Below are 288358 nucleotides of genomic sequence, written 5' to 3'. Positions count from 1 at the left end.
ACTTTACAGTTTCTACACAGAAAAATTAAGGCAACGCGAGAAAAAAACGTCAAAAAAAGGAAAATTAGTGGTTCTAGATTAATATGGATTCCTGGGATTTTTAATAAACCCTCCAAGGATAACCATGGATGGAAGAATAGATATAACATTTTGTTTTTTGCTTTTGTTATTATATCCTGTACAGCTGCAGCAGAGGACCTGTAAAATACAGATATCAAGTCAACCTGATCTGGTCCAGACAAAAAGAAACCTAAAAGCACAGTACCAAGCTTCAAGAGCACTTGATGTACAAAAGATCCTGAAAATACTTCACGTAAAAAGACAACAATCAAATAATTACATAGTCATAATAATTCACTTTCATTCACACCTGTAGATTTTGAATGTAAATTATTAGACTAAACAACGCAATGGCGCAAAGTTCATAAAAAAAAAAAAAACTTTGAGCAGTTTGTGGTGAAACATTAGTTCGTCGGTGCTCCATGACACTGAGTGTTTTATATTTTGGGACCCTTTCAAAGCCAGCTCTGGATGTGGGTGGAAGGCTCTTGATCTTCCCTTGTTCATATTAAATAAGTCAGATACCAGCCCCCACCTCCTAAACCTCGACTCGCAGTTACACTGGGGGCTTATTGGATGTGAGTATGAGCTTGTGTGTAGCTTTCCTTTCAGCTCAGGCCAGTGAGTTTGAATCCTTTTGAACAGGCAGTAACATGAGGCAGCTATGACAGCCCGGACGACCCTTGATCACTGTTAATTACCTAAGTGGACGTGAAGCTCCCAAACCGCCGGAGCAATGCTGCTAGTAGGATTTGTCAGGGGATGGTGTGCATATGAGTTTTCAAACCTGGTGCGGGGGGAAATGTTGTGTGAGTGCATTCAAACATTTGGGCTCCTCTTTGTGTTGCCGTCATCGTGGCCGTGTGACTTTGTGCCCTTCAAAGTGAGGGGCGAAGCTCACCGGAAGACAATCGTGTTCTTAAACGGTGTTCAAAAGCAAACCAGGGTTTGTCAAACTTGTCAAACATGAAGACACACAAAGCTCTTGAGCAGCATGTCTTTAATGAGGCAGAGGGCATTTAAGATTTATGAAAGGAGTTTTAAAACCCGACTACAATGGACTGTCATTACACTTGAAATCAAAATAGTTACATCATCTCTCAGGAAATGATCTGCGCAAGGATTACGAGGCTGACGCTCCGAATTCTCAGGTGATTAAAAGAGAAGAACAAGACGGGGTGCTATATCAGTTTTAGTCCTGCTCGGGACTATTAATACATTTTCAGATCTTGCAACATGAAAAGGAAACTTAAAAGAAACCATACAAAAAAGAAAAAAGTTACTGCTTTAAACTTTAAGCTTGTCCTCTGTCCCTCATTTACATTACGAGTCAATGTGGGGAGCTAGTGAGTCGCAGCGGCCTATTCTGTGATGCATCCTGCTGAAAACCTTTGCTGCGGACGCAGATGGTCAAAGTGTCCTTGGTTGTATCGACTGGATTATGACACAGCTCTGATAGACAGCAGATGTAATCCCACTGTTTCCCATGGGGGGAGCGAACTTGTCAATATCCACTAATGGCCTGTTTTACACTTAAAATCAGCCGACCACAAATTCATACATTAAGTTTGCACTAAATAACAAGAAGAAAAACATAAAACGGCAAAATACACTCAGTAGCCAATGACTGAAGTGTTTGTAGTGGGGCAGAAAGAAAATGTAGGAGACTGAACACGGTTTTGGATGCCAGAGGGGGCACAGTGTTTCAGAAACTGCTGATCTGCTAGGATTGGGAGTAAATAAAACACAAACATGCTAACATGAACGTGAACTGATTTCTGGTTGTTCCAAATTGAGTGAAAACTCAGTTTCAGTCTCTGATGATCAGGACCTTAAGGGACGACAAGACGACTAGCATAATAGCCGAGTTGTAAATGTGGAATAGTGAAAACCGATTACCATTAGCAATGTGGAATCAGTGCATTAATAGGAATTTCTATGTGTATGACATGAGCACATCCTTGTTTGTGATAAGTTCCTTATTGTTTCATCTTGTTGTTTTCTATTTCTCAACTCAACATGGAAAACTTGAACTTAACCAAATGATTTCCAGCACACTTAAGACAATTTATTTGAATGTAAAACTTAAAAAATACGAAGCGGATCTCCTTAGAAGACAGGATTAATTCACTAACCAATCTCTTGTAATGCCATCAAGAGCAAAATGTCACTTTTTTCTTATTCTTCTGTAGTGCGGATAGGGACTAATTTGTTTAGGCTGCAATTTACATAAATACAGAGAAACATGGGCAGGATTTTCCTAAATACTTGCCTAATGCCTCATTTAAATATGGGCAAACTGCAACAGGGTAGAGATGCTGCTTGCTTAGGAGAGCTATTTTTGAGGCACATTTGCCTTTGTACCTATTTTTGTAAATTGGGAGCCCTTGCAAACTTGAGTTTGCAAACATTTAGCACCTGCTACTAGTGGTGTTGCATCTGACCTCAACTTTCTGTCCAAGATATGTGCTTTAGTATTACAAATAATAATAATTGGTCTTGTTTGTCTACTCAGGGGGTGATCTGTATGCTGATCTGAAAACAAGCAGCCTTTAAGTAAATAACAAAATAAATTCCAAAATGGCATTTTAATCAGCCAATTATATTTAGATTTGCAGTCAATGGGTGTTCACCAGTCCAAGGCATTGTAACTAGCATAGTGACAATTTTTCTTTTTCAGACATGACTTTTGAATATGTCAAAATGTCATAAGTGACATACAAACCGGACATGGATTGTTATGTTTAGAGCTAACCATAAAAAAATATGTACCTCCTGAAAAAAAACCCCAGAAAAAACATTTGCATTACTTTGTTTTTTAGTTCTGCTAAAATCCATTCAGCCAAGTGTATTTAATAAAGTGGCCTGTGAGTAAACCATAGTGTGATTCCACTTCATGCACTTGTCATATTACCATTTCCATTTGGTTTGTTCATAACATGTCCAACTTGTGTTCAAAGAAGAAAAAAAATAGTCTGAGCTGTCACTCTCGTCACCAAATAACAGTCATTTGACATCTGGGACGTTGTTGTCACTTTTCCTAAGCAAATACATTCTCGCATAAAGTGCCAGAAGAAAAAGAAAAAAGAACGTGAAGACCTTTAACTATACTCTGTGTTGAGGAAAGTAAACAGAAATGGTCTGTGACAACTGCATCTGCAAGGATGACTCTGAAGGAAATTCTGTAAAAAAAAAAAAAAAAGGCTTGGCCGTGACGCACTCCATTTGTTATTTAGATCTAGTGATATAAGCCTACTAACTAAAAATAAACAAATCATTGATGAGACATAATATAAGCCAATTAATATGTTGTGACTGACAACTGCTGGAAGAACATGTAGATTTCATTTTTAGACCCATGCCTGTCTTCAAATCCAAAGTTTCCTTATACAAGAGAGATGACTACGGTTCTATTTGCTAAGCAATTCAGGCACAGCTCTCCCCACCTATGGGAGACAAAGTTCTTAGTTGAGTGAAAATAACTTAAAATCTGCATCTGCAAAGGGTATGAATAATTTTGGGCTGAAGCGTAACACTGGGAGACACATCAAATTCCCCTTTCCTTGAAAAACGCTGCATGGAGGTTTTATGGTACAGCTGTTGTGATCCGGATGCTTTTGTTTCCCGCGTTGTATTAAAGGTTCTTGGCCCGTGGATTAGAGTGAATGCCATGGTGTGTAATGCGCCTATTAGATGGATCAGATTCGTGTTTGTGAGCCGCGGCTTATTGTCCGTGGAAAGAAGGAAAAAGCGAGTGAGAGACAGAAGAAGAGAGATGCTTTGGGAGCTCAGAAAACAACACTATCAAAGGAGGGCTTCAAAGACTATCAGCTACGTCTCCTGGGTAATTTGCGATCCTGCATTCTTTCAACTTCAAAGGGCCGCTGTGTGTTGGAATACTGCAAGTGGGAGTGAAGCGGCGTGGGGAGGGGCAGGGCTTGGACGAGGGGGGAATCTGATTTCTCTAATAAATGCTGACACCAGGCCTGTTTGATATTAGATTCAGGGAACAGTCTGATTTGTTATCGCCTTTGAAACTCTCCGGACGTCCTTCAGCGAGGCAGGCTGGCTACCGTCTTGCCCCCGAGAGCAAACTGGGAGAGCAGAGACGACCGGGCTGGTAGGACAAGCGGGCGGCTCCAAAGCTGACCATTAAGGTGCTATTGACCAGGAGTCTCTTTGTCTGAGTCTTCACTTCTGTCTCTTGAGGGATGCTTCCTGTACACCCCTTGACACATCACTAACAGCTCAATAAAGCTAAATAAGAAACATTTTAGGCAACTAAGAAGCCTTATTACTGCTGGATCTGTCTGACTTAAAGGTGACCGCATAGATCTTTCTTTTAAGAAAAGCAGCAAGTATTTTTAGCCATTTTACAGACTTTCCACTTAAGGCTTATAATAAAACACAAAGTAGGCAAATTCTACAATCTCATGCAAAGTGTTTTATCTAACATAATCATAAAATATAACAGAAATACCAACTGGGATGATTTTGAAGGTTAAACTTAAGGTATTCAGAGAATGTTGGTGGTTTAATATAAATGAGACAACCTGAACTAATTAAGTATTCAGTGGTTTTAAAAACTTTTTTTTCTTTTGACCGTACCGAACGGTTGGAGCATGAGCAGCTGGGACGGATTATTTCGATACCTACTAATAAATGCGAGAGGATGATGAATATCAGAAGAGGAAACTCTCAGGGGTTGTTAGGAAAGCGCTCCTGACAGGGTGGGTCTCTGCTGCAGTTTCTGCATACCGTCAGGATTTATTTATTTATTTATTTAGTTATTTATTTTTTCCTGAATGACTGCAGTTTTGGTGCAACGAAGGCTCGCTGTCAATCACTCAATTTAGAATGAAAAATAAACTTAGAAAATTGTATTTACAGCCCAGACTGAATTTATGACTCAACTGAATGCAACATAGAAGAGTTACTGTAAACATGTGCATTATTTTCACAGCACTTCCTTTTATAAACAAATGCAGAACTTATTAGCAATATGAACATTTGCTCACTATCCTCAGAGCATTGATTGACTACACCTACCTACCTTGCAGCTACCGTGTTGCTAAGATGAAGTGGTAACAGTAGCACAGAATGGTAATTGTCTAGTCAGTGCACTGGTTGTTCAATAATAATTCAAATGGAGAATAATTTAAATGTGCATGTTCTTCCTAAACATTGGTATGTTCTTTGTAAATCACTTGAATGAGTTATGCTTTGTAAATATCCCCTTGTTTTTCTAAGCCATTTTAGAACCAGCCAGTCTTAATTTAAGCAACAGATTGTGTTTCCAGAGCTTCTTGCTCTTCTTCAGGGGTTAGTAAAAGGCAGCCTGTCACGTAGGCAGCCCCATCTGTTTGGACCAAACTACAATAAAAATCCTAATTCAATAAACCATCAAGTCACATGTGTTTTCAAGAAGATGATGCGTATCACGCAGCATTTAGTACTCTGTTGAGAGCAAACAAGTATGTCAAGTGGCTAAATTCTAATTTTCCTCCTGGTTCTGCACTTCTTATAAATATAACAGCATAAAAAGAATATTGGTCACAATATTTGACTGAAACCAGGTTAAGTAATGTTGCATGCTTTCATCGAACAGCGTTCATGCTCATTGTTATATTTGCATCTGAACATACACGGAGAAAAAAAACAAGTATTTCAACTTCAGAGGAGGTGCTGCTTGATGCAGCGTCTGGGTGGCACGTGTCAAATTTAAATATTCTTTCATCTTCAGGTTTGCAAACAGCAATTCTTACTTACCAAAAGTGTTGAGGAGAGAAAAGCACAAGATCATGATAAATTAGGACAGGCAAAACAATAAAAAAGGACGATGAAACATTTCACTACTTGGCCCCGAAGTACAGGGATGTTGCATTCTAGTGAGACAAAGAAGTCAGAGTTTTGAAGTTTCAAGTTGAAGGATGTAAAAATGTCCACTCAAGCCAGAAGTTTTATTAGAAAGGTTGTTTCCTCACTAAACTCAACGTCAGACTCTGACATGGCTGCTCAATGTGTAACACTTAGAGAGAGCGGCGATAAGACACTGTTGATGTTACTTTATTCATTTCATATATCAGTCAGAAGCAATCTTGCACAACCTCTGCTAATGAATGTCAAGTGTTTGTAGATTAAATGCAAGCTAATGCATTGCAATGGACATGTACTCCTAGTTGTAGTTACTGAGCACAGCAACCAGCAAATATCTGGGGGGGTTTTTCAGTCATATTCAGAAAAGTGTTAAAAGGTTCATTTATTTCAGTAAATTAGTTCACCAAGTGAAGCAAAGTAGATTAATCACACCCAAACTGATGTCTTAAAGCCTTTAATTTTGTTGACTGATGGCTTTTCTCACACAGCTAATAAACACATCAGAGCAAAAACAACAACTTTTGCAATACAGAAATGTGAACTTAATGAAATGTGACCAATGCCTGCTGCAAGGTTGTTCTTTTCAAAACAAAACAGTGAATCTGACAAATGATCCTCATCAGAATGCACATTTAATGTGACTGTAAGTAAAAACATCCACTCAGGTTCTTCCATGTTTGAGCAGTTTTTCACACATGCAGGTACGTATGTTTTTGGTATGATATCGGTGCAAAAATATAATTTAAAGTCAAAAAATGACATATTCGGCCTTTCAACCAACAACTTAGACAATACTCCGAAGTGGCCTTTATTATTGCATGTATCGAAGTACTATGTGTTTTTCTTTACAGATCATAAAAAAGCTGTCCTTTCTGATAATCCTGAAAAAAGCTCAACATTCACCCACAGTCTCAACATAGAAGAGCATAATACAAAATCAGGAGCCCTGAAAGTGGATATAAACACCTGCTGTGTCATTGCCTTGCCCACCCTGTGTAGGATTCACTGACCCTGGGGACCATTATGCTGTTTGATTATTCTGCGGGGTGATTGATGTGTTGTATACCACTGTGGACTCTATGCATATTAAAGCATGCCTTACTATTGACCCATTGATGCATGGCAATGTGTGATGAATATCCAAAACTGCAGTGATGCCTATGACATCATATCCAACTCACAGATGTTTGATTCATGATATCCAAACAGGACACAAGAGGCTTGTAAATGAAATGTAATCAGCGCATCACTACAACACTCCTGTGTCCGTGCCAACTGAAAAACACCCAATCATGCTGGCCCTCAATCTCTCACCCCCCTCCTCACGGCCCCTTGCCAGAGTCCCTTCCCTCCTTTTTCCAGTCTCTCTTTCAGCTCATTAGTGTTCGCTTTTCAACAAAGAGCCATCTGGGTAAGGCTACCTGGCAGCTCAGGTGGGCCTCTACACAGAAAAAGACAGCTTCTCCTCAACATCTGTCTTCCCAGATCAAAGATGTTTCTGTTTACCCTCTTTAACTCTTCTAGTTTTTTCCCCCCCTCCCTGTTTTTATTCCTTCCATCCCTTCTTGTCTCTCATTGCCTAATGTCTGCCAAAACTTTCCACACATTAAACAGGAAGTTGACTAAATGCAGCATCCTCCTCCCTCTACTTGTGTCTCTCCACCTCTGTCACTTTTGTCTCTGTGCCCTCAGGGTGCTGTGAATTCTTCCACACAGCTTTGTTTTCTCTATTTACATTATTTTTAGATAATTGTTTCCATGTATATATGAGGAGGATACAATTTTTGAATTTTGTCTTTCTTTCTTAGTCATTTTATGAACATATTAGCTTTTTCTTTTCCTTCTCCACAATCATCTAATCCTAGTTGCCTCAGGTTTTATGAGGGACAATTAGTTCTCACAGACTTCTTATATCAAGATTTAAAAGCTGGACTGATGTGTGTACAGTGCAAAAGAATATCCCTGAGATAAAATTACACACAATAAACTAACTTTTGAATTGGATGCACTTTCATTTGTATGATCATGATCAGAATAAAGGTGGCTGAATGCAAACGGATGCCACCCTTTTCAGATTTTTATTTGCTAAGACAATCCTTACTTTCAAGATTCAGCTTATGCACTACAGTGCAAAAAATACCTTAGGTTTTGTTGGCTGTCATGTGACAAGATGTGGAAAAAAAGTTCAAACTGTATGAATATTTGTGCAAGGTGCAGTGTGCTGAATGTTTGTCACACGGTGTCCACGAAGATCAATAAAGATGTTGGGCTATATGTGTAGACAGTAAGAAATACGCCTTGGACAGATTTACAGCTTGTAATCAGACACAGATGGGTCCCCGGTTCTTTTGGCAACTGCAGTTTATGTCACAGAAAGCTTTGATGTTTTTTTCTTCCTGGAGAAATAATGCTGGCTGCTGTGGGTAACCCCCTACCCCCCTTCAGTGGTTATGAGATAGTATATTCAGCTGATCTGGCCCTGTAGGTGCGGAGGATCAGGGAAAGTGTTATCCTTTAAGCCAGGTGCTGCTGTTCAACACAGCCGGTTCCTGCTGACTGAAACACTTCCCTGCATGCTTCTGTCTGCTCGTTGGCTCGTCTGACTTGTCTTCTCACAGGCGCAGTGTGCGTGTGAAGAGGTTACTCAGGCCTTCTGTCTGAGCTGCGAGGGTGCAAAGCGCAAATCTGGTGCCGGCGGCGTTTGATCGTCAGCAGAGCTCTCTGGTCGCCTCCTTCACGTGAAAACTGGAGGCGCTCTGCTGGTGCTCCGAAGCTTTTTGCTCAGAACTAATAAAGATTGATTGGCCTTCCTTTCAGAATCGATGGCGACGCTATTTTAGTTATGCCTGCTTGCCGGGATGCGTTCTGATCAATGACAAACCTATTTTTTGTGTCAAGGGCAGAGCCCAGTTTACTTTCAGACAAGATGAGAGAAACGCGCTTGCCTGACAGACCGTTCAAGGCCATGAAGGCTTTGAACGCTCAAACAAGCTCCTCCCTTTCTGTCCCATAAATAGTCTTCTGCCCTGAAAGTGTTGATAGTGGATTAATTGTGAGAGATTTCTCGCACATTACCAGCCGGGACAATTACATCACTGTCAGATTACAACACCTCACCCGCTGTTCTACTAGTTCAGAGAAACACTTTGAGGAAACCCAGGCAGGAATGGTTGTTGTCCACCTAATCTCCCTCTTTACTCTTACTTCACCCCATCTCTGCTCCTTACACTCCAGCCGAGGCTTTTTACTGGATTGACTTGTGGGGTAGGAGGGGGTCGGGTGGGTCATTGTCCATGTTTCTCCTGCATCGAGTTCAGCAGGAGACAGACAACTGGAGCGTGAAACAAGACTGTAGTCTGCGGGTAGCCACCGGCTGAGCTCACCTGCCGCTAAATTCACTTTGACAGGTGAGATCACAGCCTCATGGCGGGGCACTGCGCCCAGCCGAGAAGTGAGAAGCACGAGGCTGTCGGAGTTCAGCCTCAAAGGACCTACCTTTGCACTACAGCTCAGAGGAACAGGAACGTTAATGGTGAAATATCGCATGGGTTATGAGGCTGGACGGACTTTCTGCAGAGTGAAAATGTAAAGGCCTGAGCCAAGTATCGTTGGACAGATAGTCACCTTTTACACACACTCATTGTGTTTCATTAAACATTAAAGACGGTCAGTGAAGGTAACACCCCTTCAAAGGCTAAAATCCCATTTCCCTCCTTCCCTACAATGGCCTGGTTCTAAAATTGTGGTGCGAGTGCTGCTGGTGGTACTTGAGCTGCCAGAAGAAGTTATCAAAACAATTCATAGATTCATTAGTGGCATGGTAAATACATTTTTTTTAAAGTACCAACAGCCAGAAGAGGCATATTCCAGACATGCTTAGTACTTTGTGGGGGTTTTCCTGTGTTTTGTACACCACAGCCATATGTTCACTAAAAGCCCAGTATGACAACAGGAATTCATGAGAAACAAACTCCCAGAACAATCATGGCTCTCGTGCTGTTTTTTTTTTTTTTTTTTGCAGTCATGCTAGATTTTGAGGTTTAGGTTTCTGATAAATCTCTGACTTTGGACTTCTAAGAATCTTTTTGAAAATCTTTCCAACTTCAAAGTTGGACATGTTAGGTTGAGCATAGCTACACTTAATCCTTGAACCAATCATGAACCAATATAATGTAGTTTTTTTGTGTTTTCTTGTCTTTTTGTTATTTTTATAGCAAACCTAAAATATCCAAGCGCCATTGCATAGTTTTTTGAAAGCGTGTAAAGAAAGAAGTGCCTAAAATTTGGTCAGAAGTGAGTTAACCAATTTATTTTTGAGAGCTCTCAAGAGATGTAACTGTCCAATTTCTTTTCTTTTTCTGGAGAGGAACGGGATTCATTTACAGGTAAACACAAAAAAAAAAAAAAAAGATGTCAACAAAAATGTACATTATATTTTAAGAGATTAAGATTTCCTAGTCTTATTTCTAGGTCAGTCCTTCTTGGATTGGTAAATTGTTTGTCATTGTCATGTTGCAGGGTCCAGTTCTGTGTCAACATTAATTTTTGTAGATGTTATCACGTTTTCCATAGGCACCCTCTACAATAGAAAACTTAAGGTTTCAACTGTAAATGTCATAATAGATTGGTCCTGGTCAAAGTCAATCTTATCTCTGTTAACTTATGCCCACTTGTATTTCTAACTAATAATGAGACCTCAAGCATGAGATGCAGGCTGATTTGTAATGGAAGCATGATTTTGTTGGGTTAATGTGAGCAGAATGAGTCTTTAATCTTTCATGACTCTGCGGAGGTTGAAGCCTTCCACTCTTACAGAGACAAGAATTAAGGATACATAAAAAAAAAGGGTGGATTTTAGGGTCACGGCTTCCACTCGTTTGCCAGCAGGAGACGGCTTTTGCTGCAGGTCATCGAAAGAGCGGAAGAGTCACATCATCTCTAATCCTAAGGCCTTCCTTATTTACTTTTACCCACTTTCAGCTGAGTGCTTTTTAATGTTTCTTTGAAAAGACGAATAAATGAAAACGAAAGTAAGCCTAAACTGAATCGGAGTCCTAAGCTTTTCATATAAACAACTCCACAAAAAAAAACTACCATTTTGCTGCACTCCGCATGAGTGTGTAGGTCACGTTTTTGGTTTCTTATTTGTTTCACTTAGGTGCAAAACACACCATCAGGAAGCACACCCCCCATCCACACACACACACACACATGCACACACACCCGCCTCTCTCCTCAAACTTATCCCAGCTCCACAGCTGCAACTCAGCAAATGTGGTGGGCAAGGTTTAATTTTCTGGACCTCCGCTCCAGCTCCGGCCTCATGCATTTTTCATCACCACCATCCTGTTCCCACCCAGTCGCTGCTGCTGCACAATGCTATTGATTGGCGATTAAGCCATCAAACTGTTATAAAGAGGTTAATATTTGGGGCCTGCCATGCAAAGCAATGGCAGGAACCTATTGCTATTCTCCCAAGAAAAGTTTCTTTATTATTATTATTATAATTCTTTATTTTTCATCCGTAACCGTTAATGCGGCTCATACCGCTGCGTGCACACCTACAAAAGAGGTATCAAAACCTGCAGAAAATTCACGCCATTCCAGCTATTACTTTTGGTGGGATTCGGGATGAACATGGCGACATAATTCGCAAAAAACTACGAAAAAAACCCCATTATAATTCAATGGGAAAACTCCTACAAACGCCCTAATACCCTACTGGCTAAAACAGAGAATTGTCTCCCCCAGCTGGCTCAAATGAAGTATTGTAAGTCTGAAAAGCGAAAAGAGCAAGTATGAAAAAAAAAAAAAGATTGTGCCTTGGATATACTGGATTAAACAAAACTTTAAATTTGATTGGTAAACATCCAACAGGTAGATGTGAGTGTGGTATGGATATGGAAACAGTAGAACATGTAATAATTAATTGTGGAAAATATAAAGCAAGTACAATAAATTAGGAAATATGATATAGAGACATTTAAACTTAATAAGATATTAATTAAACACAAAATAAATAAAGCGGTTATTACATTTTTGAAGGTAACAGGATTATATGTAAGACTTTAGATTGGGGAGCGGTTAACTGAAACGTGGGGCGTGCTAACCCCCTGCGCCACCACAGCACGCCCCATGAATATTTATGTTATTTCATAAAATTTCTTAAGAAAACTAAACTGATAGAAAGGATTTAGTGTTTTTTTTTTTTAAGTTGCGCCCTGATCCACACTCCATACCAGTAGGTGGCGGTAATGCACACCATTAAGTTGCTTGCCAACCGCCATTAAAAACAAAAAGAAGAAGAAGAGCTTTCTGCTTCCGACTGCTTGGTTAAGGTAAGTATTATTAGAACTGCTTACAGTTGTTAAATGTAATGTGTTCTTTAAGAAATGTGATCGATTTTAAAAGTTTGACTGCTGTGGGATATTTTGTTGTGGCTCTGATAGCGTAGCTGCTAGCTTGATGGAACCACAATTTGTTCACATGTTAGCACTTTGCTAACTGGCTTTCGTGAAACCTGTTAGGCTATAAAATCTCTGTTAACATCAATCTGATCAGCTGAAATAAGGCAATTTTGTTTTACCTCAACCTAGAGCTATTGTGACTTGCAGAAATTGCCACAAATAACCGGAACTAGCATATTAAGCTACTTCACTGAATCAGTTGCTTCGGATACAGATACTCTCAGCTGCCGTCTTGTGCCGACAGTGAAAAACAGCAGAACTACATAATATTACCTTGGTATGATGTAAATTATAATTTTTGTTTGAATTACATAAAATAACTTCATGATCTGAGTTTTTTTTCATTATGCTTGGCCTATCAATAATTTCAAATAATAAAACATAAAATATCTGGGTTTATTTTGTTCATCCGAACCAGAACCTCCAGGTTCTCCGTTGTAGAGTTTTACTGAAAATCAGCGGAGAAATATCTGTAGCGCAGCAGCTGCGGTACAGTCTGCCCACTAGAGTAGAACTGAACCGAACCAAACATGAACGTATTTCATCGCCTAACGAAAGACAAGGAAGCAAAGAGATTTCGGCTAAAGAAATCTGAACTTGATTACATTGCAGCATCCTTTAGCGTCGATGCCAATTTGTAGCGTGACGACGCCGGGCACAAACCAGACGGGCGCGCCTTGGCAGGCCCCGGCTAAATTTCTTCAGAAATTTTGTTTTTCTAGTTTAAAGCTGTTCCCCTCTTTTTTTCGTTGTTTCACATCAGTTCATAAAGCCGCTCCACCCCCCTCTACCTCGGTCCCATTAATGTATTGCAATGTTTCAAGGCTTTTTAAGAGCTTCCGCTTTCGTGCAAGGTCAGTTTATGAATTTTTGATGTAATGCAGACGAGGGAGTTTTTTGTTGTTGTTTTTTTTTTTTTTTTTTTTGTTCCTATGCAATGCTTACTCTGGCACAGAGGTGATGTATTCGATCAGCTGACTGAGCCAAAGGTCGAGAGGGAACAGAGTCAGTCAGCAGGTAGACCGGTGGAGTGTCGTTCACTTCAGTTCAACCCCCACATGTAAGGATGTGTCTAGTTGTTAACCCAATTTGCTTATGGTAATTCTGATAGATCTCTGGAGGCTGCCTGGTGATACTGAAGGTTCAGCATTAACTTTGACCACTGGGCAAAGAATCTGCAGCCTCATCTTGTTCTAGCAACCGATGAGCACCTTAAGGTTTTTTTTTTGTTTGTTTTTTTTTTTAATAAGGAGTTAATCTACAGTATTTAAGAAATACATGTAAATTTGTTTACTGAGAGCTTGTTTATTTTCACATTTGATTCTTGCTATTAGAACATATGTCTAGATAAGTCTCGTTTGTCACATTAAAAGTATTTTAGTACTAAACAAACTTTTCTTTGAGCCCACATTTCTGTTTTTAAAAATAGTTCTTTCATTTGTCTGATGTAAAATTATAATTTTAAATGGCATATTTTCAGACAAAAAGGCTTTCAAACATCCTTCTGTCTCTAATTAGTGGTAAAATTCCTGACATATATATAGACTTTTCAAGAATATTCTAATTTACTGAGAACTGAATAGTTCTGCTTTAAAAAAAAAAGATCTTTAATCCATCAAATGTCACCAGCGTTATCATAAACTTTTTTATCATTTGAGTTTTTCCGGCATGCTGATGAGATTTTGGGCTTCTTGCTTTGACTTCTTCTAAACTTTGCTTACTATGTGAGCCATTTAAATTATTTACACTGCTTCATTTATTCATAAAATAGACTTTATTTGAAATGTCTCAACATCATTACAAACATACATTACAGATAATACACTCCGCTTCATTTATAATAACACCTCCATTGCAGCATTATGATGAAGTTTTACGTGTCGCACAAAAGCTGCTCTTGTCAAATTTTGAAGTGCTTTGGCCTAATAGTTTTAATTTTGGATGTCTCTCATTTTTTTGACTTTGGAACATTTTGACACATTTTCTCTCCCTTCCCTCTATCTGACCAACATGGCACTGGTGCAGTAAATGGGCTTAAAAATGAGGATGGGGAAGGACCAGTGAGGAAGTCTCAGGTATAAGGCATAACAGAACATTATCTGAAAATCTTTAAGAAATGGGGGGGGGGCTTAATCCTGTAAAATATCCAAAGGTTAGAAGATCTTACAAAGTATTGCTTAATCTTTGAATATAATGAACATATTTCAAAACAAACAAACCAAAATCAGAGCTCTGATCTCAGTCCCACAGAAACTTTGTGGACAGAACTGAAAGATGTCAGAAACAAACCTGATTCATTCACGCCAGTTCTGCCAGGAGGAATGAGCTAAAATTCCCAGTAAACAATTGGAGGAAGCTTGTGAAAAGATATCCAAAAGTGTTTGACCCAAATGATACAGTTAAAAAGACAATTCCACCAAATATTAAGAAAAAAAGCACAAATTGTATGTCTCTTATCTAATTAACCTAACATGTCTCTGCTTTCCAATTACTCTGCTTATGCAAATAAGGCATAAAAGCATGGGATACGGTATAGAGTCAAATGCATCAATATGTGACAAGTGCAAAGTATCCTGCAGAGGGAGGTGACTCGGCACCCGCAACAACACAAAATACAACACTGGACTGGAAAGATGAGACAAATAAATCACAAATGTTTCTTCTTTGGGAAGTCGTAAATAAAAGAAACCACGTAGTGACAGCTGTAATTGGTGTAGCTGAAGTTGTGGGAAATCAACTCATTAAAAACACTCACAGTGGTTAAAATATAATGTGGTCAGTGCCAGTAAAATGGATTGCAGAGAGGTCAGCATGTTTAGGTGAGTAATTTGTCTAATGTAAGTCAGTTTCAATACAGGGGGCCGTGACACTATGAAGGCGCCATCCTGGTCCTGCGGGGCCATGTAGATCTATATGGCTCGCACAGATGGAAAAAAGGGTGAAGAGGATCATTGAAGGTTAGGTCTCTGAGGACGCTTATAATCCTGTAACTGCAGCAGGTTCTGCTGATGCCTGTCAGTGTTGGAAGTTGAGAACTATCAGTCCTCTGAGTTTTTGTAAGTGATGCTATGCAGTGTCATAGTCGACCTCCTTGCTGTTATTTCAGTGATTATGCTTTTAGACTCTAGAAATGGAGCCTCTGAACTGAATTCATGCTGCAATGGTTGAATTGGAACAGGAAAACTGGGTTTCAGTCTACCGCAATCTAATATGAGCTCTTTTTTTTTTTTTTTTGTGGTGCAAGCAATATTGCTGGCTTCAGCTTTCCAGCTTCTCAGCATCAATACAGCAGGCTTATGCTTTAAGATCAGAAATTAGTTTAAAATGTCTCCTGTAAACTTCTTCTTGCCCTTGGTGTTTCTCAAGTACTTGATGTTCTGCACTACTTCCCCTCCCGCCTTCTTCTTCACTTCATCTACTCCCAAGGCCATGTGGTGAACCATCTTTAGATTTAAAATTAGACTTGAAAGTCTAATAATGGACAGAATTTTAGATTTCTTATTTATCACGAGCTGCGTTTCCATTCACCATATAATTGTGCGATTTGCAATAAATTTGCTCAATGGAAACGCACCAATGTTTTGCAATTTTATTTTTTTCTTTTATAAAATGTTTTGGCACTAGGATGAGGCAGTTTTTGACTTTATCTAAATTTTGCAAAACTGCGATGGAAACACTTTTTTTCGTGTCATGAGTCATGTGATCAGTAATGACTGGTACTGGAGGAAAAGACGAAGAAGACAACAGGAAGTGACACTGCTTGTTTTTTAATGACTTAATTGTGTTCCTTAGTTAATGGAAACACCGCAATTGCAAAATTGTGTTATTCCGATATCACCAGAATACCAAAAAGGTTTTGCACACATTTGTAATGAAAATGCAGCTATAATCTCAGCTAAGATTATTTCAAAACATAATCTGGGACAGGCCATGAAACAATTGAATATTTATACATATAATGTTAGCAAGTAATGAACACAAGTTTGAATCAATGAGTTTTACATGTAATTTTTTTATTGTTTATTTAACTGATTTTATTTTAAGCATTTTCCATTGGTTATTTAAATTTTATTTAATTTATCCCATATATAAGTATTGTCATTTAGTCACTTATTTGTGGCAGTTTTGATTCTCGATTATCAAGGTCCCCAATATTGAGAATGTAAAAATTACTTGTCCAGCACATCTGCAATTTCAATATTTTGAGTATTTTGGTCTTCTGTATCTAGAGCTAAAGGTCATTTGGGCAATCATTTCCTTTCCAAAGTTTCATGAAATGTTGCACTGCTTTACTAATCACTACGATATTTGACAGACAGAAGTAACTCAATAAGTAATGTAGAACCAGCTGCACATGCATGAACTTGCATGGTCCCTCAGAGAGAGTGAAGCAAAGGTGACATGAACAAAAGCGCGGCTCTGAAGAGGTGAGAATGGACACGAGATGGGCTGTTTTCTTTTAGTGCCTCTGTGTGAACTCCTGGTTCAGGAACAAGAAGGTTCACTGTGTTAGTCCGGCATGATGTGTGTGCCTGCAGGAAGGCAGTGTCAGAAAAGATAAGGAAGTGCGTGACAAATGAGTGAAAGCAACGCTTAGATAATCTGTTACAGTCTGAGTGCCAATGTTCAGCTTGACTGATGGTTAATGACATGTAGTGCAAGGGAAAGGCTTTATGTGCAAACTGCCATTGTCCGCAGGAACAAACACATTCATCTGATATGTTACTTCAGCGTCTGTCAGTCATTTTTCTGCTCCATTTGACGGGGCAGACAAGTGACTCATGAAATAAGAATACTTTCCTCGTAGTGCCAGTCAGTTTGTGCTCTTTAGGTCCTTAACTGCTTCCTTCGGGGGAGTGCCGGATAACACGCTCGAGCAGTGTCCCAATCACTGTGATCACCTGTGACAAACCACACAGAGACCCAATCAATACTCGGCTCTCCTGAGGGTGGAGGAATTAATGTAACTCTCTTGGCTCTGCATGCCTGTGTAGGTGTGGGGTCTCTGTTTATTGCAGGCTCCACGAGCTATCCATACTCAATAAAAAAAATAAAAAATAAATTAAAAAAAAAAATTATATATATATATATATATATATATATATATAAATGTGTGTGTGGCGGGGGGGTGTTACGTCCAACAAGGGCACAACATATTTGAGGACATGCAGTCAAAACTGAGGGTTCAAAAAATTATTTTATTTTAAAACTCTCTTGAACTTTTCTTTTGGTTCAGTTGCTTTAATTTTCTGTGGACGAAAAAGAGAGAGAATTAAATATCCTCATTTCCCCTTGTCCCAAAAAAAAGAAAGGAAAAACAAAAATCCCAAAAGTATCAACAGAAAGTTGGACCTGGTGAGCCGATCAAAAAGAACAAAACGGTACAGCAGGGAGCCAACCCTATACAGGGCCGTCGAAGCCCCTATAGTACCGGAGTATAGCAAAAAAGAATCCACTGCAAAGAAAGAATCGAAAACAGGACAATCGGTCCCACCAGGCCAAAATCACAATGAAAAACGGCAAACAAACAAAGGCTAACAAAAATACCGCATGGCAGGCTGGAGACGTCAGCTGCGGCCGACAGCTACTGGGGACGTGGTGGTGGTGGAGCGAGCGGAAGGGTGGAAGGGCCGACTCCAAACATGTCGGAACCCAGCCTATTTATAGGCGGTCCAACAGCTCCACAAATTAATGAGACGAAGCTAATTACAAAAAGAAATTATCAAAACTCCAAAGTATATTAAACAAAAAAAAGTCATTCAACTAAAGAGTCAATACAAAACAATCTAGAAGAAAAAAATAAACAAAAATAATTATAATGTGCCCAAAGCACATAATATTTATATATATGTATGTATTTCTTATCTAATCTAAAATAGGGAAAAGTTGCAACAAAAAAAGCTGTAAAGGAGAAATAGGACAAAAACTCACTGAATTATGCTGCAGAAGCACAAATGAAGGTGGCATGTCAGAGACTTAAGCTCACTCAGTAACTCCTTAACGGAAATGTTCCCCGCTATATTAATAAAACACAGAGGGGAAGATAAAGAATCTCTGTTTGTCTTGGACTAAATTAACACCCCCTTACTATCATAAAAGTCACATCATTACAGGAAGAGCTAGAGGAGAATTAAGGTCAATGTTTGTTCTCCCACTTAATAAGCCCGGGTTACTTCCAGCTAAAAATCTGAAGATGAAACTATAAAGTTTAAGACTTCCTCCATTCTGTCATTGGTTTAAGATCAAGTCTAAGACTCACAGTACAGCTCCTGAAAAAGTAATCCTAGATTTTTTTTAAATCTTTTTTCTCACACTTCCCTCATTACAACCACAAACTTCAGTGTATTTTATCGGTTTTTATGGGATGTAATATATCAACTCAAAGTAGTTCTCACATACCTGTTCAGGAATAAAGGTTATACATGACCTCTAAACACTGCTTCATTAATAAAGCCTGAAAAGTGTGGATACTTTTTGTATTCTGTCCCCTTTCCTTCAATGCTCTCTAAATAATATTGATTATCTTTATAAATCTGCAAATTGTTTGTAATCTCAGTTTATCTGTGAAGATCTCAAAGGTTTGTTAGAAACCATTAGAGAACAAATAGCTTCATGGAGACCAGGCAACACAGCAGTTACGCCAGGGATTAAGTTATCCAGATGTTTAAAGTGGGATTATGTGATAAAACTATACTATGGACTATACTTGTACTGCACTTTATCAGAGGACCTCAAAATGCTTTACCCATTCATACAGACATGGTGGTAAGCTGCATTGTAGCCACAGTATGACAGCAGCTAGGTTGCCATGCACCGGCGTTACCGAGAACTCTGACCACAGCAAGTAGGCGAGGTGGGTTTGAACCAGCAACCCAATGGTTACCGGAAAAACTCCCACCACCATTGCCACTGAAGGACCCATGAGCCAAACTCTATCATCTACAAATGGCCATTAACCCAAACTAGCAGGCAGAGCAAGGAGTGCATTCATCTGAGAAGTAGCCAAGAGGCTCACGTTAACTCTGGAGGAGCTACAGAGATACAGAGCTCAGCTGGGGAGGATATATTCACAGCTATTTGTTGTACACTGTAAAACATCATAGATGCTCCCCTTCAAATCTGACTGCGTTTGAGCTACTCTGCTGGGATAAATGTGAAACAATTTCTGTTTCTAGGTGTCCAAAGCTGGTTGAGACAAATCACAAAAATGTGCAGCTTTCATTGAAGTAAAGGATTGTTCCATAAACTCGTGCCACATTTTGCAAATTTTGCAGAAACAAATTGCACCACGTGTTCTTTTACGTCCACATCACGAAAGGCAACTCTTTAGTCCCAGTGTTAAAAGATGTGAAAAAGTTCTTTGGGTACGAATACTTTTGTAATTCCCCCGTCTAAACACATACGTACACAAGCGCACTGTATGTTTGCAGAGTAGCAGATGTCCAGCTGTTTACCGTCTTCATTAATTTGTTGTGAGCTGTGTTTTTTCTTACACTTGTCAAAACCATTTTGTTGCTTGTCTTTGTTCCCCATCTTTCTCTCCCTCCACATTCTTACCGGCTCGGCTTGAGCCTCCTGCTGCGGCTACCTCCAAAACGCCTTCCTCACACAGCCCCCGTCGCCACCATGCCTGGAAGAGTTTGTCTCTCATTATCAGCCCTTATTGCACCCCAAACCAACCTTCACACCCAGCATGGTGTCAGAGCTTCAGTGCAGCATTGTCTCATTATCCAGCCCCATTATTTCCACAGACTCCAGAGGATCCAGGCATTGTGGGACACCGGACACTCCCCCTTGGTTAGTGGAAGAGGGGATGCCGGTGGGATAAGAGGTGACTGAGATGAGCCAAAGGTTTTCCCAGCTAAACAAGACACTGGATGTTATCTTATTAAGTTAAAATTAAAAAGGAGACTGTTGCTCAAGCTTTACTCGGTGCAAAAATGATTGTGGACTGTGTAGAAGATAGAAACTCGCACTTTACTTTCATCTTAGTGTCACGTTAAATTAGATGTCACCATCACAAAGTTGCCTTGCAAAAAAGCACAAACAGAAATAAATAAATAGCTGCGATGCATGTGAAAATTTGCTGCATTCGGTTGATTTTCAAAACACTTTTGTCTTGCTTTTCTGTCATTTTTGTTTGCTTCAAAGCGCCAACATCTTCAAAAAGCTGTGCTAACAGTATATTCCCTCCGGAGAAATATTCCTACAAAACAACCAAGATGCAGACTGAAAAGTTTACATGAGGTAATGCTGGCTTGACTTTCCTTCGCTGGAGCGTGTGTTGTTAAAAGAAACCCCTCGTTTCAACGCAAGCTGTCATAAAGACAGGATGCATCATAAAACATGCACTGTGTTGTCGTCTAGGAAAAGACAGGCGGTGTGAGGAATATTTCTTAGCTTTGTTTTATAGGAAAAGACTCTGGTGACCAGAGGAATAACAGTTTTATTTGTTTTCCATTTCGCTTTTTGTTTACTTTTAGAAACAGAAAACATATTTACAGTTAAATTCATAATCATTTTCAGTCTTGTTTTATTGGAAAAGTGATGTAATTAAACAGTTCTCTTGCATGTAGCTGAATGTCTTTAGAGTGTGGCACACTAAGCAAGTAAAACCATAAAAAGATTGGAATATTTTGTTTATTTTCCAAAAGATATGTTAAAATAATATGGACAGATTGGTTGGTACCCTTAAGGAGCCTATTAATCTGTGCCAACTTCCCAGGATGAGGATGAAGGAGATAATGCAGCTCCAGGTTCAACAGAGGCATAGCGCAGATCCAAAAGAGGTAGAAACCGTTTTTAATTCCAACATTCATCACATGTTGGAGTCATGATGGACTCAATGAACAAAAGCCAGGAGCAAGTGTGTGTTGACAAACCCCAAACTTTCTGCAACAATGTCTTTTGGATCGATGGGTCCAAGCAGGAGATTTTCTTTTTCCAGTCACATTAATAGAAGACAAGAAAACAACACGACTGAACCTCTCTGAAAGGATCTGAAAACTGAAGTTTAGAGTCACCACTCTTCAAACCAGAGATAACTTGAACACTTTGTTCAGGAAGAGTGAACCAAACTGACTGTTGGGGAATACAGACATTTTACTGTGTAGTACAAAGATCAGGCAGCAATTTCTTCCAAATGGTTTGCCTCAAAATAGTAAATGAAGATTACCGTCTTCTATGTCCATTGCATCTTAATTTGTTAAGTATTAAATAAAAGTCTGAATTCTGTTCACAGTGGAATAAAAGATGTCAATTTCCATGTATTTTAGATAAATGTGTTTGCTTAGTATAGAAGAAACACCAACAAACATTTCCACATTGTGGGCTGCCTTTGAAGCTGTTGTTAAAACCAATACAGTATAAAATGTATTTATACTCTACTCATGTACCTCTGAAAACAAGACTCCTATTAACTTGTGCTCTTCGGTACACAAGTTAACATATACCAAAGAACACAGTGTCAACAGTGCATTCCACCTTATGATAGTGCAATGCACATGACTATTTATGTGTGTAATGAACATAAAGAGTCATCCACTCTAAAGCCAGTACCAATGCTGTATCCATACAAAACAAATACAGGAAAAATTACCCAATTGGAGTTGGCCTGTTGGAGTTAGCTCGTCTGACGCAGCTAGATCTGACACGCTTCTCCCCTTTCTGCGGAAAGACAAGTTTATGTGTCCTTGTGATTCTTTCAGAGTTTATTTGAAGAATAAACCTAACACCTCAGTGCAGCTTTTGACACTGTCGACCATGACATATTACTGAATCGACTGGAGAGTTGGGTCGGACTCTCCGGTCCAGTGCTCAACTGGTTTGAATCCTACATATAAAACAGGGATTTCTTTGTTTCAATTGGAAACTTCTCATCAAAGAGGTCAAAGGTCACATGTGGGGTACCCCAAGGTTCAATCCTAGGACCCCTTTTATTCAATATTTATATGCTCCCACTAGCTCAGGTTATAACAGGAAATAATATTAGCTACCATAACTATGCAGATGACACACAGCTCTACATTACGATGTCACCAGGTGACTCAGAGCCCATCCAATCACTGAACAGATGCTTAGAACAGATAAATGTGTGGATGTGCCAAAACATTCTCCAGCTGAACAGAAACAAAACTGAAGTTATTATTTTTGGACCTAAAGAGGAACGATCTAGAGCTATAGATCTAGAGTCAATGCACAGCTTCAGTTATTACAATTGAAAACCAGCGATCAGGTCCGAAACCTGGGAGTAGTGATGGACTCTGACCTGAACCTCCAGAGCTGCATAAAGACAGTTACTAAGTCGGCCTTCTATCACCTGAAGAACATTTCCAGGATTAAAGGACTAATGTCTCAGCCAGATCTCAAAACATTGTCCTGAGCCGTATGCAACGAAATTTCGTTCTGTATACACCCTGTGCATGCAAAATGACAATAAAGTCAGTCTAATTCTAAGTCTAAGTCTCTAATCTAGAGAAACTCATCCATGCGTTTATCTTCAGTCGTATTGGTTATTGCAACAGCGTCTTCACAGGTCTGTCCAACAAATCAATTAAACAGCTGCAGCTGATCCAGAATGCTGCTGCTGGCGTTCTCACTAAAACCAGGAAGATAGAGCACATAACACCAGTTTTAAAGACCCTACACTGGCTCCCTGTAGCTCAAAGAATAGACTTTAAAATACTGTTGTTAGTTTATAAATCACTGAACGGCTTAGCACCACAATACATTAAAGATCTGCTGTTGTTGTATCAACCCTCCAGACCTCTTGGGTCTTCTGGTTCTGGTTCTGCTCTGCATCCCCAGAACCAGAACCAAACAAGGAGAAGCATCATTCAGCTTCTATGCACCACAAATCTGGAACAAACTTCCAGAAAACTGTAAAACAGCTGAAACACTGACTTCCTTTAAATCTAGACTAAAAACCCACCTGTTTAGGATTGCTTTTGAAACGTAATCAATTACAAATTTATTGATCAAACCTGAATTAATGTCGTGTTTTGATTGTTGATTCTATGTTGCTTTGTGTTTCTGTGTTTGTTATGATGTAAAGTACTTTGAAATGCCTTGCTGTTGAAATGTGCTATACAAATAAAATTTGATTGATTGATTGATTGATTGATTGATTGCTTTCTGACATACAGATAGCTTGTAAAGCCAAATGTTAAAAGGTCAAAACAAATTTTGTGGGTTTGTTTTCCAGGACAAGGTCACCAAACCAAATATTTTCCTGTGCCTATGACTCGGTGAGAAAAGTTACGCCTGATTTTTACTGTGAGCTTAAGTTGGACAAAGAAAACGACAGAGCAAAACCAATAGTTTCAAATTTGTGTCAAATGCTCATTTACTATTAAATATAGGAGAGTGATATTTTGTTGTTTGTTGAAACTTTGTAATCGTACATATTTTTGGTCTTTAAATAAGCTACAATATTAGTATGCTGCTTTGGTTGTCATGCTGTCATATTAACACGTAAACTGAAATTTAGTTTTGCGGTGCCCAGGGATGTCTCACTCCAATAACAGAAATGGGCTCTGCGGCCATAAACTTAAGCTTGCAAAACTTTTTTCTTCAATATGCCATGTCTGTCTGTAATGTCACCTGCACCTATATATGGATGGTGCATTTTATTTTATTGACCTAATGTCTTTGCCATAATACCATGGGCATTTTTAACTCTTTTAATAGACATTCATAGTGAAAAGAGTGTGTTGGCAGCTGGAGTCCTCTGGCTTTCTGTCATCTGCAGACAGCAGACATCCCCATCTGTCCCAGCAGAACTACAGCTGTAACATTTGCTATTTAAATTTTACAACTGTCAAAGTAAAGCACTCAATTTACCAAAACATTTTTATAGGGCTTACCCATTCAGAATGAATTAGAAATGAGCCAAATTATCAAGGTGTTACATCAAAACAAAAAGTACAAATGTTTTGCACCTTAACATTATTATTATTAATTATCATATTACTTTGTTGATCAAACAAAAGCAGGTTTTTTTTCTTGGCAATCAAATAGTTTTTAACTTTCTTTTCAATTAATTTTCAAAGTGAAATCAAGTAAAAAGAGAAACTACAAACGCATTAGACCCCCGTCTAAATGTTGTCACGCTCTTTATTGTACCATAACAGCTGCTGATGTAAGAGAAAGAGAGAGAGCTGAGTAGAAAATAGCTAAATTACAAGTCATCATATTTTATATATTCAGTGGTCAAAATAAAGCATTTAGCTTAGGAGGCAGAAAAACGACTTCTTATGTATATTTTGTTTGCGCACAATCAACTATGGCATGAGCCACATTATGAACAAGTAATGTCAAAGGGCAGAGTAAACATGTTAGCATTAGCCTAACAATCCAGCAAAGTTAGCTGGAAGAAGACTTTATAGAAAAGCTATACATTTTTAGTTAGATAAATGGTTAACAATAAATGATAAAGCTATGTGCTTTTTTTTGGTAATGCCTTATTGTTTTTGCTTTATTTGTGACGCTTTATTTATTTCTAGTGCATAGTAAAAACTTAAGGTGTCGAGAAGTTTTAATAAACTATAGACGCTGCAATATGTTCTTATATATATTAACCCAGGTCATATTCCCTGCTGTGACCTTTTTCTGCTCATCATTATTTCCTTAATGTTACCAAGCCCACCAGGGGCCCCAAAGCTTGTAAACATAACATACATGAGTGGTATATTTTACAAGGTTTCTTTTTTCTGTCTTTCTTTTTTGCAGTGTCTACTGATTTGATGAAAGTCTGTTTCTCCTCTCTCTGTGTTTCAGCTGCCTTTGAAGCTGTTATTAAAACCAATTATCAAATGAGAAAACAGAACAGCATTCTAAACAAATCTCTGCTTCATCTTCTTAATGTATGGTATTAAATGCTCTTGGCTCATATTCTCCAACTTGAGTCATCTCTCCAGTTTCCTTCTGTCTTCCCAGAGCTCCAAAAAGCAACACATAACATTCATGTAACCAAGCTTTTTTCTTTTCTTTTTTTTTTCCTTATTAATTTATTTATTTTTCATATCATGGGGGTGGCGTGGCAAAGGAGCGGGGCTGGCGAAGACACAGCACTGAGAAGCAGGAGGAGAGAAGGGAAAGTGGTGGTGGTGGTGGGGGGTTGTCTGTCCTAGGAGACAGATGGCGTGGGGGGCTGGTCCATGATGGGCTGGTGCTGGATAGGCTCCATGTGCTGTAGTGGGTAACTAGGGCCCAGGGTGGAACGTAGGCGGCACTCTGATCCTCAGCGCCACAGTATTCCTCAGGCACAGGAGTCCACTTCCCCCGCCCATCTGTTCCTTCCATCCCAGCTATGGCAAACGTTCCTGTACACACATGCGCGCACTCAAAAATATACACTGGCGTAACGTACGCCAGCGTTCATATGCACACATACGTCAGAGACCTGGCCCCTGCTGATCTACGATTGCGGGTTCAGTCGCAGTGCAGCGTTCCTCCTCTCCATCCTATGAAATGAACCTGCAGCATCGACTGGATCCAGCAACCTTCCACTAACGTTTAATGAACACCAACTATAACTGTTAGTAAAATACACGATCGCATTAGATTGTACCTAGCTGCTGGTTGCCACTTCAAGCAAGCGAGGCCATCCATCCACAGACTCTTGAGCCAAAAGCGAGATCAGGAACAGGAGGGGAAAAAACTAAACGGTCTGGTTGTGCACAGCAGATAAACATGTTGCCATAAGGTGTGCAATGCATGGACGACGTGCGACTGTGGCTGATGCATGTCTCCCAATAATTTTTTCTCAAATCATAAATGTTTTCTTAATTGGTCTTGTAATGAACCCCTGACACATTGGCGGCACTTAGAGCGATAATGACTTGAATGAGATTTTAAGCATCAGGATCAAAAAGCTGCCGGTGAGTCAAGGTCGGAATAGGCAGAGGACAAGATTTTTTTATTTTTTTTTGTCTTTTTGCATTCTAAAAGCACATGATCATTGATAGTTGAATCATTTTTTTTCTGTGGACTGGTCTGGGATGAACAAGAAAAGCAAAGAGATGTAAGTGTTGAGTCATTCATTTATTAGCTTTCTTCTTTTGTCTCGGTGTTGTAGATTTCTCTGTGAGACAGCAGGAAAAACCCCACGGACAGGTTGTCATTGGGGAATCCTGATGTAAGATTTTCAAGGGAAGGAAACAAAGGCAGGAGGTGGAACTACTCACAAAAATGCACAAGTAGGCCGAGGTGGAAATCAAAATTTTCTCCATATGTGTGGTGATCTTCTCTTCCCCCGGAAAGAGATTCAGATACTGAAGTTTACCTACATTTGTCCTATTCTTTCACTTTCTATTGCTGCTAGTCCTTGCTTTGCCAATGTGAATTTAAATCACATGTTATTTTTTATTTTATAAAGGCTACAATGCAAATTAATCAACATGAATACATTAAGTAAATATGCCAGAATTTGCCAAAAAGGCATCTGTGCTCTCTCCGGTCCACTTGTCGTTCCCGTATGAATTCGAACCATGCCACAGTTCGCTTCAACCAAACTGATCTTAGATTTTTAGGTGGACCAGACTTTGTGCATTCACACCTCCCCAAATGAACCTGACTTTCTAGACAAACAACTGGAGTTCAATTACGGTGAATTAAACAGGGCTGGTGTGAATGCACCATAGGGATCCAAATTAGACATATTTGGAAAGACCTTTAGTTTGAGTATGTCCCACTTAAGGCAAATAATGTGTCTTTTTTCTTTTTTTTTACCATATTTGTTTGCTATGCTCTACGACTCTGTGGAACATGCCTCATTCGTGATTTAAAATTATTCTAATTTCAAAACAAAAGATACAATTTTACAGCCATTTACATGTAGCATCTCCTTGTCAGCTAGATGTGAGCCATGGTATGTACGAGTGGAAATTCTCCAAGCAGCATTAAAATTTCATTATCATTGATCAATTTTTCCTTCCATTGAGCAAACATTTAACACAATACTAACATGTATGACACTCCACTGAGCAGCAGGCTTTTACGGTAAAGAGGGCCCCTTAGCCTGCTGTCTGAAGGCCAGTTAGGGAAACATTAGACTTTAAATATTAATACAGTAATATGGCATTGTTGGAATACTTACTGAGCTGTAGGCTCCAGACCTGCTGGGTTATTTGTCACACTCTACAAAGCTCACAGCAGGCGGAAAAGAAACCTCTATGAATAGCAAAGCGTTTTCATCTGATAATAAAAACACACTGCCTCTCAATGTCTTCGCAACATTGACATTTATTTGTGGCCTTATTGCTTTTTATTAAATCCTTTGGTATTGTTTGAAAAATGCAATGGCTTGTCAAGGCTTTTCATCAAACTTATTCTTGTTACGTCAAACGTCAACGTATTTGAATTGGATTTTGTTGATAGAACAGCACCAAGTGTGGGACCTGAGTGAAGTTGGCCCCCCCACCTTCTTCAAATCAGACAAAATTGGTGTCAAACGTTTGTGTTAGTTTGTGCTGGTTTGTGCAGCAAAAATTTTCGTTTGTGCTGCTATCATTTTAAAGATATAAAGAAATGTTTTTAGAGGTCATCAAAGGTCAACCAGCCCCCCCACCTTCTTCAAACCAGACGAAATGGGTGTCAATCAACTCGGCTACGTTTGTGCTGGTTTGTGCAGCAAAGATTTTTGTTTGTGCTGCTTCGGTTTTGAAAATATTAAGGAAAAGGTAAAGGTCAAAAGGTCAATCAGATGAAATGATGACCTCTAAAAACATTTCTTTATATCTTTAAAATGATAGCAGCACAAACGAAAATTTTTGCTGCACAAACCAGCACAAACGTTTGACACCAATTTTGTCTGATTTGAAGAAGGTGGGGGGGCCAACTTCACTCAGGTAGGTGTGGGATGTGTTGCAAATAAAATTGGCTAATTATTAAATGAGTATAATTTACTCTTAGCATAAGTGCAGCTGCTCTGTGATGCCTCATAAGTTGACTAGAGAACACTGGTGAAGAAGCAGCATCAGGAAGACCAAAGAAAATGCCAACAGATCAGAAAGAAAGTCTGAAGCAAGGTTAGGTTATAAAACCATGTTCCAACATGGCACAGCTGTAAATCCACAGAGACATGACAGTCTGCCTAAACCCGCAGGCCGAGCAAGTAAAGAGCATTTATCAGAAAAGCAGCCAGTAGACACACAGGAGCCGCACATAGTCACAGCGCAGGTGGGAGAATCTATTGACGCAACAACGTCATGGACCCAAAAAAGTCAATGACACTAGAATATTTCAACATAACAATGCCAAGCTGGAGCAGGAGACATAAAATTTCACACGTGGACCGCAGAGGTCAGACCTTAACCCAATCGAGAGTCTTTGTGATGTTCTGGAAAAGGCCTTGCACAGTGGTCGGACTCCACTATCATCAATACATTTTTTTGAAAACTTAATTCAACGTTAGATGTTAATAAATCTTCTGTGACAGACAGTGTACATTGAGGTTTGTGGTTGCAAAAGAATACAATTTGAAAATCTCTTTTTTTTTTCTTTTTTTTTTTTTTTCCTCCCTAACTGACTTTGGGCAAAAAAAAAAATTGTATTTGTCAATAATCCAACTAATAACAGGTACAAAATGCATTCAGTCATTCAGGCTCTTTTCTTCTGATCTCTTGCTGTGTGCATCTTCCAGCAACAGATGGCCAAATGGAGAAATCAGCAACACGTTTATTTTCTCCTTTCTTTATTTTACCAAAGAATGTGTCACAGTTGGACGGCTACCCGAACACATATTTTAGTGTATGTTGACTCTGTTCCAGGAAGATAGTTTAATTTCTCATCACTTAGTGAACCGAATGCAGTGGTCCCTTGGGTATAAGTTCATTTTTCTCACAAGTATTTAAAAATTTTGACGCTATGTTGGAAAATTAAAACCTGCACAAAAAAAATGTTTTGCATAAGCTCATAGTAAAAAAAAAAAAAAATACACAGCTTTTAATATATTTAGTTAACCTTGGAGACACAACATGGTGCCTTGGTGAGGACTTGCTATGATGGTCTAAACTCAGCAGGGAAGGAGATGATGAGAAGATGGAGGGACAAGTACAAACAGACTTTAAGCTACGTGTAGGAACACGTGCGTGTGTGTGTGGGTGTGTGGAGGGTGGGGGAGTTGGTGCGTCTTCAGTGAGGGGGAGGGCATGTTGGAGCTCAACATCTGCCTGATTGGATATGCAAAGAAATGCAAATTTAAGTGTAAGAGCTGGATGCTCATGCAAGATTTCCGAGGTGGAGAAAATAAAGGTGGTGCAGAAAGGTCAGAGACGGTGGGGTTGAGTTAGGGGGCGCATGCTGGCAGAAGGGCAGGGCAGGGAGGGGGTGAGGGGGTTCAGTGATGTGAATTACATTGATTGCCGGCTCCCTGACAAGTGTTCAGTGATTTCCTGTCCCTGGCAGAAATATTATGCTTGTTAATCCATTTGACTCAGAGCACCGAAGGGGTTCAGTGAAAGAGGTAGCCAGGCTTTGAGTGTGCGCGTGTGTGCGCTGCCTGGAAATGGTAGATTGGGGTGGTGGGGGGGTCACCACAAACAGGATGCTAATAAGGCAGCGCTAATCAATGTTTGCTTAATCAGCTTTTCAGCTCTAAGTGGGCAAAGGAAGGGCGGAGGAGAGCAGCGGACAGAGTGTTGGGAAGGGTTCATGAGAAAGTGCAGGTCCAACCTCTGATTCACTCCCTCCATTGAGAACGTCAGATCTCAGGAAGCCCTTGGTGAATGCAAATGTGCTTTCCAGGAGACACGGAGCGGGCCCAGGTGAAGAAATGTTTCAGCACAGCAGCTAAAATTATTTAATGACTCTCAATCAAAAAGATAAAACAGTATCATTTATCTAAATAACGTAATTGTTAAATTTAGTGGATAAATACGCACTGAGAGCAAATGACCATTTGTTTTTCCAGTGGTAGTGACCATTTTAAATTCTATTTGGTAAATTATGTGTTATTGACATACAACTATATAACTTGTCTCCTGGTGAGCCACAAACCAGCTTTTGTGGTTCGAAAACCTTTATTGAAACATTATAGCGGGGCATTGAACGGCAGTTAAAACCATTCCCTGTAAGTCTGAATGGCTTTTATTAGGGAAATATTTCAAATTTATGGGAAGAGTCAATATTTACTGCCTTGAACCTTCTTGAAAGGTAGATGTCAACTGACAAGTGAGTGATAGTTTGCTGGTATTGTGCATTTATTTGCTTTTTTTTCAAACTTAAAATGTCAGTTCAGGGGGTTTGAGGAGAGATTTTGTTGAAAAGTCAGAACTCATTAAAGTCTTACCTGCAGTAAAATTACTACTTTGAATCTTCTTTTTGCAGTACGCCACCAATAATCTTCCGGTGTGAAATAATGTACTGGAAGCAAATATGCTAAATGTTTTTTTTTATTGTTTTTAATCTGAGTAACAAAAACCTAAAGATAGATAGATAGATAGATAGATAGATAGATAGATAGATAGATAGATAGATAGATAGATAGATAGATAGATAGATAGATAGATAGATAGATAGATAGATAGATAGATAGATAGATAGATAGATAGATAGATAGATAGATAGATAGATAGATAGATAGATAGATAGATAGGTAGATGTATTAAGTACTTGTTAACAAAAGCTGTCTTTTAAGATGAATTTTGAAAAGATTTCACTTTATTGTTTATATGACAAAAACTTTTAACAAAATCTTATGTCTGGACATTGACTATTATTTTATTTTATCATGTGAATATTCCTTGACATGACCTTTGACATGTCTCTGTTTAAATCACAACACCCCCTCAGCATAATGCTGCCACCATTGTTGGCACTGCATTTACAAGTGTTGCTTTCCTCTTTTTTTTTCACCTATTTTTAAATAATATTCCATAATATATTTTTCTCCCTACATTAACATTTGCACTATTTTGTCTCGGTCCATCAGATTGCACTGTGATAAATTGTTTGTGTTCGTGTGATAAAATGTGGAAAGGTTTAAGGGGCATGAATACTTTTAGTGGGCAGCGGGTGCTGTGAGGAAGAAAAGGGACCAATTCAATATTTTAAAAATGTGACATCACTGCTTTCAGCAGTCCCCCTTGAGTAGCACTTTGGCCTGCAGAGGAAGCTTTAAAAGCAACCCTCAGGCACAATGGGACAATCGCTGTTCACCGGGAGAGTTTAGTGAAAAGTCAATTGCACAGGTAAGCAGCACAGTTACATTCTGCATCTTCAGCACTTCAGAAAGTCACAGCAGTCTGATTATCATTTATTCATTTTAAAAGGTTGCACTATTATTTTCATGCACTTGAATTCCCATGAAGAATTAATAATACATTGCATAATTCTTTCGTTTATAGACCTTCATTATTTAACTCTTTCCCACAGGACATTTTCTCGGCGTGTGTATTTTCTTTCTCCCAACTTGTTGGTTTCAAGAGTTCCGCATTAATCCTGTTCTTTACCCACTCAGAAAAAGGCCACGACTCAATCAGTCTCCCGTCCCCAGGAACAGCACCCGTTTTAAAAAATGACTCTATACCCCGAGCTGACAGCCCAAAGATGGGAAGAGAGGAATTAATCTCACGGAAAGGCCCAGAATACGAAAATAATAAATGGGGAGGGGAGCCAAACAGAAAGCCGGGGAGGAATCGGAAGCTGGCTGTGGTTTTTGGTGAATGCAGCTCACAAATTTTACACAAATCGCGAGGCACAGAAATCCACACACACCCATAATTTGTGTGTGAGAACGAGAGGTGGGAGGGTGCGGGGGGAGGGATCAATCCATATTACGATCTAATCTGTATCGCCCTGGGCCGCTGCAAATGCAGAGGTTTGGTGCTGGTGGGGGTGGGATGTTGGAGGTTATGAAGTGTTGTCAACATGTTGTTATTCCAACTGGAGCTGGCACGGGAAAATGGGGCCACTGCATTTGCCTGTTCATATTCTATAATGGGCCAGGTCAGCGCACACACTTTGGTTGGAGGTGTCTGCACCTGCACGGTTATCCGCTGGGACAGACTTGATGGGCTGCTAAAACAGGTTGTTATTTTGGGTCAACAAATATCTTTCAGATCAAAAGTGAGGTAAAGAGCTGAGACGCAGCGAAGCAGTGAAGTGACGTAACAATATGTGCTGATTTATGGCAGCGGTGTACACTTTTGCTCTTATGGGGAGTACTGGCATTGGCATGCAAACCGCGTCGGAATTAGGACGGAGAACGGAGTCAAGCAGGAGCAAGGAAAATAAATGGGGAGAAAGATTGTGAAGTACAGTGCTAGAATATAAAAGCGCTGGAGGACTTTATTTTACGGTGCTTAACTTTCTGGAAGCAAAACGAGAAATTTATCACCCCCCACACTTATTGGTGCTCCTTCAAGAAGTGAAAAAGTCATTGTTTGAAGTAAAATTGCTCTGAAAATTTCAGAAGATTTGTTTTTGAGGGGAAAACTGATACCAAACATATTGGAATCACCAACAAATTCAATAAAACAAATGTAACTCAAAAGTATTCTTCACAGTATCTAGATTGGAAGATGTTAGGTAGCGATTTGCAACTTTTTGTTTTCCTAAAATATAAATGTGTCTTGACACATTTCTCTCAGCCACTATTCAATTTGGGAAGGACATCGGAAAATGCAGTTCAAGTGAGGCAGATGTGGATCTCCCTGCACACATGTGCCCTTGTCTATAAGCAAAAATATTAGAAGTGAAACTATGAGAAACAAGACTAGGGGAAAATCCAGATTTATCTTGTTATTACACACATTCAGGAGAGTGGTAATGAAAAGAAAATAATTCCTAAAGCTGATTGTCTAAGAACTAGAACAATAGTTACATTTTAGAATATCCAAACTCTCCATAACACGGATTAGATACTATCTACATAGGAAGCAGTTGTTTAGGAGTTATGCCAAAAAAGGCCTTTTCTGTCTGAACATCACAAATATAAATGTGAAAAGTTGCCCAAACTACACCGGCACTTTAACTTGGACTGGAACTGAGTTTTTTAAGTGTAAAATAACAGAGATTTGTCTATTTAAATGCTATTGTTTCTAAAGTTTATTCCCTTTTTTTTGACAAGTGACACTCTAGGTAGGTTTGGCAGTATGATATATGTGCATAGATTAATTAACTCAATAAAATACAATGATATTTTCAATAGGAAACACGGCCTAAAACAAACAAAAAAAACTGAAAATATGTCGCCCTTGACTTGTCTTTCAGGAAGATAACTGCTAAAGCCATTTGGCCAAATCAAGAAAGAAGTGATTCACCAGTCTCACAGTCAACCTAGTTTCATGTAAAACTACTTCAACTGAATGACTATAATCAAATGGAAAGTTACATTTTAGACTGATCACTGAAAAGCTAACACTGTAGATATGAAGCTATCTTCACTCTATCATCACACTAAAGGACACTGCCAATAATTTTTTCATTGTTCCAGTTCATTCTCATCAGCTAGCCTATGAGAGAGCCGCACAGACAGAACGACGATTTCCACCTCAACATGACCGACGATGGCCACACAACACATCTGAAACTGAAACAGTTCAGCCACGACGGCGAGTCATTCGGTTTGTGAAAGGAGATATTTGATAAGGCTCCATCTTTGCGAAAACTCCCATCTATTTATATGTATCTGTTTGTGGAAATGAGCAATGGCTCTGTTTGAGGTGGAAAAGCCGAGCTGTCATTAGTCTGTCTCAGAATACACCCACTGGCTCTAATGATGCAAAAAAAAAAAAAAAAAACGCCCGGCTGTGCCTGAGCATGAGTCTTTTGATGGCTAAGAAGAAAAAAAAAAAAAAAAGCGGAAATAAGATTTGATGAAAGATGGATGGTAGCGACATGCACATCTTAAGGTGGAGAGACTGTGTTCCACTTGTCAGGTACCACTGTGCTGGTTTGCCCTTTGTTTTTTTTAAATATTTTTATTTTAATTTTAAATGTGAATCTGTCTGTCTTGTCATCCACTCTTTGATGTCCCTCCTCTTCTGGAGCCTTTGAGGGGGTTTGGATATGATTAGGCACGTTCAATGATTTCCACGTAGAGAAATGATCAGTGAAGATGAGCCAGCCCGAAAATGCAGTTAACTGTAATTTACTTATTTGCCAATAAAAAGCTTTGCCCAGAATTCACTAAATTATATTCCTTAAGCACGTTTAAAAAAATAAATAAATAAGACAAACCCACTCCTCCCCTGTCTCTCCTGCTGCTTCATCACTGCGAGCTCTTTGGTTCTGTGGTTCATGTGAGTGATATGAGGCTAATATGTGGGGAGCTAATGCATGCCTGTCACCGGTAAAAGGAGAGCGTGAGCATTCCAAAGTGCACCGCATGCTGAATCTGAACGAGGGTTGGGGAAGACATTAAATATTCCTTTTGATTACATTTCCAGCTGCATACTCTCACATAGGGATTTTGCTTTTAACAGAATGTGCTGTACACAAGCACTTTGCAGTTTAACAAATATTTCTCCCCTGGCAACGTCTCAGCCCACTGGTGGTTTAGTACTTAATCCTTCCCAACAAATCCAACTACGAGATCCACCCAGGGCGGGGCGGGGAAGTGCCATCGTTACAAAGGGAATTATTGACAGTATTAAGCTATCTGTTTACAGTAGAGAAGGCATTTTGTATCATCAACTAATGTATGCTTTCTATAACCCTGCAAGGGCTTTTGTAGGCTCAAACTTAGTTGCTACTGTAATGATGATAGTGACCTTGCATCTGGAGAGCAGCTTGAGCAGGTTTTACTAATGTAGCAGGGAATACTTAAGGGAATACTAATGTTAGCTGAAGCAACATCTCAGTCCTGCTTACAGCAGTTCTTACCCCATGTCTCCTTTAAAAAAAAAAAGAAAAAAGGCCTGTCTTCTCATCTTTGGCTGTGTTCTGAAAACTCATTAGGACCAGAGATCAAAGAGTGGGGCAGCAGGCCTGTGAACTGGACACCGTAGGCTATTTCTATCTATTTACCACCAGTGCAGCTATTTTGGCCCTCAAAGTGATCGGCGTCCAAATCGTACCACAGCTTTCCTCTGTAATCATGCCATTTTGGTGGCAACCATCTGCAGCCCTGCAACAAGGCTGTTCTGGAAGTGTGTGGCTGCAGAATTAAAAAGCATATTAACTGATTTGAACAACAAACTGTTTCTGTTTTCTCCTGTATTAAATGTAAGCGATGTGCTGCTGGAAAATGTATTATGTCTCTAAATGTGTTGTGTCGTATGCAACAGAGCAGACGGTAGTTCTAGCACAAAATAATCCATACCACGTGAATGTGTCCCGTTAGAACCACAACCGTTTATTTTAACCTGTTGAGATTCAAGGTGATTGACCAACACTACGCAGCTTATAACTGCTTAGTAGACAGAAAATGATGAATGGCTTTAAGTGTGGCATGCTTTACTGTTCAGAATAATGGATTCCAGCTATAGTGTTTTCAATACAAAGATGCAAAAAAATAAAAATAAAATAATTTTATTTATGAAATATTGTCATATCTAATACGGCTATCTAAAGTCAAACTCCAGATGACTACTCTTCCTACTGAGCCACAGTCATCCAACGTGTAACTGATACAGTATTTTATATTGTCAGTAGGATACACGGAAGTTTATGGAAATAATGTGACAAAATATAGAAATTTTTCTAGGGCTTATCATGTATAATTGATTTTTTTTTTTTATATACTTTATATTATGTTCTAATGTTATTCCCTCATTAAAAACATACATGGAGTGTTCTTTTGATCATTTTATGCATGTTTGAGAGATCCTGTAATCGTTTTACAGCAACACACTTTAAAAATCCTAAACTATCTCTTTCATATTTTCCATATTTAACCCGCTATAGTAATAATAAATATAATGTCTGAACACAGCTTCAAAGCTCCAGGTGACTATCTTTGGAGCTGATAGTCTCCTGAACTTATCATGCAAACTAGTGTTCAGGTAAGAATGATTTTAAACAGGAGGAGCATTGTTGTGATGATGCGCTGAAGGAGCTTCTTTAAAAGAAAACAATTTCAAGGGGTAAATTTGCAAAGTCAAATTTATTTGAAGTCATATTGTTACAGCACAATGTTTTTATAGCAACTGAAGGTAACATAGTTCCTTAATTGTATCATAAAATGGCTCTATGTGCCTGGAGAATACATAATGCCCACCCTTGAAAGCTAATTCCATGAACAGGAAATGATATTTAAACCTTCGCCACAAAAACAATAAAGCCGAAACCTTCAAAAGAATGAAAATTTGCAAGATTAATAATTAATTTAGTGACTGTTAGCAATGGAAGAAAAAAATATGAGCATGTTTTCTTTTAAATTTACCTTACTCAACATTTCTTCTTTTTTTTACATTTTTATTTCAGCTGTTAGCTTTAAAAATGACATTTTTCTGCCTTGTTTCTAAATGGCTGACCTGATCAGCTGTGCATCACGGGTTCAGGGCAAACAGCAAGCTTCCTGTCCATGACGTTTCACCTTTGGACAAACATGCTATACATGGGCTTGAACACATATTTGTTCACTTACATCAGTAAATGACCTTAGACAGCCCACAGAGAGCAGGTGATGAGCAGGACTAGCAGGCCATCTGTCTGACATTGCACATCCAAACCAAACACATTAAAGGCACGTGAGCTGTATTAGCAGGCCTGAGCTGTAGGTGTTTTTTGGGTTTTTTTTTATGCAACTCTGCTCTCCCTCTGTGGACAGAAAGGGGAGCACAGGGACATGCAGGATTTATATTCAGGGTTTTTTTCTTTTCCTTTTCCTGCATGCGCTTGTGTCTCAATCATACAGACGTACTGTAAGTGTAAAAAAAAAAGAAAAAAAGCAACAAAAGTGACTCTTAGAGGAGCCAGCAAATGAGGAAGGGCCATGTGAGTAGGTGTATGACGGACAGCCTCATGTTATAGTGACCTCTTTGTATGTGTTATAGATTTTACATGACAGGCCTGCACTCCACATGCACACGCAGCCTCTTCACTTGTACTTGTCCCCTCGCCCGTGTCACAAACGCTCGCTCATACCAGAACAGAGCAGGCGTTTGGGCTCTCGCAAGCTGTCCAAACCTTTCATCCTTTGAAGGCCGGTCTCAGCCTTCTCTGCCTTCGCGTTGTACCTGGCTTCTTTTCAAAGCAGTGCACACTACTGATGCACCAGCTACTGATGCAATGAGATACTTCAGAGGGAACGGAACTGCGTGGGAGAGAGACCAGTGGCCAAAACCAAGTTAATACGTGTATGTACCGTGTGTTTGATGGACTACACCTGCCGTTTAGGTACCACGCTGGCAGACAGAGCACTGCAGGGTTAAACTGGGACACCTCCAGAAAACGTTCTAAGGAATGCCCAGATGAAGGCCTCTGGTAGCATCTCGATGTTTTTGAAGTCTTACGATGCTGTTGTCTGTAGATTTATAGGGGTGGCAGAGCACCACCAATAATCGTCTCATGTGAGACAAGTATTAAGAAATGAGCAGCTAAATCAATTTATGTCAGAGTATCTGCCTGACAGAAAAAAATGTTACAAAAAAAAAAAAACATCATCTCCTCATTTTGTGACAGTTGTGCCATCATGGTGCAGTTGTGTCACAGCAAGAAGATCCTGGTTTGAATCCCATTCGGTGTTTTTTCCGTATCGAGTTTGCAAGCCTCTACCAGGCACTCATGTCTCTGTGTTGCACCGTAATGGACTGGGAACCCAGCTTGTACCCTCTGTCTTGTCCAATGATCGCCTATTGACTTCCCCAACAACCCTGACAAGGATAAAGTAGGTACAGCAAATGGATGGATGGATTTGGCCATAATGAATAACTGAACATGTTCAATCTTTTTGCCCATTATTTGCCCATCACTGCCTCCAACCTCCATTTCCTGTGCAAATAATTGTCAGTTCTCATCTAAATAATTGCCCAAATAAGTATGAAGATGCTCTAAAGGCTGGCGAAACAATGCTTCCGTCAACCTCTGTGATGTGTTTGAGATTGAACTTGTTTTAGGATCCACTCCCTTAGTACAAAATGAAAACCCCAAGACAGTTATCAACTACAGCTCTGATATTAACTGCTTGTAATTTTTTTTACAAAGCCTCACTTAAACTATCCCTTTCATATGATCCAGGTTAAACCTGCCATAGTAATAAATATGATGCCTGAACAGAGCTATAAGGCTCCAGGTCACTATCTTTGCAGTGGGGAAAGCAAACTGGGTCACTGTCTTCATCAAACCATTCATTGCAGCACACTGGAGCTGTAACATCCCAAACAAGCAATTAGATGTCATTGGAAACCAACAGATGTAGCTTTTTTTGTTTTTTTGGGATAAATCATCCCTTGGAACGTTGTCAACAGAGCTCTGCCAGAGCTGCTGTTTTACCTCTTTTGTCTTTTGCTGTAGTTGCTTTTTTCCTTCCTGTTGCCTCAATATTTTTGTTTGCAGATGGAATGCAGAAGAGATAATGAGGAGGGTGTTGTTTCTTTTTGTCCTTGCATATACTGTATGTCCTCCTTACGTAATCCAGCACACATTCATAATTCAGAGTATTACAACAGAGCATGTTTGTGTGGAGATTGTGTCTGTGCGGGTGAACGTGTCGGTGTTACACATTCTTTTAAAAGATATGTAAGGAGTTTTTTGACTGCTCTGTGGCAGCAGAAGAGGTGGTCCACAGAAAACACACAAAGTCATATCTCTGGTGTACTTCCTCTTATGGAGGTTATGTTTTGTTTTTTCACTTTTTAATAACCTGCCTGTTCTCATTTAGAAAGATGCTACAAAAGCTCCTTAGCAATTATTACTGAAATTCTGTGGAGAGGTGACATTTGTGTGAAAAGAGTGTTTTTGCTGAATGACCCTACAAAACAGCAGTGTCACTAAGACTTAGAATAGCAGTCAAGTATGGAAGTATGGCTGGATTACATGAATGAAGCCCAGTTGAACTTAACTGTTAGTGATGGTAGCTCTTCCATGTAAGGTTTTATAAAATAGTTTTAAAATATGAATGCAGTCGATTGCCAAAAACAGCAGCTAATGCCTAAAGTTTATGTCATAGGTAGATGTATTTCTCTACAAGGGCTTGTTAGGATCTGCAGTCCACAGTTGAATTTGTGGAAATATTTATTATTGAAAAACACATAGCAAGATATGTCAACGTTGTTCCATCTTGAGGCAGTTTAATTTGATCAACTGAATGTGCTCATATAGCACTAATAAAATAAAACAAATCAAGCTGAGCATGTAGACAGTTTCTCAAGGACTGGAGTGATTCCAGATTGTTATCTCAGTTTATTTGAAAAGAAGGATCATTATGTACTACAATGCTGATGTAAAAAAATATAGAAGAAGCATGCTGGAACATGCTGTATTTATTTTATTTTATTCCATACTTAAGTTGCACCACAAACAGGTTTTCCTGGTGTGCATTTTCATGTACAGAGAGCGGGGAGTGTGTGGCCTCCTGAGTTTAGCACAGTGTGAGTAATGCGAAAAACGCTGGTGTTGGTACAGTACCACTATTTTGGAACTTTTATTTTGGATTATTTATAAAGGAAAACTATTAGTGAGTTCTCCCTTTACTTTGAGCTTGGATTTTCCGAGTTCTCACAAAACGACTCCATAAAATGTGATGAAGTTTGTTTAGCATTTCTGACATTTTATTTTAATAAACCAGCCATGCTTACACTGTCCTGCAAATCTGTTTGAGAACACGTTCCTTTTGTATTTGAAACCTCTCAGAATGAAACAGAGAGGAATAATGTTGTTAGCTTCTGACATTTATAGTGGTTAGCACTAGAACAAAGAGAAAATCTGACTGGTTTCCAGTTTGGAATAAAACAATGCCCAAATTTGACCTTTGACATTTGAGATGAATCCAAAAGACTATTCTAAAATACTTAGACAGTAGATGAATCTATTTGTATGTAATAAAAATTACTTTTACTGATCACAATGTTTTTGATGATTTACATTAAGAGGTTGCAGTATTTTGCAGAATGGACTTTCCTGGGGGAGGTGGCTCAACAAGAATGAGTGTGCAGATGGGCAGCCTCACCCTGGACTCCATTGCTCCTAAGAAATATGAAAGTGAAAAGCAACTAGCCATGCTTATGATGGCTAAGAACAACTTAGAGAGATCAGTTAACCTAACAGTCATGTTTTTGGAGTGTGAAAGAAAGCTGATGTACCTGGAGAGAACCCTGGCATTCATACAAACTCCATGCAGAAGACCTTCTACCAACTGCACAGCCTGTGTTTTGGAAATATAAAAAAAAAAATTAATTTTCTTTGGTGATTAGGAAAGGAGAGAGTGACTTTGACCGCAAAGACTTTTAAGGTTCAATCCTTAGCTTGTCGTGGAATCTGATTGTTCTTCCTCTCTTCAAACTGGTTCCTACTAATTAGTCTGCCATCTTCTCACAAACCACAGAGATACAACCAGGTGGATTAGAAACTAGAAATTTCCCCTGGGAATGAACAGGATTGCATGTTTTTATCTGTCAATCTGTGTTAGCTCTGTGGTCCGTTGGCTACATTTCCAAGGCTTTCACTGCCTTCTGTGAAGAAGAGCAAAATTCATTCTTTCCTCTTTTCCCCCACCGAATCCCCAAAAAGAAAGAAATGAAAGTCGCACTTTCCATAAGACGTGTCTGAGTAATTTAACTCAATTTTAAGAATTTAAGAGACTGTAAATAATACATGCCTGTACACAGTGGTGTTCCTCTATATTGAGAAATTCATCTTCTTTTTCATGTGAGCCAGTCTTAATAACATTTTTAGATTTTTTTTTAAACATTAGTTAATTTGTTGTGATCTTCAGGATGAGTTCTGAGAGAACCTAACATTTTCTTTAGAAAAATGGATAAGCTGAGAAAAAAACTTATTTAGGTGGAGAAAAAATATTGAAGTGCTCAAGTAATTATTTACCAGATTATTCAAGTAGTAAAATGACTTTAGTTTTACTATCAGTTTCTATCATTCCTCCTCCCGATTGAGTAAAGCACCATTAAAGTCTGGGGTGAGACCAGACTCAAAGTCTCGGGTTGGAAAAGGGTTAATTTATAAACCCTAGCTTATTAGGGTTAGTTTATAAAAGAGGATGCAGGATCATCAAGCATTATGTTGATTAACAGCATGAAAATGACATTTTGATAAGAAATAGCCTGACAAGTGTAGTAAAAAAAAAAAAAATCCAGGATCAGGTTTTTATTACTGTAGTTGTAACCACTGGAGTGATTGTAAATCTCATCAAAAGTAGTTTCATATAAAGTTGTTCAACCTAAAGTGCTGCGGTCTGGTTTGTTCTCATTATCCATTCATTATTACTAAAATATACTTTCACTATACACTGATTTAACTAGGAAATTATTTAGTTGCTAGGAAGCAAAAATGCTTCAATGATCAGTTTATAATTCTTGAAATACATAATCATGAGTAAATAACAAAGTCCAAAACTCACTCAGTTAGAAAACAATTTTTAACTAAAGTGTCTATTTCTCAGTTTGGCCTCAGCCTACCATCTTTACTTGATTACTCACCAGTGATCCTGATAAGTGACCCTTTGCATAACACTTTTACTGCCACACAGCTGAAGCAGGTTGCAGAACTCCTCTCCCCACCCTGCAGGTACCCTTCTCTCCGAGGAGGCGGCAGGAGCTGAAACGTGACACCCACAGACGGAACTCCGTCACTCCGCGCCTTCATAATAACTGCTCCTGTGAAACACCAGGGCGGCCCAATGTGAATATACGGTGACGCATCCCTGTCAACCGCTATGTTTACTGATAACACCTGCCAGACAGTACAAATGACCCGTGTTACACTCTGAAATGACTGGAAGAGTTGTGCAAAGAGGCACGCAAGCAGGGGTCTGTTTTAAACGCAGAAATAGGTCAGTCCGAGAATTAAAATGTTACAAAAGTACAAAATGTTAAACATAACTAAACCCAAGAGCGGTGAGTGAGATAAGAAAATGTTAAGTTTCATGAAGGTGATGCCCTTAAACAGCTATTAAATGCCTCTGACCCGCCGAGCAATACAAAGAAAAGGATGAATGGTGACATTTAGCCCTCTAAAATAAAGAGTGGGTGGAGGACAGGAAGCAAAGACTCTCTGCAAACCTGATCATCTAAAGACCTGTAATTGTTCGCTGCATCACCACATCACCACATCACAGGGCCACTCCGCTCTCTCCTAAGCTTTGTGTGCTTTGGCAACCAAAGGGCCTCAGGCTCACCTTTCAGGCCGAGGGTGTTCTTCCGTGGAGTCCAGCGGCTAATGGAGGCGCAGGATGGCAAGTGCTCAAGTCTCACTGTGACCCCCCGCGGCTCGTCTCATTTCATGCTCTTTGCCCTTGTTACCCTTGCCTCAGAGTTAAATGTCAGTGGAAGGATGGATGCCTCTTCTCCGAGAAAGGTCGACCCTGCCATTTAAAGGAACCTTGAGGAAAACAAGGATGCGATTTTGAGAGGGAAAGCAGCAGACACAGGGAGAGGATGTGGCCATGTTGAAAGAGAAGCAGCTTTTCAAAACCCGCAGCCCACCACCCCGTAGAGCTCTAAAGAGCACCACAACAAAACCCTGTGTCAGCACATTAATAATTTCTCACTGTATGCAAGCTAATGTCTACTCCTCTATGTTTACTTTCACGCCAAAATTTACCGTAGATCTCCTTCACGTGTTCTGACAAAGTAAACTGTTTGCAGTTTCCAGTTCCAAGTTGGAAAACCAGTGGGATTTGCTAGTTGATCCATTTGGTGATTGGCCTAACAGCTATTAACAGCACAAGATGGCCGGGTTAGCTGCAATTACCTATAGAAGTGAGTTACACTGCATGCCTCACGTCTTTCAAACACTGTAGCAAGATGTACACTGAAGGGGGTGGTATATTATAGTGTGTGTGAATTATCTGAAGAAAGACAACTCACTCTGAATCTGTGCTAAATCCAACTTTTGTTTTTGGAAATTTCAGTTTTAAGTCAAATATGAACATATCATTTAACTTCAATAATGCAGTACCTGCCTTCAAAGCGTTCTTATCTTTTTTTGTTTGTTTGTTTCTATGCTGTACCAGACAATCAAGGGACTGCAAAAGTCTGTTGTTAGGAAAAGTGAAGATGGTGCTTTCAAATGTGAGACAAAAATATTGGATTACTGAAGAATCATCTCACTTCCCCAATTAGAATTTTTATTTTTTTAAATACTAATGATTGCAAATAAAATTTTTTTTTTTTTATGACGGCAGGTTGTAAAACAAATCTCCAATTCCTCATGTCTTACTGTTCTAAAAAAGTTAGTAAGAGTTGATTACATAAGCGAGGTGGACCTATTAAGTTTGGAGGTCAGGGTTACTGAGATCCCTCTGACATTCTGACAGAATTCTGACTTTTATTGATCTTTTGAATAATTTTTGTAAGTTTGCCAGGTTCTGTTTAACCTTTGTTTAAAAAGTATGTAAAGGTCGCGATGCAGTACTTAAGCAATTATTCTTGAGCTTTACTTTGTCGAGACTATTTCTCTATTTTCATTATGTTTGTAGAGAGAATGATAACCAAGAAAATAGCATTGTGCGTCATTCACTGTGGTATAAAAAGTGTAAGACTGATGTACGATCAATAAAATACATGCTAATTTTAAAAGGTCTTAACTCTTTATTAACCCTTGAACAAGTTATAAAGATAACTCATTGTTTATAATTCTTTGCTCATTATTTCTAACTTTATTAGGAAAAATTGTTCCAACGTTCTCTTTTTTAAAAAAAGGAACTTAAAAAAGTGACAGATCAGATCAGATTAATTAACGTTTACTCTTCAACTGTTTTTAAGTGTTATCTGTAAGTTACTCATGTCCACATGAAGAGTGTGTTGGCCCTGCTTGTTTTTCCACTACAGCTGCTGTTGACCTCCCCCATCTGATTTTCCCTGTCTGCGTCAACCCGGGTCCCAGTGTGTTTGTTGCAGTGACAGAATCCTCCATTCCAATGGAGCATTGACCAGGTAGTGACCTGCACACTATGTGCTTGCCAACCATTGCCTTTCATGTTTAGTATCTTCGACTCATGTCAACACTGACACTAATACCTCTAGCTTTCCACCTCACCTTGATTCTGTCATGGATAAAAAGTTAATAAAAAAAATATCCTCTTTTGACAAAAGGAATAAAGCCAGAGGACCCCAACTGTTGTATAGGTATTTCCCCCTCTCGCCCCCCTCCAATTAATTTAAATGTATTCAGGCATTTAAGGCTCAGTGATTCCACCCCTCTGTCTCCAAGTCCCGGGTATGCGACAGATGGAGGGGCCTGACCGGTGGCCAAGGTTAACAGAGCCTTAAACTGGGTTTGAGCTCTGCGTCGCACGCCCACCGCCTCAGAGATCAAACGTCGTTCTTGTCCCAGCTCACAGTGACAACTCTCAGCTAACCAAACTGCTTTGCTTCTCCTTTCTTTCCTCAGTCTGCAGGGAACCGCATTCAGCCCCACAGCAGACTCTAGTCCCAGTGGGACATTTCCCAGTGTGCAGGAGTATAAACCTTCCAAAACTCAGTGTGAGACTAAATGATGTCTGTGTCTTTGTGGATAAGTCTCAATTTAGGAATAGCAGTTACCACAAAATCAGAAAATGTATCTTTTAAGACCATAAACTCTTCATAAACTCTACTTTTTTTTTTTTTTTACTTTATGCATACTCTCTCATGTTTGCCCAATTTTAACAAGCAGGCTCATCAAGAAAGCAACCATTTTTAACCTGTAATGAATTTCTCTTTTACTTGCATTTTTACAGCATCCTCTTTGTTATGCCTTTCGTTACATTGCAACAACTACTAAAACTACAGCACGTCTTACTAAACTGAGCGTCACAACAAAAATGGATCTGTAGTTCACGAGCACCATCTTCTGGTAGAAAAGAAACTGGCAGCGTCTGGATTGCACATCTTCACATGACCAACAGATGGCAGCATAGAGCCAGTTAGGATTTCAATTGACAGATTTGGGAAAATTACAATTATTTTTTTTTAGCTAGACATTATTAACATTTAATTTACAACATCTATAGTATGTGTGGTCTAATATAATGTTTAATTCTATTAAACATAACTAGTAGAGCCTGTCATTGGAAGTATTATGCTAAACTTCTAGACAAATCTGTTGTGCTTTCAGAAAAATAGTGGCATACAACACAAACTTTTGTAACTTTAAAAAGTTGAATAAATACATTAGTGTGATTCCAAAAAGGCATAAAGCTGAACAATTCATTTTTCAAGTGAGGATTCAGCTTGTTTTGTACTTTGTTTTTGTACTGTAGCAGTTGCAGAGGTTACAAGGTAATGTCAAAATTTCTTTTCACAAAAGTATCTGTCAAGGGAGGAATACCAAACAGTGTCAATTATATTTCATGGCATCAAGAAAACAGTCACCAGAAACAAACAAAATGAAGGGAGATGTTTCATTTGAATAATTATTTTAAAAAATACAAGTTGGAAACTGGCAGGGACGCAACCAAGGGAGAGATACAGAAGTAACTTCATGAAATTTCCATAAAAATTGAGCATGCTCCACATGTGACAATATCTCATGTCTGCCCAGTCAATTGCATAGAGTCCTTGACCTCGTAAAAATCCCTAATCCTGAAGAAGCACGAGATGACAGAGGAAAGCAATGCCTTCCTTCTCAAAAGAATGAGACCTCCAGCAGAACCAGGCTCAGTAAGAGTAGACCGGTAGAAGAGCAGGTCCAAGATATTTACTATGTTAGAGGAAATTAGAGTAAACAAAAATCAGCTTTTAAAGGGAAAAATAGTCTCAATTTTTTAAAGAGCATCCTGTGCAGTGGTGAATTTTAACATATGTCTCCAAATGGCAATGATAAACTTGGAGGGGAAAACATGCTACTAATATTTTACTTCTTAAACTTCTTGTTCATAAGTGGATTAGTCGTGTTTTCAGCTTCTGTTGCAACCAGACAGAGGGAGGGATTGATTCTGTTAAGTCCTGCTTTAAACATAAAGTCTCCTACAAAACGTCTGAAATTGAAAAGGAGAAAAAAGGAGAAGAAATACGTGCCATGTGGAAAGCATGTCGTATTTGCACATGTCAGTCTTTTCTGAGAGAAACTGTGATTCTAATTGGGCAACCATCTATGAAAAAAACTAAATAAATATCAGAAGCTGCAGAAGTGTTGGGGAAGCAAAATTTCTTCTGCACTAACTAGTAAGGAAATATTTTACTCTATTTCTCTTAGATTGTTTTTTTTATATACTTGTGGGGCTTTTCAAAGTAATAACATTTTTGACTTTTCCATGCCTCTACATCCTGCCCCAACTAGTCTCTTACCGCAAGGCAGCTCATAGTCTTTCTTCTGTGAATTTTATCATTGCCTCAGGTAAGGTATTTCACTCCTTCCGCACCTTCCCCCGGTACAGCAAACACACCCACATTACTCTCTCGCTCGTGCACAAACAAGCACTTTGCACTCTGGGTGTGGTTTCTGCAGTGCAGGCAATAACACGAGGAAGGAGGCATAATGGCAGCTGGCGTGAATAAGACTCCTTGACACTCAAGGCCTGGGTTTGATAACTGATTAAAAGCTGATGACTGGGTGAGCTGCATGAGCATTGGAAGAGAAGAATCCAACAACACATAATGAAGTCCTCAACACATGCCTCTGCTTTCAGGAGCGCTTTGCACGAGAACATGCTGACCCAGATCTCTCAGAGAATTAAGATCATTCTGTCAGACAGATAAATTATTCATAAAAAGATGACATCGAACGCTTCCTTGACATGTGAGAGACATAATAATGGTCGCTTCTTAACGGCCAGGATAACGTGCAGCATCAAAAAGGCAAGCGGCCCGGTCAGCAGTTTACAGAAATCAAGGTTAAATCACAAGCCGTCCCTCTTCCTGCTCTTTCAGTTTTCTTTATTTTCCTGCTATGGAAGCAGCTATGGAAGCAAGTGATGGTATGTAAATAGCTGAATGCGTAAAAATAAAAGTGCGGATTGAGTAAAATAAGGTTAATCACTGTGCGTTCTTTAAAGTTTTTTTTAAAAGTATTTCATATCAAGATAACTGTGCAGAAAACATTACATATTGACCTTTACTCCTGTTTTTCCAGTTGAAAAAGATGAACAACTAAAACATTAAAATGACAAGCAGGATTGTGGTGTTTTGCAAGGAGCAGCTGGTGTCTTTACTAATTCAATTAATTGCAGTCTGTTTATAGAAGTTACAAATAGAAAATGGAGACAATCTTAAACACTGACTGACTCATCTAAAGTTCCAAACATAAGAGTTTGGAATAAAATGTTTTTCTTATAATTGACAAGTGTTCTGATTGTTCAGACCTCACTGGTAAGAGCTGATGGTGCACCAACACTTTCACTTAGCAAGAAAATACTAGTAGAAATCAGAATGGTGGAAATGTTAAAGTCAAAATATTACTAGGGAATCCTATGCTGCTAAGCTTTTTTTTAATGTACAGCTCCCTCCTCTGATCTTTTCTAAATAAGAATGGAAAAACTGCTTGTAGATGGACAGATGGATGACAAAGTTCTTTGGCTAATTGATATGATAGGGTAACGACCAAAACCAATCTAAGCTACATATTTCTCCTACACTGTCGTAACATTCCTTAGATATAGTTGTAGAACAGCTAACTGTGTGTAATTGACACAATAGAAATGAAACATAATTGAAGTACATCCTTCAAACATGCAGAACCAATTTATATGTTTTTTTTACTTTATGGTCACAGAACCTCACAAGACAAATTAGTTGCACATAATAGCATAATTAATAAAAAGCATTTCACTGTAAAATAAAACTCCTGAAATTGTATAATAGTAAGTTCAAATGAATTTTCAATGCATAAAGTTATTCCATAAGCACCACATGTATTTTTGTTTAAAATAAAAAAAAACTAGTGAGGATTGGTATGCAACTCTTTGAATTGAAGTTACAACACGCCCATCGCCTTGATGTCAAGCTGACGTGTCCAATTCCTACCACCAGGGGGCGCTGTTACACCAGATGGAATTTTTTTCTTTTTTTCTTCTTTTTCCCTGCCCGAGTCTGGGATCAGGGCATTAACGTGTGCGCGCTTGTGTGTGTGTGTGTGTATCCAGTGAAAATTACCCGGAGACGGACGGAGACCGTTTTTGACCGTACCAATGTGTCTGGCCTGTCAGTACAGCGCAATAACCCCGACGGAATCCTCTCCTGGACTCGGTGGGACGTCGAAAATGAGGGGATAATCGGAGGACTCGCGCGGCGAGGCTCGTCTGGCAGCTACCGTTTTTGTTGAACTGAGAGCGGGGATCACAGCTGCCGCTGCTGCTGGCTACGAAAGATGTCGAGAAAAATAGAGAGCAAGCAAGGTAAGTCCTGCCCAGGCTTAGACTCAAAGCGCACTACTCCCACCTCGGGATACTGTAATAACGGGATTCCTTATAAAGGGGAGCTGTGGGTGAATTTAACGCGGGATGTGTGTGGATAAATCTTCACTGCATGAATGTGTCCAGTGTAAATGGTGGTTTAATTGGGCCTCGTGGATTGCTCTTTTCTCGGCTATCCAATTGAAAATAAAGCGCCACTCTCTATTCTGCTCGCTGGTGTTAGCTGATTTAGCATGCCAGTGTAAATTTAGGCAGAAGTAATATCACATATAGATAGATGCTGTGGTTCTTGAGCTGGCATGGGACTTCACCGGCATTTTATCAGTCTCCCTGCGATTTTTTCTCTCTCTCTCCTTTCTACGGTCGCATAAATATAATCGTTTATTGTTTGAAAACGTCCATAACCGCTTGAAACAAACCTCAGATGGGTTTTTTTTCTGGGATGAGGAAATATCTCGGAGTCCTTTGGGAAGTCGGTATGTGTTATTTAAAATATTTTTCTCCCACTGCTTATCCTCATTTAATGTGGGTTTGCTGCTGGAAGCAGCAGCTAAATGTTAGCTTTCTGAGGCTAACGTTAGCTGTGTCGACACCTGGAGTTAGTTCACGCCCAGGACCTCCGTGTGTATCTGTGCTAAACTGATTTTCACTACTGTGCATGTGGCAATTTTTATTTATTTTTATTTTTTCATGGCTTTGGTCGCTTGTTGTGTCTGCCTGCGTGGCTCATTTTGTATGCAGGCGAAAGGCAAATAAAGCACTGCATTGCACTCTTGGGTGCGAGTGCAAACAGGGGTCGTCTTAGGTATGTATGCCTTTGGGAAGGAAACTTTATACCCGCCAGCTACGCTTGCATCCCCATTCCAGCAGCTGTCTCCCTGCCTGGCCTTGTTCATATATATGCAGTCCTGCCCGGTGTCGCCTGCAGTAAATGGGACTCCCATTAACCGACAGGCGGGGAGGGAGTGTCATCATCCACCGCCAGGCTCACTCATTCCTCACAGGCGTAAAAGTTTCCGATTCCTTTCGTGTCTTGCGGACAGATGACTACATATGGTCACAGCTAAATGAAAAGTCAGAGGCAGTGCAGATTCTGACTCGCACATCTGCTTTCCCAAGCTTTCCTAAATATACTTGCAGAGTGACTTGTAGGTCTGTTGTCAAGGCACAAATCCATCCGACACATAATTTGCAGCTGATTCCGATTTTTGCCTGTTCCTGTTTCCTCTTAAAGTCTGTAAATGATGATAACGCATAACAGTATTTTACTGACATGATGAAAAGAGGAATGAGCTGTCTTAATAAAACATTTTTAGAAAAAAAACAAACAATGACTTTCTTTTTTTTAAAAAAAAAACAACTAAAGTTTGAGTGGTGGTTCATTAAAAAAAAAAAACAAAGCAGTAAAAATCTATCTGTAAAACCATAGACAATAGTTTGCAGCATATCACATTTTTCTCCTGTCGTAAGGTTGCAAAATTTCCTCTTTTTTACACACTTAAAAATATAAAGTCCAGCTTGCAAGATTTTAATTTTGGAAAAAAGCAAGTAGTATAGACCTTTTAATATTTCAGAGGAAAAGCCTCTGCATTTTATAAGTTATGCATTTCATACATTTTATCTCTATAAAGAATCTGCGTTATTCAGCTAAGTTGAGAAATAACATTTTAGCAATTTTTCAAAAACAAAAACATAAAATCACTGCAGACTTGACTTTTGAACAATTTGGTATTTTAAACTAGGAAAACACAGGAATTTTTCTGTGTAAATTCCTATAAATTTAATAAACTCTTACCTGTAAGCTTTAAAAAAAAAAAAAAACTACTAATATTCCGTAATTAAACGTGATCCATTACATTTCAAATTACTCTTAAATATGTGTAAAACGTAGGAGGTTTGCTGGAATATCTTCATCTTCCTGATGAACATTTTCTGATTTTATGTAAAGCTCCCAGTTGTGAGCAGATGGATTTTTAGCCATTGACTGAAGAATAACACATGATGCATGGGATAACTACTGAAGTGGTTACCATGGTGCACAGATTGTCTCGGTTTATCAATGCAATGCACACATGGACCCCAAACGTCCACGGGAGAGTAATGACCAGATTCACTTGCTACATAAACATACTCCCCTCTCGCCATGGTAACCGTGTCCCAAAGTCACCGGCTTTTCCTCTTCTGGGACGTTAGCACTCAAATTCGTGACTTGTTTATTAGAGTTGGCTTTGCAACCTGTTGTGTGGTGCTCCATTTCGATGTCACATCCACATGCATAAGAGTGGACTTCCAAGTGGGTGGTTGATTTATCTTCTGTAGCATTTATTTCTTTGCATACGCACCCACATAACCTCACCGGTTAGGCACCCGGGACTGTAATCCTTAAACAGATACAGAGTCTTGAGTGTTGCCCAAAAACGTTGGAGCAAATGACTTGCAAACTCGCTGCTCTGTGATTTCCTCGAGGGAGCAGGAACCGGGTGGAGAGGAGCAGAGATTTACAGCAGTTTCGTCAGTTCACATTTGGTATGCCGTGCTCTCTTTGCACGTCTGTAAAAGTTTGGGAGGTTTTGTGTGTGCATGCGTGACAGTTGCGCGTAATGAATAGGCGATGAGCTAATAACGGCTGTTGTTTCTATTATTTTCATAGAAACTACAAGTATTACGATCCAGCTCAGAAGCGTCACTTGAGTTTTTGTTTCCATCTGTTTGTTAGACAATTTAACATCTGAGCAAAGCACCGAAGACATTAAAATGGACAAAAAACGTCAATTTTCAGCTCAGATTACTTGTTAATCATAAATGGATTCAGTCTTTTAGTTCGTTTGAACTGCTTTTTACTTCCATTTCAGGCATTCAGTCCACTTGAATGAGCTGGGAATGGAATATAAATGAGATTTATTACCTTCCTCCTAAGGCTGTCAGTTATATAATAATGTGGTGTTTTTCCAGTTCGGTTCGTTCACATGTTGGCAGCCGTGGTGGACAGTCTAGACACCATTTGTCCAACCTCTCTGATTCCAGATTCGTTTATCTATCAAATCAAAAACTCTCTCAACATTTGGCGTTTGGCAGGTGTAAACCTGAAATATATGATTTGTAAACAATACCGCGTCCTTTAAGATTTTCTATTGCTCAACTCACTTCTCTCTGTGCCTTATTTTTGGTTTTCCAACAATACTCCCTTGGTATAGGTGGGATTAGCTGCTTGTCATCGCAACACATCGCAAAACTGTGGTGACATTCATGTGTGTGTGGAATGGGTATTGTATTGGTGTGAATGCGAGATACGATTTTACTACAGAAATGTGTAAATATCTTTATGGAGTTGGAAACATTTTCAGAGTTTCACTGTTTGTAATTATGAATTTCCCTCCAGGAGGTAACAATAGCCTGTTCGCAAAAATTCCTTTGCTGCAGTAAACCTCAGATGATCTTCTCCTTTAAATAATAAAGCTATCGAATGCTGTTACAGAAACTATTTTTAGGTAAACTTATTCTAATTTGCAGAAAATGAGATTTGGATTGTTCTGCAAAGAAAAAACTTGTTCTGATGCCAGGATGTTGTGCTTCTTTTTTTATTTGTACGAGCAAGAAGTTTCTTATTTCTATTTTGTTTATAAGAAATTGTCTATTTGCACTTTTTTTCTTCTTTTTTTTTATTATTAAATCAGAGGCATGTGATGAACTAGCATCTTTTCCAGGGTGTAAAATATTGGTCAGTACTGGTCCTATTCATTTGTGTGTTTTAAGCCATAGAAAAGAAATCTTAATCTGTCACAACAGCTACTGGCACAAAGAGTATAAATCAGTATCGGCCAGGAAAAGACTGATTCATGCATCTTTTTAAATTTCTGTGTGCAGAATTGTCCCTGTCTGACCTTCATAAATGAACCTTGTTTATGTGATGACATGAATTTGTAGCTCTCTACGTGAGCATTGAGCTGGTGGCGAGTTAGCATACATTTAAATGTTGGAAGAGAAAAGATAGGCCTGCATTACTATTTCCTTTATTATTTTCTCCCCGGCTATTGCAAAATCTGTGTTTCATTTTTGACACGGGAGTCAGAAGTCATGACACAAGTTTTGGCTTGTCGGCGTTGGTAACAAAGCCGTGGGAGCATCGATGTTTTAAAATTAGCTTGTGGACTCCTCTCTGACTGGACAGTTGATAGTAGTAACCAGCCACAGCGGAACTGATCCATCAGTTTTCTATTTTAGACTCCCTGCCACCCCAACTCACCCTCCCCACCCCTCCGTCCCTGCAAATAATGGGAGTGTGTATCTGTGTGTTTAGCTGCGATGCAAGGAGTTTCCTCTCTAGCATTCCTAGAGTTAACGCCGAAGTGTGAGTTATTCGGACGCCTTTGTGCTTTTGAAGTGGTGACTGGAATGCTTTAAGCCTCAAAATATATTGTTGTGTGATGTACAGAAATAGCAAGGCCTGCGTGCCTTAGTTGCCAGAGCTGAAGAAGTTATGATAACAAAACACTTCCTGGGACAATTTGGTCAGCCCACATTGCTGATGAGTGATCCCACTGTTACAGAGGGTAGGCTACGGGTCCTGGTTTGACATGCTGCAATTTTTGAGGTTTGATGCGAGCAAGCTCTTCGCCCTCCCTGCACCACAGAATGAACGGCCTGCTGCTCCCATATAGGTTTAACAGTGTTGTAATTAGATTTTCTTTTTTTTTGTGCTTGTGTTCTGTGTATGGGAAAGCAAAGAAGAGGGAGGGAATATGGTTCAGGGATGAGAAGAAAGAGGGTGGAGAAAGATTAGAGGAATGGGGTAGGAAAGTGGATTGATTGCACGTTTGGTAACGACTGGGGCTGAGGCAATCGATGGGAAGTGGAAGCAGTCGGGCATTTGTAACGTGAAGGTTTTCAAGTCCTTTGGTCTTCTGCGTCTTTATCAACGTCTTCCAATGAGCAGAAGGCTGCAGTAAAGGTAGTTTTCGGAGGGTCTCGTTTGTAAGTCAGTGCCAGTTCTCTTTGCAGGTTTATGTCTCGGACTTATGTCCATTTTCCAGACGCTTAACGCCTGGTTGCTTCGTTTGAAGCTGTGTGTCGGCATCTACACTAGAGAGGCCACTTATTCCCACAGGTGGACAGCTGTCTTCTTCGTGGCTTTCCCCAGTGCATGTCACTGAGAGTTGGTTCCCTTTCATGGACACTGATTCTATCTTCTTTACTCAGACCAGGATTTTTTCTTTTTCCTTTCTCAAGGTTTGCTTTTTCGAAACAATTGACTGCTTTTCAGTGCCTATGTCAGGTCTATTTGTGGCTCTTTCCTGTGAGGCGCGATGCAACATGGGTGAGTCAAGTGAGGACGGTCACAAGGACTAGTGAGTTCATGACTAAAAGTCAGCAGTCCCGTTGAGGGATGGCTGTAAAAACGCGAGGCTGATCGGCGAGCCTCAGCTCACAGAGAACGGGACCATCAATATCACCAGGACTAAACTCTGTGGATAAAGGATTCTTGCATGGGCAATATAAGCTGGAGGAGCCAGGGTTCCTCCGAGGACACGGACTCCTCTCTACGGGAGGATGTGGATGAAGACGCAGGTAAAGAAACTGCCACGCACAGAAAATTACTGTAGATCTGCCTTGTCAGAATTTCGTGGTTAAATGCTGTTTTTTTGAAAAGCTTAACTTTGTGATTTAATTAACTTTAAGAGAGATTTTTTTTTAGCTTTCTTGCCACACAAGCAGAAGTAGTGTCATATTATGTATGTGTGCTTGGAAAAACAGACCTTTAAAGAAATTTTTTTTAAATTAAAGCAAGACAAAATGACTACAAAGTAGACATATAAAGCTGGTTTTAATTTTATTGTGGCTAGCTTTGCCAAAACGGTAATCCACATTGAAATCTTTGAGAATGTACTTACTTCAACTCTGAGATTTCTGAATGGCTGCTAACATTTTCAAATCCTGCATAGTCCATGAAAAACAGAGGTTGAAATAGATCCAGTTGAAAAAAGATTTTTTTAAAAATGTGTTCTCCATTTAGACTTCCTGTTTTCTTTCTAGCTTTCTGAATGCCTGAAGGAATTGCAGACAAGTTGTAGAAAACATAGTTACTGTTTCAAAAACGCATCTCTCTGCTTCTTCGTTGCAATGGCTGTTGTGCTTGGATGCATGTACATGGTGCATTCACTGATCAGAAAAAGATCAGATTTTTAAGTTTCCAAATAGCTGATTTCAGGTGTGGCCAGTCAGCCTGTGAAAAAATAATAATTTTCAGTCGCCAGGTGATTTATTAAGCACCTCTAGTTGTGTTGTGCTTTTTGAAAGATGTTGAGCTGAAACAGCTGAATATATGACAAACAATAGTTTGTGTATTTGAATATACATGGCAAGAATGCAGGTCCCTCACTTGAAAATATTATCAAAGGCTCGTTTCACTTGACTGCTGCTTATGTAAAAATGCTGCAGCGGTTTTTATGATTTAATTTAGTTTTAATTGTCTATACTGTAAGGGGCTCTTAGGGGTGTGTACGTCTCTATTTAAAGCTCTTCTTACCAGTTTGAAAGCCTTTTTTTAAACTTTGGTAAAGTAGGTTCACTGGCAGAATAAAGTGCAGGGGACATTCCTTGCTGTGCTTTTTGTGTCATGTGGCTTTATAGAAAGTGCTCATTTGCGCTGCTGAAGCCTTGGGCGGACCCAGCTTTAAGAGGCGGCTCTGCAGGCCCGCAGCCCTCCATCAGAGGCTGCTGCTTGACCTTATCGCCGCCACCATTCGTAGACAGAAGCGCAAGCCTCTCTAATCCCAGCTCATCAGGTGACGTCTTGCCACAGTTGCCTGGATGTCATCGTCGTAATCCTGTTGCACAATAAAAAAAAAGAAGTAATGATAATAATAAAATTGCATCGCCTACACGGTTTGTTTGATTTGCTTCACCATGGTAGCTGAGTATGTTTGTTGACCCACACGTAGGGGTTAGCGCCGCTCGGGTTATTAATGTTTGTTATGAGCCGGTGCTACCACAGTCACACTGTGTGAAATGATCCACCCTGGTGAGCCGGTAGCTCGAACAGGCTCCTAAATTAAGGGAGTTGAGTCCATTATTGTGTAATTACACAGGACTGAGAGACCTAATGCCTTGTTTTGAAAACACACACTCTGGTGCGCTCAGCTCAAAAAAAACCATGTATTTAAGCACAGCGGTTGGTGTTTGGATGAGTTTGTGTATCATTTGTCTAAAATAATTTGCTCAGTATTTTTAGCAATATTAGGTCTCTGTAGTGACATGTAGAGTCCTTGTTGTGATTCACTTGCTAAATAAATAGCAATATAAATACATAGAGCAGGCTTGGCTCTATAGATGTTAACATTTGGTTGGAACTAATTAGTTGTCTTAAATTTGAAAGAAAATGGTTTGATGTTTGCTTTGACTATTGAGTCAAAGATGGAATAAAATTTGATATAACGCCAATTAAAATTAAATTTGACGTCATGTTATGTGTGGCTCCGCAACAGACAATTATTTTAGTTATTAATCTGTCAATTATTTTGACTACTAATCAAGCTGATAAAAATCTGCCACATTCTGCTGATTTTCCATTTGAATAATTTTTTTATACAATGAGATTTAGAAATGTGTTCAAAATGCAAATAAACAATTCAGTTCCTGTTTTAAATGAGAAAATAAACATCTTACTGCCTAAAATGCAATAACAGCATATCTTTAGCTGATCGTTTGTAGCAAGGGATGCATCTGCAGTGAAAAAATTACTTCTAATATCAAAATGTGAAATTCTCAACCCTTTCTGTTTGGCTTAACATCAGTGCAGCTGACTCTTTTTTTCGGTTAAACAATTCATTGGATAACAAATGGTGATTAAGAAATTTTTTTAAACTATTTTTTATACAGGATGCTTTAAGTAAACAGCAAAAAAGTGGTTATTTAAAACATAACTGAGGTTCAGATGTATTAGATGACATTGCTTTTAAGTTCTTGGCTTGCTTGAACTTTTGCAGATCTCAATTGGCCTTTTTAAGTACTTTTCTTAAGATTTGATTTTAGAAATTAGGAACTCATGACTTCCTCCAACGTTTGATGTTATTGTCGAATGCTAAACTTAAGTTGTTTTGAACAATGAATTGTGCTTATTCTCTTGCTGGCTATATCGCCTGCAATATTACTCTTAATTTTGGCTTTTTAAATTTTTTTGTAAAGAAAATCCAAAATATGGAGATCCAGTAAAAATGTTTTTCTGTCTTTGCCTGGGCTGAGCTTGTCCACTCGCTGAGACCCTAAAGTGGCAGGGTGCCGGCGGACAATGAAGGGGAAGCTTTACAGTTGCTGCCAGTTTCCGACGCCACTCCAGATCAGGAATGAAAGGAGAAGTTGGCATCACTTGCAAACAAGTCACTGCTGTTGTCGAGGTAGATCTATGTTTAGACGCCTTTGTTTGTTTTTGGCTCCATCAATGACTGCGAATCCTTAGATTGATATCTTTTAATCCTGCTGGAACTGTAACGGATATAGTGACTTGCAGGCACACCAATTGGGTCAGCGTGCATCGACCCACTTCTTGTTGGATTTTTCTATTTTGATCAGATTTTAAAATGTAAAAAGATGCTGGCTAAATATTAACTTGAGAACGAAATATTGTAAATTTAGATTAATATAAATGTGCATTTATTACTCTCAATATAGATTAAACATGTGATCAAATTAAAATATTTTCGTACAGCATCAGCACAAGCCTTTGCAAATGCAGAAATGTCTTGTTATATTTTTGTAGTTATGGGTTATGGGCGTCCTATTAAGCTAATCAAATCAATGGCATGTTTATCTTTGAAGTGCAGTTAAAAGGAAGCAATTTGGCCATTCGGTTCATTCATTGGTGTGGCTGCCATGGATACATCCAAGGGAGTAAAGTTTGAGACCGTTAAGCTACAGTCGTTGCAGCAGTTAGCTGTATCGCTAACCTCATGCCATCTTGTTTACTCGCTGCTTTGATACCACTTATGATTTGGCTTGCGTACTAAAGTTGTGTGGAAAAGTTCACCTCCTTAACAAATGTCAGACTTTAGTTTGAACATCACAAAATGTGACAACTTGTTATTGTTCATGAACGTTTCAGGTGATTTTTACGCAACTCTTTCTCTGCTTGTGCAGTTAGTATTCAATTTTTGCCTCAGTTTTTCTCAGCAGATGTCTTTCTAATGTGAAACGACTTGATTTAACATTGTAGCTAGTTGAATCCATATTGCCAGGCTTCAGGTTGGGCTTTATGTTCATTCGGTTGTAAGTCCTGACCAATCAACTGTGTCACTGGAAGGTGCAGGTTTCATATTTAAAAATGGCGAAAGCTCTTCCGTATACAATGTCTGTCATTTTTACGTTTTGGTGCGACAAATTTGTTTTTTAAAATTGAAATGTGGAAAAAAACTCTTTGAACTAATAGTTTGTCAAGTATTTTATTTTAAATAGAACTCTGTATAGACTCTGTAAGTCCTTATTTATGACTAAACTGAGACCCAAACGTAGCCATTAGCTTCAATCACAACAGTTTTGTTCTGCTTTGCTTCACCACAAACATAAAACAATAGGTTTTAAAGCAACCTGCCAGCTTTTCTTTTGTTTTTGTTTGTAATATATCAGTTGTATTGGACCTTCCCATCAGCCCTGTCCAGCCTTTGTGCACAAAGGTGTCAAGAGGTTGACAAGTAGGCCACTGTACAGACAGAATGAGCTTTGTGCAGCTCTCTAACAGGAGGCGAGTGGTACCACTCCTCACTGCTCGAGGCCATTTACTGTTTCCTATGTTTCTGTCTCTCTGTATCTGTCTTCTACTCAGTGCTGAAGTGATCGGTTCTATTGTGGCTGTTTGTCTCTGTGGGCAAGATCTGTCTCGTTTCTCGAGTGCTTTATAGTGAATGTTTGCTTTGTGCTCTCCTGCCAAGCAGCTGCCATTCTCTCAGAACTCCAAATTCAACCAGCAAATCAGCGTTGTTTTATTTTAGCTGTCGCAGTGTGTTCTCTGGTGCCGTTTGATGTCAGAGATCCTGACAAGTGGGGGGTATTTATAGCTCTTTGTGGTTCTTTAGTATATTGGTTTCACCCGAGGGGAACCTGCTGCCTGCCAGCCGGTGCGCGCTCACTCTGCTGAAAGATTCAGTTCGAAAAGTGAGCTTTAAATGGAACCCTAAATAAAATTTTTAAAAAATGCAGTGATATGCTGCCAGAAGGTCACTTTAAGGATCAGGCTGCTTTGAGCTTTTTGGTGTGTCTGGGATAAATGAGGCGAACCATTTTGAGAGAGGCTTGAGAAAATCCAGAGACGTACCAATTTTAGGCAAGCCTGGACTGCGAAGAGGAAGCGGCACTCGATGATGGAGACAAGGGACAGGAAATCGTACCAGTGGCTTCGGCATCAGTAGGGAAGGAACAGGAGGGGTACCCAGGATGGAGTGTGTGTGCGTTGTGTGATTTCCCATTTTCAACAATTTGCATCATACAAATTTACACCCCACCCTGTCAGGAAGCTTGGTGAATGTGTGCTGGTCTTTGGAGTCTCATTTGGTACACAATGAAAGAATTAAGTTATTACTTGTATTTGCTGAGTTAAAGTTTTTTTTTTTAAATGTGTACAAGAGAAAGTAATATGTCACTGTTATCAGGTTAAATAAGCAAACTCATGAAATTTCGGTTTGGATTACAAAATACAAAAGCACCAATTTATTACATTTTTTGGCACCTTTCATACATATTTGATGTCACAATAACAAATTTTGCTGGACGATAAATTATCCTAGACATTAATGCGGTAAACTATAATATTGTTGTCTTGAGACCATTTTCAAGTAATATAGTGGTAATGGCATAATAACTAAAGAACACTCTCTTAAAGATCAATAACTTTTCATTTTAATGAACACTTAACAGTGGAACTGGAACACATTTTAAATATCCAAAAATAATTAAAGAACACAACTGAAACGACAAATGAAAAGATTTAAAACCTCTGTAAACAAAATTGTCCTTAGAAAAAGTGCTAGTTGAGACCAAAGCATCAGACTGAAGACTTTTGTCGTCCAGTTTTTAGTAGAAAGAGAGAGAATAGAGAAAAAACAGTAAATGATGCAAATAGGAATTATTGAGCCCATTTTAATTTATCATGCGATTGTCGGACTTTTTGCTTATTGAAAGAAATCTAGACAGTGTTGAGGAACATCCCCAGACTTGCTTGTAAGATGACATCTATTTGATTTATTGCAGAAAAGGAAGTTGTAAACAAAGAGACAAATTTCAGTTTCCTAGACGTACAGCAAGTTGTTTACATAACATACTGGTTTCTTTGCCACTGAATGTACAATCATCAAATAATGGAATTGTTTCTGCAACACAATGCACAGCATATATAGTCAATAGTGCATTGCAGTGGTGTGAGGATAGGGTTGATGTTTTTTGGAAGCATTCAGGTTTTCAGAAATTGTTTGGAGAAAATGGCAAAAGCAGCCAAGTAGCACAGAGCAATCTACGTTCAAGCCTCAAAACTGAAGCTGTTTTTTTGTTTTGTTTTTGTTTGTTTTTTATGGAAACCTGAAATGAAGTCAAACTTTCATTGAACTCCGGCTGTGCCAAAGATAGAAACATCTTGTTTACAGTAAATACAGACAGCATAGTGCAACTTAATTAAGCGTGTCAAAAAGGTGAGCACTATTTAATCTGGAGGCTCGTAGATTTTATGGCACATTACCAATGTTTCGCAAAACAGTGTTTTCCATTCCATTGTTTGCCGTCTCATTATCGCCGGGTTTTTAAAAGAAGCCGGGACCATCAAAAGCTTGCCGCTCGTGCGCCGCAGACCGTGTTCTGCTTGTCACTGGTGCTGTTGAAAAGTCGCGCCCCGGGGGCAATTCGCTCTTGCTTCTGCTTGCGGTTGAATGGCTTTTAGAGATGAATCGTGTGCTTATTTGTTAGTGTCACTGGATGTGAATGTGTGAGTGAAGGCCCGTGTGTTCTGTTGTACACAGAACAATTGAGTCAACTACTCCTTAGGGTTCGCTGCGTTACTTTCAATACAACCCCAATAAAGGGATTTGCCCAGAGCTCCCATGAATATATTCCATTAGCCTGTCCGGTGGCCGTAATGAGATGTCGACCCATATTGAAACCATCCGATTTGTACTCCAGCTGGCAGAGAGGCTGGATTATTTGAGCACACACACATTATCGTAGAGGTCAGTCACAGCCCAGAGTAAGCACATTGTGGCATGTTTTTCTTTTCTTTTTTTTAAATAGCTTTGTTAGAGTTGTTATGAAAAAGTAGAGGGGTACAGTAAGTGATGATGATGAACTCAGATAGCTTGGCGGTGAGTTTTAGTGTTCCAACTAAGCCAACAAAGGCTAAAAGTTTACTCCTCAACTATTTAGAGAAGTGAATTTTGGGGTGTACTTATTTGGTCGCAGTCTTATTATCTTGGTGTGCCATTGGAGGGTGTCAGAATTTGAGAATATTTTGGGGATCAGAGAGTTTCTGTATGTCCTACTGCTTCAGCTGTTGAAAGTGAATTGAAAGAGGATGTGGTTACTTTTTTAATATCGCCACTCTTACACATCCACATTTGTATTGATTCATACAGGAATGCTTTGCTCATTCTGAAAGGAAAAGTAAAGCATTAACTTGATTAACCTTTTCTTTTTATTAATTTAATATAATATCACTACTTTGTAGCAAAACCAAATTAAATGCATGACTAACAGGCTTTGTATTGCAGAAATCTTACTCACTGCTCTTAATATCTGCATAACCTTGCATTTCATCCAAACATTTAGTATTAAATACATGGGGAATTGTAACCTCAGAAACCCTGAGATCATGCATTGTAGCTTGTTTTAAATTACTGTTATGGCTGTAATTTATGATTATTATTCTTTGTTCTACCTTGTTCGTCATGTTGCTGTAATGGTAGACTGCATATAAAATAACCGTGCAACTATGCCTGACGGTGGATGCGGATGGCAGTAAATGTACTGGCATTAGCTGCTGCCTCTTTTCCTATTAAAATTCTGGTTTAGTTTTCATGGGCAAAGGCATGTTTCTTAATCCATATTGATGTTTCAAACAAACACTGAACAAGCATAGGTGTGTCACCTAGGGATTAGGTTGGATTTGGGTTTGTTTTGTTCTAACATTACATGTTTGAATAATTAGTCAAGACACATGTTTCACATTGTAGTTTCACCTTACCACAGGTTTCAGGTGTATTTTTATTATTATTCTTTGCATATTTTTACACTTATTTGGGACTCGGCCCTAATAAAAATATGCATATTTCCCTGTTACTGTGGCAAAAAACCTGACAAAGTGGGCCAGGTGTTGTGTGTTTAGGGTAAATGTAATGATTCCTTTTTAGCTTGTCTCCTCAGTTTACCATGTTGTCTGATATAGTTTAGAACAGTTTTTACTCTCGAACGTAATCACATAAAGCAGTTAAGTATCTGATGTGGTGCTTTGTGATATGGATCTGCATTATAGATCGTCTTTACCATATGACACGCTCTGTTAGTCATGGATGACCAGGCTGTCTGTGCTCATGCGCGGCAGCACACAGAGGACCTCCATCCCCGCTCTGATATCTACTCCTGAGCTGACCCACTGCTGCTGGTTCTGCTTTGCTAGTCATTTACATACTGAAGGGCGTGTTTGTGGAAGCCGCTGACAGCATACCATAGCGCCTGTGGTTGATTTAAAAAAAAATTTTTTTTTTTTATTGTAACCAAAAAAAAAGAAAAACAAGACGACACACGTGCCCTTGGACATTGAAAAAAAAATGTGTAGTACAATAATTACATGTACTTTACATATTTCATCTAAAAGCTGCAAGCACTGATATAAACCACCTCATTTAGACTTTGATTGGATCCCAGTGCAGTATTGATAAATCTTTCTCACTGTTCACACATCATGCTTGCTTTGACTCCAGAAGTCATTATAAAGAATGCTAATAGGGAAATCAGTATAATGCATTGCAAACTGTATATGGACCATGTAGAAACCCTCTACAGTCTCATTTACTATTTTGTTTTGCAGAAAACAGTATGTGTTAAGTGGGCTAAGCATTTAGCATCCACTTCATGTCATTTAGTTACTCAGTAAGTGAAGCTGATGCTCTCTTACTGAGTCTCCCTGTGGCTCTCTATTGAACACCATGCCTAAGCAGCACAGCTGGAAAGCTATAAAACACACCATTGGACTTCTGCCTCCATTACTTCGTAAATCAGCTGTAAGCCATGTTCCATGCCAAGACTTTTCCTGTTGTTGCTGCTGCTGCTTTGCTACCACTCTAGTATTGTTGGTTTGCCTTAGATACCTACAAGTGCAACATACAATGTTTCCTGCATGTCTTCTGTCAGAGACCAATTTTTCTGTTTTAAAAACTAAACACAAACATTTAGAAATCCCTAAATAAAGAAATTAAATGATCACAATGACAGCGAATCTAATTTTTCTTGTTTAATTGCCAATTTTCCTAATTTGTCTGTTTTTCTACTGGTATTTCTGTTTGTGTTTCACGCCATATTTTTTCACTCTTCATTGCTGCAGACAAAATGCAACTGACTGTACTCTTATTTAAAGACTAATGAAGTCCTATAGAGAGAATACATTTTTTTGGCAGCTTTAAAATCTTTGTTTTTGAAAAACATTGATGTGCTGGTTCCACTTTTAGTCATTATCTATTTTATTTAATAGAATTCTAGTGTTTCTTGCCTTCCTACTGTGTTACAGTCATCAATTAGTTATTTTAGCAGAGGCAAAGTCATGCCACACATTTTAATAAAAAGACAGTTATTTCAGAGTTGACATTTGAAGCCATTTTCAGCATCTTAATATTGAAAAAAAACAAGGATGGCATTACTAAACATCTAGGGACAGAGTGTTGGTGTTGGTGCAACCTGGTAGTGGTTAGGATGGTGCTTTCAACATCTTATTCCATAGTCTAGTAGAACTATTTAGTAACAAATGACTTATCATTTTATTTATTATGAATATGTAATTAAACTAAATTCAATTTCTCTCATTTCGAAGATTTTTAAATAATGTCTCCCTTCATATGTAGAAAATCAAACAGCTGTAGGGAAACTGCATCTGGGATCAAAAATAATTTTTTGAATTGAATTTTCAGCAAAGGGCAATCAGTGAAATGCCTTGGTCAGCACTGTTTTCACTAGCCTGCACCCTATGTCTCCATGTTAACATGTTGCTTTACTGATGACTAATACTAGTCATACTAATAATAGGTTTTTGCTCAGATATGTGTCACAGCATCAAGACATAGAATTTTGCAGCATCCTTTTCTTTGTACGATGTTAGCCACCAGCTTGCTCATAGCTCTTGCTGTGTTTAGAGATGTTGCTATGGAATCAGTTCAAAACAAAAACATATCCACATCTTACTTCTGGCTATGCTACATGTGTAGTCTTTGCTCAGCTTAATCAGCAGGTGGCCATGCTGCTTCTCTTTCATATTAGCTTCTCTGTTATTGCTCATACATAATTCAGGCTTTTCCTAATCTCAGCTGGGGGAAAAAACTATACATTGTAGAACATGCAATGATATATAAAATTATCTGAGAGAGAATTATTTTATTATTCTTGTTAGTTTTTCAATCTTTAGGCAGAGTAGTAACAGTCCTATTACTTTGGAGTAGGGCTTTAAATCATTTTTATGCATTTTGTATTGCATTAATTAAATTCATACTTTCAGATCTGGTTTTTTTTCACCATCTGTTTTCTCTTCTCCAAAGCTCAAACAATGACCTTTCCGACTCTTATTGCACTCCTCCTGAAGCCGGGAAAACATGTCAGTTTAAGCGCAGGGTTCACACACACTTCCATAGACATAAGGTTCAGGAGGAGATGGCAGCTGTTTGTGTAACCTGAATCACAAACTCTGCTCTGTATCCTTTCACCCTGCAATCATCCTGTTCTAAGGGTGGAAGGAACTTGTGATGGACGCACCAGCTGTCTTAGAAGGGTAACACCTTAACTTTTAAGGTTTTAATCTTTTCATACAGAACTGGACCAAACGCGCACAACCACCCAACAACTGCACTCACTGCCAGGAATTGGTCTTACAGTTATTAACGTCAGCGATTAACAGTTTGTGGCCAATTCAAAATGAAAGATACATTCTAGCATTCCTGACATAGTTATTAATTACTTTTATTAGGATCAAGAGCGTAAGGGAGCTGTTGCTGTAAAACATTGCAAAAGAGATAGAAAGCGCAAAATGATAAAACCAATTAACTTTAATATATTTTGTCCAGCCTTCCTGTTATCTACTTGAAACCTCTCTTGTGCTCTCTCAGAGCTTGAATCAACTGGACATGCTATCAGAAGGCTTTCTTTTAAACAGGCTGCTACATCACTATGCATAACCTGACTTCATGTATACCTCACTAATGTTGAAAATAGATGCCTTAGGGTGTTTTCCACTCCTGGTAGTCTGATAGACTCGGTTCGATTGGAGACTAAAATTTGTGTTCACACTGCACTATGTCAAACAATCCAAACTAATTAAAAACCTCTTCACCTGTGGCCTGTGGTGGCGCTGGACCAAGAACCGCTGACGGAAACACCAGAAAAATCTTTGAATAAGACACTGAGCACAACTTCCTTCTTTGTGAATTGTAAACAAAGAGTAGGGTCAGATTGTAGCGGTTGTAACATAGCTTTTTTGCAAAAGACCACGAGCCGTTTCTCCTGCCAGCGCTCAACATGCCCGTTTGTTTTGGTTCCATTTACCCAGAATGCCCTGCGCTATAGTTGCTTTGTGCTTTTGGAGCGGTCTTTGGTACTCTTGACATTCACATTCAAACTACACCAGAGTTCACTTCTTTTGAACTGAAACCTTAATGGTTTAGCGGACCACAGTTTGCTTTTTTTTCCCCCTCATCAGAGTATGATTATGCATTCACACCTCCCTAAATGAACCAGACTTTCTAAGAAGACAAACTAGACTTTAAGTTTGACCAATCAAAGCTGGTGTAGGCATACACAATGAAGGCTTAGCATGGGACAATAAACTGGCAATGTTAGAGATCAGGTTTACTGCCAACCTAAATTAGTATTCAGGTTAATGTTTATGGATGCACCTAGTCAAAATACACTCACATTTTCTACAGTGGGTGTGTGTTTGTTTACTGATTGTGCAACAAAGCCTTGCCTTGAGCAGCTTGAATGCTCTCTAGACTCTCACACCGCAAATCAGTGTGCAGTGTGTTTTGTTAAAGATTTGCAGGGTTTGTAGTACTTGTTTTTAAAGATCTACAAGTATCAAAGAATAAAAAAAAAAATTAACGGCTAAAAGAACATTTAATCTACTCAATATCTCACTGGACCCGGTCGTCAGTGAGCCTTGGCTTTCTCTTGTATCCCTTTTGATGTCAACATAGGCTACTTCACGATACCTGTGTCGTCGCTTGGATGGCTGAAAGAAAAGTTTTTACTGTGAGCTTTCTTTCACTCTTTTGCTTAGTCCATGACTGGTCCAATTCAGTACAAGAGACATTACAGCCCATGACCTCACCCGCTTACAACTCTGGCCAGCGGCAGACAGGAAGCCGCAGAGAGCAGGAGCGATGGCCTGGCTGCTGAATGGTGAACGCAGAGAGGTCTGCTTGACCATAACAGAGAACCTCACTGTATTCCCCCTCTCTAGTCTATGCACTCCCCACTGACTCTGTTTCACACAGCTTATTTTATTTCTTTTGTCCATGTAATGTTCATGCTAGAGCAGGGGTGCCCAAAGTCGGTCCTCGAGGGCTGGCACCCTGCATATTTTAGTTCTTTCCCTAGTTTAACGCACCTGGATCCAATGATGGATCCAGGTCTGATTTACATTAAAAGGCCTAAGAAGAACATTGACATGCTGAATAGGTTGTTACTACCACCAGGGAGAGAACTAAAATGTGCAGGATGCCGGCCCTCGTGGACTGACTTTGGGCACCCCTGCGCTAGAGGCTAGATTTTCTATTGGAGAGGCGTTTGCATCCAGAGAACCATTCTCAGACAGCAAAACTTCAGGGACTGTGATGATGTCTGCCGAACCAGCTGCATCGAGCACGGTGGTGAATCATTTCACTCATGGCAGCTTTGCTCTACTCCGCAGCTGCAGACTTGGATGTAGTCCTTGTGGGACTTTGTAAGCTGGAACTGAATGTCCAGCAAACTCTCGGTGTCTGCTCTCATGGCTCTGCTCTAGTGTACGCCCCATCCCGAGGTTTGAACAGATTTTTGGAGGGTACAGTTTTTATTCTTCAGCCCGTTGGATGGAGTCTTCATGCAATAGATGCCCCTGCCTGTCACAGATGACACTAAGATGCTAAAGGTTACACAGAGCATTGTGTTCAATGCTCTGTGCTGAGCAACACAGCACAGAAAAAAAAGGAAAAAAATGGAAAGAAGGAAATGGAGATTTATCAAAACTGATATCGTCATCACAATACTTACCAGTGATATCCCTATCATATGTTTTTCTGACATATGATATATTCAAATTTAAAAAGTAGCTTGTCATCTATGTAAAGAAACTAAATAATTAGGGATATAGTGATAAATTCGCCCCCGATTTCCTTGGTTTTTTTTTTTTTTTTTTTTTCTTTATTCATTTCATTCAATACAAATAAAAAAATTTTTAATACAAAGAAAAAATAAAATAATTTAAAAAAAATGAAATGAAAGGTAGCAGAAAGAAGAAAATAATCTTATAATATCTGCCCCTTTTTCTCAACTATGGATCAAAACAACAAAAAACAAACAAACAACAAAACAAAAAAAAAAAAGAAAAAAAAAAAAACTAAAATTTTTTTGATTTGTCTTATGTGACAAAAAAAAGAAAACAAAGGAAGAACAAAGAAACAAGGTCAATCATCAATCTCAACTGAACAATACTATACTTTGACTTTATACTATTTCATACTTCTTCAAAAAAACAATCTTTAACATTCTTTTAAACATGTGTAATGATTTAGCATTTTTAACATCGTTTTGCAGGTCGTTCCACAGTTTGACTCCTTGTATCGAAGTACATCGTTCTTTCAAACAAGTTCTGAATTTAGGTTTCTTAAAAATCTGTGTCCCCTTAAGGTTATAACCACTCTCTCTCTTTTCAAAATTTTTTTGGATGTTTTGGGTGAACCTCCGATACTTGCACGAGAAACCAATCTTGTCTACCTCCGCAAATCTCTGAAAATCAGCAACTGTCCCTTTTTGCGCTGCTGTGATAGGCAGCTGACTGACAGATGACACCAGGTCACATCAGCTGATAAGCGGTTAACAATAGTTACCCACTGTTGCACCCTATAAATAATACAAGGTTGGCTGAAGAAGTAAAATCCCCTTCCAGTGTGTCTTCTAACCTCTTCATTCATAGAAACACCATTTTTTATGTGGTAATACTGCACTGCATATTGCAATTCAGACAGTAGAGATAAGGAAGTTGTCCCTCTCCAGTTGTCCTAGTCACAGCATCTTGTCCTGCCTCTGTCTCATTTAATCCTGCCAGACTGACTAGATGGTGTTTTACTTTTTCTTCTTTTTTTTTACCATCAATTTTCTAAAACATATCGAGATTTTTTGGTTTTCTCTGCTTGAGTTTGGTGACATAATAACTACTTATAAAACTAGATGTAATTGTATCTTTTTGTTGTTGTTTTTTTTTGAACCAGCAAAGGCAGCATATTTATGTGTAGAGAATAATTTTGGCTCCCATATTCATGTGACTGATTTGACCCATTTGGAAACTGAAAACTAGGTCAAATGAATTTTAAAGGTAAAGAGGCGCCAAGAGGTACATTTCCAGTAACTCTGCACATTATTAAATCAGCGTTGCAGCATAAATAAGTCACTCACTTTGACAAAGCAGCCAGTGTTTTTGTAGTTTTTGCTCTAAATTGCAAAATACATGGTCCCCCCCCCCCCCCCCCCCCCCGACTGTTCAATGTAAAACAAGAAGAATCCGTTCTTCATATCCCTCTTGCATCTCCGGATCAGGAGGAATTGCTGCTGGGACCGTTCCTCATCAGCATTTTTAATGAGACACACAGCCGTGTTTGGCTGCTGCAGCGCTCTTTAGCTTCCACTCAGGGTTGAGGATGAGGAAGATTAAGGGCAGAGAGCGGGAACAGAGGGGCGGATATGTGCACGGCCCGTTGATCGATGGCGCCGATGAAAGCGCGGCATGGCTTGAAGTGTGTTGTGTGCCGTTTACCTGCTGTTGATTGCTGTTCGACATTGTTTTGTTCATTTTTTACGCCGCTGGCCCTGGAATGCCAGTTCCCGCTGTCGTTGAGCTAAGGGGAGATCACCGCAGATAGAGGGGTAATTTTGTCACTGATAAAACCCACACTTCCTGCTGACTCCCAGTGCTGTTATTAGCGTTTATCTCTTGAATTACTTTGGGGTAGCGATATAGAGAGGGAGAAAGAGGTGAAAACAAGCAGTGAGCGAGCAAAGGATTACACAGAAATCAAGAGGTGCTCAATGTTCAAATACAGCTGGCTGGCACTTCTTCAGTTGCATCATATTAGTAAATCATTTAGCCATAATAAAGCTACCGTTAGTTGTGTGACTTGGACCAGTTTTATTGCTCTATTCATCCCTCTTGAGTCAATACTTGATATAAGAACGTTTCCCATCAATTACAGCAGCAATAAGGCTTTTGGGGATCTTTTTACTAGATTTCCAGAGACTGAAATGGCTCCCCTTCCTATTTAGCAAAATAGTTTAATCTCAGTCTGGTTGAACGGAGAGCATCTGAGGACAGCAGTTGCCTAGTCATGGCCTCCATTAAGCCTGCATTAAGAGTCCTCTCAGGATGTTGCGATAGCAACTATTAATGCAAATTCAGTCATCGTTTTCAAATTTTGCACGGACTTGAAATTTTCACCAGTCATAGCAACTTTTTTTGCAAACTGATCAATAATGTTAACGTTTTCTGCCTTTCCTTCTTTTTTGACTAATCACTGCATCTCGACTGAATTTTCACTTAGCCTCCTTCTAATTTAACTTTTGGTTTCATGACATCTCTTGAAAGCCGAACCTGCAAGATGAAAGCTTGTGGTGCTAAATGCTGACAATTGTATTTTTTTTTTCTTTTGTAAAAAGTTATTTTAAGATGTGCTGTAGGATTTGCTTGTACAGTGTGTAGTTTATTTTGACTTGAATGACCAATATGAAATTCTTCTTTTGCACTTTGACAACTCCTCACTGTATGATTTTGTTTGTATTAAGGGTTCTGTTTCAAGAAGGTACTTGAAAATGTTATTTTTTGACTGCAACCTTTTAAAATGGTGCCATAAAATCAGTAATTTTCAGCAATCTAAAAAAAACCATTACAACATCATGAAGGACTAGTGTGATTAAGCTCCACCTTCCCATCAATTCTAAGTTTCATAGAACTGATGCTGTTTGGAAGTAAGGCATCCCCATAGCATCATACTGCCACATCAATTTTAGGCTGAATATTACACTTTCTGTCTCTGTTCTCTGTAAATGAATCAAATTGGCAAGTAATTTAACTCTAGTAAACTAGTGGTCATTGTTTTCATTCTGGCCATGTTTAACTGTTCTGTTCTTGCCTTTGACTCACACACACACACACACACACATGTAGGGGCCGCTGGAAGAGCCTTGACTGTCCGACAGATTTACATCCAAGACAAACAGATCAGATGAAATACAGATGCTGCACATACTTGATAAAAATCCCTGGTGCACCGGCGTCTTAAGATTCCACTTTCGTTCCGGCATCTCGCTTGTGTCCACATCTGATTCTCTCTTTAGCTCCGTTTCACAAGAGCGCCATTGTGAGATAGTGGATTCAGCTCTTCACTGAGCTTGTGCCATCTGTTTATAGATCATTTCCATTCTCTCCCCTCAAGCATGTTTACGCCGTGACTGACCACTCGACTTCCTGTTTTCCTTCTGTCCGCAGATTCGCAACGATCCCATCTGTCCACTTTCACCATGATACTGAAGGACAAGTTCCACTCACCCAAGATCAAGAGGACTCCATCCAAGAAGGCAAAGCAGCTGCAGCCAGAGCCAGCAGCCAAGAGTACTGAGAAACCTGCAAACAAGGTGACTGTGCACCTTGTTACCCATCTCCTATGGGACTTTATATATTTTCCTACCTACACTGTTTGTTTAGGATTCTATTGTTTTCCCGTTCTGTGTTTTGTGCTCGCTGTGGCCTTGTGTCCCCACTGCGGCCTTGTGTGAGAGTTTTCCTGTGGGTTCCCACAGTTTTCCAGTTGCTGTGGAAGCAGGCTCCATTAGAGCAGATGTTTTAGTTTATAAAGACACCAGTGACTCTTCCCTTCTTCCCGAATGAGCAGCTCTGGTCCGTCTTTAGGGTTCAGTGTGTGCGAGTTTATTTGCCAGGATGATGCAATGAAACTTGGGACATTGTTTTGAATGAGGCTTTAAACAAGGCGTAGCTTGGCAACAGTTATCAAGATATTGGAAAGTTTTGAAAATGTAGATTCAAAACTGTAAGAAATGTTCTATCTCGGTTTCTATGAGCCTTTGTTTTGTTTTTAATAATATCATCCCGCTGTAAGTATCAAAATGTCCAGAATATGAACTTTATGGCCTTCAAAGTTTGCCTTCACTTTGAAAATGTGGAAGCAAAGAAATAAACCAATGCAATGATATTTGTGGATTTTTTGTTTTTATGTAAAAGTGCTAAATTTCTCCTTACTGTTTAATGTAATTTCTGGACCACTGAGCATACCTGATATAAGCAACACCCACGAACTGTAAAAAGACAACAACAAAAAATACAAATATGTACACACACTTGTGCATAAACTGCAAGTGTCCCATGTTGTAACATGGGATTTTTACACAGAAAACATTTTCTTTCTGTGTAAAAAGAAAAAAAAGATTTTCTGGGATTTTTGGTACATATTTCATGAACTTGTAATGAAATATTTCATATTCAATAAAATATGTACCGGTAAGATGCACAAATGTGTTAATGCTTTTTGCCAAACAGTGCCTGCAATACGGCTGCTTAAAAAAAATAAAATTGAATTAAATTCAATAGCCTACTAGGAAAAGTCATTGATCACTATCTTCATGTTCCTCCTGCACACTACAACCATTGAAGACATCTTCATCAGTGTCGTAATTGAGCAGCCTCTGAATCACTTTGTGACACACTTCCTCAGTCTCTCTTTTGTTGTCACTCTCAATGCATCACTTTTCAGGGCACGTAAAACATGTAGCTGCTTATAGTTTGGAAACTACGCTATATTTATTGTGCAAATACGGCAGTGGTGATATTTTTACAGAAGAAAACTGGAAGGATTTTAACAGCGGCTTCTAAACTTTTTAACTTCAGACTAAGGTAACGCAATTTGAAAGAAAATATTTAATTACTATTACTTTACATCACTGCTGCTAAAAATTGTGATTTACCTTCAATTTCTAGATTATTTCCTGTCTTTCCACATTGAAGAACATTCCCAACTCTCTCTGAGCTTTAGCATCTTGACTACTTACGAAAGACATCTACTGTTGGCCCTAAGAGTAAATTGACTCCATCCATATGAATATATGGACCATATGAATTATTAATGTGAGAGCTTAAATGCATGACACTAGAAATATACTATCTTACCAAATACTGCTTCCACGCAGTCCTTCGTGTTTGTAAAATGACATGCTGGTACTGCGATAATGATTTGCAGTTTGATTTATTGTGCAGCTCTACTTCAGCCTTCCTTTTGATCCTAAATGACAATATAAACACATCAATAGTGTGAATATTATTTTTATCTATTTGTTACATCTCGTTATTATTTTTATTTACATTTCTGAAGAGGATCTTAAAACCCAACAGTTTTTGATTCCTGACTGAACTTGTCACAATAAGCAATCAACCTTATGGTAAATTAGAATGAGCTCAATAATTTCCATTCTGACTGTTTTATGAAGGGCAATTTGGTTCACAGATATGAATCCATTTTATTCATGGTTTCTGTTCTGTGTGTATTCATTGTTTTTGCTTGTTTTTTATTTTGCATATTTAAAATGCCAGTTTTAATGTTGTGTTCTTTACACAATGAAAGTTTATTGGTCTTTCAGTGGGGCAAACTTACAATATCGTATTTGAAAATAGGATCAAAACAACAATATTATCGTTTATTGTTATAGTTACTGGAACAATTTGTTGTCCATCACAATTTGTTATTGTTACAGGCCTATGTTTTATTGTTAAGATCCTTAAGGAACCACTGACTTGGAGAACTGTGATACTAGATATATTGGCTTTCTATAATAAGGGTGAATTATTGTTAGTTGGCATTGAAAATGTCAGTGGTTACATCCAAAGCTACTATTTGATGACGCATCCACTTTTCTTCTCAGAAGGTTAGCAGACTGGAGGAGCACGAGAAGGAGGTGGTCAGCGCTCTGAAATACTTCAAGACAATCGTGGACAAAATGGTGGTGGAGAAAAAAGTGCTGGAAATGCTGCCGGGCTCCGCCAGCAAGGTCCTCGAAGCGATTTTACCTCTGGTCCAAGTCGAGGCCCGGATACAGCATAGGTATGTATGAAAGTAACCACTGCTGAAATTCTGGACTACCTGAAGAGTTCATCTTCAGTTTAATCTACAGCAATCTGTTTTCTTTTACTGTATATGTACATTTATCCAGCATATTTATTTATTTTGTGCCTTGGGACAGTTTATAGCAGACAGGGAATTCTATAGGATGTTGACTTTTCTGACCAAAATTGCTTGTTTCGTGGCTGACATTCTTCATTTTTTTAGCTTCTCATACATTTAATTTGGGGCTTGCAGTTGACATCTTATTGACTTATTCGGTACAAAGGTTATACTTTCAGATTTAATGCGAGTCATTTTCTTTTACTTTTGTTTCTGACTTGTATGAGCCAAACCTCGGAAAGAAATCTCACCTGCAGTTTTTTTTTTTTTTTTGTTTTGTTTTGTTTTTGTGGACTGTCGGGGCATGTTGGAACCTCTCTGTCTTTTGTCTTTATCCTTTCCGTCTCCATCAGTGCTGATAAAGGAATGGAGGCCAAAGGTGGTGGATTTTTTTGTCTTTTCACCCACAGCCCTGTATCTAGAAGCAGTAGATAGCTAGTTGCTGTAACACTCATGACCTCAGCCTGTGAAGTAGAATCCTACTAGTTTACAGCTGGCGTTTGTTCACCTAGATTTGAGTTTTGGTGAATTGAACTGTTTTATGCCAAAACATGTTAACACGACTTCTCCATCTAAAAGCGCCTATTTTCCAAAAGTAGAGTTTTATTATTCTATAAAAGCTAGACTCAAAGTTGCTTCCTTTGTTAGGTTAACAGTATACCCAGCTGTATTGTAACCTATAGCTCATATCTTTCCATCCCTCAAATCCTTCTAATTCCAGTAGATTCAGCTGTCTCCCACTTACTTCAGGGATAAGCCCTGCAGAGACAGTCGAAGAATATTCCGGCGGTGTGAATCAGTCACAACACGTTGCTACAGGCTTATGCCACACCTTAGCATTGGGTCTGAATGCACAACGAGCTGCTTGGAGAAACAACATCCCTCTTCCATGTGTTGCTATCCATGCTGCTCTCAAGGCTACAAAGCTTACTTTAATACACCACACACATCTCTCATGGCTGGCCAAAAAGTCAGCAGTTGGAGTAGCGTACCTTGCAAAAGTATTCCTTCTCTTTGAACTCTTTCACGTTTTGACTACGCCCACAAATGTCAGAGTATTTTGTTGTGATTTTATGTGATGGACTAGCAAAAAGTAGCAAAAAATAATTTTTGTCAATAATTTGTCTACCAGTTTTGCATATCTAAAAACTTGCCTTTTTTTGCCAAATCTTTCTCTCAAAAAAGTTATGTTGTATATTAAGTGTGTGTTAATAGCAGAGCTGGATTTAAGACCATCTTTATATGTTGTTGCATTTATTGCGATCACAATAAAAGTGACAATATAAAGTATTAAAATATTTTTCGTACGGTTATGACTGCAGGTTACTGCATTCATTGGAAGCTTAACAAGCACAAATATTGCTCTTTTTAGATTGTAACAATTATGAAGTGGGATACATGAAGACACCAGTTACATTAGGAAGTGTTTCTTGTAAACAAGTTTTGATTCAAGCAGTTCTTTTATGGAATAAATTGATTTTCCATGACAGAATCTCTAAGGAAATACTAGTGATGATTTTTTTTGTAATTTAGTTGGAAATCATGTTTTTTCATAAATTTAAACGTCCAACAGAAGGAAATGTATCCATCTTTGCTTGGAAAGTATGTGTTTCTTTCTTTTAAACCTAAAAACAGATATAGAATGGGGTTATTTAAAAAATAACAACAAATTCTCAGAAGCAAGTATTTATAAAAAACAATTGCAGCTTTTATGGCTCGGAACAAATCTTAATTAGCTGGACTAGAGGCAAATATGGCTCTTAAAACTGTAAAGGTTGCAGACCGGTGGTTTAGATGGATGACTAGGCCTGTCACGATAGCAAATTTTGCTGAGCAATTAATTGTCTTAAAAATTATTGCGATAAACGATAATATTGTTTGAAGACCTTTTTACACTGATTTAATGGAAATGACGTAATAATGCATGCGATTTCCTGCCAAAGATAGATACACTTTATTTTCAAAAACACACTAAACACTGGAACTGATAAACAAAATAAACAACCAAAAACAAAAATAAAATGGATTCTCAGTCTCTATTAATAAAAAATTTACTTGATAAAAACTAAACAACATAAAGCCAAAGTGGAAATAAATACTCCATTCAACCAAAAGAGTGCAGATTATGAAGTCTGTATATTATGTTGCCCTTCAGTAATAATTAGATTTAAATAGAGAAAATGGGCACATCGACTACCTGATGCAATAGTTCACACTGCATAATTTTTTGCTCCTATTTTTCCCCTTACAACAATCTTAAAACGTTGGTCTTTCTAAGATTGTGTGGTGTGTTATGGTAGATCCTCGTTGCCGCTCCGATCTAAATCAGGGGTTTTCCCTGACTGGGAGCTTTAACGCCGCCTGTTGAGCCTTTTTTCATTCAGTGTCATTAACAGAAAGAGAAAAAGGCCGGAAGAGACAATAATGCCGATAATTAAAATGACGTCGATAGTTTTAATTTATCGTACGATTAATTGATTTATCGTTTATCGCGACAGGCTTATGGATGACCATGTCTTTGTAGGTATTTAATCATTCCTAGTAAATGGGGCTGAATGCAAATTCACTTACTACACTTTTGTGATGAAGTGTATAAAATTCCTACAAGATACATTGATGTTTATTAATTTTGCAAAGTCCTGCTAGGGGAGTTTTGCTGTTGTTTCTTGGGTTATTTCACACAGTGTCTTCCTGTAGCATGTTTTCTCATCTAAAATATTTTTTTCCAAATCCCACTTTGTTTACTTATTTCTCTGTTCTATACCTGTTATTTCACCATCAATTACTCTACTACACCACTTCATTCATTCCTTCCTGCCTCTTTAACATTTTTTTCCACTGATGTCTTCTTTCACATTAACCCTCATCGTCGTCGGCAGCTCGGCACTGTCTTCGTGTCACAGCCGCGTCTATCAGAGTCTGGGCAATCTCATCCGCTGGGCAGACCAGGTGATGCTGGACGGCATCGACTTGGACGACAAAGAAAGCGTAATCGCAGTGACCAGCGTCATCAAGGCGGTGCTGGATGGAGTAAAGGTACACCGTGTGCCATTCTTTTTCCTCATGTAGAGTATTCACGAAGGAGTCCCAAACTCTGTTTTTGTATTTCTGTCAACAGGAACTGGTGAAGCTGACTATTGAAAAACAAGAGCAACCATCGCCCACCACCCCGAATAAACCAGCCCCACCTGTTACCACCGCTGAGAGGTGTGCAAAAAAACGCACTCGGGTGACTAAAACCAGCACATGAAGCAGTTAATTTACCCAGACGGCTTTTGTGTGCGCAGCAACGTGTCCGTGGAGGTGCCCTTGATAGATAGCGAGCAGGAAGTGTCGAAAAGGACGGCTCCAGCGACCTCTCCTGCTAAGGCTGCCCCTCAACTACAAGACGAGGATGTAGCCCCACCCAAACCTCCTCTTCCTGAAGCCAAAGTGGCAGAACTCAGGTGACAATCTCACACCGTCTATTCGGAGCATTACTCCTTCTTTCTGACAACTGAATATTAAAAAAAAAAAAAACTTTTAGCTTTTCACCAGAAGTTCTCAGCAATCCTCAGATATAGACGCTATGGGGGGGGGGGGGTAGCGCGGAGGCAGGGAGGGGGGTCAGAGTTTTTGATGTTGATTACACTTTCTATGTTCCCAGGTTCTTGCACAACTTTCATACTGTTTTAAGACTAGTGCTTTCTCTTTTCTTACTCTTCCTGCTATCGCTCTCATTTATTTATTTATCTTTGTTCCGTCCTTGGTCTCTCATTCTGGGAACAGAGCACAGTTGAGTGCTGACGCTGGCCAAAGGAGACCCTCTTCTCAGAAGGAGAAGTATGTCGGCCCGTAGGGTCGTCTGATTTCATTATAACATCCCACCCTTGAACCTCACAACGTTTCTGGATTGGATGAAGGCATTTTGGCTTGCATGGTTGCATTACCCTGACGTGTGTGTCGTCCTTGGTAACCCGCCGAAGACTTCCTCATCCAATCAGAAGGCCACCCAGTGCATGAGAGTGTGTGACTGACCTCTGAATTGTCGTTTTGCTAGCTTCCATATCATGGTCACCTTTGTTGGCTCGTTCCCTATTTGTTTTAACTCTGAGAGTGTTTAGGTTGGACAGACAGAATGACTCCATGCCATTTACAAGAGTGGCTTTCATGAAACACTCATGATTTCATCTCACTATTAGAGAGCAGGGATGATAATGTCTGTGTTCATATAATTATACATGCATAATCAATGTGCATACATGCTTAAAGGTGTGTCTTTATGCTTGTGCGATTGTTTTAAGAAAACTTTCATCACTCATTGCGTATTTGTAATTTTTTTCAATGTGTTTTTTCCCGCCTGTAGTCCACCACCAGCACTTCCGCCTAAGAAACGTCAGTCAGCGCCTTCACCAACACCAGTGGCAGTGGTTGCGCCTATGAGCCGCGGCTCCAGTTTACCATGCAGTGACCACAGACAGGTGACGGATTGATTCGATTATGGATTTTCCAGAGTAAAATTGCTCTTCTGTTTACAGTCTCCTGTGTTTCCTCAAATTTTTCAACTCAAGGAGCTACAAAAGCAATTGCCAAAGTGTGTCATATAATCTCTCTCCCCTTTGGCAGAGTGTCAGTGTTCTAATCCTTCACAATCTAACTATGCTGGGAAACATGTAGGCTACAGCAAACAAATGGTTTCTAGCTAACGAGAATCACGACATGGGAATTTTCTCTTTCCGTGCAGGAATACGAGCAGGAATTCTTCCAGAGGCGTTTCTCTGGGGGGAGCCATTCGTACGGCGGAGACTCCCCTCGCCTGTCGCCCTGCAGCAGCATGGGGAAGCTCAGCAAGTCTGACGAACAGCTTTCTTCCATGGATCAGGACAGCGGTCAGTGTTCTCGTAACACCAGCTGTGAGACGCTGGGTAAGGACGCAAGCAGAACTCCACCGGGTGGCATTCTGTGGATTTTCACATGGGACACTTGTATTTTGTTTTTGGATTTATCTTATATTGTTCAAAATTAAAGTTTTAAGTAATTTTCAACTCTAGATAGGTATGAAAAAAGAAAACCGAGTTCAATTTCCAGACTTTCTTTTCATCCAGTTGAACAACATCTGTTTTCATCTGTTGATGCACCCATCCCTCCTTCTGTCTATACATTCATCCACCCATACATGCATAAAATTCTCACATCTGCCTCGCCTTCCTTCCTGGCTTTCTCCCGCTCTTCCTTTCCTCCAGTGTACTCATTCTGCAGCCTCTATTTAAAGCTTGACCACTGTAAAAAAAAAAAAAAAATGTCCACCATGAACTCATAGTAAACTTTTGTATTTGTACTTTTAATATTTATTTAAAAATTTAGAGCTGTGGAACAGCATGGAAGATGTATGGGATCAGAGATTAATTTTGGTGAAAAATCTAGGGACGCACCGTTCCACTTTTTTCACTTCCGATACAGATATTATGGGTTTTGTATCTGCCAATACCGATCCTATACAGAAAAACAGTGCTGAATTGACTTTAAAGGCTTCTTTTTAAAAAAACACATACATAAATGTTCTGAATTATAAATTTAGCACATTTAAATACACTAATACAAGTTTGGTCAGACATGTAAAAACAATAAGTGCAATTAGGACTCGTACATATAATGTAAAATAAATAATAAACCATGACGTCACTCAGAGCACAAAGCATAGAATTAGACTGAATAGATCTGCCCTTATGGACAAGGCATATTGATATTAATGCATATATTAATATTGGATCGGTGCTTTCCTAGAAAAATCATAAACTTTCGTTGGTACAAAAAAATAAACCTTTATAAATACTTCTAATTGGTAAGAACTACTTTTCTTTAGAGTTAGGATGTAATAATTTTATCACAATAATTTTATTAACTTTCAGCTGTCTTTACTTTTTCAGACAACACAGAGAGTTATGACCCGGATTACGACTTTCTCCACCAGGACTTGTCTGCCGGGGACAACCTACCTGCGGTACAGGCAGGGGGCTGCCTGAGCCCCCTGCCCGAGTCTCACAGCGAATCCTCGTCCCCTGTTCCCGGACAGCATCTCACGCACCCTCCTCTGAGCGCTCCTCCCTCCCAGCAGCCAGAATACTGGACTCCACAGCCCAACCATAGTAACCCTATACAGCCATGTCGCACCAGCGCACCCCCAGCTCTGCCTCTGAAAAAACGACGCAGCACACAGACCTCGTCCTTCTCTGACGGGGGCTCCAGGGTGCTGTATGAGCGCTACCCCTCCCAGTATGACAACTTGTCAGAAGAGGAACTTCACCCCACGCCGCCGTTCCCCCTTTTCACACCCATCTCCCCCATGCCTCAAACCAACGGGGGAGTTTTTGTCTCCCAGTTCATGACCAGCGAGAATGCAGATGTCCCCACAAACCCTCCGCCACTTCCTGAAAAGAAAAACAGACACAGTAAGTGGAGTGAGGATGGCAAGGGGGAAAGACGATGCTGTGGATCGAATAGATCCAGGCGATAAACCGAAAGTTAACAGACTGCGAAATGTATGACAATAACCATATCTGCATTTTTGGTGTTTTTAAACTGTGAAAAGTTGTCTTTGTCTTTTTACTTGGCTGTGTGTAGGTAGGCTATAGTGTTACAGTGCCTATTTATCATTATCGAGGCGTACTGCTCAATATATCATGACATTGATTTTCCGCCATATTGCCCAGCCCTAGGAAGTAATGAAGTATGAAGGTCAAAAAAAGGACGCCCTCTGATTGAGATGAATGTAGGACACGGGAGCAGAAAGCAAAGTCAAGAACAAAGACTAATCAAGAGAAGAGTAAATAATGAGGTTGATTAGGAAAAGGAAAGCCGGGCATTTACAGCGCTTCGTCATCAGTTCATTGTTGCATGTTTTATGTCAAAGAAATATTCAGTGTGAATAGCGACAGGAAGTAAATACTAGGATATGCCACAATAGAGTCTGGGAGAGGGGCCACAGAGGGCAATATTTGGTCACTTCCTCACTAGCTACTGTATTATGTCATCCATACAATCAGCCCTACCTCATTGTTGAGACCATTTTCTTTTTTTACTGAGCATGACCGCAGTCATGTAGAATGTCAAAAGTACAACAAGCTTCCTGTGAGTTTAAAGATAAGTTCTGCTCTTTGCTCATTAGTATTCACTTTGGTGTCTCTGGAGGAGTTTTGTCACCAATAGAAAACTAACAGTGGTTGTTTTAATGGTGTAGGCTGGGTTATTTAATCATCAAGAATGTATTTGGGGACCTTCCTTATGTGGATGACAAGGATTACAGACACATTTTGAAGCAGGAAATACAGTTAGTAGAAGTTTTTTTTTTTTTACCTTCCTGTCACGTTGCAACTACAATCTTCAATGTATTTTAGTGGAATTTTAAGTGATAGACCAACACAAGCAAGAGCATAAGTATTAACTGAAAGGAAATCCTGATTTTACAAATTGTTTAACAACTGGCAAATGGTTTATGAATAGATGCATCTTTGCATTACTGTAGGGAATGGTAGGGCCAGGGTTTATCTTTCTTAAAAGCGTCGCAATTTGTCACTGCTTTGTTGGTTAAAATCTCAGTAAAATATATAAAATGTGTGTTACGCAGTGTTGTAAGAAGTTTAAAGATGTATTAAATAATACATCCACAAGAAAATGCATAAATAGGATCTAATAGACTTTAGTGGATGAAATCAAACTGTAAAACCAGTCCATCCTTATGCAAGTGAGTTCACATCTCTAAATCTTTCCTCTTCCTCCTTCAGTTCTCCAGTATATGCAGTTTATGGAGGACTACTCGGAGCCGCAGCCCTCCGTTTTTTACCAGATGCCACAGAGCGAGAGGATCTACGAGCAGCATAACAAGCTTTTCCAGGAGGTCTACGGCTTCAACGACTCCTTCAGCAGCACCGACTCGGTTCACGAGCCCCTACAGCCGCCAGCCTTGCCTCCAAAACAAAGACAGCTGGTGAGAAGCGCTCTGAGCGGGCAGCCATTCTCGAAGTTTGCAAGCCAGTTGGTTTCATACTGTTCTCGGTCTTGTTTACCACTGTGGTTAGAGTGCATAAACAGCTGGATTCACTAATTTGAGCTGCATGAGCAGAGGTGTAATTTAAATTCCTCGCATTTTGTTTCTCCGCCCAGTTTAGACTGAGTGGATGTGATATATTCATCAATGAAACTCCAGGTTTCATCTAAAAACAGGAGTGTTATTCTTCAGAAAAGATGGAGAATCTGTCATCCTTTTTCTTTCTTTTTTTTTTCTTTCCAAGGCTTTCTCTTATCTTGTCATCTCTCTGACCCACACAACTCTCTCTATGTCTTTATTCTTGGCTGTTATGGTAGCCAAAGCAGACATTTGTGTGCAATCCTGAGGCGTTAGCTTGCCCGCGGGAGACAGGACAAGATTTTATCAGCCATGCATCAGATTCAGAGATTTTATCTTGATCTGAGGTGGTGTTTGGGTTAATTGAGACAACCGTCTGAAAATTAATCGGCGGCAAGCAAAATACAAAGGATAGATCACTGCAAGCGAGAGGCTTTTTTTTTTTTTTTTTAGCTTGAACTAAAAAGTTTTGAAGAAAGTTTAGAAGCTATATACGTTTTTCTTTGGTTGACCACTCATCTAAATGCCTAAGAGGTGACAGATCTATCTATCCCTAAGCTTTTTGTTAGTATTGCACTGGCATATTATTACTGTAACACACCTCATCAGTGTTTGTCCTGTTTTTTTTTGTTTTTTTTTACCACCCTGACTGTGTATTTAAAACAGATCTTTATTTTTATCATTCTTTCATCTGCGAGTGGTCTGGTCACACTGCACACATTTGTGCCGCTACTACTGTCCCTAATCCGGCCTCGTGTTTTTTGGACTCGATGAGCTCGAGGCCCGGTGGAATAAGCCTGTTTGCCCCCTGCATAAACCCGTGTTACAGGCTTACACGCTTTGGCGACTTTACACAGCTTTGCAGAAAAAAAAATAAAAGTAATTCCAGCTGCTGGGTGGATAAGGGCTGGAAATAAAACCCTACAGCACATCATATTGGCTCTGTTTGGACCATATGGTAGTTGGCCTGGTTTTCTCTAATGTTTAAAAGTTTAAAAGCAAAAAATATCCAAAGGTTTATTTGAGGATCGCCGATGATTTGTGTTACCTGAATGCCTCGCGTGAACTTCGAGGACATAAGGTTTCTAGAGAGAACGCCGAAGAAGTATTACGGAAGTATTCATACCTGTTAAAACTTTTCCACATGTTGCCAAATTACAACCACAAACGTCAACAGGTTTTATTGAAATTTTGTGACATACCAACACAAATTGGAAAAAAATAAAATCATGGTTTGCGACATTTTTTTTTTTACAGAAAAAAATGGATGAACATTTTTCAACAAAACTTTTTGACTTTGTTTGGTGGAAATCTAACACTGCAAACCCTCACTATGATGCCCAGTGGTGGCAACTTCATTCTGTGGGGATGCTTTTTTTTCTCCTGCAGATGCAAGGGACCTGATCAAAGTTGATTTTAGCCTCTATATGTGCGTTTGTGGAAAGATTTGAGAGGTATGATTTTTTTTTTTTTTTTGCGAGCTATTGATTCTTAGTCTTGAATCCGTCATCTGAGCTGATGTTTCTCAGCTTTTATCTCTCTGATTTTACCATTCTGCTGCTGCTGAACTTTTGATTCATTCTGCTCTAACTCAGTCTTGCTTACTCGAGTAATCAACTGTTCACTCTTTTTCTTTTCTTTTTCCTTTAACACCATCTACTCCCTCTTCACCTGCCCTTGACCCCAAACTACTCTCACTTCCTCTATTTCTGTTTATCTTCTCTATCTTTTCCTTCTTTTGTTTTCCTCCTCAGGCTTCACACTCCTCTTCCCCTTCCTCCTCCTCCTCCTCCTCTCTCTCCTGCCACCTCCAGCCGTCTGTGGCGGCCCTGGAGGAGGCGGGCTCTGGGCTGGGCCTCAGCATGTCCGTCTCTAACTCCTACCTGATCGGCCAGGCGTCTTTGACCACGCCCACGGTGAGTCGCCTCCCCCTCTCCTCTGCTCCTCCTTCACATCGGCGGTCCCGGCATAGGTGCTGTGTGGTGAAGTGGTCCTGAGGTAGCTCGACATTTGAGGTCAGTAACTATAAAAGTTCGCCTTTTATAGTTACTGACAGAGCTCAAACATCGGTGCTTTTGTTGCTGTGTGATTCTTGATTTCATTCATTCATCCAACCACCCATCCATGTGCTGACAGATGGGTTTTTTTTATTATTATTCCTTGAAAGAATCTGTTCAGTTATGATAAAAACCCACTTTTTTTTATTATGAGCACTTGCTGCTACTTTTTGTGCTTGTGTGCTTCTGCTGGCTTGTAGCTATCCCACTTTGTGTGCGTTTGTTGTACTTTAGAAGCCTTTCCGAAAGTTTGACTTGGGGCCAAGTCAACAAAACTGGGGAGTTCTTAAGCTTGTCTTCAGTAATCAAAGTATATACAAAAAAATCATTTCAAAAATTATATTTATGGTATAAATCTTGCAGGAGACAAAAACAATACTGAGAAAAAGATGAACAATATTTCAGTAGTTGATGCTGATCATATTTTGTGTAAGCCTGACACGACGTATTTTGCTGGACGATAAATTGTCCTAGAAATTATTGCGATAAACGTCAATATTGTTGAATATATAGCTAATGTAATGATACCGGCATAAAGATGCAAGTACACCCTCTTAAAGATCAATAAACTTTCATTTTGTACAGAATGCTTGACACTGAAGACATTTTAAATATCCAAAATAAATGAAACAGCAAAAATGAAAAATAAAACAGATTATTGAAGTCTCAATAAAACAAAATTACCCTTCAAAACATATTAGGCATTAGGCTTAGACAAGGAAAACATGCAAAACTGCAAGTTATAACTTTTGTTAAACATAAAGTGCAAACTAATACTGTACTATGCCATGTGTCAATTATTGTCAGCAATTTTCAAAATGACTTCTTACCTATAATATTAAAGGGCAGCATCTCTTTAAAGCAAACTACACAAACAAGCATGCAGTTTAGAATGAACAAGGATTTTAATTGAGCTTGTGAATAGTTGGTTTATTGCTTAGTTTACCTGCTTAATTGTGTGGTCACAAGTCAGGCTGCACAATATATTGTGAATGTATCATTGTCACAATATTTCCATATGCAAGACCTGCTTGGATTGCAATTAGTGCATGGATGTTACTTTAATAGTTATCACAGAGCCGTCCTATGCCTGTAATGTATTTGGTGATACGTGTTGTTTAATACAGCAGAAGATGCTTTGGAAGGTAAAGAGAAGGAAACGTTGTCAGGTCTTTAAGAAACTACAACCAAGTGGTTTCAGTTCTAAAAATAAATAAAACAGACGTCGAACAGGACCAACAGTTTCAATAAAATCTCCTCAAGATGGAATTTTTTTAATTTTTTTTTTAGTAATGCTTTCATCTACTCATCAACTGGGGTCTGTTTTCTATGAACTGATTGGAAAAACATTCAAACTTTGCAGTTTGTCACAAGTCATGTTGTTTGTCATCTGGAAAAGAATGGAATGGCATGCTCCCATTACATCGCCCCAATCCCAGGTCTTTCATAAAAGAGTAGGAAACACACGCCTTCAAAATAAAGGTTAAACCAAAGCAAAGGCATTTTATGCTTTCTGGCGTAACATCAGATTGCCAGTTTTCTGTCCCGCCACAGGCTAACTAATTGCGGTTTAAATGTATGTCTGGTCTGCTTTTGATCACCTCTGTTTCAAAATCCTTAATCCATAAAACATTGATAAAAGTACAGCTGAATTCATCTGTGGGGAAAGTACAAATATTCTTTAAAACCCAGTGTGAGATTTATGAAGCATTCATTTTATTTGCTACAAATAGGAAAGATTTATAATGTTTATTTTGGTAGTAGAATCAACCTAAATTGAAAAACCCAACTTAAAGTATTAACTAGTCAGCCTAAAGTGAATTATTTTACACTGATTACAGATCATTTAAAACCGAGTTTGTGATTTACGAAGCATTTATTTGTGAGGAAACAATCTAAAATAATTGCATATTGTCTTTTTACCTGGATGAATCGTTGCATCTCTTTATTTTCACTACGGGTGGAGAAATTAGAGGTGTATTTGATCTCCTGTTTTTTTCTGCTTATGTGGAAACTACAGTTATGGAGTGACTAAAAATCTAATTTGAATCTGGCTCCTTTTTTGAGCTCATAACTAACAAAACATTTCAGCCTTTAACCGGTTCGTATGAATTTGGTATTTTGTAGTCAAAACGTCTCTCCATGTCCCCTAACTTTAGCCTGGTGTGGCTAAGTGTAAAATCTCCCTCGGTGTGTTTGGGAGGGTCGACCCATGATAACCCCACGACATGGTGCGTGAGGCACGTTAAGACATGGCGTGGATTTCCCCCGGGATATCTCTGGTGGAATGCGGCACCAGATGGGCCTGATGGAAAACACATTCCCCCCGTTTCATCCGCTCCTCTCTTCCTCCTCCTCGTCTTCGGCCTACAGCGTCAATCGCTGTCCTCGTTCTCTCGACCGAGTTTTGCGCAATTTCCTCTTAGTGAAGTTCAAGTTACAATAACTTGCGTCGTTTAGCTCATCGGAGGCCTTTCGATATTTGGACACATTTGCTCAAAGATTTTTAATGGGGCTTTTTTTTTTTTTTTTTTTTGCCTTGATCTTGTTTGAAAAATAAAATAAAATTGGTGTGGGCATGAGTGTGTGCAGCCTTTGCCACTGATCTGTGTCTGCATGGCTCTGTGCCGGTATGCTCGCACAGGGCTGGTATGTGAAACATGTTCTAACAGGTTACTGCTACCTCCCTGCTGACAGGCATCTCTTATGCTGGCGACACACTTGTACACTGAATCATCTCCGGTTTTAATTTACAATCCAAGCTAATCAATGTCTCTGCAAGATTTACCCCCTTTTTTATTTTTTACTGTAAATCTGTTAGTCGTCTTTGTCTGTAATTTTGTGTATACAGATGTGCGTGTGCATGCAAACGCATTTCATGTTCAGACACATCCCTCCCATAAATCCGAGTTGGCAGAGGTGACACTACTTCCCATCCCGCTTTCTATTGTTCTGTTTCTGTTTGCTCTGACTTCTCCTCTCTGATCTCTCAGTTCTCTCCTTTATTTTTTATTTATTTTATTTTATTTTTTTTACTTTTCCCCTCTCTTTTTTTTCCTTTCTTTTTTTTTTTTACCTGCTTTGGTTCCTCTCCACCAATCGCAGAGCTTGGACCAGGTCGCCCTGACCAATGCCACCGTTCTGGATGGCAGCGGGGGCGGTCCCAACGGTTCCCTGGCTGGCTCAATGGGCTCTGTGGCCGTCTGTCTTCCCTCTGAGTCTTCTCTCACTGACTCGCTCCACACCTCGGCGGTGAGCTCATAAGACGGAGTTCTTTAGGCCTTAATGAAATCTGAACGCCGACCCTCCTGCCTCTGCAGATTCAAGTTAGATAACAGCTGTTTGGGTTTCTTTTACTGCTGCACATGTAATGAAAATATATAGTGAGTCATTCGCCGTGTGGCATCTAGGTGTCATTATCACGTCCCGCAATCTGTGTTCTGTCTTATTATTAGTCTGAAAAGAATCCCAGTGGAGCATGCTACACTGCTTTTTTTCTTGCCAGTAGGATTTTTTTTTTTTTTTTCATATGATGCACTCCAGTGCCACCTGTTGGTCATGACGACTCACAGCTGCTCCTTGTAGAATTGAGGTGCACTTCAGTGAATTAGAATGTGATTGAAAAGTTATTTCAGTAATTAAGCTTAAAAAGAGAAACTTGTTTCGCTTAATTACCCGCAGTATGATTAGTTTAGTTTTTATGATCATGGCTTTCAGCCAATAATAACTCAAGACCCAGTTCTTCTGAAAATTCACCAATAAAAAGGCAATTATAGAATTAAAAGGGCGGCCTGTTAGAAACAGTATATACAGTCACTTTTTGGTGGGGCTCCTTTTGCATCCGATATTGCATCAGTAATGCAGCGCGGCTTTGACGAACCTTTAGCTCCTCTGCATTGTTTGCTCTGGTAACTCAATATTCAGGTGATAATACCTCAGAACATTTATCGATTAATCAAATTTTTGGTATTTTAAGATTTCACTTTTGAAAAATCTGGATTTTGTTTTTGTCACCAAAACAATACACTCACTGGATTTCTGTCAGAATGATGTCCGCATGTTTAAAGCCTACTACCATCTTTGACAAGTGTGTTTTAAAGCCTCTATTGTAATATAAGGAGAATAAAGTAGTAATTTTACAAAAATGCCAATGCTAAAAGTAAGAAAATTAAAATGAGGAATATTGAGCATGTTGTAAAATGTTTATACATTTTACAAACAATACTTAATGGAAAATACTTAATCTTTTAACACATCATCATCAAATTATCAGTAGCAGGACTTTGACAAGATCACGCAAACAACTATTTTGAAGAACGGATGGACTGAGCTACTCACCTCAGATCCTGATAACTTTTTACTCATTAAAACAGGTTTTTCTCATGGTTTTAATATTCTTTCAGGTAAAATTACATTATTTTCTGCTAATATTCTGACTTTATTCTTGTAATTAAAAGAAATTCTTCTAGGATGGCTCTATTACTGTCGTACAACTCACAGAAGGGATGATTGAAATAAAAGCCACTTTTTAAAAGTATTTTCTATCATTTGTGATTTCTCTTTCAGAAGAGAAATCGGATCTGGCATGAAAGAATTTGTTTTTATTTTTAAGGCACATCGCCCAATTCTAATTCTCTGTGTAATTCTCTTGTGGAATATTCAGGGTTTTTTTTGTTTTCTTTGGGTCTTTATAAAACAGGAAATGAGTTTCCCTTTTTGAATTTAATTATTGTGACAAATTAAGTTTTCAGTGACATTCTAATCTATTGAGATGCACCTGAAGCTGACCTCAGCCAGCTGCTGTCTCTCCTTCAAGGCCAAACACTCTCTGCTGCTTCACGCCTCGGTCTGTGTCCCTCCTCTTTTCCCCTCCTGTAGAGCGAAAGCGTGAATGACGAGGGCGGGGAGGGGGAGTATGTCAACCTATACTCGTCCAGCCAGGCCAATGGGGAGCTGCCCCTCTCCCTAAGAGTAAGTAGCGGACTGCCGCGAGGTGAAAGGTCAATCCCATTTGCATGTCCCATCGCCTCGGGGTATGAATCAATTCGGATGCGGGGGAGCGATTAAAAGTAAAAGGGTCTCCGGCCCGCGTCACTAGGCACATCTCACTCAACGTGTTGCACCTAATATTGATTCATCCCCGGGGAAAAAATGGCGATCGGAAATGCAACGTGAGTGTAGCCAAAGCGGACTACAACATGACTTCAGGTTCACAGGTTCGCCTGGGACTGAATCATGGGCTGGTGTTTGTGAGGGGTTTTTGTTGTTTTGACTGCCTGGCTGGTGACTGGTGTCTCTTTGGCTGCTGCTTCAGCTGTGGTGAACATTTAACCCCATTCTGCTCTAACTCCTGACATCTCTCTGCTCCCAGAGTAGGATTCTCAACAGGTTTCCAGTAACATCTGCCTTAATGAATAGCGTGCACCTGTGCATGTGTAGCAGCTTATTTATTTGTGTGGTTCTATTGTTTTTGGTCAGCTTGTACCTTTGCTGCAGGTTTTTATTCTTTTTTTTTTTGTTTGTTTGTTTTTGGTCAACATACAAAGGAAACGATGTGTGTGTGGTAGCATTCTGGCTCAGGCGGTGTTTGAGTTTGAGTTTTACCCCTTTTGGTGTTCCTTCTGTTTTGGCTTTTGTGCGTTGGGTTTTCTGTACTCACACTAAGCAAACACTTCACACCCACTCTGCATCACCACTTCTGGGACGATGTGGTAAATGTGTCGTCAACACTTCCATTCTTCTTTTTTCTCCACCAGTGTGTTGCATGACATCCTGGCGGGATCATATGAGCTCATCTGCAGCTAGCTTGTTGTTGCTGCATGGAATCACTCACGAATGTTGCTCCACACACAGTTCTGCTCAGAAGGTTGCGTAAATCCATCGTAGGCATGAATAAGAGCATTTTCTTTTAAATGATTCATTTCAGCTAGTTTTCTCCAAGGTAGAATAATGTAACTGTGTTGAATATTAAAAAAAGACTTGGGTGAACAAGTTTGAATTTGTTGTGGATTTTCTCTGATTCATATTTAGTCAGAGTTGTACATATAGGCTCAAATATTTACGTACACCCTTAAGTAATATCATCTTTTTTGTGGTTTTCGTCCCAAAAACCTGCCTCTGACTGGATATTTGACCACTTTCTAAGCAAAGTTTGAATTTAATTTGGTTGGTTTCCAGGTACAATTTTTAATTTTTTTTTAAATAGCCCAGTAATTTTCAGTAATGTGGAGATCAAGGCTGTATCAGAACCCTTTTTACTTATTTCATCACTACTAAGATTAGTTTTTATGTGTGTTTGGGATTATCATTTTGAAACATCCAAATTTCAGTGACGTGCCACAATTATAAATTTTGCAGGGCGATAAATTGTCCCAGTAATTATTGTGCTTAATAATAACATTGATGTTTTTGAGGCTATTTTCAAGTAATGTAAATAGTAACAGAAGATGTTTTAAATATCCAAATTAAAATACAATCACAGCCATAAATAAAGTGGATTATGAAATCTCTGTTACCAAAATATCCCTTCAGAAAATGTTAATCATGAGAATGGACATTTTTGAGCCTATTTTAATTTGTCATGTGATCAACTAATTAATTTTATATTGCAACAGGCTTAGACATAACCCAAACTCTTGATGTCAGAGGAAAATAAATTAATTAATATGTCTAAACATCCCAGTAACCAGTGTTTAAACTTAACTGGATAATACTTGAATACCAGAGTACCAGAGTCCCTGTCTGGATGGAGTGAGTTTGACATTGATGTTTGCTCTGAGAGAAAGCCTAGAAACATAGAAGCATGCTTTCCAAACCTTCAAGCATGACTTAGATCAGATTAGCATCTACCCACCACAGGCCAATTTCTTTCTGTAGAACAGACAGGATAGTTTTCCCAAAAACAAAAAAAATGTTTGTCATAAATTTGAGCCTGCATGTGTAATTTTGTGGCTTATGGCAAATTCAAGCTTGCGTGACCTATAGGAGCATCAGATATAAAATCAGCTTGACCTGAAAAGGAGTGGTTCCAATAAATAGAGACCCAACAATAGTGACATTCATGCCAACGTTGGGTGGATGCAAACTTCTCAGCAGAACTGTAAACATCAGAGGCTGACGGTTGCTTTCTTTCCTTCAACTGTTAGGAAACCATTGCAGCTGATGATGTACTTCAAGACCCTGTTCCTCAGATGCCATCCAGCAATAGTAAAGAGGCTTTAGACAAAGAAAGGTAACGGTGATCATGCTCACTTCCTGTTATGCGTGTACTCTAAAACTCCATATTGTAGCTGATAATGTGCTCTTTGTTATGGACGTGATGCCATAAATTACGTCTATGATTTATAGAATCACAACGTTTAATGCTACATTAAACGTCCCTTATTGTAATATTTTCTTTAAATGAATCTTGGAGCTCTTCTAAACATTAAAGGGAATAACAGCCTAATTTAATTTGTGAAGACAAATAGAATCACTGTTGCTTCTTGCTGTAAACTGATTAAAACCAAAAACAATATGGGAGATTAGTTTTTGGTTTATGAATGAACCGTTTCAAACATGTAGATGAATGAGAGACTGTCTGTGTTCATGGTGCATGTGTGGGTTTGCTTTAGGAGGCAAAAGACGGCAGAAAAGGCCGGGAGCGTTGAGGAAGATGTAGACGAGCTGTCTCTCATAGACCACAAGGAGATCATGAGCAGGATAACGCTAAAACAAGAGGTAAGTCGACTTCTGGTGGTATGTGATGTTTTTAGCAGGAGTTCACCAATCAATTGGCCCCGATTTCCTTAATTTTGGGTGATAAGTCGATTCTTGCACGTGAAACCGATCTTATCCATCTCTGCAAAGGTCTGAAAATCCTCCACTGTTTCCTTTTTACTTTATTCCCTTTAGTGACTTTCTTTTTTTTTGCCTTTTTAGAGGATCAAAACAGGTCTGTCATCTTAACCTGTTCAATTTTCGTTAGTTTTAAAATATGAAAAATGAAAGACGAAAGGAATGGATTTTGTTTCATGAATTTAAGTTAATTTAGTAGTTTGGCTCCAAACTTTTCATTTATATTTGAGAGCATGTGTAGCTAAAACAAGTGTGTGTTGTTTCTCGGGCATTGTTCGATTCTTTTCTAAAGAACAAAATTGTATGATGTAAGGTGCACTGAACACTTTGATTTCAGTTATCTTTAAAAATAAATCAGTATCAGGCAAAATTGAAATTGTTAGGTAATCAGCCAGTTTTTTAGACTTCTCTTATAACAAAACCTCACAGCAGCACTAGTGCATTTTACCCAGTTGTCTCTGGAGCAGAAGTTATTGGGAGTCCAATCAGATTCCCCCCCCCCCCCCCCCCCCCCCCCCCCACCCCCGTCACCACTCTCAGCCGCTGCTGCCCTCTGGAGTTTAACCTGTTAAACTGCAGAGCTAAAACTTCCTCCGCCTTCTCCCGCCCCACCACCTCCTCCTGCTTTGTCCTGAGTGGTGCAGTCTGATGTACAGATGTGTGAAAATGCCGCACGCCTCTCTGCAAGGTTAGAGGCACTGTGACAGCTGCAGTTTACCGAGGAATGAAGGGAGGGGGGATTGGAAACGCGAGGAGCTTCCCGACCAGGGAGGAAATTTAGCGCTGTTACAACACACACCTATTGCAGTGATTTTTTTTTCTTTCTTGCTTTCCTTCCTTCCTTTTTTTTTTTTTTTTTTTGCACAAGTCAGACTTTTTCTTCATCATCAGAGGATCCGGTGCAGCAATAGGAGGCTTGGTGGGGGAGAAGAGGAGAATATGTGCATGGAACATCTTGGGCTAAACTGCATCAGTCTCCATGCTGATCTGCTCTTCATCTTTTCCTTACTTATCACCCCGAATCTTTGCAGAATGACGACGGCCCTGACGTTCGTGCGGGGTCAGGAGACATCCTTCTAGTCCATGCTACGGAAACAGAGCGCAAAGGTATGGTGTTAAAGCTGTTTACCTACCGTCTCATCTTTTTATCGCTAGAAAGATCTGAATTTATTTCACATTTGAAAGCCGATTTTTTTTTTTTTTTAATTTATTTCTCTGCGTGAGTGGCATTAAATGGTCTCAGTCTGGCATTAACAGTCTGTCAGCCTGTGCTTGTAGCAGTCATGTTTGATTTGTTGTCAGCTTGTATTGGTTAATCTCAACGGCACGTCAACTCAAAAATACTGCTTTCTTTTTTTTTTTCCTCTTTCTCGACAGATCTTGTTTTGTACTGTGAAGCCTTCCTGACGACATATAGGACTTTTATAACCCCAGAAGACCTCATTAAGAAACTACACTACAGATATCCTTTCCAAATCACTCAACATGTCACACTAGCCTAATCGTCTTTCTTTGCTGGCAGAACTTTTTTTTTTTTGCTTTAATCCTAATTTACTCAGAAAAGACTGTCCTTATTTAAATCTTTACTGAAGGATACTGAAATTCCAGCTAAGTTGAAAATGCTGCTTTTCTGGATTCTCTTCTCTGTTTCGTGGTTCTGAAAAAAAAACAAGATTAATTAATGGTGCCGTTGGATTTTCAACTCGCAGTTTCTGAACACATCATCGCAATGGTGAAACATGGTGATGACGGCATCATACTGGGAGTCAAAGACCCTTAATATACCGTCTGGGCTACAACAGAATGGTTTAGATGAAAGGATATTCACATGGTGGAACGGTCCAGTCAAAGTCCAGGCCTAAATCCAACTGAGAATCTGTGGCAAGACTTGAAAATACAGTTTAGATGTTTTCAGTGACTCTGAATATAGAAGAATGGGGAAGATTTTGAGTATCTATATAAAACCGTCAGAAACGGACAACAGCATAAGCATAAACCAATAGACAAGAGAGCGTTTGTATCCATTTATTGACTGGATACAAACGCTTGCTGCACGTTTCAGAATTTTGAAAACAATTTAATAATTTTTCTTCCACTCCTGTTATTTGCCACTTTGAGTTGGCCTTTCATATTAAAACGAGAGACTTCATAGACCATTACCCTTGACCACAATAGCACATATACCACATTCTGTCACAGTCCGGACACCTTCAAGAAGCGAGTCAGCAAGAACACCTTCTTCGTTCTGGTTCGTGTCGTTGATGAGCTGTGGTGAGTTGAACTGCCGAATCAGTCAAAATAAAGCATGTCAGTTAAACCAGTCAGACGACGAATCAAATAATTCCCACCTGACCACCGCTGTCTTCCAGTCTGGTGGAGCTAACCGAGGACATCTTGAAGCAGCTCATGGACCTGGTGTTCACGCTCGTGTGTAACGGCGAGCTCAGCCTTGCCCGTGTTCTCCGCAAGAACATCCTGGACAAGGTGGAGCAAAAGAAGCTGCTGCGGTACACCAACTCCCTGAAGCCGCTCGCTGCTCGAGGGGTCTCGGCGAGGTACTGCTGAGAGAAAGGAAAACTGGCGCAGTCTTGTTTCCCCTGCTTATTGTGTTGTGTAATGTTTCATATATAACTGAAGCTGAGGCTCTTTATGGTTTGTGTTTTCTTCCAGGCCTGGGACTCTTCACGACTTTCGCAGTCACGAGATTGCTGACCAGCTCACGCTTCTTGATGCTGAACTCTTCTACAAGATTGAGGTGACGTGATTTCCCTTCTTCCTATTGGTTGGAATAACTCTGCTTTACTTCCTGGAAGCATGGAGAATAAACACGGTCATCTGTTATCTTCTCATCCTGCTTTCTCTTAGATTCCAGAGGTTCTGCTTTGGGCAAAGGAGCAGAATGAGGAAAAAAGTCCCAACCTAACCCAGTTTACAGAGCACTTTAACAACATGAGCTATTGGTAAGACATGACTTAGATCAGTCGTCTCTCGATTTAGTCTCTCTTTAAATGCTACCTTTACTTTCTGGCCTACAGGGTGCGCTCTTTGATAATTCAGCAGGAGAAAGCTCAGGATAGAGAGAAGCTTCTTCTCAAGTTCATTAAGATAATGAAGGTAAGGAATCTTACTTTTAAAAAGACAAATTCATATTATGGCAGCATTTAACACTTATTCTCCTCTTCTTATTCCAGCACTTAAGAAAGTTAAATAATTTCAACTCGTATTTGGCAATACTGTCCGCTTTGGACTCTGCTCCCATCAGGAGATTAGAGTGGCAGAAACAGACTTCTGAGGTGAGCTTTTTTTTTTTTAAAGGGACAGTATTATGTAAAATCAACTTTTTAAGCTTTACATCCTGTTATGATGTTATTCCTCATCAAAAACGTACCTGGTTTGCTCCTTTGATTCTTTCATGTATGTTTGAGAAGTCCTTTAACCTCCTGTGGCAACCATTCAGCTGTGCAAAACGCCTTCGAGATGCAGCTTCCACGTCACAGAGCACTCCTCCCCAATGACTCCTTCACTCAGCTCCTTCAGACTAGCCAGCAGCAATTAGCAAATACCTAGTGGAACTGCACATCAGCTGAGCTCTTTATATGAACTACTTCTCAGTGAAATGCTGCTTAAAACGTTGTTAGAGTTGATAGAGGACCCATGTTGTGAGGACTTCCCGAAGACGGAGTTTCAGAAAGAACAGGAGTTTCTTAAAGAGACAAAGCCCCAATTTAAAAATTTTTTACATCATATTTGATAAATGCAAGATTTTTATAGCAACTGAATGTAACATAGTTACTTGATTGTGCTATAAAATGGTTCTATATGCCTGTAAAGTACATGATACTGCGCCTTTAATATATATGTTTTTTAAATCATCTATTCACAATAACACACTTATCTCTTCATACTGCTCCAGGGTTTGGAGGAGTATTGCACGCTGATCGACAGCTCCTCGTCCTTCAGAGCCTACAGAGCTGCTCTGGCTGAGGTGGAGCCCCCCTGCATCCCATACTTGTGAGTAAACTTTCCTGCTCAGACTTAAACAGATCTTCTGCTGCTCAGCTCAACCTGACTTGGTTGTTTGATCTGATTTCTCCTCCTCCTACTTCCATCTGTCCTGCAGAGGCCTCATCCTCCAGGACCTGACCTTCGTCCACCTGGGGAACCCCGACCTCATTGACGGGAAGGTCAATTTCTCCAAACGCTGGCAGCAGTTCAATATTCTGGACAGCATGCGGCGCTTCCAACAAGTGTAAGACCGCTTACAATATTCACACCCTTCGAACTTCTCCTTATGCATTTAATGAAAAATTTTAGGCAAAAGCTAAAACAAGTGCATAATTTCAAAGTTGACTAAAAAACTGGTCTTAAACTTAAAAGTTTAAGTTTTAAGATTTTAGTAGTTTAAGATTTAATGATAATAGAACTGCAAGGATCATCACAGAAAACTTTTATCTGTGTAGTCCACAAATCTGGCCTTTATAGTAGTTAATGAGAAGAAAGCCTTTGTTGAAAGAAAACTATAAGAAATCCCATTTATAGATTGTAACAAAACATGTAGCACAGATAGAATTTCAAAGAATCTTATTATTTCAATAACCAGATCAATGCTGATTTTATCTGTATATGACCAAATGACATTATTGCGAAAAGATGTTTAATATTTAATTTCTCAAATAGTTTACTCAAATACAAACAATATTTTTTCATATTGTAACAATTTAATAGTTTTCCCAATATATTCTGCCACAAGCGGCCCTTTAAAGACATTCCTGATCTTGATGTGGGCCAAAATGAAAATGAGTTTGGCACCCCTGATTTAGATCAAAGCATAGTTATGTGTTAGAATAATCTAGTCAAAGTTTAGACCCAAGTCCAATTGAGAATCTGTATCAAAGTCTTGACTTTTGCTGTCCATTAAATCTGACTAAGGTCGGGCTATTATAAAATGAACGGGAAAGAGTTCTAGACCCAAAGTACTTGGTGCTCAAAACAAATGTATGCCACACTTTTCAGATTAAATCTCAGTATCAGTTTCCTTCTGCTTTGCAATTTTAGACTACTTTGTGTTGGTCTGTCACATAAAGTCCCAACTAAGTAGATTGAAGTTTGTGGTTGTAATGTGACAAGACATATGAGTACTTTGTTGGATTTTTAAACGTAATTCAAAGCAGAATATGGCAGAGTGTTTATTAAGCAACTACTTCATGTTATCTGACCTTTGTTAAATTAGTCGTCTTTTGTTTAACGCATCCACCCTGTTCTGACCTCAGGCATTACGAGCTGAAGCGCAACGAGGAAATCATCTCTTTCTTCAACGACTTCAGCGATCACCTGGCGGAGGAGGCGCTGTGGGAGCTGTCCCTGAAGATCAAACCCCGAAACATCAGCCGCGCCAAGACCGACCGCGGGGAGAAGACCTAGGGTCCCCCCACACAGGGCTTCGACACTGACCTTCAACTGTGCTTCATGACACTAACTCCACTTTATTACACACTAAAAGAACGACGCAAGGAAGCTAACGGGAGACTCGCTCGCGAGGAATCCAGAACAAACTGCAGACAACTGAAATGTCACTGAGGTTTACAAAGAGCCCTGCCGCTCTGGGAGATTATAATTTGGGATTACCGTTGCTCTGACTTGGTAGTGGAAGAGTGAGGAGTCAGAGCAGAGGGTGGGAGGGGGGAAGAGACGCTACGGAAATTACCAAAGTCTGCTCCCTGGACTCTTTGTTTTAGAGTGGAGCTGTCGCGTGTGAGAGAACAATTTGAATGGTCCATGTTCCCCCCCCCCCCCCTTGTTCCTTATGTACGTGCCATTTGCTGGTCACCTTCTACAACACTAACAAGTCCTCAACCAGCAGAAGCTCAGGAGCAAACCTGGCGCGAACTGTGACGTGCACACGCAGGCTGCCGACTGAGAATCTGCTGCGACTGAACCGAAAGGGCAGGACGGCCCCTAGGGACTGGAATCGGTTTGTTTTGAAACTTTTTTTTTTTGTGTGTAAGAATCATGTATGGTTATGACATGTATTATATACAGTGCTCCTTTTGTTCTTAAAAAGGACCTTTATGCTTATGAGAAGAGCTTAGCTTCTCCTAAGTGCCGTATGTATGTGCACTAAAAAAAAAAAAAAAAAGCAAGGCAAAAACACAAAAAAGAAAATTACTAAAGATGCCGTGATCTATGTAAGTCATACTGAATCATGGAGTGCCGTGTTCAAGTGTAGAGAACCACGAAGAAATCGCAATCATGCCCCAGTCATGTTGGTGTGCAAGTGTGTGTGTCTGTGAGAAGTCTTCTGTGACGTGTGTGTGTGTGCGTGTGTCACTCCATGTGCTGTAGGAAGTCATTGGAATACTTTTTGGGATAATAATCACAGAAACCCTCAAAGCCCCCCACCCCCAACACATCACACTGTGCTCTCAAACTCCAATAAAACAAAAAGCTCTGTTTATATTAAAACCCTGACTGCAGAGGTTTCTTTGGTTTCTTAAATGAAGACACTTAAATACTTGCAAAGAAGTTTTATTTATTGATGTACACTGTTCATAAAGTGAAACAAAAAAGTTAAGGCATAGACTTAGCAGAATATAAGCAAGTGCTTTCAAACTGGGAGGGTTTTTTTTCTCCATTTGCCTTGCAAAAGTATTCATACACCTTAAACGTATCTATAAGCACAAATGTATTTTAAAAGGATCGTATGCGATAAACCACGATGGTGGATAATTGTATCCAGACCCATCTTAGAATATCTAAGCACTGAGATTTTTGCTCTCCATAATTCTTTAATAATGTTCTCCAAACAAACCTCAGAGGCCTTCAGTTAAGACTTTAATAAAATTACATACCAGTGGACCGTTTTCTGATTGACTTCCTTAGGCAACTGGTTGCACTGGATTTTATTTACTTAAGAGTAAATATGGTTGAATACAAAACCTGTCAGATTTTGTATAAAGTTTGAAAGCCACATATAATTTTTCTTTCACTACATTATGCGCTACTTAGTCCGCCAGTTTGTAATCTCTCAAAATGCACGTAAGTTGAATAGGTATGAATACTTTTGCACTGTAGAAAGCTATTGCAAACCAGAACAGGTACGTGAACATAACCACGTTATTTGTATTAATTTACTTTAAATATACTTCCCTAACAGTAGCAAAGAAGTTGCCAGCATGGTCACATTTAAAAGTGCAAAGGCATGACTCAAAAAAAACATGTTCTTATTAATAATCATAGGACCTGGTTTGGTAACTGCTTATTTACCCATTTTAAAAATCAAAACAAAGAAAGCCTATGGGAACACTGGTTACTTCTATACGGTGTAGGAACCCTGTTAATAACTACAATCAAATAAGATGGCAGATCTTCGAACCTGTTACACTGAATCACTGATATTACCCTAAACCGCAGAGCGTGTAACATTCCGGCACAGTAACGTCAGTTCACACTGCAGCTCCACGGTCTGTACCTATCTGTTCCCATACACACACACACACACACATATCTACATCCGCTCTGTTTCAGTGGGGCCGACTACTAGGCTCCAGCAGGACCCTCTTAATTGGAGGGTTGGTGGATCCGTTCTGCAGGTCGCTCTGCTCTGAGGTCAGCCTTTTGCAGGCTCGGCCATGGCTGTTGATGTTTCCCCGCTGCCACTTGCAAATATCACCATTCAGAATATCTTGGATGTGCTGCACAATCAGGTTGATGGCCACTAAATGACAAATTGGGAAGTTATTAATGCTATCTATCCTGGTAATACTGAATATAAGTCAGGATTTTTTATTTTTAAAGATTACTCACCCATATTGTCAACCCCTCTCGGAATGATGACATCTGCGTACTTTTTAGTCTAAAACACAATAAAAGTACATAGAAATCTAGTTGAAATCATACAGAATATCAACAAAGACTACTGTACTTACAGGCAGGCAAAACTCCTCAAATGCAGGCTTTACAAATGTTGTGTACTGATTCAGAATCTGCTCCAGGTCCCTCCCTCTGTTCATGTCTCTCAGCACTACAAGAAATAAGGTTGTTTGAAACAGAAAGGAAACCTTGCAAATATGTGCGATCGGCGCTCGAGTACCTCTTCGAGACAACCTGACATCTGAATCCGTGTCCACGAAGAGCTTCATGTGGAACATCTCGCGCACTTTCTGGGGGTAGAAAACAAGAATCCCTTCAAAGAGGACGACATCCGCTGGATAAACTGTGATCCTTTCTTCCAACCTGCAAACAAAACAATGAGCTCTCAGAATACAAGGGAACACGGCGGTATTTCGTCACGACTTCACAATTGAAAAGTGTTTTTGTTTCAACCTGGAATGGGTGATGAAGTCGTATGTTGGCACCTCGACCGGCCTCCCCTCTGCGATGTCCTTTAAGGTTTTGTACATCAACTCGTTATCGAACGCCTCTGCAAGGCATTGAAGAAGAAAATGAGAACTTAAAGAAAAGGCAACATTTTGTGTTTAAGTTTCATATACACTGCTTAAAGACGTGTAAAAAAACACAGTCTAGAATAAATTCATTTTCCATTACAGCAGATTTTTATTCACAATCACACTTTCAAATTTATCTTAGCTTTGTGCAAAGCTCATGTAATTAAATAGTAAAAGTCTGGATTTATTTACCCGGGTGATCAAAGTTGTACTGTCCTTTAAGGGCTTTAGCCTTCTGATCTGGAGTCAGCACGTTGTAGAAGCAGTCCTGGCTGATGATGGCCACCTTTCTCTGGCGATGGTCCACCTTGTGCTGCCCCAGAAGCTCCATGATCTTGGCGCAAACTGTAGACTGTAAACAATGCATCTCAATTATTCTATTATTAGCCACGCCGTTGTAACAACACACCTCAATATGTTTGTTTTTTTTAATATTAGCATTTCTTTAATCCGTAATACATTACGGTAAACAGGCAACAATAAATACATTGGACTGAAATTGCACAGGATTCCTGACTGGAATCGGTTGATATTTGCATGCGTGACCTCGAGTTCAAAGTTTACGACCTGACGTTAATATCGTTACAGACGTGAGCAGTGTTGTATTTTCTTCTAAATATTCAAGGTTGGAAAGGGGCTAGGTCAACTTAACCTAAACAAAATAGTGTTTTAGCAACGTAATAAAACATTGAACGAGTGGGCGTGACACTTGTTTTGACAGTTTGATGAACGCTAAAACTGATTCCGAGCTAAGATAACCGGTATGCTAATTACGTTTCTAAGTTTACCTTTCCGCTGGCCGTGCCTCCGCTAACACCGATTAAGAAAGGTCGATGTCTAGGCTTTTCTGCCTCGTCTGTGACTTCAAATTCTTCCATCGCAGTCAGTCCAATAATAAAGGCGGCAGAAACGAAAATTGGCAGCGTGTCCGACAGCTAGCAGCCTGCAAGCAGCTACGGCAGCAACTACTGTCATTCTCGCGAGAACTCAAGCTATCTAGGTCACTTCGAACACCCGGGTTCCGATGCAAAACATTTTAGTTTGGTTTGTTCATTTGTGAGAAACTAAGTTATTGTTTATTTTTTCCTGAATATGTAGGATGAAAAAATAGTAAACTAAAGCTAACTAAAATTAATAAAATAGAGCCAAAAGTCTGGGGCGGCATTTTATAGAAATAAAATAGAAGTTAAGGTATGTTGGTCATGAAAACAATACAATCGAAAAAAACTGTAACCAAAAACGCACCAGGAGTGTTTCTCGCTTATTCATATGGAATAACCATGCAGTAGATATTTCGGGGGGGGAAAGACACAGAGCATATTTAAAATGTATTTGTTCAAACATTTGCTTTTCATCTGTTTCTATGGTTTTGTAACTTCTTTTAAATCTCAGTCGCAACCTAGTTTGAAACATAGTTTCACTCAACTCTCTCTCAACACGGTAAAAAGGCCAAAAAGTTGCTTTATTGTAAATATAAATATATATACATAGCAGTACAAAGTGCAAATGCAATTAGGTTAAATCATGTTGTTTCTGGCTCATTTTCTTTCTCTTTGTCAGTTTTTTGTGAACAGCCGCTGCTCGTTTCCTCCACGACTATTTCTAAAGCATCGCTTCCTTCAATCCTCTTCACGGTCTCCCCTTTGGCGGCGAGGATTTCCTCAATGTTTCTGAAACATGGAGCAGAACAACATGTAACAATGTTTAAACGATGTGGGTACATTTGTAAGGTACTGTACATGGCTTAATTTTTTTTACGTCTTTGTTATGTTTATTATGGTGTAAATCCTGCAGCTCCACCAACCTCTTCCCCTCCAGATCCGAGAACCAGCCGAGGTTGTCGGCGATGATATGGTGGTTCTTGCACCCTTGACAGGTCACTATTACCACCCCTTTCTGGTAGGCCACTTTAGAGATCCTCTGCATGGACCTCGTGGAGCAAACCTGCAAATATGGCACAGCCCGAATCTTCAACACCTGTTACCTAAACATAATGATGCATCACACGACTACAGCTTAAGAGGACAGAGCTTGGGGAAACAAGAAACAAAAACCACAGTCGAATAGTGCTAACCTTGCATGTGTATACAAGATGATAATGTGTTGACTGGATCTTTCCCAGCGCTTCCCCTCTGGCTGGCGGTGAAGAGGAGAATCCTCTGAAGGAGCTGCGATGAGCAGGTAGGACATGATGGTCCTGTGACGACAGCAGACCTGACCTGGTTCTGGTGGTCGGACGGTGAAATAATACACATGGTCTGGATACATGACCCCGCCTGCGGTAACACCGCGACAACAGGCTGGCAGGGAACCTCCCTCTGGGAAACTCTAATAAAGAAAGACATCTTTGTAGGACCAGCATAATCACTGCTGTTTTTAGAGAGACAGAAAAGAGTTTGAGGGCTCAGAAGTCTTAAGTTTCATCAACCGGGGAGAAATTGACGCGCTTTGATGACATCATCCATCCTTGGTTTTTCAAAATAAGAGCTATGCAATGACGTCAAACACATTAATCTATAACCATTTTTCCAGACGTATTGTTAAAATTACTGCTGACGCATTAAATGTTGCTTAGGAAAATTATATTTCAATGTTGGGTTTGATTGTCTTTGAACTAGTAATTTTATTTTCTGCCAACGACCAATTTTGCTAAGAGAAATGATCTATTGCTAATCAGAAACTTAGCAATAGAGTTTCAATTTAAAACTGAATTTTCACTGTCAGTGTTCTGTTGTCCCTAAATGAATTGTGCCATTACTTATCAAAATTTAGAGGGAGAGGCATCCTGTACACATAGCTGTACAAAACAAACAGCACACACCTATGACGAATCAGTCAAGACAGTGCTCATTTAGTCAAAAGGGTAAGGCATAAGGCCAGATAACTTTAACCTTAGATAATAGTAGTAAGCAATGCATTTATTTTCTTAGAGTAGGATATTAAGGAAAAATAAGATCTTCCTGTATCTGTCTGTCAAATCTTTGGTAATTTTTACCTTCATTTGATTCTACTTCATTTGTTAATTTGATTCTAAGGTCATCAATATTATTAATCTTTTAATCAGGCTTATTGCTTTATGATTCATCGTAAATGAAATGAAATGTATGTGTTTTATTTCCTTATTCATATTTATTTGTTTTATGGTTAAAGTATATATTTTTAAATATTTTTATTTCTCATTCTATGATTCCAGTTGTCCAAATTCATTTCATTATTATAATATTTTATTAAGTTTAGCATTTTTTTGTGTGTGTGTACAATTGTTTAAATTCTCGTTCCTCTGTTGGTTTACTTTTTACATTTATAACACATTCTGTGTTACATTTGACTGTTGCAAACCTTCTCCATGGATGAAATTGGATCACATGATTATGATTCATACGTATTTTTGCAAGTTATTACAAATACTTATCTTAGAGGCTATTCAAACATGTGCCAAAGAAATACTTCTGAATTTATGCTTAGTGTCACTTCAATACATTGTGTCTTTTCATGGTAAATCTCTGCTGTAACAGCCTAAAAGTGCTCAGGACTTGTGCTCTATGTACATTCACTCTCTTGGAACAAAGATTTGACATTGGATTTACTTTCAGTCATGTTTAGTTTCTGTGATAATACTTTATTGCCAGTGAAAGACTAATTTGACTACATAAAGGAGAAAAGATGTTTTATTTTCTGGTTCAGGTTAAGTGAGCAAAGCTAAATATTTCTTTCCACGTAGCACCACCAGGGGGAGACAAACAAAATTTGATATCAACTCCGGTTCCCGAAATTGAAATACTCTTGCAATTTTAGGTTGTTTCAAATCATGTGTGCATATTATGATTGTCTCTACAAACGTAATATTAAGTCCTTAAGTTTTCTACCCACAAGGCCAAACATCAGAAGTAAACAAAAGCATGCACGGATTGCAAATGTTAATTAAAACTTTTACTTGGCTACAGGAACAAGAATATAGAGCAGGAGTTAATGACAAAATAAATGCTAAATTCACAGTCACTGAGATTACGAAAGCGCTTCCTGCTTAATCCTGTTGGAAAAATTTGGAGGGGGTGAGTGATGGGGTTGTTTTAGAGAAACTCCTACGTGAAACTGGGAGACTATTGAAATCCTGAGTAGCTGGTAAATTCTGTACTTTTCGTCTGCTGAATTGATAAGATACCGTGGAGTGTGTTTTATTTGGGGATTTTATGGGATAGACTAATGGGAAAAAAAGCACATAAACATAAAGTGGGAGTAAAAGAGCATTCAATCCAACATAATGTTTTTTTCAAATAAAAATCAGAATCTTTCTATTCATTCCATGACCTGTTGATCATCATGATCAGAGAAACAGCAAGAGGTCAAAAATGTCACAACTATCTTTTGATTATTAAGGACTATTAAGCCCGCCTGCTACAAAACTGACATGTATGGAAGAAAAGCATGATGAAACCCACTACAGGAAGAAAGATATATAACTCCTGTTTAAAATTGTTCAACATTCATGGAGGGAAATCAACAAACACGTGAAAAAAGGGTTGTTTTGGTAGGATGAGACAAATATTAATTTGATTATTTTAGCCTACATGCAAAGAGCTATGTGTAAATAAAACCTAGCTCAACCACACCCTGAGCACCCCACCTCCATGGTGAAACATGGTGGCGGCAGCATCATGGAGAAAGAGAAACTGGCCTTCTTACCCTAAAACTTTTTAAAATAACATTAGATGTGTCTAAAGCAGAGATAATTTAATCTTTGACTACCTCAGAGAAAGAGGTCATCTAAAATGTGAAAAGAAAGTCACAACTGCAAATCAGCCAACGGACGTTTGTTCCAGACCGAAACAGTGACGTGAACACTAGCGCCCTCTTTATATTCGTGCTTTTATTTTGAAGGCGGGGCGATTGCAGCACTTCCTGCTGCTTTGTGAACTCTCCGCCGCTCGGCTCGCTCTCGGGTCTTCGTGCCGTGTTCTGCTCCTCGGCTGTCCTGCGAGGCTCCGGCCTGGTGTCCGAGCGGCCACAGTCACTGAGAACCGATAGAGAAATGTGTCACCCGTGTACGGAGGAGGCGAGACACACCAGTGTTAAAAACACAGGTGAGTTTTTTTCCCCCCTTTCTGTCTTTAATGTTTTTCTTAGTTAGCTGTAACTGCCGCAGCGCTCTGCTGTGGAGTCGGGATGAGGCATCGTTTCCCGTCTCTAGTCGACGGGTTGTTGTTCTGGAGGAGTCCGTCTGAAGAAAGGTCGCTCTTTTTGGTGAAACCCCACCCAATCCTGTCTAATGGGATCATAGCCAGGTTCGGAACTCTCTTGTAATTTATTAGAAATAAAACTAAAAACTCTTTCCAGCTGGAGGCCAGGGAAGGTGTTTTGTTATTTTGGCTCAACCACATGCTGCTGCTTATTCTCGGAGGCTATAAACAGATAGAAAGAAAAGCTTCTGTAATAAATTGTGTGTTTAATGTTGTCGATAAAATGATAGAGTTTTAATCAGACTGAGACTTAATTCTTAGGTTTGGTTTTAATGGTACAATAGAGGTATAATTAGTTTATTGCCTCAGGCTATTACTATTATTATGTTAGCTATTGCTAGCATATTGAGGGATGTTATTTAAATAAACTACACATTTAATTATAAAAGGCAAATTTATTGGCATTTTAGTATTTATTAAATAAATGAGATGATATTAGATGTTTATTATAAAATGGTGTAAAGAGCTTTAATCAGAAAAGTAGTCAAGAAGCCTATTATATCTGTAGGGGAGCAGCTGACATACAACTCAAGTTGACAAATGTGCCAATAGGGCAACTATTTGTTGTACACTCCAACAATCTGGTTTATATTGCAGAGTGGAGCGATAACACTGATAGAAAGCTGTTAGAAGTCCAATTTAAAGTCATCTCTGGTCAGATGAGACCAAAGTTTTACTTCTTGGTCTACACACTGAACACACCTGCAACACACACCATCCTCACCCTGAAACATCGTGGTGGCTGCATCATGCTGCGGGGATGTTTTTCTTTAGACTGGACAGGTCAGAGTTGTTTCTTGAGTAAACAGTCAAAATGACAAGCTTTCTAAAGTTTTGATTTGACTCTGTTCCAAGATCTGTATTATGAACCTCTCTGTACGTGGGTGTATATGATCTCAGCGGAGCTGTCATAAAAAAAAATGTTGGTCAGAACCAGTTTGACCCAGTTAATACAAAATCTTGCATGTTTCATCCAACTTCCTGAGCAGACAGGCTCAGGGAGTTTTGCAACGTAAATGAAGGATTTATTGAAACCAACATGTTACAGGAAGAGTCAAAACAAGTAAAGATAAAATCCACTGCAGTCTCTTTGATTTGCTAAAAATCAAAAGAGCTGTCACAGAAAGATTTAGAGTAATGCTTGAATTTATTATAGATGTAAAGCAAAGGGGTTAACATTAACCTGCTTGAAAACTGCTGAACCAAGGGGGGAGCGAGAACAAATAACAAATTTATTAAGCTGGTGGTGACTGAAGGGTGTGTTACCTAACTCTGCTAGGCGAATGAAGGGGAGGAGGAAGTCTGTTTGGGAGAAACTCTAGTCTGTTCAAATCTTGGAGGTCGTCTCTGTTTTTTTTGTGGACTATTACAGAGTTTCACAAGGATTTGAGTTTAAAAGCTGCGATAACTCTGTTTAGTAATCAGAAAATGATATCCTATTCTCAACAAATCTCTGTTTATGACCCAGATTTTTGTTGTCAGTAACAAGCATCTGTTCGCTTGCAGCAGAAGCCCAAGAAGTTTCTGGAAAACCGGATGGTTTTTAAAGCTTATTGTTTTGAAATGTTTTCATTGCTTTCCGTTTTAATTCCCTTTTAGGCAGCCATGTTAACTACATGTGAAACTGGTAGAAGAGAGTTAACCAAAATGAACTTGTGCCCAGAGAACCTCTCTCTGGAAATCTGCAGATGTGGCGTGAAGGAGTTAGAAAGCGGTGCCGATGATGCTTTCAGATCCTGTGGGTGTTTCCAACCACTTAGTTTAAAGTTGTTGGGGAAAATGTTAACAGTTGTGCTTTACATAAATGAGCTTCAAAGCCTACTGTAAGTGCCAGGAATGTTGGCATTCGTCCGTCTCTCAATCTATGCATTTCTCCAAACCGCATTTCCTGTTCAGCTAGATTGAATCCTGTGCCTTTATGGTTTCCTTGCAAATAGATGTACTCACTTACAGAGGTTGAACCCTGAACTGACGGAAAAACACTTAAAAACAAAACTAGGCTCTGATATGGAAAATCAGACATAGAACCCAAAACCATTTTCAGTGAAGCCTAAAGGTGGCTCATAAATCCTCCCTCTTGGCATTATTTATTTAGCATGTTTGTGCTATTGAACGTTAACAATGAAAACTACTTTTGATTAAGCTGTTTTCCAGAGGAGATCTTGTTTACCGTAGTTATTTATTTATATGGCATTTTATATAGCATTCAAGAAGAATGACAACACCTAGCACATTGCCAGTGTGTTTGAACCTGCGCAATTTTTCAGAGAAGGAATTTACAAAAAAAAATTTGGTCTTTAGATTTAAAAAATAAAGTAGAGACTTGCATAAAAAATGTTAGGTTCTCATTTGTGGAAAAAAAGCAATGCATTGATCTCCATCTTGCTTACAAGTATATTATACTATATGCTGCTCTATCATATATCATAAGACAGGGGTGGGCACTCCTGGTCCTCGAGGGCCGGTGTCCTGCAACTTTTAGATGCATCTCTACTTCAACACACCTGAGTCAAATAATGAGGTCGTTAACAGGACTCTGGAGAACTTGACTGCACTTAGGAGGAGATTCAGCTGTTGGATTCAGGTGTGTTGAACCAGGGAGACATCTAAGAGTTGCAGGACACCGGCCCTCGAGGACCAGGAGTGCCCACCCCTGTCATAAGATATATGATATATTATATCTTATATGATATATAGGCCTGTCACGATAGCAAATTTTGCTCAACGATTAATTGTCTCAAAAAATTATTGCGATAAACGATAATATTGTTTGAAGACCTTTTTACACTGATTTAATGGAAATGACATAATAATTCATGTGATTTCCTGCCAAAGATAGATACACTTTATTTTCAGAAGAATATTTAACACTAGAACTGATAAACAAAATAAACAAAACAACCAAAAACAAAAATAAAATGGATTCTCAGTCTCCATTAACAAAAAATGTACTTGAATAAAAACTAAGCAACATAAAGCCAAAGTGGAAATAAATATTGCATTCAACCAAAAGATTATGAAGTCTGTATATTATGTTGCCCTTCAGTAATAATTAGATTTAAATAGAGAAGATGGGCACATCGACTACCTGATGCAATAATTCACACTACATGACTTTTTGCTCCTATTTTTCCCCTTACAACAATCTTAGATCGTTGGTCTTTCTAAGATTGTGTGGTGTGTTACGGTAGATCATCGTTGCCCCTCTAATCTAAATCAGGGGTTTTCCCCGACTGGGATCTTAACGCAGCCTGTTGAATGTGACAGGCAGCCAATCAGAAACCCAGGATTCTCCTCCGTGTTTTCTGAGGGGAAATTACGGAGGGGAATCCCAAACAGCTGACATGGAGCAACCCGAAGTCCAGCCGACGTGGAAACAACATTAATGTTTATTCAACATGCAAAGAATATAGAAATGACAAGAGGAGGAGTTGGAGCGAAATTGCTACCGCAGTTGATAAACCCGGTAACTTTTCAGCTGTTCTTCGTTAACGTGACATAAACAGGTTCTAATGATTTTCATTCAGTCAGGACTTTACGCTGACACTAGCCACATGCATTGCAGGTAGATTGTAGTAAAGCACTGATTAATGCCTGGTTTTAAAATTAGTTCACTGGACTTGTAGCCATTATTTTGTGCCCATTGTTGGACACCACACGGCAGGACTGAACCCGATCAAACCGTTATACCTAGGATTTCTGGCTAATGTGTGGTCTGTCAGGGTTTAAAAATGGGCCGACAATCGGCCGACAGCTCTAAGATCGGGTCGTCTGCTCTGGGCTTTACACTAAGGAAATGAGGAAGGAGGGTCAGTGGAGAGCACCGGAGTTGAGCCTTTTTTCATTCAGTGTCATTAACAGAAAGAGAAAAAGGTCAGAAGAGACGATAGTGCCGATAATTGAAATGACATCGATAGTTTTAATTTATCGTACGATTAATCGATTTATCGTTTATCGCGACAGGCCTAATGATATACATAATATAAGAGATTATATATATATTGTATCATATATAATATATTACATGTTTTATATATGATTGGTGTGATATATCAAATATATGATATATCACATCATATAGTATCATATTATTATATCATATAATTTATCCAACTTTTTAACAATAGGGCCAGACAAAGATTTAAAGAGGAGCGGCAAAAGCAAATGCAATGGATCAGCAGCGCTTGCCAACAAGTAGAATATTTTATGATAATATTAGTAAATATTGCGATAACAATATTAGTGGCGATATATTCCCATTTTGTTTTTGTTTTTTTCTCATCCGTGCTTCTCTCTCTCTGTGACCTTTAGCATTTTGGAGCATTGTCATTTTGGTCTGGTGTTTGCATTTGCTGCCATGACACTCTGCCCAACTGGCCAAATATTATGTTAGCATGGAAAATGCAAGTTCACAACTCTTGCAATGTATTGGCCAACAATTATTGCACTTTAAGATTGACATACAGCAACAATGTCTTCAGTCAGAGGCCTTCTTCTGTCATTTCCAGACTGACTGCCACAGGAGATCTTTCCTGTCTTCAGCATCAGCATCACCATCTAACAATATGTTTTTTTCCTTTGGGATAAATGAAGTATTTTTCATATAATCTGAATATAAAAACTGGAAAAAACTGTTTTTATAAAAACTAAGTTTATAAAAAACCAAGTTAATTTTGTAATTGTAACTGGTGTAGACAAGTGAAATTGATCAACTGTAAAACAAAACAAAACAACAACAAAAAAACATGCCTGCTTTAAAGGCTGGTCTTGCCTGCATTGCTCTTAGCCTGGGGAGCACAGCCTGGACAATAGCTAAGAAACTATTTTAGAAGAAATGCACCAGGAAATCCACGAGCAGAGTGACTGTTTAATCCAGTTCTGAAATTCTCCTTTTGAACACACTTATGACGTCATCTTCCTTTGGGGCTGCTTGGTCCCAGCAAAAGTCAAACTTGTGTTCTGTGTCAGGAGAAAGGCAGCGATATTGTCAGATAGCAATAAGACTCTTGCAGAAGAAATCTATTTTTATGTCCCATTTTATAACAAGCCGACTGTGATAATGTCATGCATTTTTAGATCACACAACCTTTTTGCTATAGTTTACATGAACATATCAGTACAAGTTTGCAGCTTTATTTACAAAGTTTATTTATTCTAGTTCCACCGCTCGCTTTCGTTCCCTTTATCAACAGTGTGGCATACTGTCAGTATAAACATTCCTAATGTTGTGTGTAGTGTCAGATGTAGTTCTAATCTTAGGATTACTCTGGAATATGAATCCCATTTGTGTCACAAAGTTGGTTTTGTTGTTTAATACCATGTGAATTATCTTATTGAAGGCTATTTTAACAGCTGCTGGGAGGTGAAGCCTAACATAGAAGGTTCTGTGACTCCTAATTTGGCTAGAACAAGTTAACGATACTTTTTTGAATGACTTATTAGGCTTATTTAATTTCCCTTTTGGATCAATGAGGTGTTTTTGAATTTGAATTATTTTTGCTTAAATCTACAGAGTAACTCTGTAACCATTTTGTCTGTTTTTTAAAAATAAGAGTAAAGCCTTGTTAGTGGTTTCTCTCTCATCTGGTATAAAGTTGCCTCTGCTTGCTATATAAATAATTAATCACTACTTATTGCATGACTGCTGGAATAATATTTTGAATGCTGTTCATATATATTATGTTACAATTCTTAAAGACAAATCAGAGAGAATCTGGATAACTAAAACCATCCGCATACCTTTCATTTTTATATGTGTCTCTTTATTAAGGGCAAGCAGGTCTTATAAGATGGAAATATTAGTTATAATGGCTGTTAATGATATTGAGAAAGTTAAAATAAGCGTACTGTAAGATTTAATTGTTGTCGTCTTGGCATTGGTAGCTCTCAGACAGTCCTGCATTTCTAATTTGCTTAGCAAAGCCTCCTTGTTCTCTTCCAGTCATGCTTCAGCATAAATGAACAGCTGAAGAGGTTTGCTGTTTTTTTAAGCTGCCATCAGCACGATAAGTTTCACTTCCTTTTTGAGTAGAAAGTTTGTCATTTTCTATTTAAACAGTTTCCTGATGTCAGATCAGAATCTTTTCTTAGCCCTGATTTGTCAGTGAGAGTTACCTGATTGACAGAGCTCATCTGAAGGTCCATGTATTTTTCTAAGATGGTAAAGTGGGGTTTTAAATAAAGACAAAGGTCCAAACTTGAACAGAAAAAGAAGCTAATTTTGAAAATTGTCTGAACTTCAGTATGTATGCGCCTGCATCTAGTTTGACAACCACTAAGATCTACGTTCTGCATGGAGTGAGGATGACAATACATATTTTGGAGTTTAATGCCTAGGATTTGTTGATTGCTCATCATGAATTGTATCAGAAAATCAAATCTTGCATTATGTAGATAAAAATATATAGGCTAAACGACCTGAAAAACCTAAGGTTGTTCAGTGCTGCTGTCCTTCAGATACCCTTTCTTTAAAATTTTACACAATTTCCTGAATTCTTAATGCAACAACTACAACACACTGAGGTAACGTTAAAATAAAAAAACAGAAAAAACGCTCAGCATGTCAGTGTACTTTAAAGTTATTTTCTAATTAGCCAGTTTTAGTTTAATAACTCCTCTTTTCCAGTGAGTTCACAACTTTGCATTATGCTACAACTATAAATTAATTAATTATGATGAATTACCTGGATCTTGGCTAAATGACTTTGTTAGGGGTGACTGAATAAATGTATCTTCTATTCTGTTGTTATCATAACTCAGCAGACCACAATATTTGATGTAAGAAAATGAACACCTGGCTAATTTGCATATTGGTGCATACTGCACATTGTTGAAGCGCAACCTTCTTTTGCGCTTCAACATATAATCATATATGCCATGATTATATGGCAAAAAGATTTATGTTTGAAGTAATAGACACATATGAAGATGTTTCTATAAGTAAGCCTGTCACAATAAGCAATTAATCAATTAAACGCATGATAAATAAAATAGTGATTTTTATTTCCACTTTATTTATTGGTTTTAGTTGTGTTTTATTTTGAATGTTTGAAATCTTCCAGGTCCGGTGCTTAAGGTTCTGTACAAATTGGTCTTGAAGAGGGTGAACTTGCATTATTATGCCATTACCAATATATTACTTGAAAGTGATCCCACTTCTATATCAACAATATTATTGTTTATCGCAATAAATACTGGGACAATTTATTGTCCAGCACAATTTGTTATTTACCTAAGAGATAAATAACATTTATCTATATGCAAAAGTTTTATGTGTTGTGGAAAGCTAGGACTGAGATTCATTTTCCTAAAAATGTTTTACATTTTGGAGGAACAAATTGTTCATTTCCTCTAAGCCATAACAAATAAAAATAAGTAATATTTTGTTTTTCTGCTTTTACAGATAAACCATCATGATTCCCATCACAGAGCTTCGGTACTTTGCTGACACCCAGCCAACATACCGCATCCTGAAGCCATGGTGGGACGTTTTCACCGACTACATCTCAATCATCATGCTGATGATCGCGGTGTTCGGCGGGACGCTTCAGGTCACGCAGGACAAGATGATCTGCCTGCCTTGCAAGTGGATCCTCAACGACACTTGCGATGCCATGCCAAATGCGACAGGCGCCTACGCCCCAGTGCCAAAAGGCATTCAATACGACCTGGATCGACACCAGTACAACTATGTCGACGCCGTCTGCTACGAGAACAAGCTGCACTGGTTTGCTAAATATTTCCCTTATCTGGTGCTGCTCCACACTCTCATCTTCCTGGCCTGCAGCAACTTCTGGTTCAAATTCCCACGCACGAGCTCCAAACTGGAACACTTTGTCTCCATCCTCCTCAAGTGCTTTGACTCGCCGTGGACAACGAGGGCTTTGTCTGAAACCGTGGTGGAGGAGAGCGACCCCAAACCGGTGGGGAAAACGAACGGCTCCATGGATAAGAAGGCGTCGAGCGTGAGCGAGGATGTCGAGGCCAGCATTCCCATGCTCCAGCGAACAAAGTCCAGGATCGAGCAGGGGATCGTGGATCGCTCTGAAACTGGGGTTTTGGACAAAAAGGAAGGGGAGCAGGCCAAGGCGCTTTTTGAGAAAGTGAAGAAGTTCAGGATTCACGTTGAGGAAGGCGACATAGTCTACCGTCTTTACATACGTCAGACCATCATCAAAGTAATCAAGTTCATACTGATAATTAGCTACACAGGCTATTATGTAAGCTGCATCAAGTTCAGCGTGGTGTGCTCAGTGAACATGGAGAAACTGACAGGGTACCGTCTGTTTCATTGTGCACATCCATTGGCTACTCTTTTCAAGATCTTGGCCTGTTTTTACATTAGCCTGGTTATAGTTTACGGTCTCATCTGCATGTACACGCTCTGCTGGATGGTGAGACGCTCCCTCAAACGCTACTCCTTTGAGTCGATCCGCGAGGAGAGCAGTTACAGTGACATCCCCGACCTCAAGAACGACTTTGCCTTCATGCTACACATGATAGATCAGTATGACCCTTTGTACTCCAAACGCTTTGCCGTGTTCCTGTCAGAGGTCAGCGAGAACAAGCTGAGGCAGCTGAACCTCAACAACGAGTGGACGTTAGAGAAGCTGAGGCAGCGAATCACCAAGAACTCCCAGGAGAAACTGGAGCTTCATCTCTTCATGCTCAGCGGGATCCCTGACACGGTGTTCGATCTGGTGGAGCTGGAGGTCCTGAAGCTGGAGCTGATCCCGGACGTGACGATACCCCCCATCATTGCCCAGCTCTCCAACCTGAGGGAGATGTGGCTTTACCACACTCCAGCTAAAATCGAAGCTCCAGCTCTGGCTTTCTTAAGGGAGAATCTCAAGTCTCTCCACATCAAGTTCACAGATATCAAGGAGATCCCACTGTGGATCTACAGCCTGAAGAACCTCAGCGAGCTTCACCTGACCGGAAACCTGAGCGCCGAGAACAATCGCTTCATCGTGATCGACGGGCTCCGGGAGCTCAAGAGCCTGAAAGTGCTGCGTCTGAAAAGCAACCTGACCAAGCTTCCTCAGGTGGTGACCGACGTGGGCGTGCACCTTCAAAAGTTGTCCATTAACAACGAGGGCACCAAGCTGATGGTGCTCAACAGCCTCAAGAAGATGGTCAACCTGACAGAACTCGAGCTCATTCGCTGTGACCTCGAGCGCATCCCGCACTCCATCTTCAGCTTGCACAACTTGCAGGAGATCGACCTGAAGGACAACAACCTGAAGACGATAGAGGAGATCATCAGCTTTCAGCACCTGTACCGCCTCGTGTGCCTGAAGCTCTGGTACAACCAGATCGCCTACATCCCCATCCAGATCGGAACGCTCACCAACCTGGAGAGGCTCTACCTGAACAGGAACAAGATCGAGAAGATTCCCAGCCAGCTCTTCTTCTGTCGCAAGCTGCGCTTCTTGGATCTGAGCCACAACAATCTGACGAGCATCCACCCAGACATCGGCTTCCTCCAAAACCTGCAGTATTTTGCTGTGACAGCAAACAGGGTAAGAAGCTGAAACATTTCTATTTATCTAATTTAAAGTTTTGTGTAAAGTTACTTGCTGTCAAAGTTTTCAGCAGTTTTTCCTTCCAGTTTTTAAATGACAACTATCCAGATTAACCTGACCCAGAGAGAGTGAGTAACTGTGATTAAGGACATTATTTTTTCCTTAAACACTTTGGTTGTTTTCTTAACTTTCACAAAAGTTCAGAATGGAGAAATGACTCACGTAGAACCTGTTAAAGCCATTTTTGACACTTTACGACTCCAGCGAACCACAGTGAGAGGAGCCATTATCCAGAAATGTAGAAAACAAATGGAGTAGTGAACCTTCCCAGGAGAGGCTGGCCTTCAAAAACGACTTCAGGAGCAAATAAATGACTCATTCGGGGATCACAAAATAACTCAGAACAATATCTAAATCGCTTAAGACCTCAGGTTTTGTTGAGGTTAGAGTTCATGATTCAAAAACAAGAGACTGGGCAAAAATGGTCTTCATTGGAGACCTCCAGTGCCAAAACCACTGTCGAGCAAAAAGAAAACAAAGACCCCTTTCATATTTGCCACAGTTCATATTGATGATCATTAGTCCAAGGTAAACATTCCTTGGACTAATGACACAAATGTGGACTATTTTGAAAGGTGTGCTTCCAGTTACATTGGGTTTAAAACTAAGACAGCATTTCAGAAAAAGGAACGATGGTTGAAGTGTGATGATCTGGGGTGACTTTGCTTCTTCTAAGTTTGCCAGCCTAATTTTCTTTATGGAGCCATGAATACTGCTCACTACCAGAAAATCCTGACAGAAAATATAGAGAAAACATTTACAATACACACCAGGACAATTTATCCTAGTAGACAATCAAGTCAACCTCTGTATGGCTTAAAAAAGCAGAATTAATAATTAAATTCAATGATAATTTATGATCTCAAACTTGTAGGTAAAAGAACACTTTTTTACAACACTGCCATCATTGTTTTTTTTCTGTCATTTTGCCCGTGGTATCCCATATGATATAGGAATCGTTTGATTTAAAAATCTAACTCGCTAAAATGCTGTTATAGAATTCATATAAAGAATTATCTGATTCCTTCTCAAGAAATACTGCTCTGAGCTCCGCGTGCAAACAACATGGTGTGTTTTCAGTTAACACTACTATTACTGCTGTTTTACTGCGCTGGCTCGAGTGGCTTCTTGCTGAAAATAACCTCCAGCAGGTCTGTGAGCAGCCACGAATAGCTCAGGACCAATCTTTTGTACTTCTTCGTTTAGTTTGTTTACACTTTCAGAATATTACTAGGTGCAAGTAGGCTTTAACAGTGAAATTCATGGTAATGCCATCTGTTTTAGCTGTGATTTGTTTGAAATTAAATAGGAGAATCAACTTCTTGGAGCAATCAGAACAATATAAATACAAATATATATCACTGGATTTATTTTTTGGGTCTTGTTTTGATCATGATTTACATGCTTAATGAGACTTCAAAGAGGCAGGCTGCATTTTAAGGAGCCTTTTATCTTGTTTTGACAGTGCCTGTTTTCATGTCTGGTTTGTGTTTCATTCTGACATGAAGCAGAAACAGCTGGCTTTTTTATGTATTATCGCTTACTAATGTAATCAGTGCTTTGCAAAAGTATTCACACCCCTTGAACTTTGTCAGATTACGAATTCTCACTGGGACTATAGGTTACTAAATTACATGTTAAGATGGGCCAGAAATTTAACAGCTACAGACATTATCTTTGGCCTTTCTCCAATATGCAAAAGTTAACGTTTGTATTTGGATACAATGGTAAAATAGGTAAGTATTTGTCAGTACAAGCGAGGTTAAATCTACAGTTTTTTGCTGTAAATTTTACAGTTACATAAACTAGCTCTGGGCAATAAATCAATATCAATATATACCGTGACATAATCAATATCAATAGAACGCAGTATTCTGGGGGATGTAGACAGAGTTAAATCAAATATGTGGATTGTTTTTCCTAGTAAATGCTTGGTCTGGGCCAACTGGAAATGGGTTTTGGGCCTCTTGTGGCCCTCGGGTCACCATTTGAAGAGCCTTAAACTTAAAAAGTTTGACACTCACCCTTCGAAACCCTGAAATGAAGTTTCACTTGTAAAACCAAAACTTTTACAAAAATATGTTAAAACAATGTATAGTCATAGTCATACATAGTCCTACTGTCTCACAGTTATGTTGTATTTTTCACATTGTAAGCATTTGCATTTGCTGTAACACAACAAAATATGAAAACTTTCAAGCAAAGCCTTCCTGTTACTCCTCTAGCAACAGCTTTTTTAATCTCTCCGTTTCAGATTGAGACTTTGCCCCCAGAGCTGTTTCAGTGCAAGAAACTCCGCACTCTGAATCTGGGGAACAACTGCTTGCAGACGCTGCCGTCGCGCTTCGGGGAACTCACCGGGCTGACCCAGCTGGAGTTGAGGGGCAACCGTCTTGAGTGCCTCCCTGTGGAGCTCGGCGAGTGCCGGCTGCTGAAGAAGAGCGGCCTGGTGGTGGAGGAAGACCTGTTCAACACGCTGCCGACGGAAGTCAAGGAGCATCTGTGGAGGGCTGATAAGGAGCAAGTTTGAGCCAAAACATAAATGCTGGTAGGAAATTTAAAGAGGCTTGTTGAAGCGAGGACAACCTTAAAGAGAGACGCAGCTGCATTGGCCGTGAAGGCAAAAGTAAACTGACAGCTTGTCTGCTTCAGGAGCAGACAGGACCATAAAACTAAGAACGTGGAATATCCACACATACGATTGATTAGTAAGCTTTTCCTGATTGCGAAGTTGCCGAGAATCTGGAAGCTGCTGTTAAATATGCATGCCACAGTGGGATCATTCTGAAGCAAAACTTGTTCATCGGACGACTTTGCACGACTCAGCTCTGCCAGTGAGCTAACTGTGCTTTTTTTTTTTTAAATTATTTTACCGAGCACAGGGTACTTGCACAAATGAAACATGTTTAACGCTGAATTCACCCATCCCTCCTCTGGACTTCACATCTTGGAGGAACTTTTGTTTTTGCAGTTGTAGCACAAAGTGGCTCGCTGTGTCTGAGGATGTTATCAAGCCAATTGTTTCGCGACTCAAACCTAATCTGGTCAGGCATGAATTTGTTTTTTTTCCATCCGTCTCTTTAATCTCATTATGCTTTGATGCATCTTCCAATGGGCACAAAATGACTGACCACGAACAAATCATCGCACAGGTATTAATTCTGAGAAAACCGCTGGAAATGATTGCAAAAAGACTTAAGAACAAACTCTACATCTAAAAACACCCTGCAGTTATAAATTCTCTCATCAGCTCGTGTGACAAGCTGTAACTTGCAGAGGAAGAAGTGGAAGCGGCTTCAGTATTTGTCTTCTGCTCCGTTCTTTTCATCACCAAAAATTATTTTTGCTTAAATGTGCAACAAGGAAACAACGTGACTCAGAATCAAACACTATAAACATTTTGTTAACGCTCGGCTTGAGTTGAAGGCAAAGTATTATGACTGAAGAGAGAACAAGAGGTGGGTTCAGAAACACAGTTTCAGCAAATAAGAGAACCGCCCACTGAACTCTTGCTGTGAACTTCTGGAAGATGTACACTTAGTCAGATAATTTAAGTGACCTTTGTTCATTTCAGAGCATATTTTACTTTAAAGAATGAAATGTAACTCTAATGTACACTAAGTCACATTATGGCACCAACTATTCAGCTCCATTTGTTTTCAGATTAACATATTCAATGTCATAAAAACTTAGTTACCCCCTTACAGAATTCTTTTGTTTTTGTAAGATTATCAGATAAATTTTAATATCAGACAAATATCAACCAAGTAAACACAACAAGCTGCTTTCAAAGAGCGATTTAATGATTTATTAAGAAAACAAATCTATTAAAAACTAACATGGGCCTGTAATTAACTGAGACTGAGCATATCTTGGATTACTTTCACTTGTCAAACTGCCTGTCCCAAATTAAGTAGAACCTGTTTGACAACATGAAGTAGGTTAGAAGATCTCAAAAAGCAGCACAATACCCTATTTGAAAAAAATGTAAGAATAAGAAATAAAGTCCTTGATATTTATGTGAAAAGGATCACAATTCTTTTTAAGGCTTTAGAACTCTATCAAACTCTATCTTTAGATATTATCCACATGCAGATATGTTTGATGATCAGAAACCTTTAAGTATGCTGAAAACACATAAACAGAAGAAATCTTTAAGGGGGGAAAAAAAACTTTTTCCTGCCAACATATGCCAATCATGCAAACCATAAGCATCATGGAAACTACTCGCCAAAATGATTCACACCACGACTTACATTCTGAATCAGGAGATCTTGGAAAGCTAATTTTGGGAGCATATAGGATGTGAATCAGTCTGAAGGACAGAGGAGTTGCCTGCAGACTCTCGCTGTATTGTCATCATGCTCGCTTTGCTCCATGGAAAGAAGTAGACATTTGTCACTAATGTGTTTATTCATTCACGATGCAGCCGAGGACAAACAGGAAATTGCAAAGCGAAGGGAACTAGTTTTGACCGGATTCCACAAGGGAAGCGGGTTTTTTTATCGACTAAGATCGGAGAGTGAGCTATATCCACCTTCCATGCTCCAAATTAGTGCAGCATGCCTTGTCTGCTTGAAACACTTTTCTTGTTTAGACCTGGGATTTAATAGCATCATGTGGAACAAATGTCTTACGTCTACTCCTGCCAAATGTCTCTTATTGCTAATGTAGCCTTAGTTTTTTATTGGCTATATCCTGTTAATGATCACAAACATCGTCAGGGCTTTTTCTGTTGTGTTGTAAAATGTATAGCTCAAATATTTAATGCTTTTTTATTCTTCACAGCTGTTTTTCTTTTAATTTGAGCTTTTTAAAGGTACAGTAGGAGGCTGGAACGGGCTGGTAGAAGACTTTCCCAGTATGTAACTTTGTGCAAAACAAATGACCTAATTTCTTTTATTTATAACAGAAAAGTAACGCTTTTTGCTATTGGTACAACATTATATAGACAATGAAATGGCAAAGCTATGTGATTGTTATTTATAACATACACTTGTTATTTTATAGGCTAAAGCAAAAAATATAGAAAACCCGCTAAAAAAAGTAGTTTATAAAAGTAGTTAGCTCTGTTTGTTACCTTCTTTCAGACAGCTGATTGGCAGTGCCCAGCAGCATATGAACGATAGAAGCAAAGGTCAAACTAAAGTAGAATTTCTTGAATCCAAAGGAATAACTTGACTGAAGATTATAGCCGATTCGAAGCAGTAACTTTTTAAAACCTTGGTACAGTCATAGATACTTGGAGATCCCTCAGCAACATCAGCATAATTTCTGCAGAAACTTCATTATTGTGATTTCTTTCAGAATAGGGAGTCAGTTTTCAACAACCTGTATTGGTCCGATAAGTAGAACTGGGTTGATTTTACTAATTTATGTATTTTATATTGTCGTTGCTTGTGACAGTGATAAAGCACAGGATTATTTGGTTTCTAACTGAAGCAGAGAAGCAATGTGAGCAGTATGGTCCTTTTTAAGGAAAAGTATACAGTATCAGTTATTAACCAACACGGCAACATTAATTTTGGATCGGTGCATCCCAATTTTAAAAACTTACTTTCATGCACAGCATCCGAGAAATTAGACATGGTCAAATAAATCATCTAGTTGCCATTGTCAGACAATAAATGACTGGAAAGAGAGCAGTGAAAATCCGATACCTAAGCACTATAGCTCGTGTTGACAACAACTCTCTTCAGTGTAGAAGTTGCTACAGAAGGAGACAATGTAGTTAGCTATTTTTAATATTAGTAACATGATAAAAAAATCGTAAATCTTAGTCATTTTAAGGATCCATTTATTTTACAAATAAACAGACCTTACTCTTTACAGTTTGTTTGATTTAAGCTGCTTAAAACAATTTCAAATGTCCACTCCATAAATATGTATTCTTTATTTTAAAACCACAGCAGCATGCTTTACTGAAATGTATCCTAAAAGAAGGGAAAAAAGTGCAGATTTTAAATTTAGTTGTTTAAAGAGACGTTTGTAATTGGATGAAATTGGTACAAAGAGATGAAAGATTTAGAAAATCAGCGATTGGAAATTGACCACAAAATTGTTCCCAGGTCATCTCTACAGAAGAACAGCAGAAAAACTATTTTATTTTATGCTTGTTAATGCAAACATGTAAATAAGTAACTAGGCATGGAAATACATCAATAAAATTTATTGACAAGCTGCAAAAAAAAAACTAACAAAAAAAAAACACAGTTAGCAGTTGCATATAATCAAATTGTGTGTGTTTTTCTTTAATAATGAGGCAGAGTTTTGCTAATGTTAAACAGATCTTGAAGAACTTTAAGATAAAATAGAATAAAATAAAACCGAAATATCTTTTATTGTCCCACAGTGGGGAAATTTGATATTTGACATTCTTACATTCTGATCTCTTTGGAGATTTAGAGAAAGTTTTTCTGCAAACATTTAGCTGAATGTTTCTCCTCAGTGAAATCTGTTTCACCGAGGCCTTGGCTAAATGCTGCTGATCGCAGGTGAAGTTCTTGCATAATGGACTGTGTGTTTCAATCTTTTTCCTATATATCTATGAAACGTTTGAGTCTGTTATGTGTGAGGTGATAGGAGACGCAAGAGAAGGATTTAAATTGCGTTTGCCTTAGTGACAAATCCATCCTAATGAGTGTGCTATAGATGGACTCTTCAATGATTTTAATACAGTGCCTTATAAAACAGATTGTTTTACATTTCATCATGTTTCATCCCCAACTTTTAATGCGTTTCTTTCAAATTTCATGAGATCCAGTAACAAAGTATCTGAAAGTAGAGAATAACTGCGAACTGGAAGGAAAAGGATGGTTTTCAAGTTTTTAACTCAACAGATCTGAAAAGTGTGGCATGCATTTATATTTTCTCTGATGTACTTAGGTCTGGACTATGATTGGCCCATTCTAGCTTGTGAATGTTTGTTTGTTTTTTTTTTCTTATCTAAACTATTCCACTGTAGATTTGGTTGCATGTGTACGATGACTTGCTCAGTTAAATCAGTTTTGGATGTTGGAAGCTGGAATAACGTGACACCCAAGTTGAGGGTGATGTAGTTGCAAATCAGAAATCACTGGTATCTATACATTGTTCTCTCTATAAGTGCTATTCATAACACAAGCTGATAGTAATGTAGTTTTCTCCACATTATATGTTAAAACATGAAAGGAAAATACTTTAAAGTAGACATAGCACTATGTCTGCCACTGGTCAGCAGTGGCAAGTTACATACATGAACAAGTTACATACATTCTACATTCAGGACCGCCATATTCAGCGGTGTTTTCACGTTGAAGTAAAGCGTTCGTTCTCTGCCATGTATAGTGTTTTTGCATGTGAGCCAGAAAGTTCAAATCTGGTCCAATCAGACCAGAGCACCATCATTTGCATGTTTGCTGCTGTGTCCCTTTCATGAATGGCTTTGTTCTTGCCTCCCTTCCTTGAAAGCCAGTTCCGTGAAGTGGACAAATCATAACGAAACACACGGAGGTTTCTGACTGTAAGGTGACGACGTGTGAAAAAGTTACGTGTCGCGCGGTCAAGACTGAAGCCCTTCAAGTAGATGAAGAAGCAATTTTTTTTCTATAGCACAAAGAGCTGCATAGACTGTCATGCTGTAGGTACATGGAGAGGATGTAGGAGAGGGTTTATGTCACTCCAGAGTAAATTTGATATTGTAAGCAATCATTAAGGTGGTGCAGTGCAGCCCTCCCTTCTGCAGCCTCCTGCAGAGTGTCAAATTAAAACGTAATCACAGCGTTCTTTGTATAGCTTGTCATTTCTGTAGTACTTTTTAACGTTGCCCGACGATATCTAATCTGCATTTCGTCCTCAGTTAAAAAATACTGTTCATTGCTAAGGTAGTCACATAAAGCTTTCCCAGGATATCCTTTCCCGCTGATTCAGATTTCCCCAACTAGACCTGTCTATGGATTGCGATCGGTGCATGCTTTTGTTTCTCTGACCTCCAGAGCTTTGCACAGACGTCATTTCATCTCTGAGTCATGCTTTTTATGGCAGCGAGCTCCCGTTCACCTCGTGTCAGCGTTTGGGAATCAGGTGAAGGTCTGAGTTAAGGTCAGTGGAAAACCAAAAAATAGAAAAAAAGGGAAGTAAAGTCAAGCACTTCTGTTTCACTCACATGGGCGGCCCATTTCTATTTAAGCAGTTATTTAAGCCATTTAAAAGCTTTTGTTGTCGATCCGTGCGAATGTGCTAAAAGTTCTTAATTTAACGTCTGCCTTTTTTAAAGTGCAACATTATATGAAAAGGTGCCCCGTGTGTATGTTCTGTACGCCTTAAGTGATTTTGTTTGTGTAAAAGAGCATGGTGAGTGAGTGAGTGAGTGAGTGAGTGAGTGAGTGAGTGAGTGAGTGAGTGAGTGAGTGAGTGAGTGAGTGAGTGAGTGAGTGAGTGAGTGAGTGAGTGAGTGAGTGAGTGAGTGAGCGAGCGAGCATTTACTTGGTTGAGTTTCACAGGTTCAGCTCCACATCAACGGTCAGAGCAAATTGTCTTCAGGTTCTTTTGTTTTTTTTTTTTGTGGATGGATATGCTGACACGGCTGAACAGAACCAGAATCAGCTCACGACAATCTTAACTGGAAGCGAAGGCGATCTCTGCCTTCTGCGTTGACATCTCTTAATACCTAAAATATGCGTGTATTTACATTTTGAGGTGATCACATTTTCATTTTAATTCCTCATAATTCCAGTATTAACTTATTTTTGAAGAAAAAAAAGTGTTTTCTTTTTTTAAGTGCTGAACTGCCATGATTTCATTTAATCTCTGGCTGTCTCTGTACCTTTTAAATACATGATTGTATTTACTGTCTACAGTGAGTTTATCTCCGTATTCTGATGCCTGTAGATCAGGGAATTACAAAAAAAAAACAACTGTTGGTTTTATTTTTCTTCATGTGACTTCTTAATAAAGCATGGGTTTGTTCAAGCTAAACTGATGTGCAGTATAGCCATACTAAAAACCACATAATTAACCCTTCGAAAACCATCTCTTTGAATATAAACTGCAAGCTAAATGGACACATTTTTGTCTGGATCATATGTAACAATGCCTTTACGATGACAGTGTTTGCCGAGTGAATGAAACACTGGCTTTTTAAGTGTCTGTAACGGCGAATGTTCAGATCCTACTTTTGTACACATGATAATAAAATGAACAGTTAACACTATTTCCTGTGTTTGACTATTAATTTGTAATCTGGGCTTGTTCCTGTTTAAAGGAGAAGTTAAAAATTGCTGAGACAGTATTCTTACACACTTCCAGTAAGGATGAGGGGATAGGGGCATGTCCAAGGTTACAACATAAAGTCCTTAGGAATTAAAAAAGTAATGTTTTAGCTTGCCCTTGTCTTATTATGAGATGGCTTCATGTTGATGCTCTAAAAGTGAGGGGAAAGCCGTAGCTAAAGTTTTATCATTTTTTGAGCAGGAGAATATTTTTAGCACATTCTTTCACTCGCATTGAGGCATATATAAGTACAAAATGGACAAATGCAGTTCTTATCTAATCTGATCTAAAATATTTTGGTACTAACAGAGAATGGTCTTTAATGATTCCCTTTTCCACAGCATGTAGATTTTCCAGACGGCAAGCTGAATGAGGTGCACTTCTGATCAAAATTTGTATTATTTATTATTTGACGTAGGATTTAGGTCTGGGAATTTGGAAAATAAAACATTTTCTGACAATTCAGACAAATTTTATGTATAATGTTATGTTTTTTAAGAGTCTGTTTCTCATACAGGATTGATGGAAGCTTTTATTTGTTCATAACCATCAGGCATGTTTTCCAATTTTGTTTTTAAAATTGTATGGCTACGCTGAACATAGAAAGAAATATCGATAATCATACCGAGTGTAAACTGAGTATTTATATTTTTTATTAAACTTGTCGCCAGAGAGATTGAGATTTTATTTATGTATGCTTTATGTCACGTTAGTGACACACAGAGGCCAGATTGTGCCGCTACACCGACACAAGGCTCAAGCTGCTGGTCGCCTTGTGATGCAAGGAAAGAGTTAAAAGTGCAAAATCCCATTACGCTGCTGTTGCATTTAAATTGGTTTTGACAGCTCACGTGTTCAGACTGCAGGTTACCCGGATGATAAAGGTGACACACGGTGGCTTTGCCTTCGGCGGGATCGCTTCCCAGTAGATCACAATGGATTTTATGACAGATCAAGACGTGCAAAAGGTGAGGATTTTTTCCCCCTTTACCATATACATTAATTTAAAAATACTAACTTAAACAAAACAAAACTGCTCAAGCTACAACTTTTTCTGAAATACTCTTAATAAACATGCGCTGAAGGAGGATGCCTTTTGCCAGGATCGTACTGCGCAAAAAAGGGAAAAAGTGCAAATGTTTGCGATCATTACGTAAGAATGCTGCACCCACAAGAGGCCGCTTATGGGTGCAGCATGTGGCCAAACTGTGTTTAGAGCAACAGATGAGTCAATATTCCGTTTAATCACCAACATTAGGCGACCGATGTTTTAAAAATAGCATTCCACAATCCAGATGGCACAGATGGTTACATAACGCAACTAAAAATTGCTTCAGGTTTTCACATTGATGCTGAATCAGTTATTTTCACCACACTTTGGTACTCATCATATTTGTTTTGCACAGTTTCGCCACTGCAACTGGAAAGGATTCAAACAAACTCAAATTAAGTTTTAAACAAATCTTTAAAAAAATCTAAAATAAATAATTTACCAACGTGGTTGTAACCTTTAGAAGACGCTGTAATCTGGAAAAACGTTGTGGTAGTGATATAAAGCAGCAAAAACTTTATCCAACTCTGTACTGTCTGAAATTTAACTACTCTCACATCCTTTCAGCTACAGAGAGATCATTTAAACTTTAATCAAGTAGAAACACCTTGTGCTTTCACTAATTTATAAAATTAGCACATTTTTTATTGCCTAATCAGAATTAGAATGATTTTTTTTAATCAAGAAAATGTACTCTTATATAAAAACATACATATTTATTGTGCAAATGCAGAAGATTTGACTGTGTCTGTTAAAAAAAAAAATCAAATGTCAGCTGCAAAATGTCATCTCCACGCCTCTGGGTTTTTTTTTTTTTTTAGTACAAGCAGGATGGATACGTGGTTCTGGACGGGCTGCTGACCTCTCAGGAGTGCGATGAGCTGAGGCAGAGAATGGCTGAGATCGTGGACCGCATGGACGTCCCCGAGCACTGCCGCACCACTTTCTCCACCTACCACGACGAGCAGCTAAAAAAGCAGGTGACTTAGTCAGAAACACATCAGCCCAATGCTGACACTCTTTTGACGGCTCATTCAACCTGATTCTTCTTCTCACATGCTTTCCGTCGCATCTCGGTGTAAAAGATGCAGGTAGGGCTGCAGAAATTCCCGTCACGGTTAGTGTCTGGCAAAAGCAGCTGCATCGCATTACAGTCATGAACTTTTACTTATTTTTTGGGAGCAGAGAGCATTGAAAAAGCAGCATCATGAATACTTGCAACTGAAAATGGAGCAAAAGCTGATTCTTCAAAATATTGACTTAGTATATATCTTTGCTATACTTTTTTTTGTATTTTTAACAATTAAGAAAAACTTTTTTCCCTTTTATTTCATAATTATACCCAACTTCATGTTGGTCTGTCATACAAAATACCAACAAACTATACAAACGTTTGTGGTTATGACATAACTGATTGTGAAAATATTTTGCAAAGCACAGTATGCACCTTTAACCCAAATTTCCTTCTGCCAGACTAATGCCTAACTCTTTTGTCAACAGTGTGTTTAGAGACAGAGTGCCTTTCGCCTCTGATGCATCAGTTGACTGCTGTTAATATTTCGTCCGGCAGGGGAATGCGGATTATTTCATCACAAGTGGAGATAAGATCCGTTTTTTCTTTGAGAAGGGTGTTTTCGATGACAAAGGTGAGCTCTTGTGAAACCCTATCTTGTCCTGTCAAATATTTAACAAGTAATGAAAAGCCAAATGAACCGGCGCGCGTCTTGACCTGCAGGGGAATTCATCGTGCCGAAGCAGCAGTCACTCAATAAAGTTGGGCATGGTAAGAAATCCCGATTTATTTATTCATGTCCAAAAACAAAATAAATGAAATCCCCGTGTTGACACAATGACAGACACGTTCTCCTTTTAGCCCTACATGCGTATGAATCTTTGTACAAGAAAGTTACATATTCGCCCAAGGTCCAGGTGAGTTAGCTGTAATACAATATCAGAGAATGGGGTTAAAGGACAAATAATAATCAGCATTTAAATGAAATGTTGTACTTTTAGGGAATAGCCAAGAAACTGGGCCTGGTTAATCCTGTGATACTGCAGAGTATGTACATTTTTAAGGTAAAGGATGAGTCTGTCTGAAAGCATTACACAGCAAATAGTGCACGACTACATTGAGAAATCATTCATTGTTGTATCTACTCTAGCAACCAGGAATTGGTGGTGAAGGTAAGAAAGCTTTTATTTCTTCATTTATCGCCAGAGAAAGGAATATGATAAACATATCATAATTTAAAATTGTACAATAAATGATCATACTGGCTCCAGGATGGTCCAGAGCACAAGCTCTGACTAAAACAGAACACATATTATGAATACTTAATAATTTCACATCTTCATTGTTGTTATTTTTACTGTTTCATTTGCAGGTCAGAACAAAAAACAGCTTTCCTTGTAGCATGCAAAGAATTGTTCATTTAATAAAAAAAAAAAACGCAGATAATATTTAGTTGAATCTTTTATTTCCAGGCCTCCAAAGAAACTTTACTCATAATAAAAGCAACTAAGATATTTTTAATGGCCTACGTAGCCTGAATGATCAGGTTTTGCCTACATTAAAAATAGGAGAAAGCAGTGTGTGGCATTCAAAAAGATGAAATGATGTTATTGCTACATTATTAAAGGAAAAAGCATTCGTATGCAATAAAATGATGCAAATATAATAATCTGATGCATCCCAAGTGATTCCCTCTATCCCGTTCTTCAGTCTAGGTATTTAATGTACATCCAGATGGGACTACTGTGTCTTCCTCTTGACAAAACTGGATAAATATTGATTGTGGGAATTTCAATCAGCCAATCTAAGTGCCTTTAGCCTGTTACGACACTGTGTTTCACCCTGACAGTATGCAGTAAATCAGTCATAATACAGAAATGTGATCATTACCATATGCACTCTGTGATAGTGGGGAGTCACCATGATCCCTCACGACATGATGGAATGTAACTTTAAAGTCTGCAGTCGATCGTTGTGTGTTGCACAGTGACGTCGCACCAGGACGCCACGTTTCTGTACACGGAGCCCCTGGGCAGAGTTATGGGACTGTGGATCGCCCTGGAGGATGCAACTGTTAACAATGGCTGCTTGTGGTTCATACCAGGATCACAGAGTAGTGAGTACCACACTGGACAATATATCTGTTGGTGCGTTTGTCTTTATGTGAATTTCTCATGTCACCGCGTTATTTTCTTAGGCGGTATTTCCCGACGAATGGTGCGCACCCCAAAAGGCACCTTCCCACTGACAGACTTCATCGGAAGAGAGCCAACTTATGATGAGGACAAGTTTGTAGCTGCACCTGTTAAAAAAGGTGAACGAGGCAAAGAGACCGTGTTCGGATGACATAAAGATGTATAGAATGAAAGGGGTCTGATTTGTTAAAATACCAAAATACTTATTTACTCCTTGTGCCTAAAATAACATTTTGCTACAATGTTTATTGAAGTGCCGTCTCTATTTTATCTGCATAGACTGGCCAATTTCCATCTGTTTCTCTGGAAGGCAGTCATAATTACTAACTATTTCCAAATGGATCGAGGCCTTTACATGGTTCACCTGGAAATAATAGATTTTTTTTCTCATCCGTCTCCTTGTGTTCAGGTGGTGTGCTTCTGATTCACGGGGAAGTGGTGCACAGAAGTGCTGAAAACACTTCTGAAGACTCTCGCCACGTCTACACCTTCCACATCATGGAGGCCCTGGACACTCGCTGGAGCCCTGACAACTGGTGAAAATCTTTCTTTTCCTATGTCAGACCCCTCTAACTGGGGGTTGACATCGCTTGCATTTTACTTTCACACAGCTCTTATCTAGCATGTAGCTTACTTGTTGTGAACAGTCATTTAATTCCACACAACAGACAAAAACCGTTTGGATTTCTCTGTGTAGCCCATAAATCATGTTTCTTTTTGTTTTTCAAGGCTGCAACCCACAGAGGAGCTGCCTTTCCCACCTCTCTACACTAAATGACAACAACGTCTCTGGCAGCTTACAAAGAGGAACAGTTTTATACAAGGAAGATGTTCGACGACGTCTGCAGAAAGTTGCACGCCTCAAGTGTCTGTTGTTAATGTGTAAATCCGCTCAGTGGTTTTTCAACTTTTCTGGGTCACAACTCCTCAGGTTGGCAGGCTGCACCGTCAGAGCACCGAGCATTATGTTGAGAAAGCCACTGCAGTAATATGTAGTCCATAAATAATGGTTAAACACTATAATGAAAGCATACCTATTTTTTAAATGTGACCAACAATTACTGAAATAAATATTTTTAGCATTTTAATAACCCTCCCATGGATTATCTTTGGTGATAGAAATGTTTTTTTTATTATTATTTTTAGTGAGCTACTTTAAATTTATATTGTCAGCAATCTTAATTTTGTAAACCATTGCTCTGTGCCTCACAAAAGTGTTAACACTTCTTGGAAATTATAAACACCAATAACGTAATTTATTGGGATTTTATTAAACAAATCCTACACTTAGTAATGCATAATTGGAAGCGCTCACCTTACCTTAACCTGTCTGTTTACAGTTTATAGTTTGTTTTTTTAAATATTGGAAAACCATGCCTCATTTTTACTTCTAAATCTCAATAAAATTATTGAGACATTTGTCATTGTGGTGTGACAAAATGCAAGAAAGTCTAAGCATTCCAACAGATGTCCATTTTAAGATTCAGCTTGACTAATTAAACTTCAAGGCCAAATGATTTTTAACACAAACATGTAAACATTTTTATTGAGGATCAAATTATAAAAGAGAAAGTTCATGTTTGTGTTTTTGTAGTATGGTCATTCATTCACACAGGAGGCTTAGCAGGTATCTGCCATGATGCGCAGATCATGCAATAATACAGAAAAAGGAAAGAATCATGAGGATAACAGCATACTACTATTCCAAAACACGTCACAACTTAAAAATATACATATATAAAATAACGCCAATCAACACTGAAATCAAAGCTCAGATAATAAATTAAAGTATCTTTGTGTATAAATGATGAAGTCCAACATAATGACATTTGAGGACACATCTACAAAGCATCTTAAATTAAATCTCAGGGTGTCTGTTCATAGGTTGACCCAAAAACATACATACTGATTCATCGTCATAATAATAATAGTTTAAATGATCAGTTTAACAAGGAATGGTCCAGTTAAACCACAAACATACAGAGCAAAGTAAACATTTAGAGCAAAATCGTAGCTGAGGAAAGCTGCATATAAACATGTTACAGTACTAGAGTTCACATCAGTGTCATGCAGAATCACAAGGAGAGCCAGCCCTTATACAAATAAGTTGATTTGGACTGCCATGTTTTTATCTACAACTTCTACAATAAGTGATCACCTGCTAGAGAAAATACACATCTTAAGGCATGTTAGCATAGCGGGCAGTCCTTTATATTGCCATGGGGGAGTCAAGACTGACAATCAAAGAACAAGATTGATAAAGAGAGAAAACTTTAAATGATGTTCTTCCAAGGCAATGCACGTAGATGTGTTGGTTGTGCAAAAAAGATATCAAAAATCAAAATGATACATGGGAGTTCCATATGCATTCCCACTGTGCTAAACTCAGTTTGCATAATTTAAGAGGTATAGCTGTCTGTGGTTGAGTTCTTCAGAGGCAGGACAGAAATGTACACCACCACTGACACTGAGCTCATGTTTCTTTATAACCTGCTCTAGATCTCCTTATTGCAACGTGAAGGTGTACAGTGACAGACTCTATGTGTGCAACATCATTTTCTGGAGAGCTTTAAGCATTTTTTTTTGTGCTGAGATGCTCTATCTTTTCCTCTCCCTGTCTGCTGAATCCTAAAGGGCTTCCGTTACTTATTTTTCTTTAAGACATTTCATTCACAATTTCGCTTTGCCACAGGAAACACTCGAGTACAGACAGATAGGAAATGTTTCTTTTTGCCATTTGTTCATTTAAAGCAACAACAGGATGAAGAGGTAGAGTGGCAGCAAAAGATTGTCAATCTGGGAGGTGTAGGCTTCCAGCAAAGCCACGAGGGTGATGGAGCCAACAATCCATGAGTAGGTAGAGTTCAGATTTATGCTTCCATCAAAGATGAGGAACATCACCACTGCGATGATCTGGGCAAACACGGACGTTGCGGTCCCCTCCAAGGTTTTCCTGGTGCCAGGCCAACGGATCTCTCCCATGGTACTGCCAAAGACAGACGCAACGGTGTCTCCGACTCCCACAGCCAGCACGCCCGCATAAGGTACCAGACCCCCAGCCCCAGTGAGGATCCCCTTGGGAGCACAGGGTCCAGGAAACAACCAAATGGGCAGAGACATGCCCAGCAGCAGATAAATGTGAGTGAGAATAAGAGGGCCAGAGTCTCTTTCATCCAGGAACAAGGTGAGAAGTTGCCTGAGCAGCTGGCCGAAAGGCAGGATACGAAAGTAACGGACATACTCCAGCAACAGGAAAACTGCCAGGCATCCAACAGAAGCCACGTGTAGCAGCTGTCTGTCGTAAATCAGTCCTGGAACGTAGGTGGCCACTACTATCAGGTGGAAATACTTCCTGACAACGGTAGAGGCCTGGTGCTTCTTGGATCCCGACTGGCGCTGATAGTTCTGATGTAGCACGACACAAGTTGCGACGATTGCCAGAAACACCCAATACCCCAGCAAACAAAGTCTTCTGTCATTCAGGGTGACAAAGTCCAAAAGCCACATGATGGGGTGGCGGCCGATGAACAGCGACAACCACGGCATCAGGATACCCAGAACCAGAACGGCTGTCATCATATGAAAGAAGAGGGAGGACACCCAAGTCTCAGACTCCATGAAGCAGAAGAGCAGGGCAAAGAAAACACCCAACAGCAGTGAACCCACCACCACCACTGGCAGAAAGTAGTTCACTGGGTCACCTTTGACCTCTGCCAGGTTCAGCGAGCGCTTGATGAGCTGGTTCAAGATGAAACTGATTCCACCGACGATGAGGAGGGCCTCTCCGGGTGTGAAGCAGCGTGGCAGCAGGTAAAGCACAATCAAACAGAGATAAACAAAGATCAACAACACCTCTAGTACCTCGATGACCTCCGACACTGTCAGGGTCTGTTTTGTCGTGTAGAGGATTGCGCTGCCAGCCAGCCCTGCGACAATGCAAGTGTTAGTCGGGACGGGTCTTGTAACACCCAGCGCAATCAGGGAGAGGAACAGCGCCAGCATCATGCCTGTGATGGTGATCACCATGGAGAACCGCTCGAAGTAAACATTCCCTGAGGCAGAGCACTTTTCTCTCAGCACCAGGCCCATCAGAGGCATCACCATGGAAGCGGGAACGATGCCACTGTTGGCTGACAGGCGAAACTGGAACACGGCAGCTCCCGACTTGAGCAGACGGTCCCATTTGTGCTGGACGTAGAACGCCTGAATGACGAGAGCTATGCTGCACCAGGAGTGCTGGTTCCAGATGGCCATGTGGACACAAAGCACCACGGCCAGGACAACGGCGGACTCCACGTAAACTGGGTTCACCTGCATGGTGTCAGGGAGGATGAGGCCAAAGAGAGATGGAGGGACTGATCTGAACAGATGGGTCTGAAGCAGAACAGGATACCTTGTCACTTCCTTTTGATGCCGTTCTTCATCGTGTGGCAGGTATGTTTTGCATGCTACAAGGATAAAAACAAAAAAAGAAATGTATAAACAAATGAGAAAGGGGAAATACATTAAAGGATGCAGTGTCATAAAAGTTAATCACTGTATTCAAGATCGTAAAATCACTTTTTCAGTTCAAACGGGATATTGAACCCTTGCAAAACCAACAAGATATAGTCAGTGTGGAAAAACTTGCGTTTAGAAACACGCTCAGTCTGGTGTGGAAAGACACGGGTGATCTTTCCACACCAGCTGCAACCTTTGCTCCTGTGGGGGTGGACGTCGGGTAAACAAGCAACCACATCTGTCAACCCTTTTTTGACAGATGATCGCTATTCCTTTGCACATAAATCCGAAAATGACTAACACAACCTACAGAAACTATTGTATTCTTACAGAAAAGAGGCGATGGGTTAAAGACAAGATGCTGCAACCTCACACGTCACAGCGCTAACACTAAAATCCAGCTGATTGTAGCGAGTTAGCCACTGAGCACCGACAGAAGGCTTTGTGGAAGTGAAACCCACACCGATAAAGACAAACAAGAGTACCCACCACATTAATGCAGCGATATCTGGACGAACATGCGCTATGACGGGACGAGCTGCCACCGTTTCTGTGTAAACCTGTTGGCTTCGTCAGCTGTCGCTTCTCTCACAGCCTGCAGGAAGGGGCCATGTTTGACAGCATGGTCACGTGGTACCGTCACATAAAAAGACGGAAATGAACAGTTTTATTTGATTATGAAAGTGTTTATTTGTTATAATAATAATAATAATAATAATAATAATAATAATAATAATAATAATAATAATAATAATAATAATAATAATAATAATAATAATAAAATTTGATGTAATTTATATATTATATGAATATAATTTATTATATTACTATATACAAGATTAAAAACTAATTTTGCAAAATATTGTACAATTTTACTGTTGGTCTTTAAAATAAAACTTTACAATAACACTAACTATAATTATAATTAAAAGATATGCGATTACAACGCCTGATATTTACTTTATCTTTGTTTTATTACTCTTCCCCTAAATGTATTTGTTACATCAGAGCTTATTCGTGTATTCAAGGATCTTTTCACGAATGACTCGAGAAACATATATTCTCAAACTAAAAAAATATTTCAAAACACACATCTCCCTTTGGCATTTTGTTGTTTTTCGGGTTGGAATTACTTTACTTGTAGGGCTTCTTAATTAAATATTAATAAAAATATTACTAAGATAATAAGATATTTAGTTAAATCTCATTTGAGTGTGTATCTGGCCACGGAGAATAACTTTGAGATCCAAAATTGAACTTATCTTAACAGACAGCTGGCATGGGCAAATATGCAAGTGCTATTAATATTCATGATTTATTGTTCTTTTATGTTTTATAATATTTTCCTAATTTGAAAATAGATTGCAGTAAAAATTAAAATGTGAGTTTATTCAAAAGGTATATAATTTTCTAAAATAGATTATACGGCCAGAATCTTGTAACCCAGAATCTTAAAATTAAGATGGAATATTCCTTTCGTTGGGAGGTCTCGGTAAAATGGTGAGAATTGTGTTTTATTACTGAGTTCATGTCATGAAATCGTGCAAAAAATAACGGTGGAAGCTTTGACTTGACCTTACAATCTCCTTCCATAAGATGGCGCTAGACCAATTCTGACGTGCAACGCTCGCTCCAGAAGAAGAATCTGATGTGACGGGCCAGTTCTCACCGACCAATCACAGAGCCGAGGCGAAGATGGCGGAATCAGAGATCAGCGTCAGGTAGTAACAACCACACAAACTTCATTTAATATTAAAAAGGCCTGCAGACTTAACAAAACCCACTGGAGGGTAAACATGTATAAACATAGCTTCAACTTTTAATTCAAGGTAACCGACGCGTTTGACTGTTCGTCTTTTTAACAGTTAGCGCCACGCTTAGTTAGCTTAGCAACTGCTGCTAACGTTTGAAAGGCTTTTTTTCAGCGCGGCGCCGCATGTCAACAATAGCTACAAAAGTCAGCTATTGAAATTACTCGTTATTTTAATGAACAAATAAGTTATTTTAAATTAAATTATCTCTGTATTATCTTCAACAACTATCACTGCTCGTCACGGATTAAATAAAGCTATGCGATAATGGACAAACTAACGGAACTGTTGATTAGAGATATGACAACGAAGTTAGCTTAAGTTAGTTAAGTGTAAAATAATTTATAGAGTTTTACAGCTTGAAGATCGATTTGAGAACTGAATTCAATATTCAATTTTCTAACTGTCACAATTTATTAGTTTGATCTAATAGAACATTGTTAGGCTTAATGATGCCAAATCAAAACAATAGCAGATTAATTATTGTAAATATGTGGAGTAGAGTTTATTAGCTGTACTTGTAATGAGCGTGCTAAACAGATAATGAAAAGGCCATTTGACATCTCAATGTTCCGCCTGTGTTTCTATTTTGTCTTCAGCAATTTGCAATTTAATAGTATTTTTCCTGTTTTAAAAAATATATATAGTATGGAAACGTGAAATTGAACAAAATGTTGTCAGGCTATTTCATGTCCTGTTTGTCTGAATAATAAATATTTGAAATTATGAAGTATATTTTTTCCAGCTGCATTTTATTTAAAGGTTTTGAGTTACTATGACATAAATATCAGTACGGATAACTAGATTGATCTATTTACTTACTAACTGAAAACCATTTATGTATGTGTGCACAGACACCATAAGGTTTTGTGGATAGGTCTTATTTAGGGGTAATGGTGGTGAAGCCTGTGTTATTTAGACCAAGAACCCTTTGGAGAACAAATGTCTGTTTTCCATGTTGTTTCTGTTTATTCATGGTTTTTGTGACTTGCGTATTTAAATGTTAAGCAGTGTAGAAATATTTGCTTTACAAAGTGAGTTTTGTATTTATATTGTAAATGTGCTAAAACTGAGTTTGGAAAAGGAAATAATTTTTAAATAAACAATAAATATGTAAGAACCGGGTACTTGCAGCGCAATTGAAATGGTTTATTATATTTGTAAGAGAATTCTGTGGTTGACAAGTAACTATGATTACAATGATTGTGATTATATAATCAACAAGATTCATTAAATTGCATTCATTTAATGTCTCCATTACTTGTTTTAATGTCATTTTGGTATCAGTTTAATTTAATTTCGGCATGTTGTTGAGAATGTTAGAACCAGTGATTTGCAACAAAAAAGTCTATCCAAAAGAACAAATATGTTTTTTGCAGGCAGAATTTGTATGCATATCCTACCACATAGAGCATCTAAGGATTTCTTTGTGATTACAATATTGTAAACACAATCCAATTTGATATAATACGTAGCTCTAATACAAACTTATTGTCAAAGTGGTGATCAAATCGCCAAGAACACATCAAAGCACCCAGAGCTATCAGAGCTCAGTTGTTCAAATCCCTAAAATGTTCAGAGTATAAAAACTGAAAACAGTTCAGTGCTGCTGATGGGCATTAACACAGCAATCTGCATCACTTTGCCTAAATACACCACTTTCACCTTTTTTTCAGAAGCTGTCGAGAGTTATGGACGATTTTGCTGGGGAGATCTGCGTTGAGAGAGCCGGTTTGTCTCCTCTGTACTTTTGTGACCTTGCTGAACATTTAATTTATCAGTTTATTTCTGGTAACGTGTACACCGAATAAAAAAAGCAAACAGATATTTGTTTTGGATGGTGGCAGGCTCAGATCGAGGGAGAACTTGACAGACACTGGGACAGACTGCATCAAGGACTTGGTTACTACAAGCCACCCAGGTAGAGACAGCAAAGTATTTTCACGTCACATTCATCATTATTATTCACAGAAAGAGTAATTGTCAGCTTCCTTTGCTGTAGCTCATCCTCTGCTGGGAAAGTGAAGGAGAAGAAAAATGTGGCACAACCTCTGAAGGACTTTGGCTTTAGGATCAGTAAATTATTGGTACGAATTCAGAGTATTCTTTGAGTAAACACACACATAACAGCTTTCAGAGAATGTGCTAAGATGTGTGTTCATAAATCTCACAGAATCTGGATGAGCAGCAGAGTGTGCAGCTTTTACAATGCTATCTCCAGGAGGACTATAGAGGGACCCGAGATTCCTTAAAAGTATTCTTTTTTGTTCTCCATCAGCCTTTTTTAATCACATGACATAAAGAGGAAGAGCTGCTGCATTACTGGTGATGATTAAAAAATGTTTGTCTCTACAGGTTGTTCTTACGGATGAGCGGCAAAGCCAGGGACTCCTTCTAAAGGTGAGTCTAAAAGTATGCTGCTGAATTGCAACTGTCCTGGTGGCAGTTTTTAAATCTGACTGTTTCTGTAATTGTTTCCACAGATAGCTGATTACTATTATGAGGAGCGGATGTGTCTGCTTAGATGTGTTCTGCTGCTGCTCACATACTTTCAGGATGAACGTCATCCCTATCGGGTGAGAGGTCACAAACATATTTGGTCATCCACTTCTTGATGACAAAGGTTATGGGTTCTCTTATTCAATTTCAGGTGTTTGCTTGTGTGTGTGTGTAGACCGAGTACAGTAACTGTGTCAATAAACTGGAGAAAGACCTGGTGAGCAGCTATCAGTCACAGTTTGAGAATCTCTTCAAGGCCGAAGCACCGACATGGGAAACCCACGGCAACCTCATGGTAAGGGTGTTTCACAACTCTTTTGTTTTCGTCTGGCAAGCCAACACAAAGTAGTTAGTAATTGTGAAATAGTTAGACCAGCAGTATTTTCTGGTCTATTTTCTAGTGCAAATATCTTAGTACACATGTTTTAAGAGAAAACTAACTAAAAGCAACTTTTCAGCAAGATATACCTTGTTTTAAGTACATAATTAATATTGATTAGAAAGTACTAATTCTAATGGCAGATTATTTCTCTTATAACACGGAAAAATGTCTTGTTATGTTAAGGAATTATTGACTTAAAACAAACTCCTGTGTCTTGCTGAAAAAGTACTTTTGAGTTAGTTTTGTCTTATTCAAGTGTACTAAGATATTTGCACTAGAAACCAGACCAAAAACACTTGATAAGATTTTGTTTTTGCAGTGAAGTTGCTCAAAATCCCAATATATTGCAAGATTGTTTGGGATTGAAATCTTGTATTTAAAAAGTTTATTACATGAATACTTGCGCCATGCTGTATGTGGAAAACTCACAACGAGGTGTGACCTCTTTTGTCATAAGTACCAGTTGGGATTGTTTGTGTTTTTGTTCAGACCGAGCGGCAGGTCTCCCGGTGGTTCATGCAGTGTTTGAGAGAGCAGTCTCTGCTGCTGGAGATCATCTTCCTGTACTACGCCTACTTTGAGATGAGCCCGTCTGACCTTCTGAACTTCACCAAAATGTTCAAAGAACAAGGCTTCGGCTTAAGGCAGACCAACAGACACCTGGTTGACAAGAACATGGATGCACTGGTTGACAGGATTGGGTAGGTCTCTTTATAGAGAGTCGGCTTGGACCGGTATCATGATATTGACCAGTTTTATGCAATTTCATGAAATTTAAACATCTCAAACAAAAACGCACAACATGATCTGACTTTATCTATTTTTGCTGCACAACTACTTCTACTTTGAATCTCCACGTCAATAAAGGCTTTTTTTTTCATGATTAGTTTTCTAATCGTTCTTGTTGATATAGTTTTAATTGATCTGTTGCGTTTCTCCGGCTGGCAGATACCTGAGCTCTCTCATCCTGGTGGAGGGAATGGACATAGACTTTCTGCACAAGTGTGCTCTGGAGGATTGCCCAGAGCAGCACCAGTTTTCCGGGGCTCCTGACGTCATTAAGGTTTGACACAAACCTTTAATTGAAGAAGAGATAATCAGTTTTCTTTTTTTTTCCACAATAAGAGCAGAGTGAATTTATAGGGAAGAAGTTTTCTTAATTTATTTTGTGACATCTGTATTTTTCCTATTTATTTATTTTTCCTCCAGGAGATGGATCAGCTGCTGTTGACATTTGGGGACATCCCTCATCATGGCCCTGTTCTGCTGTCCTGGGTCCTGTTGAGACACACCCTCAGACCTGACGAGTCCAATCCTGTGATGCGGAGGATAGGCAACACGGCGCTGCAGCTGGGGGTTTTCCAGTATCTTTCATCGATGCTGAAGGGACTCGGAGTCTCAGGAAATAATGTAAGACAGCAAAAATTGTGCATCACAAAAGGCTTAAAAAATGCAAAAACAGTTGAGCATTTTATGTTGTTGCCCTTGTGTAGGTAACTTAATTTTCAAGTCATCTTTTTGATTCTGCCTTTCCAGTGTACAGCAAGCACAGCCAAGATGTGTATTTATGGCCTGCTGTCATTCGTGATCACGTCGTTTGAAGAAGAGAGCTTACAGGTCCTGCCTGGCGTTTATGTGTTTAAGAGAAATCGATGTATGTGCCGGTAACCGGCTCTCTTGTAATCTGCTGCAGGCCAATGGTGTGGAGGGCTCTCACTTGATCGATGCTGCCTGTGAGGTCCTCTCTGCTCCCAGTTTAGCTGAAGTCTTTTGGGAAATGGTGAGACAAAATGCCAAAGGAAGGGGAGATAAAACATAGCTACCAGTGTATTTTTTGCTGTCAATCCGTCATGTTTGTCTAAATTTGAATCTAGAAGCCAAACAGGGGACTAGGGATGATCCTAGACAGTGCAGCTGGGATGTTCCCTCACAAGATCGGACCTCTGCTGCAGCTGCTGACCGCACTCGTGTCGAACAAGTTGACTGTAAAGAAGGTAAAATGTCTCCCTGACCAGATGTATGGGAGCCTCTCTTTGTACAGACACCTCAGTGTTTATGCTTGTGTTTGGCAGGTGTATAACTTCTTGGACAAGATGTCCTTCTACACACAAGTTTACAAACACAAACCCATTGATATCATTTCTAAGGACGATGAGACATTGTGGAGAAGACAGGCTCCAAAACTACTCTACCCTTTGGGTTTGTTTTGGTTCACATTTGCACACAGATGTTTGACGTTATTTATAGTTTAGAAATAAGAGCATCTTTATCCCATCATTTTTCTTTAGGTTCAGGGCAGGCTAACCTCTGGATGCCCCAGGGAGTGCTGGGCCAGGTTATGATTGCAGGGGAACAGGGCTACATGGTGAGGTGGGACTACTCTTACAGTGCCTGGACTCTGTTCACCTGCGAGGTGGAGATGCTGCTGCACGTCGTCTCCACTGCAGGTACGTCATACAGCTGAGCGACAGGCTGGAAGCACAGCAAATATATAACCATGATGCTTTTAGTCTGTATTTAAGATTCCTAGTGTGGGCTCAAGAATATTAAAGCAGGAAAAAGTGTCACTTTCATATCAAACAAAGCATTCCTAAGTGGAAACTTCTTGAAGAAGTCAGAATTCTGAGATTAAAGTCAGAATTCTGAGATTGAAGTCAGAATTCTGAGATTGATGTCAGAAAGTCAGAATTTTGAGATTGAAGTCAGAATTCTGAGATTGAAGTCAGAATTCTGAGATTGAAGTCAGAATTCTGAGAATGAAGTCAGAATTCTGAGATTGAAGTCAGAATTCTGAGATTGAAGTCAAAATTCTGAGATTGAAGTCAAAATTCTGAGATTGAAGTCAGAAAGTCAGAATTCAGAGATTGAAGTCAGAATTCTGAGAATGAAGTCAGAATTCTGAGATTGAAGTCAGAATTCTGAGATTGAAGTCAGAATTCTGAGATTGATGTCAGAATTCTGAGAATGAAGTCAGAAAGTCAGAATTCTGAGATTGAAGTCAGAATTCTGAGATTGATGTCAGAATTCTGAGATTGAAGTCAGAATTCTGAGAATGAAGTCAGAATTCTGAGAATGAAGTCAGAATTCTGAGATTGAAGTCAGAATTCTGAGATTGAAGTCAGAATTCTGAGATTGAAGTCAGAATTCTGAGATTGAAGTCAGAATTCTGAGATTGAAGTCAGAATTCTGAGATTGAAGTCAAAATTCTGAGATTGAAGTCAAAATTCTGAGATTGAAGTCAGAAAGTCAGAATTCAGAGATTGAAGTCAGAATTCTGAGAATGAAGTCAGAATTCTGAGATTGAAGTCAAAATTCTGAGATTGAAGTCAGAAAGTCAGAATTCTGAGATTGATGTCAGAAATCCGAATTCTGAGAATGAAGTCAGAATTCTGAGATTAAAGTCAGAATTCTGAGATTGAAGTCAGAATTCTGAGAATGAAGTCAGAATTCTGAGATTGAAGTCAGAATTCTGAGAATGAAGTCAGAATTCTGAGAATGAAGTCAGAATTCTGAGATTGAAGTCAAAATTCTGAGATTGAAGTCAGAATTCTGAAATTGTAGTCACAATTCTGAGAATGAAGTCAGAAAGTCAGAATTCTGAGATTGATGTCAGAAATCCGAATTCTGAGAATGAAGTCAGAATTCTGAGATTAAAGTCAGAAAGTCAGAATTCTGAGATTAAAGTCAGAATTCTGAGATTGAAGTCAGAAATCCGAATTCTGAGAATGAAGTCAGAATTCTGAGATTAAAGTCAGAAAGTCAGAATTCTGAGATTAAAGTCAGAATTCTGAGATTGAAGTCAGAATTCTGAGAATGAAGTCAGAATTCTGAGATTGAAGTCAGAATTCTGAGATTGAAGTCAGTATTCTGAGATTGAAGTCAGTATTCTGAGGTTGAAGTCAGAAAGTCAGAATTCTGAGATTGATGTGAGAAAGTCAGAATTCTGAGATTGAAGTCAGAATTCTGAGATTGAAGTCAGAATTCTGAGATTGAAGTCAGAATTCTGAGAATGAAGTCAGAATTCTGAGATTGAAGTCAGAATTCTGAGAATGAAGTCAGAAAGTCAGAATTCAGAGATTGAAGTCAGAATTCTGAGATTGAAGTCAGAATTCTGAGATTGATGTCAGAATTCTGAGATTGAAGTCAGAATTCTGAGATTGAAGTCAGAATTCTGAGAATGAAGTCAGAATTCTGAGATTGAAGTCAGAATTCTGAGATTGAAGTCAGAATTCTGAGATTGAAGTCAGAATTCTGAGATTGAAGTCAGAATTCTGAGATTGAAGTCAGAATTCTGAGATTGAAGTCAGAATTCTGAGATTGAAGTCAGAATTCTGAGATTCAAGTCAGAATTCTGAGATTGAAGTCAAAATTCTGAGATTGAAGTCAAAATTCTGAGATTGAAGTCAGAAAGTCAGAATTCAGAGATTGAAGTCAGAATTCTGAGAATGAAGTCAGAATTCTGAGAATGAAGTCAAAATTCTGAGATTGAAGTCAAAATTCTGAGATTGAAGTCAGAAAGTCAGAATTCTGAGATTGATGTCAGAAATCCGAATTCTGAGAATGAAGTCAGAATTCTGAGATTAAAGTCAGAAAGTCAGAATTCTGAGATTAAAGTCAGAATTCTGAGATTGAAGTCAGAATTCTGAGAATGAAGTCAGAATTCTGAGATTGAAGTCAGAATTCTGAGATTGAAGTCAGAATTCTGAGATTGAAGTCAGAATTCTGAGAATGAAGTCAGAAAGTCAGAATTCTGAGAATGAAGTCAGAAAGTCAGAATTCTGAGAATGAAGTCAGAAAGTCAGAATTCTCACTTTAATCTCAAAAAAAAATTTTTTCTCTGGTGGCCCTAATCCTCTTCCGTATAGATGAACTTTTGTTATTTTGTTATTTTTTTTAGTCCAGCTCCAGTCAACTTAAGAAACTTTAGGTATGAATAGAAAATTGTCAGTGATAACAAATGCAAATTTTTACTCTGAAATTGCACTTAAAAATTTCAAATCAAGGAATTCTTCAACAAATTGGTTTTTAATTCATCATTGTTAAGTACTTTGGAGAGGTTTTAAGTTATTCCAATTTTTTAAATAATTTTTTAAAGTGTTTGTGATCAGAAGCTTACCAGGCTTTCTACATCTGTTTTAAAGTTTTTCTTTGGACTTCAGTGAATTTAGTTTTGTTTCGTTTCCAGTTCATTTTTGTGAGTAACTGATGCACATTAATGTATTGAAATATAATTTTTAAAAATGTAACGTGTTTTATATAGGCATCCCACATACACAACATAGTATATTTCAATAAAAATAGGACCCAATACAAACAGAAAAATATGTTTAATGCAGAAATATAACCCTAATGAAAAATATGTCCATATACTATGTAATATAAGGACTCGATGCCTTTTTTGCATAAATGCAGCATTAAAATTTCCTGATTTTTGTTTTTTAAAAAAGAAAGAAAATAAAGTAAAAAGCATACTTTTTTACTTTATTTAGAGTCTAACCTTGATTTGATTGTTGCATATTGCTAGAATTTAAACAATCTTTAATGTTTACCAAAGTTTGTCAGCTTTTTGCTGTTTTGGAGTCATTGACAGTATTTTGTCATCAAAAGCTTTTTCTAGTTTATTCAAATTAAACAGTTAATCATGTAAAAACAGGTTTTGGAATGTCTAATTAATTCAGCACTGTAACCCTGTTTGTGCTAGACGTCCTGGCTCACTGCGCGCGCGCGAAGCCCATCCTGGATCTGGTCCATAAGATCATCAGCACCGACTGGACAGTGTCCGACTGCTTGCTGCCTCTCACCTCACGCATCTACATGTTGCTGCAGAGGTAACCTAACGTCAGACAAACTTATTGAAACTTGTAGGTTATATATTTATTTATTTTTATATAGTCTTGATCTTGCACCTGTCTCCTGTGTCAGATTGACTTCAGTCATCAACCCTCCGGTGGATGTGATCGCCTCCTGTGTGAACTGTCTCTCTGTGCTGGCTGCCAGGATGCCAGGGAAGGTGTGTATGATTGAAGCAGGGAGATTCAGGTCGTTTGTCTCTCATTTTCTTGCCCTTATCAGGGTTTTGTAAAGGGGCTAGAAATCCTTGGAAATGCTTCAATTTCAATTAGGTGTGTTCAAGGTTTGGGAATTGCTTGATTTCTGTGTATAGTCCTTGAAAGTCCTTCATATCCCAAACCGCACAGTTTTATAATAAAGTGCAGTCTAGTGTTTGATTAAAAGCCTAAATTTGGAAAATGTTATTTAAACCACCTAATTTCATAGACCTAATAATGACACACATATTTTTTTAAATTAAATCAAACCAAACGTCCCTTGTTTTATGTCAGTTAAAGTTACCAAGATTATTTCTATTTGCTAAATGCCAGAAAGCGTAGCAAGAACAGTTTTTAGAGATTTTTTTTTTTTGTAACTTTCTTGTGTTTAAGCATTTAATTTGAGCAGGTAGGTAATATAAACTGCTCAAAAAATAAAGGGAACACTCAAATAACACATCCTAGATCTGAATGAAAGAAATATTCTCATTGAATACTTTGTTCTGTACAAAGTTCCATTTGCACAACAGCAGGTGAAATTGATTGTCAATCAGTGTTGCTTCTAAGACAGTTTGATTTCACAGAAGTTTGATGTACTTGGAGTTATATTGTGTTGTTTAAGTGTTGCCTTTATTTTTTTGAGCAGTGTACATTAACACAAAAGACATTTCAAAACATAACATTTTGTTACTAAAACATAACATTTTGTTACTAAAACATAACATTTTGTTATGTTTTAGTTCACTTTATTCCAGAATGTAGAATACAGTTATAATATATTATTGATAACAGTAATAAATCAAATCATAAAATTGTGAATTGAAATGTTTGTTTTGTGTGTATTTGTACTGTTTTTTATTGCTAAGTGTGTAGCTGGAAAAATTTGAAAACTTACCTTGAAAATGCTCAAAGTGAATGCATTGTGGAAGAAGTGTATGACAGAGTATCTTCAGTCAGAGACTTCTTGAGATTTGCTGTGATACAGACTGCTACAAGAGATCTTTTCTGCCAACAGCCTTTACTATCTACAATAACTCTTTGAAAAATATGAATAAATTATTTAATTTCCCTTTTGGGATCAATAAAGTATTTCTGAAATGAATTGAATTAAACTGAATTGAACTGTGTTTATTTCCTCTCAGGTGTGGTCCAGTCTGCATCACACTGGCTTCCTCCCCTTCGCCTCCAACCCTCTGACCAACATGGCCCAGTGTGTCAGGTAATGCCACCCCTAATAAACCAGATCGAATTCTGACGAATGTTGATCTTATCTGTAAAACATCAGACTAATATTTCTTTTGTCTTAGTGCTGAGGGAATGAAGGCAGGTAACTACGGCAACCTGCTGGTGCAGATTGAGCAACCCAGAGGAGAGTACGCTGTAACAATCGCCTTCCTTCGTCTCATTACAACCTTGGTGAAGGTAAACATTTATTTATTTATTTTTTTAAAGCATGATATTTGAGTCTTAGTTCTGGTTTTTAGTAATGCATTGCATCACTTATATCTCCTTCAGGGGCAGCTTGGAAACACCCAGAGCAAAGGCCTCATTCCCTGTGTGCTGCTGGTGTTAAAGGAGATGCTGCCAACGTACCACAAGTGGCGCTACAACACCAATGGAGTCAGAGAGAGAATAGGTGAACTTTCCTGTTTTCCTTTATGTCACTCTGGAAGAGCGACAGAGAAACCAGAGTAAAAGTTGACTTGTGTGCGTCTCTACAGGTTGCTATATTTTGGAGTTGATACATGCCATTCTCAATCTGAGCCCAGAAGGAGAGAACCAGGGCAGGTATGGATGGAGTTCAGAAATATCATCACAGTTTTCTGGTGATTCAGAGAGCTGGACCATACGGATTTAGGAATATATCAGAGTTTGCACTAGAGTGAAATTGATTTTTCATTATTTTTTTTTTTTACATTTTTAGTTTTCGAAGATTTAATTTTTGGAAAGTAAGGATTATTTTTCCACCAATGGACTCTTTGGATTTCCATAGTTCAGAGTGATGTCAGCACGCTCAGAACCCACAGTTTTGTTTGACAAGCAAGTTTTACAGCTTTGTTTTATTTGAACTTTGAATTCAGGTCAACTCTTATGATGGAGGATTAGGGTCACACTAAGATAAAAAAAAAAAAACCCAACATTACGAGTATAATGTGATAATATTAGCAGAATAAAGTCGTAATTTTATGAGTACTCCAACACAAAACAATAACAAATTCAAATAAGGAATTTGTTATAAACCAAAGTGTATACCAAACTTATACACTTTGGTATAAGTTTTAGAACATCAAATTATTATCCGAAGCAGAACTTTGATGCAAAACAACAGTTTTGATGAACTACTGGAACTGAGCTGCTCACATAAGATCCTGGTTACTGTTTTCCTCGTTAAAACTCTTTTTCTTGTAACTAAATGTTTTCTCTGGTAAAATTGCACCTTATTTTCCCCTGCTAATATTATGACTATATTCTTGTAATTGAATAGAAATGGTCATAACTTAGCCCTGATTTGCCATTGTACAACTCACAGAAGGGACGATGGAATTAAAAGCCACTTTTTGAAAATGTTTTCTCCCAAAAGGAAAGTGAGCAAAAAAGATTAAAACCAGATCTGAAATGGAGAATCAAAGATCTTATTGTTAAACTGTATCACCCAGCCCTAGTTTGCACATGGTTTGGTCAATCAAATTTCTGTTCTTTTTACTAATATTAAATACTTTAATAAGATATAGACTAATTAGAGATAATGTGGTAGATTAATCTTTTTATTCTCTGACATGCTAATTTTAGTCAATCGAACACTTTATTATCCTAGACTATTTCAGACATGTCATCTCTTTGCTAATCAATTAATAATCAAGTAGGTTATTAATATTAACTATTATTGACTGAAAAGGTTTAGTTGTCTAATAAAGTTTGAGGCTGAACTGTTTCCTGTGTCCCTGCAGCACTCCAACCCTGCAGTCCCTTTGCATCTACAGCCTGGCCAACACAGAGGCTGGCCAGGCCGTTGTCAACATCATGGCTGTCGGAGTGGACACCATAGATGTCGTCCTGGCTGCTCAGCCCAGCAGGTGAACAATTCAATATGTTTGTCCTAATAATCTGCCTTTTTTTTTGTTCTTTATTTTGTGCTTGTTTGCTGTTTTTCCGCTGAACTGGTGACTAATCTTGTGTCCTCTTGCAGCTGTGGCTCTGAGGGTCCAGGCCAGATCCTGATCCAGACGGTCAAACTGGCTTTCTCCGTCACGAACAACGTGATCCGCCTGAAGCCGCCGTCCGACGCCGTGTCCCCGCTGGAGCAGGCGCTGACGCAGCACGGCGGTCACGGCAGCAACCTCGTCGTCGTCCTCGCCAAATACATTTACCACAAACATGATCCAGCTCTGCCCCGCCTCGCCATCCAGCTGCTGAAAAGGCTTGCCACGGTGAGACTTCCTCCGGCCTTTCATCGATTTATCACTAGCGACAGCTTAACTAGTTTCATCCGCAGGTCGCCCCCATGTCGGTGTACGCCTGCCTCGGCAACGACGCGGCCGCCATCAGGGACGCCTTCCTCGCTCGGCTGCAGAGCAAAACGGAAGACATGAGGATCAAGGTGATGATCCTGGAGTTCCTCACGGTGGCTGTGGAAACGCAGCCCGGCCTCATCGAACTCTTCCTCAACCTGGAGGTCAAAAACGGAAACGAGGGGTCAAAGGTACGCTGGCGTAACTCCATTTTTTGTTTTTGTTGGGGTTTTTTTTTTTTTTTTTTTTAGCAGCTGAGCATCTAGATTGAAAACGTTTCTGTGTCTGCAGGAGTTCCTGGTGGGCGAGTGGAGCTGCCTCCACGTGGTGCTGGAGCTGATCGACTCGAAGCAGCAGGGGAAGTACTGGTGTCCTCCGCTGCTCCACCGCGCAGCGCTGGCTTTCCTCCTGGCGCTGTGGCAGGACCGCAGAGACAGCGCCATCTCCGTCCTTCGCACAAAGTGAGAACACACAGCTAAAACAAACCTTACTTTACTCTAAGGGTGTGTTGTGGAACAATCTCGTGGTGCTTTGTTGTTTTTGTGCAGGGAAAGATTTTGGGAGAATTTGACGACGCCTCTTTTTGGAACTCTCACCCCGCCGTCGGACACCACAGAGGTCTTTGTTAAATAAACAAATCACATCCTGTTTTTGACTTTTCTGAACCAACTATTTCATAACTACCCAACTTGTATGATTTATCCACAGCCATGCGTCCTGGAGGCCTGCGCATTCGTCATGAAGATCATCGGTCTGGAGATTTACTACGTCGTCAGGTCAGCTGGTCGACCTGAATCTGCCATCATCAATGAAATTCAACATGAATTATTATCAATCCTTCTCTGTAAAAACACAAAATCTTACCAAGTATTTTTGGTCTAGTTTCTAGGGCAAATTATTTTAGAGCACTTGAAGTAAGTCACTTTCAAGTGACTTTTCAGCAAAATGTAGGAGCTTGTTTAAAGGAATGATTCCTTACTATTGATTTAAAAAAAGTACTAGTTCTATTGGCAGATTATTTCACTTATAACAAGACACTTTTCCCATGTTATAAGTGAAATAATGTGCCAGGGGAACTGGTACTGTTCCATCACTATTAAGAAATTATTGACTTGAAACAAGCTCCTATATTTTGCTGAAAAATTGCTTGTAAGGTAGGTCTGTTTTACTTCAAGTGCACTAAAATATTTGCCCTAGAAACTTGACCAAAAATACATGGTAGTAGTTTGTCTTTTTGCAGTGTCAAAACACCCTGAGTGAGTGTGTGTGTGTGTGTAATGTTACAGTGGTTCTCTGGAGCAGTCTCTGAAGGATGGGCTTCAAAAGTTCTCTAACGCACGGCGCTACGACTACTGGTCCCAGTATGTGAAGTCGTTGGTGTGTCATGTGGCAGAGACGGAGGAGGAGGGCATCTGCTGCTTCCCAGAGACACAGATGCTGATTTCTGCGTGGCGGATGCTGCTGATTCTTTCCACCACCCATGTGTGTTATGTTAATATTTATTATTTTATTTTCTTTCTCTCTGTAAACTGGTTGGTGAAATCTGTTTTATTTGGATAGTTAGGTAGAGAAACATAAAATCTGAGTCGTCGTGCTCTGATGTTTTCAGGCAGATGTGATGCATCTAACAGAGGATTCGACCAAACTGAAGCTGTTTATGGATGTTCTAGACGGGACTAAAGCTGCTGTAAGTCGTGGCTTGAAAATTTTTTTTTTTTTTCATTTTAATCCAGTTCTAATTTTCCCTCTCCTGATTTGCAGCTCACCACACCCACATCTGTGCCTTGTCTTCGTCTGGGATCCATGATGGCTACTCTCCTGCTTATCCTCCTGAAACCGTGGAGGAGGTGTGTTTGACATCTTCTACGTACTGCTGCATCTTGCTGTAAAAATCTTTCAAATGTGAACACAAGCATCAAAATTAGCATGCCAGGTCGTACGTCTATAATATTCCCCATTAGCCACCTGAATTTCAGGATGGCATCTTAGAAGATGGCCGCCGTCTTTGAGCCTTTTAAAACAATTATTTCCATTTTCATGATTTGAATCGGCTTTATGTCACAAAATCTGTTTTGACTTTGCTCAGCCTGTTTTTACAACTTTAAAGTAATACCATGCAGCTTAGTCAGACTCCTAATCTGGAGTCTAACGCCAGTCGTCACCTGGAAGGAGACTAAAATCTGTGACTCAGACTTAGAGGCAGTTAGTGTTCGGTTCAGCTAATTTTGTTATCCTTAGCACCTGTTTCCACAATTTTGTTAATGCTTTTAGCGGTTAGCATCAGCTTCTGCTAATTTTGTGTTTAGCACTGGCTTCTGCATTTCTTTAATGTTAGTTTTAGCTGTTTTTCGTACATGTTTACCATTAACTTTATTAGATTGTTTTGTGCTTAAAGTTAGCTTCTGCAAATCATTTGTGCCTAGCAGTTCAGCGTTAGCCTTTACAATTTTTTTAATGTTTAGAAATGTATGATTTTAAAATGATCTGACAGAAAGTATTCCTCTATAATAAGTATTGGCATTTAGTGTAATAAAACATTTATTCTTGGTTGCCATCTTGAAGTTTTCAATCACAAATGCAAGCCTCGTGGGAACATTTGTACCAAGTTAGGTTCTTGTACCTGCAGGTGAAAGATTTTGCTTAAATATTTATCTGCTGCTCTGCGTGTCGTTTCATGATTAAGTTCTGTAACTCCTCTCTCTGTGCGTAGTGTGGTGGCAGCGGCTCCTGACATCCTCTCTCCCCTCGCCCTGATCCTGGAGAGCGTCCTGCAGGCCGACCAGCAGATGATGGAACGGACCAAAGCCAAAATCTTCTCTGCACTCATCTCTGTGCTTCAGATTCAGGGTCTCAACGGTACAAAACGTCCCTCTTCTTTTGTCTGTACTTGAGTCAAACGTTCAGTGGCTGAAATCTGCACGATTGGCCAACTAGGCGGAGATATTTCCCAGCTGCCCCAGCTGTTGCTCTCCGTATGCGAGACGGTGAAGGACGAGGCGCTGGCGCTCATCGACAACACCCGACACATGAGTCAGACGGGAGACTTGCTGGAGCAGGAGGACAGCATGGAGACGGACTGTCCTTGCGGTCTGCAGAAGGACCAGAGAGACGGGGTGAGCGAGAGAACGCGTCATGTTTGAGAGCAGCTCTCTTCGTCCGGAAGGTTTCAGATTTTGGTCGGTTTTCAGCTCAGCACGCCCCGTTGTCTTTCTCTCCCTGCTCTGTCAGGTGTGCGTGCTCGCCTTGCACTTGACCAAAGAGCTGTGTCGCAGCGATGAGGACGGTGAGCACTGGGTGTTGGTGATGAGGAAGGTCCCAGTCCTGCCGTCGGTGCTGAGCGCCGTGGAGATCAGCCTGCGCTGCAAACACAACCTGTTCTTCACCGAGGCCGCGCTCCACCTGCTGCTGACGCTGGCCCGCACTCCCCAGGTACACACAAGTACATCTCTAAACCTTAACACTCCATTTCTACGCCATTGTAATCTAAAGGAACGAGGGGGGGGGGTTATTAATGTTTTTTAGGGGGCAGCAGCTGTTGCTGGAGCAGGCGTCATTCAAACCATCTGCCTGCCCCTGCTGAGCGTGTATGAGGTTTCCTCAAACGGCACATCGCAGGTAAAAAAACAAACTTTACACTGAAGGAACAGCGTGTAGTTATTGTAGAGGATTTCTTAACAAACTGGAAAAGTATAGATTAAGTCTATTTTTTTTTACAGGATTTGAAGAATGTCAGTCTCCTTATAATAAGCAGTTTCATCCAGAGAAGCTTTTCATGTTTACTTTTTTTTAGAAATAAAAGATTGTATTAGCACATCTCAGCGTGGACGATATGACGGCGTCACAATTTTATCTGACTTTTTTTTTAACGGTTAAATCGCAGATTTCCCTACAGGCCCAATATTAACCCAGATTTCAGAGCTGCATCATTTTTCTGATAACCAGATGGTTCGTGTTTCTCAGAGTTTCTCTCGGAAGTCGCAGGACTCCGCCTGCTGGCCGGGCGTTTACCGCCTCTGCATGTCTCTGATGGAGAGTCTCCTCAAGACGCTTCGCTACAACTTCATCAATGAAGCCCTGGACTTTGTTGGAGTGCATCAGGAACGCATATTACAGGTTGGACCCCTGATAACATCGTAGTCCATGACATCCGTTTGCGAGCCTGTTAATTAGCTCGTTATCGCTACGACATTTTCCTGAAAAGGCTCACAGCTGTAGTTTTGCTGCTACGGCTGCCTCTAAACAACTTAAAATAGTTGAGATCGGATCACAGGAAGTTCCCGCCTTGTGTTTCCTCTCCCCTCAGTGTCTGAACGCGGTGCGCACCGTGCAGAGCCTGTCCTGTTTAGACGAGGCAGATCACACAGTGGGATTTCTGCTGCAGCTCTCCAGCTTCTGCAAGGAGTGGCAGTTCCATCTCCCCAATCTGCTCAGAGACGTGCAGGCAAGTCTGGCGGAAATCACAGCCTCATCGAAAACCGCAGACTCTTTTAATTCATTCACCATTTCTCTTGTCGCTCTCTCTGTAGATAAACCTTTGTTACTTGTGCCAGACGTGCACATACCTGCTCCACAGCAAAAAGATGCTCCACCATTACCTGCAGGTTAAGATCTGAGAGTTTTTATTACTTTAAATCAGATGAAGAGGATGTTGTCATCACTAAATGTGCATTTTCTGTTCAGTCTAAGAATGGTGAGGCGTTGCCCGCCGGCACCAGGACGCAGCGGCCGCCTCAGACCTTGAATAAAGATGCAGCAGCAACAGCATCATCATCAGGAGGAGAGAGAGAGGAGGCCGAGCAGAAGGCCCTGTTGGCCGTTCAGTGCAGCCTGCTGAAGATCCTCAGTAAAACTTTGGCTACACTGCAGCACTTCACTCCAGACTGCTGCCAGATACTGCTGGACCAGGTCACTGCCTGAAAGAGTTCCCAATAAAATGACTAGTCTTGATTATTTACACTGAGCTACATCAGCAGGATCATAAAATGTTAAGTGTGACCATCTTGTTTCTCAGTGTATGGATCTGGCTGAGTACAGGACCTTGTTTGTGCTCAGCTTCACGACTCCCGCGTTCGACCCCGATGTGGCGCCGTCATTCGGGACCCTGCTGGCCACCATCAACGTGGCCCTGGGCACGCTGAGCGAGGTGGGCTGTGGGATGCCTGAAAGGTCCGCGTCGATCAACCAAAAGTTCAAAAACGATGACTTACTGCTGCTTATTTTCAGATGGAGAAGAGGAAGGAGCCGGCCTCTCTGAGCATCGCCTCGCTGGCCTCACTGGAGGAAATCCAGGCTCTGAAGTAAGTGAAGCTTTTGTTTTTAAGTTTATGCACATGTAATAAAATTGACTCGGTTTCTTATTCACATAATTTTTGTGACATTTTCCTTTGGATTTCAGGTCATTGTTGATGTTCACCATGGAGAACTGCTTCTACGTCCTGATCTCTCAGGCCGTCCGCTGTCTCAAAGATCCAGCCATCCTTCCTCGTGACAAACAGAGGCTCAAACAGGAGCTCAGCTCTGAACTGGTGAGACCTCCGTCCTGTTGGCCGTGAAGCCCATCTGGCTTGTGTTGATGTGCAGATTCTATGCGGCATTTAATCTCCAAACATTTTAATAATATCTAACCACTTGATTACAGATATAATTGAACAGATTTAAACCACACACTCCAAAATGATTTATAGTTAATTCACATGTAAACGCTTATGTTTTTTGTTAAATACTGAAATTAGTACCAATTTATTTTTGTTGGGTTGTGCAGAAGGTTGAACTTTATTCCAATATTGTGTATTGTCTGTTTAAAAGTCAAAGTTTTTCCATTTTTGAGGAATTTCTTGCCATCAAACTAATATTAAATTATTTACATTTTAACTTGAAAAGAACACAAATGAAATTAGCTGTGTAGATGCTAATTAGGTAATTTCCTATCTTATAGTAAGCATGCGTCCACTAGATGGCAGCCTATTGCTTGTAATGATCCTTGGTATGTGTGAAATATGCATAAACATCCACTCGCTGCTGCCCCCTAGTGGCTGTAGGATAACACTCCAATACTTGTAACAAAATATTTCATTTGTTGATGGCTAATCTAAATCCCTTTTACGTTTTCTCATTAGTGTTAGTTTCTTCAATTACTTTAAGTTAAAAATAACAAAATTCCCCCCCCCCCCCCCACTTTAGAGCACTCTTCTCTCCAGCCTGTCGCGCCACTTCAGGAGGGGTTCACCATCATCCCCAGCCAGTGGCATGCTCCCCTCCCTTCAGTCCAAACCCTCCACACCCGGATCGAAGGCGAGCCACGAAGGCCAGGAACCCATCATCCAATTGGTCCAGGCCTTTGTCAGACTTGTTCAAAGATAAACGCACAAAAACTACATTTCATACATGTTTTCAGAAAAAACCTTTTCTAGTATCAAAGCCCTATTTTGAGGTGAACAGTTGTGGTTCAAGGCGTTTGACTTTAATATTTAATATTAAACTTGAGGACAGCCTGATATCTTTCAAACTGGTTCATATTGATGAGGAACGGAGTCTGTAGGGATCTTGGTGCTATTCCTCATCAGTGGCTGACTATGGTCCTTCTTCATTCCCAGGCCTAGTTTTATAGGTCACTATGACTAGAAAAGTTTCAAGTGCTACTTAAATATAATCTCTGCACGACCTTGTTAAACTCTTTTTTTTTTTAAATTAGTTTTTGTTTCAGAAGTGTTGGCCAAAATTTGTACTTTCAAACAAAAATGTATATGCTATTAAAGGGAGTTTTGTACCACAGTTAGGGTTGTTTTTCCTTTAAATCAAACAGACTTCCTGGATTCATCATCATGATACTTTTTACTGCATTTGAACATATTTGTCTCACAGTAGCTCCTACACAAGCTAAAACAGTAGTAAAATACTTTCGTCATATAAAAAATGATAAAGGAAAATATTTTTGCTGCATTGCATGGATGGCTATTTACACAGGCATCGTTTTTAAAATAAACTTTTACAGCTTTAGTACCACAATTAAAATAAAGGCAAAAGTTGTGCAATTCAGGTATAAAAAGGCTTGGATTTATGGGGGACAAGGTGACGGTTTTACAGCGGGACATGAAGGCTGGGTAACGTCGGGTTGAAACGAAGGAGCTCCGTTGGGTTCAGTCGCTGCAGCGCGAAGAGGCAGCGCTGTTTCCACCCGATAAATCAGAGTCTCTGTCTGCAGTCAGACTGGAAATAGGAAAACTTCTCTGCTCAGCCTCCACTACTGCACACCGACTGGAACCTCCTGGAGCACACATATGAAATAGTGAGTTAAGGGACGGGAAAACCCCCCTGAGAAAATCAAACTTTTGGTTGCAAACATGCAAGACAAGTTCCAGAATCATGCTAATCCAAGAAAAAAAAAAGTACATGGTGACTTACCGTGATGGGAAATATAATTTTGCCTTTTTAAAACACAAGCTGTGTTTTTATGGTGCTATTGTGTTTTACATCTTAGCTAGGTAACAAAACTAGATTTATTATTTTAATGCTTTCACTTTTTGTCACGCTACAAACTTTAATGTAGTATTTGATGTGAAAGACCAGCATAAAGTTCTCTTATTCTGAAAGGAGCATGCTTTTTATAGTAAGCTAAATAAAAATGTCCACAAATGGATTCCCTGTTTAGCCAACAAAATGAACACTTAATATTTTTGATTTATGAACAACTTTTCCATCTACTTCATACTCAAACGCTGTCTGGTGTTGGTCTACAACATCCTAATAAAACACATTAAAGTCTGTAGTTACAACTACGTTTCCAATTTGCTTCCACCTCATGCGAGAGCTCATGAAACTCATGCAAAGTCTCGGCCTGCAACCCAACCGCACTGACCTGCACCTGCTTCTCCAGACGGGCTTTTCTGCCCAAAGAGGGTGCAGTAATTTGTCTAATGTTGCGTCACAGAAAGGACAAAGAAGAAGGATTCACTGAAGGACAATTTACCGCCGAGGACGAAAAACCAGAGAAAACTGCAGAGTGTGAACTCACCTCTAAATTCCCCCGAGCTTTCTTCAACACTCCATGAGTCAGAGACACTGGAAGACAGTGGAAGGGTTTTAATGGTGAACTAACGGTTTGTAATAAGTTGGCCTTGTAAAATAAAAAATATTGAGCTAATTGTCAACTAATTTAATCATCGATTAATCGTAAACCGATTTATACACTCTAAAAAAGGCCATTTTCTGAAAGTTAAACACAGAAAAAATAAATCAAGGCTTTACAAAAATATATACATCTTGCATTTAAGGTTAAAAAAAAAATTAATCTAAGCTACACTAGTGTTATCAGTTAATCCAAAAAGTAATAAGCAGGTTAATTCTACACTATTATTATTTAGTCTAGGAGAAGGGGCTGAGCTTTGCAATAAAATGTTTATTTTATCTAAAAAAAGAATCCAATTACTTATTTACATTTCTAATACTATATAAAAACAGCTTAAATGAAAGATCTGCAGAATGTCAAAAATGTTTTATTTCATAAAAATAATGAATAGAATTACTGACTAATAGAATAATCCTTAATTTGGGCCCTAAAAAGTACATTTGCTGTGAAACTTGTAAAATAGTTTATAACGTCCTACATTGGTCAATGATGACTCTCTCCATCCCCTCTTTGAGCTGGTTGGTGGTCCGCAGGCGCTTCACGGCTCCGCTCAGCATCCTCTCCTGCTGAGATAATCTGTTCTTCAGTCTGGCGATCTCGTTCTTCAGCAGCTCATCCTGATTCGGAGGAGAGCAGAGGAGGTTCGGGTCTTCAGAAGCTTCATTAGTGAGAGGGTTCACGGCGTGTGAGCTGGTTCCCACCTGCTGGCTGCCGGCGCTGCCCCCTGCTGTGCTGGCAGCCGGCAGAGAGACCCTCCATAGCAGCTTGAGCAGCCGGCCGGCCTCCTCCAGCACCTGCTGCATGGTGTTGCTGCTGCTGGATAAACTCTTCAAATGCTGGTTTTCTCTCATCTAAATACAGAAAACCAAACTGCTGGTCTCATCGTATCATTCCTAAAGAAGCTTCAGCACGACGGCGCGGTCGCTACCTGGTTGTCAGAGCCCTGCTGTCTGAGCGCGTGCAGACACTCGTGCAGCTGTGCGTCCATGCTCCGTGACAGCTTCCTCCCCTCTGAGATCTGCTTGCGGAGGGCGTTGTAGTCCTCGATCAAACCCAGGACGTGGCGCCCGTTGCGGGTGGCCCACATCCGGTGGCCCGGGACCAACCGGGAAGGAGCGCCGGAGACGCTCCGTTCGGAGCTGCTGCAGACGGAGTCGGCGTCGTTCTCCGACTGAGCCTGATGTTTCACTTCTGAGGAGACTGAAACAACAGCGATGGGTTCGATTGGAGTGTTATGGAGAATTATGCCAACGCCGAGCAGGCTGTCTCACCATGATAGACACTGGTTTGCTCGTGGGTCCGGAAGGATCGAAGCAGAGGATCACAGCCTTCCCGACCCGGCGGCCGGCCTGCTTCATCTACAACACACGCAGAAAACTGGAGTTTTCATGTCCTATTTCCTGTGTGTTTATATTAGGGCTGGGCAATAAATAGGCCTAAAAATAAAATCTGTGATATTTTCATACTAGAAAAAATAGGAGAAAATAAAATAAAACAATTGCGAGAATAAAGTCATAATCTTATGACTTTATTCTCATAATTTTTTTTTCTAAATATAACCCTAAGACTCTGTTGTGCAGATCTGACTTGATTCTTTTGAAAAAAAAAAAAGAATCTGTCAGTCTGTGTGTCTCTTTCTTCAAGAGCTACCAATAACTTGATGCTCATGTGTTAAAAGATTAAACATTTCCTTATCTGTGAAACTTATCCCAAAATATAATTTTACAAGACGCTCAACATTCCTCATTTTAATTTTTTAGCTTTTTGTGTTCATAAAATTACTTCCTTGTTTTCTTAATTTCATGACTTTGTTCCGATAATATTAACGCCTTATTCAACTTTATTGTCATACAACTTCAATTAATTAAAATAAAATCTTATTCTGGTCCAAATATTCTGGCATAGACTTGACTTCAATTCAAAGTCCAAATAAATAGAAGCTGTAAGACACAGTTTTGAGGCAAGATGATGGGCTAACATCACAGTGAACTATGGAAACCCGAAGGGTGCATTGGCGACAAATTTGTTTTTAGAAAAACCCAGCTTCAAAAACTAAAAATCGATTCATCGCCCGGCCCTAACTTATTTAATTTTTAATTTATTTAATTTTACCTGGAGACGACAGCAGGTAGTTGATGTTGATGGTCTCAGAGTGACCGGGTCCTCTGAGCAGCTGCTCCTCCAGTCTCTGCCGCAGCGCCGTGTTGGTCTGGATGCTCCTCTCCAGCTGCAGCCGCAGGTGTCTGATCTCGGACAGGAGCTCTCCCAGGTTCATCGAGCCAGACGACGACATGGGGACAGGATGCGGCGCCTCCTGACGGCGTTCTGACAGGAAAACAAAGATAAACACCTCAAGTGTTACAGAGAACCACAAGAAGAGCAAGCTGCACTGCATGAGGAAGGTTAAAAGTTGCGACAGACTACATGTTGACCCGATACGTTAACTACTGATATCTTAAAAAGTCAAGTGTGTGTTACTTTGATTTCTTCAAAGAATGTAATGAATCTGGGCGATTGGTACAGGTTACCATGCTGGCTGGAGTCGTTCTTGATGTTTTCATAAATCTGCAGCTCCACTCGCAGCGACTGCAGCAGCTGCTGGGAGTCGGACAGCTGCTGCCTCTGGAGCTTCACCTCACACTGCAACCTGGAATAAAAAAACTAGGAATGAGTCTCAATACTTTGATTCAACTATGAATGTAAATATGCATGGATTAACCTCAGAGGATGTATTTTATATAGTTTATATATAAAAGGAGTGGTAACTGGACTGAAAAGCCAAACACTCAGGAGTGATAAGTGGCAGAAAGGGAGAGGAGATCTAAAAGTAAACCCAATTCCTGGTTTTGGGTTGCAGTCTCACTGACGTCTATCAGTAGCCCTGGGGTCAGGAGGTCACGCACCATCACTAAGCTCACACACACGACAGTTTTAAATGGCTCAAGTGTGTTAGTGCTGACCTTCGCAGCTCCTCTCTGCTGGCCTGCAGGGAGTTCTGCAGCAGCGCGTTCTCCTGGCTGCCCTGCTCCAGCGTCTCCTGCAGTCTGAGGTTTTCCTTCCGCAGAACTTCACTGTCCTTCCTGCTCTGCTCCAGCTTGGCTGTCCGCCGCGCCAGAGTCTCACGCAGCTTCTCGTTCTCCTTCTGCTTGTCTAAAAGCAAACAGAGGCGTTTTGTAAAGGAGCCTTTGGGACTAAAAGAAGGAATCAACAACTCGAAAGCAAATTTACCTCGAGATCCCACGTTGAGCTGCTCTTTTAGCACTTGATTTTGTTCCCAAAGGAAGCGAACTTCATTAACCAGCTGACCCTGCTCCTCGCTGCCCTGGATAAAAATGTTTGTGGCTGCTAAAAAATACAAAAAAAACCCAGGAGAGAAACACATTTAGAAAGATCTCTGCTGTGGGAATCAGCGATGAACCGGGGCTGCAGTGGGCTTTACGTACCTGGGTCTTTCTCCACCTCGGCCAACTTCCTCTCCAGCTGTTCTCTCAGGAGGTCGTTAGTGCGAATGCTTTCCTCCAGTCGTTGGCGTAACGCTCTGATCTCTTGGAGATGTTCAGCCAGCAGGTCTAACAAACACGGACACATCGGCTAAATTAGAAGGAGATTCTCCAAGCTAAGAGAACTCCCACTGATGTTCGTTGTTCTTTTATTGAACTGTTCTTCTGGTCAGTGTAATGAGTTCATGTGGAAATACTAAAGTGTACATGTAAACATAGGGCTAACCTTGAAAAGCACATGCAGTTTGTTTGTTTTGGACTTTTACAGGATCCCGCAAAACTACATTTGTAGAGTCCTTGTAGTTTGTTTGTTTGTTTGTTTCAGCTGTAATTATTATAATTTAACAGTTGGAATTTGAGGGGACTTTTGGTGAATATTTGTTGTATGCTTTCATTTTCAAAACTGATGCAGAATTACTTAAGTCTTAGCTGAAAATAGGTTTGCTGCAATCTTTCAAGCAAGAAAAGACAGGAGAGAAATCAGTTCAATTTCCCTTGATTTGCTTTGGTGCTGATTTGCATGAAAAAAAAACAGTATTTTACCTCCTAGTCAATAAATGCACATAAAATCACTTATTTGCACTTTTCAGAACTTAAATAAAAATCAGATTGAATCGAGAGAATCTCGCCATTTCTTCTGTTGGATTAAATTCTTCTACCTCCATCTAAACAACCTGAAGCACATTTATTATCTTTTAAGTGTAAAAAATGCTTAAACTAAAAATTTTAACTGGTCAAAATCTAAACCGACAGGTCGGTTTGATCACTACAAAGTATGTACTATAAATTTATGGGCATATAATTTAAACCTTCACAATAAAGTGAACATTTGCATTAGGAAAACAGTTCCTGCACAAATGTTTTGCTAGTATTCATTTGCATAAATCAGCATTTGACTCATGGTGATGTACAACTTCTCCAAATATTTGCTATTTGTTGGACTCTCTGTTTGAAAATCTTTATTAAAAGTTATACCATGTGGAAAACAACAGCTAACTCTTACAGGTGGCATTATCTGGCTTTGCATTTTGCTCAACAATTTATAAAAGTAGAGTACATTTTCTGTTTTCATTACTTTAATGAAAAGTTCATCTAATTATTCTACTGATACTGCCTCATATTTACCTGAATTCATAGTGCGAGGCTGTTCTCCGCCTTCTCCTTGTGAGCCGATGTCTCCACCTTGTTCATGCATTCCTGTTTGAGGCTCTGCGGCTTCCTGATCCGGGCCTGGCTCCTGCTCTTGGTGATGCCGGCTGGGCTGCGCCAAAATGGAGCAGTGCAGGTCCAGCTCGCTGCGTAAGGTGGCGTTGAGCTCCTCGTTGCTCCTCAGCTGCTCCTGCAGCCGCCGGTTCTCCATCTGCAGACGCTGCAGACTGCTGGAAGCATCTCTGGAGAAAGGAGACGCACCTTTCTCCAGAGCGCCTCCTGCAGGACAGACGGCTGCTCCCGAGTTCTCAGGAGAGTGCTGCTGGCCTGAACAGAAACAGGAGGATGTAGTTAATCAACCAACTTCAGTTAAAAATGTCCTGAACTAATATTTCTGTACACTTTGACCCAGCTTCCAGAGACGTCTACAGGGTGTTCGTAAAACGCTTTGTTTTATTTTGCTCCTTTTTTTTTCCAAGAGGGAAGCACAATTTGAGGACCGAACCAGATAGGTGCCACTGAATAATGCAACTTTGAGAGGCGGTGGACTGAAACTGGACACCAGCATCCAGCACGCCTCAGTGGGACAGAATGGACCCGAGTGGAAAATAATTGCCATTACAGGCAGAAACTAGATGGAGAGGAGGACTGAAGTGATCATACATGACATTACACAAGACATGAAGTGGAGACGCATGCATTTTTGATCACTTGCATTATATCTCTCCAACCACTCTGACACCAAAGACTACACCTCACACCTACAATTATCTCCAAGATTTAAAGGTTGTTTAATATTTCACGAGGAAACTCACTGCGCGCTCTACTGCCGCCTTGTGTGGTGCTGCTGCTGTGGCAGGAGGAAATCGTCACGTCTGAGCGGCTCAGGTCGGACTGGGAACTGCGATGGCTGCTGGGAGTCTGACCGTGGATCTGACTCTGGAGGCTCTGGATGAGTCGATTCTTCTCCTGCAACTCCTTAGCCAGTCTAGAAGTAATCAAGTCAAATTCAGTGTGTGAGTGTTGGCTCTTTTGTAAAAGTTCATACACTTAGAACTTCTTCATATTTTTGTTACATTACAACCACCTTCATTTTATGAACTGTGCCTAAGGTTCACACTGACTCAATCATTTTGTAGTTAAGGTATTTGTAAATGCTTTGACTAATATCAAGTTGTGTTTTAGTTCTATTTTTACCTGTATGGGTATGTTCGCTCATTGTTAAATTGTCTTTTAATTGGGTTTTGACATCTGCACTTGTATGATTTGTAATTGTCGGTGTCCGGATGCCGTTCTTGGCCAGGTCTCTCTTGAAAAAGATTTTTACTCTCAATGAGACATACCAGGCAAAATAAGGGTTGACAACTTGACAAAATATGAAAATGCGGCGCAAAAAAAAAAAAAAGGCACTCAAAAATAGAGAGAGAAATCAGGAGACAGTGGAAGACTATATAATGATCCTAACAAGAAGGTTTTTAGTTGATATTTGGAGGAAAACACACAGCTGGAAATCACCACAGCAACCATCATGCTGTGCGTCTGACTGAAACCAACTCACAGGTCCAGTTGCTCTCTAGTGCATTCAGCCAGGCTGAGGTTTTGCTGGACCAGAAGCCTGATGTGCTGCTGCAGCAGCTCTCTCTCAACGTCTAGCTCCAGACGCAGATAATCTATGTCCTGCTGGATTCTACACAGGCTGTCATGGGGATCGATCCCGCTCTCGTCGTTAGAGAGAGGTACCTGTTGATGCTCCTCAAGGCTGTTGTTTTAGTAACGGGTTAATTTTCATCACACTGAGGAAAAATTTTAAATACTTGAACAGCTGTGAAAAAGTTTTTAACTCCCTGGAAAAGCTAAATAATTACAATACTGATCTAATTGTGAACATCAGCTAAGGTGGTGTGGCCTCTTCAGCTTGGCTTGAAACACTTTCATCAGATATGAGTGGCAGTTTCAGCTTCACCTGGTTCAAATTTTGTCAATAAAATCTTCTATTAAGAACATTTTGGTATACAATTATTAATCCAAGAAAAAAAATAAATAAATAAACGACAGATTAGTAGAAAGTATGCAAAATGCTGGATACTCATTTAATTTCTCAAATCCAACCTTACATGCCCATTGAATCCTATTACTTCAAATATACAAGTTTTAAATGTTACTAGCATGTTAGTTATATTTGGCGTTTTTAGATGGCATGATAAATATGTAGCGTACCTGCGAGACAGTTCTAAAGCTGCAACATCCTCACTAACCGGATGAGATTCTTCTGGAGGACAGAAAAAGGAAAACATTTGTTATGAACAAGTTTGTCTACATCAGAAGTAAATATCTGTTTGTGCTGGCTTCTAATGATTTTTTTTTGTTGCTTTTAGACACATAACGGCACAATAATTATGAAAAATAACTCAGTCGTAACTTTTTATAACTCATGGATATTTTTTTCAGTACTGACTCCCAAGTACAAGGTCACAATGTAAATTGTTCATTGTATTCCCCCTACAACGCAAACTGTAGAGCAGATATTTTCTTAGACAGTAACAGCAGTGGCCACCTTTGTCCAGCCGGCCGTCCAGCTTGTCCAGAAGGTTCAGACTCTTGTTCAGCTGTTCCTTCACCACCTCCCCCATGTAGTGGTCCACTTCTCCAGAGTGCAGCAGGTCTTTGAACACCTTGCTCAGCTCCTCCAGCTGGCGGCGCTGCAACACTCCCAGCCTGCGGCTCTCCTTGATTTGCTCCCTCAGCTGTGACAACTCTCTGGCCTGAGACTTCACCAGAGAATCAAGCCTGTCAAGTGGTAAAAACATGACAAATTTGTTTACGACGTTTAAGCTTTGATCAATAAATAGAGTATATTTTGCCGAAACAGCGCAATGAGCTGTTACCTAGCAGGTGACGTTGAGCGGCTGCGGGTTTGCTGCAGCTGTTCGTTTGTGCTCCGGTTCAGTGTTCTCTCTTTCCACAGGTCAATATTCACAACACCGGCTCTGTCCGTAGCAGACTGGTTTTCAGCCTCCTTTTTCCCACTCGGCTGCCCGACCCTTTCTTGACTGCAGTCCACTTTGTGTGCGCCGTCTTTCTCCCTGACAGTGAGCGGATCTGAGGTGTTTGCAGCCACGTCACTGGAGAGGGAGTTTCTGTGCAGGAGGCTTTGCATTTGTAGGATGACCTTTGCCTGGTTTTCTAGGTGGGCTTTCAACTCTCTTACTTGTGCCTGAAGCTGCAGAGGGTCCTCTGAAGCCCCGAACTCATCATACATCTGTAAGTTTTTCAGGCTAACCTACATAGACACAGTGGGTGGTAGATAAAAGCTTAACTCAGCAGATTAATTCACTGAGAATATGTTACAACCTAAAATAATCAACGAGTGACATCAAGACTAGGGCATTAATACTAGAATAAAATCATTGTTTTGCCATAAGAAAGGAGAATTAAGTTGTAAGTTTATGAGAACTATATGAACAAAAAAAATTTAAAATGTGGAATGTTGAACATCTTGTGAAGTTATTATTTGGTATACATTTTACAGATGAGGAAATACTTCATATTTTAACACATTATTGTCAATAGCTTTCTATTCTTTAAAAAGAAAAAACTATTAAAATCGGAAATCAGACCTGGTATGAAAAAAATAAAAATGTCTGATTTTATTTTTAAGCCACATCGCCCAGTCCTAATCAAAACAGACGGTGCTAGGCTAATGCTAGTGTCTGCAACTATTGGACTGGCACTTGAACTTAAATATCCTGACCAAGGCAATCAGTAGAATTTAATCATGTTTCATTGTTATAATAGCCAACATCAAAATGCCTACTTTGGCTGAGCTGAGAGCCGGGGAACTTGGGTAAGGAGTGCTGGAGTTTGAGTCCAAGTTTTCAGTGGAGGAGAAGGTGGCATGTTCATTTTTCAAGAGTGAAGGCAGGCTGGACGCACTGCAGCTAGGGTTCACCCCCAAATCTAGATCTGTGAAACAGAAATACAGACATTTAAAAAAGGGACACCTTCACATTCAAAGTAATTAATCATTTGATATGCAGCTAGACTTAATCAAGGCAAGAAATCAAATTGAGAGGTTAATAAGTGCTTGAAAGACATCCCGAACCTCAGAGTGAAACATGCAAGAACCAATCAGTGAAACATTTTACTTTAAGGGAGCTGGGGGAGAGTGCAGAAGAAATCCAAAGTTAAAACCAGAAAAAAAAGACTTTGTGTGTTATGAGACCCAAACTGAAAAACACTTTGCTTTTCCATCCTCATGCGCACAGATAGTGAAAGAATCTACCCACATGTGAGATTAGTGTCCACGCAGCAGACAACATGCAGAGTCTGCCTATAGACTGTCTACCTGTGCTACTGCTCTCTTCCCTATCGTTCTCACTCTTGCCACTGGTTTCGTAACCCAGGTCCTGCAAATCCACCTGCACGCTTTTGTGTCCCTGCTCAGGAGCTGCTATTGGAAGCAATATATTTCATGTTAGCCATAAATCCTTGAAAGCACAGGGAAGATGGAGTATTAGGGCCATACTAGGAAAAACAACAATACGGTCATACAATTATGATAATATAGTCATACTATAACTATGACTTTATTATGGTAATTTTATGACTTTGTTCTTGTACGAGTTTATTCCTGTAATCTTATGACTTTATTCTTGTACGAGTTTATTCCTGTAATCTTATGACTTTATTCTTGTACGAGTTTATTCCTGTAATCTTATGACTTTATTCTTGTACGAGTTTATTCCTGTAATCTTATGACTTTTTTCTTGCATTTTTATTTCGTGTGGTCCTGATACTCCATCGTACTTACAGAATCAGAACATTCAATTCAACATAAGATATCTAACCTTTTCTTATAGTTTCTGTAGAGGATGTACTGGTAAGAGCAGTGGCCAGTTTCTCCTCCAGGTTTTTGTATGCTTTCTTTTTCTCCCTCAGAGCCTTATGTAACGTCTCCAGTTGGAGCTTAACATCTGGTGGTAATCCCTTGTCATCGTGTTCGACCCCGCGGACCTTGCCCTCTCTTCTGTGACCTCTCTCTTGCTGCGCGGAGGCCTGGAGGTCATTTACTCTTTGAGAGTAATCACTGAGAACCTTGTGAAGGTGACAGAGATCCTGATAGAGCTTCAGCCCTTTTGTTTCTGATGAGGCAAAGGACAGATTGCTGCTGCTTCTCCTTCCGTGCTCTCCAGATTCAGTCAGTTTGCTTCTCTCTTGAAGCGCTCTCTGAAGATTGTCGAAATCTTTCTGGAGGTCGGCGTATAGTTCTGATTTATCAGAGGTCGGGGAGGCTGTGTTTTTACAGTGGCCGGCTAACGAGGAAACAGCAGCCTCTGTTGCACTGAAGCACCTCAGTACAACGCTAAACATTTCTTGGTTTAAATCAGGATTATGACAACCTCTCTTTGCACCTTGGTCATCCCTTGACTCATCATCTTCAAGCAACTCTGTCGTTCCACCTCTTTGTCTCCAGGTGGGGCCATTTAAATGAGAACCGTCACGCTGTGCAGCTTCATTTGCAGCCCTTAATTGCTCCTGGAGCTCTGCGTTTAGCTTACTTTGTTCTAAAAGGGCTTTTTGCAAAGAGTCTGCATGCTGCTGCAACTCAAGCACAGAGTTCTCAGTTTGGCCGCTGGCTTGATTTGGGCTATCTCTGTGCGAGTGTGTGTGAACCTCATGCAAAGCACCCTCTATCCATGAAGAGAGACCATCCGTTTCAGGTTCCTGATCTTGGCTCTGAGAAGAGGCGACGGCTTTCTCTGCCATGCTCAGGAGCTCAATGAGCTGGTTGTTGAGCTCTTCCTTCTCCTGTAGTGATTTCTGCAACTCCATGCATCTACTGTGGAGGTCAACGTCAGAACCCACAGCGCCAGAACAAGGGTGCGGACCAAAGTTGCTCTGGTTGTCCAGACTGCAGGCTGTCAGATAAGCGATGGTGGATTGCGCAGCCTGCAGTGCCACAGTCTGCTGGGCATTCTGTCTCTTCTTTTCCTCCAGTTGAGCATGCAGCTCCTCTAGATCGCTGAGCTGCTCCCTCATCTTATTTATCAGGACCTCCTTTTCCTGGCATTCCTGGTGGAGGAGCTCGAGTTGGGAAAGAAGAGCAGATTCGTTGTGGGTGTGATCCACTGGTGCTCTGGTGTCAAAGCCCCCGTCTGACTCTGCAGGGCTGCAGCTAGTGTGTGAATGTCTGATGGTGGAGGAAGGGGAAGCGCTGGTTTGCAGTGCTGAATCTGAGTTGGTATGCAGCTGCTGGTCAGAACCAGAAACATCTTCCACAGCAGAGTGTTGCTGTGCGTCAGTCTGCATCGGGTCAGAGGTCACAGACTCCCAGCTAGTGCTGCCCTCTGCTCTGAGCCTCACAGGCACAGGGAGGCGAGACTTGACACCAGCCTACGTTGGAAACAACACAAATTAAGCAGATATTAGGAGCACTGCTAGTCAGAGCTAATGAAAAGAATATATTCTGCCTTTATATTTCTAGAATTGCGTAAAACTTGCCCTGTGTCTTGTGACATGCTGCTTTGGAGACTTGTGGTGTGTTTTACTTTGAAGTTTCGGATTCTCATCTGCAGAGCTGACATTAGTGACGGCGGTCTCGCCAGCCGATGCTTTGCTTGATTTCTTTGTAGTTTGCTTTGGTGATTTAAAGACCATGGAAACGAGTTTAGGATTAGACTGAACCATTTCCAAAGTCCTCCTTAATTCAGCCTGCCCGTCGCTGCTGCTCCCTGAGACATCGGCGCTCTCTTTTTCTTTACACTCGGTGGATTTCAGTTCCTTCAGGAGACCCCACAACTTCAGATTTTCTGATCGAAGTCGCTGTAGTTCCTCTCTGCAATTAGCAGCTTATGATTAGCGTGACGTTCAGGTAACGGAATGTGAAAATAATAAGATCTTGACTTGACTAAACTAAAGAACCAACCTTTGATGTTGCATAGAGTTTGACCCTAACCCTGCCAGCTCAGACGTCTGCGCCAAAGCCTCTGTGTTGCTTTCTGCACCATCGTCGTCGTCTCCGCTGTGTGACAGGGTGCTGTCAGAGTGAGCATACTCTCTACCCTGGCTGGACCTGCTGATCATGTTTTCATCACCAAGCAGATTTCTAGGTGCAGTCTAGAAGAAATTGGTAAAAATGGGGCAAACAATTTTCAGAACATTATGTTTAAAATTCCATAAAAAAATAAAAATAAAAAATAAACTTTTACTAAATTAAGGAATGTCATAAATTAGTGTGCCTTTCAACTAAGCCTGCCACAATAAGAAATAAATCTATTAATTGCATGATAAAGTAAAACGAGCTCAATAAAACAAACATGGTTGTTTGTTTTTCCTCTTTCTACCAAAGACAGGATGACAAAAGGCTTCAGTGTGGTGCTTTGGTCTCAACTAGCCACTTTTCTTTGAAGGATTCTCATTTTACAGGGACTTCAATATCCATTTCATTTGTTGTTTCGGTTGTTCATTTTGGATATTAAAAATATGAATTAACATTTAACATTAGTCCCAATGTTAAATATTTGCCAGAAATGAAAGTTTATTGATCTTTGAAAAAAAATGCACTTGTACCATCATATTATTTAAAAATGGTCATCCCACTATCACCTTTTGCAACCTCTAAAAATTTTCCCTGCAGCACATTAAAATCATCCACGTTCCTGCCTCACGCTGCATGTAGCCGGACCACTTACTAATTAGGTAACTTTTGATGACATCAGTTCCCATGGATTTTATTTACGGTAATCTGAATAAAGGGACTGAATGCAAATACTCACTACACTTTTCTGAATTTTTTTGGAAAAAGAATTTGGGTTGAAATAATTATTCGGATTAATTGTGATGAACTGAATAATCGTCAACTAATTTAGTGATCAAATAATCATTTACTGGAGTATACTTCAAATTCACTAAAGGTAAGTTATATTGCATTTTAGGCAATGTCTTATCTTATTTAAAAAGGAATTGATCATTTGGTTATTTTAATGTATTTCTAATATTGCATAGAAAGACTATCCAATGAGGCATTTTTTTGTATCCAAATACTCGATTAACCATTAGAATAATTGATAGGTTAATCAATAAATAACATAATCGATAGCCGCAGCCCTAAAACCATGTTAAATTTTCCTTCTACTTCACAATTATGGACTACTCTGTGTTGGTTCATGTCATAATAAAAATCACGTTTATTTGCATAACTGTGACAAGACAAAAAGTGAATAAAAACCCCAGTGGTAAAAAATAATTTTAAGAGCAGTTAATATCTTACCTTTCTTAAGGTGCTTGTCTCTGTCTGGATCTCTTTATCTTGACCAGGAAGACGTTCCCTTTCAGCATCACACTGTGGCTGCCTCTCACACATCTCCTCGAGCTGCTAGAGTAATGGGATGGGAGGCGAGTGTGACACATATGACTTGGTAAAAGAAAACTTAAAGAGGGAACAGAATCCAGAAAACACTGCACAGCAACAGCAGAATGGCATGATGTGTCTAATGTGGCATGGTGAAGAGAAGCCGTTTCATGGGACACAAAGATAAAAAAACAAAAAAAACAGGGAATGGTTAGGAAAAGGGAGGACAGAAAAAAAGGGCAGCTTCTACTATAAGCAAACAACTACCGTAACTTGTTAGAGAAAATAGACATTCAGCACTACAGACCAAAGAGACATCAGTAACAGGCTGAACAAAGCAGAGGTTAAGATGTAGGTTAGGAGTTCAGAAAGGAGCTAAAAAGGTGGATGTTAGACAATGACTTATGATTCAATCAACTGACTGAACTTTAAACAAACTCTAAATAACAACAATTTTCCATTATCTAGGATTTAATCAAAGACTATAAAAAAAATCCTGTTGAACTCCATGTATTGGGAGCTGTCTTTTATGACCCCTAACCTGTTTGAACCGGCTTCTGCTGGTCAGATCTTTGTCTTCCCTTTCCAAAGCGTCCCGCTCTGACTTCTCCATTTGCGATAATTTGCTCTGGAGCTCATTGTTTAAACTCTGAAGCCCAGCGACATGCTCCTGCAAATCCAACACCTGCAGCATAAAGGGAACTGTTGTCAATTTTTTTTTAATGCATCATTTTGTTTATGTTTGAAAAAAAAAGAAAAATAACAATCCGATCTAACCATTACATTTGTGTTATATCCTGCAGCATACACATCTTTCCCCAAGTGCAGTTATCTCTCCACAATACATGCTATTGACATATGCATTATATTTAACTACCGTAGTTTAGTAGACTTGGATTTAGGGTGTCTTTTGTGTATTTTAAGTTTTTCGCAATCAGTGCTAATAATCAATGTATCAATGTATTCCAAATGCACTTCACTTCCTAAAAAGTAGGCTCAACCAATCCATTTTATATTCAAGTCACATAGTTTGTGCTAATTAAGCAGCCACAGAATAATATACAGGGTTCATACACTTTTCCCACTGTAAAATTCAAACACTTTTGAAGGTAAGTTTTCAAACTTTTTCAGCGCCTCACTTTAGAGATAAAAACAATACAAATGAACTAAAGAAAGCTGCTTTAGTTCACTAATTTATATCATGCATTGCTGTCATTAATAATGTCTTGGTATAGTATTCTACAGCAGGAAGTAGGTAAACTAAAATCATAACAATATGGCGGATACAATGCATATATTTCACACCCGAATGTATACTCTTATTGTGAAGGGGAGAAGGTGAGGTGAGAAGACAACAACGGTTGTCCTACATTATACATTTTGGTTTTGATTATAGTTTTATTTTTAAAATCTTATGTTCTCAAAAGTTTCTCTTACACATACCTTATACACCTCACTGGTCTGAGAAAGTTACAAAAAAAATCTCAAAAGAAAAGTGTTCTCAGAACGTTTTCTGGCAATAAGCAAATAGAAGTAATTCGGGTAATTCTAACTGACCTAAAACAAATGAAATTTTGTCTGATTTAACTTCAGACAATGAGAAAAAAAAAAGTTTGTGATTTTTAAAAACATCTTTAAATATTTGGTATGAGCTCACCTTCCGCTGAAGCTCCTGAGGAGAAAGCTGAGGCAAGCTATCATCCGTCCCTTCTCCCACACAGATACTCATGTAAGAAGTCTGATCTCCAATGAAACTCAAGGTTTCACCTGAACACGAAAACCGGCATTTAAATCTCACAAGTAAAACGTTGGGAGAAATCATTACAGTGTGTACTTTCAGTCTTACCATCACTGGTTCCGCCAACTCCTCCTCCACGGTTCTGAATTGCTCCCAAGCGAGCCTGCAGGGACGCATTCCAGCGCTGGGCGTCCTCAAGCTGATGCCTCATGCTCTCCAGTTCCTTCGGATCAATGAGGTCCATACCTGAGCAGATCCACACGCAAGTTTATTTACAACTCCACTGCATTTCTATTTAGATTTTTAGTGAAGGTAACATTTCAAAAACAACCTGAAAGTGAAACATATTTTGAATCTTTATATTTAGAATAAATTTTAGTAAGCAGTTAAATGAAGCATTGAAATGTCATAGTTATTAAAATACTGAAATTCTGCATGCGGACTAGATCAGATGGGGATATTTTCTTGGAATAATTCACATTATTCCAATGGGGGGGGGAAATAAAATAAGATTTCTTTGATTTTTACAATAAATTAGTGGCAGAAATAAAAATAAATAAAACAAATGCTAACTCTATTAGTGATTATATTGCCATATTCTTATTTCAGACAAAAACGTCTAATTATAAACAACACCACAGATGACTATAAAAAGACAGCTTTTTAATTTTTAGCTGCATATAGATTATAATGATTATGTAACTAAAAGTTAAAGCAAAACGTCGTCTGAGCCAATTAGCCCGAGTCGTCTGTCCTGCAGTCTGAGAGAATATAAGCCACGGCTGCTTTACTTACGGCTGACCTATTTCTGCACCTGCTGCCCTGTAGATAGTACTGTGGGAGGAGCATGCACTTAATCTGCCCACTGACATGAGACACGCATGCATGCAGACACTTGAGCTATGATGTTTAGACAACAACCTCAGCTCTCAGAGAAGACTTAAATGAGGCTGTGTATTGAAGTCATGTTATATTTGAGTGAGTAATGGAAGTAGAGCTGAAACAATTAACTGGATTAATCGTGATGAACTGATTACTGAAATAATCAATTAATGTAGTAATTGATTAACCGTTAACTAGAGTATGCAAACTCTAATTTCACGGAAAACAGAGTAGTATTTAAGCCAAAACTGTTCAAAAATATATGTATTTTGCATTTACCATAAAAAAAAGCTATCCAATTATTGATCGGTTAATATAAAATTAATCAACAGATCAAGCAAAAAAAGTGTCGAGCAGAAAGTGCTGAGCTTTTCATGATGATTTTTCAGCTCGTTACATTCTTTAGTACAAATGATTAAGTGTTCACTAAAGGAATGCCGTTACTGTATTTCAAGCAATAAAACATTAACTTATTTAAAAAAGGAATCAATTTTTTTGTTTATTTGTGTCTTTTAATATATTTATAATACTGATTAAAAAAGGCTTTGATGAAAAATCTGCCAATTTTTTTTTATCCGAATAATTGTGAAAAAAAAAAATCAATAGGTTAATATTTGCAGCCTTACATGGAAGTGTGAACTCTGCATGCTATGAAACTTTCTGAATGAGAATTTATTCATTCTTTTTTGTTCAATTTCTAATTTCACCAGAAAAATATAACATACATATCAATCTTTCACTGAAGCTGTTGTATAATAATGTAACAACACAGAGTTAGAATGGTTAGATTAGTAAAGCAAAGCAGATGGAGAGGTAATGTGCACACAAACATTTGAAAGGAACAGTTCACCCCGACAGTGGAGCAGAGAAAACATAGAGCAACAGAAGCATTATTTTTATTTTATTTGTAATGGGTTTCAGGAGAACACATGTATTTAGTGACAGTGAAACAAGTTGCATTTCAGGTACAGACAAAGACATGCAGATGAAAAGATGATTGGGTACAAAGCAGCAGACAAACAGAGCAGACAGATGAGAGGAGGATAGAGCAGATGTGCATGAAGCATTAGCAAACAGGAGCCATAAGCTTTTCAGCCAGATTTGATTCATGTTGAGTCATGAATTAAAACACTGAACAAATATGACAGCCATTTTTGTATTTCCTAGTAGCCGAGTACACACTGACATTAAGCTGTTGTTTCCTATCGTTCCTTGTATTTTCTGTATTTAATTATCAAGATAATCTAGAGCCCAGTGTGTTTGACTGCACCTTCTCTGAGTTTGGCTCTCTGTATCTCTCTCTCCAAATCATCCCTGAGCTCCTCATTAGTTTTGACGCTGTCTTCTAGCTGCTGCCTGAGCAGCTGAACTGCTGTCAGTTCCAGCTGCAGAGCATGGAGACGCTGGCCACTGAAAAGCACAAGAGGATCAACAGAGTTAACACCCACACAAACAACCTAAATCAGTCACGAACGTAATCAAATTGTTGCTTTAATACATTGGTTTAATCTTAATCCCTTCATGTTTAGGTGGATTAAAAACAACCAGCTCTATAATAAACTTGCAGCACAATTTTTTTTCTTCATAGTCAATTTCTGATACATTTAACTGTTAAATTAATCACAAGCACAATTCAGATTGTATGGATTATAGAGTTTTAGGCCAGAACAAGAAATCGGTGCATCAACCCCCCCCAAAAATGTCATCATTATTTTCTTTATTCTTTATTTTTGAACATATTAAGTCACTTTTTATTATTTTGCTTATTAAAAGATATAAAGCAACTCATTCCACCTCTTCTTACCTATCCGGCTCCTTCACAGTCCTAACTAAACTGGAGTACAGCTGTTGTTCAGCTCTCAGGGCTTTATTTAGAGCATCATGCTCCTGCTGCAAGGCTGAACGATGGGGCAAAGCCTAAGGGCAAAAACAGGAACCAGCTTACTAGTGAGTAAAATGTTGCTAATCATTTGAAGATGAGGCAATTAAAGCTTTACGTCTTGCTGGCTGTCTCCTCCTATCATGGTTATTTCTCTCTGAGGCAATGCAGGTAGAGATCTATCCATGTTGGAGCCAATCAGATGGTCTTGAGTAGAATCATTCCGGCTGTCACTTCCCTGTCCAAGGCGTTGATGGAGAACCTGTTCAAAAACCAAAAAGGAACCATGATGCATGACTAAAGAACACAAAGCTTGAAGTTTATCTAAAAAAAAAAAACGTCCTTTAATCCCAGTAAGAACTTCTATCAACTCCAAAATGAAATACTATTGCAGACTTGTTCTGGCTTGTTTGCAAAATGAAAATACAAAAGTTCCCAATAATTTATGTTAGACTTTAAATATGGAACCTGCAAACACTCTGAGAAAATTTTGTAGGCTTGAACAAAAGACTGTAGGATTAAAGGAAGGGCAGATAAAAGGATTCAAGGACGGAAGGATTGGCAGATTAATGGAAGAAAGGGAGGCAGTAAAAAAAAGGTCCAAAGAAGGACACAAGGGAAAGTTAAAGGCAGATAAACTGATAAACAAACATATGGATGAATGTGAATCACATATATAAAAGCCAGAATAAAAACCGGCCTAACTGGAAAAAAATATATATATATTTATTTAGACTGTTAAATCTAAATAAAGCTCCATGTGGGATCCCTACCATGCTTTCAGTTCTTACATTAATAATCTCATCCTTGGTCTTCAGTGTAGCAGTGAGGGAATCGATGTTAGCAACTTGACCTTCACTGCGACCCTGGAGCTCAGACAGCAGTGACTGGAGATCAGCCAAAGAAATCTGGAAGTGAAAATAAACAACCAGAATAACCAATAAAGAAACTTCTGCTAACATTATCCCAACACTGGATGTGAAAATGTGCTTCCTGTTCACAGACCTTCAGTTCATTTTCCCTCTTCAGAGCTTTGTTCAGTGCTTCAGTTTTCTGAGCCAACTCCTTCTTCAGGACAACAACTGTTTTCTTGGAGACTGGAATGTTCTCCTGATTGTCCTCGGTGTTTCTTCTTGATAGGTCAGCTTCAAATGAGACAAAACAGAAACAAATGTAAGATCAATACAAAGACCAGGTTTAAACATCCAAAATGAAGATTTAAAGCAGACCCAAGTCTCACCTTCTCTCTCCTCAAGTTTCTCTTGCATGATCTGAATTGTTTGCCTGAGCTCCAACATGTGATCTCCGTCGACCTTCTGACTCATCTCTGCCAAGAACTTGTCCCTCTCCTGACCTCGCTGCAAAAGCTTCTGCAGAAGAACATTACAACACATAAAGATAATGTCTTACTTTTGTTTTAATGTAAGTAACCCAAAAAATTGTGTCGTTCATGTTTTGTGGACATTTCAAGTTGACAGCTTAACAGCAGTATGATTGTTGTCTCTAAGGGATCTTACGTCAATGAGGCTGTCTTTCTCCACAAGCAGGGTTCTTAGTTCTGCCGTCTCTAAATAACTCTCTTGGGTTGTTGACGAGCTTTTCCTCTCAGCTTTGGCAAGCTCCTGTTGCTTCTCAGCCAACTGCTTCCTCAGTTCCTGAATCTCCTGAGCACGCTCAGACAGCATGCGGTTAAAGTGCTCTGCAGACTCCTTAGGAGAGAAAACAGCAAATAAACGCAATCCGTAGGTTAGACTTGTTTTTCCCACCACTCCATAAACAAGTCTTTTCTATTATTCTTCACTACATTTCAATGCTAAAGTATTGTTTTTATAGCTAATCTTTTGTAAGAAAAAGAAAAAGGTTGACTAGACAAAACATCGGAAGGTTGGAAGGACAGATAGATGAGAGAATGAATGGATGCATATTAAACAAAGAACTGATAGCCAGATAGAAGACTTTTTAGACAATGGGATCCAACTAATGTCTGGAAATCCAAACGTTTTTGGACTCTAATTTACTTCTTTCAAAACATAAATACCTGGAAAATAATTTCTCAGAGGTCAACGTCTCGCATTCAATAGCATCTCTCCTTTGTGGCTAAACACGCACAATCACTAAGAGCCACAGTGCAGCACAAGGAGACCAAATTCAGTTCTTCAAACTATGTACTAACAAAAGGAAAAGTTTTGGCTGCCAAACTCTGGTTGAGTTGACACAATTACCCTCCAACATCTACAGGGTAAGAAGTAGATCATGTTCAGTAAAACACCATTCCTGTATGCAAATTATTACTTTTAACAAAAAAATGGAAGTGACAGGTAACAGGTTAAGACGCCTAATAATTTAATTTAATGCACATAGAAACACATTTTAGTCAGATGTGCAAAATTAATCAAGATAAATAAAAATGGAATGACATGCCTGCTGTGTTTTTTTAACACAAATAATATCTGAAAATACAAATAAAATTGTCTAAATCTGAACTACATATGGCATTCTCCCGGTGCTACCTATAATTCAGTCAAAAAATATTTTGGAGAGTGAATGAGAGCAATTCTGTAATATCTGTAAAAACCCAGTCCTTATAACTCGCCTGATTTCTCCCTGCAACAAATATCTTTTCCTCAGCAAGTCAGAATCTCTCCTTAGGCCTACCTGAGAAAACCCTGCATCATCATCACCATCATCACTGCTGCTGGCCTCCGGTCTATTACATCCTTCCTGATTTTGATCTTTCTATTGTGACAATAAAGATTTCTTTTAAATATGTGGAAAACAACAATGAGTATAACTTCTGTACAGAAGTGAAAGAGTGCTGGGTTTATTCCTGGCATTAACTAACTAGCAATGGATCTAAAATAGATATCATCTTGTTAACTAGCTTAATAACATTTACTGGAATATATTATCTAGTCATCATTTAGTTAATATTATCTGCATGAAGCAGCATTACTCAACTTATACAGTTTGGAAGAAAACTGCAATTACTTTTGTCTTTTGGCTCAGGTTAGTTGCTGAACATGGCACACAAAAAAGGTGGGAGGGGACATGTCCCATGCCTACCCCCACCAGTTACACCCATGCACTGACCTTAAGAAGCTGGTCCTTGCTGTTAATTGTAGCCAATAGTCCCTCCACAGCGCTCTCATTGTCATCTATTAGTCTTTCTCTGGCTTTCACAGCCTCAGACAGCATTGCTTCTGTGACCTTTAACCTCTGGCCCCTCTGCTCGGCCAGGTCCTGAGCCTGACTCTGTGAGTGGTTCAGAACGCTCTTTGCCATTTCCTAAGGAAAGTGACAGATTTAGAGACAATGCGTTACGACTTCCAGACCAGGCTGAAACTAGATAGCTGTGACGACAACTGAAAGCTGAAATCTCCATTGCTGAACGTGGATCAAAGAAGAAAAGTAATTTGGTAAACTAACTTCCATATCTTTAGTCTTCCCCTCTAAGGAGAGTTGTAGCTGGTGGATGATGGCATCTTTCTCCCTCAGTGATCTGTTCAGATTATCTTCTACATCTTGCTTAGCTCTCTGCAGGTTCTTCAGAGTGTTGGCAAGATGTTGCAGCTCCACATCTTTCTCCTTGATAAGACTGTCAAAGTTCTGCAAGAATAAAAGAAATTGCTATACATCAAGCACATTCATGTTAAGATTTTTACAGTAAAAAAAAAAGATTAAAAGCTACTTACATTGATGGTTTCCTCATTATGAGTGAGCAGGTTAGTGAGCCGTTCCAAGTCCCGTTCCTTTTCTCTGAGCAGCAGCTGCAGCTGGTGGATCTCATTGTCTTTCTCCTCAATGGCAGCAAATTTGTCATCCAGAGCTTGCTGTGGGAGAGCAAACAAAGAAAATGTCAAAAATCTAATTATTGTCTGTCTGGTGAGCAGATAACATTAAAGGCATCCCAACCTCCAGGGCGCTCTCATTTTCTTTTAGCCTTTGCCGCAGCTTGGTAAGCATGCCGTCATTACTCCCGGGGCTTTTGCTTTGCTCCAAGTCTCTGACCATGTTTATGTAATCCTGATAAACAAGAGTTAAACATACGTATATTTCAGTGTTCCAAAGGAGATTTAAAAAAAAAAAAAGAAAATCAAAGAGATCTTTTGGTTAAACAGATTGTGTCACCTGTAGCTGCTGCTCTTTATCAGCCAGTGTGGTTGTGAGCCTCTGGATGGTGACTTCATGGCTGTGCAGCTTTCTTTGGGTTTGTTCCAGCATCTCCTGGTACTGCTGTTCCAGAGCACTTTCCCGTTCTTTCATCTCACCGTTCACTTTTTTCAGCTGATTGGTGAGATCCTGGGAGAAGAAAATAATCACATGAAAAACGTTTAGATTTTTTTGGGGGGAGGAAAAATGTAAAGACAGTAAATGCCTTTATACTACTTTACGTTTAGGGCTTTGTCTCCTTTCTTTTTCTGTTGCTGCATGTCTTCTAGTTCCACCTCAAGTTGGTCTTTTGACTGCTGCAAATCAGCAAGTTCTTGTTCTTTCCTATCCAAGGCACGCTGTAGTTTTTGGGCTTCAAGCACCTTGGTGTGATGCTCCCCTTGGAGTTGGGCCAACTCAGTTTGTTTTTCCATTAACAGGCTTTGATGCTCCTCTACTCCCTGAATACAATTTTTAAAAAGTAAAATTTAAGATTGCTTCTTTTTTTTTACCAATACAGAGATGCACTAAAAAATCAACTTCTGATGTGAATTGGCTGATTTTGGAAGATGTATGCTTAGATTACTCATCCTGTGAGAAAGCGTGAGAGAGAGAACAATAGAAAACAGGAAGGCTGAATGTTTTATGCTTTAAGCCCTTCAACCTCTTTCTGTTATGGAACAGGATGAGGTGTAAATGCCACAGTTACCACTAAATTAAGAGACTAAAACAGTTAAAAATGTCCACTATTATTAGTTTAAAAATAATAGTAAAGCCTTGTTCCATGGCGACTGCTCTCTGATATATGTATAGGTCAAACTAAATCTATATAAGCTGATCAAACCTGTACTAAATTGTTTTTCAAAAACACTTCAATCTGACCAAAGTATCTTAAGAAACTTGTGAATATACAGATCTAGAGGGAAGAGTGAAACCTCCATTGTAAAGTAGTGTGAAGAATCGATGCCTTAGCTTCTATAACATACAGTAGGAACAACATGCCTGGTATTTCTGCAGTTGGGCTTTATGTGCAGCCTCTCTGGCCTTGGCCAAAGCATCATCCCTGTCCTCAATCTCCTGACAAAGTTCCTCAATCTGAAAAAATAAACAAATTCATTTTAAGAGCATGGCATGACTAAACAGTGATATAACAGTTTTGGTTCTTAAATATATCTTAACCTCTTTTTCCTTTTCTCTGAGGACCTGGGTAAGCCCTTGGATGGTTTTATCTCTCTTCAGAGCGTTTTTCTTCTCTGTGTCAAGCTCATTCTCCTTCTCCTCCAACGTCACAGACAGGGTCTATCCACAACAGACAGCAAATAATGTTATATAACATATTTCACATTCAGTTATTTAGGGAACATGTAACAGAATGTAATGCCTCTTGCACCTTGTTGTGATTTTGTGAATCCTCGAGTGTTTTTGTCATGTTTTCATTGGCGCTTTTTACCCGGTTGACCTCTTCAGTCAGCATTTTATTGATGGACTCCAATCGATTTATATCACTCTTCTAAATAATATCAAAAGACACACACACAAAGAGAGAATAAAAATCAAATGAAAGAAGTTATTGTAAAGCATTCGTCACTTCACTTAAAAAGGCACAGATCAATCTAGACACCATTACTGACATTATCTACCTTTACTTTGACAGGGGCATATTGATCATTAAATTCCTCAGTAAGATCTTGCAGAGACTTCCATTCTGCCTCTCTGTTTCTTAGTTTGGCTCGAGTAATGGCAGCACCAGTGTTTAACCTCTTCAGCACGGGAATACGACTGCCTGAGGGGGAAGACACTTGGTGCTTAGAGATGCAGCGCAGGAGCTGGATTAGGTCTGAGATTACAGATGGCTGACTTGAGGACCTGTGGAGCATTGCTTTTGGCTGAACTTTTCTTCTTGGGCCACTGTTGGTACCATGCCCAGAAAGCTTTGAGTCCCAAAGTTTTCGCTTGTGCGGACGATCTGCAGGCTGGTCAGAGGAGAAGTCTCTGTTGAGAGACTGTAGAGAAGTGGAGTGACTTTTGAATCCTTGCCTAGACAGCGTTCCCTTGCGCTGCACCAGATCAAGGTACATGCTCTGTGAGCGGTGACGTGTGCCACTCAGTCCGATATTCTTCATGCATCCATCTAGCCCAGCGCCTGATCCCAGTCTGCTGCTCCGAAGCCCAGAGCGACCAGGCAGCGCTCCTTTACCGACAATTCTATCCAGACTCACACACCTTCTCATGCGATTCTCCCCATCAACGCTCCCATGTTCCCTGAAAAGCAGTCCTTCGTGGAGTGGCTGACACATGGTGTCCACATCGGGACTGCCGATCTCAGAGGACCTGAGGGGAGTCCTTGAGCGGGCGCTTCCCCTAGAACTACTCACAGGATTGTTTCTGTTGTAGATATAGACAATGCACTGGATCAGGTGTTCCTTCTCCGTCAAGAATTTCTGAATCTTATTGTTGTGCTCATCTTGCAACTGGTTGATATTAATATCACACTGAATAACCTTCTCCAGCTGGAACACACATTTTCCACAGAGGAACTCTCCACGACCATCACGGACCACCTCCCGACCCAACACGTGGGACAGGATGACCTGCAGCTTCCTCTTCCCCGATGAACTAAATATCCAGCGGCACTGGCTTCCCACCAGACGGACACCACATATACGACACGGGTCCTTCATGGAGCCTTGTATTTTCGACAATCACCCGCTTCGGTTAAGTCCAGAAGACCTACGTCTGCCACATCAAGTGTCCCGTGACTTAATGGCTATCATCCTAACAGCTACAGTCCAGCCATGTTGCATTTTCTTTCTCTCCATCAGCGAGCACGCATAGCGGAGAATGACCGAGTGCAAAGCACAATAAGCCCTAAGCCTTAATAATCCCTGCCTCCGCCTCTCTTTTACTCTCCCTCACGTATTCAGTCAGATCAAATCCTCTGAGGCTCCTGTAGTAATCTGTGGTGCAGCCAGGACACTTCAAAAGTACCTGTGCACGTCAAAAGTGTTCAATCAATAAAATCATTCTTTGTAGGGATGGGCATTTATTGTTTATCATTTATCGTGATAAATTTGTTATAAGATTTTGATTTATTGCTGTCACAATAAATTCCAATTAATGATGGTTAAAAATCCCGTAAACTATCCTTATTGTCAGAATTATTTTTTTCCCCACAGTTTGTTCAATGAGAGTATCAATGAATATCAATTAATTTTAAAATATGATTAAATGCAGTTACTGTGTGCACTTTAGTGGTATAAATTACACTTCTTTATGTGACTTGTGTCAGAAAAAAGCATATTACAAATGGGCATGTTTTTCAAGAGTAGCATTTGTGTTTGTGGGGCTATGATTGCTGTGCCGTGCAAAGAGTTACCTGAAAAATGAGGAATAAATAATTCTTATCATCACTTTTATCATTATCACAACATAACCACAAAATATTGTGATAAAGCTTTAAGTCCATATCGACCCAATCCTAACAGAAACCAAGACATTAAAAATATTTATACAAAGTAAATCTGTACATGCATCAGGCTGTTATTTAATGTTTTGGGCTCCATATGTTTCAGTTTATTCCCCCCCCCCACACACACACAGTTAAGCGTCAGCCTCCCTCTACTGATAATAACAAGCTTAAGTGTAACCAGTAGTAACACACTGAAACCCCAAATTTACTATAAAGAAAGTCTCATGTCCCTCATTATTAAAGCTGAGGGGAAAAAATACAAAGGAGGCACACACTAGTAGACAAAAGCAAGACATAAATCCAGCAACTAAATGTTTCCAGAGAGCCACAACAACAGCAAACCTTTGTTCCTTAGAACACTGGCTACTGGCACTTACAATCTATATATTTGAATGATCTTGCATGCTTTTCACAGTTAAGATTTTTATTGTGATTTGGGTATCTTGACCAAAACACATTAAAGGTGTGATTTAACAAAGAAGGCGAAACATTTGAGAAAAATCACAGCAAATTGTCCAATAGGAACCACTGTCACTGTGCCAAAAAAATTTAAACATTTTTTTAAAAGAGTTTCTAGAAATATCTAAAAACCTCCAACCTGTTGGTCTGGCTGCACTTTGTCTTTCTCTCTTTGAAGATCATCCCTCAGGTCCTGGAAAAGAGACACCCAAGAGTCCTTTATAAACCCAAGAGTCCTTTTAATGTTGCTAATATAGACATTGGAAAACAAACTCCCCATCACTCTCCTTATAGCCATTATATAAAAAAAACTAAATATATCCTTGTTACTTCTCAGGATTTTAAAAGGTAAAGCATCAGGTGCAGCTGCTCAAAAGCATTAGTGATTAACTGATAATCAGCAAATGTGTCCACCCTCCTGCCCAGCTGGAAAAACAGCAGTGACCTTAGAAAATCAACTGTTGCTGCCCATCAATATGTGAAAGGTTAGAAGACCATTTCCAAACAATTTGAAGTCCACAATTCTACTGTAAGAAAGATTATTTACAAGCAGAATGTTTATACAATAAATACGTAGGGAAAGTGGAGGGTCCAGCAAATTTGCCACTTGGTTAGACAGTGATCATAACAGCACAATCAGGATATGACTAAATGTTTTTTATGAAAGATGCTAGGGGAAAAAAACTTTTTCTTGCAGAAATTCTACAACCACTACGTTTTCTCCATGTCTGTATCATAACAACCTTTGAGTTGTTAAATTTCAGATGACGTGACAGAAAGAGATTTAGAAAAATACTAATCTGTATGAGAAATTTTAATTCACACCTTAAGCTGCTGGTCCTTTTCTACAATAAGCTCAGAGAGTTGCTTGGTTGACTGTGGGTCTGTCTGTGAGTCTCCACTGTTCTTCTGTTGGATCAAAGCCTCCTGGTTCTTTACGGTGATCTTGAGCTGCTTGACTTCACTGAAATTAGTAAAAAAAACACAGTTTATGTATTAATTGTTCTGAACATGTTCAACTTTCATTTACTTCTCAGGTCAAATGGGATGTTTTTCCCATTTGACTGCTAGATTTATTTCTAAATGAGCAAATATTTCTGTATCTATTATTGATAGTGTTACACCTTCAAATGAATATGCTGTTCTTAAATGACAATGTACTTTCTGCTTAGAACATTGACACAATTACAGTGATAATTTCATGTTAAAGACATTTTAAACTTTTTGATCAGTATAAGGGCTCCTGGCTCTGATTGGATGTTTCAGACCAAGATTACAGATACAGATTATCTGTCTCATACTGACATGACATGGTGATAGTTTTAAAAATTATGTAAAAATTAACTTTTTTTAAAATAAAAGTTACATACTCTAGTTTTAATCTTATTCTTTCTTACTTGTCACTCTTCTGTAGAGCTTGCTGTAAATCCTGTACTGTTCTGGGGAGAGAAGATGGGGGATGGATGTCTGTTGAAGCAACAGTCTGAAGTTGCTTCTCCATGTTTATATTCTTAAGCTTCTCCTCTTCAGCAATGGCAGCCATCCTCCCAACCTCTTCTTCTGCTGCCTGTAAATTCTGCAAATAAGGAAAAAGATGCTGTTTTTTATGCTACTGTACCTTTCCAGAACTAATTAGGTTTACTAGCAAAACTAATGTTGATCTAGTAAAAATAATTAAAAATAAGAGAACTGGACACATTGTTTATATTGTATATGACAAGTATTACATGATCTTTATCTTTTAAATTATTTTGGACTCACCTGTTCTAGTTCTGCTATCCTTTTGCTGAATGCATCTCTTAATGCGCCCATCTCCCTATGAGCTTGCTCTCTCACTCGCTGGGGTTCTCCTGATTCTCGACCAGCTAGACTTTCCAACGCTTTACTAAAATGAACGTTCACAGGTTACCTCAGGTTAATTAGCACATCCATATTTAATAGTAGAAAATTTACTGCCAGTCGACATGAGTTTTCTGAAATACGTACGATGCAGACACAAGCAGCTCCTGTTTCTCAGCTAGCTCTCTCTTCATCGACTCCAATTCCACCTTAAGCTCTATGTTCTACAAAGAGTTATAACTTTATAAAGAGCAAATTCAAACAAACAAAAAAATAATAATTCAAAGTTGAGATGCACCAATCAATCTACCGGACATCAGAACCTTTTCTTTTGATTAGCTTTGATCGGTGGGTCAAACACTGAAAATTCTGATTATTTTCTCTTGTTCATAACTAAGAACTCCCACTATTTTCAGTCAGTGAATTCCTCAACAAGATACAGTTTAGGAATTAATGCTTTGACATAGACCCTGGAATAATATTTAATTTCTTTAGGATTAAAAACTAACATCACTATGAAGGAAAGTTCAGCACATTTTTGTTTTATAATTCTTAAAAAAAATAAGAATAAGTTAAAGTTTAAAATTGGCAGGTCAGATCACACCAAAAACCTGGAAACTGTAAGGGCCAGGAAAAGCCTGATTGGTGCAAGTAACGAGGCCAAGGACAGAAAGGCTTTAAGATCCCATTAGATAACCTTAGGACATTTAATCTAGATTATCTTTTGATCTGTTCCTCCAAACTTTTTCAACTTTAGTTGGAGGCACGAAACACGGCACTGATAGAATTGCGTAAATACCACGGCAGGATGCATTTGATACAAAATAAATAATACCGTTTTGAAAATGTCTTCAGTGGAGTCATCACATTTCTGCTGCATTCGCTCCTCCATGAAGTAAATGCGAAGCTTCAGATTAAAGTTCTCTTTCTTCAGAGCTGTGATTTGCTGTTAAACATAAAGGTATTTGATCAAATCCTGTTATACATAAAATGCATTTAAGACATCTACGCAGCAACAAGTCAAATCTTTGAAACAATATTTGTGAAAAAGAGTATTTACACAAATGCATAAAAGGGGCATGTGTGGTTATTTTCAAAGGAAGGGAGGCTTGTACGTGTTTAGCAGACTGTGCATCATTGTGCTGGAGGGTCAGAGCAGCATACATCTGGTAAGTGGGGGTTGGGTGCACTGCTGAAGCCTCGAATCGTGCAGCCAGTCTGAAGCATGAGTCCAGAACCTGAACATGCATTCCTTTCAAATGCTGAAATGCAGAGTTTAGCCCACCTCAACCCTCATCCTCCTACACACACGCTCCATCTTCCAAATGTCCATAAATGGAGTGTCTTGGTTTAAAGGAAATAGTGGATCAAGTTTATAACTTGCTTATTTAAAGCGGTGGGTTAAAGCGTTAACTTTAACTATCAACAGGCTTCTATTACTATTACTTCATTACAGCGCAATGAATCATAAGCAATTGTCTATATGCAAGAAAGAAAGCGTAAAGCTGATACATTTACTCACATTCTCATAGTCCTTCATGGTGAGAGCTTTGACGGGGGACATCTTTTCAGGAAAGGACGGAGCTGAAGAACAGCAAACAGCTCATTTATCACCACATTAAGGTAAAACTTCAGAACACAATTTATAACACAGTAGAAACCATCGAGGTTAAATTAAAAGCTAAACATTCACCTTCCTTTATTTCAGAGAGAAGGAAAGCAAAAGAGAAAGAAGTTTCTGTTTTTTTTTTTTTAAGTACAGAGATACAGGAGGAGAAACAGCTTCTAAGGGCTTCCCTGTTTGAGCCAACTGAAGCAGTGACCAGCTGATCATGTAACCGTACAACAACAAAACATTTCCCAACTCTAACTCTTAACTCACGATTCGCTCCTGCTCAACAGGAACAGGCAATGAATGTGTATCACACAGACTCTTACTTGCATTTTTACAAAATACATACAAACATTAAATTTTAAAACTTAAAACTTTTGAAATAATAAAAAATATATTTTAGTATTAAATTATTCTCTTCAGAAGGGTTAGTATGAGTAAGATATTTTACCAAGTAAGCATTATGTTGATTTTCACATTGAAATGTACCCAACAGACATGGTTAACATACAAATAATTAAAGTAAATTCGTCAAATGGTCATTAATAGGTTCCTTAGATTCCCATTTTTTCATTTGTTGTATTTAATGCTTCTCCAGATTTAGTCTACAGTTTTTATTACATTCTCAACTTCTGAGTGCAAGACATTTGCCTTGAGTTTCACAAACAATGAAACAAGCCTAAGCTGAAGTAGACTTACATTTTGTTAATATAGTAAAGGGGGATATTTCACCATTGTTGTTGTTTTTCTGGGTTCTGGCCTTACTTAGATCAGTTCTACTTGAAAATCTATAACACGGTCTATTTCTGGATTATTCAACAATTAATATACATGAGTGAAATTTTTTCTTTGGGTCCTCTGTCTAACTTAAAAACAAAAAAAAGCATGATCAATGCATTAGGACATACAGTATATCCAAGTTCTACTTGGCAAATTAATGGTAAATGATGTCCTTTAAATATTTTTAGACTTATCTAACGCTTTGACAAGTGCTAAGTTTGAACGCAAACTTGTTTTATAATCACTTCCTTCATAGATCTTCAGACTTCAAAAAGGGATAGAATCAAATTCTGTGCTTTTCAAGGCTGCCTAAGAGATCCATTTTTTCTGTTTTAGGCGTCTTCACTAATGTGAAATACCATAAACATTTAGTCATTCTTGACATGTAACATTTTGCAGACTTATTTCCAGACGATTTTATGGCAGGTCAATGCTTTGATGTAATCTCTAACTCGAGAACCTCTTGGCACCACTCAGAACCACTTTTGTCAAGTGTTAAAGCTAATTGCTGCCTACAACACCAAGGAAGGCTATTACAGAACATCAAAGAAACTGCAGCTTGCAATGTTCAACTTTCTGCAAAATACTGAAGATGCAGTAAAAGGAGGGGTAACTTACTAAAATATAACAAAAAGAACAACTAAGTAAATAAAGGAAGCATTAGCTAAATAAATGCAATTCTCCTTCATTAGTGCTTTAGAACCTAAGTCCTACAAAATTACTGATGTTGATTATTGAGACAAAAAGAAACAGTCCATCTTAGTTTAGCACTTGATTTTACAGGCAGTGTCAAAATGGAGAAGTGCATTTTTAGGTACACTAAACAGAAAATAATATGTTTGGTGCACAATACTTCAACCACAGCCACTAAAAACAGATTTACACGAGACAATCAAAAGGAACAAGTGGAGAAGCCAAACAAGCTTTTAAACTTAATTACTAAACGGATGTTTAAGTAATGAAAATGTAAATGATAAAACAACAGCTTATCATGCTCATCTTCATGCTTTTGTTCATTTTAGCAATGAAAGAGAAAACAGCAGAAATCAGTTACCATCACCACATCTGTTTCTAATAAACTGAATCAAATCTGCAACAAGAGAATAAAAGAATAGCTAAAATGTATTCTTTTAGGAAAGCAAACAATTCACTAGCAATCTGTGAAAGTATATCTATTGAGTGCAAACTATGGAAGGGTTTGCTTAAAATAACAGAAACTACAATTTCAGTTTATTTAAGATGATCCCACATAATCACTTAGGCTAACAAATACAAATAAAGATTTCTAATTAGAGGTTTATTTGAGATAAAGGTTTAAAATTAAAATGATGAGTTGACGCAAGTGTGCCAAAATCTTTATACGACCCCGTTTCTGTCTCTTCTAAAAAACACATCGATCAAAAAACTAAATTAATATAAAATACCAGATTTTTCTGTGTCTATTTACATAAAGTGAAAATAACTTGACAAAAACAGCTCCATATATTGATGACCTATAGTTTTTAATTTATTTGCATGCAATAGTCAGATAACTACTGGCATACAGCAAACAAAGAGGTGAGTATATAATTTGAAAGGTGTTTGCTCATCAACATTAACTTGTTCACTCCTCGTTAAGGCTTTGGGAGATAAAATTGTGGGAGGGCATGCCAATTTTGCAGCAGAATTAATGAGTACACATGAGAATCACACACCTGGGCAAAAAAAGAAACAAAGGAAGCTTTGCCGTACCTGTCATGTTGTCTGAAGAAAACTCTCCTGCATTTATGGAGTCTGGGAGCTGGCAGCTGGAAACAAACATTCATTTGTTAATCGTGCAGCGTTCTGTTGTGACGCAAGTATAATTTAGCAGTTTTACTCTTATCTCTCCCTGAAATTCTGTTGATATAAGAAAGGAAGAAGCATCAAAAAATATCAAATGAAGCTCTGCTCTCGATATACATCATGTGAGAAACAGGGACACATGTTGTTTATGTATTGCTCATACTGGCTAGTTCCACTGAGCCCTAAGGATGCTCCATAAATAGCTTCAGAATGAATCCGCTTCATTTCCATTCACTCTGGTATTGAGTCTTTTCTCTGCATGTGTGCTGCTGTTTTTCTTTATGTATGATCCAAGAGCTGGACTTTGACTGCTAGGACTAAAATGTTTAACCCAAATGGTTTACTTTGATTTTTTTTTTAATTACCCAAACTCTGTTTAGGTTTATGCAAACAGTGTGTTGGTTAAGGTGCAAGAAAAGGCATGTCTTTAATGAAAGGTCCCTTCAAAGACATAAAAACAAGAATTGTGTGTAAGTGACATCATGTGCCAGAGGCAGCCAAGCTCTTGTGTTCACACAGGGAGGAGACAAAAACAAAATAGAAGTTGGAAGGAGCTTTCATTTGCTACACAAGCAGAGTACTGTGGCCCAGAATCAGCAAAGCATCACACAGTAAAGAGACAGTGGTGTTTCTAACTCAGAACAAAGCACAAAGCAACACACATCTGGACAGCAACAAACAAGTATGCCTGTATCCATCACTTCCACATGTATCATAGCTGATTTGTAAAAAAAATATTTTCTAAGGCAGGAGAAGGAGCTTTATATAAAAACAAAAGACCTAAGTGGTTCCAATTGTATGTTCCACATCCTGTGCTTTGACCTTCATATCTAATAATACAAAGCCCTGAAAATCTTCCTCCCACTGCTTTACATTACACATACTTCAGTTTCTAAATGAAAGACGTACCAGCAAGACAAATAATTATTGATTTAAAACTTATGGCAAAATGTAATTGAAGAAAGACTCTATTTTCATAATTACAGAGTCAGATGTTTACAGTGTCTTGCCAAAGTATTCTTGACCTTTTCCACATGTTGTCACCTAATAGCCACAAACGTCAATTAATTTTATTGGGATTTTGTGAAATAGAACAACACTAAGTATTGCATAATTGCAAAGTGGAGGGAAAATGAAACATAATTTTCTAAATGTTTTACAAATAAAAAACTGAAAAGTGCTATATGGATAAGTATTTAATTCCCATTTGCTCTGAAAGCCATTTAGGGAGCCAGCACATAAAAAGGGGCTTTACAGAAAACTAACACTACACTCTGCCCTGAATGCACCATGGTGGTATCAGCATCATACACTGGGATAACCAGCAACAGGGAAACTGGTTAGCACTGCTTCATACTGACCAATTGGGGGTGAATACACGTGCACATCACATTTTTATCTGTATAAAACTATAAAATGATGGGGAACAAAACATTACACTGATTATAATTTATATATTTGCTATGTTTGTTTTTGTTGTCTATCAGCTGCATACATCCAATATGATGTATGCAGCTGCCTTTCTTGGCCACTCTTGTGAAAGAAGTCTTGATCTCTCTCTACAACTGTGTTATCTGGTTAAATAAAAGCTCAATAAAATAAAATAATTGATGTAATGTGAGAATGTGATAACGATCATAATACTTCCCAGTGTAATGCAATATTCCTAAAAAACACTGAACGCCATTAACTCTGTGAGGACAATCATTGCATCACTGAGGTTTCACATGCCAAGCAGCCTCTTCCTGTGTAAATGAAGAGTCAACACAGTACAGTGACAGCAGCGGTAGCAGAGAAATTACTGTTAAACATATTCAACATAACAAAAACGGCCTTTATTGAAACTAAAACATAAAAGAGGACACAGTGATTGCTCCGTGTTTTGTCAGTAACCCCTCCAATGGAAACAATGCAATTTTCTGTAAACAATGACTTCCTCTTTTTCTCACTTTGTTCAGCTGCAGATGTCAAACATAACAGCAACTAAGCACACATAATTTTGAACAATCTTATTTTAAAAAAAAACTCCACCCATTACACGAGCCATCAGAACAAAGTTCATATTTTCAACAAAACTGAAACAGCAACATGAATCAGGTTTCAGAATTAGCCAATAAGTAACTCACACCACACATATCAGCTAACATCTTAAATTACGGAGGCAAGCTTACCACCTGCATGACCGCTTTTCCACAGCACAGCTGGACTGTGTCAGTTTAAGGTAAAGCAACCATCGGCACAAGTGTAAACAAAACAGCACATATATAACTAGTTTCACAGCGGAACAGGAAAGCTATGAACTAGCTAATTCAACAAGCGCTGTAAAAATGTACGTTTACCTACCGCAATCACAATCTTCGGTTAGGGAAAGCACGAGTGGGGAAAAAAAAAACCAAACTGAAAATAAATTCAGCATAATAATTACCCCTCTTGCACAAAGCAAAGAGGGAGACGACGCTGCTACAGTCGAAGCACATTGGCTCATAATTTCCGCTATAATACTCCCAGAATGACAGCTCAAATGCCGCCCTACCATCACAGTCATATCACAGCATCATCCAATCAGATTGATATGACATCTCTTTTTTTTAAAAAAAACACTGTTTACATCTACAGGCATCATTGTCTAGTCCTTATACGATTTGCTTAATTGATCTATTGGAAATAACAATTTTATAACACAAGCTAGGTAAAAATACAGATCGATTATTTACTGTCAAACTATCAAGTGATGGGACTATTCATTCCCAATGCGACCCTAACTACTTAATAGCATAAGTTACTAACTAACAATGTTTTAGTTGGCCTTAAACGGTTTTCGACGTTAACATATCCTAAAAAGCTTCTCCATTATGACGTGAAAAGTTCATGTAAGACTTAAAATAAAACAATACCACTAAGATGCAATACTAACGCCTAAAAAGGCAATTTACATATGTTAATATACAAAAAACAATTTAATTTAATAACTCGCAACATGAAAGTCAATATGGTATAATAAGTATTGACTAAGTGGAAGCAAATAGAGCGTTAGATGACATAGTTTATAATATGACTTAGCTTCAACATACAACGGTCTGACATGCTAGCTAGCAGCAGCCCGCTAGCTTTCCTTGTTTTAGTTTTTACCTTCCGTTGACATCAACGGGGAGGGTCACGTCGTCGCCAACAACAGAATCCATTATAGCCGTAAACTTATAAATTGTTTTTACCAACAAAACAGGGCATTTTACCGCCCAGACAGGCCGTAAACCTCGAAAAGCAGATAAGAATTCAAAATAGTTCAGGCTACCGCCATTACGATATGGTAAACGTCACCATTGTGCACGTTGAAAACTGATGATGCGTTTGGGTGTTGTAGGAATTTTGAAAACTACCTGAAAGAAGTCTTGTTTGGACAATTTCAGAAGGCAAGCAGAGCGACTTACATTTGCAACAACACAAGGGACGCTATAAATGTTCGATTCTCCACAACATATTTGCATCTAGACATACGTATGTGGGTAATTATTTTATGCAACAATGAAAACTGAAAATTTCAAACAGCTGAGAAGGGAGCATTGAGAAGGGTTTATACAGGCAAAAAGCGATTGGTCAAAGCAAGCACTCAAGGGAGGACCGTAAGACTCAAAAATATCACTGCTGTCATTTTTAAATAATTTGTTCCAGGCGAAGTCCACCCACATGGGCACGTCACTATCTCTGATAAAATGAAAACATTACTTAAAAACAAGAATAAGGCTTATGAGTCCTACTTGTCTTGAAATTATCCGACACATAAAATGTAGCCAAACAGCAGAAATGAGTGCTGTTTGTAAAGTTGGCATGGCAGGGCTAACAGTGCACGGGCTTGTATCTGTGTTCCCCTTCCCTTAAGTAAAAAAAAAAAATCTAAACAGCACCATGCTAAGCTGTGTACGTGTTGACATTGAACTGTTCCTTCAAGATAACTTGTGGTGAGTAGGGTGTGTTACAGCATAATTAACACTTACTCTAGGCAAATGGTAATTATGCTATTTAGTGAAAAGAGTTTACAGCAATGTGTAATCTGGACTCTTTATGACATTCAAAAACAGTTTTGTAAGGACAGTAGTGTAGAGGCAAGGCTAAACACACAGTCTTTCAACTGGTCCAGCTTCAAATGAAAAATATCCAAATATCATTAGCGACACCATGTGGTGTAAAAGTTAACTTCAACCAGTGGTGAAAGTAAGCTGTTAAGGTCGGGTTCTGCGTACCACTAAAAGACTTAGCGAAGACTTAGCGAACATATATATACATATATATACATACATGTATGTACAATCATACATCAGTGATTCTTGAGAAGTGGGACAAAATGGGTTTAAATTTTCCCAATTTTTTTTATTTATTATTCCTCAAGCTTTTGTATACAAATATGACAAATAATGTTTTGGAAATGTAAAGATGCTAAGGTGCAGGCTCTCAGTTGCAACATTTTTTGAAAATTGCATTTTAAAATGGATCTGACCCAGAACTTTGTCATCACCATCTGACAAAATAAAATTTAAAATATTTTTTTAATGACCCTATTAGTGATATTTTTACCCAGTTTGAAAGACAAATGCTTCTCAAGAAAGAAAATAAATATTATTTAAAACAAAAAAAACAACAACATAAAGTCCATCTGACGGGGTTGACTGTGCATGACGGAGTTGACAGAACTGAAGGTGGTGACAAAATAGTGAGTAAAATGAAAAACTTGATACATGTGAAGTAAAGGCATTTATGTAAAATATATTAAAATGAGTTAACTGCACATTTAAGTGAGATTTGTCAACATTATCACTGAAAGAGTCACACTGTCAGCTAAAAACTCTGACAGAGTTGACGAAATGCCAAACTACCAATTTATATGATGTTACTCAGAAGGCCATATTGTAGCTCATCAGGTCCATGACATCTTTACAGTTTACTAAAATTAAGCATTTATTTCGCAAAATTTCATAAGATTTTGTAAATTGTCAGCTATGGTGTTGACACATCATGCTTGTGACGAGTAACTTAGGAATAAAACGGAAGAAAAAACTAAAGAATAACATATGCTAACTAGAGCTGCTTAGCTCTCTTAGCAAAGGAAGAGAAAGGAAGAGGTCATGGGGTCCTCAGAAGTTCTGGTGCCCCCCAATAATGCCTGATTTTTTTAAACATTCTTTTTATGTCTGACGGTGTTGACAAAAACTTGGGACAAATTTCAATTGAGTTGGAAAATATATATAAAATGATTTTTAATTCAATTTATTGAAACTTTTATAATTATTTATTTGAATACTTATACTTAATTGTCATAATATATTATCTTACTATTCCTTTAATTGTTTTAAACTATTATAATGTATTGAGTTCTGCTTCAGGACAAGGGATTTTAAAGACACCCTACACCTAATACAATGTTTAAAATAAAAAATATTCAGCAAACACCAGGAAAACATACATTGTTGTGCTCACATGGCCCAGGTTAGTTTAGTCAGATATTTGAAAAAATTATATTTTGTTTATATTTTATTCAAATTTTGTGCTTTATCCATAGAACTTGTTTTGTCCCTCTTCTCAAGAATCACTGACACACATATGTATGTATGTATGTATGTCTAAATAGAACACATACCATATAGGTATTAACACGTAAGATGACATTATTAAAGTTAAATGTGTTTTAGCAAACTGAATACTTTTAGTGAGGTAAACAGTAAAAATCCACAGACAATTTTAAAGTATTTATTTAACAGACACTGAACAATGACTAAAGAGCGGACAAATAAGAGATGAATGCACCAGAAATGATCTCATTGAAAGTTTGATGGTTTGCTGCATGTATCTTATATTTTCAAACAGGTTTTAATTATGAATGCAATAGAAAATATTTGCTCATGTAAAATTATGAGGTATTCTTAGCTCATTTTCAGGAAAGATTTACAAAAAAAAGTAGAAACCATTTTCACATATTTGCATAATTCCTTAAAACACAAGTTATAGAAGAGCACAGTTCTCATACAGTACATGGTTGATTATCATGGAAGAAATAAAAACAATAAAAAATTTAGAAAAATAAAAGAAATAATATTGCAATAAATTTGTTCTCTGGAGCCCCAAATTTACACATAAAAATCCCATAAACTCCAAGACCAGTTGGGAGCACGGCTATATAACATTGTCAATAAGAGTAGTTTTGCTTTAACTAACAGAAATTTGCGCAATCTGCAACCACATTAACAGCATTAAATAACATTAAATTAGCAAGAGGGGATCCACTGTATACAGCAAGGTTTACAGAATTATACACACTTGATTCCAGCTACAATAATTATTTTTTTCCCTATAAAAACTATCTTCTAGTTGCTAAAAATATTACATACAGCTCAGCGGGGCTTTGTACATATTTTTGGAAATGGTTTAAACCCTGGGATTTATACTGGATATAAACACAGAAATATTTGAGAAATGTATAAAAATGCTTAAATTGAGCTTTTATTTAAAAGTAGAGTGGAAATGAAAAATAATTTGGCAATTATGTCATGATAAATGGGTTCAGGATGTAGCGCAGTGTAATGGAATGGGTAAGTTGTATATAAACTTTTTTACTAAGCAAAGCCTGCATGCACTATATGCATTTGAATAATTTAGCAAAGTGGTGTATAACAGCACTATCACTAGCACCTTTGGAAATGTTCTTAGCACCGGGATAAAAGATGGAGGTTTCCGTTTTGATTCCTGTACCCGCTCTCCATTCTTCTGTGGCTCAGATCTCCTTTATGGACAGCTTCTACCTGTAGTCTTTTTGATTTTAATTGCTCAACTGGTGTTGACTATGTATTCTGTTTTTATTAATTAATGAGGAAGCAAGAACCTGAAGCTGTAATCCACAGTTAGAGAAGATTTATTAAAACACTACTGAGAAGTTAAGCTTCTCTTCCTCTTCCTCAGTCTAAAGCCCTTCCAGTCATCAGTGGCATCTGTTTGTTTTTGGCTTTGGTTTGTGACCACTGTCCTTCTCACAGCAAGAAGAAAATGTAAATCTTCTGTTCAGAGTACATAAATATATGAATTCTGCTTTTGGATAAATTCACCTATGAAATACCATGAAGAGATGAGCACCAAAGGCAAGTAAAATGGCACCCCGTTCGACATAAAAAAAATTATAAGATAAAATCCTTCCATAAACAGCTTAAACCAGACACTTGCATACATTGTAATAAAAGACACAACAATTTTTCTCTTCACTGTCTGTCATAAAATCACGCTGAATGTTTCCTGTTTTAGGGAAGTTACCAAAATTATTAATATATGCTAAATATCAGAATCATCAGAAAGAGAAAAAAACAATGCTGTACTTTTTATATGTACTTTCTTTGTGTCTGATAGATTTGTCATTTAAACTCCATGACTGTGGTAAATATTAATTCCCAAGATTTCTATGGGCCTGAGATTGGGGCTCTGCCAATCATTGTCCATGTGGAACACTGCAGACAAGCTTTAACGTCCTGGATAATGTTTTGAGATGCTTCAATATTTAACAATATTTCAACATAATGTTTCTGTCCTCATCATGGCATCTATTTTGTGAAGTGCAGAACACCCTCCTGCAACAAAACACCCACACATTATTAGTATGGTGCCAACCCAATGCTTCATGTGTGGAGTGGTGTTCTCAGTCTCGCAAATGTCCTTCTTTTTCACCAAAAGTTGTCCTTGAGTGTATTTGCAAACTGTAATCCAACTTTTTATGTTGCTTTTGCCATGATGACTTCTTCCTTGGAGAGTGGCCTTTCAGCACATATCAGCACAGGACTCATTTCACAGTGGATAACGAATCCCTCTCTCCAGCCTTACACTTCTGTTTTGGGGGTGATACACACATTAGCACCAAAACTTGTTCATCTCATGGATCCATAACCTGCCTCTTTATCTAACAGTATGGCTGAATATCCTCATGGTGTTTGTATTTGTATGTAATAGTTTGAAGAGGTGAATGTGACAGATTCAGGAATCTGGGAATTGTTACCCAAGGATAAATCAGACTTGTGAAACACAATTTTCTGTGTTTCTCTATCTTAACAGAGTTCTTTTTCGTTACAAGGAAGCAGTACCTTTAAGGTATTGATTTACAGTAAAGCAACAGTCATGTTCCTCATTCAACTAAAACATTGTGAATTGACCTACCAGAAGCTTGCAAAAATGACATAATAATTTGGACTTTACTCATCTACTTAAAGCCACAGTAATCCTATAGTGCATGTAAGCCTCTGAATTTGAACAGCATTTAAAAAAATCTGTAAAAAAGGTCTTACTATTCTGGCATTTAGCAAATCCAAATAACACAGCTAAAACAAGAGAAGCGTAGTCTAATATGATGTCAGACATTGTGGAGAGAAAGCTTATGTGCCTTTTTGCACAGTGTACTTTAGCATCTGGTTTTAAGCTCTATGTTCCAAAATATATATTTTTTACTTTTATCTATTGCACTTAAAGATTATTAATTTACAAAAGATATACATGTATAAAGTCAATAATAGAGCATATATATATATGTATATATATATATCTATATTTACAAAATCCCAATTACTATAGGTGCTATGACAAAATCTGAATATTACACAAAGTATACAGACTGTATACAGTTGTGGAAATAAGTTACTTCAAATATTCACTGCTGAACTTGGCCTCCTTTCACTTAAAATGTCCTGGAGACATTGCGTGGTATTTTATCCTTTAACATGGAGATCCTCCCGAAGGAGCTTGAGGAAGAATTTGTTGGTCTGAGAAGCCAGTAGTGCAAGAACTCCCCTGCTCCTGTAACCCCGCCGCCTTGCTCTCTGTTTCCTCCTTTTTTCTCTGCTTGCAGTCCACTAGGAGTTTGGTTGTGAAGCAGTGTCTGTTTTGGGCAGGGGGGAAGGCAGTGAGTTTTTCCTCACTTGGACAATGTTTGGCCACGATTACATGACCTTTCTGGTCTCCGTGCCTGCATGAAGATGATTTGCAGGGGGAGGTTGTCTATCCCTTTGTGCTCAGAAGACCGACGCTGTGGCCCTCAAAGAAAGCAAACCGGACCGATCTCCAGGTGGTAATGTGACGCAGAATTTGTTTTTGGGAGGTTGTAGATGTCGATCACGGGGAGCAGGGTGGGATCCAGGGAATGGAACACAAACTGGGTCTGGTGCCAGCGCCCATCATTTATCTAAAAACACAATAACAACAATAAATAAATAAATTTTAGTCATCAGATTTGAAGATGGTGTGAGAGCATGAGGTCTGAGGCGCTTTACACCAGATTACAACATCTTAAATCCTACCCAGCAGGAGTCCTCCAAAACATCTGGCTCGAGCTCCCCTCCCACTTCAAACACTTCTCCGGTCCAGGCCTTGAATTTCACAGACCGATGGTCAGGGAGCTGATCCTCAGCTGACCTCCAAACTGAGATGTTCAGACAGTGGATGGTGATGTGCTGAATAGCCTCTGAGCTCAGGAGGTGCAGGAAGTTCATTTGGACACGACCAACCTCGATTGACGGCTGTAGAAGAAAAGAGATCAATGCAACACTGCCCATTTGTGTAAATATTCATTAAACCTTCAGTTGCATCTTGTATACCTTGGAAACTGTTATTGGTTTAAGGCAAGTTTGTCCACCACCAGTAAAGCTGCAGGAGACTTCTATTGTATCAGATGAGCAACCAAGATTGGGATCTATCCAATAAGTGCCTGAGAAAAAAAACACAAATTTGGTTTCAAAACTATCCAAGCGATTAAACACTCACTCTATCTAGCGTAACAAGTATCCCGTCTCACCGTCATTTAACTTCTGTTCACAACTGTGAAGGTCCCTGCAGATACGAGCGGGATTGTCCCGAGTGCCCAATGGGTTCTTCAGGCTCTGGATCAAGTTACTGAGGTAGTGGAGGGTCTTGAAGATCTCCGCTCCCTGGTCGAGCATCGGCAGGTCCATTGCTGGTCTATGCTGGAGGACAGATGAAAAGAATCAAAGATTTACATTTTCTTAAATATGCACTCGCTGCTAGCCATGCTGATAGCTAACATAATATGCTAAAGATAATTTAAATACGTTTGCTTTACATTTACTGCCTTGACAATGTATTTTATTGTAATGTAGTTTCAGCTAGGTGGCCTGTTAAATATGGTCTTAAAAGTCCAACTAGGGACAAAAGTCGAAAAGCTACTGTAATAGCGTTAAGGCAACCAAAAAGGTTTTAAATATTGTTCTTTTATCCATGTTGATGGTTTTAAAGCAAAATTGCAAATTGCTAAAATTGGAATCAACACGTCAAAGCATTATAAAACCTTATGATTGGAAATCAACTACTAAAATCTAATCGGTGCACAAAATAGCAGAAATATCAAATCTGACCAACCTCAGTCCTGACAGGATTGGGTGAATCAACAATCACAAGGCCATCTTCTTTCTGCAGAGCAGAAGTCTCACATTAATTCATTTCATCAGTTTCAGTGCCATCTTTCGGAAATTATGTTTTAGTAAATCCCTTTTTACGACTTGTAAACCTGAAGAAATAGCATTAAGGTACTTACAAATGAAAGAGGGATTCCAGGAGGGCCCTACAGAGAGGAAAAGAAGTTACTTAGACAATGAGTTTTCAGTAGCAGAAATGAAATTTGGTATTATTTATTAAAGTTGAAACCTACTGGAGGTCCAGGACGTCCACGAGGTCCAGGTGATCCCTAATAAATAAAAACGAACATCCAGAGGAAACTTGTAAACTGGTATGACATATGGGAACACTAAAATACCTATTTTTAATATTTGAAGGAAAGAAAGTTAATATAAAGACATACCCTAGGACCTTGAAATCCCTGTTTTGAGAAAATAAAGACATGTATTTAGCCTGGGAATGAGCCATAGTTTTGTTTTCATATGGTGCATAATGTTGACAGTATGTAAAATAGACCAGAAACAAGTCGGAAATACTTACATTCTCTCCACGGTTGCCTTTTTGTCCTCTAGGACCCTGTTAGAAGACATTCACAGACTAGTCAATACTATAGGCGAGAAAATGAAAGACGAGAAAAGTTAAGAGAAATTTAAGGTATACTACATACTGCACTTCCACTGGGACCAATAATTCCAACAGGGCCGACAACTCCTCTCCCACCCTGCATGAAAACAACACAAGAGGATAAAATGGAACGGACTGCAGAGCATTGGAAAACTCAATAGATTATTAAGCCATGTACCATTGCACCCTGTGGCCCCTTCGGCCCCCGTATGCCCTTTGGTCCAAAGTCTCCTGGAGGACCCTACAATAGAAGCACACATCTATAAATTCACAGGACTTAATTTAAATTTTTCTCAAACAAAATATGTCATTTAATTTGCATAATGGATAAATCTTTATTGCTTTGTTTTTTTTTTTAAAGAATATTGTAATGACAACAAAAAAAAAATCCATACTTTTCCATACTTTGGATTCTTTTAAATCCATACTTTTCCAGGCTTAAATTCATATAGTTCTATATTAGCACCATCATTTTAACCTTAAACATGGGTGGATGACTGGAAATATAGTTGGATTCATGGAGAGATGGATAAACAACGGATAGATGGATAGTAAGACAAGTGAATGGATTGTGAGATAGAGGGATGGACAAAAGGACGAATGATGGATGGATGGACATTAAATTAATTTAAGATTTCATATTAACAATCCATGTATGAATTCGATTTGTGACATACAGTAAAATCTATATGTTTCTGATGAGATTTTATTTTCCATAAAGAAGATCTGTCATTTTATATATATATTTATACTCTGTAAATACATATAAATTCCCTACACTGGTCGTGTTCTAACAACTCTAAATTCTTCATACATTTTGACGATACAATGTTTGATTCAATTTGTGAGTTGCTATTTTGAAATGACCTCACCTTTGGTCCAAAAACTCCAAGAACTCCTGGAAAACCTTGCTCTCCTGCGTCACCCTATTGAAAAAAAATAATCAAGTTCAAAAATGAAGAAAAACGTGGCATCTAAAATAAACTGAATTGATTGATTTACAGTATTCATAATGACAAAGTCTGAGTAACACCCACAGGCTGTCCTTTAGGTCCTCTGTCTCCCTGTGGCCCCTGTTGTCCCATTCCACCTTTGAAACCCCTTTTTCCTGAAGGTCCACTCTGGCCTCGAAGACCTTGCTCCCCCTGAGTGGACGGATAAACAGTTACATTATCGGTGAAGACATGACCAATAATAAGTCAATGCAATGACAACCAAGGAGCTATAGTTGTTCCCATTTATTTTTTCCTTTCACCTTTGGTCCTACGCCTCCCTGATCTCCGGGGAGTCCAGGAACGCCAGTTTTGCCGTGTCCACCAGATTTACCAGAAAGGCCTACCACCCCATCATCACCGTGCTCTCCCTATTCACAAATAGAGAAAGTTAATGATCGGTTCATAGCACCAGCATTTAAAATATCCAATCACCTTGAACCAGTGCACGATGTTGGGTATGTTTCAAGAGTTGCAGATATACAGAATAGAGTGAAAATGTGACAGGAACAACGATAAATATGGCAAATTGTTTGCGTAGAATATTACAATAATTTTATACAATAACTACATATAATCAGTCCAGAAAGTCAATAGCTGTGTGAATGAAAACGTTTATGAAACGAGTTGTAAAGAAGTCTCACCGGCATGCCTTTGCTTCCATCTTTTCCCGTGGTTCCATCCTCCCCAGGTACTCCCTCACGCCCCTCTGGACCCACCACACCTCTGGGACCAGGAGGACCACCCCCACCCTGAGGAGAATGAAGGCGTTACGACCAGAATGAGCTACATACTTCACAGTGATGCAGTGCCTTACAAAAGTGTTTATATACCCGAGTCCTACATTTTGTTATTTTACTTCTCTTTCTTACGGATTCCTTGTAAACATGACTAATCAGGTGACTTCTGAAGTTCATTGGTTACATTGGATTTTATTTGCAGGTGTCAGAATAAATGAAGGAGGTAAAGACAAGTGGATGTTGCACTTTTCAGGTTTTTCATTTTTAAAACATGTTTAGAAATGCGTAATTTTGCCTCTGCAATTATGCAAAATATGATGTTAAAATATTATATTAAAATAAATTGGAAAAAAAAAGACGACATAGAGATTTACTTTTGTAAAATAAATGTTAAAAATTTCAAGAGATGGCAATACTTCTTGTACAAAAAAACCCCACAAGTTCTTTGAGACACACATTAGCTTAATGCTTTAGCTGCCCATATACAATATTTGTGTCCAAACATTTTTCTACAGATTTTTCCAGTTTGAAGTACTTCAGGCTCACAAAAAATAATTTAAAAGAAGTTTTCCTTAAAACACAAAAATTAGCAATTTTTAAAATTGTTTTACCTACTTCAACTAAACACATAATGTTTCACTGAAATTAACAAAGTGGGTTTGTTTTTGTAGGAAAGGGATCAGAGAATAGATCCAAAACATGAAAAAATGTCTCATATGTTCAGCTTATTAAAAGATTACTCCTAAAATGTTTTGGATTTAATGTCTTATTATTTCTTACTCTTGAATTTATCTTTATTTTAGTCTGTGCAAATAAAATGGTTGTGAGTCGCTTGTTGTATTTAGCTAAGCATAGTCCATAATAGTGCCGTAATATGCCTTGAAGTAAAAGTTGTTGGATGTCAATGTTCCTGAAATGACAGCAAGTGATGTCATCAATAAAATATGAATTTTGAATTTGAAATGATGAATTTCTGATGTTGAACTTTATTTTTTTTTATTCTTGGAAAAATGTCTTTCTTTGTTTGGAAGAACTTGTATCAGTGAAAATCCCAACCTAAAAAAGCTGGCTACAGTCATTAGCTGTAGAAAATTTGAACAGCTTTGTCCTACAAGAAGTCAATGACATACCTCAGTTCCTCTAGCTCCTTTTTGTCCAGGTTGTCCTTTTTTGCCTTTTTCACCCTGGATGAAGAAAAAAAAACATTTTTAAAATGTGGAATACTTAAATAGTCTTCACTTCTAAATTGTTTTTATTTTTATGAGTGAATCAACATTTTACTTGTTCTTTCTGCCCTCAAGTTTCTAGTTTTGTCAAAGGCCTGTTTTATGGTCTTTTCTTTCTCTTTTTTTTCCTCCTTTAACTTGAAACAGATTTAGAAACTTTCAGTTCAACGTAGTTTAGTAGTACAATGTAAACTACATTGTGTGATGTGGTGACTTCACATCTGTTGTCAAATTATTGCCCCAAACCCCCATTGAACAATGTTTATTTTAATACTATGCTTTTTGATTCACATCCACCAAGTATCAGTTTTTGATTTTGAATTTCTGCAGAGATTTTTCTTTACAGATATCACATTTCTTTACATCCTTACTTGGTCTCCTTTGGCCCCTTTAGGTCCTTTGAATCCACGAGGCCCGGGATGACCCTGCAATAAAAAAATATGTATTTTTCGTAAATGAAAGCATACCAAGAAAACCTGCATGAATAGATGTGGTGTTTGTTTTGCATAAGCTCTGCTCTGCGCGACATTCAAGTTAGGTCACTCACTGGTTGTCCAGGAGCTCCAGGTCTGCCTCGTTCTCCATCCAAACCAATTTGACCCTTAAGAACATAACATTAAAACTCTTCATCAAAACATCTAAATAACTTGTTTTGAAATAATCTGTCGTTCTTACTTTGTACCCTGGGTCTCCTGATTCACCCCTCTCTCCTCTATCACCTGGAGGTCCCTGATAACACAGAAAATACATATATAAACAAAAGATTTTCTGATTCAATTGAATTTGTAGAAGAACAGCCAATAGAAATATAAAGAATCAGTCATACAGGCCTTACCATGAGACCCGGAGGACCAGGAGGACCTTCCTGCTTCCCGTCATCACCCTGCTCACCCTGAATAGAAACAATTTAAAAGTTGTAAAATCAAACTGGGATGCCTTTGAGACTCTAACTTCTACATCAGGACAAGTTCGGTTAATGCTGAAGTCAGACTGAGCAATTTGTACTTATTACACAGAAAAATTGGAGATCAACATTGTACATAAAGTGAATGAGGTGTACCTTTTCACCTTTTGGTCCTGGACTCCCCATGGGGCCCTGTGGTCCCACATGGCCCTGTGGGAAAGTGACAACAAAAAGTAATGAAATACTACAGTCCCTTATCAAACGATCCACAATCTTCATGCAGTTTATGTACATCTGAACTCTTTATAGAACCAACCTCAACTGCAATTGCAGCAGGAGAATTTGATGGGACCATCATAAGACATGTATATGTCTGGATCTAAACAGTTCCTTTTTAGTTATATGTGTCTGTTTAGGGTTGTTGTCCTGTTGGAAGGTAAACTTTCATCCCAGACTAAAGATTTTTGCAGAAAGGTTTTCTTTCATCGTTTTCCTGTATTCAGCGCCATCTATCCTTCTACTAGCTCAGATCTACTACTCCCCAGAGCATGACTTTGGCACTACAGTAGGGATATCGTTTTATGTTTTGCAAGAGTTCAATTTTCATTTCATGTGACTAGAAGAACTTCCTTTACATATTTGCTGTGTTGCCTTCATGACTTGTAATGGACTCTTTATGTTTTCTTCCCCACAATAACCTTATCTTTGCAACTTTTCTATAAGAAGAACCGATTCTTCTCTACCCAACATAGCTAAGTAGAAGATAACCTCTAGGTTAACCATGCAATCTCTTAACCTAAGTTAATCTTTAGCTAGGTTAACCTAGGAAACCTCTAGCTAGAGTAGAATCAATAGAGAGGCCTGGCTAATCTCTAGGTTAACCTTTAGCTACGTCTTCATAAAACAGCCTTCAGTTGCTGCAGCAGATTTTAGTTTGGGGTATCTCAAAATTATGCTTGTGACAAATTGTGAAAACCATTAATCAATTTCCTTCCACTTTGTGTTGGTCCATCACATAAAATGCCAATAGAATATAATGAGGTTTGTAGTTATAACATGACAGAATTCAAGTTTAATGAATATGTTTGAATATTATGCTAATAATTTCTCTAACCTCATAGCCTAGAAGACCAATTTCACCTTGTTGACCCATTCGGCCCGGAGCTCCCTGTGGCAAGCAAATATGCAGTTAATCACACCATCCATTATGACATCTCAAATGTATTCAGTTTAAGTAATGGCTGCTTTAAGTGTGTCTTCATCATTACTGTTCTACTTTACCACATGTCCTATAGTCCCTCTGGAACCCTTCGGCCCTACAAATCCTGGCGGTCCAGTCTCTCCCACTGTTCCAGTTTCTCCAAGGTGACCCAGCTGACCCTTAGCCCCCTAGACATGCATAAAGCATGATAATTAACTCCAAGGTTTTGAAGCAGATGTTGTCGGTCCCTCTTTTTTTTAATATATATATATATATTTGTTGTTACTAAGTGATTTTTAAGCAATTTTATGTTTGTACCTTTAGGCCTGGTTTGCCTCGTTCACCAATTTTACCGGGCTTTCCTTCTGAACCCTTAAGTAAAAACAGTAAAGAAATGAATTGATAAAGCTCAAATGGATGCTTTATGGTGAAGGTAGTGAATTGTGCATGAATTTCAAGCAGATGTATGACTTACCCGGAAGCCAGTGAGTCCAGGACTACCAGGTGGACCTTCCTTTCCCTTAAGTCCAGTTTCACCTTTTTCACCTTTGTCACCCTCCTGACCCATGTCGCCTTTTTCACCCTGATCACATAAATACAAGTGGCTATTTGAATTTTGGCTGATTCTTTAATGTATTTTCTCAATAACATAATTATGCAGCATTAAGTATTGTGTGCAATTATGTTTACCTTTGCTCCATCAGGACCAGCTGGACCAGCTTCTCCCTCCAGGCCTGGCTCTCCCTGCACACATAAATACATACAAAACTCCAAAGTGAACCAACTCTCCAGCTTTTCAGTAAACCAAGTGGTTTCATAACTCAGTTCAGACAATCTCACCCTCTGTCCTATGAGTCCTTGCTCTCCGATGTTCCCTGATGGTCCAAGCCCCCCCTGAGACCCAGAAACAGCAAATTTTTAGTGTTGATAAAAATAACCTATACGAAACATTTGGGCATAATTACGATGGTTTAGTTTGCTTGCCTTCTCCCCAGGTTCGCCTGGAAGTCCTGGTTCACCCTCTTTGCCATCAGGACCCTAGAAAAGTGTCCATAGTAAAATTATATACCTGATTTAAAATGTTAAGATAGTTTCACTGCATGAAAACAATACATCAATGTTCCATTATTTACTATCTTAACTGTAGTCAAAATGAAAAAGGATGCATGTCAGCTGCAGTTAATTAGTCTAATAGGGTAGATTGCTGATATAATTTTATTAATCCAGCGAAAGAAGCTAAGAATCACATATTTATATTTTACTTGTAATAAAAATGGATGTAAATATATGTATCTGTGCAACTCCTTGAATAAGTTTGTAGACCTCTTAAACATTTTCCAATTTTGTCCTCTCACAAACATTAATGCATAGATTGAGATAGTATGTGACAGACCAACACAACATTGTGGAAAAAAAGTTTTCATAGTTTACAATTTTTGTTGTATTTACAGATCAAATCAGATAGTTATGGAGTATTCAGCCCTTTTTGCTTTGATACCACTTTTAAAAGTGTAACTTAAAAGTCAGAGACAGTTTTTTGACAAATTCAAAGCAGAGTTAAATGATTAAACAATATCCAAAGTTTTGCCCATGACATGAAGCACTGTTCAACTCATCATCTGACCTTGTTAAGAGCATGAAATACCTGAAAACCTACCAAAACACCTAAACTGACAGGCTGGGGAAGAGGCAAATAAATCAAACACAGAAGAGGCCCGTGGTAATTATCTGCAAATTTTCACAGATCAGGTGAAAGAATCTCTTGACAAGACAGATATTAATCATTCTACAAATCTAGCCACTATGGTGAAGTGGCAATAAGAAAGCAAGTGTTTGAAGAAAGCTGTGGAAAATCCTGCCTCCAATTTGTTGTAAGTTGGTGTGCCCATCATCCTGAACAACCCCGTAATGAAACACGATGATTGCAGCATCATGTTGTGGGAATGCTTTTCTTCAGCAATGATGGGGAACATGGTCAGAGATCATGAGAACAAGAATGGAACTAACTCAACGGCTAATTCTAGAAAGAAACCTGTTAAGATGCAAAAGACTTTGGACTTTGGTGGAGATGCACCTTCCAGACATACAACATTCCTGAACATACACCTAGCTAAAGGTTACAGCCTCTTATTGAGAAGCTGAGGCAAGACTTTAAAATAGATTTTCCATCTGACTGATCTTGCAGCTGCAATTAAGAGAAAAAAGTGCTTTTACAAATTATTGACACATAGGTATGGTATACGCATTTCAGATTTTATTCGGAAACACATGTGTGCTCAATTATGTGTTGGTCTGCTACATTGAAGCTCAAGAAAACACATTGACACTTATGGATGGAATGTGAAAAGTTGAATAGCTTTGCAAGGTGTTGTATATTTGCTTACCTTTGGACCAATTTCTCCTAACAATCCAACAGTCCCAGGTGGTCCGGGGGGTCCCTGCAGAAAATAACATGGTAGCTTGAATGGTCTTTTCATTAAAGAAATCAGATCTAGTACTATTTGTACAAAAAACAACAACATAAATAAAAAAACAAGCAGAAAATGTATGGATTAAACCTATTTGATAACCTAACCAACATAATAAGCAACTTTTTTATGTTGTTTCATCATAAAATACAATCTCTAAGTGTAAGCTTGTCATGTCTATGATAGTTGATCTATTATAAAAAATTGCTGACTATAGGGGGAAATAGACATCATAACTCCCCAGCTGATGTATAAAAATCCAAATAATGAAGATTCACTCAAATTTCCCACATATTCATTCATTTATATTTCAGAAAACAAAGCTCAGAGAAAGGAAACAGAAAGAAGGAAGGAAGAAAGAAAGAAAAAAAGAAATGAAATGTATGGCAAAATGTATTTCCCAAACAGGAAATCTTTATATATCAGCAATCTATTATTGGTAATCACAGGTCGAAATCAAATGTGCAGTGCTTGCCTGAGATTGAATCTTTAAAAACAGTGTTCTGACCTTACATGACAACAAAGGCTGCAGCAATAATTAAAATATTACAAAAGTTATCAGCACAGAAATTTGGAAAATGAACAAATATGGAGGCAATGTCTACTAAAGCTATATTTCCAAAGCTCTTGTTACCTGGAATTTATGCTAAAACCTACAACAAAAAAAGAAAAATGAGACAACTTTGTGACAGCTTCAGTGGGAATGTCACATAGAAACACATAAATGAGTAATATAATGTTTTAATGTTCATTTCTGTGTTTCACCAGTTCTGATTTACTTCAGATTGAGGGACAGGAGAATTAAACTAACGTTCTATTTCTTGAAAGAGATCAAGACATGTTTGATGAGCTGGACTGATAATACCACAAAGAGGTTGAGGGCTGGGTCAAGAGTTTATAAGTCTAAACTTACCGGGTCGCCGGCTATTCCCTTGTCCCCTGGGGGTCCAGAAGGCCCTTGGATTCCCTGACAACAAAACAATCTGTGAGTTTAGGAAGATGGCAGTACATCATCTAAAATTAACACAATACTTGCCAAGAAACACAAGTTGTTTACACAAAGTCCTTTTTTTAGCAGGTATACAAAAGCATTATGAACCAGATTTTAGAAAGTTTCTTCTTCTTTTGGCTTTCAAAGCAGATATTACCATATTCATGGCATCCGTCTCAGCTACACCAACCCTCTGCCAATTCTCCTTCACTACATCCATGAGTCCAATAAATCCACCACTCCTCCTCTACATACAGTATGTGTGAACCATTTCAGCCTTGCATCTCTAACTTACGTGTTAACTTATCAATGTATTGAACAACTTGTTTATTTTCAGTGATCTATGTCACAGAAAATAAAATAAAAAACAGCAACAACAACAAAAAACAAAACACTGATCTTACTGGAAAACCTTTTGGCCCAGTGTCTCCCGGCTCGCCGATCTTTCCCTGTGAGGACATAAAGGATTGCAAGACAGGATTAACAAAAGTCAATTGTGGAAAACTAGAGCTGGTTAAAATCAAACCTGTTGTAAAAATATTTGTCTTTTATCTTGACTAAACATATTAATGAAATGAGGGAATTAAAATCATTAATTTGACTTGTGTCTGACAGATATTAGAAGTGTTACTAAAAAAATAATAGATAACATTATATTTACTTCCACTTAGTATTAAAACAACAAAACATTTTCAAAAAGTTGAATACTTTTGAATGGAATTTTATGGATGGCCAAATCCGATAAATGAGCATACAATAAAAATGGCGTAATGTTCTGTGGTCACATATGTAAGTCTAGTAATAAACTCTACAAAAAAAAAAAAAAAAAAAACTATGAGAAAATAAAAGTGATTCTTTTTCATATTTGAGTCTAGATCTCAACCTTGCTGGTTCAAATCAGAGGTTCTTTGAGAACATAGTAGGCAAAAAAAACATCAAAAAAGAAAACAAAAAACACATCTGACATAGAAAGTAAAAGTAGAACGGTGTTTAGGAGCTTCACCTGTGATCCTGGGAAACCTATTTTTCCTGGAGGACCATCAGAACCCTTCAGTGAAGAGAAAAGATAAGATAATCAGTGACAGGTTGATTGTATATGTACTATTCCTCAGATAAAACGGAAGACAAGTGCAGTTCACCACCAATTCTTTGTTAAGTGTTTGTCTTTGAAAAAAATATGTAATTGTTATGTTCATACAGTTCAACTGTATAATTTTTATTGAGTACATGCCATCACTCTTACCTTCTTGCCCTCTGACCCCATCTCTCCTGTTGGACCATCAGGTCCCATTGCTCCCTGACAAAACAAGACATGTGTCACTTCACCAATAGAGGTCACTGTAGCACCACCAGACAAAACCACCAGCATGTCCTCATGTGAGGGTCGCAATATCTGTAAACTGCACTGCTGCAAAAAAATAAAAATAAAAATACATATACATACATATGTAAAAATATATGTATGCAGAGTCTTGATATACTAAAAGGTGGCTGGCTTTTCTAGTAGTGAAACTCAATGACCTTATCTATCCTAACATTGATTTTACCAATGGATTCAGGGTAATAGAGTTTAAACTTAAATACACAAACGATCAACACAGATCAACTGTTTATCTTACATGAGTGAAACCTTCAAACATAATTAATCCAAACTGCTGCAAACTCCTGCTAGTCCAGTGACCAATAAAAACAAATATAAGTCAGGGCAGTGTTCCAATACACTTCATCTGCTTTGCACCTGCATCCAGTCAAATTTCATAGCTTTACTCTGGAAAATGCAGCATTACCGACATAGCGATGCTCACTAATTAACAGTGAATACATTAAAAATCTCTATCAATCTCCTGGTTGTTGGTTGTTATACAAGTAGTTTTTTTTTTCATGGTAAGTTTCTCAGGACATCACACTGAAGGAGGCCTTGTTGTTTGACTGATTGATGACCAGGCGCAGTGGGAGTCTGGCCCAGAGGCAATAACAATAGCTGAAGTGCTATAAGCCTATTATACATAGAGCTGGATGGCCACTGCTCATTAACATTCCTGTCTGGGGTTCCTGCTTCCCGCTGGTTCCGTTTACATTGGCTGATTAGCTGATGAGTAGGGAAAATATTCCCCCCTCCACTTCCAGTCAAATAATTAACAAAAAGAAACGAGCTACATCCAGTAACTTTAATGTACCGTGGACTCAAGACTCTTTTCTGACTAACAAAAATGGCAGACAAAATGAATACCAAAAGCATGAATTCAACCAGTTGAATTTAAACCAGCTCAGAAGCAACCACAAACTGCTGAGCAGTAGGAATAATGCTCTGCAACATGGTACACATTAACTCTGGATTTGTTCCTTAGATAGCCAGAGAAATCATTCGTTCCAGATATTTTAAAATGCAAATATTGGATACAGAGTTGGATGTGTAATACTTGGGACTCTCATTTAATAATGTTAAGTAGTTTTTAAGCACACAGATATAATGCAATCCCAGAACTTTTCCACATGTTGTAACATTAAGACCACAAATGTTAACATACTTCATTGGGATTTTATGTCAGAGATTACCACAAAAGGGTGATAATTGTGTTGTGGAAGGAAAATATGTATTATTAATATTTTTTTTGTTGTAAAAAGCATCAAAGTGCAATATGCATTTATATTCAGCCACTTTTTCAGTCAATTTTGCCATTTGTTGCTATTAAATCTACAAGTTATTTGCAATAAGCCTCTATCAGCTTTTCACATCTAGAAACTAAAAGTTATGTCATTTCTACTCAGGTAAAAGAACCGAGAGACTGGAGAGAGAACTGGTATGAACAGACATATACATTTTCCAAGTCTTGATTCTCAATGGAATTTAGGTCTGAACTTTGTCCAGGATATTCTAACACATGAAAATGATTTGATCCTCAACCATTTCATTGTTGCTCTGGCTTTCTGTCGCTCTTCAGCTGGAAGCTGAATCTTCACTCTAGTCTCCAGTGTTTTGTGTCAATCTGACCTGAACACTTTCTGCCACATGTTTTCCGGGTCCTCTGGTTTGTGACAAACTATAAACAGAACTTCTTGTGCTTTTCTTTGCCTTTCTTCTTCACAGGAATGACTTGTGGAGTGCACGACTGTATAACCTCATCCTGTCTTAATCCCCTAAACAATTTCATCTCTGACCTGTCTTGTGTGTTCCTTTCCACTTATGTGGTTTGTTGTAAAAAAAAAAAACCCAACAAACTCTTAGACCTTCACAAAACTACTGGACATATACTGAGAATAAAGTTAGCAACACTTCCAAATTATGGGACTCTAGGAAAGTTGAACTGAATTTATTCAGTGTAAAGGAAGTTGAATAAAACTGTACCTTACATGTTTGAGGTATTTTTTGGTAAAATGTTGGAAAACCATTAATCATTTTTGCTCATTTCACATTATGCAACAATTTGTGCAAGTCTCTCACACAGAAACTTAACACAGCATTATGAAGCCTGTGGTTGTAACATGACAATATGAAGATACTTAGATCGGTGAGTGAAAATAAAGACAGCATAGGATCCAACTTTTTTATGTTCTGAAGCCATCCTGCAGACATTTTCACATTATTCAGCATTCCAATTGAGTTGAGTAGAGGCAGATGTTTTTCTGTCCCTATTATGTTCTACATTGAGCTTTACAAGTAAAAGAGGTATAGTGTATATACAGTACAACAAATTTTTTTCAACTGTACCCAGTCTTATCATATATCTTCTTATAAGTCGTTTCAGCTTTATTTTTAAGCTGCTGTGGAGTGTTACTTTCAAAAAGAAAAAGTTTCTTTTTCAGTAACTTGTTTCTTGCTGTGATGAAATGTTTTGTGTAGGTAAATGAATCATTCAGCTTTCTAATCTTGGACAAAGCAGGCGAACCTGCTGACATTAGCACTAACCAAAAACACATACTGGAGTGAGAGTATGCCCAGGCCAACCACAGCAAGGCCAGTGTTCCATAACAAAAAAAAAAAAACCTCAGGGTTATTTTCTCCTCCTCACATGGTTAACAGGAAAAAAAGTTGTCTAAACTTAGAACTAAGATTCTTAGATTACATAAGCATAGGATTAAGATGTTTTGGCTGACTTAATCTTCTTTGCCTTGAAAACAGAGAACAAACATGACTATATTAAAGCCACTGTCTCCAATATTTAAAAGTATTATTGGTGTATAAGCTTTGAAAGCAAGGTATTCTTTTTATTTTTGTTTTTTAAGAAATGAATGTAATCATGGTTGGCTCCAGGCGTGTATTCATTTCAGACTGTCTATCTATCTTTAACAGAGAAAAAGAAATGCCAGAACGAAACTGATCATCAACCTGGACACACCACACCCACAGTTGGATATGGTCATCATCATCATTGTCATGTGTGGACGATTATCTTTAGTGCTGACATAGAAGATGGTCAGAATTGTTACAAAAAAATGGATGGAGCTACAATCAGGGTAACTCTCCAGGAAAACTTCTTAAAGGATTGAAAACTCTTCAAATCAAACTTAAATCTGATTGAGAATCTGTGACAAGAAAGATGACATGCTCACACTCCAATGCTACTGAGCTTAGGGTGTTTTGCAAATAGAGGGCATTTAAAAAAAATCTATTTTAATGTGCTGTTTTATGCAAACCAAAAGGCTTGCGGACGTGGCTGCATGTAAAAGTAGTTCAACAAAGTACTGACTCAGGGGAGCTGAGTCAAATATATAAAATGTATGGCATGCCACATTTTCTATTTTATTTTTATTTGTTAAAAATGTAAATGCATGTATCCGTTTGCAGTGACTTAACAATGATGTACTACTATTTATTAATCCATCACATAAATGCCTGCAAAACTGATTTAAGTTTGCTGATGCAAAGTGAGCAATGTCTCTGAGGAAGCTTAATGTCACCTCACTGGGTTTCTGATGTTATCTAGTAGTGCAGAAGTTGCAGAAGTAGCTGTTTATTCCTCTCATAAACAAACATCAGAATATTTACACACTTGCTTCAGCCAAACTGGTTGATGCTCGGACGCCTTCACAGCAGACCAGCGATTAAAGCTTGTGTCAACCTGCTAGCTTACCCGCAAGCCTTTGGGTCCTCTGGTGCCGGCTGGCCCACTTGCTCCGGCAGGGCCCTAATGAACAAAAGACAAAAAAGGGAAAAGAGATGGGGTAGAAAAAGAGAAAAAAGGATGGAAAGATAAAACAAAGGTTTACACTGACAGACCAGAGGGCCCCCTGGCTATTGACCCCAGGGAGGGAGCAGCCTGACCTCGGGAACACAGTACAGGGTTTGTTGTTAGATCTGTCACTCACACCAATTAAAGAGCCCGCTCAGGAATCCTGTCCTGCTGCCCCCAAAGTTCCATGTTTATGTTTGTTTTGGTGGCTCAGTGGCCCCCACTTTGAACCGGGGCAGGGCCTGCTCTAAGCCAAGCAAGGGCCACGGTAGAGACACACCTCAGGGACGAGGGGGGCTGGCAGCAGCTTGTAATTGGTTATAGGTGTTGGGTTTATGACTGACAGGCGGATAATGCGCATTCAGCGGGAGGCTGTCAAAGTTCATAATGCTCAGGAAAGCTCTGCAGCATATTGGGAATACTAGTCCTACAGAATGAGATCGTCTACAGTTGCTAAACTTATAGTTCTAGTAAAAAGAGCATTCAGTGATTTCTTTTTTTTGAGTGCAAAATAAAAAAAAGGAGGAGGGGGAAAAAAAAGTGATGACTTACTGGTCTTCCTGGTGGTCCAGCAGGTCCAGTCTCACCTGGCGTCCCTGGGTGACCCTGTTGTGTATGCACAAATGCACAAAGGACATAAAATCCAACTTTAAATTACAAAAGAAAATGATACAAAGGAGCTTTCATGATTTATTAACAACACATATTGCTAATTCTGCAGCTCTTTCAGTAACTGGAAAGAAGTTTCTCCAGAGTTAATTCTCCAACTTGGAATTAATTACAGACGTGTTCACATTAATTTGGTGTAAATCAACTAGACGGTGCAGAGTTTTCTTAGAAGGAATATATCGACTTTCTTGCTGGAGTAAGACTCTGTGCTTGAAAACAGATTTAATGCTCAAATAGAGAAAATCAGAGAGGCCAGAGGACAGCTTGAGGAGCTGATTTTATATAAGAAAACATGCCATTTCTGGCTCCTTTTTTCTCTTGCTTCTTTTCTTTTTTCTTTATTTTATTGGACTCGATTTACTAGCCAGCCCATTTGTAAAAGTCGAACGGAATAATGGGGAATGTTTTGGTCAGACTCCCCAGAACATCTGAGAACAATAAAATCCATTCAGTCTGCTGGCCTCGCAGCGTAGTAGGCACCTCTGACGTCATGAGCCCACAGAAATAAAACCTTGACGCTTACAGTAAGAGCTTTCTGTTAGCAGCTTCTCTCATTTTTAGTGATGCCTTCTTTTTCCAAAGGGTCTGTTTCTGCTTTGGAGATGAGGAAGAGAGCCAACAGAGAACTTCCTTTAAAGTGAGAATGTGTATGAGTGGTAATGTCCTCAGGGGAAATCCAGCTGGCTCTGAGCCAACAGCAGTGATAACTAAATCTTCCTCCTCTCCAAACAGTCATATACACTGAGTGGTCCATAAAAGAAAAAAAAAAAAGCGAAACATTAAAGAAGCCATTTTTCTGTATTTGAAAGTAGATCGTATAGGTTTATTTTTTTGACCAACTTGGAGCTTTGTCAAAGAAAACATCTCAACTATGCCTCACACGTGTCTAGACTGAATAAACAGTTGTAGCTGTTGAAACAAAAGGGAAGTGTGTGCAGTAAGAAACCTAAAAATAAATGAACTCACAAAGGTGATATTAATTTATGTGCTTTTTTTGGCTGCTTGTGGTGGAAAACTAACACAGCGCATCGCCCTGAACAAGGTAGACTTGGCGATGGCAGCAACAGGCTGCAGGGTTGCTTATTTTCTTCCCAGCTTCCCACTTAATAAGAGTTGATGGGAAAATGGATTGAGCAAAGGTACAGAGCAATTCTGGAAAATAATCTGTCAGAAGTGGCACAAGACATGACACAGGGAGAGGTTCACCTTCAGACACTACGAAATGATTTAAAAGACATTTGTGTATTCATGTCAGATTCAAACTGAATTGAGAATTTGTGAAAAGATTTGAAGATAATTCTTCCCATCCTGATATATTCTACACAAAAGAATGTCCCAAAATGCTGGTTTCTGGATGTACAAGGTTAAAATACCAATACTCAAAAAGTTCTGCTGCTGAATTTGCAGCAAAATGTTTTTTTTTTTTTTTGTTGCAAAGTGGGGCTGGACACAAATGAATGCAGACACAATTATGCACCACTTTCTGTTTGTCTGTCACACACAGTCTCCCCCAAATTAGTAATAATAATAAAAAAGGTTTGTGGTTGTAATGAAAACATTTTTAAAAATGAATAAGGAGTGTGGATCTTTTTGCAAGAGAAAATATGGAAAAATTCAAGGATTTTCAAACGTTTCACGTACAGTCACAGAATTAGAAACAAAAAAGCCCTGAGAATTCACAAATAATCTCGAGGAAAAGAAGTGTTTATAGCTCCAACAGTCATCATAAAGGATCATGTCCTGCAGAACTAGGGACTATGCCAATACTCCTGCAGGATTATTCATTTTTTTTCATTCTTTTATTTTTTTTGGAAGATCTTTTTGGCATTTAGGATGATTTAAAACTTTCCGTGGTAATAAGATCCCAATAGCAAAATAAATCATTGTATGGGTTGTATTGGAATAATCACCCCTTTGTTTGAGTCAGTATTACACCATTTACAACTATATGGCCATATGGCCAAAGAAGTCTAGTTGCCCAAATAACAGTAAAGACCCAAATAACTCAAACAGTGATGTGCCTTTGCTCTCCTTGTTGACCTAACTTGTTCTCAGCATATGCCTTTGGGAAAGTAAGGAAACCTTTTTGCACTTGGATTATCATAAACTAGCTTAGATCTTCCTTCCAAGTGGGGAAAAACTTATGAATTTAGTTTTTTAAACAAGCATTAAAACATTGTGGCAAAACAAAGCCATTAATTGATAAAGCTCACTTTAGTGGACAGATAATTAACACAAAGTTTGTGACTGACTGCTGGCCATGTGAATTTGAAGAAATATAGGGGTTAGTTATGACAGCTGCCCAGTAGGTGGCAGTGTAGGGAGTTACACTTCAGATTCAGAAGGCCAAGATGAAGAGCTGTGTCCTTTCACAACCCTTGTAATGCAAAGGGTATCATGAAACATTGTGATCTTTACTGATGAACCACCTTATATCTATATTCATGTATAAGTTTATGATTGAACATTCTCAGCTATTTAGAGGTATTTGTGAGTTAAATTTATTTTTCTGTTTGTTTTTCTTACCGTTGATCCTTTTACTCCGGGTGGTCCGGGAAGGCCCATTTCTCCCCGGTCTCCCTAAAATGCACAAGCATGAAATTTTGTTTCAAGTTAAGGGTGCATTTAGAAATAAATTAATCAATTTGTTTTAATTTCCTTTTTTAATGGTCTTACCTTCTCTCCTGCCAGTCCTGCCTCTCCCACAGGTCCGATGAAACCCACCAATCCCTGAAACGTAAAAACTCAGCATTGGATGGATGAATGGAAAGAGTTTCCTGGATAAGTGGCTGGGGGGGAACCATCATTCAACACAGGAAGGAGCAATGTCAGGAATTCTTACTCGTTCTCCCATGGACCCAACTTTTCCTGGGACACCGGCTTCTCCCTGCAGATGCAAATCCACTGTCATTCATTGAGTTATTATGAAATATGCATCACTTCTGTATTTTTGGAAACTGGAAAAGAATGGTAGATGAGTTTGAGTTTATTCACCTTCACTCCCTCCGGGCCAACCTTCCCAGGAAATCCTTTTCTTCCCATTCTACCCTGAAAAAAAAGAAGAAGAAAAAAGAGCCATACAATAACTAACAGTGAGGAACAGACATTCACCGAGAAGTGAACGCATCGTTAACATTCATCACAAACTCTCTGTGAATGGAAAGGGTCTGTTTACGGGATGGCCAGTTTAAAGAGAGATCAGTGGAAAATCTCCAGGGTGCAGGCTGATGACATAGGCAGGTAATGCTGACAGGACATTTAGGCAGGCTGCAAAAGTGTTCAGTGACTGAAAACTGTGTCTTTTTTTTATGAACCAGCAATACCTCTAGGTCAGAAATGTCTCAGCCAAACTCCGTGAGACTGAGTGACTCAGTATTTCCAAAGTTTAGCTCACATAGGTTGGCAGCCGTTTTTAAATAGTTCAATCTTACACTTTATTTCACTCAAACAGCCAATAAAAGTCAATTTAGGTTGCAATATGAGGATGAATAGGTGCTCTCTTGGACTTGTGACTTCCTGTTACTTGATTTATATTCATGTCTACAATTTTATGACCAAACTGATAAAAAAAAAAATAATAATAATGAAAAAAAAGGTGCAGTGCCAAGAGGGAATGCAAGAAGCATCATATAAAAATGCACAGTTGCTGGAAAAAAAAGGAAGGTAAGGATGAAGAATCATTCCTGTTAAATCAGTGAATGTACAGGTCTACTCGCGGCACCTGGCCAGACATAAATCACAGCTCCCGCAGGAGCCAAACACTACTTCCCCTCGGACAGAAGACAAGAAACCGAGTCAGATTATGAGACAAGCAGGTGGGCGGAAAGTGAGCAAGTGAGGGGGGAGTCAGACTGACAGAAAGTGCAGAGAAAGAAAGAAAGATTCACATGTTATATCTGGGATAATAATTAAGTCAGAAAACTAAATTGGAAACATATATAACAGAGTATGTTTTTTCATCAGTTAATAAAATGTCTGAAAGAAAAATACAGTAAAAACCTATATTTGCTATTTCCATTTTCCAGTGTTTTTATATTAGCCATAAATCTGAGTCATCTCTGAACATAGTGATGAACGCTATCACCCCCTGGCGGGCAAAATGAAGGACTACACATGTTCTAATAGAGACTTGCAGCGGTGTCAATAAAACGGCAAACACGCAATTTCTTTTATTTGTCCTGAGAGACGGAGAGAGAGAGAGAAAAAAAACTGTTTTTAATCACGTTATTACAGTCTATGATTAAAAAAGAGGTACAATAAACGTTTGCGTGCACAATTAAATATGAGTACTATAACTGAACTGCATTTATTAAAGGCTGCTGAGGCATGGCATTGTTACTGACCAATTTATTGATTTCCCAGCAATGTTACTATTAATGTAGTAACTTTCCTTTTAAAATGACTTAATGCAGGCATTGATGAACAAACAACACACGAGGACAAAGATTTCGTTAACAAAACTACAGTAGAAGTCATGTCTGTAATATAGGACAAAACGATTTTATATAATCCCTACAGAAATTATTTATTGTAGGTATTTGCAATTAATAAAAAAAAGGAAATCAGTATGTTAATCTTATGTGTTAATTTGTAAGAAATAACCAGATTTGAGGAGATTAAAGTGTTAGCACTTATCACATCTATTTTAACTGTGTACAATCCAAAAAATACACAGATGAATTTATTATCTCACCTCAAGTCCTGATGGTCCCGGTGGCCCGATCGGACCCTCGTCTCCCTGGAAACAAAGAATACAGATCTCAGCACATCTTATGTTTTTGGGATATCAAATGTCGCATGGCTGGTGCCATGAAATGTTAATGTCTTCCCTTGATGTTGGGTAGCTTCGGTCAGAATTACCTCTAGGCCAGGAATCCCTCGGGGCCCCGGTAAACCTCGGTCTCCTATTTTTCCCTTGATTGGGAGAAAAAAAATGCAGTTGTAGTAGATGATGGGGTGTAAATTTGGGTTTTAACACACAAGTTTCCAGCCAAGGCACCCTAATTCTTAAAAAGTTGATTTCTACTGAGTTTAACATTAGTAGAAATCCCTGCTGTGCCTCCACAAGGATGGAGGGCAACTGCCATGTTCTGATTCGTGCTTTAAGTCATGATTGTTGAAAGCTGAGCATGTTAAGTGGACGGTTTAACTCACCTTTGGTCCTTCGATGCCGTTTTCTCCCGGTGGTCCCATGTCACCAGGGAAACCCTGTTACCAACGATAAGAGAACGGACATCTTTTTTGTTTCAGAATATTGATAACAATCCCCAACGGAGCAATCAAGGTGCAAACACAAACCTCAGGGCCTGGTGGTCCAGGTGCTCCATCAGGACCTTTCTCTCCTAGTTTCCCCTATTAAAACAGTAGCAGAATGTAATGAAATATTTTTGTGCTGGCATTATGCTCATGCTCAAATGTGAAGTGCTAAAACTTTATTTTATGCGTTTCCTTTTATCCATATGCATACTGCATGACAGAGATACTAGGTGTGCTCAGTTGTCCACCAGATGACCAGGTTTATATTTGAAATGAATTTCCAAGGCTTTAAAAAGAGCAACAGGTCCATAGCATCACTGATCCTCTACCATACTTAACAGTAAGCATGAGGTAATGGGGCTCCAGGTGAGTTTTTACACCAAACTCAGATGGAACCCCGTTTGATCTAACACACTTCTAGATAAAGTCTCAATATAGTTTATGTCAGTTTGTAATGACTGGAGAGAAAATGTTTCCTTTTTTCCCAATAAGCCTCCCAAATACACAAGCACAAAAATATTCTCAGCCCTGGCAGAAATAGATTTCAAATTATTCAACTTGGAAGTTTGTTTCTTCAGAGAGACATTAATCATAAATAGCAAAAGATGTACATGGAGTACACTTTACTTCAAATATCAGTTTTTAGTCACATTTGATTAAAAATGGCAGGTAAATGACCAGCCTTGTTCATGTTTCCACTGGCATGGTGATAATTTATCCATCAAGATCATCTTTAGCTACCTCCACAGATTTTCTATGAGACTCAAGTCTGACTGGGGCTCTAAAAATGCTCAGGAAACTCATGAATAACAAATGTATAGTTCCTAAGCATGATCACCAACTTAAAAGAAGTGAAGTAAAAATTTAAAAGGTGCTTTAGTTACATTTAACTTTAAGGAATTGTTGGATCAGGTCAGATTAAAATGAAAGGCTTTTTTTTTAAACGAAATATTATCAGGTGTATCCAATAAAAAAAAAAGAACAACAAAAAAAACTACTTTTAAGTTTTAACAGTAAACTTGCAGCACTTAAAAAGAATAAGTACAAAAAAGGACTTTTTACACCAGAAATCACATCAAGAGATTAAGTCATGTTAGCTGATCTAACTTTAAGCCTTTAGTCTTAAAGGCTTAAAGTTAGATCAAAAGTGTTATGTAAACATTTTACATATTAAAGTAATCTTTGTGAGTGCAGTCCGATCAGATCTAACCTGTGGTCCTGGTTTCCCACGAATGCCCGGTAAACCTGGAGCTCCTTGGATACCCTAACCAAGGCAAATAATACATATTAAACAAATAGTATCCAAAAAAACCTCCTAAACAAAACACTTGATTCCTCTTTAAGGAAACAGACATTAGACATGCATGATTTTGCTCCCTACTCTGTATCTCTTGAGGCCACTTAGGTCTCTGTTGCACTAGATTTTACTTACACACAGAGAGACAAATGTGAAAGACTGACATAAGAGTTTCCATAAGGTGGACAGCAGACATCTGGCTAAGTCATTTTGTGGAGGCAGCAGCGCAACAACGGTTGTGTAACAAGGGATATGCATGATTGAAAGCAAGTGTGCACAGAAAGGCCTAATGAGGTTTAGTCAGTGGGGGGCTTTGTGAGGACGATGTGAGAGGATTTCCACTGTAAAATGTGCTACAGAAGTTGCCTACCTTATCTCCTTTGAACCCAATCTCCCCCTGCTGTCCAGGAATCCCAACGTCGCCCTGATATGCAGAGAACGATGCAAATGCACAGAGGACGACGGATGGATTTTGGACAAAAAAAAAAAAAAGAGAGAAAAGTGGAAGAAAAACATTAGGGAAGGGGGCGTAACACTCTACCTTATAAATACTCTACTTTTTTTCCAACGTCCAAAATAAATTAGTGCCCTATAAATTGTAACTGTCAATGCACAATGAATGTAGTTCAATGGATAAGCCAAGGTTTTCATGTGGTGTCAATCTGTCTGATAACACTCGCTTCGTTCCACTGCACCATGTGTTTCAGAGAGTGAGTCAGATTTCAGAATTGAGAATTGCAGCAATTTGCTCATTTTAGCTCCACTCTGAACTGAGACAACCAAAATGAAAGGTTTCTATTGCTGGTGGAAGACACGTTTTGAAATCTGTTTGGCTTTCCTCATTTTCTGATTAAACTATAGATTGTTTTCTGAATCTTAGTCAAACGAACTTGGAATGCTAGCAAATCCTTTGTGCAATTCAACTGAACTCCTTTCCATTCAACATTTGTAAAGTTATAAGAAATGTAATCTCAAAAAAACTATAAATTGGCTATTAAGAAAGCCTTTTTTTATGCAAACGTATTAGACCATGATGAGTCACTTCATAATATTTTCCATCTCTAATGTGACACACATCCTTTATCATTCAACTGAAAAACAAACAAATCTGTAGTTGGGGAGGGGAGACACAAAATAACTGTGACAACTGTTCTCCATAACTGCTAAAAGGACAGACAAACAATGGTCCAAGAAGCTGCCAAGAGGCCCACAGTAACACTGAAGGAACTGCAGGATTTTCTGAGTAGTGCTGTTTTTGTTCTATGTGACAACAATCTACTGAATTCAACATTTGTCTGGACAAAGGAGCAGAAGTGAAAGACAGAACCCTTTGCATTGAAACACCTGGTCTTGGCTGTTTCTCAAAACGTCATGCAACAATAGGCTAAATGGGCTGATGAAACCGAACTGTAACTTAACTCCAAAAGGAAAGTTCTGGTCAAAAACAACAGTGAGCATCAGCAAATAAGCAAAACATACAATATAGGACACAGAGGTGGCAGCATCATGCTGTGAAATTAGGTTTCCTTAGACTGAACTAGACTTTCTGACAAGGTGGACTCAATTGTAAGCAGTTCTAAATAGGCTGATAAGTTTTTTTCAAACCTGTTTTCCCTCAAACAGACATGCTTGTTGCTAGTCCAGTTGAACAGGATAAAGTATACATTCATATTATGTCACATTATGTGTGTAGAAAGTATGTTATGCTCTTTGATTTTTCTGTTACAATAATATGGCATTTTAACAAAGTGTGCGCCTTTTAAACCACTCCAGGGCCAAATTCAGTTCAAAACAATCCAGTTCTTTCCAATATAACTCCATCATACAGTTTCATTCAAATTCAAATACAAATACATAAAACCCAATGGCTCCTAATTTCACTGCAGTACAATAGAGCTTGATTTGTGTTTTTTTATGTTGTAATAATGTTATCTTTAAAATGTGCAGAAGCTTAAATTTTTTAAAAGCTGATTAGAACTATGGAGGTTTTAAGAAGTGCGACTCGACTGATTGGAGAGCTCAACTGAACAGTCATTTTACAACAAGATGAAATTAACCATTAACCCCCATTTTGATAGCTTGTGTGTAATATGGTGCACACACAAGTCTCTTATTCTGTTTCAAAATGCTTCAGAATATGAAATGTTTCAAAAACTGATTCTTTAAATGGTTAATCACATTCAGTGTTCAAGTGTAAGATTTTTCACAAATGCAGATCAGAAAAATAATATGGCAGCCAGGTTTAAAGAAAACCTTCCAAGAGTCTTATTGTAACAATGTAAAAAATAACAATAAAAAGTCTGTTTTAGTAGTCAATTTCCAATTAAAATGTGCTTGATATCTAAAGGCTGGGTACATTTGAATACAAAGAGCACATAATAATCACATGCTGCATATAACACAGGCCAATAACAGGAATATTGAGATCACCTTATCACCTTTCAGTCCTGGTTCTCCAGAATTTCCGGGTACCCCCTGGAGAAAAGACCCACATGCAGGTTAGAGTTGTAACATACACTTTGCTTACAGGACAACAGACCAGGAGTCAGTAGTCCAGGTCCTGGAGGTTTTAGATGTTTCCCTGCTTGAACACACCTGAATCATGGACTGGTCATTAGCGTACCCTTGCAGAATGTCAGGTTGAGGAGACCAGCCAGCTATTTTATTCAGGTGTGTTGGAGCAAGGCTACACATGATACATGCATGACGTCTGCTTTCGAGGACCAGGGATGACCATCCTCCCAACCATTCTTTTGCTTTATAGCACACGTAAGGCTACCATTAACAAGCAATGCAAGAATGGACTTTCCGTCCATTTCAGAGATTACCTTGAGTCCATTCGGTCCAGGAGGGCCCATTTCTCCCACTGGCCCCATATCACCCTAAAGCCAGAAAACAGGGGGGAAAAGACAATAACCGTTTAGTGATAACACATGCATAAAGTAGAGATATGTTCAAAAACATTCCTTTAACACTTACACAATGTGAACAGTATCTAATTTTGTTTATCAACTGCAAGAACAAAAATCATTGCTTCCAGATCATCCATACACTCATCACGCTGCAGAGAAGAATGCATGATAATATGCAAACATTCACAGGCCAAGATTATGATTCATCTCAAGCCTGAGATAAAGGAGTTTTGGCTGCGTGTGTCCAATGTTTGCCTCTTTGAATGGGGCTGTATCTCCATATGTGACAAAGTAGATTATTTAAGAATATGGCACCAAAAAAGTCCCCTAAAACAAATCAGATCCTTTGGCATCGAGACCTTAGATGGAGAAAAGCTTCTTCCTGGTTATTTGGGAACATCTAATGCAGAGGAATGATGTTATGAAGCAGTGGTTTGAAAATACTTTTTTTTTTTTTTTTTTTTTTTTTTAGCTTTTTCACATCTTGACACAATACAACCACTAGCTTAAATGTGTTTAATTATTTCACAGATTTTAAGTCACAGACCAACACAGAGTAGCATATAGGGTAATATATTGTGAAGTAGAATAATAATAGGATACATGGTTTCCAATTTTTTTCACAAATAAAAATATAAAAAGTGCCACATTTGTGATCAGTTTATATTTTGCAGATGCATTAACTCAGTCCAGTTACAACTGCAAGTCATTTGACTTTGACTAGACCAATAACATTCTTTGATTTGATCCCTTACTTTTAGTGTTGTTCTGGTTGAAGGTGAAGCCCTATGCCGTCTCAAATCTTTTGTTACCAAGAACAGTTTTTCATTTTTTTTAGGATGGCTGTGTTTAGCTCCACACATCTCCTCATTGACTGAGCTTCACTGTCTCAGCATTCTGCCATATTTCATAGAACAGATAGTGTGTACAGGAAGATGTGTAGCATTAGTATTCTGCAATAGATAATGTTCCACTTGCTTTTTGGTCTCATGAGACCAGGGCACCTCCTTCCATAAGTTCAAAAATGGTTTTCTTTTTGACACTATCCAATGTAGGCCAGATTTGTGGAGGGCCTATTAGCAGTGGTTCTGTATAGATCTACCTGTTAGAGTTACTATGGGAACTCTTGCCTGCTTCTCTGATTACAGCAATTATTGCCCAGTTTGCCAGTTTAGGAGGACCACTTTGTCCTGATAGGTTTGGAAGATGACACACTCCATTTTTGGATGAGTTAAATAATGCCCCACTTCATGTCCAGCGCACTGTGCATCTGTAGTTGGTGCATTTCTTGTTCTTCAGAATATTATCTAGTTCATAATGTTCTCTGACAAACCTCTGAGGTCTTAAATTAAATTTCACAAAAGTGAACCTTTATGTCCAGTGACATGCTCATCCATGTCAACCCACAACCAACAGATATACCGAGAGATTTTGGAGAAACAATTCGCCATTATTGGAGTGTTGACTTTAGCTCCTGCACATCCTGCCCATATTCCCACATCCCCGCCCACGCCACTTAGTGAGGAACACACCACCAACAGAGATACACCCAATTCAACTAGAACCAAACTAGACTTTAACTGACTAGAGTGAGACTTGGCAATGGAGAAGGGGCTTAGTTAGCTGATCTTTGAAGGCATTTGTTTTAATGGGTTTTATCTAGTAAGGGTGGCTGAATAACGCATAGCATCTTTTTCACATTTTAGTTCTGAAAGCCTTTGGATACCGTGCTTCATGTTCCATTTCGCACTACTTTTTATTGATCTATCCATAAACCATTAAAGTTTGTGCCTGAAAAAGGAAAAAATGTGGAAATTAAGGTGTAGAAACATTTTTTCAAAGAGCTGTCAATTGTAAGCTACAACAATAAGGCTCCTAAGTTTAAATTTAGGCCAGAACAACCTGTGCAGCCAGAAAAAGAAAAAAAAAAAAACAGAAAGAAAAAGTTACTTTAAGGACATGGCCCAGAAATTACATTTCTGACACTTGTAATGAGAGACAAGGAGAGAAAACTTCTGTCTTTTGTGTTTGGAGTTGCGTAAACAAGAACAGCTGTCTAGACATTTTCAGCTTTCCTCAGTGGCCAGCCTTCATTTAAAGCTTTCAGCAATGACTCCCCAGAGGAAGGTGTTTGTATACTTAAATCATTTAAGTGTGGCTCATTGCTGCTGGTACGGCATGCAGTGGAGTCAGATGGGTGTAGAGGACATGAATGTGGAGTTGGAGCTATAATCAACCAGTCCCCCGATTACAGGCCTTCTACAACCGCTAGTGGCCTAGAATAGACCAGGAGGAGCGGCAGTGACAGCTCAGGATGGGACACAACAAGAGAAACCAGTGAGACATTATAATCAGGTCCAATTATGTGGCTGTCGGGCTGGAGAGGCATTCAGTGTAAGGTGATGGGTGGGCAGCGGGCAGCTACTGGACGAAAATAGTTAATTTGAGCAGGATTCCTAAAAAGAAGATGATGCACTTTGAGAATTTTGTTCGATTCAACAAACTTTTGAGAACTGTCAACCCTGTACTCGTCGTTTACAATCAATCTGTATTGGTTCTGTATTTCAAATATGTTCATGGCGACCTTCAGATTGTGGGCAGTTTATCACAAAAGTACCTGGTGGAGTAAAATGATGACGGGTTGAAATTGGGGGTGAACTACTCACAATTAATCCAGGGACTCCTTTGGGACCCGGGGCTCCTAGGTTACCCTAATCAGAGAGGAGGGGAAAGATGGAAGGAGCAGGAGAGGCACAAATGTTATTGGCATTTTAAAAAACAAAAAACAAAAAAAAAAAAACATGTCCAGAAGAGTGGCTTAGTATTCACTGAAGCTTATGAGAGGCCTCTGTGTGCATGTATTAGTGTGTATGTATGTGTTAAAGGTAAAGGTGGTGTGGCATGTGAGCCCCATCATCTCATTCTGGCTTTCTAAAATATTTAGGTTTGTTGTAGCTCAAAAGTTAAGAAGGATACTTTATGGTGGAATGTCACCATTTTTTGTAGTTTTGGTGCATCCTAAGCAAGACAAATAAATATGTTGACATGTCTGAGTCATAATTTTGTGTTCTATGGTTCCCTGTTTGACTCCTTGCATGTGCTGCACATCTGTGCTGTTCATCAATAAACCTTACATTTTAAATGGTGTTTTGAGAAATAATTTAATAGATTTGTGTGTGGGCGTGTGTGTGTGCGTGTGTATGCATATGTTCGAGTATGTGTATACATTATGTACATAAAAGATGTGTTTATTTTGGCTGTGTGCTGTGTGAATTTTTTGATTTCATGTGTAGTATCTGTTTTTACTAGTTGCTAAATAAATTTCCATTTTATGTCAACTGAATTTTCAGTTTTTCCAGCCTCAGCTAAACTAATATAAACCACTGATTATCACAGCTATTGATTTAACGTATTTATTTAATGTTATTATTTAAAAAGCAATCAAAAACCTAGAATATAATCTTAAAACATAATTTAGAGTTTAATTATTGGCTTTCAAATTCTTATGATGCAGAGTATTTTACATTTTGATGTCGTTCTGCTTCAGGTTTACCAGAATTGCTTCCAAGTGGCTGAATGTGTTATTTTGTAACCACAGGGAAAAGCGTAGGAGCCTTTATTCGGCCAGGTGTCTGGCAGTGGGCAACAATAAACGGTGGAGGGGCAGCCCTGTCTTACTCTCTAAGCTCCTTGCATTAAATGGCCTTTGCAACAAAGGGATGAAATGATAAAAAAGTTTTGAAAGCATATAATTAAGTATGCCCAAGTATAACTTCATGATAGTAACTGGCCCTTTTCTAGTTGGATGACAATACTTATTCTCAGAAAAATACAGAGTAAGAACCTAATAAGACGAGGTATTAGAGGAAATCCCTGATCTAGAAGCCCAAACCATTGGGGGAGTGAAGCTGGTGTTTTTCTCTAAACATAAATGCACCTTATGTTCATTATTCAATTATAGGTGGGTCAAACTGCAAGTTTCTGGCAGGCTTGTATTTTTCCATTCAGGCAGAAGAAGTGTCACATTTGTAAAAAATTACAGTGAATATGCAAAAAATACTATTTGCATGTGATCTGGAACGGCTGCATTGATGAATTACATGCAATTACTCATACTGACATCTTATTACATCATTTGGTGTTTTTGGATATGAGGCTGTAAAAAAGGTCTACATGTGTGGTGGTGGACAGCTCACAGTAGTGAACGGAAAGGCCGTAACTGCAAACTGCTCACCACTTAACAGTGTGGGCTTTTTGAAAATGAAAGCCAACTTAAGTTATTTTCAACAGACCAAAAGCATGGGATGGAACTGAATACACTGGTAAAACTTGTCCAGGGTAACATCAAACAAGACAGAGAAGACAAATGGGTAGAAAGCCACATCGTATAACCAGCAGCTAAAACACCAGGGAGAATGTGAGTCTGTGCGCGACTCAGAGCTAAACTCTCACTCTCAGCTTGTGTGTGTACAAATGTGGACCAGAAATGGTTTTACATGTGTAGTAGGTTAATGTGGAACATACTGGCTCTCCATCTGGTCCAGGTGGCCCTCTCTCCCCAAAGTCCCCTGGAAACCCCTGAGAACAAAGAGAACAACTTCAATTCTATGAAACCATTAGGTATGTAAGAAATTAATTTGCTACCACTTGGTGGTGACAAAAACAAGCAATTTGGGTTGCTTAGATTGATAGCGTGACGCTTTTTAAAAAACTTGGACGCGAATTACACATCCAGCATTTTACAGATTGTTGTCAGCTTTTACAATAGTGCTTGATATTAGGTTAGGTTTTATATATTTTTTTGCTTAGTATTCGTAACTCAGTAACTTTTGTAAAACATATCAAGCAGTTAAAGGACTAAGTATTAGCTAAGTATGAAGGCATGGACAAATCTTTAGGCATTCCTGCTAAAGATGTGTAAAAGAAAAAGAAAGAAAAATAATATAAATTCTATTGGTGCATTTATTCAGTGACAAAGAAAAATAAATTGCATAATCATGTATCTTGCTACGACTCACAGTAAGCAGGACAGTAGGGGAGGAGAAAAAAAAATCTCCAAATCTCAATGTTGGAGTACTGCGACAAAGAGCGGTGTCTCTGGGTCACCAAGTCTCCATAGCAACCATTAGATGATATCTGCATGCCAACCAGTTATTCGGAAGGAAATACATTTTCTGTCCTAGCACACAAAAATGTAAACATGTGGAGTTTGCTTAATGCAACTGTGATTTTCATTGGAACCGCGTGCATTGGTCAGAAGAGACTGGCTGTACAGTACAAGTAACCTTTGACCTTCATTTTACACAATGGCTTGCTGCTAGTGAACACAAAGTAAATCATTTCGATCTCCATAGCCACGGTAGAGTATTAGAAATACCGCTTTAATAATAACAAAATCTTGCAATTCAAATTTAGAGCAAACATGTACCTATTTAATCTTTTTGCTGAACAAATAAAGCTCTGTTGCTGCAAATTAATTGTAATAATGTTACTAGATCAGTTGCTTAAAATGAGACTGTTATGGTCCTATTAAAAGCATTAAATCTATTAACTTTAGGGTGTGGGTAGCTTGCTGTTGGTAACTTTAAACTTTAGACGGGGAGAAAGTGAGCCAAGCGATTATTCTGTCCATTTAACAGTAATCGGGAGGCTAATCTAAGCTTTACAAAACATTGGTGCTGGAGCAGAGAGCAACCACATCTGCAAAAAGCCCTACTGCTAAGAGCTTTAGTACTGAGACGATTCAACACTCATAACGACTACTTTTCGCTATGCTGGCCTCGATGAATTATTTTAACATGATAATTACTGTGACCTCCAGATAATGTCAGTTATTTCTGTCAGAGCGGAGATCCCTCAGATAAACTGAATGCATGTTTTATTTTAATCGCTGAGTCATCTTAGAAACACAGTCTCCCTACTAAATGTAGCTCTTTGTGTTTGGCATTTCAATTTGGAGCAAAATAAGTCAGGCAGAGTTTTTTTTATTTCTTATTTAATTTAATAGAAGAGCAAAAAACGGGTCATTAAGACTATTCAAGAACCAACAAAGAAACATGAAAAATAGGCTCAGTGATTGGTCATCTTAAAGAGGAAAAGCAAGTGTCATGGAAATTAATTGTTGGTGATTCTTGTGTGACAAAGCAGACAGATGTGACTGCTTTTTTTTTGCCTGTATGCAATCCATTTTTGACTTTTTCTGTCAATCAGAACAGTGGATGTCCAATCTTTTCACCCAGGAAAAAAGTCTGATTTGAGCCACTTCCATATGTGCCATTAAATCAGATAGTTTGTTTCTGAGACACGTGGCATGCATTCAGATGTGAAAAATAGCTGAAAACAATAACTATGAAATTATGAAAGAAGCGCATCACATTCCAGTCCCACCACTCCTGACTCTGAATACACATCCAAACAGACTTTTCTACAGACGTTTCAGTAAATGCTACAGAAAAGTCTGTTGCTATTAGTTGTGCTTCATTTTTATAAGCTCCTTTCGTCTTGTTATGATCTTGTGACTGTCAGCTCCCATTGCTCAATAGGCTTTAAAACATATATGGCTGGACCCTTTGTTACTTCTGGAAACATTACGCTGTTGTGTGACATCTAAGTTCTTCTGCACATGTGAGTTGTAAATCACTCATGCAGAAGTTTGATTGTGGTCGCCTTTAATTAATAAAAGAAGTAATTATTGGATTTTGGCAAAAAAAAAAAAAAATTAAAATAAATGAATAAATCAAGACTTGCTGTGTGAACAGAGCCTTAGTGACTCAAAAGCTGAGGAGCTTAGGTTCTTTTACTGGGGACATAAAAAGAGCTATTGCCATGTTGCAAAAATAATTCAAAACAAACTGTATACATCTCGGAAAAGTTTAGTATTTTTAATTGAAGTTCTGTAAAACATTTGAAAACTGTTATACTCAAATTTGCTTAAATTCCTCTTGTTTTGAAATAGCTAGTTATAGAAAGTTAAGGATGATCCAATAAATAGCTTAAACTTAAATGTTTACTGTTGTCTGGAATATTTCACATGATCTGTTCTCACTCAGGAAGACTTTCTACATCCATTCACCATGTAAACAGTTCCTGGCTTCCTTATAAATAACATGACAATAGTTTGAAAGGCCATGAGGTTCACTTAAACCACTAAGGTCTTTTTAGGGATTAGTTATTTCCAGACCCCAGAGGTCAATTTTGTTCTCGACTCTAAGCTGCTCATTAATTACAGCCTCCATCATAGACTTGAGGCCTTGTTTGCACGAAGCCGATTTTCAGAGAAACCCAAAAATGTTTGTTACAATCCAGCTGCATGTTTACATGTCTCCAAGTGATCAGACGACAAGAAGTTTTGAAACCAGGTCGGGGTAAAAGTTTTCGGGAAGTATTCTGGATTTGTCTGAAATTCAAATTCAAAAGCGTTATTTACAACAGGTCAGATATGAACTGCTTAAAACATCTAAAGATAATCTTACTTTAAAAATCCTGGAATAATTACTTTAAGGAAACCTTCTCCTTCATGTGACATAAAAAATACTTTTATTCAGTAACAACTTCAAACAGTTTCATTTACGATAAAAAAAAAAATGGCACTGAGTTTGACAACAGGGAACGAGAACTGCCAAAAAAAAACCAAATAAAGATAAGTTATTTAAAAAGAAGCATCAAAAGGAGAACGAGAACTGCTGGCAATGTACTTTGGAAAGTTGTTGCAGACTCTCTACCGTTTTCGATATATCTTGGTCTGTGAGAAATGACAGAATGTGTGTCTGCGTGCGTGTGCTTCCTTGAGAGAGAACAAGCGCTGCGGTTATGGCCATTAAAATGTCTGGCTCAGGTTTGAGCAGTTCTCCTGTTTTTCCTCCTGGAAGACGAGAGTGATCTCTTAAGGATCATCCTGTCAAACGCCCTCAAGCTCCGTTTTTCCTACAGGAGCAACTAGATGCCGATTCCAAAACCACTGAAATTACATAACTCCTCCTGACACCTTCTTCTCACCTCCTCCGTAAACACAAACAAATCTGTAGCTTTTATGTTGAACACAGTGATGCCTCAAATACACAACTACTGCTGTCATACATCATCTGCAATGTTGTGCAGGAGGGGAGCGATAAAAATGTGATGGCAACTCTTCTATGCAAATGCTTCTAGCTTTATATGATCTGTGAAACTACCAGAAAAAATGTTTTTATGGCAGAAACGTGTCAGTCTGCGAGCCTTATAGAAAACGTGTATGCAGAAAAGGCATCTCCAACACTTTAGCAAAACGCAAACAAAGCCACAAAAATGTTATAATACATCCATACTGTCGTCCTAAAGAGTAATGTTTTTATAGTTTAATTGTCGCTTCTAAAAGCTTCACATTAGAAAACTCCTGCCCCTCTCGTTAGAGTGTTCAGAAGTTTTGGCAACACAAATATATTTACTGAAAAGTCAATAAGCAACAGCTGCAAAATGATCTCAGCAATGTGTTTTGGGGTTACACAGTTCAATGCATTCTTTGAGACTGACTTTAAACACTATTTAACACAAACCTCCCCAACAACCAGCAAACGAGTTTACTCCAACAAAACCTTGTTTAAGAAAAATCAGTAACATGTAGAAATAGTAGCTGTTCAATACTCTCTGAAAATCTCTGACTTTGAGTTGCTTAGATGGTGGAAATTTGCTCTTGAATGCGCCCGTCCTCTGGGTTGCGAGAGGAGGGGACTCTCAGATCTAGCACTGCTGGTGGAGGTGTATACAAAATCCTGGTAGTTGTTATAAGAAACAGTCAACATAGAGCATTTCTTTTCCTTCCTAATCATCCTCCTCTCTGTGCATAGTGGCAAGATAAACATAATCCACTTCCAGCAAGAGTTGCTTTAAGATTTTAAAATGTTGCATGCAGAGTAGTTATTTACTTGAAGGAATTTTTTGCTTATGAAGGTCAACAAGCTTACTTGAAGAGCATGTTTTTTTGTCTTTCCCACTTAGAGAAAGTACAAGAAATAAGCCTCTGCGATGTTATGGATTACTAAATAAAAGCTATTTGACACTTTGAAAAGTATTACCTATGAAAGAAACACAATTATAAATGACTACATTAGTTACATTAGTGAAGCATCCATACATTTCTGCAAATGTATCATTTCTTGTTGGGGATTTTTTTTTTCTGAAGTTATTCAATTTAGTTAAAGGCTGAATTTTTCTAAGCTAAGCATGACATCATACCACTATCTTAGAAGATGAATTTATTTCAATACAGATTGTGGAGGGTTTGGCTTCATTTCTACAATACAAAGCAATAGTTTTTATTCTCGCATTACCCAAGGCTTCTTATCTCCATTCTTTTGTGATGAAAGATAACTTCATTGACATATTTGTGGCCTTTGTGCTCAGCACTCTTCTCTCACACTGCCGGCTATGAGTACATCTCATGCCTTCTTTTATGTCTAAGCAGCCTTAAAGACTTGTGAAAGCATACATTGGTTAAAGGTTGCTAATTACACCACAAAAAAGTTGCTAGATTTGTCAAGAATTGCTTCGTTGAAAATGTAACTAAAGGGGTCTGAAAATGTACTAAATATAAAAACCAATTTGCAACAATGGCAACCTCTACTTCAAATTTTGACTTCAGTGGATTTTCTGTTGAATTTTTTATTTTTGGAACTTAAAAATTAAAACTTTTGCCAAAGTTCTAGTGCCATTGTATAACAACAGCATTTTTTTCTCTCAATACAAATGGCAACAAAGTAAAAAAAAAAACAAAAAAACAACCAAAAACTCCTGTGTTACTGTTAACGTGTCGTTCAGTGTGGTGGTACTTAGAAAACCTTTCTTGAAATGGTACTGGTTATGAAAAGTTGAGAACCTCTGCATTAGTGTAACACATCTTTGTCAATATAATTTTCACTTGAGTGTGATATTTGAGTATTAATTTATGCAAACTGCAGACTTTGGTTCAAGTAACGGATCACGATTTATGGTTCACATGTCTGTGAGGTATGGAAGTGGTTTTAATAAACACGTCCAGTAAAAAAATAAATAAATAAATAAAATAAAAAAAAAAAAAAAAAAAATAAAAAAAAAAAAAAATATATATATATATATATATATATATATATATATATATATATACACACACACATACAACTTATCATAACACACATGATCACATTTAAGAATGATTATCTGTAAAGGATGTTGAGACAAAACTTTACCGGCCTACCCATCTCGCCCCTCTTCCCTGGTTCACCCGGAATTCCCTGAAAATCCAAACGTCGGGAGGGTAGAAAGAGGAAAAAAAAAAAAGAGTTCAAGAAAGACAGAAAAGAAGGAAAAAGAAGATGAAGTCAGTGAAAAATATGCAAAAGACATATTACTAAAATCACACATTAATTAAAACACTCATGGACGACACTGATTTGAGCTCAAAACACGATTAAAAAGCTGTGGCATTAAGTGTCTCCCACTTCATCCGTCGCCAGATGTGAGGAGCAGCTGACTGCAGCCCATTAAACATGTTTACAAACCCTCATGGAGGATTTTCTACACTTATATTGAGAACAACCACAAGTTTCTCCGGGGTAGACATGCACTGTAAGGTTTATGATCCATTTTGTTGTCTGGTGATGAAGGGTTCCTGATTACAGCCTCCCCTGCTGTGACGCAACCCCCAACCCACCCAGATCATGCTATAACTAGGCTAATCGCTTTGTGTTTTCGAGACTGTACACAAGCAGTGGGTGTGGAGTTCAGGCAGTTCAAAGGTTTCAAGAGGGGGGCTTTATCATATGAGTCATCAGCACTCCCACACACCAACATCCTAGACAGCTGGAGATTACATCTTGTGTTATAACAACTTCAAAACAGCTGAATGGAATTGGCAGGAGAGCCATCGTTTTTTTTTTTTTTTTTAATCTCAATGGGAAATTGCAGTGCCTTACAAAAGTGTTCATGCATCTTAAACTTTTTCACATTTTTGTTGTATTATAACCACAAACTTCAATGTCTTTTATCAGAATTAGGTGTAAAAAAAAAATCAATAAGAGTTAGATAACGATTGTGAATTATAAGAAATGTTATGAATGGCTCAAAACTTTTTGCAAAATAATCTAAAATGTCTTCACTCTTGACACCCGCGTGTAAAATCCTGTGCAACCAACTGCATTCAGAAGTCAAAAATAAAGACCACCTGTTAATCTTCATATAAATACAGCTGTGCTGTGGAGTCCTCAGAGGAGTGTGAGGGAACATTAGTGAAGAAACAGCACCACAAAGTCCAAGGAATACACAAGGCAGTTCAATAATGTGGACGTGGAGAAGCTTAAAGCAACGGTAAGTTAAAAAGCTAAAAAATGGTAGGTAGGAAGAGCTAAAAACAAAAAAATCCAATTCAAAATTTGCCACAAGCCGCTGCAAACATATACAAAAAAATAAAGATGTCTCGCTTACAGTACTACATGGTGGTGTCAGCATCATGTAATGGGGATATTTGTGTGCTGAACAGATTGGACTACTCTGGAAGAAAACTGGTTAGAGACTCGAAACACTTGAGATTAGGGTGGAGGTTGAGCTGCCAGCCGGCTAACTAAACATACAACCAGAGACACCTTGCAGAGGTTTAGACCAAGGGATGTTTCTGTGCTAAAATGTCCTGGCCAAAGTCCAAACCTAAATTAGAATTGAGATCGAGCCTAAAAAAATCCAACATGACCCGGCATGAGGCCACAGGCATTGTGTTCTGAGCCCGATCCGACCCGACCAGTTAACTTTAAATACAGTCCTGAGCCTGAAGTAAACCCAACATATTTTAACTAAGGTTCTACGGCTTTTGTGTTTAGACCAGAATTTGGGTAAACAGTGTAACTTCTCTTGTTTTTAGCTTTTGTTTACCGTCGTACTGCTCTATTTTGCTGTTTGTTGTAACAGCAGGGTGAGCCAAGCGCAAATCAGTTTGAAGTTTGACTCATATGATCCTATCTATGCTGCTTCTGACAGTTTGAGGAAATTCTGCACCCTAATTTAGGCTATACAAGTAGATTAACACAACGTTATATCGTGCATTCATGTATGACGTTTTATATGCTGCATGTATCGCAGGCTTATTAAACACGCTACAGAAACCCGAGTCCAACCCGAACCTGACTATAAAGCAAACAATTCTGGCTCAACACCAGCCCAAAATTCAGTCCGGGTTCGGGTCAGGCTCAGGCCATCTGTAATTGCTGCAGAATCTTATTTTACAACGTGCTAAAAAAAAAATCATCCATCACATACAATCCCAGTAAAATACATTAAAGTTTGTGGTTGTAACAATAGAAAATGTGAAAATGTTAAAGAATGTGGATTAAGGTTCACTTGGATACTTTCAATACTTGAGAGTGTGTACATTTGAGAAGAACTCACTCTTTCGCCATCAGGGCCAGGCAGGCCAAAAAGGCCTGGGATTCCAATGAAACCCTGCAGGAGAAAAGAGAAGAAAGCAAGGGCACAGTTGTGAGTGCTTCGACCCAGTACAAGCAGCTAGGAGAAGAGCAGCTCCCTTCGGCTCTGAGGCTGGGTTTCAGGGCCCGACATTCCAGCATGGGGTGGGCTTCCATGAAGAACCAAGCCATGAGGCAAGTGTATATGCCCATGGACTGCATGGTGCTGGCTTCCACGATGTAGTCCAAGGGCACATACCCTCACGCCAGGGATCTCTGAAGATAACCGGGGGCGACACACTGGGCTGTCAGTGCAGTGGAGACAACACACACACACACACACAGAGGAAAACAAGCACAAACGTCACAGTTGAACTGTAGGGGAACAGTCGAGATGCGTGTTATTGTTGAGCATGAACCTGAGCAGGTTTACATTTGCACAATGTGGAATATGCACCAAACGGGAGGGGAAATGTGAAAAGGTGGCTCAGCGAGAGGGGGAGAAGGGACTAGAATGCCTCCTTAAGACAGCAGGGCCTCATACGGAGCTTAAACAGGAAATTCCAGCCTTCGGGGGCAGGGAAGACTTTGGACAAGCCAAGGAGAGTTGATAAAGGACCTTTATAGGAACACAACATAAAAATCAGTTTGTGTCCCTGACTATGTTTCTTTCTGTTTGCACTAAGTACACGCATTCTTTTCATGCATGCATGCATGTGGATGTTGTTTCACTGAGCTCCACAAGCATGCTTTCATGCAGCACCGCATTTACAGCATAAAGGACTCGTAGTGTGAGGCCCTACATAAAAAAAAAAAAGTTATCTGGCTAAACAAAGATTTACGTGCCCCCTTCTACAAACACTGTGGAGAGAGAAGCGCCAATGAGCTGCCTTGCTGATCATCACATTTACTAATTACGCTAAAACACCACATTTTATATTTTTATCAGATAAAATCAAACTTTAGCAGCACATTCCCTTACCCGAATGCCTTTCAGCCCTTTTGGTCCAATAGGTCCTGGTAAACCCTGAGAAGTAAGAAGAATGAATACAAATTTAACACCTTAATTTTTTTCTGCTCCTTACATCAAGAGAACAAGCCTCAGTCTAAACCTCATTCTGACTCTGGGATGCATGATCATTCAAATCTGACTTTAAGCATTTATGTTACATGTTGATACAATATAAAAACATGACAACATTTTCATACAAGGCAAAGACACATTCAAAATAATATATGGGAAATCAATTCTATCTCATATCTGATAAATACTCCAGTTGAGCATCCCAGCAAGGGAGAGTGTAGCTGTTAATGTTGAACATTTTCTGACTAATGTAGGTAACCTGCTTAGTGTTTTCCAAGTCTTTTTTCTTCCAGGTCATCTGACCAGTATAAGCTAATTCCACTCTGGCTCTCTGCCTTTCTTTGGCCCTGACCACAACTGTACCAGTCACAGCAGAGGATTTACTGCACCTGCCTGCCAGGATAACCTTTGGCACCTGGGCTTCCGATTGGACCCTGCTCTCCCTGGTGGGTAGAAAGAGAAAGAAGTGGAAGGGACAGAAAGAAAAGTGGCATAGATTAACAAAATTAACACAACTACGACTTGATTTTTAAATCCTTATCAAGCTTTTAATTCATCAGATATGGTCCAAGTTATAAGTCGCATAAGCAGATACTTGAGGAGTCCCAAAGAACACTCAAACTGCTTTTTGCAAATATAAATTACTCATGTAAGGTATGCATCAGCGAAAAATGTTACATGTTAGTTTGGTCAAACTGTGAGGACATTTTTTTAGAGGAATAAATCTTTGTTAAACAGGTGATTTTACCAGAAATGTACCAATGACTTGTTTGACACACTGGATGATTATACACCTGACCTATTTCCAGTATTTTCGGCATATAGTGAAGTAATTTAGATTTTCTAGAACAAGAGTGAAACCCTGTTTAGCTGTGAAGCTGTCTAATAGTTACTGCTTTACTGCACATCCCGTGTCATGTCATATGTGCTCCTAACATAAATGACAAATCATTCTTCACAGTAAAAATCCTCTTAATCCTTCTTTATAGTAACCATATGTGAAGTAAATGAGTCAAAAATCTAACCTGTACCAGTAAATCTTAGTTTTTTCCATCCAGATATTTCATTGAATTTAGCTGTTTTTTATTTTTAATGGACCTGGAAGGAAAACCATGTTTCAATATGGTTAATTTTTACATTTGGATGTAGGTTCCCCACTAACGTTGTCTTATAAAGGACTGAATAATATATGCTGTAACTGTTTTTAGTTTGGGTTTATTTGTGAAACAATTTTGTATTGTATTTTTTTTTTTCTGATATTCATATTGGATTACAACTTTAAACAAGGTTTATAGAAGTTAAATTCTCCTGTTTATTTCTGTAAGAGGTCTAAGCATTATAGACCATAAAATACATTGTTTCACTAATCAGGATAATTCTTAAACTTCTCTACCAGCGATTACATAAGATTAAGATGATAGATAATTAGCTTTGTAAAGTCTCAAAATGCATCACGATGACTTATGGATGTGCTTAAAAACACATTACAGGCATTGCCTTTGAAGAGAGCTGTTCTTTTCTCCTCTCTTTCCCAAATGTTTTCTGTGCAGAACCTCGTAGATGCTGATTAGGAGGTTTTGCGTGTTTATGTAACTTCTGGAAAACATAACAAACACACACTCAAAGCAGGTTGTGTCCGAATTTCACAGAGAACCAGTATCCATGTATAACTTCCTTTGACGCAGCCCATGCTTGCCACTTGCCATTCCCTCTCCTGGATAAATATAGTGCATAATGCTGCTAGTTAGAAGGAGACAAGGCTTTGGCCAGGGGTGGATTCAGATCTTTAACTGGCCAGCAAAGAAGGTGGATGGGGGTGGGGTGGGGGTGTGTGTAAGAGAGGAGCGAGGGGGTTGAGGGCTCAGCCAGACGTACATTACAGTAACAAAGTCAGCAGAACTGCAGGAGCACCAGCTGGCTTGTGGAGCGCACAATGCCAAACAGTTGTGCCTGTTAGTCAGACGTCGGTGCTATGGTGATTCAAACTGCAAACTCACACTGTTACCATCATCCACATCATCATAACCAGCAGCAGCAGATCTGTGGGAAACTGGGGGGCGTTTGAGGGTGGACACATGCAGGAGATATTGTTAAGAGAGAAGAAGTGCTCACTCTTTGTAAAGAGCGCAGCGGGAACTCCCTGAGATGATGATGTCATGGAGGCGTACTTAATTAAATCCAAGTTTCTCTACACAAATAAGGAATCTGAGTGTCTATGCACTCTCAATGCACTTATGCAAGAAAGAAAGAAAAAAAGACAAATAAGCTTAGCGGTGAGAGGAATGTTGCACAGTAAATTATCTGTAGTTACAAATGTGATTGTTTGGATGCTGGCAACAACAAGAAGACAGAAACAAAGACAATGGGGAGACTTTCTACGGGGCTGCAGCTTAATAGCCATGAATGTGTCACTGCTGGCCTAGTTGGCTTGTTCTTGTTTCTCCACTCTATTTTCTCTCTCTCTTTGGCATCACTTTCTAATATCCTGAGGAGCATCACTGCACCATAGTGCTACAGCCAGATGTCAGTTCTCACCAGTGCTTCATAACAGGCTAATCTAATCTGGCTCCCTGAAGGCAAACGTAGGGTCCTCACACACCCATACACACGCACACACGCCGACAGACAGAGAGGTCAAACAACTATAAATGATGACTAAGGAGTTAGAAAATGAATGTAAGACTGAGGGATTAGATTTAAGTCAAGTAGGCAAGATGAAAGCAAGACACTGATGAAAGCTGTTGAGTTGATCCTTAAAATTAAAGACCCTGTGAAAAACTGTACAAACAGTGCACTGAAAAAAATATCAATACGTGATGAATATTTTCACATTTTATAATGTTATTGATGAATATGGCTACATGCTTCTCAAGATTTTCCACAAATCAAAATATGAAAAGTGGACATGCTTTTGCATTCAGCAACACTGAGTCAACACTTTGTGGGACCATCTTTTGCACCACCAGAGACTGAATTTTCTCACGTTTCTTTTCAGAGCTCAGATCAAGTTGGATGGAAAGCATCCGTGAAGATCAATTTTCAAGTCTAGACACAGCTTCTCAGTTTTATTAAGTTCAAGACTTTGACTTGGCCATTTGAGCGTATGAATGTGCTTTAATCTCCACCACAAAGTTCAGTCTTTCAAAGTTTCACAGGTTGATTTCCGGGGATTACTTTGATCTACTTTTCCTTTAATTCAGACCTTCTTCCCTGTCCCTACTAAATAGAAGCATCCTTACAGCATGATGGCACCACCATTATGTTTTACTGAATAGACAGATTGCTCTAAGTGATGATTCAAAATTTCTTCCCCAACGCACAGGGGTCGATGTCTCATCTAAAAAGAAAACCTTCAACCACATGTCTGCTGTTTTCCCCAGGTGGCCATAATTGCACTTAGCTTCATTTAGGAGTATCAGAGTAAAGGGGACTGATTGCAAATGCAATCCGTGCCTTTTACATTTTTCTTAAAAATATAGAATTGTGATTATTTTCCTCCCACTTCAAAATTATGTACTACTTTGTGTTGATTTACCACATAAAACCCCAATAAACAGACAGTGAATTCTGTGGCACCAGGAGAAAGATACGTAAAAAGAAAAGTCTGCCAACCTAAAGTCAACAGCATGTATGTAAAATTACAGGAACAAGAGTTTAAGCATGCAGAAACTGCAGAAAAATACATACTGTCTCTCCAGGAAGTCCAGGTGGACCGGGGTATCCTTTCTGTCCCTGCAGAAACAAAAATAAGAAAGGATGAGCGTGGGTAGAACTGATAAAAGAAAACACAAATGTGAGACAAAAAGATATCCATTTCAGCACATGCTTAGAGTTTTCTCAAGTCGGCGAATGGCAAATTTGCAAAATCTGCAAAGAAAATGCATGTTAAAATTAACAACACCAACAGACCGATTTAGTGCCATATGCAAGAAATCAATCTGCTCTTCTGTCAAAGGATCAGAGTTTCCACTGGCTGCGTTCGCAGAGTTTTGGTGCCAGGTTCGTGGCATGTTGAGGATATAAATGCCTTCCTGTTTGAGTCAGATATCAGGACTCCCAGACTGCGTGCAGGGCAACACAACCCGATTGTGTTTTTTCCACAGATCTGCTGACTCCAGAAACACAAACCCCAGTCAATGAGTGTAGAAAAACTAAATAAAATGTGGGAGGACATGCCACCGCAAACCACAGCTTGATAGATTGAGAGAACAAGGCAGAAACAAGGAGAAAGAGAGAAAAAAATAAAGTAAAAACAGACATGGTAAATATGGAAAAACTCCTGTTGTCTGGGTTCAGAGAGGCCTAAACCATTTGATTTCAGCAGTAGAAAAGGGATGAAGTAACCAGGTTGTAAGTATTTTACATCCTCAATATCATTGACTTAGAGGTTCAGGACTTTAAAATATCATCCTAAACATGGATCTCTGCTTCTGATTAGCTGCTACAAAATGTATCAACAACGCATTACATTTGAAAGTAAATAAACTAAGTACAGTTCTGCAAAACGTATGAAAGACAAAAAGGCCTGAGTCCCACTATCATTATTAAATCATATGATCTTATTTAAAATGCATCACTAGACGTCAAGTGAGCTTGACGTCTAGTGGAGGAGTGGCACAAACAGCAAAGAGAGAGATAAAAGCAACTGCAAAAAAGAAAGAAAATGATGATGAATCCAGTTTACATGCTAGCTTTTCAATTAATTTCTCCACACCCCCCCCCACACACACACGTTTTCGCTTGTGCAGAAAGAAAACCCAAAGCTCTCATCCCCGAAACAGAGCTCTAAATCTTTAAAGCTGATTTTAATCCTGAGAATATAAACTATACACACCACATTGTGGTAAGATTGAATAAATGTTTATTCAGCAATGAACGGTTTGTCTTCAAAAATCAAAGAACCTCCGACAAATGCACTTGCATGATATACGTTTGTGTCCGTGAATTAGTACAAATTATATAATCTTCATGTCCCAAGAAGAAATATTCACTATTAATTTGTGGATGGGGTCAAACGTGCATTTTAGGCCCCATAAAATAAAGAATCTTGTATTTAGCTCTGTACACAATCTGTACGCAGTCTGACAGAGAGTAAAACCTTCAGTAGACAACAGGAAGGCACATTTTTTTATTTTTTTTTGTTCTGCAGAGTTGTTCTGTTTTTACCATTTGAGGCCTGAACCTCTGTTAAAAAAAATTAAGTACTAATCGCTCCAGAGGACAGGAAGGCTATAATGATGTTATGTATTTTTATAGTTCTGAAAGAGAAACTGGTAGATTTTATTACTGGTGTTAGTCGGTCAAAACTTCACAAAAATATGAGATCACAAAAATATTATGTCACAAAATTAAGATTTCTTCACTTTTTGAAGAAGGTTTATAAAAATGTTAATTTACTTGACCGGGACAAAAAAAAGAGAAAAAGAAACAATTCAGTTTTACGTGCGAGAGCTGAGCAATGTGTTTTTAACTGAAGTAGAACAACCTTACAAATAAACATGCTGTGATGTGGTGCCTCTTTATTTTGCATCTTTTTAGATTATATACCCGGCGGTAGAAACATTTACAAGGCCTGTTTTCCCAGGCTGATCAAAGAACCCCCAGTACACACACATGCAAACACATGCTGTGGATCCTGTGCATTAACTGGAGCCTCCAAAGCTAAGCCATGTCATCTCAGATTCTTATCTCACTCGTTATTATTTTTCTAATGAGAGCAGCCATTCCCATCAGTGCGAGTGTATTTACAGTAGCACTTGTTTAACAAGCATGTGTGCGCAATCAGATCAACCCCACCAGAATGCTTTTATTTTGCAGCAGCTCTCCAGTAGCACCCTATAACCTCCTCAGTATGCCAGGGAGTGCTCCAGGCAGGGCAAAGCACATTTTTGCACCAAGAAAATTGAAGACACATTGTTTCTATCCATGATAAGACATGGGAGGCTATTTAGTTTCGCTTTTCTGTACACATTTGACTGCTGCTCAACTGAGTATGAGCTTGTTCCTACACCAAAGATCACACTTTACATTACACTGGTGGTCTGCCAGATGAACACCTCATTCATTTAAGCTTTCATCTCTCCAAGATCCATGCAGGCATGGAGCCAGAAGGTTGCTCGGTAATTATCTGGCTCCTTGCACGCTTGCATGTACAGTAGAACATAAACGTTGACGTCTGCCTGGAGCAGATAAACAGTCTGAACTAAATGGACAATTTGGATAAAATTTGGCTTGTAGTGTTATCATTACAGCTACGTCACTGTAAGTTGGAATATGTTTTCCAATAGAGGTTTGGTTGACAAATTAAAAGTACCTTTCAAAAATAATTTGAGTAGATTTTACACATACTTTTCATTGATCACATATTTCTGTGGAGAAAAAAATGCCCCTTGTTGGTCTGATATAATCTAATATTCTGACCTTTTCAGAAACTAAATGTGTTTTCATAAACTGTAAGCAAAGATTCATCATAATTAACAAAAATAAAGGTTTGAAAACATCAGTCTCTGTGTAAAATGAACTATATATGTTTCACTTGAGTTAATTTAGTTACTGAAATACATAAAACAAAATTTTGTCAGAAAAATTCAAGTAACAGGCTTCCAGCAAATTTTCCATTTAAAAATGTCTTACTCTTCCAGACTGAGATTTAAGAAGGAAAATCAAAAATCAGAAGTCCAAACGCTTGTTTATTTCATCGGCACAAAGGACATTTCTACAAAAATTAAGGTCTTTGTCAATGACAGCGCTAGCAAAGTGTGTTAAAATACTTCCACAAATGTGGCTCTTCTTAATTGAAATGTTGTAAATTAACCAACCGGAATCTTACAAACCATGAAATCGTAGTCTGGACTTTCTTAAAATGCTTAAAGTCATTGAAAAGTTGAAAAAAGTAATAACAAAATTAAAAAAAAAGTATATTTCTTAATTTTCTGGCATTTAGGAAGAGGGAATATTATTTACCAATATATACCATTGTAACGTTATAGTAATCCTGATCGAGTTGAAACAGGAAAGTTTTCATGTGATTTAATGGTGGGAGTTTTATTCGAAACAGGTCTTGAGTAGCCACAGAGAGAGGGTCACACAAAAACCTGCTATGCATAAAAAAAATGGACTGATTGATGAGTTATTTTAGCTTCTTCAGGGACATTACAACAAATCCTTTAACTTATGTTTTACGGGGTAATCTTTCTGGGATTGCTAAAGTTCCTCTTTGCATGAAAAATCATTGGATGGAGTCCAATTAAAAACAACTGAGCTTCCCCACTACAATGAAAAATATTGAGTTCTTCTAAATGTGCATGCAAATTAGTAATTCTGGAGACTATTGTGTTAAAAAGCCTCAAATGATGGTACATGTGAAAAGAAAAGACGTGTAGATTTGCTTATAACACAACCTAAAAATAACGCGTCTGCGGGTGGTCACTCTTTTTTGCAGAGCTGCCAAAAAAAATGAGCACATGGATGACATATCTATTTGAAATGCCATGAAATGTACATCATATTCAGGAGGGAAAAGCTTAGACAAGTGAGAAGAGACAGCTTATATAGCAGAGAGAGGAGACGCAGCCACAACGGGGAGACGTGTGGCCTGCATTGTGGCCTTGTAGCTGAGGTTTGGCTCGCAGCGTGTCCCCCTCTCCCTGACCCTGCCCGCCATACTGAAAAGCCATTCAGGGTCTGCTTAGTAGAACAAATGTTGTACAGAGCGGAACATGCTCGGCCTGGCCAGTGCTGTAAAATCACACTCGACTATGGTGCTTTTAAAGCACCACTGCTTTCTCCATTAAAGTTTTCCATGAAAACCTCACAGCCAAATTCCTGAATTCCCGCTCGTAGCATCAAGCATAAGGGAGATTTAGGGCCTGCTCTGTTGTGTGGACCGGGGTGGGTGTGTAACAGTGTCTTAAAAAAAGGTGGAATGGAAAATAGATATAGAAAAAAGCCTATGTTTTCCCATTGTCCTCGACCACAGAACTCAAAGCTACACAGCAGGGAAGCTATCCAGACAGTTCTCAGATGACCTTCAAATGACATAACTATAAAAGCTTATGTGTGTTTTGAGTATTTGAGTCTTGGTGGGGAAGACCTGCATTGGGACTTTCCACCTGAGCCGACTATGAAGAACAAAGACGCAGTATAACAGCAGAGTCAGAAGACTGATTCATGCATTTGTCATTGGATGGAAAGTTGACAAAAGTGGAGCTACAGCTGGTTCCTGTGTATTGTTCTCTGCTGAGTAAACCTTTATGTGTTCTGTATGGAAAGATGTTACCTCCTTGGGGTTAATTTAACAAGCTTCCTTCAACCAAACAATACCTGAGTCTTACTCGAATGAGGTCAGCCTATTTGTGTGCATGTTGTTAATGTTGCTATGGCAATAATGACCCAGACGCCAAGCTATTATGTCACTCTGATATGTAGCAGCTATATTTTGCTTGTGAGGTTTACTAAAGAGAAGCTACAGAGCACTTAAGCTGCTGTGCATGATCAAGTTATTCACACTTCATCCTTCTTCCTGACTGATGCTCTCATCTTTATAGTAAGCAATAATTTTGAACGTGATTGAAGTATGAACATCGCCTGAGCTACTCTAGTACATGAACAGGCTTTGATTTGAGCCATTCTATTGTAGCTCACTTTTAGGTTTTCCCTGCTGGAAAGTCATCCTCCATCCCAGTCATAAGTCTTTTGCGGCCTCTAACCCACAGGTGTCAAACTCTAGTCGTCAAGGGCCGGTGTCCTGCAGTTTTTAGATGTACCATAGGTACCAAACACTGGAATGAAATGGCTTAATTACCTCCTCCTTGTGTAGATCAGGTCTCCAGAGCCTTGCTAATGACCTAATTATTCTATTCAGGTGTGGTGCAGCAGAGTCACATCTAAAAGTTGCAGGACAGCGGCCCTTGAGGACTGGAGACAATCGGTTAGAGTCTAACCGATTGCCTTCTTGTGATAAACCAAAAATCCTACTTTGCTTTTACTGTTTTCTTTCAACATTGCCTTTTTTTAAACAGTCTTTCAAAAGTGAAAATTGCTTTAGTTCCTGACTGTTAGTTGCCCTTTCAACAAATTATCCTACCTGAGCTGTAGATCTCTGCAGCTCTTCCAGTCACCATGGGCCTGTTTACAAAAGCTTGCCACGCTTTTCAGGATTTTGCTTTTGTTCTGCTTCAAAGTGATGCGCTGCTCTTTGTCAGTTTATCACAAAATCCCACTAAAATAAATTAAAGTTTCAAGTTGGAACATGAAAAAATATTGGAACCATTTGAGGGGTGTAAATACTTTTGAAAGACATGGTACATGAGCTTTACGACATGTGAATCAGTCGTCACCGTCAACTTGATTGATGCATCACTGGCTATCCTTCCATTAGGCCTTCAAATCACTTCTATCTCGCTTAAAAGGAATCTGTAAATGTTTTCCACTACCCTAATTTCTTTTCCATTCTGGCTCAGTGTGTCAATGTGGGTGAACGAAAGAGGTAGAAACACTCAAATAGACACGCACAAACACACACACATGGAAAAGCAGGCTCTTAACAAAAGCCACATGTTAAGCTTGAGGTAAAAAAAAAAAACCCTGCTGGAGTCTGACACTCATCCATACACTATTGTGACTCTGGGAAGAAAGGTAGTACATGCAGACAAGCTTTACACCTCTACTGAAATGCACATAAGCGGCCTGTTGTACTCAATTACCCAACAATGCTTCAACTGTGATTGAAAAGGTTGCATGAATCAGCTGTAACCAATACAAAATGTGACTGGCAGCGGTTCCTCTTTGCTTCTGTTGTTTGGAAAAAGACCGGTTCAGCAGTAAGAAGCACCAAAATACATTGGGGGAATGTGGAATAAATTTCACCTTTCCAGTTGCATTAATTTCAGTAAACTGATTTCAGGTTTTGGGGTTCATGTAGAATTCTTATGCAAAGCAACTGGAGGAATATGGAGCAACGTGGTTCTTTTTCAAGGTCTGCAATACCAACATTTACATTCCAATATGATAGTTCAATCAGTTGATAGGGCTGGTAGACATAAACATAGCGAAAAGTTGCAAAGGCCAGATGCATGTTACCAAGGCCATGTCTAACTAGCTGAAGACGTTTTATTCAGTTAAGAGAGAGGGCTTTGTGCAGCTCCTCAATTCTGTTTTAAGAACTTTAAGAATATAAAACTCTGAGTTGAAACTGACTGAATTTTGGACTGCACAATGGTGAGGTTGGTACTGTTGCCTTGCAGCAAAAAGCTTTGAATCCTGGCCTGGGGTATCTTTGAGTACTCTGGCTTTGTCCCACAGTCCAAAAACATGACAGTTTGGCTAATTGGCCTCTAAAATGTCTGTAGGTATGAGTATGTGCGTGTGTACTTGTTCGTCTTTTATGTCTTTGTGTTGCCCTGTGATATCAGACTGGTGAGCTGTGCACGGTAGACCCAGTCTCTTGCCCACTGACTGACAGAGACAGGCATCAGCAATCCCATGACCCTACGTGGACACGCAGATATAGACAATGGTTTATTGAATGTTAGCTTGATACGGATGGGAAAATTTCAAAACAGTGTGAAGTATCATAACTATAAAGAATGCAGAAGTATCTTAGTACTCTAGCTCAAAGCAGAAATCTTTAGCCTTTGTTTTTCTGCAACAACGCTAAGCCAAAGGTCAACCAAAACCAACAAAAAAGAAAGAATCCCTGACATTTTTCTACAAGTTGGACCAACCCAAACCTTTATAGAACTTATGCAAAAACAATGCAGGAGCAAAAAATGCCACTGATAAAAATGTATAAGGCAAAGCAAGAACCGGTTTTGGATTTGCTTTCCTCTCTTGTAGAACCACAACAGAGAAGAGACACATTAAGAATGAAAACGCACATAGCAGGAGAATAAACAACCTTTTTCTATGTACCTATGATTCATATAATAAGCCACACTGAAATAATGTCATGCTTATTACACCCCTGTCAATCAAACGTACAACTCCACTATTTTTTCTTATGGAAAACCCAAAGTGTGTCTTCCTTTACTTGTTAAAAAACGTCCCTTGTGCCCTCTGTAAGAACCCATTTCCACAGTATCTGGTGAACATTCAAAAACTAAAGATGCACAACAGAGAGAGAAGAATGAGAGAAGGAGAGAAGCAGGAAGTAAGGATCTTTACATACCAAACACATCGCTCTGACACAGCACTGGCACTGAACGATTATGAAGTGATGCAAATGACTCATGCAGAACCTGATTCCAAGATATTTCAAGGGACTCTTTCTCTGACATTTGGCTGGTGTGCTCACTTACAATAAAAGCTGGTAAATGGTCAGCTAAGGACATTTATCCCATATGAGGTAGTTATTTAACCTTACCTTTCGGCCCTCTTGTCCAAGCTGTCCAACTGGGCCAATAGTCCCTGAGTCTCCCTGAAATACAATGCAAGAAGATCAGTGAGGGCAAGAATAGAAGAACGCTGCAGATCAGTAGGAGCCATAAAAGAAAACATACCTTCTCTCCTTTAGGTGCTGGCCCGGGTGAAATGCCAGGATCTCCTTTTTTGCCCTGAGAAGGATAATTTTATATGGATTAAATATATCCAAATGGTAGATATTTTAATTCCACAGCTTCTGACAAACATAAAAAAACTTACGAAATTATACCATTCTGTGGAAAGGCACAACCTAATGCTACACAGTAAGTAAAATTCATATAATAATAGGCATGGATTTCTTGGTTGATAAAGGGTGGCTTCAGTCTCCCACACCAACACACACATACGTACCAAACTTCATTGTCAGCAGGTAACAATAACAGGGTTTCAGCACATCAAAGCAATGAATCGGAAATTACCCCGAGTGGGGGCTGGCTCCCTCTCTTTGCCCTTCGGGCTGCCAGCATTTACAACTTTGCTTCATTTATTAATGATGAAAGGGCATAAACTGCAGTGACCCCCCCCACCCTACCCAGACATCAAACACCTCATAATCTTCCTTTCAACACACTTACCAGGTAGGGGAGCATAATCTCTGCCAGGTTGCCAAACAACAGACTTGACTGATGATTCATGTGGGGGGGATTTTAAATCTTCACTCATAATCATTCTACATAGCTCCTTTTTCATTTTTTTCTTTTAAAAGCTAAAAGTGAGCTTTCTCTGTGGAGTGGCTTGGCTGAGTGTGAGAATGATAAGGTGGGAAGATTTATTATCTCATGGCAGCTCAGATTACGGGATAATATCTCATGACTTTTAGAGAAATTTTGTACGATGAACCTCGTTGAAATGTGTAACAATACTGGATACCATTAACAACTGGTGTACTCAATCCACAACACTGACAACTAAAATAAAAAAAAGCAAGATCAGTGAAACATTCTTCTAGGAGATGTTGGACCTGGCAGTCATGATATGTTACTGTAAAATAAATAAAGTTTCAGATCCACAAATGAAACAAGTCCTGGTGTAAGGCAACACAAGATATGCAAAAAGGTTGCAACTCTGTAGTGATCCACGGTCTTTTATGAGGAACAAAATTAGACTGTTTAATATTAAGCAGATGGTTATAATTTTGTTACTGGTTCAGTGTACAGCCCCTTTAGAATTACAACAATAGAAAGGTAAGAAAGTCCATCAGTCCACTGTCTTCTGTTTACCCAAAACTAGATCTGCAGGTAACAGGTCCAAGGGGAAAGCCAAGGCATCCCTCCCACAATCCCTCTCCAGTATATACTTAGAGATTGCAAGGCGTTTGCAGACCAGAGGTTAAGTACAGCCCTTCTGGTGTGTTCTGGGTCGACCCTGGGGTCTTCTCCCAGTGGGAAAACTCAAAATAGAAGTGTTTAGGAGGCACTCTGATCATCTGCCTGAACAAAACTGACACAGGGACAGGACTTCAAACTACTCCATGACGACAAAGTTCCTCTCAGTTGAATTCATTTTAGGTGCTTGTATTCAGTACCTCAATATTTCATTGATAGTCCATATCCCACGATGCTAAGAGAGAGAAAGAATGTGGTTCGATCAGTTTAGCGAGAACTTTATTGTTTGACTCAACAGTCAACAGCCTGGATTTGTCCTGATTTGTCAATGCTTGTCCCACTTCATCCAACCATCACCTCAGAACTAGACATCAAAATCTCCTTGGTGATATAAGTGTGTCTGAACCCCCCTGCTTATCTAATGTGGGGGGTAAGCAAGATATTAAAAAACAAATTAAAAATACATTCCACACTTTTTCTAAATCTTTGTGCAAGGCTAAGCTAAATATTTTTACTGCAGACTTGGGCGTTATAGTTACTGTGTTAACTCTAAATAAGAAACACAATAAATAGAATTCCTTATAATGCAGTTGCAAATTGCAGATATCTGAACATTAAAGTAAAATGTCGATTTTATTACATCAATGAAACAAAAGGAAAAGCTCTCTACATTTAGTAGCTAAATTTTTTTTTTTTTTTACCCTTCCAGGGTTTTTTTTTGTGGGCTCTAGTGTCCCTTATATGACAGTGGGATGACAGGAAACGGGGAAGGAGAGGGGGGAAGACATGCGGCAAATGTCGTCGGGTCCGGGAGTCGAACCCGCGACGGCCTCGTCGAGGACTCAAGGCCTCCAAATACGGGTCGCGCTAACTGCTACGCCACAACGGCACGCCCCGATTTAGTAGCTACATTTGTAGAATTTATTAACTTTAGAATTTAATCCCTTTCTCCTTCAGAACTACCTTCATTTTTCATGGTGTAGGTTCAACAAGGTTCAAGAGTTAGTCCTCAGAGAGTTTGGTTCATGTTGACATGATAGCACCAAACAGTGGTGATGCAGATTCGTCTGCTACACCAAGCACAAGTGGTCTTCCAATCCACCAAAACTGTTTTATTTTATTGGATTGAGCTCTGACGACTGTAGAAGACTTTGGAGAGCAGCAAAATTATAGTCATCTTCAAATACGCAATTTGACAAGAACTTTTTGACATGATACATTATCCTGCTGGAAGTAGCCATTAGAAGATGGACACACTACTATCACTAAGAGATGGATATGACTGAAAACATTACTTAGGAAGTCTGTGTTGCCACTAAAGTGCCCAAGACGTCCCAGTGAAATACAGCATTACAACCTTCCAATCTGTCCAATTCTGGTGAGCCTGTAGACTCAGTGTAATTGTAGCCTGAGTTTAATATTCTTAGCTGACAAGAGTGATACCCATGTGTTGTTTTGCTGGTGTAACCCACCAACTTCAGGGTTTGATATGTTGGCAGTAATATGTAATCCACATACAGTACCTTGGCTGTAGCAACTGGCTATTTGAGGTACCATTGCCTTGTCTCAAACCATTCTGCCCATTCTTCTCTAACCTCTCATATAAAAAAGACAATTTTTTAAATGAGGCAACACAAACATCCAGTTTGGTCCCATCCAGGCACCAAACTGGATGGGATAGTTGTAGATGGAAGTCTCCATGGATCAGTATTCTCTGAACTGTTCAGACCTTGTTGTCTGGCAATAATAGTATGGCAAAGTCATTTAAATCCCCTATCTTCTTCCCCACTCTTCTCTATATCCAGAAGTAATTATCACTAATTGTATACATATTTTAATACAAAACTTGAAATAAAGATTGTACTTCTAAATCTATGTTCCAAACACACAAAGTCAGAGGTCAGGAGTCTTTGCTAATGCATACGACATTTCAGACCGTTATGGAGGGTGCAGAATTTGTCTCGGGCAAGGTCATCTCCTTTCACACATTAAAATAGGTAAGATTTATTTGGAGTTCTTATTTTCTGACACCTAATGTCTTTCCCTGACACCTGGATAAATCATTTCGACCCCCTCTTTGGTGTCAATGTACTATTCTCTGCTCTGTACTCAGGTTACGGTGGAAGCACAGAGTCACCCTTCATACAGAAACGGCAAAATCTGTGCACGGCTTTTTAAAACTTATTCAAACATTGGATAATATTGTGTCAACAATTAAAGCCTAAAATAACTTGCGTTCAGTTTGGATATTCTAACATAAGCAGAATGGTGTTAGTGAGTTAATGAGCTGTCAAGTATCGTGGCTTTGCTGTGAACTTTAGTGACCCCACTTCTGCAGCAGTAAAACTCCATAGCCTTGTTTTCCTTAAAGCTTGCACACAAAAAAATACGAATATGCAACACGTTTTGCAGATATACAAGCAAATTAGGGCAGATATAAAAGCATGGTTTACTGTTGTTTTTTATAAGAACACAATGATTACTTGTGATTTTAAGTCTGACTAAGACTGTTTACCTTTAGCCCAGGTGGACCAGGTCTACCAGGATTCCCATGGGGGCCAGGGTCACCCTAGAAAAAAACATCAGATAAAACAAAACACATAAAAATATTGCAGGATTCATTTCCTGCAATAAAGATGCATGTAAAGATGCATGATTTGTGCCTTTGCCTTAGCTAAGACAATATTAAAGAAAGTCTGGAGAAACTCAGCCATTCTGCTAATATGTTTTAACTTTGTGTGTGTGCGTGGACGTGTGCATGTGGTATTTGGGGTTGATGTTGCAGGGGGGCTCATGGAAAATGGGGCTCCCTGGAGCCGCTCCAACATATGGCTGTGTTTTCCTGTCCATAGTTGGCTCACGATCCAACCCCCACTTCCATACATCCAGCCACAAACAAACACACAAGAGCCAGGCATGTTAATGACTAATGCTGACAGTCCAATGTCACAGACTTGCGAGTTTGAACTTCACCGCAGATCTCTGTGTCTGTCTGCGCTGGCAGATTATGAGGAGATGGACAGAAACAGAGCAAGATCAGTCATGGCAGCATGTTGGTAATGTGAACCCTCACAGTCTATCCAGCACCCCCACCCCATGGGAAGGTTCAGCAAAGAAACTTTGGGATCCAGGGAACGAATCTATAACTGCTTTTGGGTTTGAGCTGTTGCCTGCAGACAGGAGCGTGGGGGGTGGGCTGCAACAACGCTCATCAACCCGTCTGACTGTCTGCTTTCAGGAACCCTGAGAGAGTCCTTCCTGTTGAATTTCTGACCTCCCCCTTGTTCTCTGCATGTGATGTGGCACCTTAAGGCCCCTAACCTATCCCAGTTCAGGGGTCAAGGGTTGGCTGTGTTGGTTGTAGAAGAATAGCCATGAGTGCTTTAGGAACTGGGTCACTGGATTTTGTTGGGGTCACTCCAAACAAACAACGAGGCTTTAATGGTCGAGGTCTGATCAGCTGCATCAAAAGCCGACACCAACTGTCAACTAGACTCTCAAAGACCCATTTTTTCCAAGTGAGAGAAAAGAAAAACATTTTGGGGTTTGGAGTTGACTATACAGCTCCACAAAAATGCCCTTTGAGAAAAATTCAAAAACAGACGTTTTGGTTTGGTGCAGACAAGACTGCATAAATCCGTTCTGCTGTAATTTATCGTTCTGTCAGAAACTGATGACAGTTTTGTCTAGACCACCTAAGGCAGAAAATTTACTTATATTCAAGAGATGTTCTGTTTTTTGCACAACATTTCAAAAGATAAGATTACTTCCTTATGATGTAGAGTCAATATCAGTTTTTTTTGCCAAATCATTCCTACTCCATCAACTTTTGCCAATTTTGACACTTTATTCCACAAAAATCCAATGTACAGTATCTCACTGTGATTTTAAGTAACAGACCAACAAAAATGCAATAGAAAGGAGAATACATGTTTTTCAAATATTTTACAGAGCATTTGTGTTCTACCTTTTAACTTTGAAATCCTAAAACAAAATAAAATGTAACTATTAGATTTTGTTTTAGTCAGAACAGGTGGACTTGTTTTTAGAACTCATCTACTTAATAAATAAAGTTCACATGTGAGTTATTTAATCTCAATATAAACACAACTGTACCATGGTAAGGTCTGCTCACCAGTGAATAACAACTGCAAACCTAAACTGATCTTCAATGCATCTACGGCATCAATCAAAAAAACAATCCCAGAAGCCCATCGTAACTCTGGAGGAGCTGCAGAGATCCACAGAAATATAGAGGACACAGCAACAATTCGCAAGAAGATGCTCTGATCAGATTAGATCCTAAAAGAATAACATGCAGGTTTGACAATGCACCACACCCTGACCACATCGCTCCCACAAAGTGTGACTTAGTAGTGGCAGAATCATGCTGTGGGGATGTTTTTCTTAGGTAGGCAAAGAAACGTGGCTGGAGTTAAATACAAAGCAGTCCTGGAAGAAATATTTTGAGACTCTGAAAGATTTATGTCTCTGTTGAGGCAACACACATTTTATATTTCCATCTGATCTGTCACAAAAAAATTATTAAAGTACATTACAGGTTGTGGTTGTAATAAGGCTAAATTTGAGGGGCTGTACGATCTTGTTGCTAGGCACTGGAAGTCCAACCTACTTCATTTATAGAGGACTTTTTGTTTCCTATTAATTTAAGGAAAAAATGCTATTAAAGAAATAGAAATCCTTTTCACAAGGTGCAATTGTTCTCTTCTAAATGCTGTGATGTTTTAAAGATCTTTTCATCCCACACACTTCCCCTTTCACCCTTGAGTTTGTGTGCAGCTGGCATTCCATGGGAGGCGGTCTGTCCACACAGCATTAAGGAACGCTGTTGTGCCCTAAATAAACTTAAACAAACAAGGCACGTTAGAATTACATGTTTCAAAATTAAACCAGCGGCTTACCACAGGTTGGGCAGTGCACTAGCGGGCATGGGCTGGCACTGGGGTTCAGTTGTATATGTTCTTGTTTCTATGTAGTGTGCCTTTCTCTTACAACAGGTGTCTAATTAGAGAGCACTAGGGTGGAGCACATGTCAGCTGAGGGCTACTAAATAAAAAAATAAAAATAAACCACTATTCAGTGAACAGGGACTCAGGGGCGTCATTGTGGTTCTTATAAAAATGTTCCTATGCAACACATTCTTTGTGGACTCCAAACATTCATATTCACATCCTTTCAGCTATTCTTTCCTCATTCTGTCTTATTGCAAACCAGAACTCTTTCATCAATCTGACTGAACAGAACAAGCGGACTGGGTGACTTCTGAAGATGGGACTGGATTTTATTTAGTGGTGTCAGAGCAAAACGGAGCATGAATACAAACCAAACTTTTCAGATTTATTGTAGAAATAAATATTCCACTTCACCTTCATACACTACCCACACAAAATACATACAGTTTGTGAAATGACAAAATGTGGAAAGGTTCAAGGGGGTGAAAACTTTTGTAATGCACTACACTATATGTTATACAACTTGGCTAGCTGAGTGACATCACTTCTATCATTACATTCTTACGCAGAGGAAAAAATAGGCTATGCAACAAACAGACCCTGGCTAATAAAACACACTTCAAATGCATAAAAAGGCATCGTATTAAAGATAAAAGAAGTACTCTGTGGTATTGGGCCAAACAAGACTCTATGGGACAACATCTAATGACCTAACATGAAATAAAGAGAGCATGCGAAACCACTTGATGTCCTGATAATTACAGATTGTGAACCGGACATGTACACAAGAGAACATTTTCCTCGAGGGGAAACATTTCACTGTTCGTTAGAGATTCAAAAGCGTGTCTAGCCATTGTTGAATGAGAGGAGTGGAATTCTCAGCTTAATAATGTCACGTAAATTACAGCAGCAGACTGTGTTAATGAGCGGCTTTACCAGCCAGTTTCAGAGGTAAATACATCATACACCGAGCCGAGGTCTGGACAACTTAAATTCTAAGTAATCTAACACATTAGCACAATAACAACAGTAAAAGCTCATAAAAGCCACAACACGTCTGAAATTGATGATGGAAAAATTTAGATATTTATTTGCCCAAATGTAAAAATGTATGAAGGTGCTAACAGGGATTGCAAAAGTTAACAACTAGAAAGTGGTTGTGATTTTTATTATCCTGAAACATATTAGTCATTTTCCAGCACAGGAAGCCTTATTCACAGTTCAGAGGATTATTAAGACTCTCAAAAAGCAGATCCGTTGCCAAGGGAAATGGTCCCAAACATCCTTGAAGGCTGGTTTAAGAATGAACAAAGCTGTCTAGCATAAAATTTTAGAATAGCCCCTCAATCAGACCTATTGAAAATGTATTGAAAATGTGTTGAAAAATTGGGACCATGTCAGGACACCAACAGATTTAAATAACTCCACCAATTTTGATAAGACCGTGAAGCCTGAAGTTTGTTATTGGCTACAAAAGCAGTTTGGCATCTCTGTGACTTGCTCAGGAACATTTATCCAAATGTTAGTGAGGGTGTAAGTGTACATTTAAAACTCTCTGTCTTCTCTGGAGTAGAGAAAACCCACAATAAGATAAGACTTGTGCACCCAAGTCTTGGTTTTAAAAAAAAATATTTTTGTTTGTTCTATGATCCTTTCCTAAAAACATAAACAGTTCAAATGCATCAATAAAAGCCAAAGATGACTGTGACAATCTTACTAATGATGAGTTTATGTAAACCTCTGACCGCACTGGTCAGATCTTAAGTTTTTCTAATTTCTTTGTGTTCAAATGGGTGGAGGAAGGTTTCAGGGATTTATTTAAGGACAGAGGAGTGTTGTGCATGAGCAAGCTTGAGTAAAGACGGGTGATGGAGATTTTCTTCCTATGAGACAAAGACCCCTTTGACCCATGAGGCTCCAGACAACTCTGTGCAGGCACTGCCCGAGACAGATACCGGCCTGTACACCCATGAAGCATCCACTTTTCCTCTCACACCCTCCTACCATCCTCATCATCGCACACCCACAAACACGCCTGGAGGAAAAGGTCGGATTGGTCATTCATGGACACCTTGCAAAGCGTCCAAGCAGACATTTGTTACTATGACAACGGCATCTCACACTCACATGTGCCAGACCAGAGGTCAAGGTTCATGGGTGACCATTCTGGGGCTCAATGGGCCTCTGTGTGTTATCATACAGAACTCCAGTAATCCAGGGCTAAAGAAGGTCGGGCGGAAAAATGATGGAGAAGTTCACTCTCCGGCTGACCCCCAAGAGTAGAAGCTGTGTTTTCATAGCTTCCACTCAAAGCTATGAGTGGTGAAATATAAATATATCAATTTATATTTCACCACCTGTAAGCTTGAAGCCTAGAGCTGTTATTTGGAGTTGATTATGTCCCTGATGTGGTGGATCCCATTCTCTAAATGGAAACCACACGTCCATCTGGTTAAGAGGCGTGGCTTTTGGAGAGCATTTGTTTGCGCAAAGTATGTGTTTCCATCTGTGTAAATATGTGTACATGCATCCATGTGTTAGCACACACACTTGGCAGCTGCAGTTGAACTTGATAAATGATTTTGTTTACAGGAAAAGCTCCATGATTGGCCTTACTCTCAATATAGGAAGGCCATAAACACAGATGCATACATCTATGCTTCACAGTGTGGGATTAGTGCAAAGGCATGTACACAATCCCATGTTGTAACGTCATAAATAAAATGGCGTGAGGTCAGACATTGTGATGTTTGCAAGAGATCCTTGTATTTGCAAGAATTCCTTGTTAAATTTGCACCAAAATCATTGATACTTACAAGGAAAACTTGACTTTCATTCTTTGCACTTTGCTAACCCTGCATTAACATTTAAAGATGAAGGGTGGAAGCCAGGGCAGGAGAAAGCAGCTATAAGAATTAGTCAGGTACATATAGACCATTAACCCGCACTCATATCTGTGGTGGAGAAATAGAGATCCACATCTCAGGTTAGAGAATACGTTTAAGGGACAATGGTAAGTTGCTTTGTGGAGGTGTATGGAAGGCAGTACCATCTGACCTTTTTGTTATTTTGCAATGGAACCTGAGAAGTCGATCTGTGGTGGATGGAGATAAATGCAGAGAAATTCTCAAAGAAAAACTCTCAGAGGGTGCAAATGACTAGAGAGGGGAACGGAGGCTCTCATTCCAGCAGGATAATAACCCTAAAAGATGCAGCCGGAGCTCCAATGAAACTTTCCGTTTTGTTGATGTGGTGTTTTTGTAATTTGTAATTGTGCTTCATAAATGTTGTAGTGTTTTTGTAATTTGTAATTGTGCTTTGTTAATGTTGTGGTGTTTTTGTAATTTGTAATTGTGCTTTGTTAATGTTGTAGTGTTTTTGTAATTTGTAATTGTGCTTTGTTAATGTTGTAGTGTTTTTCAATTTGTTGTTGTGTTTTTGTAATTTGTATTTGTGCTTTCAATTTGCTGAAGAAGTTTGCACCTCAGGGCCACCGTACTACTTTCACCAGGCAAGAAGAGATCTTAACCAGCAATGATTCTATTCATTCACAGGGAAGTGGTCCCTGCTATTTATTTTCATTATGATATTGCAGTAGATAAATATGCTATATTTACATTTTGTTGTTATATTTGAAAACACTGCTGAATTTCAGAAAGCACAAAATATTGGACTCTGAATTACACTTGGTCTGACTAGATTTCACTGCACTGAGGAGGCATTTCTAGCTCAATTAAAGTTTAATTTACCTAAATGTGATTTGGATCATAAGCATTGCTTATCTGAGATGAAATTGTGGGACTTTAGGTTTAATTATCTCTAATGAACCCAGAAAAAGACCTTCTTATCCTCCTATACTTTTATTCATAATAAGGTATACTCCAGAGTAAATTCTAGAGCTTTAATGTTGAAATGATCTGAGCTTTCTTCTTCCGTAAATATTTTAAAGTAACCTCTAGCATAAAAAACAAACAAACCACAGAGTCAGTAATCTAAAGAAGAAAGATCTGAGCCATAAAGCTCTATGTCTTAACCCTCACCTATGGTCATGAAATATGGAAAGCGAGACTATGAATACTAGCAACTGAAATGATGTTCCTCTGTAGGGCGGCTATGCTCAGCCTGGTTGAGTCCTACATTAAGGGAACTTGGAATAGAGCTGCTGCTCCTCCACAGTGCACTGAGGTGGTTCATCTGGCCAGGATGGATCCACTGAAGGATTTCTGAGCAGGTCCAACTGGGTAGAGACCCCAACACAGATCCAGATCATACCATGGGCACAATCCATCCCTTCCTGCCTGGGAACGCTTTGGGATTCCCCAAAATGAACAGAAGAGGGATGTCTGCATTTCCCTGCTGGACCTGTTACCTCTACAACCCAATCTTGGATAAGTGAGAGACTACGCATGGAGGGTTGCGTTTTATTTTCATGTGTTTTTTGGGATTTTAAACTAAACACCATGGGACAATTTTGAGATGCTGATTGCACCGGCAGGAAAGTTAAAGAGTTTACCTGGTTTAAAGCAGCTCTTTCGGAAAGGGGAGAACATTTTATTGCAAATGCTCTCACAGCTGTTCAGGCAATTTACTAAAAGCTACAATTCTTAACTCTAATTGTGCCACTAGTGGAAAAAGTGAGTTATATACAGTAAATATTGGCACAACACCTCATTAGAAGAGATTCAGATGTTGTAAGAATATTTCCGTTTTTGACAAAAGTAGTAGAATATGGTTGTCCAAATTCTCCACCAACTTTTAGAAACATTTCCAAAACCATGAGTCACAAGGAGAATCAAAGGAGGTGGAAGGACATTCACTAAATTAAGACTCTTGAATGAGACTACATCTGATTAACTGGCTTGGAAAAATTGGGCCTTCATTTGTCTAGAGCGGAATTCCTACAAAGTGTCCGTGAGGCCTGCTGCAACAGCTCAGTTGGGAGGAGAAAGTCCAGTGAAGCCATGTGTTTTATGTCTGTGTACTGTGCTTTTATTAGGCATCCTGTGGCACAGATATGCTTTTGAATGGTCGTCTTTATAGCAGCTTTCCTGTTTATGCTCAAGAGTGAGAGATCAGCACTCGCAGCCTTGTGCTGAACATGGTCAATCCGCCTGCATAGGAGAACTTTGTCTGCAAGCATGCAAAAGAGCTTGCGTGCATCAGCTGCTCAATGAGAGGGATTTAAAATGATGTGGGATCTAGCTGCTTCAGCACAGACATACATCCTTTGCTATCATAATAAGCTATGCAAGAATGTGTCAAGGAATGACACATAGAATATGTCTAGATGTGTTTGGTCAGCCAGACTTACCCGCGGACCCCTCTTGCCTGGCAGGCCTGGTTTCCCTGAAGTTCCTGGCCGTCCCTGGAGAGAGGATTTTCAATCAGTGCTCCATGCTGACATACCAAACAAACAGTCTCTTTAGCACCCCAGTAGTTTTCTACAGTCATATTTGTCAAATCCATCAGCTCAGGTTTTTTGAGGGGTTGCACGTTAAATGGTTCTGCTATGTGTCAAAAAAAGTGATCCTCTTTCCCTCTGAAGTAATTCAATCTCCGGGTGATAAGAGTTAAAACGTATTTATCAAAACCATCAGAGCCCAAGCGGCAGGAAACTGTAGAAAGACTAGAAATAACAGGTCATTTCCTGCGCCACTCAATGCCTCTGTGTGTCTCTTCCAGGCTTCTGCTCATTCGTTTTCTTTTAATTAGAAAAGAGGGACAGGAGGAAGGAAAACAGAGCAGTGGCAGCTGCTTTGGCTGACATAAGGCCTGTGGATCTTATGATTAATATTTCATATACTGTAGATGCTCTGCATTTAAAAGATATCCTCAATTTATCTTCATCACATAAATTAAAATAACAAGTTTCCTCATTTTAGTGTCAGACATCCAACATTTAAATATAAGGAAAAAAAACTTCATTTTTACATCTCCTGAAATACTTAACACTCACAACTGTATGTTCTGAAGTGTACATTTATGTTCACATCAATTTCATCTTCAACTGATTTTATACCTCTTAAAAATATAACTAGGGTTGCACCGAATGCAGTTTTCAAGCTAATCACTGTTATAAGACGATTGGCGATCTGCTGATTCCTATTTTATCCAGTTTTGTTTTTAATTGACACTGTGTTGTAAGGTCAAAACACACCATCAGTGCAACTGCTCCAATACAAATATAGCGACAAAGTTGCTAAGCTGGCAATGGTGTGGGTGACTTTTGTTTAATTGCACACATGCAGATGTGACCTGGTGGGCAGGTTAGTCAGTCAGTAATCAATCAGCGAAAGGAGACAGTGGCTAGTTTTCAGTCCTTTGTGGGGGCAGATAAGATTGCTGGATAACATCAGCTTCAAATTAATTCATTGAAAGCACTTGTGGTATGTGCATAAAACACACCTTTCCACAGACTTTGTCTCTTTCAGTCCTTCATCTTCATCACTAGGGACAAGACTATAGAACTGGCAGAGACTACTGAAGATGAGATAGTAAAGCTAAAGCAAAGCAATGAAAAAATAGGAAAAGACCATCAATTGGTCTGGAACATTTGGAAAGATCTTATATTATGGGGTGCAGATGATCATGAAAAAAGTGAGGGATCAGCCCACAACCATTTACCTTGGAGAAACTTATCCAAGATCTCAAGATATCCACGACTGGATTGTAATCTTGCAAACCTCATATGTAAGTCAGTTTTACATTTGCCAGCAAACATTCAAAGTACTGGTTTTAAATCCTTACTGTCCTTCATGTTTCCCTGCCAGAGAAGGCTTGGAAATAAGAAATGTGCAATCAAAATCAAGCTGTTTTTGGCATCAACACTACTCACTCTGTTGGGAGGAAGAGAAATGCTGAATATGAAGAACATCATTTTCACAGTTACGTATTTAAATGGAAATATTATGCTTTGGCTTTCCTTTTTTTTCTCAATAAGGGTACAGGATGACTTTAATGCATCCTGTAGTCGAAGGAGCCATGTAACATAAAATCATGGAGGATACTTTTCTATCCTCAGCCAGAACACAGAAAGTGGGTTGTGGAAGGGTATTCCAAAAAGAAAACGAGTCAAAACACCCTGCCAAAGAGACACCACATTAAGTACTAGGAGGGGTCTAGCCAGTCTCATGACCTCAATGTAATAGAAAATTTGAGGAGAGACCTGAAATTTCAAGTTGCCAAGTGGCAGCCAAGAAACCTAAAAGATTTAAAGAGTTTCTGTACAAACGAGTGGGCCAAAATCCTTCTTGAGATTTTGAGCAAATCTGGAGACCACAAGAAATGTGTAACTACTGTGACTGCCAACAAAGGTTTTATGAAGTCTTAGGACATGTTTTGTTGGAAATCAAATACTAACCAAGGTAAATTCAGATTAGCTTCAATATAATTCATATTATTGGTTGATATTCTTCCTCTCCACAATAAAATGAAACAGCCATAAAACCAAAAATTGTACAAAAGCAAACTGGGCCTAAATGTTTATTTAAAGCACTTTTTGCTGTAAGATTTAGTCAAATTAAGTTCTCTTGATTGCAAGAGTATTTAAGCTCTAGCTGTTTAAATGTCCATTAAAGCTGGCAGACGACTGAAAAATGAAATCAATTGCCACATAACCAAATTCAATTTAAACACATGGCCAGTACATTAGCTTAACAATCTCACTTCCAGCAAATGTCAACTTATATGCCATATGAAATAGATTCAGCTGCACAACTAAGGTTACGGGAAATATTTTCAAAGCAGTAGTAAAATCTGAGACATTAGTCAGAATTTGAGAAAGTGGTTTAAAGAAGATTTATTTGAAGAAATTACCTTTGCTTTGCTAAATTAAGCAGACAACAGTAACTTGTTGTAGCCAACATAGTGTAAATTTTCTTTTTTAATGTTTACTTAACATAAAATACACTGGTAATTCCCTTTAACCCTCTATGGCATGACTTTTTATTTTTGTGGGGAAGAAATATTTTCCTGCATTCTTTGGGAGCTTGGTGGTCCCTAATTACATGTCAATCATAAAATCGGACTCTGACACCTCCTGGAACCAGATTTGGGTTTGTTGCCTCAGGGTAACATTGGTCTAGAACACCAAGATTGTCTACACTGATTATGAGAAATGAAATACAAATCAAACAAAAACTATATTCATAAAAGAACTATTTTTTGGACAAAAATATGCCAAAAATCATGCCCCCCCAAGAAATAAAATAAAGGAGCAATGTGAGGTACAGCTATGTGGTTTGTTGCCTGAGGGCAACGCCATGCCATAGAGGGCTAATCTGTCTATCCCACAACTTATGCCCTGTTTGGAGTACATTGCATCAACAATACGAAAACCACAGATTACTTATAAAAGCTAAAAAATAAACAAAAATAAATAGTAGTATGCACACATTAATGGTTAAGAAGTAGTTTCAGTGTATCTGCAAAAAACAGAGACCTGGAAGTAAGACATTACTTAAGCTGAGTGGTCAGCTGTAATGCAGACAGATTCTGAAGCTGAGTGTGAACTGACCTCTTGAAAGGGTTAAGCTGGGTTTCAGCTTCAGGCGACACACTGAAGGCCTGACCTAACCTTGTGCGTGTATTGAGAAACTCAGTGTTTGCCGACTGCTTTGACCTTCAACCTCGATCTGAAAGGGGCTTAGTGTGACCTTGACTAGCCTTCTCTAACAGAGGAATCTGGTCAAGAGATGGCAAAGCGTGAAACGCAGCACGTCACAACCATCCTGGATGGTTCAATGAACAAATGAAGGAGAACGTACGGAAGTAAATTAGAAACTCTTGAACTGTTTAAGACAACAGAAAATGTATTTAGAAGATTTTCTATTTAAAGTGTTAGTGTTTGACTTAAATGGCATCTGTAAAAGGTTTTGACATAAGTTTTGACAAAATACAGAACCGACTGGCTTCACTCTATTGTGACTTTTTTTTTCTTTCGTTGTTTTTTTTTTTTTTTTTTTCTACTTTTATGAAAGGCCACCCAGAACCAGCAAAAGCGAACATAAATGGGATGTCCTTCTCAGTTTAATTTACCTGTTTATGGTACTGCTTCAAATTAAGGGTGAACAGATGTTCTTACCGGTGGGCCAGGATCTCCTTTCTCTCCCTTTGGTCCTGTCAGCATTGAGAACTGTGTTGGTGGCACCTCCCAGCTCAGGAAACCATCAGTGGCAGGTGGCGTTACTGTGTGGTCTGTAGGCTTGGTAGGTCGAGGAGTGACTGAAGCCTTGGTAGTTTTGGGTTTTTTTGTTGGCTTGGCAGTTTGTTTAGAAATTGGTTTTGGGGGCTTAGCAGTTGTAGTTTTGGGGACTGTTGATTTTGAGGACTTTGCTTTGGATAGTGTTGGTTTAGAGGGGGTAACTTTGACATAATTTGATTTGGAATTGGGCAAAGGAGCTTTGGATGGAGAAAACTTAGACTTGGGGAGTATTTTCTTGGGTGTTGTGGGCTGTGGATGGTTCAGGACTCTAGCTTGGTCTTGTAAAACAGTGTCAATTTTGGTTTTGGGGGATTTGGTGGCTGGAGTGGTAAATTTCTTCTTGTCTGTTCTTGTTATAGTCTCTTTTGGGTTGCTTTGTTGAGTAGGCTTTGGTGGTGGTGTGGGCTTAGCAGTTTTGTGATCTGAAGCTTTCAAGTTTGGGGTTGGAGATTTTGCATGCGGCGCTGGTGTCCTGAGTGGTGCTGTTACAGTTTCAGTCTTGGTTATGGAAGAAGGGACGACCAAACCCAATTGGGATGTGGTTGGCATCACAGTTACTAGCAGGGGAGTGGGTGTGGTTGTCTGATTTAGCTTTTTTTTATGGGTTGGGGCCACATACCTGACAGCTGAGGCAGCAGCGGCGACATTCCTGGCAAGGCTCAACTTTGTGGTCTTCCTTGCGGTGTCTGAACCACCATGCTTAGGGACAGCAGGAGTAGCTGAAATGTTTGTTACTCTTGGTAGAATAGGCAGTAAAGGAGAAAGGTTAGGCCTGTAAGTGTCAGCTTCCCTGCATTGTTTCTTAATGTATTTGCAGTAGTTGTGAGCTGCCTGTGCAGAAGGGACCAGATCAAACTGGCAAATTGCTCCTTCAAAGTATCCTGATGCTTGGTGCTGGCTTGACTTCCCCAGCAAGAAGGAGCCCTGGAGTTCTGGAGCCAGTCCCTCCTCACTGCCCCACCCAAAGTCTGCCTGGACACTCTGCTCTCCGCAGGAGGCATATAGAGTCACTGTCTTTCCATTAATTCCCAGTGCCAACTGGTGCCACTGGCCATCATGGGGCTCATAGGGCAGTGTCACTGAGGTGTTCAGTCCTGTGTGTAAGACAAGACTACCTGGTACAAGCTGCAAACCAAGAAGGAGCTTCTTGTTGCTTGAAAGCAGAGTGAAGAGGAAAGCACTGTTTACACGATGTGAGCGTACACTCAGGACCAGTGCCAACTTGGGCCAGATGGCCGCTGGAAGAACTGAGTGCAATGGAGCCTCAATATGCGCCCTCTGGTTGAGGATGATCCCTGCTCTGAATGGAATGACCCCTTCTGGCACAGAACGTGACGGCTTCTGTCCTTTAAGCCCCAACTTTTGGAGGATATCAACATCTGGGAAGAAAAGAGAATGCAGTGTTAGTCATGCATGCCTGTTGCTATGTACTCCATTTATTATCTAAACAGCACGCTAAGTTTTAATGTTTAGAACGAAGAATACATTAGTGTTCTGTGTAAACCTTTTTAGATCATTCTTTGAGATTTTGCTTTAAATAGATTGTGTTACATTACAATTTTGTTAGGATACAATGAGCACCATGGTATGGAATGGCACCAAAACATGAAGGCTGCAGAAGAGCAATCAAGTTTACAACAGTTTTATAGTCTAATAAAAGACTTATCCTACCTTGTGTTTTGCTATTAACTTTGCACGGATATTTACATTATTTACATTTCTACATCTGCAGAAAGAACTCCTACCCACTTCAAAGTGTGTTAATAAAAATAGATTTTGAATAATGTACTAAGGTTGATAATCTTTGATAAAGTATGAAGGGCTAAACAAAATCCTTCACACAGCACAGTATAGATTTATCTTATGTTGCAGTAACTCAGTCTCACACTAAAACATTTAGAAAACCCATTCTTTAATTTGACTAGACTAATTCAGTGTGCGATATAACAAATGTTGCATTTTTTAAATAAATCAAAATTATCTTTTACATTTTCATTACGTATCAATGGCTCTCTGTTTCTCCGAGTCCTAAGCAAAATTTGAAACGAAGGTTTTTTTTTTTCTCAGTCACTCTTCAGAATGGGAAAGACCATAGAACATTTACATTTTCGATCACAAAATGTGATTCACAAAAAAGGAAATAGCTTTTAAAAAATGACTCACTAAAATATTATTAATATCACCAAAAATGATTAAAAACACCTAAAACTTGAACAAAAGCTTTTCCTTCCACATCTTATCATCTATTTTTTTAGGTGTCAATACTTGTGGAGTGTGCTATATATAGTCAACCTACTAGAATATGAAATAACTTTACAGATGCATCTTATTAACAAAACAAAGCATAAGCATGTAAACATATCACACACGAGCTACTTTGTAAGACGCTTTCAGCTTAACACGGCAGGGTAGTGAGACTATTTTGATTATTTTACCTATTGTCTTGGTCACTGAATGGGCAGTTTCAGCAATGTTCCTCAAAACAAAGTTGTTTTTTTCTCAGTCTTATTCCATAAGCCACTTGTGATGTCTTAAACGGCTTTAAGTGTGGCCACAACAGTAACATGTTTCCTGTTTTAATGGTCTGCAAATTGTCAAAGGAGCAGCCTGACATAAAATGTGATGCAATGTCTGTAAGTGTTGGCTCTAATTTTAAACTATGTTGCCCACAGCATACATGGCTTGAATTACGCCTTATGTAATTAACTAGCCGGTTATTTGAAATTCAGCTGCTTTGAAGCTAAATAAAAAAATAATAATCTGCAAATGTAGATGTTGAGACTAAACCAACATCTTTCTGAACTTTGCATGCATGTCTAGGAATTCAACTGCATCCTAAAGGGGTTTAAATCTTTCTTTTTTAGTCTTAATAGTCAGCACATTTTGCCACAAGTGAAAGAGAACTACTAAATATTAAGGTACTGAGTGAAATTGACTGCAGATTCAAATGAAGAAGTATGTAAAATTAATTTCCAAAAAGCGAGCTATAATGTGTCTTGCAAAGGAGTACAAAATAACATTTTGTTTGGTTTTATTTGAACACTTACATCTATCCCATAACCTGGAGGATTGTGCAATAATTTTCCATATTTTAAATTTTTTAGTGAAGCAAAGAGAGACAGCTCTGTAACTCTGAGCTGTTCTAAGGAATTTGCTATAAATGTGCCAGTGTTATTTACAGTTCTGTAAGAGAAATAAGAATAGACTAGAGTCAATACTATCAGTTCAAAGCTTTAAACAATAGATTTTTGCCACAAAACCTCTGAATGATCCATCTGTATTAATTAAAGTGTAATATCTATAAATACGCTGTGTATTTTGAAGACAGTAGCTTACTTGCAGAACCGAATATGTTACATTTAAAATTAAATATCAAATGATTATCTTTGGAAAGCCTGATATATTCATTTCACACATTAAATTATCCCAGTTGGATTGTTGGATGTGAACACAGGATGATTTGACTTGCTTTAACCAAAATAACTTAAGGTCATTGACTGAGAGTGTGTTTTCTTCAGATATTTAGAACTGAGCACACTATCTCCCTCCCTGGAGCCAGAATACAGTCTGCAGCTTTTTATACAGCTTTAACTCAGTCAGCATTCAGTCTCAAAGTAGCCCCAGCTTTCATCTTCCCAATGACCTGTGACCCACAGGATCTGCACTATCTTTATTGTCCTCAGGGTAACTCAGTCTGTTTAATGGGGACATGCACTTAGAAGAGGGATGAGTTGCCTTAATGTGCAATGTTCCGGAAAAGCATTGCTCATAAAATCTTTGTCTACAATAAAAACATTCGGAAAAATGATTATGTTCAGACTTTTGAATTGCACAGTAGTAGACAACTGCTGAAAGTTATAATGCAGTGTGCTTTTATTTTGTGGAGAGAATAGACCTAAGATAGGGAACAGTTGCTTTGGTGCAAAAAGAGTTTTTGCATTTAAGAGTTAAAGAAAAATCTTTCAAAATAAAGGTTTAAGATGTCTTCACAGTCTGGTTTTCTAAAGCTTTTCTTGCCTCAAAACATAAGGACTTCATAAAATAGAACTAAGGAATACACTGAGTGTATTGTATACTCATCCTCAGTAAATTTTCCTCTCTGTGTGGTCTCTTTGGCAGCAAGGGACAGCAGGACTTGGCAGTAAAGCAGGGCATGCATTAAATGTAAAGTAGATACTAATGTTTCCAAAGTCTTTATTTAACAAATTATACTATTACAGGGGCATAGTGTACATTAACCCAGTGGTTTTACAGCATAGCATATGTGTTTGAACGTCAGCGTGTCAAGCACATGGCGAGAGCTCATAGCATTGCTCTGTGCCAACTCACTAATGTATCACAAATAGAAAAACCAAGGGTCTACACTTTGTAATTTTATCCGCTGTAGAGAATGAAGTCATTTATTCTCACTCAAGAGATCTCCCCTCAGCTGCCCTTGAGCACTGTAGTGTGAGCAGTTATGATTATTCTCATTCTTCATATTCTCATATTTTTCTTTCAGCTACTAAAGCTGAAAAGTCAATAAAAGATGCTTTTCCTAAAGGTTGTAATCTATCTCAGTCAGAATATATCTGTAGAAACAACAACCGGGCTGCACAGCGTGAATTAAAAACATCTTAGGAAAAACATATAAAGCAAAAGGCATAATTTTTCCTCAATTAAAAAAAAAATCTTTACAAAAAAAAAACATAAAAAATGTTTTACTTATAGGTCTATGAATTAAGAATTAACAAAAAGGCTAAGTCTTACATAATATAGTTTTTTTCTATATGGGTGGCTGGGTGATGATTTACTGGAGTAAATCTAGAACTCCTTCAGCAAGGAAAACCACCAAAAAGTAAATTGACCTGTTATTAACAGTGTTGGTTCCTGGCAAGAAAATCATAGGTTCAAATCTCAAAAAACGTTGCATCTTCTCACAGTGCTTGCATGGTTTCTTTCCAGGTACTGTGGCTTTCTCCAAATGTCTTAAATGATGCATGTTAGGTCAATGAACCACTTTAAATTACCCTTAGGTGTGGGTGTGAGTGTGAATGGTTGTTTGCCCTCTAAAACAATGGTGTAGTGACCTGTCCAGGGCGTAGCTACCTCACCTCTTGCCCTCTTGACTGCTGGAGTTATGTAGCTCATAAATGTGAAGTGAAACACAAGGTTTTTTATAGTTAAAATGTTCTAATCCCATTTCTTCCTTAAATTTGCTTCCTTTATCGATTTGAACTACGATTATCATAGCAACAGTTGCCCCAAATTCACAAAGAAATCTTGTTATGGCTTTGAACTCTCCACGGCTTTATTGAACAGGCAAAGGATAACTACAAAATCACCTCAGTCTTGCATATTTTTCCTTTTGCATTAACCTTTTTGAACAAACAAAGAAAAGGAAGATGTGAAATGAATGGAGATGAACAATAGTCTTACCTTCAGAGTGTACTTGTGTAAGTCCCAGGTAACAAGTACAATATAAAACTGTACAGAGCAATAGGGCTCTCCTGATAAAAGAAAGAAGAATAGCGTTAGAAAAGGAAAACAGTTACAGTATGTGGAGTGAGAGACTTTCTTTCATTTTCATTTGATTAAAAACATCCAGAAACTGCAGGATTTGATGAAGTTTCAAATCCTTCTTTAAAGATGGTTTTAGGTTTGATAATGCGGAAACATGCAATTGCAATCCAGTTAAAATATTGTGAATTTCTTAATAATCTTGCATCTTCTTTTTCATCACCGCAATATTTCAACAACTTTCTCTGAGCTGTAGCATCTTTGTCACTGATATTTATATGAGGTGTGGGCACCAATATTCTCAAAAATTATTACATCAATATCAATCAGTATCGCTCACATTGCAATGTTGATTGTCATTTCATATATTGTGCAGCTCTAATTGGCATTCGAAATGTGAATTCATAATAAAACTAATCGGATTATTCAAGTTCCCAGTTGGAAATGCAACCAGAATGTTTCCAGGATTGAAATTTTGACCAGGGGAGTTCCCCCCCACCCCCCAAAAGTCCAGATTATCAAATACATCAAGCAGAATAAAAGCTGCAGGTATAAACTATGTATCAGCATCTCTGACAGCTTCCCACAATTAGAACACATCAATGGAATTAAAAATGACATCAATCCGATCTTAAATGTGTTCCAGTCCTAGGCTCGTAAACCAGTGGAGTTTCCTAAGCGATATACTTAGAGAACAGCCTAACTATAATTAGAATTACATCATCAAACACTGAGTCAGCATAGCCATTTAGACTTATTGTTGGAAGTGCAAAGAAACTTCTTAATTCAGCTTTCAGTAAGTTTTGGATGCAAGGGATCGTCCTCAGACTTGCTATCTTTAGGAGTCACTTTTAGACTTTTCTCTTCAGACAACATCTTTCACACACACACGCACACGCGCACGCACGCACGCACACACGCACACACGCACACACGCACACACACACACACACACACACATCTGAAAGCCTCTAAAATGACTAACCTTGCTTTGCGCTTCTGTAACTATTCAATTTCATTCAAAGTTAGTAGCTAATATTTAGACCAGGATCTTCAAAGCGGCCGTGACACAATTACATTGCCATGTGTGCAGGTGCATTAAAAAAAAAAGCTTGAGAGGAAATGAAGGAGATTTTGTGGATCGTGAAATCGTGTCACATCTTTTAGGTGTGTGTGTCACTTTTCATGTTCCCCTTATCAGAATTTTACATACATTTGAATCAATTTCAATTCATCACAGCTTTGATATTCATTAAGAATTAATCACATCTTTCTCACTTATTATAATTCATCAAACATAATCATTACAGATCATTACTCAGAAATACATTTCAGAAAGTTATTTAGTGATTACTTATACCCATATTACCAATTGTATTCACACATATTCAACTTAATTATTATTTTAATCAAATCACAAGATTGCTTTATTTCTCTCAGGCCTTTATGCACCTTTTCTGCGTGTACCTGGAAAGATCTCACAACCCCATGCCAGTTTTCTTGACAATGTTGGGATTATCAACTTCTGCTAAATCAGGATAGGGTAGATTACTCCTTTCTTGACATCAATGGCTTGTGTTACCTACTGTATGTTCTCCATCTTTAGCGATTAAAGGACTACCTGTGAGTTATACTAAACTGCTCGAAAATAAACAAAGCAGTTAGCAGTAATAATCAAAGCCAGCCGTTTCATATGTTTCAGTTTCTCTATCCAGTATTCAATAAGATAAGGTGAGGTCAAGTAAGATTATCATTGGTTCATTCCCGTGTTATTTGAACAATAGTTGTATAAAGGAGTATTCTGCAGCAGTGTGAAAGTTTCTAGTGAAAATACTATTTTTCACGTTAAAGGAATAGTGCATTTGGCAATCAATAGAATATTTACAAAGAACACTTCTCTGTTGTCATACTAATACAACTACCGTCAGTTCAAGGAGCTGTGTTACTCGGAAACCCGGTTTACAGCACAAATTCAGATATTATCCTGAGATTAATGTTAACATCAAACTAAAACAGAATCTTTAACAAAAACAACTGTCAGCAACTGAGTTTCCATGGGAGTAACAACGGGAAGCAGGATTCTGCAAAAGCACTTAGAGCTCCTCTTTGAAATCCCCCCCAAACACAAACACACACAGGGCCGCAGGTTGTGGGTTTTGGAGGCAAAAATGCAACCGTACACTTATCCAATAACTCTATTTTCCCAAACCAATATGCATTCACACATGGAGCTAAACAAAAATATCTCTCTCAGCAGTTTCTACAGGGCCAGGTGTGCAGCAGAACCTAAAGACTGGCCCATGTTAGTTTTGAGAGCTCAACAGGAGGACCAAGCTCTAGTGACAGGCAGGGGAGCCACTGTTTACCGCTGGGAGTCATCCAGACACACATGGTCACACACACATTGGAGGAGGAAATGTGTATAGCAGCTGTGCCCAGAGGGCCACAGAGTAGCAGACAACCAGGGTTCCAAATACAGAAATGTGGGAAAAAAGGTAATGGAGGTCGCTGTCTTAAAATGTATTTACCTGCACTACCTCTGACAAAGAGGTGTCTCTGTGTTTACAGGAGTCAACAATTAGTCTAAGCATTGACGAGCATCAGAATTCCCTTCAGACCTGGATAATTATAATCAGAGTATGTGTGCAACATGTACAGTTATGGTGTCTGCGTCTTCTGCTCTTCCAGCCCCTAGATGCTAATAAAGATTCATCACAACCATCCCCACACACAGCTGGCTGTGGTTTTCACAGGATGTGTGTGGGGGTGTGTGTGCTTGTGTCTAGGTGTGTGTGTAATCTCCATGACTCCAAGATAATTACAGTCTAATTTTGTCTTGTCAACTGAGAAACCCATCCTCTGAAATCGAGTCACGAATGCACAGGTTGTTGTTCAGTAAAATCAGCTCTCGCTTTATTCCTCGGGCCATTTGCATCTGTGGAAACTGGAACAAGTTTACCCAGGAAGCAGCATTGTTTTCCTTGGCTTCTGCTTGTTCAAAATTCTTAGTAGCTTGTTTAGGTTTCTATTAGCGTGCTTTAGAAGTGCCTGTGACAGGTAGGGATTTTCCTTTTGTACAGCATTTGAAGTTTTTTTTTTTTTGAAATGAGGCAAAGATTGGAAAGGCTAACATCAGTACATTCAGACTAGTGTGGTTTTATTGCTGCAACCATGAGCAATGACATGACTCGCATTGGAAATTCTACCGTAAGCTGAGTGGACAAAATGCAAGATGGATGAGTAATGGCTCCTATGATGTTATCCAGTAAAACAGACAATGATTTTTATGCTATTTGAAACTTCTCTTTCGGAAGCAGACCTAGTCGATGAAACTTAATTATTACATACATATTCCTTTTGTGTTTTTATAGTATCCAAGTGATATATGTAATTTTAACAGTGACTAATAAAGCTTACATTCCTGGTGGACACTAAGTCTGCAATGGTTTTACTGTTACTGTCTTGAAACCTGCACTGTTTTTCTGCAGACATCAGTTGAAGGTTGGTTTGTTGCAGAAGGGAGTTGCAGTCGGGTGGATTGGGTGGAGGCGGGAGTGTACAGGTTAGACACAGAAAGCCCAGTGTATGGTTTCCATTTCTGTTCATGTGTTTAGACTACTGACTGATTCCATGCAAAGGTTTCCCAAAGGAGATCCTTTCGCACACGCACACACAAGTACACACACGCAGCGGAAAATTCCTATAAATGACTAGACACTAATGACACTAATGTGAAGGACACTCACACCTCCATCATCAGGTCTGTCTGTGCTCACTTGTTGACTAATTTCAGTAATGACCTAATTCAGTCCTGAAAATGATGGATAAATACCTGCAGACCTAAAGGCTAGGAAATTCATTGTAAATTAGACCTGAATTTGATTTTGCAACTAATTCTCAGGGCTAAAATTGAGTTAACCCCCCCAAAAAACAATTACCTGTACAAAAGCTATTAGATAGAAAGGGCGACACCTTGTGGACGCCTACTGAAAAACAACACAGGTAGATTGCTTTTATTGCGCAATTACATCAGCAGTAAGAAAGGGCAAAGCATTTGTGGATGAAGCTCAACAACTTGTTCTGACGATTGAACTGTGATCATCTTTTTGTTTTATTAAAAACCATAAACGTGGTTACATCCCTGAAGATAATTAAAAAATAATAATAACTTAGAGCAAATAGCGTAAGAAGAGAAGCATGCATGTCCTAAATATAGAATGAATGAATGAATGAATGAATGAAACTTTCATTCATAGCTAGAACCAGTCTATCTGTGGACATTTGCAGCCTATTTTCCATCACAATTTCAACACTAATTCCAGATTAAATGAGCACTAAGGTTAGTTTTAATGGTATTTTCTTTAAAGTACTAATGCATTATTGGCAGTGCGTAAAAGTGGCCGCTTGGAATAGCCGGGAAAGTGGAAAATATTCGACGGCGCAGAGGATGCTGATGAGCCACTCATTACATTTGATAGGTCCTAATAATTGCCCCTCTTTACCCCCCTGTGTTGTCAGATGAATCAGTTTAGCTAATCTTGCATGAAAGACTGAACCATTTACCTTTTCCAACATTAAAAACAACAACAACAACAAAATAAACATGTAAACGTGAAACGTAAGAATTATACAAGTATTGCGTAACTTCCATGTTTTATTTTAATAATGACTTAGATTAACTAATTCCTGCTGCAACACTAAATGCATCACGTTGATATGTGCTATGAAAATGTCTGATTAATATTCAGAACCTCCTTTGACCCCATGCGGACGTCAATCCTGGACCAAAGCAAACCGGTATCACAGGTAAGCGCATCCGTGTGTCTGAACGGATCCCACAAAAGCATCAAACACACACACACACACACACACACACACACACACACACACACACACACACACACACACACACACACACACACACACACACACACACACACACACACACACACACACAAAAAAATCTTACTTACTTTGTATCTAGATGAGAGGTTCTGCAATCTCTCCTTCGGGTGCCTAAATTCATTTGTATTCATTTGTCCTGCCAGTCAAAAACCTGATCCGTTAATCACAGCGTGACTCCTTTGCGAGGGGGGCAGAAAACACCGGCCGCCGTTTCACGCATTTGACAATCTTGAAATGAAGTTCCAGACATAAAAAGTCATGCTGAGCTGCCTGTCAAGCTCGACGTAGAATCCTCCTGGTTGTCTTGTTTGACAAGAGAGAGTTTCCAGGTTGCGATCGTCTGGCGATATTCCCTTGTGGCTCATTCATTTATGCCGATCCAGATTGAGGGACGCTGCGGCCGGTGAGGAAAGCTGCGTGGGTTCTTCTCAGCGGGGTTACGGAGTCAGAAGCGCTGGGCTCATCGCTTTCCTTTTTAAATAGATTTTCTGAGGGTAAAAACGATGGCAAACGAACCGCGCAGCCAGGTGTCAAGTTACAAGCCCAGCGGTTGGAGGAAGCAACTACACGCCTCTTTCTCCAGGGGGTGGCCACATGGATTCTGTCCCAAAAACTCTGGTTAACCATATGAATGAACCACGGTGACAAAGTTGGGCTGGATGGGCACCGAGTGAGGACGCGCTTCCAGGGCGCACAAAGAGGGTCTATCCGTAGCTGCACATGAGGCTGTCAAACTGTGATGCCACTGGTGGTCAGCTGGTGTTTGAAATATTGGGTTATTTTATTAATTAAAGTCTAGAAATAAAACTTATATACAGATTTGTTCCGCTTAGAAGAACACAGTGCTGTGAAGACCTATTTTCTCCCCTTAGAGGCCGCTTTATTTTTATTTGTTTTAATTGAATGCTAAACATAAAACTCCTGGTACTACTGTTAAGTCATTAATGTTTTTTTGTTTGGTTTTTATGACCACACCTAATTACAGTCAGATTTGGTGAGTCAAGAAATCATTAAAAAAATATATTTATCAACATGCCTCAATCCAAATTACTTTAAAAAAATACACGAGAATCAAACACGTTGACATCCATTGCCCTGGAAAGGCCATTTCTAAAGTCTTGGGATTCCAGAGAACCACAGTGAGTACCATTATCCACAAATGGAGAATACAAGACATAGTGGTGAACCTCCCTAGGAGTGGCCAGCCAGCCAAAAGAGCATGTCAACCACTCATCTGGGAGGTCACAAAAGAACAAAGAGCATCTAAAGCCCCAGAGGCCTTACTTATGATAAATGTGTGTAACCCAACAGTGAGAAAGAGACCAGACGAAAATGGCATTAATTGGATTACCAAGATCATATTCATCGTGGACTACAAATAAACATAAGCACTTGTCTGTTAGACATTTGGTTTACATTGTTATGTATTTGAGCTTCTTGCATTTAGAGTTGTATTCTTTAGTCTTCTGTTTCTAGGTATCTGTTTTATTTTCCCTGCTTACATGATCACCTCTCTGCTAAAAGTTAATGAGCTAGTCCGTTAACTTGCTGCTGCTTAACTTTGTTGTCTGTTGGTCTAAGTTTTATTTCCCTCCCTGTCACCTTTTTTTGGTCTTTGGACTCTGGACTTTTTATAGGAAGATTCAGCTTCACTTATCAAATATCCTTACTGCATCCACCATCACATACCATATCTGCATCTGATCCACCACACTATAGCATGACAATTGCACATGTGCTTTTAAAACATTACCTTGATATTTCCCAATATTTGGGGGTGAGGGAGGTCTGCAGTCTGTGGACTGATGAGACAAAAGACACACTTTTTGGACAATGTGTGTGTTAATCACTTAAAAACCACAACTAAAACTCCAAAAATATTTCTGAAAATATACATTGTTGTAAATAGTCAAGGGACAACAGATGCAAATTAGTTCATGCTATAATCTGGTGCAGCACATCAGATCATGACATTTATGTTTGAGTTGTACATTGTCCCTTTTTAAATGAAGTTTATCATTAATATCAAAAAGAGATTCATGTCAAAGATGGTGGTGGCATTGTCAGTGTCTGGGGCTAGTTTGCTTCCTCAGACTTGCAGTAATTGATAGAATCCCAAAAAGTGCAGAGAGAATCTGTTGGATTATGCTCCAGAACAATGGGTCATTGCATATGGCTAATGCTAGATACCTGTTGTTGCTGCCAGTCTTGGTACAACTATGTTTAAGGGGCAGGTTGATGTGGATAGCCTTTTCCCCTTTAATACATTCATTTGAATGTGCACATGCACACCCAGTGGCAAATACTCCTTCAATAAACTGTATATATTCAAGCATATATTTCTGCAAATTTTTACTCAATACAGAAAAGTTGACCTACTGAAAACTGTTCATGTACTCATTTCCCTCTTAACACTAGACAGTATTAGACTCTCCACAGGAACTGCTTGAACACTTTAGGTCAGTTTTGCTGGCCACTCAAACACAGGGACACCATGAGTGAATAATATGACTTTCCAAACCATCACTGACTGTGGAAGTTTCCCTCTCGACTTTCCAGAAAGTCAGATGCCGTGTCTCTCCACTTTTCCTTTTAAGACTCCAGGATTTCCAAATGAAATGCAAAATTTACCTTTATCTTTATCCTTACCCCAGCTAATAGATTTCTGATGTAGTTTCTGATTCAGGAGGAGATGAGTACATCATGAACACATGATGTACTCTGACTCCCATCCACATCTTATAAATCTCCCCCAAAGTTTTGAATGACTATTGCTTTGCAACCCTCTCAGGTTAAATGTGTATCTTTTTTTCATAAAACTTTCAGAATAGTTTTTATTCAGTATATGGAAAAGTTGAGCAACTTTGGGTTAGTTAAGCTCAAGTGACAAAAACTTGTAAAGGAGATATTAAAAATTTTCATACTTAACAATTAGGAAATGCGTCTACAAAAATATTAAAATAAGGAAAACTGTACCAATTTACAGCTAGGCAAATAGCCTATTTTCAGCTATTTAAATAGACTATTTGCTAAAATTAGTTGTAGCAAATATATTTGTACCTATTTATATAAGTATTGAACATAACGAAAAATTTAAAATATCAATATTTCAATAACATAATGAGTTTACCTTTTTGTGAAACTTAATCAAATGGGAAGCATTTTTAAGAAACATATATTTGATTGGGCTCCATCAAATCACAATTTTAATATTCTTCAAAGTAAGCCCAAATAAAAATCTACTTAGATGGTACTTTAACCAAAGAGATTAAATTGGGATGACGCCTAGAAAGGGAGAAATTAAAGTTTAACTCTGACTAAATGTTAGCACTCCGAGTCTTTTATTACAGCAAAGACCCAGATGAAGGGTGTATTCTCCAAAATTAGTGGATAAATAGCAAAGAAGGCGACACGTACGTACGTCCTGCTTACTTTTTGAGCTGACTGGCTGCAGGCATTTTGAACTGAAAGGTTGTCTTTAGTCACACAGTGAAGGTAAGGCTGACAGGCTGTCTCAGTGTTGGTGATCTTCACTCGTTTTGACCTCAGGCTGATGGCCAGCCGGCCACAAGGGTGGGTGATAATGGACACAAGTCATTAACATTTAGTTTACAGGCCTTCACACACACACACACACACACACACACGCTGGGCCTTGTGTTTCAGTACTGGGTGCCACCTGACCCTCCCATGCTCTTCCAATGAGCCACTCTGCCTCCATCTTCAAAATTACAAACTCTGTGCTTGCTAGTGCGCTCACTGCCACCCCTTAAAGCAGCTTAATTATGGTCATTGGCACCAAGTATGAAAGCTCCCTTTATCCCCCCCACGCTCCCGAAATAGGTCCTCATCGAAGCTCACAGGCAGCCCAGATCAAACGCTCCCCATAGGGAAGGGGTCATTACTGGTACGCAGGGCGGACACAACCCAATGGGTGCTGGGCCACGCCTTGAGCCCAAATTGCAGCCTGGGCCTGGTGAGGACACAAGCCTCTTCTTTGATGAATGACAAGGGTAACAGCAACACAGCCTGTTTGGATACCACTATTTACAGTCGACTATGTGCTGTACATACAGATAAACATCCAATAAAGTGTTTTGCGGATTTGAAGCAAAGAAAACTAGACGCTGGGCTTGGTCGAGTGTTCACAAGTTTCTCATGGTTTATATTTATCTAAATGCTGGTGCTGTTTTAAATAAGTACCGTGCCTAGCTCAGAGGTTGAGCGGATGTCTCCTAGTTGGGAAGTAGTCAGGTCCATCCTTAGGCCTAATCTGAGAGGAAGTATCAGATCTGTCTGTGTATGAGTGAAAATAGAAACTAATGCATATCTACAGTTATATATAATAGAAAGTGTGCATGGATATGAGGTGGGCGGATTGATCCAAAATATCGATACCAAATCGGTATCAGTATCGGATTGATACTTTGTTGTTATAATTGTCGGACTGTTCCCTCTTGAAATTTTGTTTTATTTTTGTATTGTAGTTTCTCAACTCTACTGCAAAAAATTAGTTGTGATTTGCTCTCAAATGATAATTTTTTGCATTTGGTTTATTTATTTAAAAAGAAAAATCGCACAATTAAAATATTCGATAGACACCTATAAACTTTGTCCAAAAGCTGTCCTAGATTTGAACAAAATAATTTACAGGAAAAACCACAAAAAAACCCTAGTAAGGTCAAACTTAGTAAAGGTCAGAAGTTTGATGATATATCAAACTTAAGTAACAAGTTAGTATTGGTATTGCTACTTGCTACTTGGTATCGGATCAGTACCAAAATATGCATTATTGCATATCTCTAGTCTAGGCTTTGCAAAGAATGCTGAAAGAATGATTTTTGTATGTTAGGATTTTAGGTGATAGATAAACCCATTCTATTACACATATAACACATATAAGACAGGTGTGCAGTGGATGAAAATGATGGTTGCTTTTAACTATGGTTTATTAAAAAAATATAGAAGGTGTTCTATGTATTTGTTTAGCTATCTTTACATCAACTCTGAGGATGCTTCCCTAACCTGCTGAAGAACAGTATCCCCACAGTTGATTCTGACACCACCATGTTTCTTTGTAGGGATGGTGTGTTCAAGGTCAGGGAAAGGGTCAGTTTGCATGAAATGCAAACCAATCTCCAGCCAGGTCTTTTTTTGATCAATCAATCAATCAATCAATCAATCAATCAATCAATCAATCAATCAATCAATCAATCAATCAATCAATCAATCAATCAATCAATCAATCAATCAATCAATCAATCAATCAATCAATCAATCAATCAATCAATCAATCAATCACAAAACTCCCAGAAAACTTTAACAAGACTGAAAATATGAAAGACACGTCATTTTAATATAGCTTTTTCTACTTGGGTATAGAAAGTATGCTAAATTACATACTGTATGTATTAAGTCATATTATCTTTGTTCACATACTTATCTTTAACCGACTTATTTTAAATCCAATTGCATAAAAAATAACATAATGCCACCCAACAAATAAACATCGTGTAAATACAGCCCCCTCTGTGTACATGAATTTCCATGGTAGGCATTTGCAGAGGTTACCAAGGTGGCGGCACGAACCCAGACAGTGCTGTCTCTCTCAGCTTCACGGAGCACAAGAAGACTGTTCATACAAGGAATGAGTGTGAAACTGACAGTGTGGAAAGCACGCAGACGTGTGTGTATGTGTGTGGAGTGTCTCAGTGGTTTGTATTTTTCCCTTTACAGGTGGTTCAGTCCATTTGCTTGTGTTCCTGGTTTTTTCTCCTTCCTGTGGATGGTTTGATGACACACTGTGGTGTGGAAAATGGTCAAACACACAAATACTTACAGTCACACCAAGCTGCAGCGACTTATCCTATATCTACCTCTCTTTTCTTTACTGTTTAAGCTTTCATAACATTCCTTACACTAACTTTTGTCTACATAATTCGCTCACAGCTTCTGTCTCCCTCATTATGTTTATCTTTCTTCCTTTTGCTAGCATTTCTTCAACAAAGCATTCCCACTGTTGGCATGATGAAGAAGATAGCCACCCCGAAAATCCTTGCCACAACCAAAATGAGCATGTTGACCTCTCATAATAACACCAGAATAACCTACAGGGGGGAGGAAAGCTCTTTTGGGGGTAGGCTTGGAGACCGGACCAGCCTGGACTGTCAGCACTGCGCACAACAATAATTGCTGAAGTGTGAAATATGTTCCCGTACAGTGTTGTTTTTCTTAGTTTGTATTCTGCAGTGTTGCAATCTTCCAACTTTTTGACAGAATATGTTGCAAGAAATTAAGATGAGCAGCATTGTAGGTGATATGCTGCCAGCTTTATGTTCTTTCTTGTGTGGAGGTGAGGGAGTCTTCATAAAAGGGATGGCTGCTCAATGCAGGATAATGTAAACTTGTTGAGCAACATTTAAATTTGATCTCTGTCAATCCACATCTGCATGTTAACAGAAGCAGAAAATCTGACATAAAATGACTGCATACATACATTAACTTTTACATCAATTTTGTGACAGTCTAGAGCAGGGGTCTCAAACTCCAGGCCTCGAGGGCCGCAGTCCTGCAGTTTTTAGATGTGCCACAGGTACAAAACACTGGAATGAAATGACTTAATTACCTCCTCCTTGTGTAGATCAGTTCTCCAGAGCCTTAATTACCTAATTAATCTACTCAGGTGTGGTGCAGCAGAGGCACATCTAAAAGTTGCAGGACTGCGGCCCTCGAGGACTGGAGTTTGAGACCTCTGGTCTAGAGGAATGTAACTAGCTACATTGCTCAAATAAGCAAACAAACCATTTTGATTACTTATTTACCAAAATGCTTTATGTATGCAAATCGAACCAGTTAAATGTAACATTTTGTAGTTTTAAAAATTGAAAAGCTGAAACGTTAAATCCACACAGAATAGTGAAGCAGACACTTTGAGATGTGGTGCATTCAATTTCTGTCAGTTACTTCCAGGTTTTCCAACCCTGACTGTCCATCCTTTGACTCCCTTAAAGAAAGAACACATAGCAGTGATGTATTTTATGGTTTATTTAAAGTGAGAGAAAAGGGGAGACACAGTGTGGTGAGGCAGTTTTATCTCAGCTGAAAAATAATTTGGCTTACTGAAGGTGAGAACATACTAGAAGATTTTTTTTTTTTTTCGTTGGGCAAAGTTTGAACCAGTCTGCACTAGTTGGGGCCAGTTGGCATTGGAACAACAATCTGTTAGTTTGTGAGAGGAACATACCAAACCCATCCTCAATCACCTTTATTTGAATTTTTAAAAGTCAAATCTGGATGTAGTCGACCAGTGTGGACTGATTACTGACTCAGCTGTAAAACTTGCTGCCAACAGCCAATGAAAAGAAAGGAGTGAAGTGCAACAGGGGGTTGTAAAATGGATTAGCCAGTTTTTTACCTTGATGTATCTTTGCCAAAGTCTCACAAATGTTTATCTTAAAAAATAAAATAAAATCTGAAATATTAACAAGTGTATTCATGTCATGTTAAAGAAAGGACTGAAAAGCCCGGATAATAATGTCATGTGTACTTCTTTGTCCTCTTCTTCTACTGCACAAAGTTTTATTGGCTGTTGGCAAGCAACAAATTGGTGCATTACTGCAACCAACTGGTATGTTTTTTATAATTGCCTTGTTGCCGAAATGTGGTATACAAATAAACTTGACTTGACCTAAACCAGGTGTCTGCAACCCGCGGTTCCTCAAGTGGATCTTTGGACCTTCCACAACGATTCTTAATAATTTCCACTAGAAATGATGAAGAACCAGGTAGATGTTATAGTAAACACAGGTTTTGGCAGTTCTTTATGAAAAAAAATAAATCGCATTAAATTTTCATTATATAGTAATACTAAAAGTGCCAGTAATATTTGTTTAGAGCCTTGCTTCTTGTCATTTGTTTAAAAACTGTGGTCTTTTTTTCTTTACATAATTTTCCATAAATATCAACATCCTAGAAAAATCCACCACCTTTTGGCAAAAGTAAAATTTTTCTTTATTTTACAACTTAAAATAGAAACAAAAAAATGATGGTTCTTAGAAAAGGACACAAATTTCCTATAGCAGATGTCAGAAGTTGTCATTTCCAAAAAGCCACACAAAACATGTGACTCTAAAAAAGTTTTATTTAGCTAAACAGAGGGCGAAACAGCTGCCTTAAACTATCACCCTTGCCAGAGTTTACATGAAAGTCTCATGCTTTAATTGGTGAAAGCTAAATTAAATTATGTAGTCTGGTATCCCTCATCAGAATGCGATCCCCAGTCTTTACAAGATTAAAACGGTGTGCTAGTTAATGCTTTAAGGCTTCTTTAAAATCAGAAAACCTGTTTCTTTTGTGTGGCGTGTTCCCAGTTAAAGAAATTCACAATCTATTGACAAGTTATTGGTTCTGACATCCCACAAGGTTGTTTGACATAGGTTTGAACTCCAGCATACAGTATAAACACATTTAAATGGTTTACTCTAAAATTTAACTCCTGAAGCTGCTCCTCCCTCTATTAACAGGACACACTATGACTGTGTTCAACAAAACAAGGCTCTGTTTTAGTTCGTAGGTAACCTTCTGTGGAGTATATTGTACAATTTTCACTTCATCTGCTGACAAAATGTACATTTATTTTACAGTTTTTCTAATGCACTCATCATATGTCAAACAGAGCCAGAATTCATTCTTATTCTGAACTTAAGGCTCTATATTCAATTTGCTCTGGGCCACTGGGGACCAGGGTAGTTGAAACAGCAGAGCCCAGTGAAACCTGCTCCCCCTGGCATAAAATCAGTGTCCAGATTCCAGTGATGCCTTCTGTAAAAGGACTTCATTATGCTCTCAGAATATGAACTACACAAATATTTGGCTTGGTCATTATGATGCTCTGTCCACACCCCCATGGTTCTCTAGGTCCTACACCAGGTCCAGTGTTTCTGCATCGCAGAAACCGCCACAAAATGCCTCCATTACGTTCTCATGAGTCAAATGAGAAAAACAAAACAAAAGAAAGACAACAATTTATTATTTGTTACAGCAAAATCAACAACAATAAAGTAGGTTTTGTTTGAGGATTTAAATCTATCTTTATTATTTCTGAGTAAAAATTTTATGACAATGTGCTCTCTCCTTCCTGTCTGTGCAAGCAAATATTTTTATTTTCAAAGCTTCACAGGACACTGTATCTTGTATTTTTGCAAATTATATATTTTTTCCACGTGCAGCTGCCTAATGTTAAGCAGGTCTGTCCTTTGCCATCAAAACAGTTATGATGTCTAATGATATGGCAGGAGATCAAGGGATCTCCTGCCAATGGATGGGTTTCTTCAAATACCATCAAACCTGGAGACTTTGTAAATTGAATATACCCAAAGGCTTTCTACATAGACCTGAGTTATCACTCTTTTTTGTAATCTGCAAATACATTGTTTTTCACCTTCCAAAAATATGGACACATTTTAAATGTCAATATGGTTCTAATAGTTTGTTTTTATTTCTGTGTCCTAATGTATTGGGTTCTTTTTACTGAACAGATCCATGTCATGTTGTCATTTTGTGTGAACATTCAGAAGAACTGATCTTAATCTGGAAGCACCTTGTCTTCTGAATGAATCTTCTCTGTGACAGTATTACTTTCAGCTGAGGAGTCGTGGAGTTATTATCTGACTTACTGAGCCGTGGAGACTGCAGGAAATTGTGAGACTTTGCTATAGGCCAAGTGATGGGTTTTTTTGACCTAGTGTCCTGTCACTGAAATTAAATTTTTTTTCTTTTGACATTAGTCATAACTATGAGCAAGACTCAAGTGGGTTATGCTTCTTATTTAAGAGACTTTTTTGGAGCCTTACATTCTTACTCAGCAAAATGTGGCTTACTGAGGCTCACTTAGCTCTGAAGGGCTGGGCTTACAAAATCTCATATTATTATAATAAAGCTACATGCATAAATCTACTTTTTTTTATTTGGCAGAAATGTGGCTTAACTTAGCTATTTTCAATTCCTCTGTATTTATTTATAAATCATTAATATGGAGTAGGGAGCTAAAAGGAAATAAAGCTTTGAACATGTTTAGAATTTATCCATCTGAATGAAAGCCTCCAGGCAAAGAGCTGGTTAAGTTTTATTTGCAGCAAAGTTATCGAAGGCGTATCAACTGGCTTGGTCTAAGAGCTTATTTTAAACACTTTCATGCCATCCACCTTCACCAGTGCTTTTGCAAAAAGACTGACAATGCAACATTTATCCCACCATGTAAGGCACTGCAAAGGTTGACCTAAAGATTGGAATTTTGATGATCAAATGCAGCTATGACCTAAACAAAATCAGACTGAAATGAACATAATTTTAGAATTATGAAGAGCAGTAGATCAAAATAGATTCTGTAAGATGTGCAGCATTTGTGCGAAACAAGGGTATTTAAAAAAAAATCAGCAGACCATAATGAAGAACAGTTCCGTTCTGTGTTAATCATCCTTTGATAGGATGATTTGTAAAAGACAAATTTTCCTTCTTACACAACTGCATTGGGTTGTGTAACTGGAAAAAGACGCAAAGTTTTATAAATATAAATCTGTAAAACTCTCTATATACCTAATTATGTATGCCAGCCATAATGCTCCTAAAAGGACATTTTTTAAGGCTAATGTGACAATTTTAGCTTATATTGTTTGAAAAGGTAAAATTTGGGGCATGGACATGACTGATCTACTGCTGCGCTCTAATCCACTACAGCATTGCTATTGGATGAATGCTACCCAAGCATGACTGATATGGAGTTAAGCTCAAATCACAGTAAACACCATAAATAAAAATGACCCGGTAGTGGTCAGGGCTGTAATACTATAAAGAACAATAGCAAACAGTTTGTTTGCCAAGAACTACTTGTGCATCCACACAGCAAGTTTTTCATGACAAAGCATTCTGCTGAGTTAGAAAATTATACCTTTTTCTTCTTTGGAGCCCGGCCTCTCTAAAACAAAAAAGTGCATACATGGATGAACATGTAGCGTATTTAAAAGCAGAGCACGGGTTCCTACAACCACAAAACCTTCTCTTTCCCAAAACAGCCTTTCCGATGGAAATACGCCAAATGGATTGGTGCCCAACACTAAACATTCAACCTGTTTGTGACTAATTTCATTCACAGTTTAGATTATGACAAGACTGAAATTGCTTCTCTAAGAGAAGAAAAACAAGTCTAAACAGAAGGACGAGCCCACAACAGAGTCCATGCCACAACGTTGACAGATAGCTCGAGTGTACTCAGCAATTGAACCACCAAAGTGATGCTAAGGGAGATGTTGGTTGTGGGGAAGGCCGACAATTTTTGGGGCAAGAAAATGCAGTGTTTCTCAAGAGAGTTTACATGTAACACGTCCTCTGCCAGTACTAAACATCCCCTTAAACTTGTAGCGTTGCTTAACTTCATAACCTCTAACTTAACTTTAGTTCTACAATATAATTTAATAGTTACTTGTAGTAGCTTATTTGTATTTAAGTGTTTTTACATCCCTTTCAGCCCTTACATGTGTACTAATAGCTTGGAGTCAGGAAACATGGTTTAAGAAAACTACAGTTAAAAAGGGCAATATTACATTTTTTTAGGCACATAATGTCATTTTATAGCACAATAAAGCAACTATATTAAATTCAGTTGTTACAAACATGACTATAAAAAAATTGACTTTAGAATTGGATGCTTCTGTAGGGTTAACCCTAACCCTACCCCTAACCCTATTATGACATTTTTTATAATTGTTTTATTTCAGGTACATTTTCTGTTCTACTTATTCTACAAAGGTTCACATTTAGGAAATGTATTATAACAAAACTGTAATTCATTACTGTTATGTAATTGTTATCGCTGCCTTGATTCACCAATGAGTTTTGGGAATCTAAATTTCTACTGAGTGAATTTAGGATCAGCAAATCAGCAGGATCAATTTTCATCCCGTCTCGCTGCTCTTTCATTGTAATTTCTGTGACCCTGCCTCTACCTCACGTCTCTTAGGTTCCACAGGAGGAAGCCAAATTTAGAGGCGAGGAGTGGAAAACCTGTCCTTTCTTTAAGGCAACCAAAATTCTCTCTGCTAAAGCCCCAGGGTTACACAATAAACATTTCATTTCCTCTGGCAAGTATTTCCTCTGGGTAGGCTTACATGATGTAAAAATGCAGAAATGGCCAATGCAAAATCCTTGTCATTCACTTTTTGGGGGGGAGGCAAGAGTCTTTCTCGGACCTTAAAGCCTAAATCTATTAATGAAGATTTGATTCATATTGCAAAAAGGATATAAATGCTTTATTGTGAATAGATCATGCAAAGAAAGAATGTTTTATTCAAAGAAGGAGTCAACAAAGAGTAACTTTGGAGGAAATAAGGAATATTTCTGGCTGAATCCAGACCAACACTCTTGCTTTGGGACATGTTTTTATTTTATGAATAAATGCACAGTCACTTCAAACAGATGTGTTTAGAAAAACAATGGAACAAAGCAGATGTGATATCATACCTTCCAACCAATTGGGATTGGGATGTAGATGTCTAATGGTTGTGATGAAGCTTGTCGTGCATGGAGAAAAGATAAACCTTTCCAGGATCGTCTGTTTGGTTTCAGTTCTTTTATATTTTGGGCGTAGAAATGGGTCGGCTTAATTAAATAGCTCCTCACCATGTAGTTGGTTCTTGATGTTTGAAAATGAACATTTTCAAACATCAAAAGTGACTGATATAAAAGTCACTTTTGACTTTTATATCAGCATGTGTTTTTTTTTTTTGTCTTTTCCAGTTTCAGAAAGGCTTAAAAAACTGGCTTCTGTGTCATGTCATATTTATACTTCAAGGACACAGGAAATCAAATCAAAGCATGCAATGTACATAGGCTCGCCAGAGGCATAAACCCATTATCATCAATAACGCTTTAATAAAGCAGGTCATTAATTGACGGTGTTCTTTTTCTCTGGCTAGACAAGCACAGAGCCTCTCTCAGTGCCAGACTGCCAATTACTCTAACAGACTGTTACATCCAACATATGCTAACATATTGGAGCCAAAAATAAATACAGCTAAAGTAGGTTTTCTGCAGGAGGATGTAGTCTATTCATGTACGAAACACACTAATCTTCCATGTCGCTCTTAAATTGCGGTGAACAGTTGCAGGATGAAAGGAGGAAAATGGGATAATCTAACTGTATGTTTATTTTTCTGAAGAAATGGGCACCCGTTCCTGTTCACACCCCTTTGTTCATTCTAATCAAAACTCTTTGCACTTGCTTTCTAATCCACGTTCAGAGTTTGATTGCTGACTTAAGTCGCCTCCATGTCTAAAGCCTTGTGTTTTGGTTTACACACTATGTTTCAGTCACGAAGCCAGCATAGCTTTGAGATCAGACGCCTCGGTCTGTTCGTAGGTAAGTTCACACCGGCAGTGGAGACACACCTTCAACCCACCAAGCCAGATTTATGGATTTCCTTACCTGTATTTTAATACGACTCTGGAAGAAGTTGGAGTCAATAATAAAAGTCTCCAGGTTTTAAATAATCATCCCTTCCCCATATGTTGAACTAATGTCATAGGAACATAACAAATCCTTTGTCAAAGAGACAAACAGCATTAAAATGCAGAAAGGGGGCAAGAAGTCAAATTTGCTGACTTGGAGCAGGCTTTCCTGTAATAGTGTCCTGGAGGAGATGAGCTGGCTTTCTCCCAAACCTTGAAAAACATCGTTATGTGAGCTTGAATGATGCTGCAGTGTCGGCGCCTATTCTTAGAAAATCAACACAGTGTGTTGGTTTACAGTTTTAAGGCAGTTCTTGGTGGTAGGTTGGAGAAGTGCGATTCAGCAACGTGTCTCCACCTTTTACTTCAACAAACTTACCTGGCTATTATTTAGCAGTGCAAAAGATAAATTGCTTAGAATGAAAGAAACCCAAATTTTATTTCACAATGCCAATAGTGTGAAACTAAGTCTTCTCAGCTTTCTGCATTTCTTTAATAACCTGAATATTTATTCGAAAAAATCTTGAGGGGTAAAAGTTTAACCACTTTGCTATGTTGCCATTGCCTCTTATGGCTTAAAATGTGCACAATCACATGGTATCCTTGTATAATAGCTCCCCACCATAGGGCAAGTTTATTTGAGATTTTACATTTGAGATTATGACTCCATATTGTTGTTTCTGACATAGGCTTGTGAAACGAGTACATTGCTCCTATTTGTATTTCAGCTGTTAAAAGGACACTTCGAAATGAATGGTTGTGAAGTCCTCTGTTTTGCTGTGAAAAAAAGCAAAATAAAACAGTAGGAAATGATTCAGGGACAATGAATAAATGTCGATCAGAGATAATGCGCCTCAGAGGAAGTTCACTAGTTTGTGTTTTGTAACATGTCATTGATGTTAAATTGCTAGTTTTCGGAATGGTAACAGCCACATTTATTATTTTTATATAGAAACAAAATCATTTATATTCACAAATTCTAAAGTCGTCCATCTTGTTAAGAAAAATAAAGTTTTTTTATTGTGTTAAGCGTTTTATGAACTTCAGCTTAGGGCATGCCAGAGGAATGGATAACTTGAGGGATCAAAAAAAGAAAACAGCCTAATGTCAGACACATCCTCAAAGTGAGTCAGCTTCTTGTGTGAGAAAACCCAGACGTTTCTTAACTTTCAGCAAAAGATATTATAGTTACTCATACTTTTTCTTGATAACACCTCCTGTTTAGCATTATCTTTTTCGAATGGAAAATTGGGGGATTTTTACTTTTTTTTAAAAAAAACTAAGCCAATGTTTTGGTGAATTTAGTTTTGATAAATAACTGTCAAGAGAAGTGGAGTTTTGATGACTACACTGAGCCCTCTGTGACAACTGAGGATGAAGAATCTGCATCTTCACATCCCAGACGAACCTCTTCTCTTTCCAGGGGATGAGGACGGTGAACTGCAGGAGGGTGATGGACTCCCAGCATGTGAAAGGTCTGACCTCGTGGAGGGGGTGTCAAGAAAATCCGAGCTCATCCCACTTCCCCATGCTGGAGATTTTAGTTTAACAGTAATAATAAATAAAGTTATCTTTAAAATGAATCACTCAAGTGACATCTAGGCCCAGCAGTAGACTTAAGTGTCAATAAAATAAATCTGGTTGTGTGTGTTGTTTTTGTCTCATGCAAACTTTGCTTTAATTTTACTTTTTTCTATCTAATCATAAGAAATCATAGTCAGTCAGAGAGAGTCATTAAACAGGAAAAGCAGGTTTCCTGGAAAAAGAGGAAGTTTCCAGCCTGCAGATTTATAAAAATAGCTGAGACTATTCCTTATTTTAAAGCATGAAAGTTTTAAAGAATGAAATCTAAAACATTTTGAGTAATTTGATAAGATTCAAAGTAAAATACTTATATTAATATTGGTTTACTTGTAATAATACTTACAGTTACATTTGTGGGAACAGTTACAAGAAAAACAAGTAACTGTAACTTTGGCATCAAATAATTAGAATCATGTATTATTCTTGGTTTCTTTTCAGAAAAACATCTGTAATAACTCACATTAGGATTATAATAAGTATAATTAATAAGTTATGGTTATAAAATCATAAATGAATGATAAATCAGAGAAGCTGAAGAAAATAAATGTGATATAAGTTATGGTTATAAAATTATAAATGAATGCTAAATCAGAGAAGCTAAAGAAAATAAATGTGATATAAATGTGATTTTGACATTGAACTTGAAATGGTGTAAAAGGTGTAACTGCAATTAAACATCACTGATATGTTGGAGGTAGATGGTAGGTGAAAGGTGAAAGGAAGGGAAAAAGGGGAACTAACAGGAGAGCAGGGATGATCAACGCCTTATTTAGAGAAAAGGTGCAGACAACGGACATAGGAGGTTGAGCAACCCCGAGACATTAGC

General features: G+C 38.8%; 9 protein-coding genes across 25 annotated transcripts; 4 read left to right on the top strand and 5 right to left on the bottom strand.

The window, feature by feature from the left end:
• The first annotated feature begins 48471 nt into the window (after positions 1–48471).
• Positions 48472–97620, top strand: LOC102235637 (rap guanine nucleotide exchange factor 1). Of its 9 annotated transcripts, none has more exons than XM_023338728.1 (27): positions 48472–48777; positions 70751–70896; positions 73192–73370; positions 76370–76526; positions 76609–76697; positions 76778–76936; positions 77259–77312; positions 77836–77950; positions 78214–78394; positions 79397–79918; positions 81251–81453; positions 83346–83507; positions 86754–86900; positions 88527–88619; positions 90794–90879; positions 91262–91367; positions 92516–92591; positions 92862–92946; positions 93663–93755; positions 93854–94039; positions 94155–94239; positions 94350–94444; positions 94520–94598; positions 94676–94777; positions 95398–95495; positions 95605–95733; positions 96755–97620. In XM_023338728.1, the coding sequence occupies exons 1-27, from the start codon at positions 48750–48752 to the stop codon at positions 96903–96905; spliced, it is 3606 nt and encodes a 1201-aa protein (XP_023194496.1). In that variant the 5' UTR covers positions 48472–48749; the 3' UTR covers positions 96906–97620. The 9 variants fall into 9 exon arrangements, with proteins under 9 accessions (XP_023194496.1, XP_023194495.1, XP_023194494.1 ...); XM_023338727.1 differs by lacking the exon at positions 48472–48777 and adding an exon at positions 53426–54360 and having other exon boundaries at positions 73195–73370; XM_023338726.1 differs by lacking the exon at positions 48472–48777 and adding an exon at positions 53427–54360.
• A 373-nt stretch (positions 97621–97993) lies between these two features.
• Positions 97994–100917, bottom strand: uck1 (uridine-cytidine kinase 1). The gene is made up of 7 exons (XM_005798670.3): positions 100717–100917; positions 100121–100280; positions 99807–99903; positions 99574–99716; positions 99410–99504; positions 99288–99336; positions 97994–99198 (listed from the first exon to the last, which is right to left on the bottom strand). Exons 1-7 carry the CDS (start codon positions 100804–100806, stop codon positions 99005–99007), a joined length of 828 nt encoding a protein of 275 aa, XP_005798727.1. The 5' UTR covers positions 100807–100917; the 3' UTR covers positions 97994–99004.
• Positions 100918–101364: 447 nt separating this feature from the next.
• Positions 101365–102475, bottom strand: dnlz (DNL-type zinc finger). Its single transcript, XM_005798721.3, has 3 exons — positions 102003–102475; positions 101733–101872; positions 101365–101598 (listed from the first exon to the last, which is right to left on the bottom strand). Exons 1-3 carry the CDS (start codon positions 102288–102290, stop codon positions 101451–101453), a joined length of 576 nt encoding a protein of 191 aa, XP_005798778.1. The 5' UTR covers positions 102291–102475; the 3' UTR covers positions 101365–101450.
• A 2444-nt stretch (positions 102476–104919) lies between these two features.
• lrrc8a (leucine rich repeat containing 8 VRAC subunit A) lies at positions 104920–123939 on the top strand. Its single transcript, XM_005798668.2, has 3 exons — positions 104920–105009; positions 112568–114686; positions 117004–123939. Exons 2-3 carry the CDS (start codon positions 112578–112580, stop codon positions 117277–117279), a joined length of 2385 nt encoding a protein of 794 aa, XP_005798725.1. The 5' UTR covers positions 104920–105009; positions 112568–112577; the 3' UTR covers positions 117280–123939.
• Positions 123940–124806: 867 nt separating this feature from the next.
• phyhd1 (phytanoyl-CoA dioxygenase domain containing 1) lies at positions 124807–129676 on the top strand. 2 transcript variants are annotated; one of them, XM_023338735.1, is made up of 12 exons: positions 124807–124966; positions 125871–126029; positions 126135–126140; positions 126620–126695; positions 126785–126832; positions 126923–126978; positions 127063–127125; positions 127212–127233; positions 128049–128177; positions 128259–128375; positions 128666–128792; positions 128986–129676. In XM_023338735.1, the coding sequence occupies exons 1-12, from the start codon at positions 124934–124936 to the stop codon at positions 129032–129034; spliced, it is 885 nt and encodes a 294-aa protein (XP_023194503.1). In that variant the 5' UTR covers positions 124807–124933; the 3' UTR covers positions 129035–129676. The 2 variants fall into 2 exon arrangements, with proteins under 2 accessions (XP_023194503.1, XP_005798726.1); XM_005798669.3 differs by lacking the exon at positions 126135–126140 and having other exon boundaries at positions 124810–124966.
• A 94-nt stretch (positions 129677–129770) lies between these two features.
• dolk (dolichol kinase) lies at positions 129771–133381 on the bottom strand. The gene is made up of 2 exons (XM_005798667.2): positions 133246–133381; positions 129771–132704 (listed from the first exon to the last, which is right to left on the bottom strand). The coding sequence occupies exon 2, from the start codon at positions 132571–132573 to the stop codon at positions 131002–131004; it is 1572 nt and encodes a 523-aa protein (XP_005798724.1). The 5' UTR covers positions 132574–132704; positions 133246–133381; the 3' UTR covers positions 129771–131001.
• A 1004-nt stretch (positions 133382–134385) lies between these two features.
• nup188 (nucleoporin 188) lies at positions 134386–153775 on the top strand. 2 transcript variants are annotated; one of them, XM_014468648.2, is made up of 43 exons: positions 134386–134477; positions 136244–136298; positions 136415–136488; positions 136570–136654; positions 136741–136821; positions 136923–136967; positions 137051–137143; positions 137242–137361; positions 137938–138149; positions 138397–138511; positions 138658–138858; positions 138985–139065; positions 139142–139228; positions 139323–139442; positions 139521–139647; positions 139737–139895; positions 143150–143276; positions 143371–143458; positions 144638–144714; positions 144803–144917; positions 145011–145131; positions 145217–145283; positions 146444–146569; positions 146683–146923; positions 146989–147195; positions 147296–147465; positions 147553–147622; positions 147713–147780; positions 148291–148486; positions 148614–148691; positions 148766–148851; positions 149715–149860; positions 149939–150117; positions 150233–150433; positions 150527–150619; positions 150965–151117; positions 151308–151445; positions 151531–151605; positions 151685–151909; positions 152016–152147; positions 152228–152301; positions 152400–152529; positions 153185–153775. In XM_014468648.2, the coding sequence occupies exons 1-43, from the start codon at positions 134452–134454 to the stop codon at positions 153362–153364; spliced, it is 5244 nt and encodes a 1747-aa protein (XP_014324134.1). In that variant the 5' UTR covers positions 134386–134451; the 3' UTR covers positions 153365–153775. The 2 variants fall into 2 exon arrangements, with proteins under 2 accessions (XP_014324134.1, XP_023194493.1); XM_023338725.1 differs by having other exon boundaries at positions 134435–134477; positions 136247–136298.
• A 41-nt stretch (positions 153776–153816) lies between these two features.
• LOC102226128 (CDK5 regulatory subunit-associated protein 2) lies at positions 153817–190066 on the bottom strand. 7 transcript variants are annotated; one of them, XM_023338718.1, is made up of 52 exons: positions 189889–190066; positions 186667–186722; positions 184066–184127; positions 183379–183489; positions 182691–182767; positions 182466–182589; positions 182102–182280; positions 181530–181668; positions 180844–180897; positions 178167–178286; positions 177956–178075; positions 177779–177871; positions 177019–177237; positions 176756–176926; positions 176540–176650; positions 176320–176457; positions 176054–176233; positions 175718–175912; positions 175283–175363; positions 174145–174336; positions 173868–173997; positions 173633–173772; positions 173419–173535; positions 172746–172889; positions 172553–172665; positions 172019–172158; positions 169975–170112; positions 169786–169895; positions 168670–168813; positions 168048–168152; positions 166704–166894; positions 166280–166613; positions 164626–166171; positions 164124–164228; positions 163593–163741; positions 162664–163058; positions 162333–162565; positions 161996–162047; positions 160594–160766; positions 159755–160105; positions 158573–158698; positions 158358–158474; positions 158090–158279; positions 157658–157776; positions 157242–157454; positions 156401–156487; positions 156058–156329; positions 155831–155980; positions 155608–155746; positions 155016–155062; positions 154860–154914; positions 153817–154268 (listed from the first exon to the last, which is right to left on the bottom strand). In XM_023338718.1, exons 1-52 carry the CDS (start codon positions 189939–189941, stop codon positions 154141–154143), a joined length of 8928 nt encoding a protein of 2975 aa, XP_023194486.1. In that variant the 5' UTR covers positions 189942–190066; the 3' UTR covers positions 153817–154140. The 7 variants fall into 7 exon arrangements, with proteins under 7 accessions (XP_023194486.1, XP_023194488.1, XP_023194487.1 ...); XM_023338720.1 differs by having other exon boundaries at positions 161996–162044; XM_023338719.1 differs by having other exon boundaries at positions 168048–168149.
• A 2418-nt stretch (positions 190067–192484) lies between these two features.
• col27a1 (collagen type XXVII alpha 1 chain) lies at positions 192485–272920 on the bottom strand. The gene is made up of 61 exons (XM_023338353.1): positions 272517–272920; positions 267463–267533; positions 261925–263423; positions 258154–258207; positions 250385–250438; positions 246622–246675; positions 246486–246539; positions 238811–238855; positions 235513–235566; positions 235022–235066; positions 234023–234076; positions 231835–231879; positions 226160–226213; positions 224302–224346; positions 221552–221605; positions 221154–221198; positions 219094–219147; positions 218637–218690; positions 217469–217522; positions 217325–217378; positions 217031–217084; positions 216864–216908; positions 215165–215218; positions 215013–215057; positions 214847–214900; positions 214697–214750; positions 212054–212107; positions 211403–211456; positions 207574–207627; positions 207334–207378; positions 206735–206779; positions 206253–206306; positions 205256–205309; positions 203856–203909; positions 203712–203765; positions 203562–203615; positions 203347–203454; positions 203190–203243; positions 202952–203059; positions 202785–202838; positions 201827–201880; positions 201602–201658; positions 201442–201495; positions 201314–201367; positions 201138–201191; positions 200671–200724; positions 199445–199552; positions 199064–199171; positions 198846–198953; positions 198681–198734; positions 197987–198049; positions 197852–197905; positions 197725–197760; positions 197588–197605; positions 197438–197473; positions 197324–197350; positions 197149–197199; positions 196568–196736; positions 196371–196480; positions 196074–196292; positions 192485–195958 (listed from the first exon to the last, which is right to left on the bottom strand). Exons 1-61 carry the CDS (start codon positions 272567–272569, stop codon positions 195812–195814), a joined length of 5283 nt encoding a protein of 1760 aa, XP_023194121.1. The 5' UTR covers positions 272570–272920; the 3' UTR covers positions 192485–195811.
• Between the last annotated feature and the right edge of the window lie 15438 nt (positions 272921–288358).

Source organism: Xiphophorus maculatus, chromosome 8 (assembly GCF_002775205.1).
Source record: "Xiphophorus maculatus strain JP 163 A chromosome 8, X_maculatus-5.0-male, whole genome shotgun sequence".
In the NCBI taxonomy this organism is placed as follows: domain Eukaryota; kingdom Metazoa; phylum Chordata; class Actinopteri; order Cyprinodontiformes; family Poeciliidae; genus Xiphophorus; species Xiphophorus maculatus.
Note: the sequence above shows the minus strand (reverse complement) of the source record. Positions and strands in the feature narration are given on the sequence as shown.

What these genes read in the sequence shown, in the direction of transcription:
- dolk (XM_005798667.2), bottom strand. Translation starts at nt 132,573, where the DNA reads ATGCAGGTGAACCCAGTTTACGTGGAGTCCGCCGTTGTCCTGGCCGTG.
- uck1 (XM_005798670.3), bottom strand. Translation starts at nt 100,806, where the DNA reads ATGGAAGAATTTGAAGTCACAGACGAGGCAGAAAAGCCTAGACATCGA. An exon ending in GTACAACTTTGATCACCCGG is followed by an intron (nt 99,904 to 100,120) that starts GTAAATAAATCC and finishes AATGCCTTGCAG; the next exon opens with AGGCGTTCGATAACGAGTTG. An exon ending in GAGAGGGGTTGACAATATGG is followed by an intron (nt 99,199 to 99,287) that starts GTGAGTAATCTT and finishes TTTGTCATTTAG; the next exon opens with TGGCCATCAACCTGATTGTG.
- phyhd1 (XM_023338735.1), top strand. Translation starts at nt 124,934, where the DNA reads ATGGATTTTATGACAGATCAAGACGTGCAAAAG. An exon ending in CAGATCAAGACGTGCAAAAG is followed by an intron (nt 124,967 to 125,870) that starts GTGAGGATTTTT and finishes TTTTTTTTTTAG; the next exon opens with TACAAGCAGGATGGATACGT. An exon ending in CATATTCGCCCAAGGTCCAG is followed by an intron (nt 126,979 to 127,062) that starts GTGAGTTAGCTG and finishes TTGTACTTTTAG; the next exon opens with GGAATAGCCAAGAAACTGGG.
- nup188 (XM_014468648.2), top strand. Translation starts at nt 134,452, where the DNA reads ATGGCGGAATCAGAGATCAGCGTCAG. An exon ending in ACAAGTTGACTGTAAAGAAG is followed by an intron (nt 139,443 to 139,520) that starts GTAAAATGTCTC and finishes TGTGTTTGGCAG; the next exon opens with GTGTATAACTTCTTGGACAA. An exon ending in TGGAGTCAGAGAGAGAATAG is followed by an intron (nt 145,132 to 145,216) that starts GTGAACTTTCCT and finishes GCGTCTCTACAG; the next exon opens with GTTGCTATATTTTGGAGTTG.
- LOC102226128 (XM_023338718.1), bottom strand. Translation starts at nt 189,941, where the DNA reads ATGGATTCTGTTGTTGGCGACGACGTGACCCTCCCCGTTGATGTCAAC. An exon ending in GGACGGCCGGCTGGACAAAG is followed by an intron (nt 162,048 to 162,332) that starts GTGGCCACTGCT and finishes TCTGTCCTCCAG; the next exon opens with AAGAATCTCATCCGGTTAGT. An exon ending in GCAGCGCCGGCAGCCAGCAG is followed by an intron (nt 155,747 to 155,830) that starts GTGGGAACCAGC and finishes CCTCCGAATCAG; the next exon opens with GATGAGCTGCTGAAGAACGA.
- lrrc8a (XM_005798668.2), top strand. Translation starts at nt 112,578, where the DNA reads ATGATTCCCATCACAGAGCTTCGGTACTTTGCTGACACCCAGCCAACA. An exon ending in TTGCTGTGACAGCAAACAGG is followed by an intron (nt 114,687 to 117,003) that starts GTAAGAAGCTGA and finishes TCTCCGTTTCAG; the next exon opens with ATTGAGACTTTGCCCCCAGA.
- col27a1 (XM_023338353.1), bottom strand. Translation starts at nt 272,569, where the DNA reads ATGAATTTAGGCACCCGAAGGAGAGATTGCAGAACCTCTCATCTAGAT. An exon ending in CCGGAGTAAAAGGATCAACG is followed by an intron (nt 212,108 to 214,696) that starts GTAAGAAAAACA and finishes CATACACAACAG; the next exon opens with GGTCACCCAGGGACGCCAGG. An exon ending in ATGGAAGCAAAGGCATGCCG is followed by an intron (nt 199,172 to 199,444) that starts GTGAGACTTCTT and finishes ATTTGTGAATAG; the next exon opens with GGAGAGCACGGTGATGATGG.
- LOC102235637 (XM_023338726.1), top strand. Translation starts at nt 54,279, where the DNA reads ATGGGCAATATAAGCTGGAGGAGCCAGGGTTCCTCCGAGGACACGGAC. An exon ending in GAGGCCCGGATACAGCATAG is followed by an intron (nt 73,371 to 76,369) that starts GTATGTATGAAA and finishes CGTCGTCGGCAG; the next exon opens with CTCGGCACTGTCTTCGTGTC. An exon ending in GAGGCTTTAGACAAAGAAAG is followed by an intron (nt 90,880 to 91,261) that starts GTAACGGTGATC and finishes GGTTTGCTTTAG; the next exon opens with GAGGCAAAAGACGGCAGAAA.
- dnlz (XM_005798721.3), bottom strand. Translation starts at nt 102,290, where the DNA reads ATGCTGGTCCTACAAAGATGTCTTTCTTTATTAGAGTTTCCCAGAGGG. An exon ending in ATCTTGTATACACATGCAAG is followed by an intron (nt 101,873 to 102,002) that starts GTTAGCACTATT and finishes CCATATTTGCAG; the next exon opens with GTTTGCTCCACGAGGTCCAT. An exon ending in TCGGATCTGGAGGGGAAGAG is followed by an intron (nt 101,599 to 101,732) that starts GTTGGTGGAGCT and finishes TCCATGTTTCAG; the next exon opens with AAACATTGAGGAAATCCTCG.